Raw genomic sequence first — 288358 nt, 5'->3', positions numbered from 1 at the left:
GCGACCAAGAATTTCTCCTGACCATCTGGAGATGGAATACACCTGAGATCTGGGTTCTCATCTACTACTATCACCCTCACCAACCCTCTCTGTGATGACTTTTCTACCTTGTTGATCATCTTTGTTTGTGAGATGTTTTTTCCATATCTTAAAATAAGGCTGTTTTCACTATTCTTTAAATTGTCATATATTTTATTAGTTTCATATTCTGCAATTAGGATGTCACAGTATAGATGATACTTATTTTATTATTGGGGCTTTATTTGACACTGTCCCCCTATACCCCCCATCCTGCATTGTATGTTTCCAGTCACTGAGATGTTGGATCATGACTTATGTTCCATGCTCTGTCACAGGATTTTTATTGTTGTTGTTGTATTTGTGTTTCTCTCTAAAATTTTTGTCTATTTGTTCTTCTCTCCTCTCCCTTCACCCCCCCCCTTCTCACTGTTATAGGGATCACCAAACATTGCTTTTCTAACTATATCTGATTACTCCAATCACTAAACTCACAATCTCCTGTATTATCGCCCATGGCCTGAATGTCCATGAAAAAAGGTTGTTACGCTCCTTGTGGGCTAGTAGGATAGGATAGATGTGGCTCTGGTCCAAGAAACCCACTTTAAACCTGGTCCATAAGCTCCTTCCCTTTGTGACTGCCATAACAACAATCCTGAAGGGAAATCTAAAGGAGTGACAATACTTTATTCACTGAAAATACCTGTCTCTGAAATTATGTTCTATAGATTGATTCTGGTAGACTCCCCCTGATTTCTTGTCAGCTCTTCATCCAATCCTTTACGTTCATTAATATATATACTCCTAACCACACCCAATTTACTTCCCTCTAATCCGCATTAGACCAGATTGAACCCCTTTGAAGAAGGGTATTACAGCTTTAGGAGTATATCTTAACCAAACTTTAGACCCTCTACTCGATATCTCTTCTAACTCTCTTTATTTTTCAGCAGCTACATACTGCAAGGTTCAATGGGCCCTTCATGATCACCAGTTGGCCGACTCTTGGAGAACCCTACATCCGTCAAGCCATGACTACACATTCTACTCCCACCCCCACAAAACTTAGTCCCACTTAGATTATCTTTTTCTGAGTCATAGGCATCTCCTCATGCTCATTGAAGCTACTATAGGACCAGTTACTTGGTCAGGCAATGCCCCTATTTCTCTGACATAAATCCTTCCACACCCTTCCCCAAGACAGTGGAACTGGCGGCTCAGTGAGTATGTTCTGCAAGACGCTTATTGCAAGGCTGAAATTGATGCAGCTCTCACTGATTATTTTTCCAATAATTTCCAAATAATTTTTCTAATAATTTTCCAATAATGGGCTCCTCCCCTGGGTCAGTTCCTCCTCTTTCCTCGCAAGACGTGTTTGATGATTTGTCCTCTGTATCTTTCCCTTCTATTTCTCCAGTAGATAGAGACACTTTGGAACAGCCTTTTACATTGCAAGAGGCTAGATCTTCCTCTCCATCAGGCAAAAGTCCTGGCCCTGATGGCCTTGCAATAGCTTATTATAAAACCTTTAAAGATATATTGGCCCCTATGCTACTTTTGACCTTTAACGCTGTTTATGTTCTCTGATCTGTCTTTGGAAGCTCTTATTTCAGTCATACCCAAACCAGGTAAGGACCCCTCCTTGTGTCTGAACTTGACACATTTCACTGCTCGACATCCATCTTAAACTATATGCTAAAATTATAGCTAATAGGCTACACTTCCTCCTCAATTGGTCCACAATGATCAAGTAGGCTTTGTTTAAGGCCAAGAAGGCTGCGATAGTACAACCAAGGTCCTTAACTTGATACATTTAACGTTGCAGGTGAATACACCTAATATTATCTTGTCTACTGTTGCTGAAAAGCTTTTAACAGGATAAGATGAACATTTCTTGATCTGTGCTCAGGCACATGGGACTGGGTCCTCTTGCTTTATATAGGATTTCTAACCCTCAGCTAGGGTGAGGGTCAATGGCACCCTGTCAAAGGCTTTTTCTATTAGCAATGGTTGTCCATTGTCACATTTAATTTTTGTACTTTGTATGGAGGCCTTGGTGAGATCCATTAGAGCTAAAACACATATCTCTGGTATTCAAATTGGAGGTGTAGATCACAAACCTACATTATTCACTGACAACTTGTTAGTCATTGTCTCTCATCCAGTGACATCACTGTCTCATCAAAAAAATGGATAGTCTCACAAACTTCCCAAATTCTAGCATTAAATATTATAGTTTCTAGAAATCTTTGGCTTTGAATATTTCTTCCCCTACATCCACAGTAACGGGATTGCAAGTTGACTTCCCATTCTCATGGCATTCTTCACATATCACATTCTTAGGGTTAAGCTTACTAGAAACTTGTCTCAACTATTCACTGCTAACTTTTCTCCTATTCTTTCCTCTATTAGTTTGGACTACAATCAGTGGAATCTGAAGCAGGCTAGGAAGAATCAACGTGGTTAAGATGAACACACTTCCCAAATTACTACTTTCTTTAAGGCTTTACCGATATTTATACCTGAAGCTTGGCTTAGGTCTCTTAATCTATTGACCCTCCAATTAAATTGGTCTAAAAAGACCTAGAATCAGACATGATTTATTGTCATGCCCTTTACATATGGGAAGTTACCAACTTCCAGATATTTAATCTTATTATTATGCTATATATCAAAACATAATACTTGAGTGGACATGAAATCACCCGCTGAGATATCGACATGGCTACCCTCCATTTTGAAAATCACTCCTTCCCACCCAATAATATCTCCCACGCTATCCATTTGGAAACTTCTCTGACAGTCTTCAAATATATCTTCAAGTTTTGGCATTCTTACCTCTTTCTTAATATTCTGCATGGTATTAATCTTTCCCATTTCCCTAATTAGGTCACTGAGGGCCTATTTAGGGTTGGCTAACTGGTGACCTCTTCGGGCATTAAAAAATTTGTGGGAAATCTGCGAAGAGTGGGCTATCCCCCAATCTGACTTTTGGAAATTCCTACAAGTCCATAATTTCTTAACCTCAGAAAATAGAGTGGTTTTAGCCAAAATAGACCTTATTTTATTTGAGAAGCATTGTGTCTCTCCTGTAAACCCCTCTCACACAGTATCTGCCCTTCATCAGTTACTATTAACCAACCATGACTCCAGTGGCAAATGCAGGATTTTGAAAGAGGGGTTCAAAATCCTTGGCTATCGAATGAAAAAAACATGTAGCTACAAATGTTATATTATATATATAGTAGAGAGAGAGAAAACAGTTTACACAGGATTTAGGACCACTGAAGTAATATATACCACTCAGCCTCTGATGAGGTACACACACACCACACACACACACTGACTTCCACAGACAGCCACACACACCTCTATCACTAAAACACATGAATGCAGCAGACAAATAAATACAGCCAGCATGATTTATTAAAGCCCCCCTCCTCCCAATAGTGCCCCTTATACAATGCACTCAGTAGTGCCTCATACAGTGCCATCAGTATTGACCCTTCTGCAGTGCCCCTTATGCAGTGCCCTATATAAAGTGCCCCCAATAGTGGTCCCTCTTTGCAGTGAGCCTTATACAGTGCCCCCAGAAGTGGTCCCCCTATGCAGTGCCTCCAGTAATGCCCCTTATACAGTGCACCCAATAGTGCCTCTTATACAGGGTACCCATATACAGTTCCCCCAGTAGTGGTCCCCCCTGAATTCCCGCACCTGCCGCTGTCCACTCCTCCATCCTCCTGGCCTGCTCTGCACTATGGGAGAGATGTCATGAAAAATGTTGGGTGTCCTTGTAACTTCCGGTCCCACATTTTGGCTACTCAATCACTCTCACACCCAATTGGGCGAATACAGGAAATCTCTTCTTCGTCACTTCAGTAATGCAGCAAGCTCAAATATTCCGGTATTATGGAACTCAAATAAATCCAATAAATCTCCTACCTGCAAAGATTAGTTCCATAAAATTTACTATTTTATGTCTATAGAAGATCTTTTAACCTCCTCAGAGGACAAGCCTTTTGATTTCGCCAGGACCTGGTTACCCTGGTTGGAGTATCATCTTGCTACTATAGCTAGACATTTAGGATTACATTATGAATTCCTACCTAGCTATACACCCTAAATGTCGTTATTTAGCGTTATAAGTCGCACAATAAATAATTGCTTTCCATACTTTGATTGTGGTTCCAAAGCACAAAAAGATATTATTATTCACCAAAGAGCAGATAGTTACACGCTGTGATCTAAATTCAATTAGCGCAAACAGATTATACAATCCATACGTACAGTCGAATAAATATGCATGAGGTCTGGATCCAGATTTCTGGCATCAAATGTGAAGCCTCCATCAATAGCAAGAAAATGATGACTAGCTAATAGATTCAGAGAGCCTGCTTATGTACTCGAACAGAGATAGGCAATACAATAGATCAAGTTGGCATAATCCCATTGGTTCTTCTTCCTGGTTCTTCTGTTACGATGCAGTTCATAGGTCAGTTTGTATTGTAATAGTTCAGCCTCCAACAGCTTCTTTGTGTCCTTTTTCCCACCGAAGAACAAGTCTAAGCTGGCTAATTACATTACATTTCAATGCCTACCTCTCTATGATCCATAATTTGCAAATGCATGTTGCGATTTCCTCGCCGATAGAACCGGAAATCTGCAAATAAACAGTGGTTCAGAATGGTACCAAACACTGTCTGCTTATCATGTACTAATCCTGAGATCTTAAATACAGTCACTTTATTACATAATAAATAATGAATGTAACCTTGGATATTAACCTTAATGCTGGGGAACCTTTCTATGTAAGTGTGCAATGTGTAAGTATAAGGATATTAAGAGAAGACGCTAGTTAGCGTTGTGCGACTACGTATTTGTGGAGTACTCCGTGGTACGTGTTTTGCAGGGTTGTTCATATTATGTTTTAGTAAAATGTATGTATTTATATAATGAGGACTTTTAACATTGTTCTATTGCGTGGGAATCGTACAACGCTAAATAATAGCATCGCCGTATGTACTGATATTGTGGGATTCGCTAAAATGGCATTGTGCGGCCATTCGCAAAATGGCATCTGGTTGCCATTTGCAAAATGGCGTTGTGCAGATTTTAACTTTAACAGATTCTGTCTCAGCCAATTTCTACAGCTTCATTCTTCTACCTTCTCCTCTACTTCAGCCACTGAAGCATTATGGTTCTTCCAAAATTCCCATTTCAGCTGCAGAATTTTGTCCATCTTCCGGTCTATCACCTCCTTGGGGTCACTAGTATCATTTGTAATATATGTGCATCACTTTACACCAAATTGGGTGGCAAAAGTTACACAATACCCTCCAGTGACAGCTGTTAAATAATTTAACACTAGCCTGTGTTGCACAAGTTCTTTCTTATAAGTTTGCAACTCCTTAACTGTATATCTAAATGTGTCATCATACATCTCGGTGATATTATCTATTAATTTAGCAAGATCTTGGATATATCTAAAATTTAGTGTACCCTGAGCGATCCCGGTGGGATCCAATGCGACTAAACTTGAAAGCCAGTTTCACTAATCAATTGTGTGGCTTTATGTACATCACCAGGTATCATATTTCTTTTGTCTCTATGTTCATAATGTGTGTGAAGATATTGTGATGGTGTGTTTTTCTGAATACCAAGCATTTCACCATGTGTAAGGGTCATAACCTCTGGGAGTACTCTTCGCAGATAACACAAACCTTCGGAACTCGGAGAGAGACACTTATACGCTTTTCTACCACATATAAAATATACATTGGGGAGAACATAAGGAATAGTAAACATCATTCTTGTCACACACATTTCCCTCGCAAGTGATCCTATTTCAGGTTCTCCCATTTGACCCATACAAGTTTCTGGTTGTAATACCTTGGCACAATACCCTTCTGGTACCCTACCAACCATTTCTTTGGTGGAACTTAGTGTATATTTATACTGAAAGTATCTTCCACCTAGTCTAATTGTACGTAAAAGTTCAAGATTTATAGGTTCACTATCAGCTCTTAATGAGAAGGTCATCGTCTGGTTATTCCTCGTCACCTCCCAACTTCCTGGCTTATTGAAGTTGGTGATGTTCAAACATAAAAGTGATTTATCTACTTGGTACTGGTGGAGTTTAAAATGAGGTGGTTTGGACATAAGAAATTTTCCATCCAGTGCATCTCCTCTTTGCAGTTCTAAGACCTCAGAGACATTTAATGGGAATGGCACTAACCCTACATTATGCTGTCCCTGAGGCACATGAGAACACACCCAACAGTCAGTCTGGTTTAAAACTTTGCCCACCATAGTATGATAATCCTCTATAGGATACCCACCCCAATACTGGTTATACTTAGGCTGGCACCGTTGGATGCATCTCTCATCGACTACGGACCCACAAAACTCACACATACAATAATCCTCAGATGATTGACCTTCACACTGTCTCAGAGTTTCCAGAATAACAGCTCTCTTAACAATTACTGTACTGGAATTGGTCAGATACCGCCCTTGTGACTGTATTGCTCCTTCTCCCAACTCAACTCCATCGATATCACCATCAGCTCCCCTCTCCATCCTCTTTCCTCCATCACAGAAACCAGAGATCCCAAAACAACCCAGGATAATGAGAACTCTGGGAGAAAACACAAAGATAACCACAGCAGACCACTCCATTGCTGAAAACAATGATCTACAAATTTCTTTAGCTCAGGTATCTCACTGTAACCTTTAACCCTCCTGGAACAGACTCGCAATTGACAGGTCTACGTTATCTGCCTTGATTCCACCTTGTCTCGCCACTGGTTGGTTGACCTTCTTACAGTGAGTGGAATGGACCCAGGAATCTCTCTCTGCCACTTTCAAGGAAGTTGTACTTGTCAGCAACACCTGATATGTACCTTCCCACCGATCTGTCAAACAACCTGAACGCAAGAAATTTCTGATCATAACAAATTCTCCAGGTTCAACATCATGACATTTTGTTTCTGGCATATCATGTGACAACAATTTCAGTGTCTGCTGTTGCTGCATTAACTGTTTACTCATTGTTATAAGATACCTTACAGTTACCTCGTTGTTACTCTTCAAATCTTCCTGCGGACTTATAATCAAATGAGGTTGTCTACTAAACAGTATTTCAAAGGGGGACAGATTGTTAGGAGGTCTAGGAGTTGTCCTGATACTATGAAGGACAAGTGGTAGTGCTTCTGGCCACCCCAATCCAGTTTCTGCCATGATCTTACTTAATTTATTTTTAATAGTACCATTCATCCTCTCCACCTTGGTGCTGGCTTGCGGTCGGTAGGGGGTGTGAAGTCTACTATTAATTCCCATCAACTTACACATATTTTGGAAGACATCACCTGTGAAATGAATACCTATATCACTTTCAATAATTCTAGGGATACCATATCTGCATGCAAACTCCTGAACTATTTTCTTAGCAGTAAATGCAGCAGTATTAGTGGCAGCTGGGTATGCCTCAACCCAATTAGAAAACACATCAGTGCACACTAATACATACTTGTGATTCCTGCAGGGTGGTAATTGGATGAAATCAATTTATATTACCTGAAAAGGTCCATTGGTCGGAGGAATGTGGGATGGCTCGGTGGGGATTATTTTCCCAATGTTTTTCCTCAAGCAGGTCAAACAGGACATTGCTCTCTTTTCCGCTTGAGAAGAAAAACCCGGTGCACACCAGTATGCTCTCACCAACTTGCACATACCTTGCTTTTCCAAGTGAGTCAGACTGTGCGCTGCCTCAGCCAGGCTTGGGTCGTACACCTTGGGAGCCACTGGCTTACCTTGTCCATCTCTCCAGAGTCCAGAGGACTCCTGCCTACATCCCTTAGACCTCCAGACTGCCTTTTCCTGAATGGAACACAAATTTTGCATCTCAATTCATTTCTGCATTTCAATCATTTGAAACATAATTTGGTTAATTGGCATGTTCACTTTTAACCCTGCTTCCCATTTGGCAGCTTCATCTGCCCTGTTATTGCCCAGTGACACCGGGTCATCTTCACATGTATGGGCTTTACACTTAATTGCGGCCACTGCCTTAGGCAATTGGATCGCTGTCAGTAGTCCTTTTATATGTCTGGAATGTACGACTGGTGTGCCTGCTGCTGTCATAAAATTTCTCAGACGCCATAGAGCACCAAAATCATGTACTACCCCGAAGGCATACCTAGGGTCAGTGTAGATATTAGCAGATTTGCCTTCTGCTAATTTACATGCTCTTCTTAATGCCACCAGCTCTGTCACTTGGGCTGAGTGAGGTAGACCAAGAGGTCCAGCTCCTATGATGTCTTCGTCATTTACCACAGCATAACCTGTACATAACTCTCCAGTGTCAGTCTGTCTATGACAACTCCCATCCGTGTAAAATGTCAAATCTACATTTTCTAAAGGTGTATCCCGTATGTCAGGTCTTGCAGTAAAGGTCTGATTCAGATATTCCATACAATCATGTGCATCAATATACCTGCAGAACTCACCTTCCACCAGTGACTCACCTCTCTTCACCATTTGTGTATCCTGTGGCACATATGGTAAATACGTTGCTGGGTTTAACGTACTGCACCACTTAATGGTGATGTTTGCAGGTGCTATTAGGGCTAGTTCCCATTTTGTGAACCTATCTGAGGAGTCTGGTTTGGGCAGAATTTAGCAAAGCAGATATAGCATGGGAGTATAGACAATCATATCATGGCCTCATACTACATCCTCACTCTTACTGACCAATAGAGCAGTTGCTGCTACACTTCTTAAACACATTTGGAGTGATCTTGCCACAGTGTCCAATTGTGCACTGTAGTATGCTATGGGCCTACTGTCATCACCATGTTTTTGTGTGAGGACACCTGCTGCACAACCATTAGCTTCCGTACAGTACAAATCAAAAGGTGTTTCATAATCCGGTATTCCCAATGCAGGTGCTCTTGTCAGACAATCCTTAAGGTTAAGGAAATCATGCTCTGTTTCCTCTGTGTGTACGACATGATCAGGCTTTGAGGAAGAGACTAGGGGCCTGATTCAGAGCCGCTCATAAGCGGCTGCTTGTTCGTTCCGAGCGATGTTTGCACAACTGCGCATGCATACGGATCGTAATACGCATGCGTGAACCAGTCAGTGTGGCCAAAAATCGTTTGTTCGCTAAATAGCGAATGCCTGCTATTTTGAGTGACAGGAGGAGGCGTATGTGGGTGGTAACAGGGGAAGGTGCTTGAAAATGGGGAGTGGAGGTCAGAATGCAGGAGTGCTTAAAGGTCAAAATGGGCATTTTATGGGTGTGCATAATTAATACAGCAGCGTCATTGACCACGTCACTGGGTTATTTTATAGTCAGAACTGCTTGCAAGATTGTGGTAGGAAAAACCAACCACAAGAATAGCGAGCAGTTCATACGCTGGTCGATGTACTCGATTAATCTAATAAATAGCGGACATTACGTAGGATGCGAGTGGCCAGAGGGCGTAGTTTTCCAAAAAACGACCGCAAGTTTTGTTCGCTCATTCAGACCTAGAGGCGTGAACAGACCACAAAGAGCGAATGGTTCATTTGAATAGCCACCCCCTTTTTCTGAACGAGCGAGTGCAAATAGCGTCCGGCTCTGAATCAGGCCCAAAGTCCTGTAGTGGCAAGGCCAAAATAGAAAAACTTGGGATCCACATTCTGCAGTATCCACAAATTCCCAAGAAGATACAGATTTGCTGTTGGTTCTGTGTTAGGGTCATGGTCTGAAACAGTAGAGTGAAACATTAACCTTTGGGGAGTGTCCAATATATCCCTCACCTCATGCACAACTCTCTCTGGGATATCTAGAAATATACCATCAGGGGTACAATAAATGACACATCCCATTTTGCATAAATCATTTCCCAGTAAGTTAGTAGCGGCCGCTGCTGCCAGGAGAAAGGAATGCCTGGTATACAATGGACTGATAGTAACCTCTGCGGATTTTGTTAAAGGATAATGTTGCTGTCAGGGTTCAGCCTAGGATCGGCTATCTCTTACCTCCATGCCGGCTTCCCCTGACTTCCTTGTGGTCAGACGCCTGGTGCAGTGAGGGGTGAGAAGCTGAGTATTCTACCTTAGGTGCTTTTGCAGACTTCCATGGTCGGCTGTGTGTTTTGGGGATCGGAGTTCCCATCATGGGCGCCGCCATCACAGTTCCTCTCATGTGACAGTCCTCCTAACCAATGGTAGCATGATCTCAGTCAGCTGACGCTGTGCTCCAATAATCTGCTACCCCTGTGTATAAATCCACCCCCAGAACTTCAGGAAGATGCTGTTCAACTTCGTTATCCCATGTGCCCATGTTACTCCCACTGTTGCTCTGTGCTAAATCCTTCAGCATGTTGCTTCAGCCTGCTCACAGTTTTCCAGTTTTCTGTATTAGCTTCCATGCTAACCCTTACTCTGAGACTTTAGCTTTCTCACAGTACTTCAGTGTTTCATGTCCCTTCCCTGTGTGTCTTTGTATATGTGCTGCTAATTCTATTGCAGCTTTCCTGTGGCTATTACCCTGAGGTGTCAGATTACCTGCTACTACTAATTAGCTCACAGCTGGACCTCCAGCACTCTCCTAGTAATTGCCTTTGTCCAGTACCAGCATTACTAGCTTCCCCAGTTTATTCCTGCCTTCCCTCTATTTTACTGTGTTTATCAGCTCCAGAATCTGTTGCAGTTCCTGTACATTTTCCTGTGTTTCCAAGCTAGCCTGCGACTGGGATTACTACATGTGCCTGTGTCCACTTCTCTCTGTGTCTTGTCTCTGCAAATCAGGTCTAAACATATCTAGCAATTCCCAATATATGCCTCTGTTTTTCTGTACAATCAGCACTTGGATTTCTTAGTGATTCTTAGTACACTTTCCAGTATTCCTATGCTAGCCTGTGATTAGGATCCCTAAACAGCGTTTCAATATCTAAGCATCCAGTTTACCTCCTGTGCTCTAGCATTTGTTTCGTTAAATATAGTTTCCAGTCTTCTGCCATTCCCAGGTACCTGTCCAGAGGGCCGCGACCTGCTCACTTGGTGCAGTGGAAAACCAAATCCCAATTGGAGGGGTCACTGGAGAAAACCACCAAGTGAGTTAGACTCCGCGCCTCTGGGCAGGTCTAGCCAAACCTGTGTTCGGCCACAACTAGGAGACCTAGTCCAGTCACTTCCCAGGTCACTCGAACCCCCCGGCTTACCGTCCTCCACAGAGGAACATTAGCATCGGATCGTGACAGTTGCACTTTACCCGTTACACCCATTGCTGATACTGTTTTGCTGGTCACCTGTAAATTAGATGGAGATTTTATCACTGATCTGGTCGCCCCTGTGTCTACAAGAAAAGAATGTTTATTACCAGCTACGTCAATTAACATTACAGGTTCTTCTCTAACATCCCCAGTTAACCTGACTGGCTATAGACTACAGGTATGACCTGCCCCCTAGCATTGACTCTCACTGTCCAATACAGCATTTAAGGCCACAATTGGAGCAGGTGACTGTGGAAAATTCCCTGCATTCTGCATATATCCCTTATGTGGGTATCTAGGTACTCCCTGGTTAGGGGGTCCTACCCTCTTCACCTTACAGTTCCTAATTACATGTCCCACTTGATTGCAGTTAAAACACCTTCGTGAGTGGGGTGGGGGAAAAGGTTGTTGTGTGGGTTGAGCGGTAGAGAAAGATTGTGAGTCTGGGTATGAAATTTGAGGGTAATATGGTGGCTGTGGGTAGTATGGGTTTTGTGGCTGTGTGTGATAAGTGCGGTAGGGCTGCGTTTGTGGCTGTGCAGGATTGGTGAGGGCGTGTAGCTGTGCAGGTGCATATGTATCTGGTGGCTGTGATGGTATAATCATTCCTTCTAGAGCTTGAATGCTAACAGCCATTAGCTTCTCACTCCAGGTTTCTCTCTTCTTGAGGATGTTTTTATCATGCTCAATAGCGGACTCCCTGAGTGTGTCTACAGTAACTCCCCTCCAGCCAGGCAGAGAGGTCTGGACTCAGGTCTTTAGATTGTCTTTAAGACCATCCATAAGTACTGTGATAATCATATCTCTGTGATGAGTGCTATCTTTAATATCTTCTATCCCAGTGTACTGGGTGATAGCCTGCAGAGCTTGGGTACAGTAATCTTCTGCAGATTCACTCTCTTTTTGTTTTATGGTGAAAATTTTACTCCAGTTAACTACTACTGGAAAATATACACCCAATTGAGTTATTATGCGGGTAATGGTACTTTGGTTATCCTCGTCTGTTAAGGGATCATCTCCCTCCAATACACAATCCGTGATAAACTTTTCCACATCGGTGTTGTGCGGTAGAGATGCCCTTAACACCACTCGCCAATCTTTATTGGTTGGCTCGTGAGCATTACAAAAGTTTTTCACAAATCTTTTGCATTTTGCTAATTCCTTAACAGGGAAGTCTGTCATTATGGAATTTAGCTCAGCCCTTGTACAAGGACATTGCATCACTACATTCCTTGTGGGCACCACACCATTTACATCCGGATTCCGATTGGGAACAGTTATTGTCCGGATGGGATGGATGCCTGCCATAATGCTACCTTTGACCGAATTACCTAGTTGAGGGTTCAGCCTACTGCTACTATGTATGGTATTAGTAATCTCGGCTACTGTTAAAGCAGGGGTTAATACTTCCTGTATGGGTGGGGCTACCTCCATTTCTGGTACTAGTGAGGCAGCTACCTGTGCTTGCTGTGGTGGTACATTTAACATTTGTGCAACATGGAAGAGAGCGAACATCACAACAGGTTCATCATCTACATGATCAATATGTTCCCTATAATTACTCAAGAGAGGGTACAGGTTACATGTTACATTTTTATGAGTTTTTACATCGACTGTACCTTCACTCCCATCCGCATAGGGTGGTGGTGGACTACTGACATTACCTTCCTCAATGCTACCTTGCTGTGCGTGCATGCTACTACGCGGCATGCACGCAACGCTGTTTAGCGCTGCATGCACATTCCCCTGCATTGTGTGCGCGACACTGGTTTGCGTCGCATGCACACCCTTAAGCCACGTATCCCCCTTATGCTGCCACAACTTTCAACAATCGTTATACTTTATCCTTTTCTTTTGAGAGTTCACCATACAGATGCTATCTCAGACATGGTTCAATACCTCCTTAACAAAGCTGCCAACTTCGGGAAAAGATTTCACACTCATTCTCGTCATCTTAACCCATACTTCACAGTACATAGTTGCATATGCACCGTACTTAGTATGCATTGTGAGTCGTGCTGAACTGATTGGCGCTTCCAAGAGCAGCACATCATCTAACATCTCTACCGTTTGTTTGGCTCCCACTTAAACTTTTCAATAGACATTTAAATCGGTGAAAGAATGTCAAGGCTACTTTCACTTATCTGTGGACGAGTTAACAGGCCACGCCCACACACCTATGGAAGAATAACCAGGTTGCTTCCACGCACCTAAGCCCTTTTTGAGTACTTTGCACTGCTAGAATTTAAGCATTCCAATAACACTTACCCTTTTCAGTGATTTTGTCCACCACAACTCAGTTCACAATCACGATATGCCACAACCGTGCGGTTCAATCACAATGCCCAATAACCCTAACTGATCACTGGATGCTGCGATCACCCTGAGAGCCCGTACCTAACACAAACAACAACAACTACACCTGCTGTGTGTATAGACTCCGGTATCTACTACCGAACCACTAGACCGACACCAGGCGCCTAGCCCCTAAGGGTCCTACGATACATGTTACCCCTACCAACACACGTTCACTGTTACACAACTTTTTCTGTGCAGAAAAATAAACGTTTTCCCAGATATGGCAGCACCGACTAAGATATATAAAACAATGCTATCACTCTATCAATATCACAATGCAATCTCACCGGTTTTGTTTAAACACGAGGCAGCAATACAGGAAATACGTATACGCTATTGTGCGACTTTTAACATGAAATTTTATCAACGAAGGAAATCAAAATTTTTCCTTCCTTGTCCCTGGATTCTAATCAGCGCTCCTTGAACTCACACAATAACGTATAGCGGTCTCTCAGCAACAAAGTGGTAGCAGGTATTCGAAGGCACAATGCATTCTTTCCTGTGTATGGCGCTTCCACCCTTTGCTGAGAGATCTATAACCATGTATTACCATGTGAGTGGTAGTGTGATTTCACTCTATGAGCCCCCAACTATGAATTCCTACCTATCTATACACCCTAAATGTCGCTATTTAGCGTTGTAAGTTGGACAAGAAATTGCTTTCCAGACTTTGATTGTGGTTCCAAAGCACAAAAAGATATTATTCACCAAAAAAGCATATAGTTGCATGCTGTGATCTAAATACAATTGGTGCAAACAGATTATACAGTCACTACGTACAGTCGAATACATATGCATGCACTCTGGATCCAAATTTCTGGCATCAAATGTGAAGCCTCCATCAATAGCAAGAAAATTATGACTAGCTAACAGATACAGAGAGCCTGCTTATGTACTCTAACAGAGAGAGGCAATACAATAGATCAAGTTGGCATAATCCCATTGGTTCTTCTTCCTGGTTCTTCTTACGATGCAGTTCATAGGTCAGTTTGTATTGTAATGGTTCAGCCTCCAACAACTTCTTTGTGTCAGTTTTCCGGCCTAAGAACAAGTCTAAACTGTTACATTACATTTACAGAGTACATTTCAATGCCTATCTCTATGATCCATAATTTGCAGATGCATGTTGCGATTTCCTCGCCGATGGAACCGGAAATCTGCAAATAAACAGTGGTTCAGAATGACACCAAACACGGTCTGCTTATCATGTACTAAACCTGAGATCTTAAATACAGTCACTGTTATTACATAATTAATAATGAATATAACCTTGGATATTAACCTTAATGCTGGAGAACCTTTCTATGTAAGTGTGCAATGTATAAGTATAAGGATATTAAGAAAAGACGCTAGTTAGCATTGTGCGACTACGTATTTGTGGAGTACACCGTGGTACGTGTTTTGCAGGGTTGTTCATATTATATGTTTTAGTAAATGTATGTATTTATATAATGAGGACTTTTAACATTGTTCTATTGTGTGGGAATTGCACGACGCTAAATAATAGCATCGCCGTATGTACTGATAATGTGGGATTTGCCAAAATGGCGTTGTGTGGCCATTCACAAAATGGCGTCTTGTTGCCATTCGCAAAATGGTGTTGTGCAGATTTTAATTTTAACAGATTCTGTCTCAGCCAATTATCCGGCTTCGACAACATGTAATCATGCCTTTACCCTACTATTCCCTGCCATTGGTTTTCCTCTTTTTGGCGCCTGTAGTGTCTGTTTTTCTTTACTTTCTCTTGCTTAATTTACACTTCAATATTTTCATATCTGATTGCTCGACTTATGTTATAGATGTTATTGATACACTTGCAACGAAGCATAAAAATGTTCAAAAAGTGAAATTTGTTTTTCATTGCTTGTACTTATTTGTAAACCTTAATAAAAACAGAATATACAAAAAAATAATATAATTATTTTTATTTATCTATTATTTATATGGTGCCGCCAAGGGTCCGTAGTTCCATATAAGAAATATTACAATAATATATGAATACAGTACAAACAATTCAATATATAATTAAATGGACAGTACTAAGGGGAAAAAAATCAAACCATAAGATATATAGACAAGTATGTAAGTGACAGTTTTTAGCAGTAGTACTCATTGACTCTGTGCTCTTTGGAATGGTGGACAGAAAGGAACAGAGGCCCGGATTCAGAGCCGGACTCTCTGACAGAGCGCTCGCTCTGAATCAGGGCCGTCCCTCTGTTTTTTTTCAGCGGCCTCCTGGCCGCTCGTATAGCTGTGGGTGACCACCCACAGCGAGCGGCCAAAAAGATGGTCGAGATCAGGCTTGCGACGAGACCCTGGAGTGCTTTCGGCTCTATCAGAGCCGAGAGCACTCCCACTGACATCACTTGATGTCAGTGGGGCCGACCCCAGATGGTAGCATTCACTCACCATCGACAACACACCCCCTTCGTAGCGAGACTCGGATCTCGCGCATGCGCACGACGGAGCCAGCTCACTCGTGCGCATGCGCACTGGGCCAACATTGACCCACTTGCGAGCGCTCAGCGCTCGCGAGCGGGTCTGAATCAGGCCCAGAGTCCATGACTGTGACTAGGCATGCACTGGAGAGAAGGATAGTGCAAGGCGAGAACAAATGGTGGAGGACCCTGCTGGTTATAGCTTATGCAGGTCCGGCTCCAGGTATGTTTCAGGCTGTGTGGTAGCACAGGGGTGCCGGGGTCAAGGAGTAGGAAAGCCCCACCCTGTTGGTTGCTGTGAATAATGTAAGCACAGGGGGCGGGCACAGTGAGGGAAGGGACGAGGGAACACGGGATGGCTAGGCACCTAGTGCCGGACCTGAGCTTATGGGTTGGCTATGGGATGCCGATGCTCAGGATCCCGGTGGTCAGAATCCCGACACCGGCAAACCAACAGGGTTAGAAAATCAACACCTGCTGGTAAGTATCCTAACCCTACCACTAAACCTAACCCTCCTCCCGCAGCTTAAACCTAATCCCCCCCTGTACCCTAACCTTCCCCCTAGTGCCTAAACCTAACCCTTCACCTAAACCCAATACTTACCATCAGGGTGCCAGCACCAGGATTCTAAATGGTGTTGGGATTCCAGCGCCGGCATCCCAACTGCCGGGTTATTAACTACATCCCCAGATTACAGCCTATTGTTTCATAACATTGATTGTAAGACAGATAAACTTATCAGGGAATATTGAGATTTTGAAAGTAAATTACAGCATGACTATTTGTGTGACAGTATAAGGATTTTATATACAGTACATCTTGTCACGATCCCCAAGTTGTGTGTGTGTGTGCATGAAGTACTCAAAATACTTGAATAAGGTTAATTACTGCTGTCAAGTGAAATTAAATAATGATTTATTAGCAACAAGGGTTACTCATAATGCAGGGATTGTCAGAATTAAAACAGTACAGGAGCAATGCAGATGGATGATCACTGAACATAGACAAAGTTCTGTTTGCTGATATTAATGAGCAGTCACTGAGCTACAAATGGGAATATAACTGGCAATGTGAATACAGGTACACTGGCTGGACCCGGACTGGATACACACACTAAATTCCAAGGTGGCAAATGCAGTTCAAAACAGGTACAGATGAAGTGAGGTAGATGTAGTAATTGCTGATAATAAATCCAGAGGAATTGGTATGCAAATAAACAAGTCCTGGTCAGTTGGTACAAGGGAAGAAATAATAATAATGTCCTTGATTACTCACACAGGGAAGCGGGTAAAAACCTTGGTGGTAGTGAGCCAGGATCCAAGATGGTAACAAGCAGAGATAACTTTGGAAATGGTAACCTTGGCACAGAGATAGACTAGATGACACTGATTGCACAGTTCTGAGGATATATAAACATAGTTCCCAGGTACAACCCACTGCTGCTTGATTAGGGTAATCAAGACTAGCCAAAATGGAATAGGCTAGACAGGGCCTCAGGCAAGAGCGACACCAGAGGTAGGGAGGTGGAACTACACAGACCGTGACACATCTGATAGAAAAAGAAAGTAACTATCAGCACTATCTCTTTTTTTGTTTTTTAATCTCTTTATTGCTGTAAAAGATAGTGATCTGAAAAAGTAGCAGCAGGTACAGAAATCTGCAGGAACAGATCAGATAGAGCATGAGAGCCCTCTGTGCAAGAGGAGAGCTCCTGATTCAACGGCTAGTCAGACCTGCCACAAGGGAATGATGGTTGCCAATGTGTGTATATTCATGCAGGTGTGCATCTTCAGGGGAAAGACAGGTCAAAATTGAGAGGCCCGGTGAACATTAACACTCACTCGATATATATCCTTACAAAGCTAAAAAGTAGATAGATGCGTACTGAAGGAGTGAATAACGTGGCGGGTGTGCGGCTAGTACTAAGAGGTCGCCCTCCTTTCTTTTGACATAAATAAAACAATTAGGGTACTGTGCTCAACACTTTTTTTTGTGGTGAATGTTGATCCTACATGTTATTACTGCTGTTCCTATCTAACTTTAATGTACCAGGATGGGATATGTAAATGTATAGGACATGTCTAAGTACCTGGAGATCAAAAAAAGCTCAAAGCCTTAGATCATACTGTACAATCAATTTTACTATAGGATTATGGTAGAGGGTAATTGGTTGTAGTGCAATATTTTTATGTACAAAATAATATAAAATCACTTGAGCTGATATAAATAATAAGAAGAAATAAGTACATATGTATAGGTATGATTTGCCCTGTTATTGCTGATGTGTCTGCGCTGTTTTATCACTGGTATGGTACAGCAGATAACCATCTATTGTAATCACCCTAATATGGTCTAAGGGGGCTGTTCAATTCAATAGAGATGGGGGATGTGGGTGAGTAACGGCATCCCATCAATCACCCCTGATGTGCCAGTCTGTTGGTGATGCAAAGAAATGCCTCGTTGCCTGGGGTATCTTCAGGGCGGGAGTTGGGGGCCACAGGGTGCTGAGGCAGGGACTCCTGGCTGGGGTGAACCGGTTGGTGGCTTGGGTCAGTGCTGCACTTTGTAATACGCTGCCCTGAACCCGGCCACTCAGCAGCTCACCTCTTCCTAGGGAGGGGATGTTACCGGTTTTGACCTTCCGATCTCTGCTGGGCACCCCCTCCGATGAGGAAACTTACCTGCCACTTGCTGCGCTGCCCGTTTCTCCCTCTTTTGCCCTTGGTGGATGTCGATCTCGCTGTTCTGCTCATCGGCATCGTGCAGAACAGCGAGATCGACACCCACCAAGGGTATTAGAGGGAGAAACAGGCAGCGCAGCAAGCTGCATTGCATGTGCCTCTAGTCAAGCTCTTAATTATCTTAGTTATCTTTCTCTATCTTGTATATGTATGAAAATAACTCTGACTTTTATGGTCTTTAGATTCCCAAGCCCAAGTTTCTATGTTCAGATTTATTTACTGTGCAAATATATTGACTTCTTTATGACCAATTTCTGTAGCAACATGTCCTGAAGCTTTTAAATACGTTACTGGTACAGTAATGTGCTTAAAAGTTTAATTAACACTTTCAGTCATATTTAGAGGTGACACATGGAGCTGCTTACTCTGCCTCTGTTTAGTGGTAAAAGAAAAATAAATGAGTAGACTACTATACCTGCCATGGGTTGACTGGCAACTATTAGCCTGGGGGGCAAGTCCAGAGTACTGGCCCATAAGTAACAGCTCTTCAGTACAATAAATATTTATCAATAAGAAACCTAGGCCCGCTGTTGTTTAACCCAAAGATACTTTATTATTATAAACTTTACATTGCAAATAATGAAAATAAGTAATACAATGAATTAATAATGCACATAATGCTAAAGATTATGTACAGGTGTGACCTATTCAAACTTTTGTGTCACTTGCATAAGAGAAAAAAATAAGCAGAAACTGTTATCAAATTAAATGTCTTTAAACACTGAATATCACTCACACAGTTAACAATGATCTCATCAGTGGTGATAATTTCGAGCACGTCGTCAAATTGAAGTAGTACCTAAATATCTTGTTTGACGGACATAAACATGAGTGCTTCAATCAGGTTTTGTCAGATTGCAACGCTGGCTTGTCTTTATGAGTTTCAGGCCCCCAAGTATTCAACTATATTAAACACCAGTGCAAATTTTAGTTTAGTATCACTGTGATACAAACAAAACATTTACTGGTATTTAACAATGCTTACCTCTCTGGTGAGGTCCCGCAAAGTTCAGCAAAGTCCTCATTCTTAGTGAGGTTCTCTGCTGGTCTGCAGGCAGCCTGATGCTGCCAGCGAAGGGGCTCCACTGTTATGCGCATGCACAATGGTCCGTCTGCGCTTATGTATGTCATGGGGATCCGGCAGTGCCTTGAAGGCTTTGCTGAAGCCGGAAAGGCACTGCTGGGTCTCCATTGCCGGCAATGGGGCCCGCACTGCTCTCGCCAGCTAATAGATCTTAGATTACCGCTTTTTGTTAAATCCAGAAACCTGGCATAACCCGTTTAGTGAGCACTAGAAGGGTTATGCTTTGTTGATAAATGGGGGCCGGTTTGCTAAAAACTTTTTCACATGCCACTTGTGTGAACTATAGAGTCAGTAGATACTCATATACCCAGAGCTAGATTTAGACCTCACGGGGCCCTAGGCAAGACATTATTTACGGTCCCCTCCCTCAAACAATCCTGTGCATATATTACAGTAGGTGTCACTGGAGCAAGACACACACATCATATTATATACATGCACCATATAATATACACGCATAGTTATATATAAATATATATATATATATATATATGCAGTTTTATTTCTGTCCGATTTGTGGAAAGAGATAGGTGACATCCTGACGAAAAGGTCTTAGGACCTTGAAATGTATTTAATGCACCGGTGATCAATAAAATTTTTTTGGAGACAAAAAAATGCTGCCTATTCTTTTCCACATGGGGAGGGCCAGTGACACCTACTGTACTATATGCACAGTTACTACAGTCTTCCTAGATCACATTATATATATATATATATATATATATATATATATATACAGTCAGGTCCAGAAATATTGGGACATTGACAGAATTTTCATATTTTGGCCTCTATTCACCACCATAATGGTTTTGAAATGAAACAAACATGATGTGCTTTGACTGCAGACTTTCAGATTTAATTTGAGGGTAATTACACCAAATCGGGTGAACGGTGTAGGAATTACAACAGTTTCAATATGTGCCTCCCACTTTTTAAGGGGCCAAAAGTAATGGGACAAACTAAACAATCCTAAATCTAACTTTCACTTTTTAATACTTTGTTGCAAATCCTTTGCAGGCAATTACAGCCTGAAGTCTGGAACGCATAGACATCACCAGACGCTGGGTTTCATCCCTGGTGATGCTCTGCCAGGCCTCTACTGCAAATGTCTTCAGTTCCTGCTTGTTCTTGGGGCATTTTAGCTTCAGTTTTGTCTTCATCAAGTGAAATGCATGCTCAATCGGATTCAGGTCAGGGGATTGACTTGGCCATTGCATAACATTCCACTTTTTAGCCTTAAAAAAAGCTTTGGTTGCTTTTGCAGTATGCTTCGGGTCATTGTCCATCTGCACTGTGAAGCGCCGTCCAATGAGTTCTGAGGCATTTGACTGAATATGAGCATATAATATTGCCCGAAACACTTCAGAATTCATTCTGCTGCTTTTGTCAGCAGTCACATCACAATCTCCCTTTTTTTCAAAAGTAGGCAAGCATTTGATAATGGTATAGTTTTACAGTAGTCTGTATATCATCAGCGGTCAGCTGAAGATGAATATATATAAATCTCTAAATATTCTGCGCAATGAATGGGGTGTCTATTGTTCCTTACTGTGTGCAAGTAGAGTATTTAGCTGCTTGCAATGTGTGGTGGTATAACACTTAATCTTGGGAGCGAGTACCTGCTCCAGGCTGGGGCGCTCCAATCTCCTCTCCTCAGATGTCCCCTGTAGCCAGCTGTCAGTATCTCTCAGTATCTGCTTCTGGAGTCCTCCTCTTTTTCCAAAAGGAACTGACACAGCCTAATCTGGCTCAGGTGGGCTGGAACCTCAGGAGAGCACCCTCACCCAGCTCTGGGTCTCTCCTCTCCCTGCTCCCTCAGTGTCACAGCCAGGGTATTTCAGCATGGCGCTAGGCTAGTGTTACCTGTGAGGTCATTGTGGCGCGGGCTGTCTGGTGGCGGAGCTGGTGTCTGGCGGGGGGCTTTGGCTGCGCGCGTTGTTGTGCAGGCCTGTTGTCACTCTGCGCTGGTAAGGCCTGGCGGCGTCTCCATTCCATTTGGCATGGGCGCCGCCATCTTCCCTTCTGGCCATGTGATGCGGCTGGCCAATCCTGGTTAGTGACATGTTCCCTCCGGCCAGTAACAGCACGGCATGGGGTATTTAGGAAGGGTCAGTGCCTTCCTTCTTTGCCAGTGCAACGTGTATCTCAGCCTAGCTGAGAGGGAGTTCTCTGTGCTTATCCTGTTCCTGTGAATTCACTGTCTGCCAGTCTGCCTGTCAGCTCCTAGCTCCCACTGGACTACCCCGCTTCCTCCATCACCCTTGCCCATACCTCAGTGCCTGAGCCTGCTGACATCCTGCGCTTCAGTTCACTACCTGCATACCTGGCTTGATTATTTTCAGTTCGCTACCTGCATACCAGGTTTGATTATTTTCAGTTTCACTATCTGCACACCTGGACAGCTCTAATTGTTTCTACTTGGACATTAACCCTTTTACTCCCACCACAGAACTCTTGTGCACATTTATATATTCCTGGACTTTTATTTACTGCCACATTATATGTCTACTCAAGCACTTATTAAAAATCCTAGTTTTATTTTCAAATCTGCTTCTGTGATCGCTCCTGCTACCACCCCGGGTCCACAAACAACCCAGAACATAACAGTTTGCACTGGCCCCATGGAACCGGCCACGGATCAGGAGTCAGGAGTGGATTTGTTCCGGTGCATTTCTGGTCGTTTAGAAAATCTGGAAAACATGCAGCATCAGATGGCTCAATTTCTGCAAGAGATGTCCAAGCAACGGGATAGTTTGCAAACTTCCTTTTCTACCACTGAAGTACCAGCATCTACATCCGCATCAGCATCTAGGAATACAGGAGGCAGATCATCTCCCCGCTTACATCTTCCTTTACCAAATAAATTTGACGGCAATCCTAAACTCTGCCATGGATTCCTAAATCAGTGTGACATACATTTTACCCTGCAGCCTGACAACTTTCTAACTGCAAGAACTAAAGTGGCTTAAATAGTCTCTCTGTTATCCGGCCAGGCCTTGGAATGGGCTTCCCCACTCTGGGAGTGCTCAGATCCGCTGCTGGATAATTATGCAGGCTTTGTGTCATCCTTCAGGAGGATATTCGATGAACCTGGGCGTACTGTATCAGCATCATCAAACATCATGACACTGAGACAAGGGGTCCGTCCTGTCAGTCAATATGCCATGCAATTTAAAATTTTAGCATCAGAGCTCAAATGGAATGAGGAAGCCCTCACCTCGACCTTCTGGCATGGGTTGTCAGACCGACTAAAGGATGATCTAGTCACTCGAGAGCTTCCTACTTATCTGAACGACATGATTTAGTTGTGTATCAAAGTTGACCTACGCTTCAGGGAACGTCAGGCTGAAAAAAACAGAACTGACCGGCAAAGGTCATTTACCCCCTCCATTTCTACCCGTCCCATTCCTTCTCCTAGTGAAGAGGAGCCTATGCAGGTGAATCATACACACCTCTCCAAAGAAGAACGTTAGAGAAGAATGCAAAAGAACCTCTGTCTGTACTGCGGAGAGTCCGGTCACCTGCTGATCTCCTGCCCCCGTAAACCGGGAAATGCCAAATCCTAACTGACCCTGGAGACATCAAGTTAGGAGTTATGAACCCGTCTCCAAAAACTAAAGATTTCACGATTACCCTAGCTTTGGATCTTAAACCCAAACCTGTCTTTGCAACTGCTCTACTCGACTCGGGAGCAGCCGGAAATTTCATAACGTCTAGTTTCATAGATAAATTTCAGATTCCTTGTTTGTCTCTCAACCATGCCATCTCTCTGACCTCCATAGACGGACGCCCTCTAACTAATGGGATAGTCACCAAAGAGACTCAACCAGTATTGGTCCGAATTGGGGCACTTCATTCTGAGTCCTTAAAATTCCTGGTGATATCAGAGGCCTCTCAAGAAATTGTTCTTGGTCTACCCTGGTTACGTCACCATAATCCCAGGATTGATTGGAGTTCTATGCAGATTCTGTCATGGGGTATGGACTGTCAGAAATCCTGTCTTCCAAAAATTCCACCTGTGAGAAAGACAGTTCCATTAGTTTCTTCTGCCATTCCCAAGGAATATCAGATGTTCGCCGACATTTTCTCTGAACAACAAGCAAATATCTTACCCCCTCATAGGGAATGGGACTGTCCAATTGAATTGATACCTGATAAGATACCACCTCGTGGTCGTACCTATCCGCTGTCCTTGCCTGAGACTCAAGCCATGACCGAGTACATCCGGGACAACCTGGCAAAGGGGTTCATTCGCCCCTCTACTTCACCTGCCGGAGCTGGGTTTTTCTTCATTGGCAAGAAGGACGGTGGTCTAAGTCCATGTATCAATTATCGAGGCCTTAATGACATTACTGTAAAGAATCGATACCCTCTTCCCCTGATTACTGAGTTGTTTGATAGGGTCAAGGGCTCTGTAATTTTTTCTAAATTAGATCTGAGAGGGGCTTACAACCTCATTCATATCCGAGCTGGCAATGAATGGAAGACCGCTTTTAATACCAGAGATGGACATTTCGAGTATTTAGTAATGCCTTTTGGATTGTGTAATGCCCCTGCTGTCTTTCAAAGTTTTGTTAATGAGATTTTCCGGGATCTGTTATATGTTTCGGTTGTTGTCTATCTGGATGACATACTGATTTTTTCACCCTCTGTGGCTAAACATCAAGAACATGTTAAAGAAGTTCTGACCCATTTGAGAGAAAACCACCTTTACTGCAAACTGGAGAAGTGCGTCTTTGGAGTGCCCAGTGTACCTTTTCTCGGCTATGTAATATCTGGCTCCAGTTTAGAAATGGACCCCAAGAAGGTACAAACAATTCTGGATTGGACCCGACCTCAGACACTGAAGGCCATCCAGAGATTGTTGGGCTTCACCAATTATTATAGACGCTTCATTAAGGGATTTTCTACACTGCTGGCTCCCATTACAGCCTTGACCTGCAAAGGTGCTAATCCTGCCCAATGGTCACCTGAGGCAGAGTCTGCCTTTCATCTTCTAAAACAGGCCTTCATCTCAGCACCAGTTCTTCGACAACCAGATCTGGACAGGCCTTTTTTGTTGCAAGTAGACGCATCATCTGAAGCTGTGGGAGCAGTCTTGTCTCAACATTATGAGGACAACCGAGTCCATCCGTGTGAGTTCTTTTCTAAAAAATTCTCACCTGCCGAAAGGAACTACGCCATAGGTGAGCAAGAACTACTAGCTGTAAAGTTGGCGTTGAAGGAATGGAGATATTTGCTAGAAGGCGCCAAGTTTCCATTTAATGTATTTACGGACCATAGAAATCTCCTATTTCTCAAAAACCTCCAATGTGTGAGTCCTTGTTTGGTCCGCTGGGCAATATTCTTTGCCAGGTTTCAGTTCACCCTGACCTTCCGGTCTGGAGCACTTAATCAGATGGCTGATGCCCTATCAAGATCTCTCCTCTGTGATGATAAATCTGAAAATCAAAGCAATACCCCTGTCTTGGAATCAAGAGTTTTCGCCGCATTACAACTTCAGCCTCCTACGGGAAAATCATTTGTGGCCCCGGAATTAAGGAAGCAGCTTCTCACTTGGGCACATTCCTCTCACTTCGCAGGGCACTCAGGCACTCGGAAGACCTTGGAGTTCCTGAAAAGACACTATTGGTGGCCTTCTATGAAGGCAGATATAATGGAGTTCATCTCTTCCTGCTCCTCCTGTGCCCAGCATAAATCATCACGACAAGCTCCAGCTGGGGAATTGCTTCCATTACCTACTCCATCACGTCCATGGATGCATCTCTCCATGGATTTCATCACAGACCTGCCAGTCTCTCAAGGTTTCAACACTATCTGGGTTGTAATAGACTGATTTTCTAAGATGGTCCACTATATACCGTTGAAGAAGTTACCTTCTGCCCCTGACCTGGCACAGTTGTTTGTCCAACACATATTTCGTCTACATTGCCTTCCTGCTGAAATTGTTTCTGACCGTGGTGTGCAGTTTACTGCAAAATTCTGGAGGGCTTTGTGTTCTGTTCTTCAAGTGAAGTTAAACTTTTCCACGGCCTACTATCCGCAAAGCAATGGCTCCACCGAGTTAATCAAGATCTAGAGACTTTCTTAAGAATTTTTATGTCATCTTCCCAGGACAATTGGGCTGCCTTGCTGCCGTGGGCAGAGTTTGCACATAATGCTTCCTACCACTCGTCAACTAACCAAACGCCATTTCAGGTTGTATATGGCCTTCATCCTCGTGTTCCCAAATTCCGAAGACTGCCTGTTTTCGATGTTCCGGCCATGGAGGACACGGTGCAGAATTTTGCTGCCATCTGGACTCAAGTACAGTCTGATTTGTTGAAGGCATCCTCTCGCTATAAGACCCAGGCCGATAGAAAGCGTAGAATAGTTCCACGCATGCAAGTTGGAAGCCAGGTCTGGTTATCCACCCGTAATCTTTGTCTGAGGGTTCCTTCTATGAAATTTGCACCATGCTTCATTGGTCCCTTCTCCATAACAGAAGTCATTAATCCAGTGGCCTATCGTCTACAGTTACCCCCATACCTAAAAATCCTTAATTCCTTCCATATTTCCTTATTGAAGCCCCTGGTCCTGAATAAATTCCACAGTGCTCTGCCTGCTTCTCCTCGAGTCCAGACGGAGAGAGGAGTTGAGTTTGAGGTTGCTCAGATCTTGGACTCTCATCTACGCAGATGTCATCTACAGTATTTGCTGGACTGGAAAGGTTACGGTCCAGAGGAACGTTGCTGGACCGATGCTCGTGATGTCCACGCTCCCACGCTCATCAGGAGACTCTATTCTGCCCATCCGGAGAAGCCTGGTGAGTGTCCTGAGGCCACCCCAAAAGGGGGGGGTACTGTCATGGCCAGGGTATTTCAGCATGGCGCTAGGCGAGTGTTACTTGTGAGCTCATTGTGGTGCGGGCTGTCTGGTGGCAGAGCTGGTGTCTGGCGGGGGGCTTTGGCTGCGCGCGTTGTTGTGCAGGCCTGTTGTCACTCTGCACTGGTAAGGCCTGGCGGCGTCTCCATTCCGTTTGGCATGGGCGCCGCTATCTTGCCTTCTGGCCATGTGATGCGGCTGGCCAATCCTGGTGAGTCACATGTTCCCTCCGGCCAGTAACAGCACGCATGGAGCATGGGGTATACATTGTTGATTCACAAACACTATAAGCCCTGCCTTAAGATCATTACAATGATAATAACCCTCCATTTTCTTTCTCTGCTTGAGGTCAGTGCCTTCCTTCTTTGCCAGTGCAACGTGTATCTCAGCCTAGCTGAGAGGGAGTTCTCTGTGCTTATCCTGTTCCTGTGAATTCGCTGTCTGCCAGTCTGCCTGTCAGCTCCTAGCTCCCACTGGACTACCCCGCTTCCTCCATCACCCTTGCCCATACCTCAGTGCCTGAGCCTGCTGACATCCTGCGCTTCAGTTCACTACCTGCATACCTGGCTTGATTATTTTCAGTTCACTACCTGCATACCAGGTTTGATTATTTTCAGTTTCACTACCTGCACACCTGGACAGCTCTAATTGTTTCTACTTGGACATTAACCCTTTTACTCCCACCACAGAACTCTTGTGCACATTTATATATTCCTGGACTTTTATTTACTGCCACATTATATGTCTACTCAAGCACTTATTAAAAATCCTAGTTTTATTTTCAAATCTGCTTCTGTGATCGCTCCTGCTACCACCCTGGGTCCACAAACAACCCAGAACATAACACTCAGGTTCTGCGCTCCTCCCCTTTTTCTTTTACCCAATCATTACACTCTACCAGAATATGTGCCTCATAGCATTGTATCCTGTTATAGCTCATACAGCAGCCACTGTTCTACCCATATCTTCTCTGTAAACACCTTAATAAATTATCATCATTTATTTATATGGCACCACAAGTGTTCCACAGCACCTTACAAAGTACATAAACAAAAAGTTGACCAGTGACTTACAGTACAATACAATGCAGGACAAGGATAATATACATTGCTACATTAGCGACCATAACACCCACATAAGTAGCAGAGCATAAGTAACTCTCCTGGCGAGTAAGAAGTAGAAGAAAGTAACGTAAGGAGAAGCACAAGAGCAGTGTTCTCCCCAGAATTTTTTTTTAGCCGGGTGGCATCAAGAAGTAGCCGGGTGGGGGCCTTCACAATAATAAAATGTGTTATTTCAAGTTTAAATCATAATCAGGTCACCTTATAATGATTTAAACTTAAACTTGAAATAACACTTTATATATTAATTCTCCTCCTCTTCTTAGAGGCCCAGTCGTCTGCAGCTTTTTCATAATCTAAGTCTATAGGATCTGGTCCCTTTTGTGAAATCAGCATCAGGTTATTTAGTGTGCTCTGCTTCATGCGATTCCTTAAGCAGGTTTTAATTAATTTTAGAGTAGAAAATCTCTTTCACATTCAGCTGTGCATACAGGTATGGTCAGTCCAATAGAAGCTAGTTTAGTTAAATTTGGAAAAGATTCTTTGAGCTCAGTTGTCGTTGAAAATGTATGCATTATTTGTTTTGAATGTAGATTTTTTTAGGATTCTAGTTCAAATAATTTTGATGCAACTACCCATTCTAGCTTACTATTTGCATAGTTTAAGATTGTGGGACTTCCATTTTTAGAATAATGCTCATAAAGAATCTCACAAGCCTCATTTTGATCATGGTTCTCAGTGGCAAATGCAGGAGGGGGGTTTCCAAATGCTTGATTTTAGAGTGAGTGTGGCCAGTCCATGAAGAGGGTAGAATTAGCACTTAACCAGCTTTAATATGCATCATACAAAGTATATTGTGTGTCATAATTCCAGCATATAGAGGACCAGCGATCACAGCAAGCCATTAAATGCGGCAGTAGGGACATCCTGCCTGAGCTGAATGTTTTTATTTTAGATGTGTGCACCATTCCAGAGCATGGAGGCAAGTCCGGGAGTCTGGGAGCAGCTGAAGAGCCTAGCACTGCCCTGGACATATATGTACATATTGGGCTTAATAGCAGCACATCCCTAATAGTGCTTTCCAGATTTCAGAGTTGGTGCACAGGTTATTTATTACTGACTGATACATGTTAAAAGATACACAGGTGGTGCTAATTATTTCATTTGTGATACTGAGAAAAACATGCAGCACTAGTAAAATTCTATTATATTACTATTTCTATTGTGGTCATGGTGTGGGCTGGGGAGGGGGGTTTCCAGGCAGAAGGAAACCCCCCTGCGTTTGCCTATGGTTCTCTGTATTGAAAACTCGCGAAAAACAGGATATTATTGGCATATCTGGAAATCTTGCTTCTAGGTGGTTAATAAGTGTGTCTATGTAATTTCCATAGATATTTTTCATAAAAGCAGTAGCATTAGCATCAGAGCAATTTACTTTAAGGTCTGACCATTCACCAGCAAGATGTAGATGGAGATGTTTAAAATGAGTAGCAGGTGTGTCTTTCAGTTCCACAATGCATATTTTTGTAGCTTTTTGTAGCTTTCAAGATAGTGTCTATTTCTGCATCTACATCTTGCCTTTCCCAAACTTTAGACAAATGAGGCAGCACGCAAAAAATATGGTAGTTGCTCAATCAGCTTAATGATATACTACAAGTGCTTGTAAAGGGCGGGGTTTACACTGAACTACAGAAAAAAGGAATTTGCCCTCCAGCACACTGCAGCTAAATCAAAAATACTTGAATCCTACATGATAATAGAAATTCAGAGGTATTGGTTACATACATTTGCAAATATATGAATAAGCGCTGGGCCGATGTCAAGGCTCCTCTATACCAGCGTCCCTAACATTAAGGGGTTCACGTCTGAGAAGCAAGGCACCCCAAAAAATTCCAGCCAAGGACCATCCCCAGGGCATGAGGCAGCACATCGGAAAGCATCATAAGTAAAGCTACGAAATTGTATGTTCTCATATGTTTGCTTAAACCTTCAGCTGTGATGTCATTTCTCTCAGTGGCCTCTCTCTCCAGTGCAGCAATGACACATACCACACTTAAAGACTGTACAGCAAAGTCAACAGACAGCCACCTAGTGTCACTTGCCATTTTAAGTTTAATCTGAGAACTGTTCAGTATATTTTGGATTTCAGTTAAACCTGCCATTCTAACTGGGGAATTTTGAAAAAAGAAGAACAGTTGTGTTAAGAGGTCGTTAAATTTCACTAAATAAAGGTACTTCAGCAGCTGCTTGGGCACTAGCAAGAGCCAGATGGTGGTTTATACAATGACAGTTGACCATGATTCCACCTGTTTCATCTTTCAATAGTTTTGCTACCCCTTTGTGCTTCCTAATCATGACAGCAGCTCCATCAGAGCCTAGGCCCACCAAGTTAGATTTTTTCAACCCTATATTGTCAATTTGTTAAATTATTTTGTTAGTTATAGTTTCAGCTTTGCCATCAATGATACTAGTATGTTGATATAAAACTAACAGTAATCTCTTTTTTTACTTGACAAACATATTTAATGTATATAATAAGTTGCTTCAAAACAGAGATGTCTATTGTTTCATCACATAGAACACTAAAATATTCTGCTGAATGCAATCGTTTAAGTATTTCACATCTTATCTGTGAAGCTAAGATGTCAAGGAGTTCTTGCATTATTCTTTCGGAAGTGTAATTTGCATTCTTTCCAATATCAAGATGGCGTAAATATGTACAACCCATAGCCTTGCAGTGTTTAATCAAATTTCCGTACAGTGTAGTATGTGGGAGTTCATTTTTTGCCAACCAATACATACTTCTTCAAGATCCCACAAAAGCATCTCTCTGCAAGTTAATCAAAATTGAAACTGATCGTTCAATGTCTTCTATTCCTGTTTCTTCAAGAACACATTTTTGAAGTATATTTGAACACGAATCGGTGTGTAATTTACTTCTTTACGGAGTCTTTTGCACGGAATAGTCACTCAAGTTACTTCCTTATTTGCAGCCAGTCTCTTTACAAGTGGAACACATCATTTCACTATCTTTTATCAACAACCACTGAAATGTTTTAAACCAGTCATAGTTCACTCCTGATGTGCGATGTTAAGGGAAACATTCATCATGTTAAACAGACTGTGATTCAGAAGATGGTCCGGCCTCGTCTGAAGTGTCCTTGTTGGAAATCTCTGGCTCTGAGATTTTGTTAGTATTTTCATTTTTCTTAAAGAAACTTAAAATTGTTGTTTTCTGATTTAAATTCTTACTCATTATGGGTAACAAGTGGCTGAACACAGATGTATTTTTAACAGCTCCCAGGCACTGTCCCCACTTGCTGGCACCAAAGAAATTTATTTTTATACAGTCCTCAGATACAGGGATAACTTACTGGCACAAATTTTCTTTATTATACCACCCTCAAATACAGGTGACTTGCTGACACAAAATGAATTTATTTTTATAGCACCCTCAAATACAGGCGACTTGCTGGCTCAAATTAATTTATTTTTAAACAGCCCTCAAATACAGTTCTAACTTGCTGGCATCAAAGAAATTTATTTTTTATACAGCCCTCAAATACAGGCCTAACTTTCTGGCACAAATGAATTTCTTTTTTATAGCACCCTCAAATACAGGTGACTTGCTGGCACAAATAAATTTCTTTTTATAGCACCCTCAAATACAGGTGACTTGCTGGCACAAATTAATTTCTTTTTATAGCACCCTCAATACAGGTGACTTGCTGGCACAAATGAATTTCTTTATATAGCACCCTCAAATACAGGTGACTTGCTGGCACAAATTAATTTCTTTTTTATACAGCCCTTAGATACCTGCCCCTAAATACTTTCCCCACAGATTAGTTTGAGCTCCAACACAGAGAGAGTGTACACAGTTCTACTCTCTTTAATCAGCTCAGGCAACTGTTCCCATCTGAACAGTGCCCTGTGATTTTATACAGGGGGAGGGATCTTTGCACTGCAGTCTGACACCTCCCCTGCAGCATCCCCTGCCCAGTACGGTCATCCACCTGACACATCCCCATCGCAGAGCCACACCCCTTGTCTGGCACCTCCCCCATCCCAATGCTGCGTCTGCTGCCAGGCACCTACCATAGCAGCATCCCGACTGGCACCTCCCCCCTTCCCAATACAGTCAGTGTCTCCTGTCCAGCACCTCGGAGTCCAGCGTTGGCATCACATCTGGCACTAGCGTTGGCGTCACATCCGGCACCCGTGTCTTTGGCAACAGGGACACATTAAGGGTGACCAGGAGATGTTGTGCATTGTGGCCGGGGGGTAATGCTAATTGCCGGGCGGCAGAGGTCAGGAGACGTTGCGCATTGTGGCCAGGGGGGGAATGCTAAGCGCTGGGCGGCAGAGATTTCTTGCCGAGCTCAGGTCTAGTGTGTACTTTCCATAGTTTTTTGGCATTTTGGAAAAACAAGTTAAAGATTATTTTCCTAACATTGAAATAGCCCTACAAATTTATTTGGACCTTATGATAACAAATTGTAGAAGTGAAAGATCTTTCTTCAAATTAAAATGTTCAAAATAGACTGACATGACTGACAATAGTCTGAATCACCTAACATTTATGAGCTTGGAAAATTATATTTTAAAAGAAACAAGCTTTGATATTATTTCCACTTGTGTTAATCAAAAATCTAGGAATGTGTCAGGAATGTAAATGTGTTACTATGACTAATGTTAATGTCCTCTTTCTGAAAATGATGTTATGGAAATGCAAATCAAATTAATATTAAAAAAATCAACAATTTTCATTACCTACATAAAACACATTGCAAGTATATGTAGATACAATATTATTGAAACAGCACAAAGGAAAACAATTGTGAGATTGTAATTAGGAGACCAAGGTGGTAATTCAATTAGACCCGATACTTTTTGGCCGAATAAACTGGGATTTTAATGCTGAAATTGCCTCGGAACATTCAATTAGATCCTGTTTTATATACTCGAAAAATATCTATTATTTGGGCGAATACACATAGGATCCGTATGTTAAACCTAGCTCCTAACCGAAAACAGAGTTATTGGGCATTTTTTTTCGGTGCTTGCTGAGCTCCTGAAAAGAAATGTCCTACAGGCAGGGGCGCTATGGGCGGGGGGGAATTACCAGGGACCAGCTTGTTGAAGGGGCTTAGGTCCACTGCCGCCTCCCCTGCTGTGTGTTGGGCTGAATGGTCACTCCTCCCACAATTAGGCCACACCCCGATAAATGCAGTCTTTGGGGCTAATTGAATTAGCCTGGGGGATCAACTAACCAGTGGTAAAGTACCGTGGCTAGTTGAATTCCACCTATGTGGGACCTTTGAGGATTGACATATCTCCTACACAGCTGCTTGTTGGTATTATTGTTACTAGCAGTTAAGAGGACTAGATCAGTTAAGAAAATATTTGTCATTTAATCTAGCACTTGACCCGTTGTTTCGTGCTCTTCAGAGTTGGTCGCTTTTGTGTGGTGCTCTCCTTGGAGATTACGAATTAAAGCTCATGGCTTTTGCAGATGACCTTCTCCTTTTTATATCAAATCCAGAAATTAGTCTGACCCCCTTATTCAAAAAATTTTAACATTTTGGCCATATTTCTGGATTTACAATCAACTTTACCAATCTACGGCATTAGCTTTGGGTAATAGACCTTTTAGACCTAGACACAATTTAGGAGGCTTGAGGTGGGTGTTATCTAGTATACCTTATTTGGGTATACAACTACCAAAAAATATTTATAATTTATGCTCTTTGAACATTACTTCGATAATGAATAAAGTATTTATGGAAATGGAAAGCTGGCAGAATGTTCAGCTTTCATACTTAGGAAGGGCCAATTTAATAAAAATTATAATTTTCCCTAAACTGCTGTACTCTCTACAGGTCCTCCTGATACTTCTAACTGACATTAAAAAAATAGATGCCGCATTTCGGAAATTCATATGAAATAACAAAAAAACAAAGCTTAGTTTGAAAATTCTTTAATGCACTAAGGAAGAGGAAAGAATTAACTTTCCCCATACCTTCCTTTATAATCAAGCTGCAATCTGTAGATACAGCCAAGACTGGATTCTACATAGAAATCATTTTGCTCATTATGATTTAGAGAGACAGTTCCTACCTGGTTTGGACTTGGTCTACTTCTTACAAATGCCCAAACATGATATACCATCATCTTTGCTTGATAACCCACTCCTGATGTCAGCTTGGTCAACATGGCATTCAATATGTAACAAATTTAAACTCCATGCTTCTTACTCATTACATTTCCCTCTGCTGGGAAACAATGACTTTCAGAATGGGTCTGCCACACACCCCTTCTGAAGGTGGAATTCACTGGGCCTCTGCACAGTCAGACAGTTCACTAATTCTTCGCTTAAGCGCCCTTTAACATATGAACTGGCACACGCGCAATACGATTTTCTTCAATCTAGTAACTTGGCTTTTATTTTTTACAGGCACAACACTATACCAGTAGAGTCTTATCCTTTTTATCTCCCTTGGTTGGGATAATAAACTAGATGCTGCCTTTTTGTCCACTGGTGATCCGTATAAAACTATATCACTTTTCTACAGCCTATTAAAAGTTCCTTACTTTACGGGAACATTCTCCACGGGTATTACTAAGTGGCAGGCCTGTTTCCAAATCTAATGGAAGCTAATATTTTACACACTTTACAGTATTCCCTCCGCACATTGACAGCTACAACCTATAGAGAAATGTTTTATAGGCTATTTTATAGGGGATATCTTTCTCCTACATGTTGTCATATTATCGGTATCACAACCTCCTCTGCGTGTCCAAAATGTGCCCAATTAGAGGCATCTTTGTATCACTGCCTGCAGGGTCATTAAGGAATTTCTGTTCGAAGTGAAGCAATGTGTTTGTGGACCTAATTAATTATCTTCCATTAACACCAGAATGGGCAGTGTTGGGATATATTCCAGGAATAACTAGAGTTGCTAAGGGATGTAGAAAACTATTAGTAATTATTTCGGCTATAGCTAAAAAATGTATCCTGCAACAATGGATTGCTCCTACCCCAGAATCATTAAATATGTTCAAAGAGAAACTATTCTATATCTTCAAAATGGATTGGGTCGACTCCTCTCTCAATAAGGAAAAGAAAACAGAACAGTTCTTAATTTGGGAGAGCTTTATTAATACTTTAAATCCTGAGATTAAAAGACAAATACAACGTTTCAAATCAACACAATGGTACAACACTAGACTGCTCCTACAAGATCCCCCAATAAATGACTCTTAAAAAAAAAATTATCAAGGAGGGCAGGGAAGAGAGAAACTGGGCCCGGGAGTGCATGGCTTATATCCCCCTTCCCATCTTATCCCCTCTTTCTGTCTTTTCTTTCCCTTCTCTTTCTTCTCCCCTCCCACTCCCCCTACTACCCGTTTACTATCTTACTTTATATTACCTTTATTATGGTTGAAGTCACTACAATAATTTCTTGATTATTTTTCTATGGAATGGCAAAATGAGAAAATTGTGGCGAAGTCATTTTCTCAAAACCACAAATGATTTGTATGTTATGACTGTGACATACCTTTGTGATATATTTGTTTTTGTATCATGATTTATTTGATGACTTCAAACAATAAACACATTTTTGACAAAAAAAAGAAAATATTGTCAATTACATTCTCTTCATGTTGCTCTAAAAGAATCCAAACCTAAATATATTTTTTTACCAGTCTTTTCAATTTGTTAATAACATATACTGTACATATCACAAAGATGAGTACCTAGAAACGAGTGTAACATTCAAAAGAAAAATATCAAAACGAATGATGTCTAATTTCTCTATTCTATCTGGGTAACAAAACACATTTATTCCTAATGTGTAATGAACTGGTATATATAGTGGTACAAATATCATGAGACTGATTAACACTCGGTGCTCCGGGTCCGGTCACCTAAGGGACCCCATATTCCTAAATCTGGTTCTGTATTAGATATTGCTTCCCAATGGTCAAAAATAGGTTAACTTTTCAGGTTGTTCACTGGGTTACTATTCGTGTCCTGAACTTTCAGAGATGTGTTGTAACTGGTTTAAGTCCTCTGCTAGAAATGTTTATTTTTTTTTAAATGAATGAATTCATTTGCATGTTGGTTTATAGGTAGGTTTACCATATCATCTGTTGCAACTCTTGGGTAGATTATGGATGCGGCCCAGATTTAGGGAATTGACATGACCTATTCCTGAGGCGCGGAGTCTATTGTGCCGGCGGTCTTCACCAGGGACCCTTGCAAGAAGGTATGGACTTGGCTGTGCCTGACACACAGGTCACGGCCCCCTGGATAGGTTCCCCTATACAGGTGCTGGGAAACTCTGGATGGAGTGTAGGGGATGTTCAGCATAGTCGACAAGCCGCGTCAGAACCAAACAGACAATACGGTACCAGGGAGCAGACAAGAGCAGGTCACAGGGAATAGCCAAGGTCAGAACCAGATATAAACGCAGTACCAAGGATCATGCAGAATCGGAGTCACAGGCAAGCCAAAGGTCAGGTACGTTTTCAGAGGATATACACAGGAACGCTGGAGTAAGGTAATGGAGCCCAGGAGTGCTCCAAGGAACTTCCTTAAATAGGTAAGTTGAAACTGGCGCCTACTGTGACATCACCCCTACACGTGTATGGCCCTTTAAATTGCTTATAGGTCGGCATGCGTGCTCCGCTCCGCTGCCTGTAATTTACTAGCCGCCCAGCAGGGGGAGCCGCAGCCATCCTCCATGGAGGCCGAACACACAGGCAATGGGTGCCGGGGACACACCGCCCGCTGCCTGGAACTCTAGCACCGCCAGACAGTTGGTGTCCGTCGTACTGTGATATTACCCCCTCCTCTAGGGGTGGGCACCGAACACCTCACAAATGGTTTGTTGGGAAAACTTTGGTGGAACTTCTGAAGAACACGTGGTGCATGGATATCTGAGGCCTTGACCCAGCAGCACTCCTCAGGTCCATACCCCTTCCAGTCCACCAAGAACTGAACAGCTCCTCTAGAAATACAAAGTGACATTCAAACCAATGGCGCTGCACTTGGAGCAGCAAAGGTCACTGAATAAAAAGTCACCAAACTTCTAACAGATATTATGAACAAAGAAAAAAAAAAAACAACCTCACTTGTGCTCCAAACTAGTTCAACTTTGATAATATATAGTAGTCTTTTTTCTCCAATAATGGAACCGCTCTCATATGTAAATGAAAGAAACAAAAAAATGCCACAATATGTAATAATGTCAATGATATAATAGTTCAAACCTTATAGCAGTGCTGAAAAATGGAAATGGGTGCAAAAAGGATCCTCTCCGCAAGGGTGACACTTCAGAAAGGCTCCAGAGGAAATCTTCAAATCCCAAATCAAAACACCAAACTCATGAGAGTATGAGACGTATAGAGTTCTTACATGTATGCTTACTTCTAATCAACTGGTGTGAAACACATAGCAGTTTCTTAAGATCCCCATGCATCCATCAAAATAGAGGTGATAAATGATATCCATATGTTCTCAAAAAAATCAAAGAAGAAATACACTTGTAGTATAAACCACAGGTACATTTATTCAAAACAAAGAGTAAAAACAGAGGTTAGTGGACAGCTGTACCATAATGATGTAAAGATACTGAGGATGGTACCGGGTAAATTCAGTATAATATGGATGTACTGGCCACCCACAACCAAACCAAAATACAAATAAAAACACTCCTTTCTATGCGTTTCGATGCACTGCGGCATCTTTTTCAAGTGGAGTGTAAATGTGAATGAACTAAAACAAGAAAAAAAGCTTATAGTATCCAGCTAATTAAAAAAAGCCTTTGGTATCAAACTGGTTAAAAATATCTGCATATATCAGAAAATAGTGAATAGCAAATTAACCAAAGTGACTTACAACTCCTTATGAATCACTATACATAAATGTCAGCTTCACCGTTAGGCTGGTAGTGAAACAGCCCATCCAGGCATAGTGAAGGCTAAATAAGCCCTGGTTGCCTAGCAACCATAATTCATAAGCCAATGAGTAGTGGTAATGATGGGACACGTGCTCTGGTCATAAAACCCGGAAGATGCCTGCTCCACGAGGACTACAGGTATTAATCACCTGCTTTCAGATCACAGGAGCTCGACTCCAGGCTACAGACATACGATGTCACAGCTTCCACTTCGGACGCCATCATCACTTGTGAGGTCCGAGTCACATGATCGGACCCTCACAAGCACAATACAAAGCAGGATGTAGTGTGGAACGCAAACAATAAATTCCACCTGCGCTGACTGCAATGTATACAATTACCCAATTATCATCTTATTACAATAAATAAATGAACATGTGCATAAAAGAGAAAACCTACAATGATCTAAAAAACAAATATAAAAACAATATCACAAAAACCATCTAACCTCAAAATCATGGTTAAGACCTTTGGGTTTTAAAATATTAAGATCATAAATGTACTTCATCTCTGTTTTTGTCAGTCTGATGTCTCTATCTCTGGTCCTCCAATTATTTTTTATCCAAGCTACCCCAAAAAAACTTTATAACCTCTTAACTGATTTATCATGCTTTTCTGTAAAATGTGATGAAAACGGATGATTTTCATTACCCTTAATATTACGGACATGTTCTGCCCATCTAATTTTTACTTGTCTCTTAGTTTTTCCAACATACATGAGATCACATGTGCATATAATGCCATAAACCACATAATCTGTATTGCATGTGATAAAGTCTTTAATTTGGACTGTGCGATCTTGAATGGTAAATTCTGTAATTTTTAAGTTGGAATTATAACATTTTACATTCCCCACACTTGAAGAAGCCTTTGTTTCTAGGTAAAAAATGTTTGCCATTAATTAATCGTCGGGGCTTTTCTGTATATAAATTTTGGCTTAAGAGGTAAAATATTTTTTAAAACATCTTCTTTTAATAGTCTTCCATTTTTTCTTAATTAACGCTTCAATTTTCTTATACCTCTGATTGAATTGTGTGCTGAAACATATTTCAAAATTTGTATCCTTTTCCGTTTCAGCAGTATTTAATTTCAACAATTCTCTCCTGTCTTTTTTCTCTACATCATCCATAATCATTTGTAACTGTGCGGGTTTATACCCTTTACTGATGAAATTTTCATACACTGTGCTTGTTCCCTAAATTTATTTTCATTCAAACAATTTCATAATTAGCCAAGAAGGACTTCGACAACTTCAAGATGGTGTTACTTATTTAAAACTTAAGAGTGACCCCTCATGAAGTATCTTTAAATCTTACCAACAACTGATCCTATCAAATGTTGATTTAGGAGTCATTAGTTCTGAGATTTCAGGGTTTCTAATACATGAGAATTATTCAGTTCTGGTATTATACCTACTGCCAAAAATACAAAAGTGTATAACTAATCCACCAGGCAGGCCGATAGTGGTGGGCACGAATTCCATTACTTCAAATCTATCAGCCTATATAGATTACCAATTACAACCACTTGTTACCAAAGAAAGATCTCTTCTTAAGGACACGAAAGATGTACTTAATCGTTTGTTAGATGCAGATGTATCATCATTGTATACCATTATCTCTCACGAAGACGGTATAAATGCTATTAAAAGTACATTAGAATATAGGAATGTGGATGGTCTGTTGAGCAGATTTATGTTGGAAGTTATTTTGTTTATACTTAGGAATAATTATTTCAACTTTGATGGCGTATATTATAAACAACTTGTCGGTACCAACATGGGCACCAGGTTCGCACCCAGCTATGCTAATTTGTTCATGTCCAGATGGGAGAAGTCCCATGTCTGGACAGGACATGGCTGGAGTGCGAACCTGGTGTGATGGTGGCGGTATATAGACGATATTCTATTTATATGGAGAGGTGATTAGACAGATTTGAAGCAATTTTGTGAATACTTTAACTCAAATTCTTTGAATATAGGGCCTGATTCAGACCCGGACGCAAGTGGCCGTTCGCTCGTCTGCCGTACGAGCGAAAAAATTCAAATTTAAGCGCTCGCTCGTATGTTTGCTCGTAGCTAACCTTCCGCCCCATATTCTCCCAACCCCTCCTCTAGCTTGCGACCATTCAAAATAGCGACCGTTCATCTCCTCTTTGATTGCTTTGGACGCTCGCACAAGTCAATTCCGGAAGTAGACCTGTCAGATTTCGATTACCTGCTAGTTCATTCTGCATACATATTTTAATCGTTTCTTGCCAATCAATATATTAATTAGCTTAATTGCTCTTCACATGTTTGCAATCCGTTTTTTTTTATTTTTCAATAAACTTTATTCTTGTCCGTGTGTGTCATTTTTCCCGCAGAATACATACGGTTTCACCAATGGTTTACTTTATCAAAAATACATGTTTTAACCAATGATCCTATTGGTTTCCTGTGTTTGTGATAGGCATATTTTAGTTTTTTCATTTCTTTATTTTAATTAGCTTACGCATGTCACTGCATCAAGCCTATCATAACTCACATTATATTTTTGAGGCTGGAGGACACATGGCTCATACAATAACCAATAGAATGTTTCCTGTTAATTTAGCAAGTACATTAGCCAATCAAATTTTTTCTATGGCCTTTATTAAAACTGTTTGGTGTAAAATAAATCATTGCCATCATGAGAGCCTCCGCGTTTACCAGGCGGGAGCTTTTGGTACTAACGGAGGTGATGGACCGGCGGATCACCAGCCAGCCTCCCCCCATCAGCAACCGCCAGAAGCGAACAGCCTATGTGGAGGTTCGCCGCTGCCTGCGCTCCTTCAGCTCATGCCGAAATATCGGGCAGCTAGAGAGCAGGAGGTCGGATCTGCGCCGCCGCACGCCACACTTGCTGGCCTGTTTGCGGCTGCGGATCGCTGCAAGTAAGTTTTTTTGTTTGTTTTCTGGGTTTTTTTTGTGGCCCTATCTGCGTGTGCTTGTTTTCAGTCTAGCCCTGTTTGTAAATTGTGGCCCTATCTGCGTGTGCATGTCTTCAGTCTAGCCCTGTTTGTTGTTTTTGGACAGGCCTGCGTGTGCATGTTTTCCTTTTTTTGAATGTTTTTACATTTTTGGAGTTCTAAATTTGTGGCCAAACCCCCCCCCCCAAAAAAAGACTAAACATTTTTCAAACATCATTTAGGGGCTGAACGCAGAATCTGGGCTCGCCGCTGAATAAGATGCCGCGATCGTCCCCTGATGCCGACTCCAAGCACAAATGTATCTCCCCAACCTTCCCCCAATTCCCCCTCCACCCCTGACCGGCCACTACCTGAGGCCCCTCCCTCTCCCAATTTGCACCACCACCAAAATTCACCCTCCACTCCACCCCCCCCTCTCTTTTCTTCACCCTCCCCTCCCTCCCCGGCGCTTTTCATCACCGTCCACCATCTCGGAAATCTCCCCTCCATGTAACCACCAGCACTGGCCCACCTCCGAGGAGGAGGAGGATGGAGGGCCTCATAGACCCGCAATTCCAATGACTGGTATGTTTCCCTTTAAAAGTTGTTTGTTTGTTTTTTGGAGACATTTTTATTTTGATAGTCAATGTCTTGGTTATTTTCCACAGATACATATCACACATGTCCAAACACTCATACTTTGGTATTTATTGTTTACCCTACCAAGGGTACTTCATCCTTTTTGTGGTCGCCTTTTTGTATGTTCATTTTTAATTTAGTATTTACACCATCTTTGCATTTGCAGTACTTTGTTTTTTTCAGCACAACTGGATCTTTGTTTAAACTAGATTTTTTTGTTTAGTTTGTTTTGTAAACTTCTAATGTAAGGTGTCATTTTATTAAGGATCCCTTTTTTTCCAACAGAGGACCAGAGGCAGCTGCATTCTATGCAGGAGGGAATGGCCGCCTTGCGTGGCCACGTCATAGGCATGCTAGTGGTCCTTGACCACATGGCGGTGGTCCTTCGGAGTTGAATTTTTTTAAATTTGGTATTATGCCCAAACTGTTTTTTGAAATTAAAATTGCGTTGTATTTTATCGAGTCTCATTCCTTGTCTGAAAATATTACATTTAACCTTCCATAAGTCGACTATTTGATCATGTTCTTTAAAGTAAGGTAAATTAGATTGTACAAAGCGCTAGTAAGTATGTAAGCTGCCACATTAAACACCTCACCATACCAATAGTTTTGTAGAAATTCAAACATTTTGTTGTTTTTCTTTGGGTGGGTAATGTAAATAGCAAATGAAACCTGCTTAGGCCTAGTTTAGAAAACCTATTGATTCAACATAATACCTTTGTTGTTTTTTGAAAGACACAAAGCATGTTCAAAGACTTAACCATTTCACACATTACAGGATTAGGCATTACGAAAGGTGCCATTTTTTGTGCCAGGTTACACGTGCTTGTAATTTTATAAAAAACAGTCTTTTTAACGGCAAGCAAAAATTTAATACACACCAAACACATACAGAAAGTGAATTGTGACAAGCAATTCACACAGTGAAAAGACACTACAAAAAACAACCAACACCAAAAGCAAACAACAAAAGAAACAATCAAGAACTGTTGAAATAAGTAGCAGGCCAACATGAATCCACAAATGAGGCGATGAAATAATTGTTCCCAAAGTTTGTTCCAATGTGGCCACATGTACACAATTTAGTGGAGCAGGTAGTAGGCATCGGTTTTTGGTGGATTTTAAAGGAAGACAAGAAAAATAAAGGATCAAAATATTAAAAAGGCACATTACAATCGTACATGTCGACATTGTGTCAATTAAGTAAATGTTTGACAATAATTACCTGAAATATCTGGCCACCACATCATCGCGTATGGCCCCCCCACATACTGACCTCTGACCAACCTCGGGGGGGCCATCCTCAGGCAAGGCATCCTCTGGCTGCATTGGGACACCACTCCTTATGGTGATGTTGTGAAATATCCCACACAGGACCACTATTTTCGAAACCATATCCGGCAAATACATGAGTTCACCACCAGAGCGGTGGAGGCATCTGAATCGGCCTTTTAAAATGCCGATACAGCGCTCCACCACCTGCCTGGTGGCTGTAAGTGCAGAATTATACTCACTTTGTGGCCCTGGTGTAGGAGCCAAATAAGGAGTGAGCAGCCAGGGCATGCAAGGGTAACCACTGTCTCCTGTGAAAAAACAAATACAACAATCAGGATCATTGTGTATTAAGCTTTGCATTGGTTTCTACTAAAGGGGTCTACTTACCCAGAAGCCACACATCACCAGCTTGTAGGTTGTCTAATTTAGGCCAAATCCCTGATTGCTGGATGACGAAGGAATCATGTGCACTCCCGGGGAATTTGGCATTCAGGGACAGGATCTGGAGGGAGGCATCACATAGCACCATTACATTCAGTGAATGATTGTGCTTGCGGTTCCTAAATATAGCCTCCAGCCTTGCTGGAGGCTGAAGTGGTATGTGAGTACCATCCACAACCCCTATGTGTGGGAAGCCAGCTATCTGGTAAAAATTGGCCTTTGCCACACTAAGGGAACCCATATCCAATGGCATTTTAATAAAATGATGGAGGTGTTTGAAAAGGGCCTCCATCACTGCCCTCAGGATCCTTGAAAAGGAGGATTGGGATATTCCGGCAACTATTCCCACCGTGGTTTGAAAGGATCCTGAGGCACAGAAATGTAACACTGACATTAATTGTGTAAGTGGTGGTATTTCTGTAGGACTGTCAATTTGCCATTCAAGATCACTCTCTATTAATGAGAGAGTGTCTATGATGATTTGTGGAGGAAGACGGTATTGTCTTAAAACCTCATCATCGGGCAGTCCAAAAAGGGTGACACATGTTCTGTATATCTGGGGCCTTGCACGCCTACGATGCCTATGCCTGGGACGAGGTTGAGGTTGGTCAGGTTCCGGAAGCATGGCCAAGATAATACGACCAACATCAACCTGAAATGGTAAGCCAGGTAGTTAATGTTTGAGTCAAATGGTAAACAAAAAATATACTTATCTTTTGGCAAAAATCCAAAGATGCTTACAGGCCAGGGTATTGTCATGAGTCCAACAACCTACATTTCAAAAATAGAAATTCGTTTTAGAAATTTTGTTTGTCAGATTTGAATCCAAAACTTTTTTAAATGCGTTAAAAGATAGAAGGGAGCACACATTAGTTAGGAAATGCACGCTACATTTAGTGGACAAACAAGACTGTCCAATTTTTAAGCCAAATACACATTAGTGTGCTAAATAGTTTGCATTTTTGCATGGGGAATAAGGAGACATTAGTGCGCTAAATAGTTCGCATTTTTGCATGGGGAATAAGGAGACAGTGCGTTAATTTTTTAAGGAGGTCAAAATTACATACAACTCAAACAATATTACGCCAAAGAGTACGCTATATTTCGTGTTAAGGCAGGATTGGTTAAAGAAACAATTACAAATTACTTAGCCAAACATATGCGAACACCAACACATCGAAACTGTAACTTCAGGCATTAAAAATGACTTACCAAAAAATGACAAATAACCCAAAGTCCAAAAACTTCACGGGGGCAATGCCAAAATAACTGGTAAAAGAAAAAAAAAGAAAACATAAGTACTAACATTTCAAAAACAAATACGATTAGTTTTAAAGGAGTTTTTAGAAAATACTTACTCAAATAAGAAACAAAAATGAAAATCCAAAAAACATACGGAAAGAAAAATAAACTGTCCCAAAATAAACAAAAAAACCTCCAAAACTTTGCCAACAAACTCCAAATAACGCCAAATACTCCGAAATCCACAAACACAATCCACCATTCGCCACCCGCCACCATGACTCGAGTCACCCAAAGCCATAAATAGTGTTTATTTTCCCGCTCAAATTAAGGACGGACAATAGGAGCGCACAATCAATGATGCGGTCGAATAATGCAGACGCAGGTATAAATACGTCACGGAAATCCCAAAACGGTCTGCTGTAGTGAGACTTGAAAAAACAAAAATGTCTAATGAGCAGTAAAGCATGGGCCAAGAGGCGCACGGTAAGTATTTGGATTTTTGGGGTAAAAGGATTATTTTAAACCTTACTTTTGTGAATGGTTGACATCACAAATTAAAATATGTTTTATACACAAGGAGTGGAGGATGCCATGTCAGAGGCTGCTGGGCCTAGTAGGCCAACAAAAGCTACCAAAAAAAAAGGCAGCCACAATTCACAAGAAAGGAGGTGGAGGTTTTAGTCCAAATGTGCACTGACATCCTGCCACAGGCCGATAGGAATATGGGTGCAAGCCAAAAGTGGGAAATGTGGGATGACATAGCCAGTGCTGTCAATAGGGTGGGTGAGTTGGTCCGTACAACCCCAGAGGTCAAACGCCGGTACGTAAAAACGACAAAAAAAAAAAAAAAAAAAAAAAAAAAAAAAAAAAGTGGTTACAGGGCCAAATACTGCAGGAATAATGCCAACTTTGTCACCCACAGATGGAGCGACTTCAAATATCGGCTGAAGCAAAAACTGTCTGATAGGGCTAGGCATGCAAGGGGGACAGGTGGGGTCCCATCCCTGTGTCATTGGAGCTTAATGATTTGGAGGAGCTGGCACAGGGGTGTGTGCAGGCTGAGGAGGTGTTTGGCGTGTCCAACATGGATACGGACATGCCAGACTTTGCGGCTCCTCATGTTGTCCCAGGTAAATGTTGTAATGTTAACAACTCAGAAATGTGTTTGTGACACTATGTGGATTGTAATGTTATTCTTTTCTCATTTTTCCAACAGAGACACAGGCAGATGAGTCTGCTCCAGAGGGGAACCTTGGCCGCAGAATTTCTGCTGGCTCTGCAGGGGAGGAAGCAGTAGATCCGGCTGGGGACCCAGCAGAAGCCAGTCCAGGGCAATCCCCCTTGCAGGCAGTGGCCCTCCTCATGGATCTCAATTTTAAATCGGATCACCACACGGAGATTCTGCAGAGGATGGACGCCAGTCTGCTACGGGTGGCGGAGGCCATGGAGCAAAATGCTGCGGCCAACATGACCATTGCTCAGGCCCTGGCCGACAATGCTGGGGCTAACATCAGGATTGCAAATGAACTGGAGCAGCTCGTTCGTCAGCACATGTTGGAGCCGGCCTCCCTTCCTGCCGGAACATCAGGACCCTCCCCCTTGGGCACAACAACAGCCATCCCTCCAAATGTGCCTAGCTCTATGCCTAGTCCAGAGGCCACAACATCTGCCTCTGGACAGGCCAGCCGAAGGACCTCCCGGACATGGTCAGGCTAACTCCCTACCTACCCCAGCCAAACGTGGCAAAAGGCGCTGACAGCACTGGCTAATTTTCCCACAATCCTTCTGTGCTTGCCCCATATTCCTTAAGGGCCAAAACTTCCCTCTCCTTTCTTGTGAATTGTTTTTAATTTGTGTTATTTTGTGTTGGCCAACTGACACTATTTGTGTTTGTGTGTTTTCTTATTATTTTTTATCTTTATTTACGTTATTCAGATGTTAACTGCAAATTACACATTAAAAAAAAATGTGTATCAAAAATAAAACATCTGTAAAATCTGCTCAATTGTATTGTAAAATTTTTCCAAAACTGGTTAATAGGTAATCCTGCATAAAAATTCAAAAACAATAGAAGGGAAATCTAAACATTATTTTGGATTTCGAAACCAAAGGGTTAAAATCTATTTAGGAGTTTTAAAGAACACTTTGCAAATCTAAAAAAAAAAAAAACATTTTTCTTGGTCCCTTAAAAAATGAAGCAATAACGTAAACATGCTGACAATATTGTTGCATAAAGAAAAAAAAAACAACACATTTTACACAAAAATTGGTAAGCTAATTGATTGTCTAATCCAGAAATTAGCAGCTGAGTAGTTCACCTGCGTACGGTTTTGTGCTAGAAAAAAACAACGATTTGCTAAACACATTACAAGCTTGTTTGCAATTCTAAGTTGATTGTTTTTGTGGTCTCAATTGATAAATCAGAAAACCATCGATGAGACTCAGGAGGGACGAAGAGACCATCGCCATTGTGGTAAAGAATACCAGACCACAAGCTGAGCGAGCAGTTTGAATGGAAAGTGGATCAGACAGTGACGTATGACTTTTTCCGTACACATTGGCCGTTCGCATGAGATAATTTATGTACGCCCAAAAAACGCCTCGACACGCCTGCATTTTCCCATCTCCACCCCCGTCACCGCCCCAAAACGGACAGTTCTGTCACTCACATTTGATATGTCACTTCCTGTTCGCTATTCGACGAACGACTGGAAAAATTATCGCAATCAGCTGTACGCACATGCGCACTGTTACACCGACGCATGCGTGGTTTGACAACATCGGACCGCTACGAGCGTACGGCCGCTTACGAGCGGCTCTGAATGAGGGCCATAGTTCTCAGTTTTTGCATTAGTAAAACATCAGTCAATTTTTTGGATCTTAGGATAGAAGTCAATGATGGCAAGATCGGCACCAGTAATTATAAGAAACCTACAGATTGTAATACATACATTCATTTGGATAGCAATCATCTCCCCCTTTGGCTTAATAATGTCCCAAAGGGTCAAATGGTACATTTGAGATGAAATTGTTCGAATGAAATTAAATTTAGGGAACAAGCACAGTGTATGAAAAATAATTTCATCAGTAAAGGGTATAACGATACTGGATCAGAACCTCTATACACACTTTCCTATACCTTCTAATGTCCTGCCTATACCTTCTAAGGATGACGCTAGTTTGCGTATGCAGTCATACCATAAATAAAGACTTGTGCTTTGGAACCACAGATTCCATGTCTAAGTGATATTCAGGTAAAAGTTCAGACAGTTACACGCAATTGATCAAGACATGATTTAGGCACAAAAGGAAATTATACAGACCCAAGTACAGTATACATACGCAGGCACTTCTGGACCCAGAGTTAGGCATCAGCAAGAGACCCCTCGTCATTCAGCATGAAGACCCAGAACCAGCGTTCGTGCACTCATATTTATACCCCCCAGAATAAACAGGACAATAGGGAAGTCTGTTGCTGATATCATTGGTTCTCAGGGGTGAAGCATCTATTACGACAGATTTAACAGGCTGGTTCAAACAGACTCTCCCTGCCTCTAACAGCTGGGGGTCTTCCTCTTCACACCTCTCGTAGCATCCTAACAGTTGTTTCTAAAATATACATTTTGTTGCTTGTAGGCTCTGCGATCCATAATTCGGTAATGCATGATGCGATCTCCCCACTGATAACACCGGAATACTGTGAAAAGGATACGCATCAGTACAACTCCAAACATGACTTGTTTAGCATGTATAATACCTTAGTTATCAAATATCTTTATTTCTCAGCATTTAAACTAACTGCACCAACTTAAATCATATACTTTAGAGCTTATTGAACCTTATGTGTGAATATGTAATGTGTGGGTATTCAGGGTTTGAAATAAGGACGCTAGTTAACTTGGGGCAGATGCGTGTGCATAAAGCTAATAAAACAGCGGTTTCATACAAAGTCCTATGCATTCGCTAATATGCGACTAGTTAACAGCGCAATTGTGTGTATTAATGTGTGTATGAGAAATGGTGAAAGATGCAAACGCATGGTGCTATTAGTATTATCGCCACATGTACTAAAATGTGAGTTTATCTAAAATGGCGCTTAGGCGGCCATTCGCAAAATGGCGTCTTGCGATCTCATTTTCAAGATGGCGTCTTGCGGCCAGTCACAAGATGGCATGGCCGCGATTAAATTTTAACCTGAACTTGTCTTAGCCAATTATTTAGCTTCGACAGTCCACCCTTTGATAGCAAACAACGTGCCATCACAATCTGCTATTAGAATTTAATTTAGGCTTACATTTACATATTATTTGGTGTTATTATGGGATGGCACAAGGTGGTTCTTTATCCATCAATAATGTGTCTCTGGGTGGGGACATAAAACTACTATTATACGCACACCGCGGATCTTGGGAGATCATGTGAAAGGTGTGGGAATGCACCAGTCTTATAATAGCAGTCTTGAAGTGGAATTTGAGACTTTACATCATCTGAGGTGTTCTATGAATAACATTTCAATAATACATTCTATGCATGTCTAAATATAATACATCAAACGATTGTATTTCCTAGTTCAGGGTTGTAATGCAGTTCTATATTTACCTCAGTATACATATTGTCATTACTGACCACCATCATAGTTTCGTTCTTTCATTTCACTCTGTTTCTACATTTTCCACACTTCAACACAATAGGAACACACCGGACGCATATGCCAATTATTATGATGACAATCAGTATAAGGATTAAGAATTTGCGTATGGTGGCGATCACTTCCTGGACCCATTCCCCTAGACCTGAGAACCATTTTACTGGGTTCAGCCATGACACCCATGCTTCTATCTTTTCCCCTACTTTAGCCACTGAAGCGTTATGGTTCTAGCGAAATTCCCACTTTAGCTGCAGAATTTCATCCATCTTCCGGTCTATCACCTCCTTAGGGTCGCTGGTATCATTGGTGACATAGGTGCAACATTTTACTCCAAATTGGGTGGCCAATGTTACGCAATACCCTCCAGTAACAGCAGTTAAATAATTCAACACAAGCCTGTGTTGCACCAGTTCTTTCTTGTATGCTTGCAATTCTTTCCCTGTATACCTAAATGTGTCATCTCGGTGATATTATCTATTCATTTAGCAAGTTGATGGATATATCTAAAATTTAATGTACCCCGAGCGATCCTGGTGGGGTCCAATGCGACCAGAACTTGAAAGCCAGTTGTCTCACTGATTAATTGAGTGGCTTTATGTATATCACCAGGTACCATATTTCTTTTGCCTCTGTATTCATATTGTGTGTGAAGATATGGTGACGGTGTGTTTTTATGTATACCCAGCATTTCAACATGTGTGAGGATCATAACTTCTGGGACTACTCTTCCCAGGTAACACAAACCTTCAGAACTCGGGGAGAGCCATTTATACGCTTTTCTTCCACAGATGAAATATACATTATCAGGGAGAACATAAGGAATGGTATGCATCATTATCATTAAGCACATTTCCCTTGCAAACAATCCTATTTCTGGTTCTTAAATCTGGTACATGCAAGTTTCTGGCTGTATTATTTTAGCACAATAACCATTTGGCACCTTACCAATAATTTCTTTAGTGGAACTCATTGTATATCGATACCTAAAATGTTTCCCACCAGACTTAATGGAGTGCAATAAATCATGGTTTATGGACTCATTATCAGCTCTTTGTGAGAAGGTCATCGTCTGATTATTCCCCGTCATTTCCCAACTCCCGAGTTTATTGGGGTTGGTTATGTTTAAACACAAAAGTGATCTATCTACTTGGAATTGATAGAGTTTGAAATGAGGTGGTTTGGATGAGAGGAATTTTCCATCCAATGTTTTCCCTTTTTGTAAATGTAAAATTTCCGTGATAATCAGTGGAAATGGCACCAACCCTACATTATGCTGTCCCTGTGGCACATGTGAACACACCCAGCAATCAGTTTGATTTAACCCTTTGCCTACCATGCTATGATAATCCTCTAAAGGATACCCACCCCAGTAAGGGTTATATTTAGGTTGGCACCATTGGATACAGTTCTCATCAACTAGGGACCCACAAAGCTCACAAATACAGGAATCTTCAGACGATAACCCTCCAGACCTTCCCCGAGTTTCCGGAATGACAGCTCTTTTAACAATAACAGTACTAAGATTGGAAGGACACTCCCCTGATTGGCATTGCACTCCTCCTGATTCCACTCCATCAGCACTGCCATCAGCTTCCATTTCCTCAATCGGTCCCCCATCACAGACACTGGATATCCCCGGACTGACCAGGATGGTGAACACTCTAAAAGAGAATATGAAAATGAACACAGCAGGCCTGTCCATTGTCACAACAAGACCTGCAAATTTCTCTCAATTCAGGTATCTTACTACGACCTTTTCAACCCTCCCGGAACAAGCTCACGTGCGACAGATCCACGCTATCAGCTTTGTCTCCGACTTGTTTCTCCACTGGTTGATTGACCTTTTTGCAGTGAGTCGAATGGACCCTGGTATCTCTCTCGGCCACCTTCAAAGATGTAGTACTCGTCAGCAGCACCTGGTATGGACCTTCCCACCGATCAGTCAAACAACCTGAATGCAAGAAATTTCTGATCATTACATATTCTCCTGGTTCAACATCATGACAGTTCATTTCAGGCATATCATTAGACAACAATTTCAGTTTCTGCTGCTGTTGCTTTAACTGTTTACTCATTGATATAAGATACTTCACAGTTACCTCGTTGTTACCCGTCAGGTCTTCCTGTGGACTTATAATCAACTGAGGTTGTCTACCGAACAATATTTCAAATGGGGACAGATTCTAGGAGTGGTCCTTATGCTATGTAGGACCAAAGGTAAAGCTTCTGGCCATCCTAGTCCAGTCTCTGCCATGATTTTACTTAGCTTATTTTTAATAGTCCCGTTCATCCTCTCTACCTTGGCACTGGCTTGCGGTCGGTAGGGGGTGTGAAGTCGGCTATTAATACCCATCAGCTTACACATGTTTTGAAAAACATCACCTGTGAAATGGGTTCCCCTGTCACTCTCGATGATTTTAGGGATACCGTACCTGCATACAAATTCCTGAACTATTTTCTTAGCAGTAAACGCAGCAGTATTAGTGGCCGCTGGGTAAGCCTCAACCCAGTTAGAAAATATGTCTGTGCACACTAATACATACTTAAGGTTCCAGCAGGGTGGTAATTGGATGAAATCAATTTGTATCACCTGGAAAGGTCCATCAGTCGGTGCAATGTGGGATGGTTCGGTAGGGATCGCTTTCCCTATGTTCTTTCTCAAACAGGTTAGACAGGGCATTGCTATCTTTTCTGCTTGTGCAGAAAAACCTGGTGTGCACCAGTATGCTCTCACCAACTTGCACATACCCTGTTTACCCAGATGAGTCAGACCGTGTGCTGCCTCAGCCAGGGGGCTACTGGCTTACCATGTCCATCCCTCCAGAGCCCAGAGGACTCTTGCCCACACCCCTTGGACTTCCAAATGGATTTTTCCTGAGTTGAACACAAATTTTGCATCTCAATTAATTTCAGTATATCAATAGTTTGAAATGACTTAATTGTTTCAGTTGTTGGAAACATTTTTAACCCTGCTGCCAATTTTGCAACTTCATCAGCTCGGTTGTTGTCCAGTGACACCGGGTCATCCTCACATGTGTGGGCTTTGCATTTAATTACTGCCACTGCTTTGGGCAGTTGGATTGCTTCTAGAAGATGTTTTATGTGTCGGGAATGTTCAACTGGTGTGCCTGCTGCAGTCATAAAATTTCTCAGACGCCATAGAGCCCCAAAATCGTTCCGCACCCCGAACGCGTACCTCGAGTCAGTGTAAATGTTAGCAGATTTGCCTGCTGCCAGTTCACATGCTCTAGTCAGTGCTACTAACTATGCCACCTGGGCTGAGTGAGGAGGACCGAGAGGTTTAGCTTTTGTGATGTCTGTGTCATTCACGACTGCATAACCTGTACATAATTCACCTGTGTCTGTTTGTCTATGACAACTCCCATCCATATAAAAAGTTACATCCACATTCTCTAAAAGGTGTGTCATGTATGTCAGGTCTAGCAGTAAAGGTCTGATTCAGATGTGTCATACAATCGTGCGTATCATTATGTCTGCCGAACTCACCTCCCACCAGCAACTCCTCTCCTTCCACCCTTTGTACATCATGTTGTACATATGGTAGGTATGTTGCTGGATTCAGCGTACTGCAACGTTTAACAGTAATATTTGCAGGAGCGATTAGAGCTAGTTCCCATTTGGTGAACCTAGCCGAGGAGACGTGTCTGGTTTGAGCTGAGTTCAAAAGAGCAGATACAGCATGGGGAGTGTAGACAATCATATCATGGCCCAATACTACATCCTCACTTTTACTCACCAATAAAGCGGTAGCTGCTACACTTCTCAAACAGGTGGGGAGTGATCTTGCTACCGTATCCAATTGGGCACTGTAGTATGCTACGGGCCTACTGGCATCACCATGTTTTTGTGTAAGGACACCTGCAGCACAACCATCGGCTTCCGTACAATACAAATCAAAAGGTTTTTCATAATCAGGTATTCCCAATGCAGGAGCTCTTGTCAGACTATCCTTAGGATTGAGGAAAGCCTGTTCTTATTCCTCTGTGTGTATGACACGATCGGGCTTTGAGGAAGAGACTAATTCCTGTAAAGGTAAGGCCAAAATAGAAAAACCTGGTATCCACATTCTACAGTATCCACACATTCCCAAGAAGGTACGAATTTGCTGTTGATTCTGCGGCAGTGTCATGTTTTGTATGGCCTGGATTCTATCTGTTGTAAGGTGTTGTAACCCCTGGGTTAGGCAGTGTCCCAAATATTTTACTCTGGATTGGCACGGCTGTAGTTTGTCCTTAGCCACCTTGTGTCCTGTTTGTGAGAGATGAAGTAACAAAAGTTTAGTATCATTCAAACATGACATAAACGAGTCAGAACATAGCAATAAATCGTCCACATATTGAATTAGAACAGATCCATTGGCAGGTTGAAAAGATTGTAAACAGTCGTGCAATGCCTGGGAGAAGATACTGGGGCTGTCTATGAAACCTTGGGGTAATTGTGTCCATGTTTATTGTAAACCTCTGTATGTAAATGCGAATAGATACTGACAGTCAGGATGGAGAGGCACAGAGAAGAAAGCAGAACAGAGGTCAATGACAGTGAAATGGGTTGCATTTGGTGGGATTTGCATCAAAATGACAGCTGGATTCGGCACTACGGGGAATTGGCTCTCTACCACCTTATTAACACCTCTAAGATCTTGTACCAGCCTATAACCCCTCCCACCACTCTTCTTCACTGGTAAGATGGGACTGTTGGCTACACTAGCTGTATGAACTAAAATTCCCTGTTGCAATAATCGCTCAATTATTGGAAAAACCCCTAATTCCACCTCCTGTTTTAGTGGGTACTGGGGAATTTTTTGAGCTTGCCTTCTGCTTTTTAAATTTACCATTACAGGGCTTACATTTGCCATTAATCCAGTGTCCTGTCCATCTTTAGTCCAAAGGGAATCTGGAATTAGGACAAAATTTCATCTACCTGTGATGGAGTTTCATTTAAAATGGTAGAGTGATACATTATCCTTTGTGCAGTGTCTAGCATATCCCGCACCTCGTATACCATTCTCTCTGGGATATCTAAAAATACACCATCAGTGGTGCAATATATAACACATCCCATCTTACATAACAAGTCTCTACCCAGTAGGTTAGTAGGAGGCGCAGCAGCCAGGAGAAAAGAATGCCTGGTATGCAATGGCCCAATAGTAACCTCTGTGGACTTTGTTAAAAAGGATAATGTTCCACTTTACCTGTTACACCCATTGTTGGTACTGTCTCGTTGGTCACCTGCAAATTAACGGGAGATTTTATCACCGACCTCGTCGCCCCTGTGTCTACAAGAAAAGGATATTCAGTACCAGCTACATCAACCATCATGACCGGTTCTTCCCTAGTACTTCCCGTTAACCTGACCATCTGTAGACTACAGGTATGACCTGACCCCTAGCGTTGGCTACCATTCTCTAATAAAGCATTTACGGCTACAATTGGAGCTAGTGCCTGCTGAACATTTGCTGGCCTCTGTGCATATCCCTTATGGGGATATCTAGGTCTTCCCTGATGTGAGATCCCTACTCCTTTTACTGTACAGTTTCTACTTAAGTGTCCTGTTTGTTTACAGTTAAAACATTTTCGTGTTTTGGGTGAAGACATGTGGTGTTGTGAGGTTTGCGCAGAGGGTAAAGGTGGTGGATATGGGTAAGGATAGGGAGGGTAAGGGTATTGTGGGGGATAAGAGGTTGGTGTATAGCCTGGGACCTGTGGTTGCATCAGGCTATTTGGATAGAGTTGTGTTTGTTGTTGAGTGGGGTTAGTGAGAGCACATACTTGTTCAGAAGTGAGTGTGCGTGAATGTGCAAGTGTGTCTGTTGGCTGTGATGTTACCATCATTCCCTCCAGAGCTTGTATACTGACAGCCATTAGTTTTTCGCTCTGGGCTTCTCTCTTTTTGGAGATGTTCTTATCATGTTCAATGGCGGTTTCTATGAGGGTATCTATTGTAAGTCCCCGCCAGCCAGGCTGTGAGGTCTGAACCCGAGTTTTTAAACTCTCTTTCAGACCGTCCACAAGTACCGTAACTATCATCCCCCTGTGGTGAGTGCTATCTTTAATATCCTCTATCCCAGTGTACTGGGTGATAGCCTGCAGAGCCAGATTGCAGTAATCTTCTGCAGTCTCACTCTCTTTCTGCTTAATGGTGAAAATTTTGTTCCAGTTAACTACTACTGGAAAATATATACCCAATTGAGTTACAATGCAGGAAATGTTACCTTGGTTTACTTGGTCTGTTAAGGGAACGTCATCATCCAATACACAATCCGTGATAAATTTTGTCACGTCGGTATTGCGTGGCAGACAGGACCTTAACACCACACGCCAATCTTTATTAGTGGGTTCATGTGAACTACCCAAATTCCTCAAAAATCTTTGACATTTGGCTAATTCCTTTTTGGGATCGGGGAAATCATTTATGATGGAATTTAGTTCTGCTCTTGTCCAAGGACAATGCATTACTACTTCCCTCGTGGGCACTATACCGTTCGCATCTGCATTTCCATTTGGAACAGTTATTATCCGAATGGGATGCAGACTGGTAGCGCTGCTACCTTTGACCTGATTACCTGGGTGGGGGTTTAGTCTGCTGCTATGTATGGTATGAACAACTTCCTCTACGGGTGCAGAGGGCATTAACACTTCCCTTGCTGTTACTGATGGAGATGGCGGCACCACTCGTGATTGTGGTGATGCACATCTATCATCCGTAACAGCATGGGAAATGGCAGACATTACAATAGGCTCATCATCCGCATCATGAACATTTTCTTTATAATGGCTTAAGAGAGGGTACAAGTTGCTTGTTACATTTTTATGGGTATTTTTGGTAACTGTACTTGCACCTCCATCCACATAAGGTGGGGGAGGTGAGCGTGAACTGCTGGCAATACTCAACACGATGCTACCTTGTCGCAGATGCGCGCCATTTTGCGGCTTGCCCGTATTGCAATTTAGCGTCGCGGATGTATTTTCTGACAATGTGCTCGCAACGCTAGTTTGCATCGTTTGCACATTGTTAAACCACGTATCCCCTTCATGCTGCCACAGTTTTAAACATTCATAATATTTAACCTTTTTCTCTTGGGAGCCCATCAAACTGATGTGATCCCGGACATTGTCTATCACATTTTTATCAAAACTACCAATTCTGGGAAACTTTCTAACACTCTTCCTCGTTATATTAAGCCATAAATCACAATACCTTATTGCATAAGTACCGTACTTGGTATGCATGATACGATGGGCCGATCCGATCGGCGCCTCCATTAGCAGCACATCATTGCCTAACAGCTCTACTGTTTGCATGGCTCCCATTCTGAGACAACTCCTACGCTTTTCAGTAAAGATTTAAGCCGGTGAAAGACAATCAAGACACTTTCACTTACCTGTGGACGATTTAAGTCGGCGGCACCCACACACCTGGATAAGATTTAGTAAGGCAACTTCCACACCTGGATAAGATTTGAAAAAGGCAACTTCCACACCCGGATAAGATTTAGTAAGGCAACTTCCACACCTATGAGAGTTTATATGTCGGCTACTCTCACACACCTCTCTACAACGAAGACAAAATGTACACCTGCTACTGTGTATAGAATGGTAAAGCTGCTTACCGAGCAGCTAGACTAACCCTTGCACCTAGCCTTTAAGGATCATACGATACCCTTAACTTTGTTCAACAAATATTCACTGTTACACACTTTTTTCCTGCGCAGAAAAATACACGTTAACCCAGGTATTGGTAATTGAACAAAGCCATTGAGGTTTAATTTTTTTTCTAACATGTGGTAGCACAACCGGAAGTACGTATATGCTATTGTGCGACCAGTCGCATACACAATAATGCGACTACCACACAACCGTATAATGGCTTTTTAACTGCATACACAAGTGCGTCTTTTTTTGCTATGCGCAAACCTGCGACTTAGTCACGTATTCAGTACTGCGACATCCCTTTAAACGTAAGGTTCGATCAACAGAGGAAAACAAACTTTTTCCTCTCTTGTCCCTGGATTCTAGTCAGCTTCCTTGATTCACACGGAGACGGATAGCGATTTTTCAGCACAAAGCGGTTGCAGGCAAACCCTGCATGTGGCCACTCCACCCTTTGCTGAAATATCGATGACCGTGTGAGCAGGTAAGTGACTTCACTACGAGCCCCCAACTAATGATACTGGATCAGAACCTCTATACACACCTTCCTATTCCTTCTAATGTCCTGCCTATACCTTCTAATGTCCTACCTATACCTTCTAAGGATGACGCTAGTTTGCGTACGCAGTTATACCATAAATAAAGACTTAGACGTGGAATCTGTGGTTCCAAAGCACAAGTGATATTCAGGTAAAAGTTCAGACAGTTACACGCAATTGATCAAGACACAATTTAGGTGCAAAAGGAAATTATACAGACCCAAGTACAGTATACATATGCAGGCACTTCCGGACCCAGAGATAGGCATCAGCAAGAGACCCCTCGTCATTCAGCATTCAGCACGAAGACCTAGAACCAGCGTTCGTGCACTCATATTTATACACCCCCAGAATAAACAGGACAATAGGGAAGTCTGCTGCTGATATCATTGGTTCTCAGGGGTGAAGCATCTGTTACGACAGATTTAACAGGCTGGTTCAAACAGACTCTCCCTGCCTCTATCAGCTGGGGGTCTTCCTCTTCACGCCTCTCGTAGCATCCTAACAGTTGTTTCTAAAATATACATTTTGTTGCTTGTAGGCTCTGCGATCCATAATTCGGTAATGCATGATGCGATCTCCCCACTGAAAACACCGGAATACTGTAAAAAGGATACGCATCAGTACAACTCCAAACATGACTTGTTTAGCATGTATAATACCTTAGTTATCAAATATCTTTATTTCTCAGCATTTAAACTAACTGAACCAACTTAAATCATATACTTTAGAGCTTATTGAACCTTATGTGTGAATATGTAATGTGTGGGTATTCAGGGTTTGAAATAAGGATGCTACTTACCTTGGGGCAGATGCGTGAGCATAAAGCTAATAAAAACAGCGGTTTCATACAAAGTCCTATGCATTCGCTAATATGCGACTAGTTAACAGCGCAATTGTGTGTATTAATGTGTGTATGAGAAATGGTGAAAGATGCAAACGCATGGTGCTATTAGAATTATCGCCACATGTACTAAAATGTGAGTTTATCTAAAATGGCGCTTAGGCGGCCATTCGCAAAATGGCATCTTGCGATCTCATTTTCAAGATGGCATCTTGCGGCCAGTCGCAAGATGGCGTCGCCGCGATTAAAATTTTAACCTGAACTTGTCTTAGCCAATTATTCAGCTTCGACAGGTATAAACCCGCACAGTTACAAATGATTATGGATGATGTAGAGAAAAAAAGACAGGAGAGAATTGTTGAAATTAAATACTGCTGAAACGGAAAAGGATACAAATTTTTAAATATATTTCAGCACACAATTCAATCAAAGCTATAAGAAAATTGAACACTTTATTAAAGTATGATGTTTAAAAATATTTTACCTCTTAAGCCCAAATTTATATACAGAAAAGCCCTGACGATTAAAGACAATAGTTTCTAGTGCCCTTCAAATGGATGGCAAACGTTTTTTTTACCTAGAAACAAAGGCTTCTTCAGGTGTGGGGAATGTAAAATGTGCAGGGCATGTTATAATTCCAACTTAAAAATGACAGAATTTACCATTCAAGATCGCACAGTCCAAATTAAGGACTTTATCACATACAATACTGATAATGTGGTTTATGGCATTATATGCACATGTGATCTCTTGTATGTTGGAAAAACTAAGAGACAATTAAAAATTAGATGGGCAGAACATGTCCGTAATATTATTAAGGGTAATGAAAATCATCCGTGTTCATCACATTTTAAAGAAAAGCATGATAAATCAGTTAAGGGGTTAAAAAGTTTTTTTGGGGTAACTTGGATAAAAAATAATTGGAGGACCAGAGATAGAGACATCAGACTGACAAAAACAGAGATGAAGTACATTTATGATCTTAATACTTTAAAACCCAAAGGTCTTAACCACGATTTTGAGGTTGGATGGTTTTTGTGATATTGTTTTAATATTTGTTTTTTAAATCATTGTAGGTTTTTTCTTTTATGCACATGTTCATTTATTTATTGTAATAAGATGATAATCGGGTAATTTTATACATTGCAGTCAGCGCAGGTGGAACACATTGTTTGCGTTCCACACTACATCCTGCTTTGTATTGGGCTTGTGAGGGTCCAATCATGTGACTCGGACCTCACACGTGATGACGGCGTCCGGAGCGGAGTCAAGCTCCTGCAATGTGAAAGCAGGTGATTAATACCTGTAGTCCTCGTGGAGCAGGCGTCTTCTGGGTCTTATGACCAGAGCACATGTCCCATCATTACCACTACTCATTGGTTTATGAGTTATGGTTGCTAGGCAACCAGGGCTTATTTAGCCTTCACTATGCCTGGATGGGCTGTTTCACTACAAGCCTAACGGTGAAGCTGACATTTATGTATAGTGATTCATAAGGAGTTGTAAGTCACTTTGGTTAATTTGCTATTCACTATTTTCTGATATATGCAGATATTTTTAACCAGTTTGATACCAAAGGCTTTTTTTAATTAGCTGGATACTAAAAGCTTTTTTTCTTGTTTTAGTTCATTCACATTTAGACTCCACTTGAAAAAGACGCCGCAGTGCATCGAAACGCATAGAAAGGAGTGTTTTTATTTGTATTTTGGTTTGTTTGTGGCCAGTACATCCATATTATACTGAATTTACCCGGTACCATCCTCAGTATCTTTACATCATTATGGTACGGCTGTCCACTAACCTCTGTTTTTACTCTTTGTTTTGAATAAATGTACCTGTGGTTTATACTACAAGTGTATTTCTTTTTTGATTTTTTTGAGAACATATGGATATCATTTATCCCCTCTATTTTGATGGACGCATGGGGATCTAAAGAAACTGCTATGTGTTTCACACCAGTTGATTAGAAGTAAGCATACATGTAAGAACTCTATACGTCTCATACTCTCATGAGTTTGGTGTTTTAATTTGGGATTTGAAGATTTCCTCTGGAGCCTTTCTGAAGTGTCACCCTTGCGGAGAGGATCCTTTTGGCACCTATTTCCATTTCTCAGCACCGCTATAAGGATTGAACTTTTATATCATTGACATTATCACTATTGTGGCATTTTTTTGTGTCTTTCATTTACATATGAGAGTGGTTCCATCATTGGAAAAAAAAAAGACTACCATGTATCATCAAAATTTAACAAGTTTGGAGCGCAAGTGAGGTTGTTTTTTTATTTTTTTTGTTTATAATAGCTCCTCTAGAAACCCTGGAATCCAGGATCTGTTTCACTTCATACTCCTCCTGCTGATCCACTGTAATCACAGGAGGAGGACTGCCAGGTGCCAAAAAACGGTTAAGGACCAGGGGTTTTAGAAGGAACATATGAAATACATTGGGGATCTTAAGTGTATTAGGAAGCTTCGGACGGAATGCCACTGGATTAGTCACCTGAAGAATCGGTAAGGGACCAATGTATCTGGGAGCAAATTTCATCGTAGGAACTCTCAATCTCAGATGTTTGGTTGACAGCTAGACTTTATCACCAGGTCTTAATACCGGAACCTTCCTCCTTTTCCGATCTGCAAATATTTTATACCTTGAAGAGGCTTTGCACAGATTCTTCTTTACCTCCTTGCAGACCTTAAGGAAGCGACTTACTGTACCATGCACAGCTGGACACGATGCTGATAGAAGACCTAGTAGCTCTGGTAACATGGGATGCAAGCCATATATCACAAAAAATGGAGAGGGCCCTGATGCTTCTTGATACAAATTATTGTCGGCGAATTCAGCCCACGGTAACTCAGAGACCCAGTCATCTTGATTGGCTGAGACATACATCCGAATGAACTTCTCCAAATCCTGGTTTATTCGCTCTGTCTGGCCATTACTCTGGGGATGGTAGGCCGAGGAGAAGCTCAACTTAATGCCAAAGCACCTGCATAATGCTCTCCAGAATTTAGAAGTAAACTGTACCCCTTGGTCACAAACAATGTCTTTTGGAAATCCGTGCAATCAAAAAATCTCTCTAACAAACAGCTCTGCCAACTTCGGTGCTGAAGGTAGACATTTTAAAGGAATAAATTGCGCAGTCTTGGAGAATCTATCCACCACCACCAGGATAGTGTTGTACCCTTGGCACAAAGGGAGATCTGTCACAAAGTCCATAGAGATGTAAGTCCAGGGACAATCAGGTACTGATAGTGGCATCAGAGGACCCATTGGAGGGTGTGATGGAACTTTGTGCTGCGCACACATATGACAAGCTGCCACAAAGTCCTTAACATCTTGCTGAACCGTTGGCCACCAGTATCTCCTGAGGATTAGCTCCAAGGTTTTTTTTTACTCCTGCGTGCCCACTGAACTGTGACGAATGTGCCCACTGAAGTAGTTTGGAGCAAAGTTCGGAAGCTATAAATGTTTTCCCCTGCAGAATTTTGACCCTGTTGGTGACACCTATAAAAGCAAGCAGGGTTCAGAATGGGTTTATCTTCCTTTACTTCCTCCATTTCAGCAGTACTAAATGCCCGAGACAGAGCATCAGCTTTGATGTTTTTATTACCTGGTCGATAGGTAATCACCAAATTAAATCGGTAAAAAAACAATGACCACCTGGACTGATGATAAGTCAAACAATTTGCTATCTTATGGTACGTTAAGTGCTTATGATCGGTATAGACTGTCACTGGAAGCTTAGCTCCCTCCAACAAATACTGCCATTCCTGAAGAGCCAAATTGATGGCTAGTAGTTCTTTATCCCCGACAGCATAATTATTTTCTGGAGCCGAGAATTTATGGGAGAAGAACCCACAAGAATACCACTTGCCTTCTTCATCTCTTTGGGATAGCACCACTCCCACTCTGACTGTAGAGGCGTCCACCTCCAGGAAGAATGGCTGGTCACAATTAGGTTGCCTTAGAATTGGTGTTGACAGGAAACACTGTTTTAGCAGAACAAAAGCTTCTTCTGCCTCAGAAGGCCATACTCTAGTACTCTGGCCCTTCTTGGTAAGAGCCGTGATTAGGGCCGCAATGGATGAGTAGTTCCTGATGAATTGACGATAGAAGTTACAAAACCCCAGGAAACATTGAATGGCTTTTAATCCAACTGGATGAGGCTAGTTGACAATGGTGGAATGCTTCTCTCGGTCCACCCGAAGGCAAGACCCTGAAACTATGTATCCCAGAAATGTCAATTCTTCCTGTTCGAAGGAGCATTTTTTAAGCTTGCAGAAAAGCTGGTTAGCCCTAAGTCATGACAACACTTTGCATACATGCTGACGATGACTCACTATATCCTCAGAGAAAATCAGGATGTCATCCAGTTATACCACCATGTACTTGTATAACAGATCCCAAAATATATGATTCATATATTTTTGAAAAACTGCGGGAGTGTTGCTCAAACCAAATAGCATAACAAGGTATTCGTTGTGGCCATCCCGAGTATTAAATGCAGTCTTCCATTCATCTCCTGACCAGATCCTGATTAGATTATAAGCCCCACGAAGGTCCAGCTTGGTGAAAACCTTTGCTCCTTTTGTCAAAGTCAAAAATATTTAAATACACTACAAAATAACATATATCCCAGACTTTAACATTAACTGGCATATTCTCATAGATTTTAATGTAATAGGTAATTATAGGTTAGCCAGTTAAACTCCAAGGATTGTAAAATCGGATATTCATAAAAGGTTTTTCCTTTGCTTATTTGGAGTGTAAACATCAACAATTGGGACTTGTTTTGTGGTTCAATCGATCATATGTTGTAAATTCCTCTGAATAAAAGGACAGATAACATACAATTGCTAAGGGTTTGCAGATCTGTGGCCTGTGAAGTATTTACACTTCCCTGCACATATCACTATCTGTGTGCATTTTAAGTGATCTAAGCCAGGTGACCTGCCGACTTTATCTGCCAGATTTAATTATTTGTTACAGACATATTGTATCTATATGCTGACATTACCCAGTTCCTTAATATATATACAAACACACACACAGACAAACACAATAAAACCTGTTTCCCACACACTTACTAAGCCTTGCAGTGAGGCCCAAATATATATCTACATGCTACTAAAAATATTTAACTTATACAGTACATCTAAAATAACAGTTAATGATATTTTAATTCTGGCAGTGTCTCTCATCCTCATATTCCTAAGGTATATTTAATTTTACAATTAATTACCAGCTAGCTGCAGTGACAGTTCCCCCTTCTGGCCATGAGAGATTAATTTGATTGGCCATACATTAATCTAACGTAATTGTTCCCAATGCATTTTGAGGCATTTCTTCAAACCAAAAACTTTCCTTTCATAATCATTATCTTGTGCACAAATAGAAGAAATACAGGTGCTCAACTCCAAATTAACTGATTGTATATAAATAAATAAATTTGTGCAGTGAGTAGAGGTTTTTGGCATAATCTTGGACCACCACATCCAGGTAACCTCTGTCAGGTAGGTCCCTAACATACTAGGGTTCAAATCCAGAGCACAGGACACCTACAAACTGGCCCAGCTAAGCCATAGCTGGCCCATAACCTTGGCCAAGATTATGCCAAAAACCTCTATTCACTGCAAAAATGTATTTATTTATATACAATCACTTAATTTGGAGTTGAGCACCTGTATTTCTTCTTTTTATGCATATATTAATTGTTTCCACAGGTTGTACCTCCAATTATTTATAATATATATATATATATATATATATATATATAAAAATGCAGCAGGGGTAGGCACTCCAATAACAATATAGATACTCAGCGTGGTGCACACTGTAGAGAATCAGATATAGCAGGCAGAATCAGGGTCACTCTCCGATCTTGATGTAAAAGTAGTAATAGCCAAGAGCCAGCGACTCAAAAACTCTGTGCTGTTATTGACCAAGGGATCATTCCGTTCCCATAACGATGAAGCCCAGGCTAATGCCTGTCCGGTCAGTAGGGAGATCACATAGGCCACCTTTGTTCTCTCTGAGGAGAAATTCGCTGTTTGGACCTCAAATTGGATTGAGCATTGGTTCAGAAAACCTCGACAGCCTTTGGGGTCCCCATCATACTTCATGGGATTTGGTATACATAATGAGCCGGTAGCACCCACAGCTTGTACAGACACTGTAGGAGGGGTGGTTAACTGCACCGGAGGCAGCTGCGCAGTTCCGACTTGCTGCATTAGGGTCTGCAGGCACTGCATAATCTGAGCCTGGTCTTGTTCTTCTTTCTTGACCCTAGCAAGAAGGTTCTCAAGCAGGTCTCTTGGCAATGGACTTCCAACAGCATCCATGTTTTTTAGGCCAGAGTATTCTGTCACAACTCTCGGGTAAATTATGGATGCGGCCCGTATTTAGGGAATTGATGTGACCTATTCCTGAGGCGCAGAGTCTAATGTACCGGCGGTCTTCACCAGGGACCCTCGCAAGAAGTATGGACTTGGCTGCGTCGACACACAGGTCACGGCCCCAGGATAGATTCCCCTATACAGGTGCTGGGAAACTCTGGATGGAGTGTAGGGGATGTTCAGCATAGTCGACAAGCTGGGTCAGAACCAAACAGACAATACAGTATGTCAAAGCTGGATAACTGGCTGAGACAAGATCAGTTTAAAATTGAATCGCGGCGACGCCATCTTGCGACTGGCCGCAAGACGCCATCTTGGAAATGAGATCTCAAGATGACATTTTGCGAATGGCCGCCCAAGCGCCATTTTAGATAAACTCACATTTAAGTACATATGGCGATATTACTAATGGCATCATGTGATTGCATCTTTCACCGTTTCTCATATACACATTAATACGCACAATTGCACTGTTAACTTGTCGCATATTAGTGAATACATAAGATCCTATATGAAAACGCTGTTTAGTAGCTAAATGCGCACGCATCTGTCCCCAGTTAACTAGTGTCTTTATATCAAACTTCGTATACTCACACATTACATATTCACATACAAGGTTCCATAAGCTTTAAGGTATAAGATTTAAGTTTGTTCATTAAGTATAAATGCTATGAAATAAAGATTGTTTGATAACTAAGGTTTTATACATGCTAAGTAAGCCATGTTTCGGTGTGGAGATCACATCATGCATTCTCAACTTATGGACCGCAGAGACTTCAAGCAACAAAATGTATATAATATGAACTGTTAGGATGTTGCATGTGGCTGGAATCTAGGGACCCTCAGTTGTTGGAGGCTGGGTTGTGTCTATTTGAATCAGCCTGTTAAATGCTCTGTAACAGATGTATCCCCCTTGGGAACCAATGACATCAGCAACAAATGTCTCCATTGTTTTGTCTATTCCTGGGGGGCATAAATATGTGTGCTCAAATGCTGGGTTGTTAGTCTTTGTGCTGAATGCTGATAGATGAGGGGTTTCTTGCTGATGCCTAACATCTGGTCCGGAAGCGCTGCATATGTATACTGTACTTGGGTCTGTAGAATTCCAGGTGTGGTAGTTGCCTTTTTCAAATCTTATCCAGGTGTGTGGGTGCCACCGACTTAAATCGTCCACAGGCAAGTGAAAGTATCTTGATTGTCTTTCACCAGTTTAAATCTTTATTGAAAAGCGTAGGATTTTTGTCTCAGAATGGGAGCCACGCAAACAGTAGAGATGTTAGACAATGATGTGCTGCTAATGGAGGCGCCGATCGGATCGGCTCGTTGTATTATGCATACCAAGTATGGTACTTATGCCATAAGGTATTGTGATGTATGGTTTAAAATGATGATGAAGAGTTTTAGACCGTTTCCCAGAATTGGTAGTTTTGATAAAAATGTATTAGATAATGTCCGGGATCACATCAGTCTGATGCGGTCCCGAGAGAAAAAGGTTAAATATTATGAATGTTTAAAACTATGGCAGCATGAAGGGGATGCGTGGCTTAAAAATGTGCAAGTGACGCAAACTAGCGTCGTGAGCACAATGCCAGAGAATACATCCGCGACGCTAAATTGCAATACGGGCGAGCCTCAAAATGGCACACACGTGCAGCAAGGTAGCATTGTGGAGAGTATTGCCAGCAGTTCACACTCACCTCACCCACCTTATGTGGATGGAGGTGCAAGTACAGTTACCAAAAATAATCATAAAAATGTAACAAGCAATTTGTAACAAGCAACCATAAAGACAATGTTTATGATGTGGATGATGAGCCTATTGTAATGTCTGCCATTTCCCATGCTGTGCAAATGATAGATGCTGCATCACCACAATCACGAGTGGTGCCGCCATCTCCATCGGTAACAGCAAGGGAAGTGTTAACACCCTCTGCACCCGTAGAGGAAGTTGTTCATACCATACATAGCAGCAGAAGATTAAACCCCAAGCCAGGTAACCAGGTCAAAGGTAGCAGCGCTACCGGTCTGCATCCCATTCAGACAATAACCGTTCCAAATGGAAATGCAGATGCGAACGGTGTAGTGCCCACGAGGGAAGTAGTAATGCATTGTCCTTGGACAAGAGCAGAACTAAATTCTATCATAAATGATTTCCCCGATCCCAAAAAGGAACTAGCCAAATGTCAAAGATTTTTGAGAAATTTGGGAAGTTCACATGAGCCCACTAATGGCTGTCAGTATCCACGCTCTGGAGGAAATGACGGTAACATCATAGCCAACACGTGCACCTGCACACACACTTACATCTGAACAAGTATATGCCCTCACTAACCCTACGCAACAACAATCACAGCTCTATCCCACTAACCCGATACAACCACAGGTCCCATACTACTCACAAACTTCATATCCCCCACAATACCCTTACCCTCCCTATCCTTACCCATATCCACCACCTTTACCCTCTGCTCAAACCTCACAACAACACATGTCTTCACCCGATCCACGAACATATTTTAACTGTAAACAAACAGGACACTTAAGTAGAAACTGTACAGTAAAAAGAGGAGGAACCCCAAGTCACGGAAGACCTGGATATCTCCATAAGGGATATGCACAGAGACCAGCAAATGTCCAGCAGGCACCAGCTCCAATTGTGGCCGTAAATGCTTTATTGGAGAATGGTAGCCAACGCTAGGGGTCAGGTCATACCTGTAGTCTACAGATAGTCAGGTTAACGGGAAGTACTAGGGAAGAACCGGTCATGATGGTTGATGTAGCTGATACTGAATATCCTTTCTTGTAGACACAGGGGCGACCAGGTCAGTGATAAAATCTTCCGTTTATTTACAGGTGACCAATGAGACAGTACCAACAATGGGTGTAACAGGTAAAGTGGAACATTATCCTTTAGCAAAGTCCACAGAGGTTACTATTGGGCCATTGCATACCAGGCATTGTTTTCTCCTGGCTGCTGCGCCTCCTACTAACCTACTGGGTAGAGACTTGTTACGTAAGATGGGATGCATTATATACTGCACCCCTGATGGTGTATTTTTATATATCCCAGAGAGAGTTGCACACGAGGTGCGGGATATATTGAACACTCCCCAAAGGATAATGTATCACTCTACAAGTTTAAATGAAAATCCATCACAGGTAGATGAAATGTTGTCCCAAATTCCAGATTCCCTTTGGACTAAGGATGGACAGGACACTGGATTAATGGCAAACGTAAGCCCTGTAATGGTAAATTTAAAAAGCGGTAGGCAAGCTCCAAAAATTCCCCAGTACCCACTAAAACAGGAGGTAGAATTAGGGTTTGTTCCAATAATTGAGCGATTGTTGCAACAGGGAATTTTAGTTCGTACAGCTAGTATAGCCAACAGTCCCATTTTTCCAGTGAAAAAGAGTGGTGGGAGGGGTTATAGGCTGGTACAAGACCTTTGAGGTGTTAATAAGGTGGTAGAGAGCCAATTCCCTGTAGTGCCAAATCCTACCAAATGCAACCCATTTCACTGTCATTGACCTCTGTTCTGCTTTCTTCTCTGTGCCTCTCCACCCTGACTGTCAGTATCTATTCCCATTTACATACAGAGGTTTACAATACACAAGGACACGGTTACCCCAAGGTTTCATAGACAGCCCCAGTATCTTCTCCCAGGCATTGCACAACTGTTTACAATCTTTCCAACCTGCCAATGGATCTGTTCTAATTCAATACGTGGACGATTTATTGCTATGTTCTGACTCATTTATGTCATGTTTAAATGATACTAAACTTTTGTTACTTCATCTCTTGCACACAGGACACACAGTGGCTAAGGACAAACTACAGCCGTGCCAATCCAGAGTAAAATATTTGGGACACTGCCTAACCCAGGGGTTACGACATCTAACAAATGATAGAATCCAGGCCATACAAAACATGACACTGCCGCAGAATCAACAGCAAATTCGTACCTTCTTGGGAATGTGTGGATACTGTAGAATGTGGATCCCAGGTTTTTCTATTTTGACCTTACCTTTACAGGAATTAGTCTCTTCCTCAAAGCCCTATCATGTCGTACCCACAGAGGAATCAGAGCAGGCTTTCCTTAATCTTAAGGATAGTCTGACAAAATACTCCTGCATTGGGAATACCTGATTATGAAAAACCTTTTGATTTGTATTGTACGGAAGCTGATTGTTGTGCTGCAGGTATCCTTTCACAAAAACATGGTGATGCCAGTAGGCCCGTAGCATACTACAGTTCCCAATTGGACACTGTGGCAAGATCTCTCCCCACCTGTTTGAGAAGTGTAGCAGCTACCGCTCTATTGGTGAGTAAAAGTGAGGATGTAGTATTGGGTCATGATATGATTGTCTACACTCCCCATGCTGTGTCTGCTCTGTTGAACTCAGCTCAAACCAGACACGTCTCTTCGGCTAGGTTTACCAAGTGGGAACTAGCACTAATCGCACCTGCAAACATTACTGTTAAACGTTGCAGCACGCTGAATCCAGCAACATATTTACCATATGTACAACATGATGTACAAAGGGTGGAAGGAGAGGAGTTGCTGGTGGGAGGTGAGTTCAGCAGACATAATGATACGCACGATTGTATGACATATCTGAATCAGACCTTTACTGCTAGACCTGACATACATGACACACCTTTAGAGAATGTGGATGTGACTTTTTATATGGATGGGAGTTGTCATATACAAACAGACACAGGTGAATTATGTACAGGTTATGCTGTTGTAAATGACACAGACATCATAGAAGCTAAGCCTCTTGGTCCTCCTCACTCAGCCCAGGTGACAGAGTTAGAGCATGTGAACTGGCAGCAGGCACATCTGCTAACATTTACACTGACTCGAGGTATGCGTTTTGGGTGGTGTACGATTTTGGGGCTCTATGGCGTCTGAGAAATTTTATGACAGCAGCAGGCACACCAGTTGCACATTCGACACATTAAACATCTTTTAGAAGCAATCCATTTGCCCAAAGCGGTGGCAGTAATTAAATGTAAAGCCCACACATGAGGATGATCCGGTGTCACTGGGCAACAACAGAGCCGATGAAGCTGCAAAATGGGCAGCAGGGTTAAAAATGTTTTCTCCAACTGAAAAAGTTATGTCTTTCCAAACAACTGATATGCTGAAATTAATTGAGATGCAAAATTTGTGTTCAATTCTGGAAAGATCCATTTGGAAGTCCAAGGGGTGTGGGCAAGAGTCCTCCGGGCTCTGGAGGGATGGACCAGTAGCTCCCAAGGCATATTACCCCAGCCTGGTTGAGGCAGCACACGGTCTGACTCATCTGGGCAAACAAGGTATGTGCAAGTTCGTGAGAGCATACTGGTGCGCACCAGGTTTTTCTTCACAAGCAGAAAAGATAGCAATGTCCTGTCTGACCTGCTTGAGGAAGAACATAGGGAAAGCGATCCCTACCTAACCGTCCCACATTCCAACGACTGATGGACCTTTCCAGGTGATACAAATTGATTTCATCCAATTACCACCCTGCAGGAACCTTAAGTATGTATTAGTGTGCACTGACGTATTTTCTAACTGGGTTGAGGCCTACCCAGTGGCCACTAATACCGCTGCATTTACTGCCAAGAAAATAGTTCAGGAATTTGTATGCAGGTACGGTATCCCTAAAATCATTGAGAGTGACAGGGTTACTCATTTCACAGGTGATGTTTTTCAAAATATGTGTAAGCTGATGGGTATTAATAGCCAACTTCATACCCCCTACCGACCGCAAGCCAGTGCCAAGGTAGAGAGGATGAACAGGACTATTAAAAATAAGTTAAGTAAAATCATGGCAGAGACTGGACTAGGATGGCCAGAAGCATTGCCTTTGGTCCTACATAGCATAAGGACCACTCCTAGACACCCTCTAAATCTGTCCCCATTTGAAATACTGTTCGGTAGACAACCTCAGTTGATTATAAGTCCACAGGAAGACCTGACGGGTAACAACGAGGTAACTGTAAAGTATCTTAAATCAATGAGTTAGCAGTTAAAGCAACAGCAGCAGAAACTGAAATTGTTGTCTAATGATATGCCTGAAACTAACTGTCATGATGTTGAACCAGGAGAATAGGTTATGATCAGAAATTTCTTGCGTTCAGGTTGTTTGACTGATCGGTGGGAAGGTCCGTACCAGGTGCTGCTGACAGGTACTACATCTTTGAAGGTGGCCGAGAGAGATACCTGGGTCCATTCCACTCACTGCAAAAAGGTCAATCAACCGGTGGAGAAACAAGTCGGAGACAAGGCTGATAGTGTGGACCTGTCGCTCGCAAGCTTATTCCGGGAGGATTGAAAAGGTTGTAGTGAGATACCTGAACTAAAAGAAACTTGCAGGTTTTGTTGTGACAATGGACGGGCCTGCTGTGTTCATTTTCATATTCTCTTTTAGAGTGTTCACCATCTTGGTCGTTCGGGAATATCCAGTTTCTGTGATGGGAGACCAATCGAGGAAATGGGAGCTGATGGCAGTGCTGATGGAGTGGAGTCAGGAGCAGTACAAAGCTAATCAGGGGAGTGTCTGACCAATCTTAGTACTGTTATTGTTAAGAGAGCTGTCATTCCGGATACTCGGGGAAGGTGTGGAGGTTTATCGTCTGAAGATTCCTGTATTTGTGAGCTATGTGGGTCCCTTGTTGATGAGAACTGTATCCAATGGTGCCAACCTAAATATAACCCGTACTGGGGTGGGTATCCTTTAGAGGATTATCATAGCATGGTAGGCAAAGGGTTAAATCAAACTGATTGCTGGGTGTGTTCACATGTGCCACAGGGACAGCATAATGTAGGGTTGGTGCCATTTCCGCTGAATATCACGGAAATTTTAGAATTACAGAAAAGGGAAAACATTGGATGGAAAATTCCTCTCATCCAAACCACCTCATTTCAAACTCTATCAATTCCAAGTAGATAGATCACTTTTGTGTTTAAACATAACCAACCCCAACAAAACCCGAGAGTTGGGAAGTGACGGGGAATAATCAGACGATGACCTTCTCACAAAGAGCTGATAATGAGTCTATAAACCATGATCTGTTACGCTCAATTAAATCTGGTGGGAAACATTTTAGGTACCGGTATACATTGAGTTCCACCTAAGAAATTATTGGTAAGGTGCCAAATGGTTATTGTGCTAAAATAATACAGCCAGAAACTTGCATATACCAGATGGAAGACCCAGAAATAGGATTGTTTGCAAGGGAAATGTGCTTAATGATAATGATGCATACCATTCCTTATGTTCTCCCTGATAATGTATATTTCATATGTGGAAGAAAAGCGTATAAATGGCTCTCCCCGAGTTCCGAAGGTTTGTGTTACCTGGGAAGAGTAGTCCCAGAAGTTATGACCCTCACACATGTTGAAATGCTTGGTATACATAAGAACACACCATCACCATATCTTCACACACAATATGAACACAGAGGCAAAAGAAATATGATACCTGGTGACATGCATAAAGCCACTCAGTTAATCAGTGAGACAACTGGCTTTCAAGTTTTAGTCGCATTGGATCCCACCAGGATTGCTCGGGGTATATTAAATTTTAGATATATTCAGGAACTTGCTAAATTGATAGATAATATCACCGAGATGTAAGATGACACATTCAGGTATACAGGGAGAGAATTGCAAGCGTACAAGAAAGAACTGGTGCAACACAGGCTAGTGTTGAATTATTTAACTGCTGTTATTGCGTAATGTTAGCCACCCAGTTTGGAGTAAAATGTTGTACCAATGTCACCAATGACACCAGCGACCCTAAGGAAGTGATAGACCGGAAGATGGATGAAATTCTGCAGCTAAAATGGGAGTTTCGTAAGAACCATAACGCTTCAGTGGCTGAAGTAGGGGAAAAGATAGAAGGATGGGTTTCATGGCTGAACCCAGTGAAATGGTTCTCAGGTCTAGGGGAATGGGTTCAGGAAGTGATAGCCAGCATAGGCAAATTCTTGATCCTTATACTGATTGTTGTCATAATGATTGGCATATGTGTCTGGTGTGTTCCTATTGTGTTGAAGTGTGAAAAGTGTAAAAATAGGGTAAAACGAAAGAACAAAACTATGATGGTGGTTAGAAATGACAATATGAATACCGAGGTAAATATAGAACTGCATTACAACCCTGAACTATGAAATACCATCACTTAATGTATTATATTTAGACATGCATAGAATGTATTATTGAAATGTTATTTTAAAAAAATAAAACACCTCAGATAATGTAAAGTCTCAATTCCGACTTCAAGACTGTCTTTATAGGACTGGTGTATCCCCACACCTTTCACATGATCTTCCAAGATCCGCGGTGTACGTATAATAGTAGTTTTATGTCCCCATTCAGAGACACATTATTGATGGACTAAGAACCACCTTGTACCATCCCTTAATAACACTAAATAATATGTAAATGTAAGCCTAAATTAAATTCAAATAGTAGATTGTGATAGCATGTTGTTTGCTATCAAAGGGTGGACTGTCGAAGCTGGATAATTGGCTGAGACAAGATCAGTTTAAAATTGAATCGCAGCGACGCCATCTTGCAACTGGCCGCAAGATGCCATCTTGGAAATGAGATCGCAAGACACCATTTTGCGAATGGCCGCCCAAGCGCCATTTTAGATAAACTCACATTTAAGTACATATGGCGATATTACTAATAGCATCATGTGATTGCATCTTTCACCGTTTCTCATAAACACATTAATACGCACAATTGCACTGTTAACTAGTCGCATATTAGCGAATGCATAAGATCCTATATGAAAACGCTGTTTAGTAGCTAAATGCGCACGCATCTGTCCCCAGTTAACTAGTGTCTTTATATCAAACCCCGTATACTCACACATTACATATTCACATACAAGGTTCCATAAGCTTTAAGGTATAAGATTTAAGTTTGTTCATTAAGTATAAATGCTATGAAATAAAGATTGTTTGGTAACTAAGGTTTTATACATGCTAAGTAAGCCGTGTTTGGTTTTGTACTGATGCGTACTCTTTCAACAGAATTCCAGTATTATCGGTGTGGAGATCGCATCATGCATTCTCAACTTATGGACCGCAGAGACTTCAAGCAACAAAATGTATATAATATGAACAACTGTTAGGATGTTGCATGAGGTGGGAATCTAGGGACCTTCAGTTGTTGGAGGCTCGGTTGTGTCTATTTTAATCAGCCTGTTAAATCCTCTGTAACAGATGTATCCCCCTTGGGAACCAATGACATCAGCAACAAATGTCTCTATTGTTTTGTCTTTTCCTGGGGGGCATAAATATGTGTGCTCAAATGCTGGGTTGTTAGTCTTCATGCTGAATGCTGGTAGATGAGGGGTTTCTTGCTGATGCCTAACATCTGTAGCGTGTATCTGACTGTACTTTTACCTGAATAATACTTGTGCTTTGGAACCTCAGATTCCAAGTCTTAAGTCTTTATTTACTGTATGACTGCGTACGCGTACGCAAATTAGTGTCATCCTTAGAAGGTATAGGCAGGATATTAGATGGAATAGGAAGGAGTGTATAGAAGTTCTGATCCAGTATCGTTAGTTACCAGGGAGCAGACAAGAGCAGGTCACAGGGAATAGCTGAGGTCAGAACCACATATAAACGCAGTACCAAGGATCAGGCAGAATCGGAGTCACAGGCAAGCCAAAGGTCAGGATATACACAGGAACGCTGGAGTAAGGTAATGGAGCCTATACTCTGGCACAGGAGTGCTCCAAGGAACTTCCTTAAATAGGCAGGTTGAAACTGGCGCCTACTGTGACGTCACCCCTACATGTGTATGGCCCTTTAAATTCCATACAGGTTGGCACGTGCGCTCCTAGGAGCTGCAGCCGCCTGTATTTTACCAGCCGCCCAGCAGGGGGAGCCGCAGCCAGCTTCCATGGATGCCGCACACATAGGCAGCGGGTGACGGGGACACACCACCAGCTGCCTGGATCTCCAGTGCCGCCGGACCCAGTAAGTGACAACCGGTGTCCAGCATGCTGTGACATCATCCCTTTAATTTGGGGCACATGAATTATGCAGATTATGTGGCTGGCTGACTTCAAGTCTCCATTTCACCCGGCAAACCTATTTATGGTTCTATTCACTTATGTACTACATAACATGCTGAGAGCAGTAGTAGTCAAATTTTCCAATGGCCTTGATAGTGAAACCCCATATATAGCTTTCTTTTTAGTACCTTGGACAGTGCAGCACAATGATTTACAATTATGAGAAAAGGGCCATTTTGAAATTGAATCACTAGTTAGTACTAGTAATGTCCTATACCTTTATGCTTGTGTTGTTGCTGGTTTGAATATTTTTCTTTACACATTTTGATTTCTTTTACAAACTTTCTTGTTTTTTTTTTTTTTTTTGATTTTTTCCAAAGATATAAGACATACAGGATAAAGTAAATAACAAATTATATTTACTATGAGGTCTGCATATCGGATTGGGATATTTTTGAAAACACTATAAAAGGTATGGGAGTCATAAAATTATATGATGCAGTATGATACATGTATGTTAAGAAGCATCTGTCTAAAATGAGCACAGTATAACAAAAGACTGAGTGTAGACTGAGACAGGTGACATTTGAATTCTCTGTCAACAAGTGTTTTCCCTCACTCGAAAATACAAAAAGGCATTAAAGAGTGAGCAATATTCCTGAAATTATTTATCAAAATGCCCAAAGTAATAAGGTGATACATAGACGAGTACAGGAGGTGGTATGAAAGAACATGGAGGGAAAGAGGGGGATTGGGGTAAAATTGGCAAAAATCATTTGACTTATTACCTAAGAGTTTCTAAAACTGTGACCATAACATGATAAGTAATTATACATAAAGTTTCCCTGAATGTTAGGGGATAGTGATATTTGCAGATGAAGAAACAATTCTGTTGTCTCGAAGATTTTGTACATTTGAGTTTGGGTAGATTGATCTAATCTATCAATATATAAACCCCATTTTTTGTAAAAAAAGTTACAACCCCTTTTTCTATGTGTGGTTGCGTGGATTTCCTATCAAAGTATAAACATTGGAGTAGTTTTACCTTAACTTCAGCAAGAGAGGGGGAGGATCTGGAAATCCAATGGGATAATATGATCTTTTTCGATATTGTCACTATCATAGTGATAATGAGGATCTGAGGTGTGATTATGGGAGTCATGCCCCAGTTAGAGGTTTACACATAGGCAAGCCAAAGGATCAGGTGAAAACCATGTAGATAGTAATTCATTAATAAAAGGCTACAACTTTATTCCAGAAGCGTTTGATTTTCCGACATGTCTAGAAACAGTAGAAGAAAGATGCGGACACACATATACATTTAGGGCACTCCCCTGTAAAATTTGGGGCGAAATGAGAACGTTGTGCAGGTGAGATATAGGCCCTTTGTATAGTACGCAGATGAACTTCTTGTAAACAAGAAGAACTAAGGATTGTCATTGTCGAGTCATAATGATCAAACAATTGCTCCAAAGACAATAAACATGGAATGTCTCTCTGCCACTGTTTAATCACCCTATCCCCACAGGATCTGTCGAAACTGTTAACTAGAGAGAGGTAAATACATTTAATACGATAGGTGACTTTTTCACAAAGATTTATGATGGACTGTATCAAGTCAGAGTTTGTGGAGGATCTGTATTTAATATAGTGTACTAATAGAAGGTAATGTCTCACTTGTAGGTACGTGTAGAAGTGAGACTGAGGTAGGCTATATTTTGCTCTAATATCTGAGAATTGGTAGATTCATCCTCCCGGGTCAAATACTTTAGATGAGTCTGTTCGGCCCATTTCTCTCCAAGTGAGAAGTTGTTGTTGGTCAAAGAGGGGGGGGGAGGCTGGGTTGCCCCATAGAGGGATATAGGCGGAGTAGAGTGGAACTCATTTAAGTCTCTTGTTCAGAGATATCCATGCATAATAAATGTTATGAAACAATACATTTTGGAGAATGTTAGAGGGAACTAGGGAGGGTTTTCAGTGGAGTAAGGCTCCTGGGGATAATGGGTAGAAGAGAGCCACATCTAGCTGAGTATCAGTAAATGTGTTTTTTTCCCAGAAACCAGTCTATTGCATATCTAAATAACACAGAGAGAGAGTAGGAAGCAAAATCTGGGATTCCCGTTCCCCCTTTCCCTCTAGGAGTTATAAGTTTGGTCATGGCAACTTTTGGTTTCTTCCCACACCAAATAAATGTAGTCATAGCCGAGCATAAGCATGAGATGTCCTGTTTTGTCAAAGAGATCGGCAACATCCTCATCAGATAAAAGATTTTTGAAAAGAAAATGGTTTTAAGTACTGCCGCCCTGCCAAGGAGTGAGAGAGGAAGTCATTTCCAATTGTCTAACATCCCCAGGACCCTGGAGATCATGGGAGAGAAGTTTCCTCATAAAGTTTAGAGAGATTAGCTGTGATCTGAACCCCCAAGTAAGTAATCTTATTAGGAGCAATCTTAGATATAGAAAGGGGAAAGTGGGGAGGAAGTGGGTCATTGGGTTGATTGAGATGTAATAACTCAGATTTAGTGACATTGATACGGTATCCAGCAATTTTACCAAAGCAATCTGAGTTTTAGAATTTCTGGGATGGAGGAAGAAGGGTTTGAGACAAAGAGGAACATGTCATCTGCAAACAAGAATACTTTCAGATTAACATTCAAAATTTTTATACCTGTAAAGGAAGGTGAAGCTCAGAGAGCTATTGCCAATGGCTTCAGGGCTACAGCGAAGAGAAGGGGAGAGAGAGGACATCCTTGCCTTATCCCCTTCTGAATGAAAATAGATGAAGAAGTAAAACCATTACAGGAAATTTGTGTCTGGGGCTTATAATACAGGGTTTTCAGGATTTTTATAAAGAGCTCAGGGAATCCAAAGGTGAGAAGTGTTTTAAATAGATGATTCCATTCAATTAGGTCAAATGCCTTTTCAGCGTCTAGAGATAGGATGGCATTAATATGTGTTGGTTGACATGAGGTGAAAGTATAGATGGCTGAGATCACTCTCTGAATATTGACTTCAGAGTGTCATCCCCATATAAAACATGTTTCAATCTGTATGAATTAAGTGTGGGAGGACAACTTTAACACGGTCCGCAAGAATTTTCGTTAGTATCTTATAATCCAAGTTTAGTAGGGAGATGGAACTGTAAGAGCCTGGGAGAGACAGGTCTTTATCAGGTTTTGGGAAGACTTTTAAGATAGCAGATTTAAAATGAGGGGGTAGGGTGTCGGATTTGATCAGAGAATTAAGTACTAATACTAGTATATCGCCTATTCGAGGTAGCAGTATTTTATAACAGTCTCCGCTGTATCCATCTGGCCCTGGGGCTTTTTCACTTTTGAGGTGTTGAACAGCGTGTTGTATTTCCTCCAATGTGATTGCAGCAATAAGAGATTGGGACATGTCAGCAATAATATGAGCACAAGGCAGAGAATCCCAGACATCAGGGGGGATTGAAACGTTTGAGGGGGATGTAGAATTGCTGGATGTAGTGGTAGAATAAAGATTGGCATAAAAGAAGTGTAATATTTCAACGATTTCTTTGTTGGATGTTGTGAGAGAGCCCTGGTTAGTTTTAAGTGGTTGAACCACTGTAGGAGAGCGGGAGCCTTTGAGTAAGTTGGTAAGGAGTTTCCTTGTTTTATTGACAAATTGATAGTATCGATGATTAACAGAGAAGAGGTATTTTTCTCCCATTCCCCCCAAGAATTCATCAAAGTGTGTCTTAGCCAAGACATAAAGTTGTTTAGTATGAGGGGAAGGGTTGGATTTGTATTATTGGAATATTATTGTTAGAGCTGTCTGGAAGTTTAAATATTGTGTAGCATATTTTTTGTTCATGTCTGCAACATATGAGATTATCTCACCTCTTATGACAGCTTTCGCCGTCATCCAAAATAAAAGTGGGTCATTCTCAAGATGTGAGCCATTTTTATATTCCTCCCACACAGTCTCCAGTCTCTGTCTGAATCTGGTAGATTTTGTAAGATAAGAATGAAACTTCCAGGATTTTAAGGACCCAGACAACTCAGGGATATGCAGGGTGGCAGTTATCAAAGCATGGTCAGAGACCGACAGTTTCTATTTGGGAGTCTGTGATGTTAGGAAACATTACCTGTGATGTGAAAATGTAGTCTATCCTAGATAGCGTATGGTGTGCAGCAGATAAGCAAGTGTATTCCTTGTCTATCGGGTGTAGGGCTCTCCAGACGTCTATAGTGTGAAGATGTTGGGTTATAGAGGGAATGCCTAGTTTAGGTAAGGGAGTGGGGCGACGAAGATATTGGAATTTATCCAAAACTTCAGAGGAAATTAGATTGAAGTCTCCACATAGGATTAGAGGAGTGTGACGGAAAGGGGTTAAATGAGCGAATAGCCTTTGAAAAAAGACTTTGGAGTATTGGTTTGGGTCATAGATATTAGAGAGAATATATGCACAGCCTTTGATCTTAAGAGATAGAGTCACAAATCTGCCCTGTGGGTCTGTGTGGGTTTGCAGAATTTCCACTATGATATGGCGTTTTATTAAGATGGCCACTCCTCGAGCTTTGGAATTGAAGTAGCTGGACCCTCCAATTGAGCATATCCAGTTTTGCGATTTTCTCGGGACTAGATGCTTCTCCTGTACACCTATCAAATCTACATTTTGTTTATTCAAATAGAGGAGTATTTTCCTCCATTTTACCGTCTATAGTGGGGGAAGGGGGTTGGAAAGAGGGGAGGGTTAAGATGGAGGTCCACGGGGAGACAAGACAAGAGGAGCAAAAACATATCTAGCACCATATACAGTAATGGAAATATAATTTGCGTTGTTCTACGGGTGTTACCCCGTACTTCTGGGATACTAATCTATATAGATAGAATTAACAATTAGTAAATGTAATACAAATTGCCAGTGTGTGTGAGGTCAGTTCAGACACAAACAATGGGAATTTTAAATAGAAGATTAAACATATAGCACCAACCCATGATTAGATGTGAGTTAAGGAGCTTATAGGTATAACTATAAGTGGGAGCTTATTAACAGAACAGTCAGAAGACTGATAAAACAATATTATGAATGTTGAAACACATGACATTAACACATACTGTATGTTAATATGAGTACTAAGAAGTAATAATTTGTGCATTTAAGTATTCCAAAAAAAAAGGAATAAACAGGCTATAATTCTACAACTGGTTTTAGACTGGGGTTATAAACATTATTATGTGAGGAATCCGTAAGACAAATGATATAATGAGCCTTAGCCCGTAGGAGAGTCTCCAATGTCAGCGTCTGCAGCTTGGGATAATACCTCTAAGTACACTGATGCATCAGCTGGAGTGTTGAAATTTGACATGTGAAGATCCATTGAATCACCAAAGGCGAGCTGGATATAATAAACTGAATTTGCGGCCATCTGAGGTTAACTTAGAGCATGTTGGTGAGAACGCTTTCCTGACTTTAGTTAGTTCCACAGAATAATCCTGGAAAACATATAATTTGTGGCCTTCCCATGTCAGGTCTTTGATACAGCGTGAAGCTGACCAAAACGCTACATTATGAAGGGAGTTAAGGCATTTAAAGAGGATGACTCTGGGGCGTGGCTTGTTTGGAGGAGGGGGACTCTCTCAATGACCAAATCGCTGCATTCTTGAGTGATCCCCAATTAGGATGGTCAAGTGTTACGTACAAAGTGTGCCAGGGAGGCCCCCTTGATGGATTCAGGTAGTCCCACCAGTCTTATATTATTTCTGCGGGCACGGTTTTCCATATCATCTAGTTTATTATGGATTTGATGATTTTACGAGGTAAGCTTCTTTACAGAGTGTTTCAGTTTCTCATCTTCATGTACTGTCGCTCCTATCTGATTCTCTACATGTGTGATTCTGTTTGTTAAGTGCTGCAGCTGTTGTGATATATCCTATACAGGCTGTGGTAACAGCGGAGCCATGGCCGCGTGTATAGCCTTCACCACATCCCCATATGTAACTGGGGAGTCCGGTGGGTGGCTTACCTGTGTCACTGCTGAGATGTCTGATGCTGTTATTGACTTCTTGGAGCTGAGAGAGGCAGGATTGCAGGATCAGGAGCCGCGGTCGGCACTATATTGTCAGACGTGCGCCTCTTCTCCTGGCGAGTCTGCTGCTGCGGTGTCTGAGAAGCGGAGAGGACGTAGTGGTCTATACCGTGCAGAGGGAGTCAGGGAGCAGTGCGAGTGGTAGTTGGAGGCAGATGGGTGCCTTTAACAGGGACATCCCTGTGATTGGAAACGGCTTCCTCACTCCATCAAACTTGCTTGTTTTATTGAAGTTTTTACATGTCTGAGAGCAGGAGTAAGCAAGTGTTCCAAAGTACTTGACAGTGAAACCCCATGGACTGCTTCCTTTTTAGTATCTTGGGTATAGCAGCACAAAGATTTAAAACAATAAAAAAATACACTACATGCATCAATGATGAGGTGGCTCAGTGTCTAAAGCTGGGCATCCACTATACAATTTTCTGTCAGATTTCTGTCCAATCTGGCTGGTTGGAATGAAAACCTGGTAATGTATGGGAGCAAATGAGTCGATCATATGGTTTTAAACACTGAAAAAAATTGTTCAAATTGGTTAAATTTGTGTGTTTTAACCAATTTGTCTGAACAACCATTTTTGTCTGTTTTCCAGTATTTGTGAGCAAATGGATGACTGTCACTTGCTCCCATACATTACCAAGTTTTCATTCCAAGCAGCCAGATTGGACAGATATCTGACAGAAAATTGTATAGTGGATGCCCAGACTTAGTAGTAATGTCCTACACCAAGAGTATTAAATTAGTATCTTGAGTGGGCAACTCTGAAAAGTTTGGGAGATTAAGTAAAGGTTAAAATATATTACACATATGCCATCAGACTCCTCCTCATAATTTTTCACACATGTCCCTATGCTCACCAGCTTGTCACACGTCTCCATGCCAAACATCTTGTCACAAGTCTCCACGCACACCAACATTTATCACATATGTAACCCCTTGCACAACATATTACACGTCCTCCTACAAACAGCATTTGTCACTCATGTCACTATGCCCATCTTGTCATATACTTCCTCCTGCACAACAGTATTTGCCACACATATCCCCATGCCTTACAGAGGAATGCATCTATAGTTGCATGGATGTAATTAATAAAAAACAACCTTTAATAGTAAATATTAATAAACTTATAGTTACAAACAAATTCTGCAAAATAAAATGGGTATAGATAAGTAGAGAAAATATTCAAGTAAAGAAAATATTAAAATAAATGCTGTGATTATCACTATGTCCCATTAATTGGCTGCTTATATAGAGAAACATATAAAAGAACCAGGAAAGGCAGCGGTCAGCTTCCCTCTCTGATAAAGCTACAGCGAAACACGCATCGGCGTTTAGCTGTGGTTGTCAAAACTATGCCCGTGTAATTGTACATGCTGCTAGAGTTCTGTTATCAGTCTGTAAACGTTAGCGCATACTAGCGCGCGTTATACTGACCACGAGTGGGGCTGAATACTGTAGTGATGTTTAACGTAATAGTGATGATGTTGAAACACGCTGTCATTTAATACGGCTGCGGGATCTCTCCTATCTGCCATTGTGCATACACTGGGGAACTGACACCAGAGCGCTGTTATCACATCCATCATAGCAGTGAATTCCTTTAGAACATACGCATACTGCTGATAAATCGTGACTGCAATTTGATTACAATTTGTGAACAAGTCTTATATTTGTCAGCAGGAATATGAATATAGTAGCCCCTACAGTCTATAAATAGTTAAGGTGCAGTGCTGTCTTAAAAGAAATTAATGTAGCATTTTTTCAATCCAATATATCACAATATAACTGTTATTGGAACTGCTGTTTATTCATACTGAACGATCAATCAATGTATATGATAAATTGAGTTCCCTCATCTATTAATTTATATTGTATGAGAACGTTTATATTAGAATCAATACAGTTATTGACCACTTAATTGCGTTTATTATAGAAATATATTCAGCATTGTGAATTCAATAATCACACATAGCTGAGTGCGTGTATCAATTGAAAGTTCCAATAAATAACTAGACACATTGTGTCAGTGAGGTGTGAAGTTGAAATATGAGACATTGTATCTCTTTATATCCCACTACTAATTCCCTGGTAGACTGATACATCTTCTTGTATAGAACCTGATATACTTGCACTTAACTATTGGTCTAATAATTTTCTCTATATAAGCAGCCAATTAATGGGACATAGTGATAATCACAGCATTTTTTTGAATATTTTCTCTACTTATCTATACCCATTTTATTTTGCTGAATTTGTTTGTAACTATATGTTTATTAATATTTACTATTAAAGGTTAAGTTTTATAATGATTATATCCATGCAACTATAGATGCATTCCTATGTAAGGAACCCTTCTTCTTTGTTTCTTGATTAATTACGGGTCTGGGAATAGCACCCCATAGTACCATAAAATATGCAATTTAGCTATTTCACTAATATTTATATGGGTTATATTGCATGAATGGATCATTGATATAATTTTCTTTGGTGCGACCTTCCTTTTGTGTTATTGTGGATATCCCCATGCCTACCAGCCTGTCACACATGCCTGCCCCAAAGCATAGCTGCTTGTTAAACATGCCCCTGAACTGCAGCTCATAACACATGCCTCCCCCTACACAGCAGCTTGTTACATATACCCCCCTACACAGCAGCTTGTTACATATACCCCCACTACACAGCAGCTTGTTACATATACCCCCCCTACACAGCAGCTTGTTACATATACCCCCACTACACAGCAGCTTGTTACATATACCCCCCCTACACAGCAGCTTGTTACATATACCCCCCCTACACAGCAGCTTGTTACATATACCCCCACTACACAGCAGCTTGTTACATATACCCCCCCTACACAGCAGCTTGTTACATATACCCCCCCTACACAGCAGCTTGTTACATATACCCCCCCTACACAGCAGCTTGTTACATATACCCCCCCTACACAGCAGCTTGTTACATATACCCCCCCTACACAGCAGCTTGTTACATATACCCCCCCTACACAGCAGCTTGTTACATATACCCCCCCTACACAGCAGCTTGTTACATATACCCCCACTACACAGCAGCTTGTTACATATACCCCCACTACACAGCAGCTTGTTACATATACCCCCCCTACACAGCAGCTTGTTACATATACCCCCCCTACACAGCAGCTTGTTACATATACCCCCCCTACACAGCAGCTTGTTACATATACCCCCACTACACAGCAGCTTGTTACATATACCCCCCCTACACAGCAGCTTGTTACATATACCCCCCCTACACAGCAGCTTGTTACATATACCCCCCCTACACAGCAGCTTGTTACATATACCCCCCTACACAGCAGCTTGTTACATATACCCCCCCTACACAGCAGCTTGTTACATATACCCCCCCTACACAGCAGCTTGTTACATATACCCCCCTACACAGCAGCTTGTTACATATACCCCCCTACACAGCAGCTTGTTACATATACCCCCCCTACACAGCAGCTTGTTACATATACCCTCCCTACACAGCAGTTTGTTACACATACCCACCTACATTTTTACTTTACATTTACACTATTTACTGTGGCCGTTAAACCCCATGCTTGGGCTGCTGAAACTTAAATGCTTAAAATAAACTGACCATAGCATTTTCTATTTATCTTAAAATGAGAGTTTATGTTCCTGCAACCTTACAACATAATTTAATATTGGCATGTTAATTGCAATAAGACTGATACTTGTTGTTATACTAGTGTTTTTGTGTACTAATATATATATCTCCATATATATCCAAGAAGTCCTGCACTCACATCTCAAAGTGTCAACATCGGCGTGCTTGCCAAGATCAATGATCTTAAATATATCATCCAATTTTCCAAAGAAACGGAAGGAAGCACTCGCCAATTAGGTTTAAACAACCAATCTTTTATTAGAACAATGACTATTTATAATCCGCCAAGACAGGCGTCATTTATAATCCGCCACATATAGTGTCGACGTTTCAGTTCAACATGAGAACCTCCCTCAAGACGGGTGTGTAAGACAATGTGATGTACAAAGAAATACATCTGTGAATGCATTCAAAGGATAATTAAGACAATGTCTAACAGGCTCCACTAAAACATAAGGAAACAAAAATAAATATAAGGGAATACTTTTTATACAGATAATATATGATGTCCAACTTTTGTATATATCTAATACTATGGATATATAAAGCATTAGACTTACTGTACAAAGTTGGACATCATATATTATCTGTATAGTGCACCCTGTATTAACAATCAAAATGATAACAATTCGGATAATGGTAATATGAGGATAATGCTGATGACTATCAGTTATCATAATGTAAGGCCAGGGTGGGACTAATGTATGCAGATAAAGATCACTTACAATGGTGATCCAAATTACAACATATCTGTGGCATATTTACACTGATGTATAATACAAATAAAAATAAGCAAAATAATTTAACAATCGGACAGATCATAATAAAGTACCAAGGTAGAAATGGTGTATGCACACAGGTGATACTTGACATAATGAAAGGTTACCTCATCTTAAGGTGCTGAGTAAAATCTCCATACTAGTCGGGCAGTTGTACACGAGTCATGCTGATTATGTGAGAGCAGATCCAAGTAACCATAGGGTTTTAAATACTGGCTGGGTGGGTGTGTCTGCTATGATGTCACTAATTGGGCTACATCTGTGGGAGTCAATCTAATAATGGTAATTGCCATCCAGGTGTTCTCACCATAGAGATAACACTTGTGTATATCTCTAATGATATATATGTATTATGCTGTATATATCCAAAGTATAAGCATGGCTAGTTAGACATCATATATTATCCATATAGTGCACCCTGTATCAACAATCAAAATGATAACAATTGGATGATGGTAATATGAGGATAATGCTGATGACTATCAGCGTTATCATAATGTAAGGCCAGGGTGGAACTAATGTATGCAGATAAATAACCCCATTGTAACAGATATGCAGCATTTACTTATATGATGCGCAGAGTCGCACTGAGATCCCAACCAATGGGCCATGGGTGATTGATGCACACCCAGCAGCGCTAATTGAACAGTCATCCCTCCTGTAGGAAGATACACTATGTTACCTTGATAAAATAGTGCAGCATCACCCTGTAACGTTGGCGGTGCTGTAACATGACTTAAATACAGCTGAATATTTTTGCAAAAGACCTGGAGTGCTGCCTGCTATGACTTTGTACTATTACATTAGGAGGGCACCTAGGCTGCTGTACCAATATCCTAACGGAGTGCGGATCCCAAAGATTGCAATATATATATATATATATATATATATATATATACACACACACACACACACATACTGTAGTCAAATGTTCCAATGGATGTGATCGTGAAACCGCATGGACAGCTTCTTTTTAGTTCTTTGGAAATTGCAGAATAATGGTTTCATACAATAAGAAAAAAAATAAACAATCCATGCTTGAAATATCCGGTGACTCAGTGGGTTGCTAGTCATATCCACGACAATCACTTATGTTGCCACTAGTTTAATTTTCATGCCCTTTCTTTAACCAATCGTCTTGTTATTTCAAGATGGCTTCCAGATGCCCTGCGCTACCTTAGAGGTCTAATCAGCAATATATCTAGGTACTGACAGACACCTGGAATGTAGAAGATTAATGATAGACTAAAGCAGAGCGAAAACAAACAAAAAAAAAACAACTCCACTAGCCACACCACCTCAATTTGTTTGTTTCATGCATATTTTCTAATGTAACAAGTTGCATAATTGGTTGGAAATAGCAATAAATGATAAATTTGTATAAAAACTGAATTCCAGGGTACAAATTATCAGTATACATACATTGCACGATAAGACACTATACCCCTCTGTCTTCTACTTGCTGAAATAAGGCCTTAAGCTGCATACACACAACGATTTTATGAACGATTCTGTCAGATTTTTTTAAAGTGTAATGAACGATTTTTTTGAACTACAAACGAAATTTGCATATTCCCTTAATGAAAATCGTTGAGTTGACAAGTCTGACTGAACTATAAACTACAGACTACAAACGTGAACGCGCATGAACGATAATCGTTCATCGTTTGACTCAGAAAGTGAACAATTTTTTCAAAAGATTATGTTTAAACTATATCGTTTAACGATAATTGTTAAAAAAATCGTGTGTATGCAGCTTTAGACATAATTTACAAATAGTTATTATAGTGCATTAAAGATCTTCTGACACCAATTCCTTGTAGTTTGAGGATGCCAGAAAAAAAAGTGTATCAGACCAATGAGCAAGTATATGCCAGAATAGAATATTATTAAAAAGCATAACTGTAGCCTGGTTATTTATGTTACCTTGATATTCGTTTAAAGCAGTGATTCCCAAGCTGGGTGCCACAAGTTGGTGGTCCAGTACAAAGTCAAATTATTTATGGTCAATATCATGAGCAAAACCAGTGCTGGTGGCTGCCAATCATAAAATGTGGACAAAAGAGGTGCAACCCTGTCCACCACCAAATAACTGAACATAAGAATGACTAATAAGCACAACTTACTCTCAACAAGAAACACTTGGCCTAGGGGTGCAATGTAAAAAAATTCTGATGCTTTAGGGCACTGTGAAAGTTTAGGAACTACTGGTTTAAAAGTGTTGTGTGTAAATGTTTGTTCTACTTTAACGTATAAAAAACAATTGTGATTTTTAACCACTTAACTGACAAAAATTTTTTTTCAAAAAAGTGCTCAGAAATTATCGTTTTTTTAAATAACTGAATAAGGTCAAGAACATCTTTCTAAAACTTATCCAACACTATTTGCTAAAAAAAAAAAAAAATGTAAACACCGTATACCATATAAATAGCAATTCTTATGGTATACTGCACAGGTTCTCAAACTCGGTCCTAAGGACCCAAAACAGTGCATGTTTTTCAGGTCTCACTTAATCGCTAGTGAAATAGTTAGCTGCACCTGTGTATCTTTTAAAATGTGTCAGTGAGTAATGAATACACCTGTGCACCTGCTGGGTGACCTGGAAAAAGTGAACTGTGTGGGGTCCTGAGGTCAGAGTTTGAGAACCACTGGTATACTGTAATGATGGCCATTGACAGCTGTACCATCGATGGCCGATGGGTTCAACCATCAATAGAATCCATTGATTAGTTTGAAGCTGCAGCCACCGAGGTTTCCTTAACATCGGTTGAGGGGCTGCCATCGTTGGTGTAGCAACGGTGCCCCTCAGCAGCGGCAAAACCACATGTCATAGACTTTCAATGGTTTGCATTAAAAATAATCAATTATTTATGGCCGATGACTAATAGTTTTACCATCTATGTACGAGGAGACAATTTTTTCCCCCCTAGATGGCACTTAGCCCCACCCCCATCCTTTTTTTGATTGGCCCGCGGCTTCCATTCTCTACCGCAGCGGTGACCATCAAGGGATACAAACCATCGAGGGTTCACCATAGTTTGTGTCCCATCCTTGGTAACCACCGATGGACCCCCCTCCGATGGCCATCCCTAGCATGGTGTGTGTATAATATAATACACATACATACATATATATATATACACACATACATACATACATACACACACACACGAGAGATAGATATATATAAAATATATATTTCATTATACACACTGCCCGATCACTGTGGCCAGCAGTGATCAAGCACATGGTGGGCAGAGGCAGTGCTTCGGCTTCTAGTACAGATTCAGCTGCACAGAAGCTGGTGTTCCCGGCGGAGCTCCTGGCTGGACACAACAGCAGCCATGGCCAGCTTCAAGGAGCCACGGTTGCTGCTTTATGGAAAGCATGCCGGGAGAGAAGGTGTTGCATCAGGAGCCGTGGCTGCAGCTTCCATAGAGGACACTGATTAGCTTCCTGCAGCCACCTAGTAAGCGTATGACTGGTTGCATCAGATGCGACCATGTCAGGGAAAGCCCAGTCTGGTGTGGTCGCATCTGATGCAACCATGCCATGCACGTGGTTAATGTCTGGCGTTTAATGTAATATTCCATGAAGAGGAGTAAATTGTTTGGTAGAGCCCTCAAAGTTATTCTGCAACCACACCCTATTGTTTGGACCCTCCATAACATTATAAATGGTTTTGGAGAGAATAAGGGATTGAGATATTAGAACAAACCAGCAGATATGATTAGTAAGGTTGTAAACTTAAAAATACAGAAATCAGTGTAATTTGTTTTATTTTAGTTGTTTTTCTGCAAAATATCAAAACATAACAATATAATTATTTAAAAAGAAAAAAAACGAAGGTTGCTTGTCAGTTTAATAATAAAATAAAATACAATTTACTGCAATTTTTCATAATCCACAAAGGAAGAAAAAAAAAAGGTTAAATTTAGTTTTATAGTGCTAGACCAAATATAATGAAGTGTGTACTACTAAACATGATTTCAAGAGTTGAAAAAATACTCATAGAAGGCTGATTTGAGCCACATTTCCTGTAATTACATATAGTATTAGTACATAGGATGGCAAACAATAAAAAAATTAAATATTAAGCACACACACAACCTCAAAGTTCTTCTTTTGTCTTCGACTTTGTAACATGTTCATCAATAAACTTTGAAAATCCCTCTAAATCCCGGTCACTACCTTCAAATTTAATTGGATTGTGTTTATTGTTCATTGGTGCAAAATAAATTGTAGGAAATCCTTCTACTTTATATTTGTCACTGGGTAGGTCATTGGCAGTAGCATCCATTTTGGCTATAACAACATTTTGCACCGATCTGTACTTTTTACCCAAGTCATTGTAAATTGGTTCAAGTGATTTGCAGTGGCCACACCAGGGTGCATAAAACTCTATGAGTACATCTGATTTTGCATCCATTACAATGTCTTCAAATGTTTTTCCAACCACTATTTTCACAGGGCCTTTATTGTTCTTCGGTACGGGTTGTGATTTCAACACTGGCGTGAGTTTTCCTGAGCAGAAAAAAACAAAACATAATACTAAAGTTAATAGCATGCCAAATGACTAAAGAAATTATTGCAAAAAAAAAATAAAAAATAAAAAATCTAATGGTGGAATACACAAAAAATAACCCCCCATAAAAACATCCATTAAGAAAAAAAAGTTATATTTATACAATTATACCCAGAGGTATACTAGAGAAAAGAGAAAAGGCTCCTCCATCACTCTTGTATAAACAAACTCGCATTTGCAATCCTAATTGGATTGAATGTTCGTAATCATTCTAGCTATTGTCCGAGTATAGTGATGGAGGAGCATTTTCTTAGACAATAGCTAGAATGATTACGAATATTCAATCCAATTAGGATTACAAATCAGAGTTTGTTTATTGAAACGATCACACACAAACTTCACACTAATGCTAGTACCAGAGAAACACAATCCAATTAGAAATGGTAATTTCTGCTACTCAAGGCAAGGGTGTGAGAAGTTTGTACAGAAAGTGAACTGGGAGAAGACAAAAAAAAAAAAAAAAAAAGTGGGGAAACCATCCTGGTCCCCCAAGATTTGGCAAATGAGATAGCAGAACCATGTAGAAGGCTGTTAGTGGCCATAAATTAAATTCTGGAGGTTCTTAAAAGGTGTCAAATAACTTTTTTGCACTTTTTAATAATGGTTGAAAAATGATAGGAAGCAAGTATTTTTCCATCAAATTAAAGCCTTACTAGCATTTTGGGGTACATGAAAATGCTTGTACAGTGATTTTGCAATATTTTTAAAAAAGTCTGTAAAAAAGAACAAACAGTTCTCTCATGTGCAAGTTCAAAAACCACTCTCCCATCAATACAACACCCCCAAATAACTGTCCGACATCATTTACATATCTAAATATCTGTCCTACATCATTTACACCTCCACATACATGTCCCACTTCATTTAATCCTTGAGTTTTTTAGGGAAATTCACCAATTCACCTGAAAACGGACATGTCTTTATGAGGCCAAATTATGCTAGTTAACCCCCTCCAAGTACATGATTATTCATTTTGAGGGTTGTAGCAGGGGTTCTGCACTGTGTCCCAGCATTTTTACCTTAAAATAAAGATTTTCCTTACCTTTTCACCTGCTCAGGGGGGTGTGCACAAAAAAATGCAATGCGAATTGGATTGCAACTGAAATTCAGCGAGTTTGCCGCAGAACCCAACTCGCACCTAAATGGTGTCCGTTTCTGCGACGTAATTTTTGCCGGTTTCAACTTATTCCCGTATTCAATTGTAGCATCTTTTCGCCAATGCGAAAAGGCAATGCAATAGGCAAAAAAGTTTCGCCTATGAATACCCAGCGGAAAAAAGTGCAAAATTGGGATTTGGGGGTAAAAGTAAAAAAAAAAAAAAAAACCCACCCACCCCCCATGGGACAACTTCCCTAAAGGATAACTGCATCAAATTTTTTTAAAAAAGGACTTCTGGACATCCCAAAAAAGTACTTTCGTTTTGGGAGCGAAAAAAACAAAGTTGGGGTACAAAGTTAAACACTAGCGAAATAAGCTCCAGGGGGGTCCCCAAGTATGCCCCAGTTTTTTTTGATTGCAGGTGGTGGATTTTTCACATTTCTTAAAACTTCAGATTTGCTACTTTAAAATATGCTAGTACCCATTTTCATGTACCCCAAATTTGATGGGACTAGTTATTTTCACACACAAAATAACTCCGAAATGCTATTCTTCACCACTTTTTAAAAGACGCAAAATAACACCTATTGAGACCATTTATAGTGGCAAAATACCTTCTGCAAGGCTATTCGGGGGTACCCATAGTGATCCCTCTTGTCAGTGCATCTTTTGCAGTGTGTCAGACAGAATTCCCCAAAACTGACAGAACTTTGCAGATTTCAGTTTCGCTGGGTCCCGTTTTTGCAGATTTGGAATTGAATGCGGGGACGCGCGGGAAAAGCTTTCGCCGGCAAAACCTCCAATGACGGCAAAAAGTCCGGCAATGGGCTTTTCGCTTCTAATTGAATACGGCCATAAGTCTCTAATTTACATTACACAATGCTTTAGATACAAAATAAAACGCATACACATTTTAATATTTAAATTCACCAGTCTGTACCACTAAAGCTGTTAAGACTTGAGGCCTGATTCAGCTTTGGGAATAGAGTAAGATATAGCAAGTAAGTGCGCATCTTGGTAAAATCACGTTGCACTGCAGGTGGGACATATTTAAAATGTGCAGATAGCTTTAGATTTGGGAGGGAAGTTTCTAAACTGAAATCTAACTTGCAGTGTAAAAATAAAGCTGTGCAGTATTTGTGGGCTACATGCAAAAGCAGACCGTATTTACACCACATGCAAAAAAAATGTATGTATTTGCAGCATGGTTTATCCAGGTTCACAGTTACTTACTGTATCTTACTCTGGGCCTGATTCAGAGTTGGGAATAGAGAGAGATGGCACTTAACTGTGTACCAGGTTTCTATGCAGTTCCCCTGCCTTTGCATTTAAATATAAAATAAATTATATGTAATATAAGCTAAACATTGTAACAATATAATTATTATAAGAAATAATATTTACGCACACTTTAATTTTATTTGCATTTCATAGTGCAACCTAAGTTTTAATTGCATATACTACGTGATCTTGACAGTCGCTCAAGATTTAAAATTTTAAGTTGCTTAAAATGAAAAAAGTACTTCAAAAAGGCCATATGGAAAATGTGTGTATATTTGAGGACTGCATAGTGTAGAGTTGTATTAGTTAGAGCTATGATCTGACTATAAGCACTTGCACAATGATAGTTTAAGGAGATGATATTTACAGTGGCTTAACGTGTCTCTTCTATGCAAATTCCAAATAAATTTAGAGGCAAGACAAAAAATAATTAATAATAATAAAAAAAAAAAAATAGTACTCCTCACCTCACATAAGGGACCTAGGCCCTGATTCAGAGCCTGACGCTCTGACAGAGCGCTCGGTCTGAATCAGGGCCGGTCTTTTTTATTTAGAACGGCCTCCTGGCCGCTCGCATAGCTGTGGATGACCACCCACAGCTATAGCGAGTGGCCAGGAAGATGGTTGTGATGGTCAAGACCATCACGACCATCGGGCTTGTGACGAGACCCTTGTGGTAGGGTCTCGTCACATGGGAACACCTCCGTTTGGGCAGCCACTCCCCCAGCCCACCCACCAAAGGGGGCGTGCTGTCACTCAACATCGACAGCACGCCTCCTTTGGTACGAGACCCGGAGCAACGGATTGTCCGTCGGTATCCGGGTCTCGCGCATGCGCACGACGGAGCCGGCTCAGTCGTGTGCATGCGCTCTGGGCCACCATCGACACGGTTGTGAGCACTCAGCGCTTGCGACCGGGTCTCAATCAGGCCCCCTAGTTCCCAAACCCTGAAGCTCTAGAGTTATAGAATGCATCAATTTTAAATGCCAATCACATTACTGAAAACAAAAATGTGGGATTTGCAAATGTATAAAAGAGCTATAAATGGAACAAAAAAAAAACACAAAAGAAAACCTGCATTTAAGACACTAACATTTTGAAAATATATCCTGTTCACATTGAACCACTTTCAGACCATTTACGTAGTTTCACTAGGTCTTCAAAAAGGCATATTGAGGACCACTGCTGTAATTTTCTTGAAGATTTCATACCAGTAGCCGCAAATAATGCTACCTGTAAAAATTCCATAGCCATCCATACAAACAGAACAGAGGTTTGTAGATCCTAATGGTGCATACACACTGTCAGATATGTCAGATGAACGATTTTTGACTATTAAAATGAATGGAAATCGTCCATAACTGACTGCAAACACATCAGATGTCATATCATTATCTGACAAACGGGAACGCATTGTTCATCATTGCACACGTCAGATTTTCCTTCAGATATGAATGATTTTTTAAATTGTTATCGTTCAGATCGGAAGAAAAATCTGACCGTGTGTATGCACCATTTGATGTATGTCACTACTCTTCAGTCAGACTGATTTTGAGGAAAATTGGAGATTCTCTTAAACACACATTATGGTACGACCATTGAATGTCTGATGATCCTCCAATAATAGTGGACTATTAAATGCAGGTTTCTATTAACTGTGACAGCTTCACCTCATCCGTGAAGGGGTGTATACTGCTCCTATTTTGTCAGGTTGTCCTACTTTATAGTACCGATTGGATTATACATGTGCTTGTACAAAAAAAAAAAATAATTATATTGGTTTTTGTTACACCTTTGGTCAGGATGTATCAAGCATTGCATTTTAAATGTGATGCATCCTGCTACTTACAGCATGCATAGCAGGGTTTATTAATACCGTATGGATGTATATTTTCGATTAAAACAGCAAAAGGACAACTTTCGATAAGAGCCTTCTCTTACTGTGCGTGGCCATCAACAAAGAACGCCTTCTGCGCATGCGCTGCCACCAGCCAGCATACGTGTAAGCTGAGCTGTACATTGGGAGGGATCCTATTGGATACCTCTCAGGGAATTATGCGAAAAAAAGCCCACAGGCTTCTATTAGGAAACACCTACAGATGGCGTTGCTATCGGGTGCAATCTCCTTAAAGTTTTGCTTTCCGGAGCTCGATCCATATGGGAATTTGGTCAAACCTCTGTGAAGTGGGGAAGGGGAGGAGGGGTGCATACTGCTACTGTTTTGCTTCCGGATATTTGACCTCATTTTAGTACATCCTGCCCTTTATATGCAACGGGATAAGGTGACGAGACTGCCAAAACGTGGGAGATTCCCCCGTTAACACACTGTCATTTTTCATGTGTCAATGTACAGGTTACATTATTAATAGTATAAAAAATTCCTTGTACTCCTTTATCATTGTCATATGCCTGGGGTAGATGTACTCATTAAGAACCTTGCCAACTGCAAATTTAATCATCTTATATGTGACAAAATATATAGTCAAATTCCCCTCAGACAGGCAACTAAGCCAGTATAAGGTACTTGCATTTCTTCTTCAGAGTCCATAGGGATCCACAGGGATACCATGGGGGTAATGTGGTTGGAGAGATCCAGGCACCAAACAGTGAAAGCTTTCAGCTCCCAGGATGCCTCGGGTCCTCCACCATATATACCCCGCCCACAGTCACAGGCCTTCAGTTCTTTTGGTGAGGCAGGATTCAGACGCACCTTTGTAACTGGGGACTGCTCAGACAGTCCTAAGCTTTTATTTAAAATTTTCTCTGATTTTGGGTTGGCAGTACTGAGTGTCTAAATTAAGACGTATGTACTGCAATTCAGTCTACCTCCGCCGGGCCGCAACACCAGTCACAGGGCTGGTGATTTCGGCGGGTTACAGCTGAGCATGCTAGCAGCGATGTTGGGACCAGGATCGCAACCGGATGCACGGAGATGTCAGGTAAGGAGATACCTCATTTACGGGGAATCGCGCACGGCAGTCATTGCTTCCGGAGACGCACCGGAAGACGCGGGAGTCAGGTTCCAGAGCGTCTGCGTCCTCACTAGACCACCGAGGCCTTATCGTCAGATGCCGGGGATAAGCAGAAGAAACTTCTGCTGCCATAAGGCCAGCATACCCAGCCAGTTGATGCAGCTTAGGGGAGGTAAGCGCTGCCACAGCAGCTCCTCCCCGATGCAGATGAATCAAAGTTTTCTGCACATCTGGGTTGCTCCGCCTACCCTCCTCGTGTATATGAGACGCTCACAGACCACTATTGGTGCGCTGCTGTAACTGTTGGTCTCAGGAGGGTTTGGGTCAGTCTCCCTATATAACTCTCCCTTGGATCAGTGCCCTATATCCTACCATTCGTGTTTGGGTGGTTGATTCAGTCCCTATTGCAGTTATATTACATATGCATTGTATGTGACTGTTTGCTAGCTGCTGTCTTTTATTTCTGTCAATTATAAATATCCATGTTTTTTCTCTACAACCCTCTGTGGTGTTTTTATTCTGGGTACTTCACATTTACTAGTATTTGTGAAGGCTGTCACAAAGTATTACATTTGTTGCCTTTTAATTTTGAAAATGTCAAAAAGGTAAAAGGGAAACTGGGGTTGGAGGCCCCTGTGTTGGTTTCATGTAAATCCTGTCTGGCCAGCTAGTCCCCTGAGGATATTATAAAAGGATGGTTTGTGTGTTGTCTTTTATAAAGAGCCACCTCACCAGTCCACTTTACCTGCCTCTGTACAAGAGCCATCTTGGGTGTCCTACTTGTCTCAGGTAATGAAGCAGTTTGTAGATCATATGTCTACTCCCATGCTGCCTCCTTGTATGGGGTGTCCACAGCATGCCACCTGCTCTACATCCTTCCTGGAGGGATGTTTATGGCCATTCTAGTGAGAGTATGGCACAGTCGACTGTTGAAAGCAGACCGGTAGTTACTAAGGCACTTAAACGCAAGTTGGTATCTTTTTATCAGTCTGTCCAGCATATGAAACTTTTTTTTTTGCGAATAAAGATTAACATTGTTGTATCCTTTCCAAGCTTCTGAATGTACTAAGTGGGAGGTTCCTCCTACTGTGGATGCTCACATGACACTGTCAGAAATGCTAGGTTGCCTATTCAGTCAGCATCTTCTCTTAAAGTTTCTACAGATAGGAAAGTTTAAATATGTCTTAAGGCAATATTTTCAACATCAGGAGCGGTTACTAGTCCAGCTATGGCTGGAGCCTGGGTAGCCAAAGCTGTTGAAGAATGGACGGGGGCATTGGAAGACTCTCTACCAGATACTACCAGAGAACAGATGATGTATATCTCCCATATACAGGAAGCGGACTCGTATTTGGGAGAAGCTGCAATAGATGCTGGAATTTTAGCTTCTAAAAGCATCAGCAGAGGCGCACAGGGTCCTTTGGTCAAGATCCTGGAAAGCGGAAACAGGAACAAAGGCGGCTCTGGAATACTTACCTTTCTATGGAAATATACTTTTTGGAGTAGAGTTAGATAATAGTGACTGCAGGTCTGCCATCTACGGTTACAATAAAATCTAGGCAGTTTTTTTTTCCCCCTTTCGACCTAAGGGACGAGCAAAGGAACAGTCTTACTCCAAGCTGTCTAGTTTTCGCAGGACATCCAGGTGACAAACTAAAGTCTGGGCCGGCCAGATGTCCAGCTTCAAAGCCAGACGACAAACCCTCGGCCTCATGGGGCGGGCATCCTTCAGTTTGCAGATTACTGGCAAACAAAAACAAATGCCTGGGTCTGAGAAGTGGTCTCTCAGGGGTATGCCCTCACTTTGCGGAGGCATCCTCCCCAAAAGTTTTTTTGCACAGATCCTCCATCAGGTGCAGTCAAAGCCTTGGCCCTTCAGGGGGGAATTCACTCCCTGCTGCAGGCAGGGGTAATAATCCGGGATCCTATGTTGCAACAAGGAAAGGGTTATTATTTTGGTTAAGAAACCGAATGGGTCTCATCGCCTTATTCTAAATCTAAAAATCCTCAACAGGTTTATCCATGCACCCAAGTTCAGTATGGAAAATCTCTGGTCAATTATTTTGGCAATGGAGGCGGGAGATTTTATGGATTCCCTGGACATTCAGGATGTGTATCTGCATGTTCTTATTACGCCATCCCACCAACAATTTCTACGGTTTGCTGCCCTACAACATTACCAATTTCAGGCACTGCCCTTTGGCCTATCAACGGCCCCCCGAGTATTTACCAAGACAATGGCAGTCATGATGGCCTATCTCAGGCATCAGGGTATCAGAATACTACCATATCTGGATGACCTTCTGATATTGGCACAAACTCCAGTTGTTTTACAACACCATCTTCAACTGACCATAGCCAGCCTACAAAAGCATGGCTGAATCATCAATTGGAAGAACTCCTCTCTTTCTCCAACACAGCAGATGGTACATATGGGAGCACTGGATTATCAGACAAAAAGGCTTTTTCTACCAAAGGACAAGATTGCGGACCTATCATTGAGAGTACGCAAACTGCTACGCTAGAGAAGAGTATCCATTCTATCAGCGATGCAGGTCCTGGGATCAATGGTATCTACCTTCGACATGGTGGGGTATGCTCAGTTTCATTCCAGGCCTCTGCAAAAAATGGATTATCTCCAGGTGGAACGGACAGCATCATCTAATAAGGTCCCAGTGAATCCATCTCACTCCATAGGTTAGTCTCTCCCTCCTGTAGTGGCTGAAAAAGGATCTGGACAAAGGTCATCCATTCTGGATTCCAAATTGGATGCTTCTCACTACAGACGCCAGTCTTGGCGGATGGGGGGCAGTGACAGGTCATCACACCTTTCAGGGAAGATAGACAAAATCAGGAAATCATCTGCCAATAAACATTCTGGAGCTGCAAGCAGTATACAAAGCACTTATGGCACAGGACCTGCTCCAGGGCAGGCCGGTCCAGATCCAGTCCGACAAGGCAACTATAGTGGCCTCTCTCAATCATCAGGAAGGCACGCAAAGTCATGCAGCTATGAAGTAAGAGACAAATTTCTCATTTGGGCAGAACGTCATCTTCCGGCCATCTCGGCAATATTCATACTGGGAGTCATCAATTGGGAAGCAGACTTCCCAAGTAGTCATCAGGACATACACGCCGGAGAGTGGTCTCTCCACCCGGGAGTGTTTCAGCTCTTGGTGAACAAATTGGGTCAACCAGACATAGACCTCATGGCATCACATCACAACCACAAGGTCCCAGGCACCGGTCCAGGACCAGAGACCCATCAGCAGCATTCATGGACGCACTAGCAGTAAGATGGGACTTCAAGCTGGTGCATCTCTTTCCTCCAATTTCCCTTCTCCCAAGAGTCCTGAGGAAATTCAAGCAGGAAGGTGGAACAGTAATACTAGTGGCTCCGGCTTGGCCCAGACATCACTGGTTCACAGACATATGTATTCTCTTCCTCTATGTCAGGATTTGTTAATGCAGGGTCCCTGCCAGCATCCGGACTTGCCTTGTCTGGCTTTGACAGCATGGCTCTTGAATCCTCCATCTTAAGAGCCAAAGGTTTCTCTAGCTCTGTAATTCAAACTATGTTTAGGGCACGAAAGCCTGCCTCTGCCCTCATCTATTATAGGTTTTGGCATTCTTTTGGTCAATGGAGTTACCACAGAAAGTATGACCCTAAGGTGTTTAGGGTTTCCCAGATACTGGCTTTTCTCCAGGCTGGTTTAGACCTTGGTCTCCACTTGGCCACTTTGACAATGCAGAAGCCTGCACTCAGTCTGGTTTCAGAGAAAGATTGCTTCATTACCAGATGTTAGAATTTTTTTTTTCCAGGGAGTCCTGCAAGTTGAGCCTTTTTTTGTCTCACCGGAAGAACTGTCTTTGGTTGCTAAAGGGCTACAAGCTTCCTCATTTAAATCGATGAACTCTGTAGACTTCAAATGGTTGACAGCGAAGTCACTTTTTCTCCCCACTATCTCTTCTGCATGCAGTGTCTCTGATTTGGCAGCACTCTTGTTTCTACCCATTTTTTATTTTTCACCAGGATAGAACTGTTCTTCGTACAAGGGAAGGTTAGCTTCCTAAGGTAGTGACCAGTTTTCATGTAAAATTAAGAAATAGTAGTTCCAGCTTTTCAGGCTCCAGACCTTTCTGTAGGTGAAGCCTCCCTGGATGTAGTTTGTGGTCTCCATATCTATGTGGAGCATACAAACACTGTTAGAAAATCAGATGCTCTTTTTGTATTATATGGTTTTCACAAGCGAGGACAGCTAGCTAACAAGCAGACCCTAGTTTGATGGTTACATATGATTGTCTCTCAGGTGTACACAGGCTTATCTCCTTTTCCCAACACAGTGACAGCACATTCTCCTCGGTCTGTAGGGCCATCATTGGCATTTACTCGTGGTACCTCTGCTGAACAATTGTGCAAGGCAGCCATGTGGTCTTCTGTCCATACTTTTCTTATTTTCTACACCTGTGATACTTTTGCCCCTCCGGATGCTTCCTTTGGGTGATGAGTTATCCTTTCTGCTCAGGAGCATCCCCACCCTTAAGGGAACTGCTTTAGGACATCCCCATGGTAACCCTGTGGATCCCTATGGACCCTGAAGAAAAAAAAAATAAGCATTATGGTAGACTTACCATTGATAACTTTCTTCGAGGTCCATAGGGTCCACAGGGCACCCACTCTGACGCACCTGGTTGCATTGGGTACATTTGTTTTTCTTTCAGTCATGGATTCCCTCATCTTGTGTGAGTGTTTCTGGTGTATGATTGTTCTTCCTTCTCCTGCCTTGAGGCTTGTTTACAAGACTGAAGGCCTGTGGCTGGGGTATATATGGAGGAGGACCAGAGGCATCCTGGGAGCTGAAAGCTTTAAATGTTTGGTGCCTGGATCTCTCCAACCACATTACCCCCATGGTATCCCTGTGGACCTCGAAGAAAAAGAGTTATCAATGGTAAGTCTACCATAATTCTTCTTCTGTGTTACGCAGCAAACCTGCCACCTTCAAAAAGGCCATGAATAACGGTCAAGGCCTCATAGGACCTATGCTACTCCATATTTGTACGACATTGTAATATATTTCTGGTTTGGTAGTCTCATCAGCCCAAGGTGGAGACAGTGTTAAGACCCGCAGTGTTGACCACAAACCCAGGTACAGTATTGTATACCATGAGTGAATATGCTCTCTGCTATTGAAGAAACTTTGGTGATATACAGTACCTTGCATAAGTATTAATCCCCTTGGCTTTTTACTTTTTTTGTTACATTACAAAATGTAATGTATTTATTTTTTTAATCTGAATTTTATGTGACGGATCTGCACAAAATAGTCTAATTTGGTGAAGTGAAATTAGAAAAATATAAATAAAAAATAATCTTTATAAAATTCTGAAAAGTGGCATGTGCATATGTAATCACCCCCTTTGCTATGAAGCCCCTCAAAAGTTTTTGTGCAACCCATTACCTTCAGAAGTCATGTAATTTGCGAAATAAAGTCCACCTGTGTGAAATCTAAGTGTCACATGATCTGTCAGTATAAACACACCTTTTCTGAAAGGCCCCAGAGGCTGCAACACCACTAAGCAAGAGGCATCACACCATGAAGACCAAGGAGCTCTCCAAACAAGTCAGGGACAAAGTTATTGAGAAGTACAATTCTGGGTTGGGTTATAAAAAAATATCCAAATCTTTGATGATCCCCCAGAGCACCATCAAATCCATCATCATCAAATGTAAATACCAACAAAACCCACAGACCGGGCAAGAAGGGCATTAATCAGAGAGGCAGCACAGAGACTAAAAGGTAACCTTGAAGGAGCTGCAGAGTTCCACCGCAGAGACTGGTGTATCTTTGCATGTGACCACAATAAGCCCTACACTCCATAGAGCTGGGCTTTATGGAAGAGTGACCAGAAAAAAGCTATTACGTAGTGACAAAAATAAGACACGATTTGAGTTTGCCAAAAGGCATGTGGGCGACTCCCCAAATGTATGGAGGAAGGTGCTCTGGTCAGATGAGACTAAAATTGATATTTTCGGCCACCAAGGAAAATGCTATGTCTGGCGCAAAACCAACACTTCCCAGCACCGCGAAAACACCATCCCAGTGAAACCTGGTGGTGGCAGCATCATGCTGTGGGGATGTTTTTCAGCAGCAGGGACTGGGAAACTGATTCGAGGGAAAGTTGGATGTGCTAAATATAGGGATATTCTTGAGCAAAACCTCTTTCAATCTGCCTGTGATTTGAGACTGGGATGGAGGTTCACCTTCCAGCATACTGCTAAAGCAACACGAGTGGCTTAAGGGGAAGCATTTAAATGTGTTGGAATGGCCTAGTCAAAGCCCAGATCTCAATCCAATTGAGAATCTGTGGTCAGACTTGAAGATTGCTGTTCACAAGCGGAAACCATCCAACATGAAGGAGCTGGAGCAGTTTTGCCTTGAGGAAAGGGTAAAAATCCCATGGGCAAGATGTGGCAAGCTCATAGAGACTTATCCAAAGTGACTTGTAGCTGTAATTGCCGCAAAAGATGGCTCGACAAAGTACTGACTTTAGAGGGGTGAATAGCTATACACGCTGAAGTTTACTGTTATGTTGTCCTAAATGTTGTTTGATTCACAATAATAAAAAAAAAAAACACAACTTCACAGTTGTAGGCATGTTCTGTGAATGAAATTATGCACACTTTCAAACAATTAATTTTAATTCCAGGTTGTGAGGCAACAAAACATGAAAAATGCAAAGGAGGGAGAATAGTTTTACAAGGCACTGTACCTCTTACTAAAATATACTACTTCAGTGGTTCTCAAACACGGTCCTCAAGATGCCCAACAGTCCAGGTTTTAAAGATGCCATGTTTAAGCACAGACTAATAAGTACCTCAGTCGGTTTGAGCAGAATCTGTGCACAAGCATGGCTATCTTTAAAACCTGGACTGTTAGGGTACCTTAAGAACAGAGTTTGAGAACCACCTTACATATACATACATAGGTACATATAGATCTACATACACACAATTATATATACACAGCATTGAAAAAAAACAGATAAGTGGAAAAAGTAGATGACAGCATGAAAGTAAAAAAAAATATTTGTTATTTTTTGGTGCTCTCACCAATTAAAAGATGCTTTGCTATCTGCAGGGAAGCAATAAGACTGTTGTAAAATAGGCCACATAATGGCATATAGTCTATAAATAGTGACAATTTAAAATAACTGTCTGGGGAAAATCAAGGTTAAAAGTATGGCATTACGTTTATCTTGTTTTCCACAGATGTTCTCTGCATAGAAACACAGGATTGCATAAAAAATTCAGATGTCAGTATTGGCTAACCGCCTGTGCTCAAATATTTCTTGGTTCTGCTCCACCACTGATCAAATCCCAGTATATCTCATAGCTGCACTTTAATGTAAGAGTGGTCACCATTTGCAGGGTGCAGTGCTCCGGCTGCTCATTTTTGCAATGAGGCTTGAAGTCTCATTGTGTGGTGGGCGGTTGCTTCATCTGTCTGTTTACACCGGACGTGCCACTGGACTGGTGGTGTAATAACAGCTGGCCGAGAGCTTTGCAACAAACTGTTCTTAGGGCCTGATTCAGAGATGGTCACTAATGCAATTGCAGCTGCGATTTAGCACGGATCCAAGCTGCAAAAATATGCTAATCGTTCCAAAGCTTACACGAGCACAGGGACACCCACTACTGCCTGCTCATCTATGTCCGATGTCTTGCACCAGCATAAATGTCGGCAATATCAACGCACATCAACCAGCCATGCAGCCCTCGCATCAGGTCTGACCTGTCTCAAATACAGCGGCTCTCCTGACACAGAGCTCTCATGCTGTGTATGAGATCGCAATGGCTAATTTATGCAGGCTCATGTAATGGCGTATAACTGGTAAGACACACCTGTGTTTCTCTAACCCCCCCCAAACGCTGACTATGTCACTCACATTGCAAATGGGTTGTCTGTACGTACAGATTGATAAGACATATACAATAAATGCAACAAATAAATAAATAAGCTCTTTCGGCATAAAAATCGCCATTGCGTACATCTCTAAATCAGGCCCTTAGTACGAGTCTCACACCCCGGCTTTGTAATCCTCCTACATGTTTTTCCTGTTAAACAGGATTCCTCTACCTCGCTCCATTCTCAGGCACCCTGAGCCCCGAACTCACCCAACTGACGCCATCCTTGGTTTAAACTCAGTGCGTCAGTCTGCTGCGCCCTCTGTCACTGAGCCCGGCGCCACCATGTAAGTTCCGGGCATTATGCCAACACCCCCACTAAGTCCCACAGTCACCTTGCCAAAAGTGGAACAGAAATTCCACCAAAAACATTTCTAGGCTCCAGCAATCACTAAAGCGAAGAGTGTTCATAGGCACGATCTCTGACCTAATGAAGCTGTGCAGGAAGATGACGATGAAGAGGCCGGAGCGATCCCCGTAGAGTGAATCTTTCTAGGAGTACATGAGCCTTCTGCACAAGCTCCTTTGAGGTCCCCGAAATATTCCCAGGACCTGTGTTTCAGTTCCTCAGACTGTTAAGAGCTCTCTGGTCTATGTGGGGGTTCAGGATCTCCCTTTGAGCTGTTCACGGATTATTCTTCCAGTTGGAGTCTATCTGCTGCTGGTGCAGACTTGTCACAGAATCTCACCAGCTGCAGGAACTATTGTCTATTTACAGTAAGGCATGGATGCCGGGGCCCCGCCAGATGTGTTACTCCAATAGAGCGTGCCGGGCAGCAGAGACTGAGGACAGGAGTCCTGTGGGCAAGAACCAGGAATCCTTGTATGCCAGTCAGGAGGCCCCTGGATCACAAGAGAGACTTCTCAGCTGAATGTCTGTTTAAACTGGACCGGGCTACAAGCAAAGACTGGACCAAGAAGGAAGCGCGATCCGACCACAGGCCAAAACAGGGATATTTGGCCTCAGTCTGGGAACTAAAGAACTCTCTGAAGACGGACTTGGTGCAGCACCAGTTTTATTTCATGGATATAGTTCTGATCGTCCGGCCTGGAGCGCAGGATGTCACCAGATCTCTGGAGAAAGTCACTCTAGAGCTGAAAGCCATTACACGAGGAAGCATCACATCGAAGGCTGTGAGTCAGCAGATTTCTTCTCCTGAGAAATATGACCTAGAGAAGCTGGAGGAGTGGGACCTTCACGTCCTGGACAGTCCCTGGGAACGCCGGGTGTGGAGTGAGGACACACTGCGGTCAGACAGGTGGCGGTGTGATGTAACTCCACCTACACAGAATAAATGTCGCAGAACAGAAAGCCCCACTCACAGACCTTACAGGGGTTGCCCAGCAGATGGCAGCAGAGGATGGAGTGATCTACAGACTGGCATCTACCTGTGCCAGGATCATGTGCTTATGCCACAGATAACTCGGCAAATCAATCAGACTGAGACCGATGAAAACTTCACATCGACCTAGATAAAACGGATGGAGAACGAGAACAGGAGTAGGTCCCAATGCTGCCAGGCTGTGTCCCCAATATTAATAATTCATTATTTATTAATAAACTATCAGCAACAACAAAAAAAACAGGCTTCCTCTAGGATAACAGATCCATAGATTGTGCACTGTGTTCCTTTTTTTAAAGGACAGTCACTCCGGTCAAGTGATGTTAATTAAGTCAGAATAAATCACATCACTATGGTTTTTTTTGTTAGAGCAATTGATCTTGGGAGAGAATCAGCGAAAAAAAAAAAAAAAAGGAGAGGATAATGTGGGGGAAGGAAGGGAACAACAGTATTGGTGCATACACACGGTCAGATTTTTCTTCAGATCTGAACGATAACTTTTAAAAATCGTTCATATCTGAAAGAAAAATCTGACATGTAGGCAACAATGAACGATGCGCGTTCCCGTTTGTAAGATAGCGATATCTGACATCTGATGTGTTTGCAGTCAATTTTGGACGATTTCCATTCATTTTAATGCAGTAAAAAATTGTTCAATCGTTTGCATGGACAGTGATCTAAAACCAGCGTTAAGCAATTGGGCTGTTAAGAGATTTTTTTTTCATTATAACATTCTTTTGAACGTTCACTTTAGAAACATACGTACATCTATTGGTTATTTTGTGACATGGCAGATTGGTAGCGGATGTGTGGGGTTCAAATCTTTATGGTTGGTGACATCAGGATTTTCTCATCTCAAACTCAAAGTTTAACCCTTTAGGTGTCAGAGCGGCCAGGTCATAAATCCATTTTATTTAGAATAATTTTATGTTTAAAATCACCAACAGAATCTGATGGGGCAAACTGTACATTGCCTATTGGATATTATTATTAGAATCATACTTAAATTGCAGCAATTAACATGGAGGAATCTGTAAACCTCCAGTCAGAAAAAAACCAGAGAAGAACAAATTAATATTAGTAAATCGCGTTATTCAAATTTAAACATTTTAAATATCTTGCTCAGTCCCAAAATAAACCAGTAGTTGTGTTAGTCTTAATAAAAAAACAGGTATACTAATCAGGAGAAGTCTGGTTCACATATAACATTTAATATTACACAAATAAAAACAAAATATTCCAAAAGATCATAAATCTAAATAGATTAGACAGTAAATTGTAATTTCTAAAGTAAAAAAAAATGAATAAAAAAATATTCCTCACAAATCCAATGGTTGAATCTAAAGGCGCGTATCCACTAGCAGATAAAAATGAGTGATTGAACGATAACGACATTGTTATCGTTCAGTCGGTCATTAATCATGCAACAATCATGTACTGTTTGGTCGTTAATGACCAGCGATGCGCGCACCTGCTGGTCGTTTCGTGTCTTTTTCGCCCCTACATGCTGGTCAATTTCCCAATATCGTGGTCGTATCATTGGTATATCGTTGCATATCGTACAGTAGTTACAAGTAACGATCAACAACCAAACGATAAACCACTCCCTTGACACTGACGACATTCCGAAACCTCCGTTTTATGTTCGCTCCTTACCGGAGCTCGACGCTGATCTACGGAGGGACTACACAGCTCTTCAAAATACAAAAAAAGTGCGAAACCACTATCCACCAATATTGCACTCGCTGGGGACTGGCACTGCATAAGGGGGACAACTGGGGGCATGCATAAGGGGCACAGGCACTGCATAAGGGGGACAACTGGGGGTACTGCATAAGGGGCACAGGCACTGCATAAGGGGGACAACAGGGGGCACAGGAACTGCATAAGGGGGACAACTGGGGGTACTGCATAAGGGGCACTCAGGGGGCAGTGTTTTTTTTTTGTTATGTTAGTTTACAATTTTTTCTTCCTTGCAGACATGACTGGTACGCTGTTCCGAGCTTTCTGGACAGGATTCATCGAGCTGTACCAGGCCAATGAGTGCCTCTGGAAGGTGTCGAGTAGGGAATACTCAGAGATCTGAAGAATCAGGCACTGAATAAATTGTTAATATACAGTCGAGAGCAAGAAAGTGATGCCGACCCTGACTTGCTGAAGGGGAAGATACAGAATTTGAGAACAGAGGCCCTGATTCAGAGCGGACGCTCTGGCAGAGCGCTTGCTCTGCATCAGGGCTGTCCTTTTTTTTTTTTTTTATAGAGTGGCCTCCTGGCCGCTCGTATAGCTGTGGGTGACCACCCACAGCTATAGCGAGCGGCCAGGAAGATGGTCCATCGCGACTATCGGGCTTGCGACGAGACCCTTGTGGTAGGGTCTCATTGCCGCAAGCCCTGGAGTGCTTTCGACTCAAACAGAGCCGAAAGCACTCCCACTGACATCACTTGTGATGTCAGTGGGGCCGGCCCCAGACGGTAGGCGTTCCCATGGGAACTCCTCCGTCTGGGCAGCCACGCCCCCGGCACGCGCACCAAAGGGGGCGTGCTGTCACTCAACATCGACAGCACGCCCCCTTTGGTACGAGACCCGGAGCGACGGTTTGCCAGTCGCTATCCGGGTCTCGCGCATGCGCACGACTGAGCTGGCTCAGTCGTGCGCATGCGCCTCCATCGACCCGCTTGTCAGCGCTCAGCGCTCGCGAGCGGGTCTGAATCAGGCCCAGAGTTCCTGAAGAAGCACAAGTAGTATCTGAGGTCACAATGTTCAGGAGAAGGTGCAGATGAAGGACCTGCTCACATTCATTCTTGAGAAAGAACCAAAGAGACGATCGCGGTGCTCACTGGAGCCAGAGGTGGGAGAAGACCTCATTGAGGTTTTGGAGGGTCAGCTTTGTTCTAGTTGATTTTTTTACTTCTCAAATGACTCCCACTTTTGACAGATTCAAATTTTTTATTGTCTTCAAAGCCACTGTATGGTAATTATTTTTTAGTTTTTTTCAAATATATATTTTTATCATCTTTCCAAAGGTGGAAGTCCTGGACGTAGATCCTGACTCTTCATCCAGCGACCCCATGAGGTCGTGGAGTCAGAAATTGAGAGGCCGTCCGCACAAGCACCCACCAAAAAGTGGAGGGTGGCTTCCAACGACTCCAGCCTCTGGACCGTCGAGGAGTGACAGATTTTTAAAAACACGTAGAGGTTTTACAGACGCCCCAAAGTGCAAATCAGTTTTTTGAATGCATATCGGCCATGAAATGTATAGCATGGCTCCAAACCAGCTGCCTCATTTCAAGCGCATAATATATAATGCTATAATATTTGCTTATCAAAGAAAATTGGATGAGCACAGTCATGTAGGGTAATATTATGGCACAACCCACCCCACTGTCATCTGGCAATCTCCCCATCCCACCTCATAGACTGGCATATCCCCCAATTTCCCCTCTGTCACAACCCCTCACCTATCAAGTCTCGGGCAGCCCATAAACACCATCTCCCTTTCCCAGCACATCCAGGAGTGGTGTGCACTCAGCATGGATGAGTGCACAAACCACCCTGAAGGCCGATGATGAATGTTATAATATCAGATTTTTTTTTATTGTTCGGTTTTTTAGTGTTTTATACATTTGTCACTACTTTGTTTTTTTTTCTCAAGAATGACTGAGTACGTACATAGAGGCTGATTCAGACCCGCTCGCGAGCACTGTGCACTCGCAAGCGGGTCGAAGTTTGTAGCTATGGGCGCTCCGTCGCTACGGGTCTCGCACCAAAACGAGGCGGCTTTCGATTGTGATTGACAGCTCGTCCCGTTTTGGAGGCGGGCAAGGGGTGGCTACACAAACGGAGGTGTTCCCGAAGGAATGTCAGAGCAAGAAGCTCACTGGGGCTTGCGGGAACGAGACCCTACCACAAGGGTCGCAACCATCACCTGGCCGCTCGCAAAAGCTGTGGGTGGTCACCCACAGCTGTGCGAGCGGCCAGGAGTCCGAACCCCCCCCCTCCCCCCCCCCCCCCAAAAAAAAACACCCTGATTCAGAGTGAGCACTCTTAAAGAGCGTCCGGCTCGCAATCAGGCCCTCAGTGTCATGACTTTTGCAATTGTACTTCATTTGCACTTATTTACTGAACGTTGTGACTAATGTATACTTCTTGTGCTCTTAACATGGACACAGTTTCTCAATTCTGTATCCTTGCTTTTACCTTAGTTATGTTAGCATCACTTTAATGCTCTCGACTGTATATTCCTATTTATTTCAGTGCCTGATTCTTTGTATTTGGGTAACCCCTACTCAGGAGGCACTCATTGGTCTGGTATTAATCGATTAATCCTGTCTAGTACTTTCTCATTTGAAAATTCTAAAAAAATATTAAAAGTTTACATCTCTTGTGTTTTTCTTGATATTATGTATTATATTTAGAAATGGTAGTGTTTTAAAGTCGGATAAGGGAAAATGGGGTTTTGGGACTGTTTTACATAATCCAAGGTCTAGATGGTTTTAGATGGTTGTTTCTATACATTACAAATTAAAAAAAAAAATATTAATTGACTCTTGTAATCATAACCCCTGAGGTTCAGTTTGTGTCAACAGCGGCTCCTGCTCTCTTGCCTGAGGGGGGCCGCTGTTGCTGCTGGCCTGGGTTCCGACACCTGCTCAGTGAATGTGGCAGACGTCAGGACCGGCGCATGAGTCGCATGCATAACACAAGCTTCTATGGGCTGCATTTGTTGCAATGGAAGCCACTCTCTGCTGATCTCAGCCCAGACTAGCAGTCCCAGGGGGAGGAGACTCTCCCTGGGGCTGCCCATCTTCAGCATGACTGGCAGGTGGCGCTTCTAATAAGAAGCCACCTCCAGCAACAGTCACGGCCTGCACTGGCTTCACTGAAGTGGCTGATTTTACTAGGGTGGGGGAGGGGGGGGGTAAGATCCAATACTGTTTTGTGTCATAGCAATCAAAAACAGTATCAATTATCTGGAGTTTGGAGAGGGCTAGTGTGCAGACTCTGGGTGTGAGTCAGAGATGGACAGAATTGCACAGGCGCACACAAACGTCTGAGCAATTCCGTGCATTTGAAATGCAAATGAAGATATAGGTGTCACTCAGCTCCTTGCTGCATTTGCTTGAAACCAGCACTGCTACAGAGATCGCAGCGTGGGGCCACCATCAGAACAATCGCAAACTTAGGTTGCAATTGTGGATGATGTTCCTTAGGCCAGGCTGCACTAGCTAAAGCATCTAGCAGTCTGGCCAGGTCCTAGCAGCTTGCGAGGCTAGGGAGTCTGCGTGCACCCACACAGACTCTGGCCTCGTCCCTCCCAGCATAACGCCGCCAGGTGCTGTATTTTATGAGTACTTTTACATTTTTAAGGTTAACAAATAACAGGACTTGTTAAATACATATACAATTTTTTAAATAAAATTATTTTTGAGAAGATAATTGCAAGAAATTTTATTCATGCTCCAAGGAAACGTGCAAATTAGGAAATGCAATTTCCCTGCCAAGGAACTGCACCCATGCCATTAAAAAATGCTATGTACTCATTTCTGACTTGTTTTGCACGTGTAGAATAGGCTGTGGGAAAGGGGGTAGAAGACACAGATGTCCACATTTGACTGTCTTCTATGTTGTCATGGGCTGAAGAAGTGCCCTTTGCTGTGATGATTTCCTGCAAAACATTATGAAGAGCACAGCAGGCCATCACTATCCAGGCTATTTTATCCACTCCTAAATTAATCGGAGTATATCCGGAACCTGCTACTCATTATTCCAAAGGCATTTTCGACTGTACACCAAGCCCTGGACAGTCGATCATTGTAAATTCTTTTCTCATCAGTTAAACCCCTTTGTGGAAAGGGCTTTATGACATGTTCATGTAAAGCGATTGCCTCATCCCCAATAAATACAAAATTGAGATTCTATTTGCACTGGGAGGCTGGTGGTAAGTGCAGGTTTCCGGATATAAATCTTTCATAAAACACAGTGTCCTTGAAAGATCCACCGTCAGAGGCCTGTCCATTTTTGCCAACATCTAAATAAACTCATAGGGCCTGATTCAGACCCACTCGCGAGCGACTGTCCGCACGCAAGTGGGTCGATGTTCTGGACTGAGCATGCGCACGACGGAGGGAGCTCCGTCGTGCGCATGCGCCAGACGCGACGAGCGAAGGAAAGTCCTTTGCTCGTTGTGTTTGATCAAAGGGGGCGTGCTGTCGATGTTGATTGACAGCACGCCCCCTTTGGTAGGCGTGCCTGTTTGACGGGGGCGTTCCCACGGGAACGCCTCCCGTCAGAAGCCGGCCCACTGACATCACTAGTGATGTCAGTGGGAGTGATTTTGGCTCTGATAGAGCCAAAATCACTCCGGAGCTTGCGGTTGAAAACCTCAACCGCAGGCTCCGGCTCGCAGTTTCGATGGTCGCGATGGTCAAGACCATCGCGGCCATCAAACTGCACGCTCGTATAGGCTGTGGGTGGTCACCCACAGCTATACGAGCGTCCAGGAGGACGCTCCATTTTCATGGAGGCCGGCCCTCATTCAGAGCGTGCGCTCTGCTCAGAGCGTACGGCTCTGAATGAGGGCCATAGTTCACAATTACTATAGCCATCACGACTATACTGAAATAGCCCTTGCAGTTAAAATACAAAGAACCACTGCGGGGTGGTGGTATAATGCGAACATGTTCGCATCGATTGCCCATCCACAATTTGGGAAATTCCATTTCGCCTCGAAATCTTCTGCAACAGTTTGCCATTCTTCAATGGAAGATGGAAACACGAAAAAAATAAAATAAATTAAATACACAAGATAGGCATTGTATCATAAGTACAGCTAAGGAAATCTTCTTAAGGGGCGCACAGTTGGGTGCAGCTGCGTCCATCATAAGGCTAGCTAAGGAAATATTTTTAAGGGGCGTATAGTGGGGTGCAGCAGCGTATATCAAATGACAATGTCGGCAAAATTTGTAATTACCTTAAAATACTCAAGCCTCAGGACAGTAAATATGGCTCGGCATGTCTCTGGAATGATCCTTCCCAAAGTTTGAGCAGAAATGAGGCTGCCGAACTTCAGATCAGCCAGGGATCTTCCAGTTTACAAGGTACCTCAGGGTTGTGGTGAGCCTCTCCGCAGGGGGTATGGCCCTCTGCATCTTAGTATCCTGGATGTAAGGAGTGACCAGACTCAGCAACTCCCAAAAAGTGACATCATCCATCCATAGGAAATACTGAAAGTCATCTGGGTTGTTCTCTCAGATTTCAGCAAGCAGTGGCATGTGCGAGATAGAATCCCTCTGCAGCAGCCACTCCTTGGTCTAGCATGATTGAACTCTTCTTGGACCTCTCCCTATCAGCCAAAAGCACAACTCCAGCATATGCCATCACACATTAGCGATAAGGATCCATGATGAGCAAAAATAAGCAGTTTGTTTAAAGTCAAGCCAAAAACAAACCTCAGCAAATAAGCAATACAACAACGTTTAGCAGGTATAAACCTAATCAAACTAGCCACAGAGCATAAATGCAATGAATAAAAGGGCTGCCACCTATTTATTCCCTCATGAAAGCCTAGCCCAGCATACACCCTTCAAGAAACTGAATGCTACGATATCGTTTGATCGTTTATCGTTTTCAAATTGTACAGGCTGAACGATCAAATCGCCAGTAAATGTCTTCTAATACCAGCCACATGAAGCAGTCACTCAGGTTTTGGTATACAATGTTACAAAAACAAAACTAAAATCAAAATCTCAAGTCAACTAATTTTGTTACTCACTCCCCATTAATTAAATCATGTTCTAAGCCGCATGTTGTGCACTAGCTAAGCACCATTTAGACAGAAACAGCATCTGCAGGGAAAGGATCGTGGTCCCTCAGTGTGTGTGTTACCCTTGGTAACGGTGTATAACTTAAAGGTCCATTAACAATAGCAACAAACAAATAGCAGGTAGCCTTTAGTTTTATGTATCTCAGCTTATTCACAATCCAGCTGTAAGAACGGATCCTCACCAAATAGCCAAATCGCACTGTTGGATAAACATATAGCGGAAACTTCAACAGATGATGCAAACAAGCAGCAAATCCAATCGGTGCGGTGACAGTCGCAGTGTCAGTATCCACTTGTCAGTGTTCCGTTCAATAGGTCTGTTTCAAAGACCTTAGTGGATATTGCAAACAGTCTGCAGGGAGCATTGAGTGCAACGGTAGTGAGTATCCTGTGTAGTCGCAGTCCCTGGCAGGCATTTTAGTTGGCGATAAATCAAAGTCATTGGTTATTTGATTGATCTCCAGCTAAAATGCCTGCCAGGGACTGCGACTACACGGGATACGCACTACCGTTGCACTCAATGCTCCCTGCAGACTGTTTGCAATAGGGGGAGGGGGGTCCACATTTTTACACAAAAATAGGGATTTTGTAATTTTTTTCTCCTGGTCTGAGATGGAGAAAACTGCCTGGTCTTTGGAGATACCAGCAAAAAAAAAAAATAGGTCTGTAAAATGACAAGAGCAGATTGGTTTGTACTTTGGGTGGGCTGCAAGACATCGCATTTGGGACGAGATACATCCCACCGCTCTTTGCATGCATTCCAGCGTTTATTACACCAACATGCATGAAGGAAAACTCGTATGCGCGCTCCTTTGTGAATGATGGACTTCCGCCCATAGGTTTCTACAGTGTAACATCAGGAGATGGCATTACCCACCGCGTGCATATGAGAAATGTGATTGGTGCATATGAGAAATGGGGTAAAACCTGCATTTTCGGGTTTGAACATATTTCTCCCCTTGCTGCATCCTGCGCAACATCTTGTAGTGAATATTTGGGGTTAAAATCTGTAACAAAGTTAAGTGCCTTTCTTTAAAAAAAGAAAATCCTGATGACACCAACCATAAAGTCACTGTTTAACCCTTTAGTGGTCATATCATGGAAAAATCTGTAACATCCTAATGACCCTGAGTATTGTTTTTAGATCATTGTCAATTAAGTACATTTTTACCGTTTTCCTTCCCTCACCCCCATTATCCACTTTCCTTCTCTATTCTTCAAGACCAATTACTGAAAAAAAAGAAACAATGTCAGCCAAGTGCCTGCTTGGTTGCATTAAATGCAACCAAGCTAAGTTGGGCTTTCCCTGACACAGCCACATCTGATGCAACAGAGTCAGAAACGCCCAACAGCTAATCTTCCAGCAGCCACCAGGTTCAGGAGACTGTACCAGCCCCTCTGCTTCCTGCCCAGTTCCCTCCTCAGCAATCGCCCAGCTGCATCTGTTCTCAGTACTCAGGATAGAAGCAGTTGCCGGGACAGTCACACCATCTCAGACTGTGATTAGAAATGTATTCAGAGGCTAAGCAGTGATGGCCGATCCTCAGGAACACTTCCCCCTGCTGTTGGCTGGCTACTCATATTGCAGGACTTTGCAAACTTGATTAAGCATCATTTTATTGGCACATCTGCATAATTGTTAAAAAATACTTAATCAGCTATTTACATATTGTGAGAAAAAAAAAAAAGTTTTGGGGGCATTTTTGGAAAAAATATTAGCTAGTACAGGGGCATATTCAATTAGACGTGACCTGGCAAAAAGTGCTATCAAATTTAGGGAAATCAGTCTGACACCCCCCAAAAGATGCACAGACATTGGGTATCACTATAGATACCCCCGAATAGCCCTGCTGAAGGTATTTGGGGTACTTAAATGCTCTCAATAGCTGCTAATTAGCATCCTTGCAGAAGTGGTGAAGATTATTATTTAGCAGGGTTTTTTGCAGAGAAGAAGTAGTCCCAGCAAATTTGGGGTACACTAAAATGGGTGCTAGCATATTTTAAAGTTGCTAAAGTGAAGATTTAAGAAAATGTTAAAAAAATTCACCTTCCGCAATCACCTGCAAACTTAAAAACACCTGGGGCATACTTGGGGACGCCCCTAGAGTATTTCGCTAGTTTTAAAATTTGTCCCCCAACTTTGGACCATTTTGCCCCCAAAATGAATACTTTTTTTGGGGTGATCTAAAGTAAAGTAAACTTTTTTTGACGCAGTTTACCTTTGGGGGACTGTCCCAAGGGTGCAGCGGGGTTTTCTGAAGTTTGCACCCCAAAACCCCAATTCTGCACTTTTCGATACTAAATTATAGGTGAAGCTTTTTCGCCGGTTCCATTGCATTGAGTTTTCGCACCGTCAAAAAGTCTCTGGAATTGAATACGGAGGAAACTTTTCGCATGGCAAAATGACGTCACTCGCGATACTTTAGCGCCGAAAAAGGCTTTTCGCACCTAATTGAATACGGCCCTAAGTGGTTGATTTATCCTGACATCACATGACCTGAGTGCCTAACAGAAGACAATTTAATCAATTATTCCAGAGGAAGCCTGTTTAACAGAATAAACATTTTGAAGGATTAGCAGTCTATTTAGTAATCCTTGGCTGGCGATAAAATGAACGGAGATGAGGTACCAGCCAATCAGCTCCTAACTGCCATGTCACAGGCTGTTTTTGAAAAATGACAGTTAGGAGCTGGTTGGTTGGCACCTTATGTCCGTCGACTTTATCCCCATCCAAGGCTTAGTAAATAGACGCTTTACAGAGCTGGAATGTGAGACTCATATCCCTTTCGCAAACCTGGCTGTGACCCGGAATTTTGAACATGGGTCAGGCCCCGAACCGGGCCAGACCCCTTTCACACTGCACCTTTGACCTGGGTTGGCCCTGTTCACACTCAGCCCTGTAAAACCTCACGGATGTCATTTAATAAAAAAAAAAAAAAAACACCTTTTCAGGCTCACAAAAATAAGATCACAAAAAGGGAACACAAGGGAGGGGTGAGGACTGCTCACAGTATTGCAGGAATCATGGCTGATCAACTACCACTGTGGGGCGTATTTTTGCCTAAAATGTGGAAATTTCATTCAGCACCCTTTGGACACCCCTCCTAATGATAAATTACCCCAAAAACATTATTCATAAGTTGCGTACTTAGGTTAAAAAGGACCGCACACATATTGGGTGGAAAAAAAAAAACCCGTTGAAAGTTATTTTAACTTATTGCGTCAGATTTTTGGGGGGCGGTATGGATGAGTCAAGTGTTTTAAACATCGCACGCAGGCAGTTTAAAAGTTTATAAAATTGCATTTTTAGGATACGAAAATATACTTGCACCCATTTTAACGTACCCCCAGTTTTCTTGGAAAAAAAAATTGCTTTCTATCTAGATGTAGACGCCCGCATTTCCCCGACGCCGGGAGACCGGTGCCCAGCATCACGGTCGTAGCCGCGGGGGGGTGGGGGGGGATGGTTAGGTTTAGGGCTCCCAGGGGGGACTTAGGGTTAGGCACCCCCCCGGGAGGGTTAGGGTTAGGCTAGGGGGAGGAAGGGTTAGGCACCCCCGGGGGGGACTTAGGGTTAGGCACCCCCCCGGGGGACTTAGGTTTAGGTAGCAGGGAAGGGGGTGATTAGGGTTAGGCACTTGGGGGGAAGTTGGGGTTAGGCACCCCTAAGGAGGGTTAGGTTAGGTTAGTGGATACTTACCTATCCACGATCGGGATTTCCAGCGCTGTTGGGCTTCCGTTGCTTCGCACTCTGCTCCTGTCGGGCTGCCGCTGACGGGAATCGAACCGCCGGCCATGCGGCCGGTGGTATTTCATACCCATTCCCACAAGGTTGACCTTGGGGATGTCCCAAAGCAGTTCAACTAAGGGCGGGGACGCTCATGTGCTGAAAAGGAGAATCCGACGCCCGAAGGATGCATCCTGAGAGGCGAACGTGTCAAACATAGAATCGTAAAAAAGTATGTATGGAAGACCAAGTGGCCCCTTACACAGCTGAACAGCTGAGGCGCCACGGCCAGCAGCCCACGAGGGACCCACAGACCGAGTGGAATGAGCCTCAACAGAGGCTGGGACAGGTAACCCCGCCTGGGAATAAGCCTCACAAATCACTAAACGAAGCCAACGGGCTAAGGTTTACTTGTTGGCAGGTCAACCCCTCTTATGAAAACCAAAGAGGACAAACAAAGAATCAGGCCTGCGAACGGGACTAGTGCGATCAATATAAACGAAGAACCGCCCTGTCCTGGTGAAAAATCAGAAAAGGCGAACGGCAAGAGAGTACGCCAAGTTCTGACACCCTTCTGGCTGAAGTAATTGCCAGGAGAAAAACAAACAAACAGTCTTAAGTGTCATCCACTTTGGTTCCACAGACTCTAGAGGCTCAAACGGAGGACCCTGCAAGGCCCGAAGGACCACAGCCAAATCCCAAGGAGCCACTGGTGGAACAAAGGGAGGTTGAATCCAGAGGACACCTTGGAAAAAGGTACGGACATCAGGCAGAGTAGCGATTCTACGCTGGAACCATACAGAAATTGCGGACACATGAATCTTCAATGAAGAGAGGCATAAACCCAAGTCCAAACCAGACTGAAGAAACGCCAAAATTCTAGAAACCTGAAACGCTTGAAGATCGTAGTTCCTGGACTCTCACCATTGAAAATAAGTATGCCACACCCTGTGGTAGATCCTGGCGGAAGCTGGCTTACGTGCCTTTAGCATTGTGCCGATGACTGAGCTGGAAAGCTCGGGCTCTCAAGACTGATGTCTCAAGAGCCACGCCGTCAAAGACAGGCGACCCAGGTCCGGGTGTAGGCAGGGCCCATGAGACAACAGGTCCCGACGTTGAGGCAGAAGAAACGGAACGTCGATGGATGGACTCCGAAGATCGGAGTACCAGGGATGTCTGGGCCAAGCTGCTGCCACTAGCAGAAGCGTGCTGCTGTCTTTGCATTTCCGAAGGACCCGAGGCAGCAAGGCTATCGGAGGGAAGAGATACGCTAGTTGAAATGTCCATTTCACTGACAGCGCGTCCACTAGGGTTGCGCCGGCGTCTCTTGTCCTGGACCCGTACACTGGCAATTTTTAATTGTGATGGGAGGCCATGAGGTCCACCTCCGGCAGTCCCCACTTGTCCACGAGCAGTTGAAAGACCTCTGGATGAAGGGACCATTCCCCGGGAAGCACGTCATGACGGCTGAGGAAGTCCGCTTCCCAGTTCAGAACTCCTGGAATGAAGACTGCCGAGATGGCCGGAAAGTGGCACTTGCAAGACTCCGATTGCCTGTTGACTACGTCCGGCTACACCATCCAGGGACAGTTTTCTCCTCTGGTGACTAACCAGTGCCCTGCTGCTCACCTCATTTGGGATTAACAGATCCGCTATAGTCATTGCACTGTCCGCCGGCACACGGCACTTGAGGCGGGTTGTTTGACGCGGCCACAGTGTGTGTTCTCCTTCCCCGGCAACCTTCACAGCTGGAGCTGTAAGTGTTATCAAAATCAGCTGATCCACCGCCTCACCCGTGATCCCAGGATTCTCAAAGACAGCTCTGGTTACCGGGCGCTCCCCGCCGGTCGGGTTGAGCACAATTACAACAGACCACAAGCACCATTTACTTGTGACCCTTGCTAATATAACTTAATTTCTTTTCACCAAGGACAGGAGTCACAGGTAACAACTATATTTGCAACAATCTTTTTTTACCCACTGTGTATACAGGCTAATCAGCCCACCTACTTACTCAGTGACTTTGCCAACAGCACTGCAATTACATTCATTTTGTGGAGAAAAAGGAGAAATTTCTCTATATATTGAGCTGTATCCAGGAATTTTATTTATTTTGTTTTACATGTCCTATTACTATTGATATAAATGTATTTATTGTTTTTCCTATTGCTATTATCCATGTGATGTTTTATAAATAAACAAGTATATCCTGTTATGGATAACAGTTTTGAGCGCACTAATTAACTATTACCTCCTACCCCTGCGACTGCCCCCTCTTTTTTAGGAAGGTGGCACTACGCCAGGACAGGATGTGTGACACCTCCGACATCGCTGCTCGACTGCGAGTCCCTCCTTGACTGTTGATGTACACCACTGTGGTGGCGTTGTTGGACTGAATTTGTACTGCTCGGCCCGAAGTTCGAGAATATATGGGAAGAACAGCTTCTTCCACTGTCCAACGTCCCTGAAGTGAAAGAGGACCCGACACCTCCCCCCAACCCCGAATACTGGGCATCTGTCGTGAGAAGGACCCAGTCCGGGATCCAAAAGGGGCGGCCCTAGGTGAGATGATAGGCGCACCTCCAGAGGCAATACAAGCATTTGTGTCCTGATTCATTGAGGCAACCCGTTCCACTTGGATAGAATCAGCCCCTGCAGGGGCCTGGAATGGAATTGGGCATACTCCACCATGTCCCCTAGAACTCTTATTGCTGAGTGCACTGATACCTGGGAACTCTTTAGACAACTGCTCACTCGCAGTTGTAGAGAGGCCACCTTCTCCGGAGTCAGGAAGATCCATTGCTGACGGGAGTCTAGAAGGGCTCCCAAATGAACAATCCTCTGTGATGGAATGAAAGAAGACTTCTTCCAGTTTACTAGCCACCCGTGCGTTTGGAGACAAGCGATCGTCAGGTGCAGATGTTGTAAAAGGACCTCCGGAGAGCCCCCAGCAATAGGAGGTCGTCTAGATACGGCAGAAGCCGTATACTTTGGTTGCGCAGATGTGCTGCCATGACAGCCATCACTTTTGTGAACACCCTCGGAGCCGTAAAAAGACCAAAGGGTAGAGCCTGGAACTGGTGGTGAAGATGTTGTATAGCAAACCTCAGATACTGCTGGTGTGAAGGGGCAATAGGAACATGGAGGTAGACGTCCTGTATATCCAGGGAGACCATATAATCCCCCGGTTCCATAGCCAGAATGATTGAACGCAAAGTTTCCATCCTGAACGTAGGCACTTTGAGGTACTTGTTCAAAGATTTCAGGTTGAGAATGGGCCGATGAGACCCATTTGGTTTCGGAACCAGAAATAGAGAAGAGTAGTAAACCGTCCCGCATTGAGATGGCGGAACGGGAACAACTACCCCTGCTCTCAGCAAGGACGTATGGCTTCCTGGATCAACAAAGCCTTGGTCTTGTCTAGGGAAAGGCTCATGCAGAAGAAATGCTGAGGGGGTCTGTTCCGGAAGGACAGGGCATACCCCTGGGAGACCACTTCTTGTACCCAAGCATCCGTGGTTGTATTGCACCAGCATTGTGCGAAGCGAAGAAGTCGGCCTCACACTCTGGGATCCCCCAGAGAGAGGCCCGTCCCATCAGGCTGAAGGCTTATCCTGGGGTTTGGAAGCCGGACGTCTAGTGCTCTAGGCTTGCTTCTTTGGTTATGGGGCAGTCTTTGACGACTGTCTTGGGAAAGATTGACCCTTGGACTTACCCTGAGTCCGAAAGGCTGATGTCCGAGGTTTAGAAGGTGCAGCAGCTGATGGTAAGGATGCCGACTGAGACTTTGCTAAGGTCTCAACAATTTTGTCAAGGTCCGGGCCAAACAAAATGTCCCCATTAAAGGGTAAGGCCTCTAAGCCTTTCTTGGAAACCTCATCCGCCCTCCAAGATCGAACCCACAAAGACCTACGAGCAGAGACTGCAGCCGCAGACACCCTAGAAGTGAGGAGACTAGCATCTAAATATGCTTCTCCAATATAGGAAGCGGCATCCCTCATTTGACCAACTAAAGCTCTTTACGCTTCCTGAGCTTCCTCAGGAAGTGTATCCTCTAGTAGATTGGCCCAACTCTCAATGGCTTTAGCCACCCAAGAGATGGCCATGGACGGACAGGCCACCGCACGAGAGAGAATAAATGGACTTTAAACAAGTCTCTACTTTCCTGTCCGTGGGGTCCTTTAAGGACGAAACAGACGGCATAGGGCATAGATAAGGTAGCACTTTTGATGAGGTGAGTGACGCGAGAATCCACCGCTGGTGGAGTTTCCCACTTCTTGCAATGACTAGCAGGAAATGGATAACTAGTGCTTAAACGTTTCTGCGGCTGAAACCTCTTACTAGGTGACTGCCAGGCCTCCGCCATATGATCAGTCAGTTGGTCAGATAAAGGAAAAACAGCCGACATCACCTTCGCCTGCTTAAAGTTTGGATATTTGGACTTAGGAGCCGGAGCATCATCTCCAATATCTAAAATGGACCGCACCGCCTGCACTAATGCTGGGACATTAATGGTAGACCTCGTCTCCACCTCCTGAGCAGGGGAATCTGAATCAGAATCCTCATGCAACTCACCCTCATCCGAGGACGCATCTGAGTCTGATAACTGCGCAGACTGTGATGACTGAACAGTGTGTTTTGACGCCATGTGAGGCTTCTCATTACGCAGCATGGATTGAAAAGCCGAAGAGGAGGCCGCCAAACTCTGTACAGAATTGGAGAACACATGGACCCACGGTGGATTAGTTTGCGGGACACTGCTGTGTCATAGGAGGACACTGCACATACATAGGGAACCCCGCATATGGATGAACTGTCTGAGGCCCAGGGGGAGACTGCAACAATTAAGGTACACCTGTAGAAGAAGGGATGGCGGGTTGTGCTAACCCCCTATGGGGGAGGGAGGTCGGAACCGCCAGACGGTCCGCGATGGAAACCAGTACTTGGGAAAACATCGCCCAAGGTGGATCTGGTCCCGACGTTGCGGGATGAGAGGGACCTGGTAACAGACGGCACCTGGCACACACACCATCCTGTGCTAAATCCTCCATACTCCCCACTGCAGCGCAGCGTCTACAAGTGAGCAGACTGGGAGCTGCCGAGCGCTCAACTTCATCAGACATGCTAAACAATAGATATATATCGATATATACCCAAAGATATATAGCAAAACAATCCAGGAAGCTAGCACTCCCAAGTGTGCAGGACACAAGTCCACAAATATGGCAACGTGTAGCACACAACAGTATGTGACCAACCTCCCAAATACGTGAATTTATATATGTGAGATCCTTGAGTAGCCCTTCCCCCCACACACCTGCCAGGGCTGGAGGAGAAGGAAAGGGATAGGTATAGACTGACAGTAGAAATACAGCAGATACAGTCAGCACTAGCAAAAAGTCACATACCATGCAGAAAGTAAAAACAGCCTGCACTTTTGTCACTACGATCAACCTCCCAGATTCAGTGTCTGGGAGGGCTATAGCGCTGTGTACACTAACCTTTGGTAGATCCCCCTGTGTACCTCTCTCCTTCTACACAGCACCGGAGAGATCTGCGCTGGCCACCCTTACAAAGATGGCCGCCGGAGACCTCAGAGGAGGAGTGGCCGCAGGAGGAAGCAGCTCAGCGTCGCCAGTACACATGAGGAAAGGCGCGCTGAGCTCAGGAGCTGTTAAACAGGGAAGGCTCTCTCCCCTGGCTAGTGATTAACCCCTGAGTGACCACTAGACCAGCAGTTGGTCCCTGTTGGTCTAGTGGTCCGGCGGCGTATGCCTTAACGGCGGAGCCCGCCGCCATTGTACTAGCACCTCCGGTCTATCCCCAGAGACCGGAGGCTAAGATTGCATAAAAGGTGCATACAAGTGGGTCACCGCAAGCAGCGACCAGCGACTTACCTTAACACCGTCGCGTCCGACAGCAGTCCAGGGAGAGCCCAGAGCCTGTGCTAGTGCAGACTCTGAGGTCCCGCCGCGATCCCCAGATCGCTACTGGCGTCGCGGCGCCAGTGGGGATGGAGGAGCAGCAGCTTAGACGTCCAATGGACAGTCTGAAGCTGCGGGAAGCAATCGGGAAGCCGACTGTTTTATCCCGGCAAGGGTGAAATGCCGGGCATCTGGATGTAGACGCCCGCATTTCCCCGACGCTGGGACAGCCGCGGGAGGGAAAGGGGGGGGGGGGGGTGGTGGGGGAGGTTTAGGTTTAGGGCTCCCGGGGGGGGACTTAGGGTTAGGCACCCCACGGGAGGGTTAGGCTAGGGGGAGGGAGGGATAGGCACCCCCGGGGGGGACTTAGGGTTATCCACCCCCCCGGGGGACTTATGTTTAGGTAGCGGGGAAGGGGGTGGTTAGGGTTAGGCACTTGGGGGGGAAGTTAGGGTTAGGCACCCCTAAGGAGGGTTAGGGTAAGGGGGGTTAGGTTAGTGGATACTTACCTATCCACGATCGGGATTTCCAGCGCTGTCGGGCTTCCGCTGCGTCGCACTCTGCCCCCGACGGGAATCGATGCGGCCGGCGGTATATCATACCCATTCCAAAGCTGCCGCTCATAAAAAGTGTAAAAAGTTAATTAAACTAAAGATAAGCTTAGGGGCTGCCCAGAAGCCCCCCAGACTAGGGTGACCCGACTCCAGCCGGGCACCAACTAAAACTGAGGTGCCTGTGGCTGGGTATATAGGAGGATGGACCCAGCGCATCCTGGGATCAGCAAAGCTTTAACTGCGTGGTGCCAGTGGATCCAGATCCAGCTATACCCCAAGGTCAACCCTGTGGACCCCCTATGGAACCTGAAGTAGAAAATAGGGATTTTGCCAATTTTTTTTCTCCTGGTCTGAGATCGATAAAACTGTCTGTTTGGCGATAGCGGCAATAATATCAGCTGATTTTTTTTTCGCTGTTAATTGAATCTGGCCCAAAGTAGCCCCGAGTTCCTGAGTCTTTGTGCTTTACTGCTATTTGAATCAGCCAGTGAGCATGATGCAGCTTCTGACAGCATAGTGTACAGTTCACTTCTTCATCACTTCAATTAACCATCACTGTAATGACAGTAGTGGTATTCGCCCCTTTCAAACAGTTGTAATGCTTCCTCTGCGGGTGACTGTAGTGTGACGCTTGTGTCTGGCTGCTAACATCATCAAGTGATACCCAGGAACATCCAATCAGCGTTGTTTGCAGAGTCTTGGGGTGGATAACCCGGGTAGGGCCTGTTCACACTGCACTTCAACCCGGCTTGTTCCTGTGTTCAACCCTGCTCGATTTTTTTTGGTGGCGCGTTCACACTGCAGAAATATCCTGGGTTATTTTTAAGATGTGAACGGGGTACTGAGAGCCTGATTCAGAGTTGGGAATAGAGTAAGAAACAGCAAGTAATACCTTTTCCACCTAAATTCCGGGTCTGACCCGGAGTTGGAACAAAGTTCCTATACGGATCAGACCCGGATTTTGCCGGCGCTGACTCGGGATATTCCCGAGTCAGCGCCGCTCACACCGCAGTTGGGTCTGCATAGACCCGGCTTTTGCGGAGTGAAAGTGGACGCTTGGAGATGACGTCATCTCCAAGCGCCACTGAAGCCGGACCGATCGGCCGGCTAGCAGCGCACTCCAGGTCATCGTGACCCGGAGTGCGCTGTTCCCATAGCAGGGTTTCACGGGCTACGCCAGTGTTAAACCCTGCTAGTTACCTGGGTTGGATTGCCGGGTCACTCGACCCGGCGATCCAACCCTCTGCCCTTTTACACCAGGGAGCTGCCCGGGTTAACCCTTCAAAAACCCGGGTTTTAGCTCCGGTGTAAAAGGGGTATAACTGTGCATCTTAGCTGAAACCATGTTGTACTGCAGGTGGGGCAGATTTAAATGCTCAGATATTTAGATTTGGGAAGGGTGTGTCCAAACTGATATCTAAATTGCAGTATAAAACATAAAGCTGTCCAGCATTTGTGGGGTACATGCAAAAGCAGCCGGTATTTACCCCACATGCAAAAAAAGGCTTTAGTGACGCGTCAAATCTGTGCAACTCTGCAAGCGTTGGGAGGTTTTTTTTCTGCTGAAAATACGCCCAAGTCGCAATGTGATGCAACTAGGCCGCACCTAGTTGTGCCGATTAAATTGATGTGCAACACTTGTATATCTGTGTGCAACAGAGTCTGTAAATGGGACTTAGCATGGAAAAAAACTGTGGCCGCTGCATCGTAGCACTTTGCATGCTGATTAAGAGTCAGTCACACAAAGATATACAAGTGTTACATATCAAATTAATCAGCACTGTATCCCGGTGCGTCCTAGTTGCATCGCATTGCGACTTAGACATTTTAATTGTGGGTGAAGCCGCAGGTAACAGCTAGTAATTAATATATACCGGATTTTTTTAGTGGTGGGACAGAACAATGAAAGATTTGAGCACAGGGGGTTAGCCAATACTGACATTTGAATTTATTTCACGCAAATTTGTGGTTCTATGCATAGAACATATCTATTGTGGAACCTACAATAATTCCATGTGGGAAAACAGGACATTGTTAATGCCATAAATAATTTAACCTTGATTTTACCCAAACTGTTATATGTTGTGACATTATCACCATTAAAAGTCTATATGCTTTTACTGTGGCTATTTTAACAGTCTTATTGCTTTCTTGTACAGGGCAAAGCATTTTTTAATTGGCGAGATCTGAGGAAACTTAATTTATATATTTGAACTTGTTTTTTCTTTCACTTTTTACTTGTTTTCATCTTCTTTTCCCACTTAAATATCTATTGAAAAACAGATAATATCAATTTTCTAACCAATTTTAGGAGCAGAAGAACTCCTACTCCCACCTGGCAGCTTCTTTTCTTCCTTCCCCTATACCCCCAAATACTACACGCTCAGTGATCATGTACCACAGCTTTACACTTTCACAAATCAGTGGTAATAATGCCCAATGGAATCTAACCAATCCATGATATAGGACAACAAATGTGATTAGTTTTTATCATTGTACATTTAGAAGTTTTAAAAATTGCTAAATAAATATATATTGATATAATGAGGATGTCTGTTTGTTCCAAGTTGGTGCAAAAATTACTGAAGCCATTTTCAAGAACTGCATTATTTTATAGTTTAAACTCCGAGATTAAACAAAGCGCAGGTTATTTCTGGATCTGTCAATTAAAGCTGAGCAATAACAAAAATAGAGTTATGGTAGACTTACCTAGAGAACTCCTTTTCTTCGAGGTCCACAGGGATACCATAGGAATCCACAGGGATACCATGGGGATATTATGGTTGGAAGACCAGGCACCAAACAGTTAAAGCTTTGGCTTCCAGAATGCCCTGGGTCCTCCTCCATATATACCCCGCCCCTAGCCATAGGATTTCAGTTTAGTTAACAAGCCTACAGGCAGGAGAAGGAAAGTGGAGAAGGAAGAACAATCACACACCAGAACACACTTACGGTAGATGAGGGAATCTGTGACCGAAGGAAAAATCACCCAATGAAGCTAGGTGCGTCAAAGTGGGTGCCCTATGGACCTATGAGTTATAACTATTTCTTCTTCGGGGTTCGTAGGGATTCACAGGGCTACCATGGGGATGTCCTAAAGCAGTTCCCCTAGGGCGGGGATGCTCCTGAACAGAAAGGATACTAAGTCGCCCAAAGGAAGCATCCTGGGAGGCAAAAGTATCAAAGAAATAAAACCTAAGAAAAGTGTGGACAAAATACCACATGGCAGCCTTGAGGCCCCATGACTGAATGCCCACAGTGGCCCTACTGACTGAATAGAATGCGTTGTCACTGTGCTTGGGACAGGAAGATCAGCCTGTGTGTACGCCTGAGAGATAGTCATGTCTAGCCATCTCCCCAGAGCCTGCTTAATAGCTGGCCATCCTCGTTTGTGAAAAACATAATACAAAAAGAGAATCTGATTTTCTAACAGAATTTGTACGCTCAACATAAATACGGAGAGCAGAAAGGTCTGGAGCCTGAAAAGCTGGAACAACAATTTCTTAATTTACATGCAAAACGGGACACTACCTTTGGAAGGTAACCCTCCCTTGTACGAATAACAGCTTTAACCTGATGAAAATTCAAAAATGGGGAGCGACGAGAGTGCTGCCAAATCAAAGACTCTGCGAGCAGAAGAGATAGCAAGAAGAAAAAAAAAAAAAAAGTCTTTGCTGTCAACCACTTCAAAATCTACAGAGTCTAAAAGGTTCAAATAGGGAAGCTTGCAGCCCCAAAGGACAAATCCCATGGTGCTAGCGCTGGAACAAAAGGAGGCTGAACTCGCATAACTAAAATCTGGTAATGAAGCAATCTTCTTCTGGAACCAGACTAACCGTGCATAAACCTGCACTCTCAAAGTGGCCAGGCGGAGACCACTGTCTAACCCTGCCTGCAGAAAAGCCAGTAACTGGAAATCCTGAACGCCTTAGGATCATATTCCTTATGGGAACACCATTGACCAAAAGAATGGCAAACTCTAATAGATGCGGGCAGAAGCAGGCTTCCGTGCCCAAAGCATAATTTGAATTACAGAACTGTAAAATCCCTTTTGCTTTTAAGATGGAAGATTCAAGAGCCACACCATCAAAGCCAGATGGGGCATGTCCGGATGTCGGCAGGGACCCTGCGTTAGCAGATCCTGCCACAAAGGAAGAGGATACGGACTGTCTACTGACAGATTCTGTATGTCGGTGAACCAATGATGTCTGGGCCAAGCTGGAGCCACCAGTATTACTGGTCCGTCTTCCTTCTTGAATTTTCTCAGAACTGGGAAATTGGAGGAAAGATATACGCCTACTTGAAGTCCCATCTTATTGCCAGTGCGTCCACAAAGGCTGCTGACGGGTCTCTGGACCTGCACCCGTACCTGGTGACCTTGTGGTTGTGGCGTGACGCCATGAGATCTCTCTCTGGTAGACCCCATATGCTTACCAGGAGCTGAAACACTCACGGAGAGACCACTCTCCGGCGTGTATGCCCTTGCAACTGAGGAAGTCTGCATCCCAATTGAGTATTCCCGGAATGAATATTGCAGTAGTCGCGTTGTCGGACTGGTTCTGGACCGGCCTGCCCTGGAGCAGGTCCTGTGCCCTGACAAGTGCTTTGTATACTGCTCGCAGTTCCAGAATATTTATTGGCAGACAACTTTCTTGATTTGTCTATCTCCACTGGAAGGTGTGATGACCGGTCACTGCCACTGCCCCCCCCCCCCCCCCCCATCTGTGAAGACCGGCATCCGTGGTGAGAAGCACCCAATTTGGATCCAGAACAGGCACCCTTTGTTTAGATGCTCCTTTTTTAGTCATCACAGGATGGAGTAAAAAACTTCTGGAGTGAGAAAGATCTGGGACCGTATTAAATGATGCTGTCCATCCCACCTGGAGAAAATCAACCTTTGCAGAGACCTGGAATAGAACTGAGCATACCCTACCATGTTGAAGGTCGATACCATTGATCCCAGCACCTACATTGCTGACAGAATGGATAATCTTTGCTTGCATAGTAGCATGTGTATCCGCATTGATAGGGCCACAATATATTGCCCTCTGGCAGAAACACCCTTTGTGTCTGAGAATCTAGAAATGCTCCTAGATGTACCATCTGCTGTGTTGGAGAAAGTGATTATTGATGATTCAGCTGTGCCTTTGTAGGCAAAGATGGTGTTGCAAAACCATCGGAGTCTGTGCCAATATCAGAAGGTCGTCCAGATATGGCAGTATTCTGACTCCCTGACGCCTGAGATAAGCAGTCATGACTGACATTATTTTGGTAAATACCTGGGCAGCTGTAGAAAGTCCAAAGGGTAGAGCCTGAAATTGGTAATGTTGCTGAAAGACAGCAAACCGTAAAAATTGCTGGTGGGATGGGATAATAGTAATACGCAAATATGGATCCTGAATATCCAGGGAAACCATGTAATCTCCCAGCTCCAGAGCCAAAATAATTGACCAGAGAGTTTCCATGCACAATTTGGGAACATGGATAAACCTGTTGAGGGTTTTTTGGAATCAGTATAGGGTGATATGCCCCATTCGGCTTCTGAACCAGAAATAGATTTGAGTAATAACCCTTTCCTTGTTGGGACACAGGAACTATTACCCCTGCCTGTAGCAGGGAGTGAATGGCTTCCTGAAAAGCCAAGGCCTTGTCCACATCTGATGGAAGTTTTATTGGCAAAAAAACTTCTGGTGGGGATGTCTCCTGAAAGTGAGGGCATACCCCTGAGAGACCACTTCTCTGATTCAGACATCTGTAGTTTGATGCAAATATTCCGAAAACTGAAGTAGTCAGCCCCCACCCTGGGATCTCCCAGGAGGAGGTCCGCTTCATCAGTCCGAGGGCTTGTTGTCCGGCTTAGAAGCTGAACATCTTGCCAGGCCAGACCTCTTAGTTTGTCACTTTGACTTACGAAAACAAGTTGGCCTAGAGGAAATTTTCCCTGAGGACGGAAGGACTGAGAACAGACCTGCCTAGCTTTACTATTTGACGTAGATGGCAGACCTGCTGACTTTGAAGCTGCCAGAGTAGTAATTAGGTTATCCAACTCTGCTCCAAAGAGTACCTTTCCATGAAAAGGTAAGACTTCCAGGGTCCTCTTTGATCCTGTATCAGCTTTCCAAGATCTTAACCAAAGGGCCCTGCATGCTACTATGGATGCTGCTGATGTCCTGGAAGCTAAAATTCCAGCATCCACTGCAGCTCCTCCCAAATAGGAAGCGGCTTCCCATATGTGAGAGATATTCATCATCTGTTTTCTAGTAGCATTTGGTAGAGAATTTTCCAATGCCCCAATCTATTCAACAGCTTTGACTATCAAGGCTCCAGCTATAGCTGAACGGGTAACAGCTCCAGATGATGAAAATATTGCCTTAACACAGGCTTCAATTTTTTAATCTGTGGAATCTCTCAGAGAAAACACTAATCAGAAATGCTACATTGCCTATTCCATCAAATATGTTACATGAGCATCCACAGTAGCAGGTACCGCCCACTTAGTACATACAGAAGGTGGGAACAGACAAAATGATTTTATTCTCTTATTTATATAAAAATCACTTAATCAGGGTTACCGCATGCTTCCACAATAAGCTCAGTGAGCTGTTCAGACACAGGAAACTGTTTTGACCACCTTTCTGTGGTGATTAAACATTGGAGTCTTCTTACTAAGGGCTGGTTCATCATCCTGAATATCTAGGACTGATTTAAACCGCCCTCACCAAAAGTAGTAACATCCACAATAGATGGATGATCCTTCTCCCCAGAAGTAGATATTGGATAGGAATCCTGTGCATGATCAGATTCCTGATGATGCGTCTGAATCCATATGTTGGGTAGACTGATATAAAGACAACTTGCGTTTGGTGCTTTAGTCACTACCGGTCTGTTATCAACATTAGACTGTGCCACACTCTGACTAGAATGGCCATCAACACCCTTTGAGGAATGCATTTGAGGTGTAAACATATGTGGACATCCCATCCAAGGAAGCATCATAGGAGTAGCCAAATGATCCACCACCTGCATCATAACCTGGGACAAAGAGGCAACCCAATATGGCTCTTGTCCAACAACAGGTAAACCAGACTGGTGAGGTGGCTCTTTATAACAGACAACACACAAACCATCCTTTATGTCCTGTGAGAGGACACAAGCCGTACATGATATCAGCACAGGTAGCTCCCCCTCCTGTTTCCCTTTATCTTTTGAAATGTTCAAAAGTAAAGGCAATAATTGCAAAGTTATGTGACAGCCTTCACAAAAATGTATTGACATCATCAATGCAAGAGATAGGTGTTGCACGGCCTGCTGGGGGGAGAGGGGAGGAATGTGTGCTTTAGGCCCATCTAAATTAAAAATGTTGGCAGAAGCGATTTCATTGTGGGCAAAAGCTAGTAATTTATATAAATCTAAAATGTGGCAATACAGTGAGCAGAAAGTGGCTGATGGGGTCTGTATCTTCCTTTTCCTATGAATACTGTACATAAGATCTGAATCATATGAACAAAGTTTCTAGCGGTTGTAGAAATGTTGTAGTAAGTTACAGCTTACCTTTCTTAAAAGACAACACAAATTCTCTAAGTGAATCCGAATCAAACTCTTCAGGATCTTTAGCATATTTTTTACCATTAGCATCTAGAATTGCAACATTCATTTCCTCTCCACTGTCACTTAATCCAAGGTCTTTTAACTCAGATACATAATCCTCCTCATTGGAAATAGCAAAGGTGTACTCTGGAAAATCTTTTGCAACTTCCAAGACTTTGCTTCGCCAATACTGGGTTGCTGAAATGAAAGAGAGAGATGGATTTCTTCAAAGCACATTTAAAATGAGAATCTAAGCTCTAAACAGCAAAACTTAAATATCCCCTTTGCTACCAGAAAACAGGAATGTAAGAGTTTGAATTTAAAAAGCCACTAAGCATAAAATACCAAGTGACGCACACAATGACATGAGGGCACTAACATTTCTCCCACAATTAAAGCTTTAGCCAAAACATTTTGCGTGATTATGTTGCGTGATGATAGAGGTCTGCAAATTTTACAGACATTAGGTCTATATTAGTAGCATTTATTTTTATATCTAAAATAGTAATGTATTTTCAGTGGGTCTTAAGTATCTGCTTTTGGATCTCAGTCTAATTTTTCATTGGGGGACACTTATTGACCTTGATGTATAGTGAGGGTTGAGGAGCCAGCACTTAATGAGTTAACTTTTTAGGGTATGAAGCTCCTCCTCTCCCTCATTTTAAACTTAAAGTGCCTAAAGGAAAGGTTGAAGTACTAAGGACAGTATCGCATCCTATTTATATGCACAGCCAACAATGGAAGGAACAAACTTTCTCTCAGAGGAACTCAGGTAAAGAGATTTAACTGGTAAATACCAAAAATCTTGTTTTCGGTTTCCTTCATCTGGGGGACACTTCTTAAAATGGGGATGTAGAAAAGCTGCCTCTAGGGATGCGATAGTTCAGTTTTACCTGAACATAATACTTAATGGCCAAAAATAGCATCTCTGGACGCAAAGTCCTGAGATCTGTAAAATTTGGTGACCATGTAGCTGCTCTACAAAACTGCTCTGTGGATGCACCACACCGTGCTGTCAATGAAGCCCCCACCGCATGAGTGCAATGAGCAGAAATCCTGGCTTGAACAGGTTTTTCAGCTCACCCCCATATGCCTACTTAACTGTGGTTGTAATCCATCTAGCTATAATCTGCTTTGATGCTGGTCAATTTTTTTCCCTCATACTGGCAGTTCTATCGAGGTATATTCTTAATACTTTAACCACATCTGCCAAGGACAATTGCCTGTGATTAACTGTCTTGAAAGATTTAGCAAAGGATGGTATAAACTATTTCCTGATAAAGATGAAAAGCTGACACCACCTCAGGTTGGAAAGAAGGGAATGTACATAATACTGCCCTATCTTCATGGATAACTAAAAACCGAGGTTTGCAAGATAAAGCTCAACATTCTGACACCCTTCTAGCTGATGACATGGCTAAAAGAAAATAATTTCCAAGATACCGTTTTAAGGTCTACCTCCTGCAAAGGCTGAAAAGGTGAAAACTGGACAGCTGTCAGTACACAATTTAGGTGCCATGGCTCTATGGAATGCCTATATGGTGGCTGTATGTGTAATGCATACTGCAACAAAAAGTCTTTACTTCTGGAATAAGGCCCAATATTTTCTGTAAATAAAATCGACTGAGCTGATACCTGTACCTTCAGGGAGCTTAACCCAAGGCCAAATTTCTTCCTAGTTTTCATCATTGTCTGACCTACTGAATCAGAAAAAACATTTTTTTCTTGAAATCTTGGCTTCAAGAGTCATGCCATTAAATTTAGCCTCTGAAAGTTCTGACAATCGGCCCCTGTGATAACCGGACCTGACGGAGGGAGTTTTACTCCCGAACCCACTGCTATGTCTAAATAGCAAACTCTTCTTGGTCAGTTTGGTGCTACCAAAATCACTGGAATATTCTCCTTTATCTTCCTGAAAACTCATACATTGGTAATGGGGGAAACATTTAGGCCAGGTGAAATTTTCAAAAAAGGACCCATCATTGCATCTCTATGGAAGGCTAATAAATCCCTGGTTCTGCAACAAAACCTGTGTCTTGTTGAACCAAGAAACCATTAAAACTATTTCTTGTTGATCCCATTACAAAACCAGACTGTTGAAAAATTCAGGATGCAGAGACCATTCCCCTGGAAGAATTGATTAGCAACTTAAAGTTTGCCTTCCAATTTTCTATCCCCAGAATAAAAACTGCAGATATAACTACTTTGATCTCTGCAAAGGACAGAATCTGAAAAGTGTCCCTCATAGCTCTTTGTCCCTCCCTGGTGATTTATGTATGCTACTGTTGGATTTCTATTGGTTTCCCCATAAGAAGAAATTCCGTCTTTTTAATGCATTTAGAACAGCTCAGTTTCAATACACAGGTTATCCATTTGTGCCCAACATCTCAGTGATTTTCTGATCTCTGTTGACAGGGTAATGAATTGATTTGATAGTTGATGATTGGACCCAGACCAACACCTTAGAATGTTTAACTGAAATAACCTGAAATGCAATCAAGCCTACTGGATTGCTTTGACTGTAAAAATAATCTTCCCTAGTAGTCTTATACAACCGAATTGATGGGCTTCTAAACCACAAAATCTTTTTGACTAGGTATTGAAGGTCTCTGATCTTTTGTTCTTGTAGAAAAACTCTGCCCAATTCTGTATTGAACCTGAAGCCAAAAAATTCCATCTGACAACTGAGAACCAACTTGGATTTTTTACAATTGATAGCCCCCCCAGTTGTGGCTCTGTAGGCAAACCATTTGAGGGCACTAGACTTCTTAAAGTGTAATCTTTAGTCTCATCCTCCTTAGGAGGTCTGCCATAACTGTAGTAAAAACTCAATGGAATGTTGCTAAACCAAAAGGCAGGGCCCCCGAATTGGAAATGCCTTTGGCTGTGAATCTTTATAGACTGATGGCCTTCCCAAATAGGCACATAAAGATATGCATCTTTGATGTCTATATATTCTAACACTTTGTTTATCTCCATTCCACTTATGACTGACCTTATGGACTCCATTCTGAATTTGTCAATTCTTCGTTTTGGTTTTAAATCCTTTAAATATTAATTAAAAAAAATAATAATTGGTCTATGCAACCCCATATGGTTTTTGGACCAATAATAGATTGGAATAAAATTCAAGTTATTTTTTACATTTGGGTACTGGGATGATTACCCTTGAATCTTGAAGAATGTATATTGCCTGTCCTAACTTAAGACATTTTTGTCTGTCTGGCCATCTTGATGCAAAAAAACCTTTTCAGTGGTGGTCCCAAGAGACTGATAAAGTAACCCTTTTTATTAATAGATTTGTTACCCACTTATCTGAGGAAGATAACCTCCAATGGTCCTTGAATGATAGCAAATGGGCACCTACCAGATACTTCTGGGTGAATGCCCCACTTGACTTATCCTGGACCTTTAATACCAGTTTCCCTGCTCCTTTCTAGTTGTCCTAGTTTGTCTTCCCTTATAACCGAAGCCTTGGAACGCAGATAACTGGCCCCTCGGCAGAAAGGCCTGGGTAGGCGGCTGTTTAACAGATGGGCGAAAATTTCAACTTTTAGTCTTAAACAATCTTCCTAATGGTAAGAATTAACTTTTCCCACCGGCCGCTTCGAAAATCCTTTTATCTAGTTCGGGACCAAACAAAAATCTGCCCTCAATAGGCAAACCTTCTAAAAAGGCTTCTTAGTCTCTATATCCACATCCCATGATTTTAACCACAACACTTATAGCCACCACTGCTAGACCTGAAATCTTTGACAATCATAGATGCATCCAAAGCGGCTTCTCCCAAGTAATCTGCTTCCTCTTTCAGTTACTCTGCTATAGACAACAACTGTGACCTAGGGCTGTCTGACTGGATAGCTTCTTAAAAAAATAAGGTTGATACACTTCTCCATAACTTTTGCTACCCAGGCTAAGGCTATACTGAACTTACGCTGCACCAGCAGCTAAATAAATTAATTTCAACACACTTTCACAGTTACAGTCAGAGCTATCTTTAAGATCAGCTCCATCAGAAATAGGGAGAGCCATAGCCTTAGACAATCTTGCTATAGAACATCTAATCTAGGAAATTGTTCTCTATATATAATATCTGAAATAGGGTACTGTTATGTTCTGGGTTGTTTGTGGACCCGGGGTGGTAGCAGGAGCGATCACAGAAGCAGATTTGAAAATAAAACTAGGATTTTTAATAAGTGCTTGAGTAGACATATAATGTGGCAGTAAATAAAAGTCCAGGAATATATAAATGTGCACAAGAGTTCTGTGGTGGGAGCAAAAGGGTTAATGTCCAAGTAGAAACAATTAGAGCTGTCCAGGTGTGCAGGTAGTGAAACTGAAAATAATCAAGCCAGGTTTGCAGGTAGTGAACTGAAGCGCAGGATGTCAGCAGGCTCAGGCACTCAGGTATGGGCAAGGGTGATGGAGGAAGCGGGGTAGTCCAGTGGGAGCTAGGAGCTGACAGGCAGACTGGCAGACAGCGAATTCACAGGAACAGGAAAGCACAGAGAACTCCCTCTCAGCTAGGCTGAGATACACGTTGCACTGGCAAAGAAGGAAGGCACTGACCCTTCCTAAATACCCCATGCCGTGCTGTTACTGGCCGGAGGGAACATGTGACTCACCAGGATTGGCCAGCCGGATCACCTGGCCAGAAGGCAAGATGGCGGCACCCATGCCAAACGGAATGGAGACGCCGCCAGGCCTTACCAGCGCAGAGTGACAACAGGCCCGCACAACAACGCGTGCAGCCAAAGCCCCCCGCCAGACACCAGCTCCGCCACCAGACAGCCCATGCCACAATGACCTCACAGGTAACACTCGCCTAGCGCCATGCTGAAATACCCTGGCCGTGACAGGTACATGAATGGAAACCTGCTGTCAACCTTGAGTTTGTTTGTGGAGCCGGACTGGAGTCGCTGGTTGGAAAAGGTTCTGGAGCAAGAGTCTGAAAACTGGATGGTCTTATATAGTTATGGCTCATGAGATGTAGTCTGAAGGAAGCTGAATACTGAACAGAGGTGCATAGTCTACATGCTGGTGGTTTTCACCAGGGACCCCCGCAAGGGAGTTTGGGCTTAGCTGCGCCTGACGTGCAGGTCGCAGTCCTCTGCTTGGGTTTCCTTGTACTGGCAGCGGAGGTCTGTACCTCCAGTACGGAACCAGACTGGACAACACCGGGATGGAACCGTAGGTGCAGGAAATCAGACTGGAGCAGATGATATTGGATGGAAACGGATGGCAAGGGATCACTGGGATGGAATTGGATACTGGAGCCAGTGGTGCAGCGAGATAATCTACACTCAAAATCAATCGCAGGAATAACAGCAGGAACTCAGGTGAAATCACACAGCTAGGCTGAGGACAACATTGCACTGATAAAGTGATCAGAGAATCTTTAAATTCCCCTGAGAGAGCAGGGATTGGCTGCAGGCGTCAGGTGACAGCAATCTGGTCTTCTGATGGAGAATGGACAGTCACCTGTCAGACTGTCATGGCTGCGCCCAACAGTCAGCTCTGGAGGGAATGCTGCACATGGAAGCCAATGAGTATATCGGAAGCTGCATGTAGGAGAAGTGGACACACTGGGGACCCCGGCACGCAGAGGCGGCCCCCGGGGAGGTAAGTGACGAGTGTTAGGGACTGTGTTTGTTGTGGACCCGGGGCGGAAACAGGAGTAGACACCAGAACAGATTTAAACTGAAAGGTGGGTTGTTTAATGTGAATGTTCGTAGACATGAATAATAAGAAACTAAAGTCCAGTAATAAACTGATATGTGGCTGAAGGGAACTGTAGTGAATGAGAGTAAACGAATGTCCAGATCAGTGACAGATGAATGAGGTGAATCCAGATGGAGTGAAGTGGATATCCTGGTTTGCTGAATAGTGGCTGAAGGGGATATCCGGTAATGCTGTGATGACTGCACAGGAATGGGTTAACTAAGTAGAAAGGTTCAGGCAGGAGTGGGTCTGGTGGAAGGTGCAGGGCTGATCTCCAGCAAGGCAAGGCAGAGCGGTGCAGGCTATGCAGGAAGCCAGAGGCTGACGAGGAGCTAGGGCAAGCACCGGAGCACAAGTCTAGGGTTCAGGAACGCAGAGAACCCTCTCTCACAGCTACGCTGTGAGCACGTTGCACTGGCAACTACAGGGAGCTCCAAACAACCTTAAGTACCCAGTAGCGGAACGTGATAGGCCAGAGAGAGCAGTTGACCTACAGACGATTGGCCTGCTATGTCACATGACCAAAGATAACATGGTGCCACCCATACACCTGTGACGCAGAGATGCCGCTAGATTTACCCTTGCCAGGATGGTCTAATGCTGGCAGACATCTGCGTATAGCCAATGCCAGTCTCCACACACCAGTTTCCCCCGCCAGAAGGAGCGCGCCACAGCGCCCTCACTAGTAAGGTCCGCAAACCTCCACGCCACGAAACCCTGGTCGTGACAGCGAGGTTTGACTCTGGAGTCTGACTGGTATCCCGACACCTGTGTGGTACCTGGAACCTCTTTCAGATGTACCCATGGTTCTGCAATTAAATCACAATTGCAAAAAGGAGTGGAAACAAGACATTTTCTGTAAAAAAAAAAAAAAAAAAAAAAAAAAAATTCTGAAAAAAATCATTAGATACATTTTCCTGATTATCACAATCCTCTAGGTCAGTGTTTCCCAAACTCATTCCTCAGTGAGCACTAACAGTGCATGTTTTTCAGGTCTACTCACAGAATCACAAGTGGAATAATTTGCTCTACCTGTAAATCTATTAAAATGTGTCAGTCAGTAATGAATACACCTATGCACCAACTAGGAAAAATGGAAACCATGCTCTGTTTGTGCTCCTTGAAGAATAAATTTGGGAAACACTGCTCTAGGTCAAGGACCTGACTGACTGCATTAACCAAATCCTCCACTCCCTGGACACCAAATCCTTCTTCTATAGAAGAAACTGAATCCTCAACCCCATCAGAGGAAATATCAGATTCCGAGAAACCAGACACCTGGCCTAGAACGGCTGAAGATAATTTCTCCAGTGAACATTACGTCCTTTCTAAACCTAATGCTGTCATTTCCATTAATTTGGCTCAGGATGGAACCTCAGCAGGCCCTAAAGCCCCGGACCCCCTGGAGAATTACCATTTAAAAGGATAGGACCTTGTTCTACCTTGGCTACTCCCTGTTGCAAATCCAACTTATTATGGGTAGATACAAATTAGACAATTCCTCTTTCATAACAGAGGCTATGGAAAAGGCAAAAGACATAACCCAGGGTGGTTCCTCCACCGGACCGGCCGAGGTTTCTGCAAAAAGGCGGCGGACCACGTGCCTCCTCACAAGCAGCACATCCAGAATGTGCGTTCTCAGAAGGTAATTTAGCCTGAAAACTGGAGCAAAAATGGTGCAAACTGGACTTCCCTCCTCCTAGTTTAGCCTTGGAAGTATTTCCCTTCTCAAGCATTACCAAACCTTTACAAGGTAAACTGTCACGATAATAGTATTATACTGATATTACATGCAGCATAAATACAGAAAAAAAAAACCATACAATAAATATCAAAGTGAAAATAAGTAAACTGTTAGATACTCATCTAGACTCCAGCCACATGAAGTCACAGAGGAGATGGAAGAGAGGAACTTTGCAGTGTTCATCAGCAGCTTCTCAATTCAGCTGTTGGACTGTACCAATAACCCTATCTGGCTGAACCTCCTTGTTTAGCATGTCATTTAATTAGGATGAGAGAGGAGCCGACTGCCGTCAATCTAGCTCCCCCCTTCCTTAAGACTGGTTGGACTGGTCTGGAGCTACTTCCTGGAAAGCGGCTGTCGTCATTCTGTAATGGCCGCGCGCCTCAGACAGCCTGCATGCCTCCAAGACTATGCGGCTTGCGGGAGCTCACCGACGCACATCTGCACCCTGCATCTGCCACCCCGCTCGCTCTCCTGTGGAGTGCTCCACTAGCTGGCCTTCCTCTGTCAGGAAGCTGCTGCTGTCAGCCAGACCGTACTTGGTTTCAGGTAAGGAGAATGTTTTGAGGAGCAAATTACAGGGTCTGAGGCCTGTCAGTGGCTGTGACACTGTAATGTAGCATTTTGCATGCAAATACAGCCGCATATAGAACATAGGCATGCTGCATATCATATTAATCAGCAGAAGCTGCTTGTGCGACCTAGTCACATTTGAAGGGAAAAAGCCGCATTAAAAAATGCTCGGGCCGCCGAGCCACACGGAGCTTACGCGTTGTGTAGCGCATGGAGGATCGATGTATGTGGATACATCTGTATTAACATTTTCAATAAGGTACACCCTGACAAAAATGTTAATACTTTGAAACGTTGGTGACCTTGCTGCTGCATGCCTCATTTGTTATGTGCACAGAGTACCACCATTAAAATATAAAATTGAGGGAGGGGTTAGATGGGAGCTTTATACACTCAAAAATTAATTCAGAGTGCTGGCTCCTCAACCCTCACAATACCCCCATGGTCAAGAAGTGTGCCCCAGATGAAAGTAAAAGAGAAATTAATAAAAAAGTTAAAACAGATTTTGGTTTGCCTTTGCCTAAAATATTTTTGTTGTTCACTTACCAGTGCGGTGGTCAAAGCTAAAGTCTACTGTGTAATAAACAACAACAAGCGGACGTTTTGTGTATCTTTTAGCTTCATTAGAGTTTGATCTATGACCAACCAAGGGTAAAGCATGTTTAATGACATGCTCCTTAATATCTTCCTCAGTTGTGGAATCCTGCAAAAGAGTTTGAGACAAAACAAAATGTAGAAAAAATAATAACCAATCTAAAATGCATAAATCAACCTTTGCTAAATTTTGGAGATGTCCCTGATTTTTAATCCACTACACAGCACCACCCCCAACTGAGATTTTATCAGGACAAGGATGGTGACTGGCCCAGTCAACATTCCAAAATTATGTACCACAGGGATAGACAGTGGAAAAGCAGATTATCCAAATGGTAAAAAAAAAAAAAAAAAAAAAAGGGTGGGTCCTCATTTCAGAAAGCACAATGCAATTAATTATTTAAATAATCAAGCCCACACTTTGTATGATCATACAGTGACCATACAGCTGGATCCATCAGGGTACCATTATCCTGCCATTGCCATAAACATAGTTCAGTGCAGTCACATGTCCAATGCTTAATCAAGATCAGCAGTTTTTTTTGGGACCAATTGTCATATTATTAATAATATGAGATATGGTAAGAACTTACCCTTGTTATCTCTATTTCTACGAAGTCCATAGGGTTCCACAGGATACCTTGGGGTATAGGTGTGACGTCAGTCGCTGGGCACCATAGAGTTAAGCTTTTCAGCCTCCCAGGATTCACTAGGGTCCCCCTCCTATACCCCGACCCCGAGCCAAGGCACCTCAGTTAGTTATCAAGCCATAGGCCGGAGGAGGAGAAGGAAGAGAGAGAAAAAAGATCTGGACACATACAAGAATCACATTCTCACCAGAGGGAGACGGAAAACCGGTGACCAGAGCAAAGCCCATCTGCAGCACAGGTGCGACAGGGCGGGAGTCCTGTGGAACCCTATGGACTTCGTAGAAATAGAGATAACAAGGGTAAGTTCTTACCATATCTCATATTTTCTACTTCAGGGTCCATAGGGTATCCACAGGATACCTTGGGGATGTCCCAAAGCAGTATACTTCAAGGGTGGGGATGCTCCTGTGCTGAAAGGAGAATCCGCCGCCCGAAGGAAGCATCCTGAGAGGCAAAGGTGTCAAACCTGTAATACCTCACGAAGGTATGGACAGAGGACCACGTAGCAGCCTTGCAGATCTGAACTGCCGAGGCACCACGTCGAGCTGCCCACGAAGGACCCACAGACCTAGTGGAATGAGCCTTCAGAGAAGGAGGGACCGGTAGGCCTTCATGAAGATAAGCTTCAGAAATAGCCATACGGATCCAGGCTGCCAAAGTTTGCTTTGAAGCAGGCCAACCCTTTTTACGGAAGCCATAGAGGACAAACAAAGCGTCCGACTTCCTAAACGAAGAAGTGCGGTCAACATAAGTCCTTAAGGCCCGCACAACATCCAAAGAGGCCTCACCCACGGAAAGACCCGGTGAGTTAAAGGCCGGAACAACGATTTCCTCGTTAACATGAAACTGGGAAACAACTTTGGGAAGAAACTCGGACCGAGTGCGGAGCACTGCCCTGTTCCCATGAAAAACCAAGAAAGGGGGTCTACAAGAAAGAGCCCCTAACTCAGAAACACGTCTGGCCGAAGCAATAGCCAGAAGGAAAACAGTCTTAGCTGTTAGCCATTTAAGATCCACTGAGCCCAGTGGTTCAAACGGCAGTCCTTGGAGAGCCCTCAGGACCACAGCCAAATCCCAAGGCACCACAGGTGGAACAAAGGGCGGCTGAATGCGGAGAACACCTTGCATAAAGGTGCGCACATCCGGGATTGTAGCAATCCTACGGTGAAACCAGACAGATAGGGCCGAAACCTGTACCTTCAAAGAAGCAAGGCGAAGCCCATGATCTAGTCCCGCTTGCAGGAAGGCGAGAATCCGAGACAGACGAAACTCCCGCGGTGCGTAACCTCTCGGTCGACACCACTGGAAGAATGTATGCCACACGCGATGGTATATCCTCACGGAAGACGGTTTCCGAGCTCGCAACATGGTATGCACCACAGAGCTGGAAAACCCCCGGGACCTCAGCATGGCCGTCTCAACAGCCACGCCGTCAAAGACAGCCGAGTCAGGTCCGGGTGAAGACAAGGACCCTGAGACAGAAGGTCCGGTCGTAGCGGCAACCGCAGAGGACTGTCCACGGACAGACCCTGAAGGTCTGAGAACCAGTGCCGTCTGGGCCACGCGGGAGCTATCAACAGGAGCGTCCCTCCTTCCTGTTTGAATTTCCGGATTACCCGTGGAAGAAGGGAGACCGGAGGGAACAGGTATGCGAACCGGAACGTCCACCGGACGGACAGAGCATCCACCAGAGACGCCCCTTCGTCTCTTGTGCGAGACCCGTACACCGGCAACTTGTTGTTGTGCCGGGACGCCATGAGGTCGATCTCTGGAAGACCCCACCTGTCCACCAGCAGTTGAAAAACGTCTGGGTGCAGGGACCATTCCCCCGGATGAACATCCTGGCGACTTAGAAAGTCCGCCTCCCAATTTAGCACACACGGGATGAAGACCGCTGATATGGCCGGAAGATTGTGCTCCGCCCAAACCAGGATCCGAGAGACCTCTACGAGAGCCGCCCGACTGAGTTCCTCCTTGCCTGTTTATGTAGGCCACGGTGGTAGCGTTGTCCGACTGGACCTGCACCGGGTGACCCTGGAGAAACAGATGTGCCTGCTGGAGAGCATTGAAGACCGCACGGAGTTCCAAGATATTTATTGGAAGCTCCGCTTCTGTCGGCGTCCACCTGCCCTGGAACAAGTGTGGACCCGAAACTGCTCCCCAGCCCCGAAGACTGGCGTCCGTTGTCAACAGGACCCAATTTGGAACCCAGAACGGACGTCCCTTGTTGAGGTGGGTCGTCTGTAACCACCACGCAAGGGACAGGCGAACCTCCGGTGTGATCACAATCGTCTGGGACTTCAGAGACTGAGGCAGCCCGTTCCCCTTGGACAGGATCAGGTGCTGCAGAGGTCTGGAGTGAAACTGGGCGTATTCCACCATGTCGAACACCGACACCATGGAGCCCAGTAACCTCATCGCCGAGTGTAGGGACACCCGGCGGCTGTGCAGACAACTGCGCACCCTTGACTGTAAAGCAGAGATCTTGCCCTCCGTCACGAAGATCCTTTGCTGTCCCGAGTCCAATAAGGCTCCAAGATGCAGAATCCTCCGAGACGGGATTAGAGTGGACTTCTGCCAGTTGATTAGCCAGCCGTGCCGTTGCAGCAGTGCAATGGTCAGGTCCTAGTGGCGTAACAGGAGCTCTGGAGATCCTGCCACCAATAACAGGTCGTCCAAGTACGGCAACATGCGGACTCCCTGCAGCCGCAGAGAAGCCGCCATGACCGCCATCACCTTGGTGAAAACACGTGGTGCTGTCGCCAGACCAAAAGGTAACGCCTGAAACTGGAAGTGGTCGCTGCGGATTGCAAACCTGAGGAACTGTTGATGGCGCAAAAGAATAGGGACATGCAGGTAAGCGTCCTGTATGTCCAATGACACCATGTAGTCCCCAGGTTCCAACGCCAGAATGATGGACCGTAAGGGTCTCCATCCGAAACTTCGGAACCCGCAAAGACTTGTTGAGTGCTTTGAGGTTGAGAATCGGACGATACGACCCATTGGGTTTCTGTACCAAAAATAGATTTGAATAGAAACCCTGACCCCTCTGGGAGAATGGAACAGGCACTATAACTCCAGCCTGGAGCATAGTGTGCAATACCTTCCGCAGCTCCGTAGCCTTGTTCCGGTCTGATGGTAGACCCGTGGTGAAGAATCGAGCCGGGGGTCTGTGCCGGAAGGAGAGGGCGTATCCGTGGGAAACCTCCTCCAGAACCCAAGTGTCTGTCGTAGTGGCCGACCAACACTGGGCGAACTGCAGCAGGCGGCCTCCCACCCTGGGATCCCCCAAAGGGAGGCCCGGACAGTCAGGCCGCAGGCTTGTCATCTGGCTTGGGGGCCGGACATCTGGTACTCCATGCCTGCTTCCGGGGCTTTGCTGATTTCTTAGGGCCAGCCTGTCGAGGAAACGACTGGTTTGGGCCTGCCCTGGGTCCTAGATGACCGAAAGGACGATGGTCCAGAACCAGAAGGAGCAGCGGCCGACGGGAGACAAGCCGATTTGGCTGCCGGCAGCGTGGCCACAATCTTATCCAGATCCGGACCGAAGAGAACTTCTCCGGTAAACGGCAACGCCTCCAGACCCTTTTTGGAATCTGCGTCTGCCTTCCAGGAACGCAGTCACAAGGTGCGACGAGCAGCCACCGCTGCTGAAGAAATTCTAGACACCAGAGTACTAATATCTAGGGCCGCCTCGTTGATATAAGTGGCCGAATCACGGAGATTACCAATCAACTCCGCCTGTTCGGCCGGACAGTCGGAATCAAAAGAAGCCTCTAATGAATCCGCCCAGCGCTCCATCGCTCTGGCAACCCAGCAAATGGCCATAGCCGGCCGTGCTGCCCCCCCCCGCAAGGGAATAAGCGGACTTCAGGCAGATCTCCACCTTGCGGTCCGTAGCATCCTTAAGGGAGGACATAGATGGCATCGGCAATGTGGCACTACGGACAAGACGGGTCACGTGAGAATCCACCTGTGGAGGGGATTCCCACTTTGCAAAATAGTTATCCGCGAACGGATAAGCCACCGCCATGCGTCTCTGCAGCTGGTATCTTTTGCCAGGCTGTTTCCACGCCTCCTCTAAATGGTCCACCAACTGACCTGAAAGAGGAAAGACTGTGGCATCGCCCTTCACATCTTTGAAAAAGGCATACTTAGATTTAGCCGCTGGGGGAACTTCGTCCTCAATCACCAAGGCTGTGCGGACCGCCCGAATAAGTCCAGGAATATATACTTTGGACTTAGCATCAGCGTCCTTAGCATGGAGAGGTTCCTGATCATAAGGATCCAGAATCTCCCCATCATCAGACGTCCCCTCGTCATCCTCATAAGGAGCCAACAGAGACGCCACCGGCCGTTTATGCGGCCGCATCACAGACTCCCCTTGCAACACATCCGACAAGTGCTGTACAGAACTCGTCAGGGAGTTAACCCACACTGGCTCCTGAGAAACCGGGAGCGGGGAAATAGGGAGACTGTGGGGTACCACCAATTGTCGTGGGAAACCCTGCATGGGTGACGACACCACAGACTGCTGGGATAAACCCATCGGTGTAAACGCAGGCTGCGGAGCTAACTGGCCCACTAAGGCTGTAAGCGCCTGAGCGAAACGAGCCCAGGGCGGCTCCTGTACCGGTGCTGTAACCGTAAGAGGCCGCGCCATTGACAAACACTGCCGGCAAAGGCCCTCCGCGCTACCCTCCCCCTCCGCTAACGGTACTTTACACGTAGTACACTGTAGCCGGAGGGGAAAATCACTTTCGGACATGATGGCACCACGTATGTGACCTCTCTCGCCAATTATAACTTAAATAGGCGAGAGACCACCCTGCAGCACCGCACCGCAAGGGCTTAGCAGAAAGAACAGGGACAGTAATAAAGCTGACAGTTTAGAGAAAAGTTACAGGCAGCAGCGCTAGCACAGTCACATACAATGCAAAGAAAATCAATTCCTGCACTAACAGCGCTGATCACTCAACTACGCAGACACAGGGCTGGTAGGACACAGCGCTGCATACACAGACCTGACCACAGCGGAGGAGAGGAATGCGGGGGGACCCAGACCACAATGCTTCCGTCCAGCGCTTCCAGCAGCGTTCACCATGCGTTCTGGAGAACATGGCCGCCGAGGAGCAGAGAGGAGGCTGGCCTGGGGGAGGAGCGCTGCCACAGGACCAGTCGGCAGCATGCAGAGAGGGCTGTGTGCAGCGGGGGAGGCGCCGGCTGTGAGACAGGGAAGGCGCGCTTCCCTGGCATGCATTTAACCCCTGGGACGCCGCAGCGCTACCGCTCTGCTGCGGTCCGCTGTCCCAGGGGGTAGTGGAAAGCGCAGGTTGATCACCTGGCTCCACGCTGCAGCCAGTCCCCAGGGAGCCCCCTGCCTGGGGACAGGACCATGTGACCAGCGGGGACCCACCGCGGGACCCCGTTGCTTACCTTTGTCCCCCTTGGATCCGGCCATGGTCCGGAACATCTGGGGTCACCGCTAGCTGTGACCCCAGATGCTCACCAGCATCCCCGGATCGGTACCGGCGTTCTGGTACCGGCGGGGGTGTAGGGAAGACAGCATGGACGTCAGGACTGACTGTCCAGGCTGTACATGCAGATGTGCAGCCACAGCTGCACTGAAGAAAGCTTCAGGGGCTCTTCTAGCCCCCCACTCCGACAGGTGCACCCGACTCCGGCCGGGCACCAAGCTAAACTGAGGTGCCTTGGCTCGGGGGCGGGGTATCTGAGGGGGACCCTAGTGCATCCTGGGAGGCTGAAAAGCTTAACTCTATGGTGCCCAGCGACTGACGTCACACCTATACCCCAAGGTATCCTGTGGATACCCTATGGACCCTGAAGTAGAAAAAATGGCTAAGATGGCAGTCACAAATTGCAGTATGATAACTATTGCGATCGTAGCTGCGTAATCACACGCAGTTGTGCTGGAAATATGCTAAATGTTTGCAACCACTCAGCCAGCTTAGAGACACCCACTAACGCTTTCTCACATCCATAAGACCTCGCAGTCCTGCGTACACATCCGTAACATCTGCCAGTCATGCACAATTACAGCAGCCCTGACCTCCCTAAGAAATTGCAAGTCTCGTCGCACTCAGTGAGTACTCAAGCTGCGTATGCAGTCTCCGTGGCAAATTTAAGCATGCCCATGTAACTGTGTACAAACGTACTGGCACGCCTGCGTTTCTCCGACCACTCCCCCTTCCCCACCCCTAAACGTTGACTTCCCGTCACTCACTTTGCAAAGGATTCCTGTCTGCATGCGTGATCGCAATCCGATCTCAATGCTGCTCTGCGCAAGTGCACTGCGGTGCATACGCAGTACACACCATCGGCCGAACTGCATAAGAGCTTGCAATTGCGGTCCATGCTGAATCAGGCCCTATGTCTCCAACACGACAGCTCTAACTTTGGGCAAAATACAAGCCTGATTTGATGGCTTAGGAAACAGACTCAATGAGCGCAAGTAGTCTTGTGTGATGAAGACTAAATCAGTCACTCCAGAACCATCCACTAAGATGGTGGATTAATGTATTATTGCCACCTGACTTAGATGGAGAGGCCAGTTCATAGCAGACATAGCAAAAAGGTAATCTAACCATTCCTGAACCCCAGCTGGAAAATTATCTTCCAAGTGCAGCAGTGGCCATGTGGGAACCACAGACACACAAGCACAAGTTTTTCACCAGGAATGTATAGAGCACCAGTACCAGAACCATGACTGAGCTGTTACCAATGTGGGCAACCAAGACATTTGCAGAAGGACTGACCAAAGGCACATTAGCCTGTCAGCCATCCCATGTTCCAGAACTACTCCGCTCAAACAGACCTACAATCGGGTGTATAAGTGACCTGACCGGGAAGTGGAGGAGGATCTCTACTAAAGAGAGAGAACCCTTTGTTGACATCTGTTGTGGATGGGTGAGGGGTAAAAAAAAAATAATAATAAAAAAAAAAAAAAATATGACACCCAGATACATGCGGGGACATATGCACTCATTACAGATGGAGGACAGTGAAGTGCTGGGACTAAGGGCCTGATTCAGAGCCGGACGCTCTTGAAGAGGTCTTTCTCTGAATCAGGACATTTTCTATGTCTGCCTTCCATGTTTTAAAGCCATATAGCATGTCTGGCAGAAATGGCCAAAGCAGAAATATGAGACTGTGTGAATAGTATCTATTAAAGCATCACCTATATTAGGTCAGAGCCTCTGTAATTTGATCAGCTAGAAGGACTAGCTTCAGACAAATCCTCTGATTGAAACCCAGCAATCATCTGGGCCATACAGTAATTGATAGCCTTTATCACCCAGGCGCTGGCCAGAACAGGCCTCAACAAGACTCTTTAAAAGTGAAAATAGACTTAAGCATCCACCACGGGTGGAAATTCCCAAAGCTTGGTATCCTCTTCCGAAAAAGGATAAAGATACTTAAAAAAAAGTGTAAGAATATGGAATTCGGTTTTAACCAGGCTTATTTTTAATATTTCTTCAAAATGCGAAAATTCTGGGAAAACAGCTACATGTTTCTTCTTACGTTTAAAGAAAGAAACTGAACTAGTCACTGGAATAGCTGTAGAAGCAGTCTCCCTGACAGCATCTACCAGCATAGAAACCCCTGAATCAGAATGGAATTCATCCTCCCAGTCATAATCTATTTCCCCTTCTTCCTGGGAAGAAGCTGCTGAAACCCCATCTCCAGGAAAATCCACTGAGGACTGGCCTGAACGTCTCTTCGTGGCTGTAGCCCCTGCTGAAGTTACCATTTTCTTTAGGGAAGTTGCCATCTCAGCGAGACATCGTCCCATATTCTGGGCCCATCTGGGCCCTACCAAGGGATCAGATAGACTAGGAGCCTCAGCACAGGGTAACAATTTTCCGGAGTGACACAATTCATCTATAGCCTCAACCATAGAACTGGCCCAATCAGGCATCACCGACTGTTCAGCCGAACCTCCCGGTAATGAAACTTCCTGAAAACAGCAGGCACAGAGCGACCCCGGTTCCGTGCAACTTTATCATATTTTGTACAAGTATAAAAAAAAAAAAAACCTTTGTTATCTCTCTTTCTACGAAGTTCATAGGGTCCACAGGGAGACCTTGGGATATAGGTCATTGAGTCATCCGGGCACCACGAAAAATAAGTTACATTTTTCTCCCAGGATGCACTGGTTCTCCCTCCTATACAGAGCCAGAGGCACCTCAGTTTTGTAGCACGCCAAAAGCCGGAGGAGGATAAGAGAGAAAGAAGAAAGTCCGGAAAACTCAAGAATCACATTCTCACACAAAAGGAGACGGAATACCGGTGACCATAGCGAAGCCCATCTGAAGCACAGGAGCGTCAGGGTGGGTGCCCTGTGGACCCTATAGACTTTGTAGAAAGATAAAAAAAGGTGGTTTCTTACCATCTCATTTTCTACTTCAGGATCCATAGGCTCCACAGGGAGACCTTGGGGATGTCCCAAAGCAGTCCCTTTAAGGTTGGGGATGCTCCTGTGCAGAGAGGAGAATCCGGCGCCCAAAGGAAGCATCCTGAGAGGTAAGAGGTATCAAATGCATAATGCCTCAAAAAAGTCTGGACAGAAGACCACATGGCCGCCTTACAAAGCTGAACAACCGAGGTGCCACGGCGAGCTGCCCACGAAGGACCCACAGAGTAGAATGAGCAGTAACAGAGGGCGGCACTGGAAAGCACTCATGAGTGTAAGCCTCAGATATCATCAAGCGAATCCATCTAGCCAAAGTTTGTTTTATTGGCTGGCCATCCCTTGTGGAATCCGTAGAGAACAAACAAGGAATCCAACTTCCAAAGGGAACTGGTACGGTCCACATAAATCCTGAGGGCACGTAACACATCTAATGAGGCCTCACTTGCCGAGAGGTCTATAGAATTAAAGGCCGGTACAATAATTTCCACATTTATGTGGAAACCAGAAACCACCTTAGGAAGGAACCCAGTTCGAGTCCGAAGTACCGCCCTGTCTCGGTGAAAAACTAGAAATGGGGAACAGCAAGAGAGAATCCCCAAGTCTGACACTCTTCTGGAGGAAGCAATAGCCAGAAGAAAAACAGCCTTAGCTGTAAGCCATTTGAAATCCACTGAGTCCAGGGGTTCAAATGGAGGGCCCTAAGGACAACAGCCAAATACCAAGGAGCCACAGGAGAGATGAGGGGAGGCTGAATGCGAAGGACACTCTGTAGGAAAGCGCAGATATCAGGAAGAGGAGCAATCCTTTGCTGGAACCACACTGGAAGAGCAGATACATGCACCTCCAGTGAGGGAAGGTGGAGAACAAGATCCAAACCCGCCTGCAGGAAGCCAAAACACTGAATATCCGAATACCTGGGGGACGTAACATCTGGGACGACACCATGAAAAGTAGGTGTTCCACACACTGTGGTAAATCCTGGCAGAGGCTGGTTTACGCGCTCTGAGCATGGTGTTAGCCACAAAGCCAGAAAAACATTTGGCCCGTAGGAAGGATGTCTCAAGAGCCACGCCGTCAAAGACAGACGACCCAGGTCCGGGCAAAGGCAAGTCCGGAGGTTGAGGCAACAGCAAAGCAGTGTCAATGGGGAGACTCTGAAGAGCTAAGAACCAGTATCGTCAGGGCCACGCTGGAGCCACCAGCAGGACAGTGCCTCCACCTTGTTTGAACGTCCGAAGTACTCGAGAAAGAAAGGAGTGTGGAGGAAACAGGTACGGAAACTGGAAGGTCCACTAGACTGACAAAGCGACTACCAAGAGAGCCTTGGCGTCTCTTGCCCCGGACCGGTACACTAGCAGTTTGTGATTGTGTCGGGAGGCCATGAGGTCCATGTCCGAAAGGCCCCACTTGGCCACAAGGAGCTGAAATACTTCTTGGTGAAGAGACCATTCCCTGGGACGCACGTCGTGACCACTGAGGAAGTCCGCTTCCCAAATGAGAACTCCTGGAATGAACACTACCGAAATGGCTGGGAGAGGACCTTCCGTCCATGTCAGAATGTGTGACCCCTTTGTCATTGCTGCCTGACTTGGATTCCTCCTTGATGGTTGATGAAGCCACGGTTGTGGCGTTGTCTGACAACTTGCACGGGCTTTCTGTGAAGTATGAGTCTGGCATGTTGTGCCCTGAAGGCCGCCCTAAGTTCCAAAATGTTGATTGGCAGGGCAGCCTTTTTTGCTGTCCACCATCCCCGAAATGTGTGGACTTGTCACTGCGCCCCAACCCCGGAGACTGGCGTCAGTTGTCAGAATGACCCAGACCGGAATCCAAAAGGGGTGCCCCCTGGTGAGGTGGGAGTCTGCAGCCAGCAAGCAAGATGTTAGGGACTGTTTGTTGTGTGACCCGTGTAGAAACAGGAGCAGACACCGGTTTAAACTGAAAGGTGGGTTGTTTAATGTGAATGTTCGTAGACATGATCAATAAGATAAACTAAACTCCAGTAATAAACAAACTGATATATATGGCTGAAGGGAACTGTAGTGAATTGGAGTAAACGAATGTCCAGATCAGTGACAGATGAATCCAGATAGACAGAGTGAAGTGGATATCCTGGTTTGCTGAATAGTGGCTGAGGGGGAAATCCGGAAATGCTGTGATGATGGCTGAAAGGGAAATCTGGAAACGCTGTGAAGATGGCTGCGCAGGAATGGGTTAACTGAGGAGACAGGTTCAGGCAGGAGTGGGTCTGATGTAAGGTGCAGGGCTGATCTCCAGTGGAGAGCAAGGCAGAGCGGTGCAGGCTATGCAGGCAGACAAGGAGCTAGGGCAAGCACCAGAGCACAAGTCTAGGGTTCAGAAGCGCAGGGAACTCTCACAGCTACGCTTGTTTGGAGCTTCAGGGAGCTCCAAACACCCTTAAGTACCCAGTAGCAAAATGTGATAGGCCAGTGAGGCCAATCGTCAGTAGGTCACCTGCTCTATGTCATATGGCCTTGCCAGGATGGCCCAATTGCTGGAAGACCACTGCGTACAACCAATGTTAGTCTCCACACGCTAGCTCCCCTGACAGAAAGACCGCGCCACAGTGCCCTCACCGGTAAGGACAGCAACCCTCCACGCCGCGAAACCCTTCTCGTGACACAAGAGACAGATGCACCTCCGGAGAGAGCACCATAGTTTGCTTTATCCGATGGGGTAATCCGTCCCACCTGGAGAGGATCAATTTCTGTAGAGGCTGGGAATGAAACCGGGCATATTTCACCATGTTGAACGACGACACTAAGAAACCCAGTGACAGCATTTCTGAGTGGATGGACACTCTGCGACTGTGGAGGCATCTACGTACTTACGTCAGCAAAGTGGAGATCTTTTCCATAAAGAAAAAGATCCGCTGCTGTTGTGAATCCAACAGAGCTCCCAAATGTAGCATCCTTTGGGATGGGATCAGGGAGGAGTTCTTCCAATTGATTAACCACCTATGCATCTGTAGCATAGATATAGTCAGCTGTAGGTGGTGGTGAAGTCCCTCTGGAGACCCATCCAACAGTAAAAGGTCGTCCAGGAATAGTAACAAGCGGACCCCCTGCCGCCGCAGATGGGCTGCCATTACCGCCATAATCTTAGTAAAACACCCGAGGTGTAGTAGATAGGCCAAACGGCAGAGCCCAAAACTGGAAATGTTGTTGCAGTACAGCAAACATGAGAAAACGCTGGTGAGCCTAAGCAATTGGAATAAGCATGCATGCATCCTGAATATCCCGAGACACCGTAAAATATCCAGGTTCCATACCCAGTATTATGGAGCGTAGGGTTTCCATCCTGAACAAAGTTACCCTGAGGAATTTGTTCAGGAACTTAAGACTGAGGATAGGCTGGGATCTGATCAGTTTTTGAACCAGAAAGATTGGGATAACAACCCGTACCCCTCTGGGGCAACGGGACTGGTACTATGACCTCTGCTTGAAGCAAGGATCGTACAGCTTTCTGGATTTGTAAAGCCTTGTCGTCCCGTAAGAAACTACTTCTCTTACCCGGGTGTCTACAGTGGTCCGACACCAACACTGGGTGACCTGAAGAAGTCGGCCTCCCAACCTGGTATCCCCCAGAGGGAGGCCGATCCCATTAGGCTGAGGGTTTATCCTCTGACTTGGAAGTAGGACGCCTTGTATTTCAGGCCAGTTTCTTAGGTTTGACAGTACTACTGGAAGCTGACTGCCTTGGGAAGGTCTGACCTGTAGGCTAACCTTGAGGACGTAAGGATCGCTGAAGCCGCAGCTGAAGGCAGAAACGCAGAATTAACCACTGCCAACGTGCCCACAATCCTGTCCATGTCAGGACCGAACAATACTTCTCCAGTGTATGGGAGACACCGCCGAGACACTGGAAGTCAGGAGACTGATATCCAGAACAGCCTTCCCAATGTGTGTGGCTGCATCTCTGATGTTACCAACCAAAAAACCTCTGAGGCCTAGAAGCATTTGAGGGAAGGTATATAGACTTCCGGCAACCTCCACCTTCCTAACCTTTAGGGAAGAAATGGAAGACATAATTACAAGTGCTACGTTACCTAACCGTATTACATGTGAATCCACTGCAGGGGATGAGTTCCATTTCATGCAAGGAACTTCAGGAAATGGATAACAAGCAGCCAAACTTCCATGAGGTTGATACCTCTTACCGGACGTTCGCCAGGCTGTAGCCCTGCGATCAACGAATTGATCCGGTAAAGGGAATTCCTCAGAAGTAGCCCTTTAGATGTACAAACAGAGCCTGCTGGAACAGAGGAGCTGGTCCGTTATTCTCTATGAGCCACACGGCTCTGACAGTTCACACCAAAGCAGGAATAGTAACCCCAAACAAAGTCTCCATCTCCAGTGGAGGGGACTCAGGGTTAGAGACATCCGCAATCTCTCCGTCATCAGATGACATCTCAGAGAGTTGTGTGGCCTATAATGACACCAGAGGACGCCTAGATGGCTTAGCGGCTTTTTCCTCCTGCAATAATAGAGCAGTAGAGGTAGCAGCCATCTACCCCCGGCGGGGGCAAGTCCGACGGTTCAAATCCCGACAGCGGCAGGCCAACACGGCTGAAAATCCTGATCATCCCCAGGTAAGTATCTACTAACCTAACCCCCCCTTAGGGGTGGCCCCCAGTGCCTAAACCTAAATCCCCCTCCCCCTATCCTAACCCTACCCTCCCAGGGGGATGTCTAACCCTAAGGCCCCCCCGGGAGCCCTGAACCTAACCCCCCCCCGCGCGCGCGGCTGTCCGCAGAGGCGCCCGGCATCACTTCGATCGGGATGCTGGCCGCTGGTTTCTCAGAGTCTGTAAAATGACAGGCATCTAGAATTAGACACCTGTCATTTAACCCTCGCTGGGATAAAGCAGTATGGAAGCCGGCTGTCGGGCTTACGTCCGCCGGCTTCCCGATTGCATACCGTTGCAGCAGGTTTAAGTGTCTTGTCACAGCCTATGCACAGCTGGAGTGGTGATGGTCCCAAAAGTGGACCAGATCACTAAGTTCTGTGAGGACTATCGCAAATTGAATGAGGTCACTGAAGCCAAGAATAGATGAACTATTCAACAAGCTAGGTAGAGCGCACTACAGGTTATATTTACTAAAGAGCAGGTTTTCATAAGTGGAGATGTTGCCCATAGCAACCAATGAGATTCTAGTTATCTTCTGGAAAGTGCTAGACAAATGAAAAGTAGAATCTGATTGGTCACTATGGGCAACACCTCCACAACATTTTAACTCAGTATGGGGTATTGACAAAATACCGCTAACCAAGGAAGCATAAGAGTGATTGGAGTTAAATCATACAATTTGGCTTCTTCAAATTCACAAATGCAATTTGGGATGGAAAACACCCCAGGTTCCTTCCAGTGAATATACATTATTGCACCTCTGCTGTTCGCTCCTGTGTGATCCATGAACCTAAAAAGGTGCCAGGCTATTAAGCCACTATAAATACCTTTTTCAAAGATTGTCTAACCTAAATGGCAAATAGGTATCCTCACAATAGCTGTGTGTATACACACCATACTCTCATATGGCATGCCAATAGGCTTTCATGAGTAGAAAAGCGCAAAACCCCAGGATAACTCAGAACTAATACTTAGGGCCTGATTCAAAGTAGTACGCAAACACGATTGTTTGTGTAAGTTTCTAACTGTTGGTGGTCTGCGCATGCAAAGGACCCATGTGCAGAACGGGTCCTGTACCTAGCAAGCTGTGCCTACAAGTCGCAGCATGTCAATGTCGTCGTTTGCAGGTGGAGCAGGACGTGGTTGGGCTGTGTTTCTGGAAACAAGGGCGTACTTTTCCCATTCTGAATAAGCTCCAGTTTAGTCAAATGGGCAATTACTGATGATCCAATGGAAAAACATTGTGTCTGATAATTACTAAAGGAGGACAAACCTCACATTTGTAGAGTATTGTTTGATTAACATGATTATAGGTCCCAGACATATGACCAATCATCCATTGTCTGGATGTAAATAAAATTTGTTCCTGTTCAGTTTTCTAATCTTGTTTGGTAGGCACTCCTAAAACTGCCATAACATAAGTTGCTCAGACGTGATCCAACATAAAATACGTAATGTAGTGGCAACATATGAATTACAAGGACTAGACTCCAAACTACTCAAAACAACTGAAAAGCACAAATGACCATTAAATATAAACTCAAAATCACTTACTATGATCGTAAAACTGAATTTTTTGGGCTCATATTTTGATTGAAATCGGTCAGGATGCATTACAGCAAGCTGCCCTGTAGGCACTTTCAAGAAGTTTCCCATCTCTGTGCTGAAGGTGTGGTGAAACTTAAAGTCTTCCCTTAAAGAATTGGCTGAAATATAGTAAAACATCGATTACAACATAAAACAAAGCCAAAGAAAACAGGATTAAATTATGTCCTTTTCAATGTCACCCTTATTAGATGCACTAGTTAGCCAAACTAGTCTGCCAAAACAATTCACAGTCTAGAAATGGACGCATGCATATACACACACCCCACATGTTGTATGCCACAGGGGAGCAAATTTCTTAACTTAATCAGACTTGCTCATGTGTTTGCAGTTTGATATCATTGCGCATGGAGCAGGTTACCATAATCAGTGAAGCAATTATTGTTTCTAGATGAATGAACTGCTCAGTAAACTTATCTCTGGCTGAATAGTGAAATTAAACCTTTGTTTTAAAACTGTATAAGGAATTTCCAGTACAAGAGCACCATCTAGAGAATAAATAAACTGGATACATACAGGAAGTGATGCCAAACAGGAAACTTTATTCACTTCATAAGCATAGTTGACGTTTTGGCTTCTGAACTAGCTATTGTCAAAACAGATAAAATTACCCTCCAGTCAGTCACTTTTGTGTCTGACTGTTTGGAGGGTCATTTTATCAGTCTTGACAAAGACTTGTCCAGAAGCCGAAACGTCAACTATCCTTATGAAGTGAATAAAAAGGTTGTAACTCTTTTGGCATAAGAATTGAGAAGGCTCGAGAGTGCTCTCCTATATATCTATGTCTTTATATTCGGGAAAACTAACAAAAAGAATTCCCTGAGATAAAGCACCCCAGCCGCTGTTGAATTTGGAGGCTCGAGTGCAGCTTCTTTCTTGGATTTTAAAAGACCTCAAATGCCGCTGCTTTTTTCTACAAAATATTATATATTTATAGCGGGCAATGCAGACCGGCACTCCTGTCACGATGTAATTTGCCCAGGTGCCTTCTGTAAATAGTATTCAAAGTGTAGAAAAAAGCAGCGGCACTCGACACTTTTTTTCTATACGCATGTATGCATGCATGCATGTATGTATGTAGAAGCCGGATGGTTGACAGACCTAAATTGTAACAATAGTATCGGCATGACACCATTTTGCGTTGTCTACACGATACCCCGTGTGCAGCGCTACATTATGATTAGCGTCGTGCGTCTGCCACTGACCTAGGTTTAAAGTCCTCATTAGACAAATACGTACATTTATTAATACATATATGAACCCCGCAAAGCACGTACCATAGTGTACTTCGCAAACACGTAGACGCACAACGCATACTAGCGTCTTTTCTTAATATCCTTACACCGACACTGCATACTTACACAGAAAGGTTCCCTAGCATTAAGGTTAATATTAGAGGTTTTTTACTTATCAATTATGTTGTGAAATGCAGGTATTTAATATCTAGGGTTTAGAACATGATAAGCAGACCGTGTTTGGTGCTATTCTAAACCACTGTCTATTTGCAGATCTCCGGTTCCATCGGCAAGGAGATCGCAACATGTGTCTGCAAATTATGAATCAGAGAGAGTTAATTATTGAAATGTACTCTAATGTAATGTTTATTAGCCAGTTTAGACTTGTTCTTCGGCGGGAAAAGATACACAAAGCCATTGGAGGGCTGAACTACAACTGTACAAACTGACCTATGAACTACATCGTAACAGAAGAACCAAGAAGAAGAACCAATGGGATTATGCCAACTCGTTTCCATTGTATTGCCACTCTCTGTAAGGGTATATATACAGACGCTCTATTTCCAGAAGTCAGTCAGCTTATTCTTTATTTTGACGGAGGCTTCACCTTTGATGCCAGGAAGTCTGGATCCAGAGCGCGTGCATATGTATTGACTGTACCTTGTGATTGTATAACCTTTGCACTAATTGTATTATAGGTCAAGGCGTGTAACTATATGCTTTTATATGAATAATATCTTTTTATGCTTTGGAACCACAATCAAAGTCTGGAAAGCAATTATTTCTTGTACGACTTACGACGCTAAATAGCGACATTTGGGTATAAAGATCATTAGATAAATATATATATATATATATATATATATATATATATATATATTTTCACACATATATACATACACAGACATTTTTCTATATAAGTATTGAACAACATTTTTCTCAGCAAACATATTTGTAATGGGGCTATTGGAATGAAATTTTCACCAAATGTCAGCAACAACCCATGCAATCCACACATGCAAAGAAATCAAACTATACATTTACATAAATTAAGTTATGTGTAATAATGTGACATGACACAGGGAAAAAAGTATTGAACACGCTTACTGAAATTCATTTAATACTTCGTACAAAAGCCTTTGTTGGTAATGACAGCTTCAAGACACCTCCTGTATGGAGAAACTAGTCACATGCATTGCTCAGGTGTGATTTTGGCTCATACACACACACACACACAGCCCCCCCCCCCCCCAAATCTTGAAGGTTCTGTGGGCCTCTTCTATGAACTCTGATCTTTAGTTCTTTCCATAGATTTTCAATTGGATTCAAGTCAGGTGAGTGGCTGAAACCAATTGAGTGTCCTTGGCTGTGTGTTTAGGATCATTGTCTAGCTGAAATCCTGAAATGTCCACCCTCGTTTCATCTTCAGGATCCTGGTAGATGGCAGCAGATTTTTATCAAGAATGTCTCAGTACATTTTTCCATTCATCCTTCCTTCAATCATACGAAGTATGTCAGTACTGTATGCTGAAAAACAGCCCCACACCATGATGTTCCCACCTCCAAACTTCACTGTTGGTATGATATTTTTGGGGTGATGTGCAGTGCCATTTCTCCTCCAAACATGGTGGCATCCAAAGAGTTCAATTTTGGTCTCATCCGACCAGACTATATTCTCCCAGTATTTCACAGGCTTGTACAAATGTTGTGCAGCAAACTTTAAATGAACATCAACATGCTTTTATTTCAGCAATGGAGTCTTGTGTGGAGAGATTGCATACAGGCCATGGCTGTAAACTGCATTACTTATTGATTTCTTTGAATCAATTGTACCTGCTACTTCCAGGTCTTTCTGAAGCTCTCCACAAGTGATCCTTGGCTCTTGGACAACGCTTCTGATAATTCTTTTCACTCCTCTGTCAGAAGTCTTACAAGGAACACCTGGTCGTGGCCGGTTTATGGTGAAATTATGTTCTTTCCACTTCAGGAGGGAGGCAATCGGGAAGCCGACTGCCTAATTACCGGCAGCCGGCTTCCCGACTGTCTTATCCCGGCAAGGGTGAAATGCCGGGCGTCTAGATGTAGACGCCCGCATTTCCCCGATGCCGGGAGACCGGCGCCCGGCATCACGATCGTAGTGATGCCGGGAGCCGCGAGCGTTAGGTTTAGGGCTCCGGGGGGGGGGGGGGCGTTGGGACTTAGGGTTAGGCACCCCCCGAGGGACGGGGGGGCTTAGGGTTAGGCAACGGGGAAGGGGGTGGTTAGGGTTAGGCACTTGGGGGGAAGTTAGGGTTAGGCACCCCTAAGGAGGCTTAGGGTTAGGGGGGGGGTTAGTGGATACTTACCTATCCACGATCGGCCATGCGGCCGGCGGTATTTCATACCAATTCCCTTCAGGATTATGGCCCTCAACAGTGCTCACTGGAACATTAAGAAGTTTTAAAATCCTTCTGTAATCAATGCCATCAGTATGTTTTGCAACAATAAGGTTGCGAAAGGTCTTGAGAGAGCCCTTTGCTTTTACCAATCATGAGATGTTTCTTGTGGGACACCTTGAGACGTCTAAATTATATTAATTTGCACTGACAAGGGGCAAGATTGCTTTCTAATTACTAATAGATTTCAGCTGATGTCTTGGCTTTCCAGGCCTTTTTGCACCTCCCTTTCTTCATGTGTTCAATACTTTTTCATTTCACATTACACAACTTAATTTATGGACATCTTTGGTTAGATTTCTTTGCATGTGAGGAATGCATGGGTTGTTGCTGACATTTGGTGAAAATTTCATTCCAGTAGCCCCATTACAAATACATTTACTGAGAAAAATGTTGATGTGTTCAATACTTATTTTACCTGCTGTATAGTTATTACATATACACACAACTTTTTTTTATTATTTATTTTTTTAAAGCTGTAAAGGTACATGCTCTCATGAAGACTGCCACTCGCAGACTAAATTGTCAGATCAATATAAAGTGCAACTTAAATTACTGTTCAATTTGATCACATTTTCCCAAATAGTAGTTTCCTACCAATAGCCGATGTGTACCCAGCGCGATATCGCTGGTGACGGGTCCCAGCATGCGGAAACTGCATACACACTTGCCGATTGATGGTCCGACAGGGGGGTAGGGAGGTGTCATGCTGCATTCTGCAGCATGACAGTTAGCGACAACCCCCCGTTGGCCCTGCAGTAGGGCAGACGGGCGATGTCACAAATGACCTGCGGTAGCACGCATGTCATGGGTACACCCTAGAGACTGTACTCGTTATGTCACTCCGATCTGCATGATAGGATGACATACCGTCTGGTGTGTAGCCACCTGGTGGTCCTCTTCCAAATTAATTTTTAACCAAGCACAAAAACAAGACAAAATACTGATACAACTGTTAAAGAGTGCCAGACCTAGATGTGGTATGCTTGTGTGTGGTTTCCAACATCTAGAATAGGGGTGGGCAATAAGCAGCCCCTCCGCTGTTGTAGAACTACACATCCCAGCATGCCCTGCCACAGTTTTTCTATTTAGCCTTGCTAAAACTGTTGCAAGGCATGCTGGGATTTGTAGTTCAACAATAGCTGGAGGGCCGCTTATTGCCCACCCCTGATCTATAACGTGTTCTTTAAACCTAGCATCACTTTTTGCATTGATGGAAAGCATCAAAGTCCTACTGAAGAAAGTACAGTTTTCTTTTGAACTTCAGATACTGTTGATTATTAGCTCCGTCTTTTTACATATCGTTACCTTTAGTGCCAATATAGAAAAAGTATGGATTCTCTATACTGCCTCTAAAAGCGTTACCAAGATTAATTTTATGCATGTGTGCAGAAGGTAAACATGACACTTGCAGCAAGCACATGGCCTGGACCGAAAAGCAAGATGTAGTCAACAAGTGATAGTTTATTTGGAATTTCCCAAATTTTGGAATACTGTGAAATTAAAGCAAGAAAATGCTGCATCCAGTAGGTTCGCAGTTTTCAATGCCTGAGGGGCCTATTCATCATACGATAAATGGCCCGGTAACCATGCAGAAACGCTAGTTTCTGCATAATGACAGTTATGGTAAGAACTTACCTTAACTCTCTTTCTAAGAAGCCCATAGAGTCCACAGGGAAACCTTGGCTTGTAGATGATTGAACTAAATCCGGGCACCAATAAGTTAAAAGCTTTCAGCTCCCAGCATACATTGGTCCACTCTCCCTATACCCCACCCCCGAGGAAGAGGCACCTCAGTTGGTAATAAGCCAAAGGCCGGAGGAGGATAAGAGAGAAGGAAGACTGGTACACTCAAGAAACACTCAGAGAAAGATGGAAAACCGGTGACCAGCAAGATAGCCCATATGAAGCCAGGTGAGTCAGGGCGGGTGCCCTGTGGACCCTATGGACGTCGAATAAAGAAAGTTAACAAAAGTTCTTACCATAATTTTTTTTTCCAGGGTCCATTAGGCTCCACAGGGAGACATTGGAGATGTCTCAAAGCAGTCCTTTTAAGGGTGGGGACACTCCTGCGCCGAGAGGAGAATCCGGCGCCCAATGGAAGCATCCTGAGAGGCGAAGGTATCAAATCATAAAACCTTAGAACAGAGTGGACAGAAGACCACATGGCCGCCTTACAAAGCTGAACAGCCTAGGCGGCACGGCGAGCTGCAAACGAGACACCAACAGATCGAGTAGAATAAGCATTAACAGAAGTTGGAACAGGCAGGTCCGTCTGTGTGTAAGCTTTTGAGATAGTCATACGAAGCCATCTAGCCAATGCTTGTTTGTTGGCTGGCCATCCCTTCTTGTGAAATCCATAGAGCACAAATAAGGAGTCTGATTTCCAAAGGGAACTGGTACAGTCCATATCTGTGGAGGCCTCCCCTGCCGAGAGATCTGGTGATTGAAAGGCCGGTACTATAATCTCCTGATTAATATGGAAACTGGAAACAACTTTAGGAAGGAACTCAGGGAGAGTGCGAAGCACAGCCCTGTCCTGGAGAAATATCAGAAAGGGAGAACGACAGGAGAGCGCTCCCAATTCTGACACCCTCCTGGCAGATGCAATAGCCAGAAGAAAAAAAAAAAAGTCTTAGCCACTTAAGTTCCACCGAATCTAGTGGTTCAAATGGAGGACCCTGGAGGGCCCGAAGAATTACCGCCAAATCCCAAGGAGCCACTAGGGGGACAAAGGGAGGTTGAATTCAGAAGACATCCTAGAGGAAGGTGTGGATATCCGGGAGCAGAGAAATTCTACGTTGGAACCACACTGACAGTGCAGAGACATGCACTTTCAACAAGGCCAGGCATAGGCAGAGGTCCAATCCAGCTTGAAGGAACGCCAGGAATCTGGAAATCTGAAACCTCTGAGGGTCGAAATCTCTAGTACGACACCACAGGAAATATGTATGCCACACCCTGTGGTAAATCCTGGCAGAAGCAGGCTTACGTGCTCTAAGAATCGTGTTGATGACAGAGCTAGAAAATCCTTTGGACCATAGGAGGGATATCTCAAGAGCCACGCTGTCAAATCCAGACTATCCAAGTCCGGGTAAAGGAAAGGACCCGAGACAACAGGTCTGGAGGTTGAGAGAGCAGGAATGGTGTGTCAATGGAGAGCCACCAGCAGGACAGCGCCTCAGTCTTGCTTGAACTTCTGAAGAACCCGAGAAAGCAGGGAGACTGAAGGAAATAGGTACACAAACTGGAAGGTCCATTTCGTCGGCACCTCTTGTTCTGGACCCGTACACTGGCAGTTTGTGATTGTGTCGGGAGGCCATGAGGTCCATCTCTGGGAGATCCCATTTGTTCACTAGGAGTTGACACCTTTTGATGAAGAGACCATTCTCCTGGATACACATCGTGACGGCTGAGGAAGTCAGCTTCCCAATTGAGAACTCCTCGAATGAACACTGCCAAAATGGCTGGGAGATGACCTTCCACCCATGTCAGAATGCATGACACTTCTGTCATTGCTGGCCGACTTAAGTGCCTCCTTGATGATTGATATAAGCCACTGTGGTGGCGATGTCGGACTGAACCTGCACGGGTTTTCCATGAAGAATGTGCTTTGCCATCATGAGGGCCCTGTACACAGCTCGAAGTTCCAATATGTTGATAGGCAGGGATGCCTCAACGGTTGGCCACCGGCCCTGAAAGGAGTGTGGGCCAGTCACTGTGCCCCAACTCCGGAGACTGGCGTCCATTGTTAGGAGTGTCGAGTACAGTATCCAAAAGGGGTGACCCTTGGTTAGATGAGATATCAGTACCCTCCAGGACAGAGACAGGCACACCTCTGGAGAGAGCATCATCGTCTAAGCCCTGATCCGATGGGGTTATCCGCTCCACCTGGAGAGGATCAGCCCTGCCGGGGGCTGGAATGAAAAGGAGCATATTCCGCTATGTGGCAGATGGACACCATAAATCCTAGAACCTGCATCGCCGAGTGGACTGACTCCAGGCGATTGTGGTGGCATCTGCGTACTCGTTGCTGTAGTGTGGAGATCTTTCCTGGAGTCAGAAAGATTCTCTCAGGAAAAAAAAAAATGAAGGTTTTTACTGCGCTTAAGGGCTACCCAGTTCCAATGATAATCAACTGAACATCAAAAATTAGTACCAAAATAATAAAGAATAATAAATTAAAAAACAGAAATATTTTAATAAAAATATATATCGTATTTGTTGCATACAAATGCAACATTATATCACATTTAAGAGAGATTTAGAGAAATTTCTCATTCAAAGCACATGTGAACTCATGAACAATAAAAAATAGCAAAAAATCAGTTTAATATAGTACAGCCGCGTCCGGCTAGTAAAAAACGCAATAAAGCATTATTAGTATGAAAAATATTACTGTAATTTTCCCTCAATGAGGCTTCATTGCTATAGCAACTAAAAAGTAAACTTGTAAGTCCAACTGTTCAAAATGTTGTTATATTCGTTTGCATCCAATGTTAAGGTAAGATTTAAAAAAATGAAGCAAGTTTCCTTATACGGTGATACCACTTATAGTTGTCATATATATTTCTCTAGCAGCTCCTATCACAAAGTCCACCACATATATATGTCTGTTTATAAACAATCCACAGTCTTTTGTAGCAATCGTGTGCATCAGAGAAATTATATTTAGGTGTGTCTAGTACTGTGTAATAATAAACAGTGGCTATTCCCCACTCAGCAGAAGACAAAGCCGTCCATACAACTCACTTTTTAGTTGTTGGTCCTTTTTTCCATAGGTGTAGCCTTGCAGGTATAGGAAACAATATAGTAATGGGGGACTCAGCAAAGTATAGCTATATGTAGTCTCTTGTCGGGGCAATCTTCGCACCTAAAGGCATGATCTCCAATAGTGACCGTAATGAAATGGAGCATATTCCGCTATGTGGAAGATGAACACCATAAATCCTAGAACCTGCATCACCGAGTGGACTGACTCCAGGCGATTGTGGAGGCATCTGCGTACTCTTTGCTGTAGCGTGGAGATCTTTCCTGAAGTCAGAAAGATTCTCTGCTGGTGAGAATCCAGAAGGGAACCCAAATGAACCATCCTCTGAGTGGGAATTAGGGAGAACTGTTTCCAATTTATTAACTACCTGTGTGCTTGTAGAAAAGCAATTGTCAGTTGCAAGTGGTGGCGAAGCACTTCTGGAGAACTCGCCAACAAGAGGTCGTCCAGATATGGTAGTAGCCGGATACCCTGACTCCGCATATGGGACGCCATGACAGCCATAATTTTGGTAAATCCCCATGGAGCTGTGGATAGCTCAAAGGGCTGCACCCGAAACTAAGTGTTGCTGCAGTATAGCAAACCGTAGATTAAGCTGGTGAGAAGGCGTTATGGAAACATGTAGGTATGCATCCTGAATGTCCAGTGAGACCATATAATCCCCAGGTTCCATAGCTAGTATAATGGAGCATAAGGTTTCCATCCTGAACCTGGGCACCCTGAGGAATTTATTCAGAGATTTGAGGTTGAGGATAGGCCGATGAGACCCATTTGGTTTCTGAACCAGAAAGAGTAGAATAACCAGTCCCTCGCTGAGATAGTGGAACTGATACAATTACCCCTGCTTGCAGCAAGGACCATATGGCTTTCTGGATCTGCAAGGCCTTGTTCTTGTCCGAAAAACTGGTGGGGAGGTCTTCGAAGAAATGAGAGGGTGTACCCCTGAGAAACCACTTCTCTTACCCAAGAGTCCTAGGTGGTTTGACAACAGCACTGAGGGAACTACAGAAGTCAGCCACCCACACTCTAATCCCCCAGAGGGAGGCCCATCCAGTCAGGCCGAGTGTTTATCTTCTGGTTTGGAGGCAGGATGTCTTGAGCTCCAGGCCTGTTTTTTAGGCTTGGCGGCCTTCTTGGTAGTGTACTGTCTAGGAAAGGTCTGCCTTTTAGGTCCTTTTCTTCCCCAAGGAAAATTCAAAGAGGAGGTTCAAGACCTTTCTTAGAATCGGCATCCACGCTCCAAGAGCACAGCCACATGGAACGGCGAACAGACACAGCCAAGACCCTGGAGGTCAGTATCCTAGCATCCAAACGGCTTCACAGATATATGCAGCCGCATCCCGGATGTGGCCAACCAGTGACACCTGATTCTCCAGGGCTTCCGAGGGGAAGGAGTCCTCAAGTGCATCGGCCCAACTCTCTATAGCCTTAGATACCCAGGAGATAGCCATGGCCGGGCAGACAACAGCTCCTGAAAGAGATTATATTGATTTCAGGCAAGTTTCCACTTTCCTATCTGTAGGATCTTTCAAGGCAGAAATGGAAGGCATAGGTAACGTTGCACTTCTAATCAATCGTGTAACGTGGGAATCCACTGCAGGGGGTGAGTCACCCTTTTTCTGAGGCTCATTGTAAAAAGTGGAACATGAGGTCAAATGTTTCTGAGGTTGATACCTCTTACCAGGCGATTGCCAGGCAGCAACCATGTGATCAACTAGCTGATCTGACAGAGGGAATACTGCCGAAGTCACCTTTATCTGTTTAAACAGAGGGTGTTTGAATTTAGGGGCTGGCTCGTCATCCTCTAGAACCAATATGGATCTGACCGCACGCACCGAGGCAGGAATATTAATCCCGGGCTTAGTCACCGCCTCTTGCAAAGGGGAGTCTGGGTTAGAGGAGTCAGCCATTTCTCCGTCATCAGATGACATCTCAGACTCTGATAGCTGTGTGGAATGAGATGATAACACAGGACGCTTAGTTGGCCGTACAGGTTTCTCACTCTAACATGGTCTGAATGGCTGCCAGACTCTGCACTGAAGAAGAGAAAACATCCAGCCAAATGGAGGTATACCCTGTGGTAATCCCGATGTGGGAATGACAGCCTGCTGTGACACAGGAGAGGTCTGCATAATTAGCTGTAGTCCCTGCGAGGGAATGACTGGCTGTTGTGGCAACCCCATAGGAGGAAAAGCAGCCGGTACCGCTAGACGGCCCGCAATGGAGACCAGCATCTGAGAAAGGACCGCCCAAGAGGGCTCCTGTACCGATGTCGGGGGGTTTGAGGTACCTGGTGGATTATGTAAGCTCTTACGAGCAGGGCCCTCTACCCTCTTGTGCTTCTCCCTACTTTAGTTTCATCTACTTCTTACTCACCACTAGGGCACCTAACACTGTGTTGCATATGCTCTGTTGCTTATCTGGGTGTTATGGTTGCTAATGTAGCAATATATATTATCCATGTCCTGGTCCTGCATTGTTCTGTAAGTCGCTTGTCTACAATTAGTTTATGTACTTTGTAAGGCACTGCGGAACACTTATGGCATCATATAAAATAATAATAATAATAAATATTAATTATTATTATTATTATTATTAACACCTCACACAACCCACCCTGAACCAAATCATCCTCACTGAAACCTGCAGTACATAATCTGCATTACAGAATTGGTGCAGAAATGTGTTCATTACCCTTGTCGAAAATCTCTGCAGAGCATGAGAACACACAATATGGCACTGGGTACAATGCAAGGACGAGTAAACTAATACTAGCCGGGAAGCAATATACTGGCCATGTCTGATGCTTGGCTAAGCAGCAGGGACCTGCTGCCTAAATATGGCACAGTGCATCACACAATAGTATGTGACAGATATATATATATATATATATATATATATATATATATATTAGGGATGTGCAGGCTCGGATAGGTTCGAGTTTGCACGTGGAGTTCGGATTTTTCCCTCCAAAAAAACGGAACTCAGAACGAGGCAAAACGTCATCTTACATGGACGAACATCATCATTCCTGGACAAAAGACCAGGAATGATGATGTTCGTCCATGTAAGATGACGTTTTGCCTCGTTCTGAGTTCCGTTTTTTTGGAGGGAAAAATCCGAACTCCACGTGCAAACTCGAACCTATCCGAGCCTGCACATCCCTAATATTATATATATATATATATATATATATATATATATATATATATATATATATATATATATATATATATATATATATATATATATATATATATATATATATATATATATATATATATATATATATATATATATATATCTCAGCAAAAACGAGTGCACTCACCAAAAAAATATAGAACGGTTTATTCAATATTCACATGAAGTTCATCATACGTCGTTTCGGTCTATATGAGACCTTCCTCAGGTAAAGACACATTTAACCCACAGACTGCATAATCACCAGTGCTAACAGTCCCCCATATATACCCACATGTTATGGGCCTGCCGAGAGGGTCCGCTAAGGTTTTATGGACCTTAGGCAGTGCGCAGAGGATGGGGCAAATCAGATGGTCAACTGTCAGAAATTTCACTAACACTTCGTCCAGCCACATGCTAGAACTGGCTAAGCTAATCTAATTAAATGACCCTGTTTTTAAAAAACTAAGTAAGAAACCACCGCTACTTAGTATTAGATGAGGCCATCATCTCAAGGATCTTCTTTTTAGGCCCGATATTAAACCAGAGAATAGCAACACTGAACACTGGCTCACGAAGACGAATGGGTGCTTTAGATGCCTTGGTTGTAGGGCTCTAATACAGGGGAATTATTTCTGTCACCCACACAGTGGGAAGATTTACCTCCAACATCGCTTGACTTGCCAGTTAGATCATGTGGTGTACTATTTGATGTGCCCATGTGGTCTTATGTATGTAGGCAAGACTATTAGAACCTTTAGGGAACGAATTAACTAACATCGTTCATCAATCCGTTTAGCGTATAGTTCTGGAGTTTCTGATAAACCAATTGCATCGCATTTTTTGATAGAGGGGCATCAGATCTCATCCCTAAAGTGCATGATCATCAACTGGATTCCACCACTAAGGAGGGGTGGTAACCGTGGAACCATGCTTCTCAAAAGGTAGGCACGGTGGATTTATAAATTGGATACAGTTTCCCCAAGGGGACTGAATGAGCACAATTCCCTGGCTGTTTTTCTGCATTAATTGATTTCATTTTGTTCTTCCGATTTTTTTTATTGGTTTCTCTTCCTGTTTTTTCTTATGTGAATGAGACTTACTGCTGTTGGATTGTATTTATTGTTGTTTTGGATTTATTTTTTTACGTTTTTTTTTTTCTTAAATGGCCTCATTGGTCATTTGATGTATGCAATGTTTTGATTATTAATGCAGTTTTCTTGACATGGGTCATTCTTCGTGTTATTTGATAGACATTGGGGTTTGGACCCTGTATGGGTTCCAATGGTGCTATGATATTGACCTGGGCGGTTGTTTCATATGCTGCACAGGTCATGTGGTTGATATTTAGTATATCTAGGGTTGCACAGTATGGGTGTAGTGGTCACTGTCAATTTATATTTTATGTAGTTTCCTTCACATTACCCATTTATAATACAATGTCCCAGTTGCTATAATTTAGAGTTAATATTTAGGATTAGCGCATGAGTAGGGTTTTAGTATTTATTTGCCTCAGTTTATGCATTATTTTGTTAGTATTAGTTATTATTGGTTATGCTTTGTTATTTAGATATTTGATAGTATGCTTTCATTTGGATCCATCCTTTGACGCAGTGTATACATGTGACAGCGGGAGGAGGAATGCCTGTCACTTCCGTTGTTTTTGTTTTGTATACTATGGTTGTCTTGGTGACCAGGACTAGTAGTGTATGTGACAGGGGGAGGAAGAATGCCTGTCACTTCCGCTATTTCTATATTCGTTTGTATACTATGGTTGTCTTTCAGATCGGGACTACAGTTCCCATGAGTCAGAGAGTGGGAATGCGCTTACAGGAAGTGGTGTGATCTGCACTTCTGATCACGGTTAGCTGGCTGTTTCCATACAGCGGCTGACGGAAGGATGGGCCTCTGACAGCGGCTGCTTAATCCAACACTCCCAGGGCTATTATGTGCATTAGCTAACACTGGGGTAAGTTTGATGCTCATTTAATGATTGTTTAATCAAGTGTATTGACCCGCGGTGACGTCATTTCCGGCATCACACATGTGGATATACAGTTTTGATTGCAGTGGGTATATAGGGGGGACTGGTAGCACTGTGGTGATTATGCAGTCTGTGGGTTACATGTGTCTTTACCTGAGGAACGTCTCGTGTAGACCGAAACGTAATATGATAAACTTCATGTGAATATTGAATAAACGTATATATTTTTTCTACTAGAATCTGGTGAGTGCGCTTGTTTTTCTATGTTCTATTTACATGTGGAGCCCTCGTTGGGTGAACACTGAGGAGCACCCCAGTAGCTGGATTACAAATATTGTGTACACAGACTCAGTGTTTGGTAGGAAATAGTCCTACATACGCTGACCCCATGGAGAGGTATGTAGGGGGACTGGACAACGCGCTGTCCTGGTAGAGCTGCGACTGCACCATGAAGAAAATAGCCACCGGAGACATCAGGGGGGGGGGGTGGCCGGAGAAGAGCTCAGAGAAGCCAGACCTCAGAGGAAAAGCGCCCTGAGCTGAGGAGCCGCTAAAACAGGGAAGCTGTCTCCCCTGACTGATTATTAACCCCTGGGACGCTGGTTTCCCGCCAAAATGTCCCTGGTGGTCTAGTGGATTGCGATGGCTGGAGCCTGCTTCCACACTCAGCCACCTCTGATCTGTCCCCTGAGACCGGAGGTATCTACTGCCTTAACGCGCCGCGAGTGGTGACCCGCCTTACCTGTCCCCTAAAGTCCAGGTGCAGTCTGGGTCCTCTCCGGGGATCCTGGCTAGCGCTGACCCCTGGAATGCCCGCCGAGTCCCCAGATCGGTACAGACGTCGCAGCCTGGAGGGGTGAAGGAGCGACATGGCACACGTCCCTCGGACAGTCTGCTGCTGCGCGCTCTAGCTGAAGAAAAGAAAACAAATCATAAAAATAATAGCAGCCCCCCCTGCGTAATGGTGACCAGACTCCGGCCGGGCACCAAAGAAACTGAGGTGCCTCTGGCTCGGGGGCAGGGTATAGGGAGAGTGGACCAATGTATCCTGGGAGCTGAAAGCTTTTAACTGCGTGGTGCCCAGATTCAGTTCGATCACCTACACCCCAAAAGGTGTCCCTGTGGAGCCCTATGGACCCTGAAGAAGAAAATTTGGTTACCAGCCTATTCAGCATTAGGGGACCCCCCCGGTATTCAGCAAACTCCGAAAACTGAACATTTTTTCGGAGTTTGCTTCTGAGAACAAGTTCTTGGATCCCGCCCGGCTCCTTCATATGGGAAGGGGTTCCGGTGAAGGAAGAGGGATCCCTTCGCTGCCTCATCACTCCCCGGCGGCTTTGCACATGCGTGACCAGAGGTCACGCACACGTAGCCGGGATGGCAGGGAGCAGGTAAATAATGCAGCTACAGGAGCAGCTTTTCGGAGAAGTTGTCCCCTCACCGGAGCAATGATTAATTGTTCCGGTGTCACGCTTCCCCCCCGCTGCGAGTTGGATAATTAAGTATCCATCGCAGCAAGTTCAAAACATCATCGGATGCCATACGGCATTCAATGATTAATAGGCCCCAAAATTTTTACACAGTACCATTGACAACTCTGCAGTGTGGATAAAGAGAATTCACATTATCTGCTTTCTATGCTCAAAAGAAAAAAACAAAAATAAAAAACCCACATTTTGGGAGGCTCCGCTCGAATGTCTTTAGAATACTTTTGCTGGTAACAATCTTAAATTGTAATAAGGATTCAAATATTTTTTAGGCATTTTATAATCCAGGGTTACAATTTTAGATTGCATCAGGCTTTATTGTTAAACATTCCTGGACATGGTTATAATGCTCATTAGTATTTTATGTAGGAAGAGTGGGTGTGATATGTTAGGTCAGTGGTTCCCAAACTGTGTGCCGTGGCACCCCGGGGTGCCTTGGGACACTTGCAGATGTGCCTCAGGTGGTGCAAAAACAAATTCTTTATAGTCAATGTAATGTAAATATGTCCACCATCCCATAGCTGAACCTAAGGATGACAGGTAAGCACAATTTACTTCACTTTACTACTTTTCTGAATTTCTCAATAAACTTTTGGCTTAGGAGTGCCATTAAAACAATGCTGTTACTCTAGGGAGCCATGATTCAAAAAAGTTTGGGAACCACCGTGTTAGGTCGACAGTTCTCATGTATGAGGTCGACATGAAAATGTCATGGTTGAAATTGATAGTGATCAATTTGACATTCATCGCGCCTACATAAAAAGAATGTCGACTTAACGTCTCTGGTGGCCCACTGGTTATTTACCTGGTCCCAGTGGACTCGGCATCCTTAGCATTTTGTTACAGGTCCCGGCAGTGATGTGACCATCACTTCCAGCGAATTAATCTAATGTGCTGGCATTCCAGTAAGTATCCCTAATCCCTAACATTCCCTCTAGTGACTAAACCTAATTTACCCGGCAAAACTTCACTAAAACCGTATTCTCACAATGTTGACATTTCACACAGCAACATTTCAGATGTCGGCACTGAACATGTCAGCATTCTGAGGATGTCGATATGTTGAACCATGTCAACAATCTAGTGTTGACATTATGAATGTCAACATGGTAAAAGTTGACCACGTGATTGAACACTGGCTGGATAGGACCTTGAAGATTAATTTAGACACTTTTACATGTTCATGTCATGCTTCAGACGCAGTAAAAATGTGGCTTAAAGAAGAAAACAAAAAAACAAAAAACCGACAACAACATCTTGAAACTGAAGTAAAATGTTTCAATGAGGGACTGTAGAAAACTGTAAAGGAGTAATGGTGCATCAGTTTAAATCCATAAACTACAGCGGCACTTTAGAAGCTAATAGAAAAAATCGGCTGCGCTCAATTGATCACACTAGGATCTATAGGTTATGAACCACACTATAGTGTGAAGTAAAAAGTATTTCGTATAACAATATTATACATAAGTATAAGAATATTCAAGACCTATGTGGAACATATATATGTTCCTACTAGGAAAATACATACATACACACACAACGTATAATTAATATCAAGAAAAAGAAAAAAACAATTAAATGAATAAAGTCAATATTTCTAGTTATACATACATACGTATACACAACATATTAGTATAAAAAAAAACTAGTTAAATGAATAAAGTCAGTGTTTCTGGTTAAATTGTTGCCAGAAAAATTAAATAAAAAATATAAAAATGTGTCTTTTGAATATATATGCGCTGTATCTGTGGCAAGTTATAAGTTATTGCAGCAATTGGATATAATGTTGCTATTAGTGGCAACACGGAATGAGCTCACCCGATGCTGGTAGAAATGACAGTCTCTGATCTGCATATCAGGAATCTCTGTAGTGCTGTATACATCCCAATGATTGTCTGTCACTGGATACCGGAATATCTCCCTTTCGTCGCGGGAGCTCTCAGTGATAAGTGCTCCGTTCCAAGTGGTGTGTAGCTGCTGCTGGAGCCGCCGGCCGGCTCGGCTGTATAATGCTTGTAATTTCATGGCAAGGACATAACTTTCAATGGAGACTTCATACCAGTTGGGAATTGAACCGGACTCTCCCCGCTGGAAGGAGTGACAGGAGCATCGAGAGCCACATTTCCCCACTGTTGTTGCGGGCACCCGCTCCTGTCACTCCTTCCAGCGGGGAGAGTCCGGTTCAATTCCCAACTGGTATGAAGTCTCCATTGAAAGTTATGTCCTTGCCATGAAATTACAAGCATTATACAGCCGAGCCGGACGGCGGCTCCAGCAGCAGCTACACACCACTTGGAACGGAGCACTTATCACTGAGACCTCCCGCGACGAAAGGGAGATATTCCGGTATCCAGTGACAGACAATCATTGGGATGTATACAGCACTACAGAGACTCCTGATATGCAGATCAGAGACTGTCATTTCTACCAGCATCGGGTGAGCTCATTCCGTGTTGCCACTAATAGCAACATTATATCCAATTGCTGCAATAACTTATAACTTGCCACAGATACAGCGCATATATATTCAAAAGACACATTTTTATATTTTTTATTTCATTTTTCTGGCAACAATTTAACCAGAAACACTGACTTTATTCATTTAACTAGTTTTTTTTTATACTAATTATATGTTGTGTATACGTATGTATGTATGTATAACTAGAAATATTGACTTTATTCATTTAATTGTTTTTTTCTTTTTCTTGATATTAATTATATGTTGTGTGTATGTATGTATTTTCCTAGTAGGAACATATATATGTTCCACATAGGTCTTGAATATTCTTATACTTATGTATAATATTGTCATATTAAATACTTTTTACTTCACACTATAGTGTGGTTCATAACATATAGATCCTAGTGTGATCAATTGAGCGCAGCCAATTTTTTCTATTAGCTTTTGAAGTAATCACACAAATTCTTTTTTTTGGCAGCAGTCTCTTTTCACACTTCACATCATCTAGGAAGCCCTATTTTCTTCAGTTTTTTCTTTGTACAGCGGCACTTTCACAAGAATAAACCGCTTACCTGCATCTTGATAAAGCTGAAATTCTTTTTCATGGTTGCCACTGAAAACTCCAATGACTACAACATCATCACCATCTTTCAAGAACTCCTGGACCTGTTTCACAGTCTGGACTTGCTTAGATGGTGGTCCAGCCTGTTCAATCATGTAGTCAATTATTCCTGAATATAAAAAAAAAAGTAAAATTATAGCAACTTTAGAGTACTAGAAGCCTTAAAATCAATGAAGTAACAAAAATTAAAATGCAGAAAAAAAAAAAAGGAGACTTATGTCTGACCTGTTAAGTCTTTCTTCGACTCCATAGGGGGCAAAGGTACAACTCTGGGTATAGCCTGAAGAAGAGTCTGGGCACCAAATGGTTAATGCAAATTACCCACAAGCCCAGGCTCCTCTCCCCTATACCCCGCTCCCAGGCACTGGACCTCAGTTTATTTTGCAAGCCCACGGGAGAACCACACCACATTGAAGTGCAGCTAGACTGGTCACCAAGGAAACACCCCCCTGGCAGATAGGTGCATCAGGGTGGGTGCCGTGTGTCCCTATGGAGTCAAAGAGAGACTTAACAGGTAAGACATAAGTCTCCTTTTCTTAGACTCCTCTAGGGGGCACAGGGACAACTCTGGGATATCCTAAAGCTGTCCCCTATTGGAGGAGACGCTCCTGAGCTGCAGTGAGCACAGAATGCCTAAAGGCGGCATCCTAGGATGCAAAAGTGTCAAAAACGTAAAATCTGATCAAGGTATGAGCAGACGACCATGTAGCAACCTTACAGAGCTGTTCTGCAGAAGCCCCACAATGTGCTGCCCACAAAGTCCCCACTGACCGGGTGGAATGGGCAGTCACCACGGCAAGGAAAGGTATTTTCGTCAAGGAGTAAGCCTGGCGAATGGTAAATCGTAGCCAGAGAGCCAAGGTCTGCTTAGTAGCTGGTCAGCCCTTCTTGTGAAAATTGTACAAGCCAAATAGAGAGTCTGACTTACGAAACAAACGGAGAGCCCTCACCCTGGTGATTTATGTAGGCCACTGCGGTTGTCAGACTATCTTTACTGGACGTCCCAGAAGGAGGAGCTGTGCCTGACAGAGCCCTGTACACGGCACGAAGCACCAGAATATTGATGGATAGCGGTCTCTCCTGACTGGGCCAAAGTCCCTGAAAGGTTAGTTGACAGGTTACAGCCCCTCCACCCCCGAAGGCTTGCATCGGTGGTGAAAAGGACCCAGTCCTGGATCCAAAAGGGGCATCCCTTGTCCAGAAGAGAACACAGTAGTCACGACAGTAGGGAGAGATTAACTTCTTGAGGGAGAATTAGGAGTCTGAGCCTTGAGGTTTGGACGCGACTTGATCCAATATCTCAGAATGTGACCCTGGAGAGGCCTGGAGTGAAACTGGTCGTACTCCATGTCGAAAGTTGACACCAACGACCCAGAATTTGCACGCATGAGTGAATGACTCGCCACTCACTGAGAAAGGTGCAAATTCTGGTTTGTAATAACACAATCTTGTCCAGAGGGAGGAAGACTCAGCTCTGGAATTCAACAAGCCTCCCAGATGGAGCATCTCCTGGGATGGAGAAAGCGTGGACTACTTCCAATTGATGATCCACCCGTGTGATTGAAGCACCTCCACCATCATATGGATGTGATCCCTGCAGGCCGTAACTTGGGTAGTGCAGGGGGCACTGTTTGGACCAGTCAATTTTCCGGTTTATGATCATTCTCACTTGTAGCTTCCTCTTCATCACCCAGCACCTCCTGGCTCCCCCTCTCTCTGCCCTGGCCCTTCCCCATGAGGCCATGGCCCTTTTTCAGGAGCACCATCTTATGTCCCTACTTATAATATGGAGGGGGGGGGGGGGGGCACCAAAAAAGTCTAGTTATGGCTCTGGATCCCTGAGAACTGCAGGAGACTGTACCAAGAGAAGCAGATCCTCCAGGTACGGTAAGATTCTGATGCCCCTGTGTTGCAGATGTGCTGCCATTACTCTCGTGAACACCCGAGGGGCCGTGGACAGTCCAAAGGGTAATACCAGAAATTGGTAGTGTCTGGTTTGGACAGCAAACCTGAGAAAAAAGTTGATAATTGGTTCGTATAGGGACATGTAAATAGGCATCCTGTATAACCAGGGATGACATATAGCCCCTGGTTCCAAAGCTATAATGGACCGCAGGGACTCAACGCGGAATTTGGGAATCCGAAGAAATTTGTTTAGGTGTTTTAAATTGAGGTAGATTTTATTTCTGGACATACTGTAAGTCTTAAAAAAAAAAAAAAACCCCAAAAAAAAACTACACACTAAACAATTAGTAATGTGTAAGCAAATCAGGGTCTTACAGTGCTAGTATACAGTGAACACACCCGTACTAGAAAATATACCTGCTTTTGCTGTAGCAACTACCAGCTAGGTATACAACTTAAAATAGTACTCACCCTTACAAGGGATATACCCTCAGTGACCAGCCCCAGCGGCACAGATATGAGGAAAGTACACTTACATACACCTGTAATACCCCACTATGTGAGGCATTATGTCAGACACTGTGCCATTATACAGACAGAAGATTTCCAGCAACCTCTGCAACTGCTGAAGAGGTCAGGAGCAGATCACATTCACAGTGTCAAGCCTGGGACAGTTGGATGTAGGTAACAGTTGGGGAAGGGGGGGGGGGGGGGGACGGACTCCTGAGGTAACCGGCTGCGAGGTTGAAGCTGCGCTAAGCACTGTCAGCTGTGGCTAATGAGGCAGCTGCTTCTGGACAGCATCAGTGAGAGACTCAGCGCCGGGGTTTGCCTGCTGCAGGAGACCTATTGTGTTGTAGGAGACCTCTAATGTACTTCAGGAGAGCTGTGTCAGTGAATTCCATTGGAGGATAGCTCTGGTGCCGCCCCTAAAGCCTCCCCTTTCTTGAGCGACAGCTGAGGCTCTGCACAGAGGAGAGAGCGCTGTATCAGCCTCTGGTGGCGCTGAACTGCATACTCCTGCCGACGAGGACCAGGTAACAGCTTCCTTCACTGTGGCCAAGTTAACAAGCCCGGGTTTGCACCATGCAAGCGGCCATTACAGTAACATATTGAGCAGCAGGAACCTTGCCACGGCTCTGTTCATTCACCAGCAAACCATTAACCAGACATATATTCACCAACGCAAGGGTATCTGGCCAGAAAGTGCACATTTCTTAAATAGGAATGGTTTATGTTAATGTATACTGAAATGAAAATTACTTTGTTGTTCGTATAACATGTAAAATTGATGTCAAACAAAACTTTACTCTGAATGCGACAGTTCTTGTATTTTCTTACGAACTGTGAAGTCTAACTCAATTTGCCTTTCAGCCTACTTTGGAGTTCCTGGTAATAAACTGCCATAAGGTGTATTAAATATGTGAACTTCTATTGTTGAATGTATGTATTGTGTGAAGCTGTATCTGTGACTTATTCCCCAAACTATCTGAAAAATCATTTTTGTATCCTTCCTTTCAAATTAACTTTTTATTCAATCACTTATGTCTGGAATAATCCTCCTTACCTCTCCGGTGGAATAAGATGATACCAGGAAGAGAAACAGCATAGAGGAATTTCTTCCCCAAACAGCCAAGTAAGCAAACAACTTAAAACACCTATACACCACCTGGCGGGGCATCACACACCATATACTCAGACCACTCTATGCAAAATATTTGGGCAAAGCTCAACAAACCAGCCAACTTTAGCAGGAAGGAGTAAGGAAAGTAGCGCAGCTGCTGAGGGCAGGTTATCAGGAGCCCTGATGCACCCTCCAACTCTGAGACAGGCTATAGGCAAAATGACCACTCAGCGTTCTAGTAGGAGAGGTGGTAGAAAAAAACGTGCCTGGGGCTTGCTGGCCTCTTAAGTAGCGAGCCCCAGGGGAGGGGCATACAGAGAAGTACCCGCCTCCCCCGGCAGGTCTAACCCAGTCTAACCCCCCGGTATATGGGCGCCGCTGCAATAAAACAGTCCATGCTCCATATCAAAGTCCCTGGTGGTCTAGTGATGAGCGCAGTCAGACTGGGTGCCACTCACAACCATCACCGCCGGAGGTCTCCTGCTCCAGCGGTGACAGCTGCCGACTCACGGCTCCCTGCATGCAGGGAGCAGTCTTACCTGATATCCCCTGATGCGCGCTGTCGGCTCCGTCCAGTTGAATCCGCGGCTGAAGACACTGAACCAGTCGCCAGTGCTGCGGCCACCAGCGCTGGTGGAGCAGCTGTGGGGGCGTCCTACAGGAGGCCTCACACTTTCCACTCTTAAGCTATTAATATAAAAGTTAAGTCAAATAAATACAAAATTGGAGGACTACCTAAAGTAGCCCCCCTTGAAACTGGTGCCCAGCTCCTGCTGGCCCCAAACTCAAATTGAGGTCCAGTGCCTCGAAGCGGGGTATAGAGGAGAGGAGCCTGGGCTTGTGGGTAATTTGCATTAACAGTTTGGTGCCCAGACTCTCCTCTCCAGGCTATATCCAGAGTTGTCCGTGTGCCCCTAGTGGAGAAAGAAGAAATATGAAGAACCCAAAAATTGATAATTTACAAGTAGGTACATATTAAAAAAAAAAAAAAAAAAACAAATTTCTATAAACACAAATACTTCTACCGATTCACATTATGGTTTAACACTTTCATATCAATTAACCTATTTATTAAGGAGGTGTGAAATATTTCATGGGATCTATGCAGCTAATGCGATATTTGGATAATGTTACCATGGCCCTTCCTGAACAGATCGTTTGCAAGAAAAAAAATATATAAATTAATTAATAATAAATAATGAGAAAATCTATCTATATTAGTCAAATAGTAAAAGGGGCACTCACCAGAGTTATTATCAGCAACATTGCACTTTTCTCCCAATAGTACTCAGTGATCGCGGTGAGTGACAAAATAGGTGGGTCCCAGGGACCCTCCACTTTAAAAAAAAAAAAAAATGGGGTCCTTCCTGACCGTTTCTGGGTCCCATCATAATTTATGCTTTAGAGCTCCCTATATAACTCTCAGATCTCCCCTAACCTCTTACAAATGATGCCACACAGCCATGCCCAACCGTTACACATTATGCCGCACATTAATGCCTTTTACACATTATGCCACGCAGTAATGCAGTCTTTACAATTTTGCCACACAGCCATGCTCAATCTTTAAACATTAGGCCGCACATTAATGCCCCTTACAAATTATGCCACACAGCCATCCCCGGCCTTTACATATTATGCTACACATTAATGCCCTTTAGTCCCCCTATGAATTGCCCCCAGTAGTCATCCCCCCCTATAAATTGCCCCCAGTAGTCATCCGCCCCCTATAAATTGCCCCCAGTAGTCATCCGCCCCCTATAAATTGCCCCCAGTAGTCATCCCCCCCTATAAATTGCCCCCAATAGTCATCCCCCCCTATAAATTGCCCCCAGTAGTCATCTCCCCCTCTGCAGTGCCCCCAATAGTTGACCCCCTATGCAGTGCCTAACCTTTTTGACCTTTAGTGACCTGGGCCTAATGCCCAGGTCACTCACCTATTTGTGGAGCAAATACCTTCATTTGGGCCTAATGCCCCCTATGTAGCCTGGGCCTTGTGCCCACCTATATACCAACAGGCCTATTGCCTGAATTTATGACACGGGCCTAGTGCCCGGCAACCCTGGTGGTCTAGGGACGGGTAAATAATGGTGGCCCAAGGCCGCCTACCCGCATGGTGGAAGAGGCTGCGGAGGGGGGGGGGGATCTTCGATAGCTCTTTTTCTTCCCACCCCCACAGTCCTCTTCGGCCCTCAGCGTCATACTTCTGCCGCTGGCCCGTCCTGGCCAGCTGCGCCGCCTCTTCCTTTCTTCCTTCTTGATCACGCCGTCTTCTGGCCTCTTGCGCGGCTGCCGGAACTGTTGCCACGCCACTCTGCTCTTCAGGTGGTCTTCTCCCCTCCTCTCCACCGTCGGTACTGAAGTTTCCCGCATAGCCAAGTCTAATTCAAGATGCCGCGAGTGGGCGGGGCTATGACGCGGCGAGCCGCGATTGGCTCGTCGCGTCTGCCTCCTATTGGCTGCTGGACTGCGAGCCGTGTTTGGCTCACGGCCAGTGCCAAACAACCGCCGCCAACACTTGGCTTCCGGGCAGCGAGCTCCGCTTAGCTCGCACCTGGAGACAAGCTACTCCCGCCGCCACTGGTGGAAGGGACCAGACGGTCCCTTCACCAGGTACCCACCCGCAGTGGCTTAGCCGGCGCTGGGAACAAACACACTGTCCCAGTGTCGGGCACGGATGCTGTGCCGATGCTGGGATCAGACACTTGATCCCAGCACGGCTTTCCAAAGCAGCAGCCAATGAGAGTCTGATAGAGCAGCTAATGAGAGTCAATCAGACAGCGTTGTGTCTGTTACTGCAGGGGGACGCGCTGTGCTGCAGCCAGCTGTCAGGGATTGGCTACAGCACAGCGCGTCCCCGGGGACCCGGTAACTTTAAAAAAGTGGGTCCCCAGTGCCCGACATCGGGTAAAATACGCTCTATAGCGCGTATTTGAGAACACTGGTACTCAAAGTGCTTTACATTTGCATTTAAAAAAAACACAATATACAAAATACAAATTTTACAGAATACACAACAAAGTATTTAGGTTAAATTTTGGAGGAACTAAAAGCGACATCAGTGGAACGCGTGAGTAAACAAATTAGTCTTAAGTCTGTTTTTGAAGGCTTCTAGAGTGGAGGTCTCCAGAACTGTTTTGAGCCGCAAAGTTAAAAGTTCAACCGCCAAATTAAGGGAGATTTTAGCTACTGCTTATAATCCATTTACAGATTGCATGGTACAGTAAGGAATCTGAAGCTGCTTCAGGTACTGTGGATTATGGTCATGTAGTGTTTTGAAAGTCAGTAAGCGAAACTTTAAATAGATTCACCATTTCACAGACAGCCATTAAAGAGAGTAGAGCATGGGTGTTATGTGGCAAGAACGGGACGACTAGTTAGTTAACAGCCTGGCTGCTGCATTTTGTACCACATGCAAACGGTAATCTTTGGAATGTTGGAGATGACAAAACACCAGAACACCAACTGCCACCTGCTTGACTGAGATCCCACACATGATGGTAACCACTGGCAAACCACATTCACGATTGTCAATTGGGATTATGAAGAACGGTTTTGGTGGGGGCACACATGCATAAATGTGATATGCATAAACGTGTGGCCATTTCTGGCATAATTAAAATACATTTTTGAAGAAAAGACCTTCCATCAGCAAATACAATATATTACAGTATTTGAGTTTGAGAGGCCTCCACTCTAGAATCCTTCAAAAAGCAGGCCAAATTAAAAGTCACACCTATGTTTCACCCGTCGACGAACCAAATTTTTTTTTCCAGAGAAGGAGACAGCCTTGTCTCAGTCTCTGCACCAGCCAGCCGCAGGCCACCCCCTACGATCGGAGCTGCCGGAGAACCGCCTTACTGTCCTCCCAGAGGGAGCATGGGAGAATGAGGATCACCAAGCAGCCCGGCACCTAGAATGAGGTCCGCAGCTAGCAGCAGAGCAGAGGTGTACACCCTGATTGAGTACGGTGCCACCTCCCTATGGGGATGCGGTGGAGTAGCCTCGAGGAAGGTGCACTTCACCTCGTATATCATAGGCACAGTTTAATGATTGGCTGCGCCAGGGCATCATCATACAAAGGGGGTGGATACGAGAGGAGGTGTCAAGCACTCACAGTAGGATTACTCTCTATTACTCTCCATCCCCCTTCATCATCCTCTCCATACCTGGTTGCTCCACCCTCTCCCCCCATTCCTTTTTTAAATTTCAACATTATGGGGTCTATGTACTAAGCAATGATAAGAGACAGAGTGAAAGGGTGATAAGGTGCCAGCCAATCAGCTCCCAACTGCCATCTCACAGGCTGTGTTTTAAAAATGACAGTTGGGAGCTGTCTGGCTGGCACCTTATCACTTATAGGGGTATTCAATATGGGAGTGAAAACATAGTTTTTGCGTTAATATCGCACCTATGACGTCATTATCGCAGGTTTTAGTTTTACACCGTATTCAATTTCAAAGACTTTTCGCAGGTTCGAAAAGTCTTTGATAAAAAACGGGGATAACTTTTCACCATTGAATAGGTGTCAAAAAAAGTGCATAATTGGAGTTTAGGGGAGCAGGCAAAAAAAAAAAAAAAATAGCCTGCACCCCTGGGAATGACATTTAAAAAAGAACTGTCAAAAAAAGTTAAAAAAAAAAATAGGGACACCACAAAAAATTAATAAAAAAAAAAAAAAAAAAGGGGAAAAAAATTGTTTAACAATAGGGAAATAGGTTCAGGGCTATTCTGCAAGTATGCGCCAGGTGTTTTTTAGAATAGATTTATAGCGGCAGGTGCACAATTGCAGAATTTTTTAAAACTTACTTTAGGGACATCAAAATATGCTAGTACCCATTTTCATGTACCCTAAATTTGATGGGACCACTTAAAAAAAATGAAAAAAATAACCTAAGTGCTCTTCTGCATCACTTCTTCAATGTCGGAAAAAAACACCTGCTGCGGCTATTTAAATCCCGACTTTCAATTACAGGCCAAAACGGGGGTACCCATAGTGATCCCCCATGTTTTTACAACTTTAGGGGGGGGGGGGGGGTCCTACAATTTTTTTAAGGAAAATTTCGTAACTTTACGCAAATCCCACTTCGCAGGCTCCCGTTGTCGTTAATTTCATATTGAATACGGGGATAAGCGGGCGCGCGCCCGATACTTTAACGCAGGTAAAAGCTCCGATATGAAATGTAAACTTCGACAGCGAAGTTTACGTTTCATAGTCAATTCCCCTCTGTGGGCCGGAATTCAATTGATTATTCCCCCTTCGCACCCGACAGAGCTATTCTATTGTTGCTCCTGTCGGGTGCGATCAGCTGCTAGCGCTCAATTTCAGCTCGCAGCCCCAGAGGGCTGCGGGCTGAAATCGGCGAAAAGTGTCCTGTTTGGGCACCCAAACGGCACTTTTCGTGATCGCGCCCAGCACTTTGGTCGGGGTTAGCCGTTTTACGCGGCTAAACCCGACCACTTTGGGTGTGATCAGCGTAAAATGCTGGCACAATTGAATAGCGGCCCGCGATCTCCTGTCACTTTAGACGGGAGATGCGGGCCGCGAAATCAATTGAATTCCACCCTTAGATGGGTATTCAATATGGGTGTTTTTTGCGTTAATATCGCACTTTTCATCGTTTGTGTTAATATCACTTGTTTTAGTTTTACACTGTATTCAATATCAAAGACTTATCGCAGTTTTGAAAAGTCTGATAAAAAACGGTGATAACTTTTCACCATTGAATAGGTGTCGAAAAAAAGTGCAGAATTGGGGTTTAGGGGTGCAGGCTTAAAAAAAAATAGCCTGCACCCCTGAGATTGACATTTAAAAAAAAGAACTGGGTCAAAAAAAGTAAAAAAAAAAAAAAAAAATAGGGACACACCAAAAAATTAATTCAAAAATTGGGGTGCAAAAAAAAAAAAAAGGGGAAAAAAAATTGTTAAACAGTAGGCAAATAGGTTCAGGGCTATTCTGCATGTATGCAGCAGGTGTTTTCTAGAATAGAATTATAGCGGCAGGTGCACAAATGCAGAATTTTTAAAAAACTTACTTTAGGGACACCAAAATATGCTAGTACCCATTTTCATGTACCCCAAATTTGATGGGACCACTTAAAAAAACGAAAAAAATAACCTAAGTGCTCTTCTGCATCACTTCTTCAATGTCGGGAAAAAAGTACCTGCTGCGGCTATTTAAATCCCCGACTTTCAATTAAAGGCTAAAACGGGGGTACCCATAGTGATCCCCCATGTTTTTACAACTTTAGGGGGGTCTTACAATTATTTTAAGGAAAAATTCGTAACTTTACGCATATCAAACTTCGGAGTTTCCCGTTTTCGTTAATTTTATATTGAATACGGGGATATGCGATAACGCTGAAAAAAAACTCCGATATGAAACGTTAACTTCGGCAGTGAAGTTGACGTTTCATATTGAATACCCCTCTTAGAGTGAAAAGTGATAAGGTGCCAGCCAGTCAGGCTGTGTTTTAAAAAATGACAGTTGGGAGCTGTGAGATGGCAGTTGGGAGCTGATTGGCTGGCACCTTATCACTTACCACTCTGTCTCTTATCTTATATATTGCTTAGTACATAGACCCCTATTTCTTTTTACCTATTAGAACCATTTGTGCTGCAATATTAGTGACCACTTTACTCCTAAGAGCACTGTGACTATTAAAGGAGTTAAATAGATCTCTTGTGTCAGCTTGATATTTACATATGTATATACAGAAGCTTAGTTACACATTTACACACAGGCGCAGTCTTCATTTGTTGATTTAAGTCTTGGCTTATCTCACCCTTACCCATATACAAAGGGGGTGGTCTAAAATGGCACCCCAACAGAGTGACAGGCAGTGCCAGAAAGGAGTAAAGGGATGACAGCAGCTAAGTGACAACAGAAAAGTAGAGGGGTGTTCTGGGGCTTGAGGTGGCATGCTGGCAGATTAAAAGCCCAGACACCGCTCTTTATAAAAAGGGTTACCTGGTCCATGCGTGCGGTGCCAGAGGCAGATGTCAGGAATTAAAGCAGGGGCAGCTAAACGCAGCAAATTCAAAAGTGCAGTATGTTTTACTGTGACTGAAGCAGAAACACAGGCAGCCTGCATCCCTCACCCTTCACTTCTCCAGAGTGCCGTTCAGCCTGGCAAGCTGCCTGGTGAATGATTACTTCCTGCGTTCAAGGAAGTCGAATGCTGCTGAGTCATTTGTACTTCACACTATAGAAAGGTGTGTGACAGGGTGTGCACGCTGCTGCTGTGTGTGTGTGAGAGACAGGGTGTGCACGCTGCTGCTGTGTGTGTTTGAGAGACAGGGTGTGCACGCTGCTGCTCCTGCATGTGTGTGAGAGAGACAGGGTGTGCGCGCTGCTGCTGCTGCATGTGTGTGAGAGAGACAGGGTGTGCGCGCTGCTGCTGCTGCATGTGTGTGAGAGAGACAGGGTGTGCGCGCTGCTGCTGCTGCATGTGAGAGAGAGACAGGGTGTGCGCGCTGCTGCTGCATGTGTGTGAGAGACAGGGTGTGCGCGCTGCTGCATGCGTGTGAGAGACAGGGTGTGCGCGCTGCTGCATGTGTGTGAGAGACAGGGTGTGCACGCTGCTGTGTGTGTGTGTGTGTGTGTGTGTGTGTGTCAGGGGAAGGAATGAATGGGGAATATAATTGCTTCGTTGTTTATTTATGTGCTGTAAAACCCTCCTGGTCAGAGTCAGATAGCCACTATCTCTGTTTATGTGCTGCTGAGGTTACATTATGACCTGGGTACCAGCATGCAGCCTGGAGTCTCCACTGTGTGAAGTGACAATATGACAATAGTGGAAGAATATATATGTTTTTTTTTTGTGTTTTTTTTTTTTTTTTTTTTTTTAAATCAACCCTTTGGAAACCCCCCTTTAAAATTTCTGCGTCTGCCCCTGCCTGTCCTTGAAGTCTTTCAGTGTGTTAAAAGTTATAACAAGATATGAGTACTTTTTAAAGGAACTGGTGGCATCTGTAAAGGAATAATGGAATAGCAGTGGTTAAAGCTCTCTTTTGAAATATTGTGGAGGTGACCGGCTGCGGCTGATGGGTTGCGGTCAGAATGCCGACAACTGGGACTCCAGCGGTCAGAACATCAGCATCCCGACGGTAAGTACTGGGGTTAGGGGGAGAGTTAGACTAAGGTACTGGGGGTGGGGTTAGGTTGCAGTGGGGAGGTTAGGTTTAGGCACTGGGTTTTAGGTTTAGGCTGTGGAATGGGAGGGTTTAGGTTACCCTCCTCACCTGCGAGCGTTGGCATTCTTAGCCTGGTCAAGATGCCGCCATCTTGAGCCACAGCATCCCGTACGCAATCCCCGCAGCTGATGGACTTGCCGTAGTGCCTGGTTTCCAGTTTAAAGTCCAGCAGCGGGGTCTGCAAAATCTAGCTATCCCTATTAGACCCTACCTGCCAGTCCGTGGGGGGGGGGGGGGTTAACTCAGGAAGTCTCCAAAGTTGTTAGTGGTGATGGTGCAGGCTTCTTTTCCGAGAGCCAGAGCGTTTTGAGTGATCCAGCCTGCTGCAGCTGAAAGCATGTGATTAGGGAATCACAGTTAGACAGTCTCCCCTCGGATTCTGACTGGTAGGGTCTTAATAGGGAGAGTTAGATTTTTCAGCCCCCGCCGCTAGAACTATAAACTGGAAATCGGGCACTACGGCAGGTCACTTCCACAATATTTCAAAAGACAGCTTTAAACAATGCTAACACATTTTTACTTAAAAAAGCACTCATATCTTGTCGTTATAACGATCTATATAATATAGAGCTGATACACACATACTTTTAGCATAGTAAGCACTTTATTATAGTATGTTAAGAGTGACTAAAGTTTAACTTTTTGGCTGGAATGCTAAAAAGGAAGGATTTGTACTACGCAAAAACTACATTCCAGGTAACTATTTCCCCTTGGATACTTTTCAGGTGGAGGCTTCCAATTTATGGATTGATGAGAAGATGTTGTAATTTACAGGCAAATACTGCAAAAAAAAATTGCTACACTGCTGCCAAAAAGTACAATTTGGGTTGAAAGTTCATCTTTCAACAGTGATCCAAGTCAAACTGCAAGGCCAACACTACACTGGGGTGACTTAAAATAAAGAGAACAGAGGTCCAACAGGCAAGTAAGAACCAGGACTTAATTCCATCGAAATTCGGTGGGTAAGACCACAAAATTTTGTCCAGAATCACTGTCTATAACAAGAGTAACACAGCTTCAGCAATTTTGGACTAAAGAAAGTTCTCATTTTGCTGTATTTCAGTGTTCAAAATGAAAATAAGAATTCTAGGAAAACACACACACGGTTTTAATAGCTGCAAGAGATGGTTTAACTAAAAACTGACTAGAGGAAGATGAATACTTATTGAAAAGCTGAAATATTAAATTTTTTTTGTCTTGATCTATTTTTGAAGGTCCCTAGAGATTGGGAATTTTGCAAGGATATTCTCAGGCTACAGTAATAAGAAGGTGTGGAGGCCTTCATGGTCAAACAAATATGGTTCAAATATTACATTTGCCTTAAACTGCATTTAGTTGTCTCGTAACAAAAAATAGTTCTATATCCATAGAAGCAATTCAGTGTTCGCAAATACGCGCTATAGCGCGGATTTTACCCGGTTTCAAGGACTGGGGACTCACTTTTATAAAAGAGCCGGGTCCCTGGGGACGCGCTGTGCCACTGTCAATCCCCGTCAGGCTGTCAGGGATCGGCTGTTTAGCATTCATTATTTTTTTCTGTTTAAGTTGTTAGATTTTCATAAGACTCATTCCGATGGGACCCAGAAAAGGTGAGGTAGGACACCAATTTCATAAAGTGAGGGGTCCCAGGGACCCACAATTTTTTTCTCTCACTGCGATCACTGAGCATAATGATATTACACACAAAGTAATTCTGAATACAAAAAGAAAAACTAATATGCACTACTTGCACTCCAAATATTAGGAATAATGGTATGTGAAAATAAAGCAACATCACGTTATCAACAAGTAACCTTTTGATAATATGTATGGTAGCCCAACGCTAAACCTTTACACAACAAACCTAAAATGGTTATCAGCATAATCCTTCAGTCATGTTTATTTCCTAAAATATGTGTGCATACTTCCGCTGGATGATGAGTTATGTTCGGGGCCACGTATACATACTAGTATAGCAGTTTGTACTTTCTTATTTTTAAGCAGTTTAAGAATAAAATAGGTTTCAAACAGATAAGGCTTGTTGGAGATGAAGTAATGGATCAGTGTGGAAGTAAACTTTTTAAATCCTGACCTGCTTAGATTACCAATCTATTGTTATCATTGCAGGACTGGAACATGCAAACATCTTTACCATATTTCTCTCTCGGTCCATTGTAATCATATGCTTTGCCCTTCCGAAAAATCTTCAGTGTTGGATAGCCAGTAATATCATATCTTTTTGCAAGTTCGGCTTCAGCAGTGGAATCCACTTTTGCCAATGGTATTGCTGGTGTGCGTTTACTTAGCTCCTGCGCAGCCTTTTCATATTCTGGGGCAAGTCGTTTACAGTGTCCACACCTAATTTTAAATGTTAAAAATAAACAAGTGTCATGGATGTGGCAAGAAAGGTCTTAATGCCGGATTATTATTTTGAATTGAGTGGAGAACGTTAATGGCCAAAATATCAAAAAGGAACTATAAAAGCACTTTGCATTTGTGTGTAATTGCATCTTTGTTTGTGAACTCTTTAGCTAAATAAAAAGACCATGAGTGAAATACACAATAGTTTAAACAAGAGAAATATACTACAATAAAGTATAGCCTAATCACATCTTAAGGATTACCAATATAGTAATTAGGTCCTGGAAGCGGGAGATGGTATTTTTCCTTCCGTTTGCTAGTTTTCCATGGTATAAAGGCCTTTCTTTAGGATAATGGGTAAATTCATCTAGAAGGTGAAATTTTACTGCTTGGCAAAAACATGCTGTGCTGCAGGGAGTGGGGGCAAACTTAAAAAGTGCAGATTTAAAGCATCTTTGTTTAACTCTGATTTTTTTTCATGTATAACAAATATTGTGCAGCTTTACTTAAACAGACACCATATTCCCTACATGCATCTCAACATGGTTTGTCCACATGCAAATATGCACTATTGAGCTGGATTTACTCCCAATTCTAAATGAGACCCATAGGGACTGATGGAGAGATGGTAGCAAAAAAGATAAAACATGTTTTCCAGTCTGTATAGGCGCATCTGTACGTGATAGCATTCTGGGCATGTGCAGTGTAGATGTACGCAAGAAACACTACACAACCTGACATAGTACTCGCTCTGCACTGACCCCATAAAGGTCTAGTATGTTGTAGCTTAGAACACTGGTGAGATGTCTAGATCATCTTTCATTATGGGGACCAAAGTGGGATCTGGATGCAGTCTTAGCGTGAATTATATTTTTTTCCCAGCATCCAAAACCCACGGAGGAGAAAAAAAAAAGGGGCTGGGGGGACCACTAATCGCTTAGTCCTTAAAATTCCAGTTGTTGATTAAAATGATCTCCAGCATGTAGGTTTTTGTAACGTGAGACTATTTTCTTTAAATGTTCATGAATGGACAAAATGAAGGAGATCTGGTGTGTAATGAAGTGAAAAACTCACACCTATCAGTGGATTACAAATCACTTTAAAGAGATTTTCAGCACTTACCAGGGTGCATAAAATTCAACTAGTATGATATCTGCATTTTCCACCACCTCTTTAAAGTTGCCATCAGTTAATATAATTGTTGCTTCAGGTGGCATTGTCCAGTCTGGGTGAGATATTTCTTTCACTTTTGCCACAATTTCTATAAAAGAAAATTTACAAGCAATTGATTAAAAAAACATTTAAAAAAAATATATATATGCAAACAAAAAGGTAATTTCTAATAAGGTAAATATAATAATTATAATAAATTAAGAAATAATAAAAAAAAAAATCATAATAGTTTAGAAATAAATGTGTAGCAGAAAAGCTGTAAACTAGAGCTTTTGTTTCTCCACAGACCTAAATATAGTCAGTAATATAAAATGTATACCAGGGAGAGGTGGAACAAAGTATCACTCATTCCCGGCGGCTGGTGGTGGTTTAACCTCTCTTCCGATATACACATTAACTAGTTTGCAAAGTGTTTAGATTTAGGGCAAAATTTACTAAGCGGCAGGTTCTAAACCCTGGTGGTTTGGTGGCAGTTTAGCAGAGGTTTTGCCATCCACAGAATCACTAAGGCCAAAACCGCCGACAAACATTTTAGAACAGAGTAAGGTTATGGCTAAAATTACTAAGCGGCGGTTTTGGCATCATTTAGAAACCGCCACTAAACTGCCAGGGTTTATAACCCACCATCAAACCACCGGTGTTTAGAACAGCCGCTTAGCAAATTTTGCACTTCGATACAATTAGAAATGGCTTCTCCAGTCTCGCTCCAGCCTTCCAATTTCTCACATTTACTTTGATTATTCCCAACGCCATGCATTTCAATTCATATGCAAACAGACCACATCAGGGATTCCAAAAATTGTATTGGGACATGTATATGTCACTAGAACTGGCTTGATGCATCATAAGAATGATATGGAAGAAATAGCTTTAAGAGAAGTTAAAGATAACGGAGGACATTTTATATGGACACAGTGACAAAACTCTATGCCCTGGGGACTGCTAATTCAGTGAACACATGGAAAGGGGAGGAGTTTGTGGTTGTTAGGTTATGCAGGTGACCAATAAAACTAGGTCATGGTAAGAGGAGATGGGCCGTTCTCTTCTCTTTTTCAGTTACTGCCCGAGTGTGGGCCGTCTCTTTTGCTGGAAGACATTGTCAGAAGTACTCTGCATGTTGACTGGCATTAATGAATTGTGTGGTGATTCTCTCTATTCTTCAACTCTTTCATATATGTCCTTGCTTTCTTTATTTCTATTCTTAATTTTTCACTGTACTTTCCCGGTCACCCTTCTTTTCTTTTGTAATTTTTTGTCCCGTGTGGTAGGTTTATCTCTTCATTATTTGGAGAATGTCAGAGGGAGTGCTGCTGCGGCTGGCACAGAGGGGGCTTTGTTTCGAGGCTAGGGCTCTGGGCCACCCACGGGATCGGGCCTCGATCCGCTGTGTGTCTGCGCCACCACTTCACAGGGGCAGGGTTTCCGGCACTGCACTGGCGTCAGACGCAACCAGAGGTCGTGCACTGCTGGACCCGGCTGTTCTATCACAGATTAGCGGTTGTAGTGTGGGCATGGCGGCTTCGTGGAGCAGGGGTCGTGTATGATGGGAGTAGACATTGCAGGGGTGAAGAGGCGCGCTATGGTCACTTGTCCCAGTGTGCATCTCGTCCAGGACTTGCGCGGGTCATGGAGATTCCTCGCATTCTGCTTCTCAGGATACGTTGCCAATGTGGGGGGCAATTGTAGGGAATGTCAGGCATATGTCAGATAGGGGTTGTGGTGCTTCATCATATAGTCAGTGCGGTTCAGTCTGTATGCGCAGTCCCGCTGCAATCTTAGAAGGGGGTGAGGAGTCTGGTTTCTGATGGCAGCCATGTGAGGACTCAAAGCAGCAGTGCGGCTTCAGGTTCTGGCAGAGTGGCTCACGGTAGGTCCAAAACATGGGGTAGGCACCTGAGAGGCAGCCAGGGGTGTGCAGCCTGGCAGATCATGTGCTGATACAGAGTGCCTTGGTTGTCACACCTCACCAGTTGGGTCCGGTTCTCGCACTGTGCCAGATAGTCTGGTACCAAGCGTATCACAAGGCTTCGATGTGCCATTTGTCCTCACTGTCTGCCTCTATTGTCTTGAAATTGGTGCCGGTTGTCACATCGAGGCCTGTTTCTATGGGATCTGGATCAGCTGGTGCTGCAGGGAATCAGCTGGCTGCTCAGCTACTGCAATCCATTAGATCAGCTATATCCTCAGTTTTTCAGGCACAGGTCAATCCTTTTGCAAATAATGCATGCAAGAATTAGGGTTACTGAATCTGTGTTCCCCTTGGTTACCCCTGCAGGATCTGTGGATGATGGTCGGTTACAGGAGGGGGTAGCTGGTTCAGCAAGGTCTGCTGAGGTTCCACTGGCGGCTGTCTCTGGTACTTCATGAGAGTCAGATTGGGATGTTTCCATGGCTTCCAGTTCTTCGACTAGTTAGTCCCTTCAGGCATATAGTGCAGTTTTTAGGTGCGAGGTGCAAAAATCAAAAAGGGGGAGCAAAAGAAAGCCATATGGTAAGGGGAGTGTTTCTCAGTTCTTCCATGTCTTCTCTGATTTGGTGGATAGTGAGAAGGAGAAGAGGCGCAAGCACCGTTCTAGTTGTAGCAGCATGTCTTTTGAGGCTGGTCCTTTGGATTCAGTCCAAATACTGTTGTGTTGCCGGGGCTGCATCCCACGGTTCAGGAGCACATTCGCGAAGGAAGATACGTTAACATGTTCGCCCTCACCAATATGACCAACAATGGCGCTTCCAGCAGCTAAAAAGGAGAATGGCATAGGGAAGGAAGCTTAACTGTCCTATTTTAATTAGGAGAGAGACATGCATGTGTTTGCTACGTGTTATGTGGAGACACGCCCAGAGAAGCGCATGAATCTTATTAAGTATTTTTACCTTATTCATAAGTTGGTGCATTCAGATAGGGGGTCCACGTGGTGTATTTACAATGAAGAACATAGGAAGCAGCATGGATTTTGGCACACAGGATGTTGAGGTTTTTGTGGATGTGACGCAACCTCAGCGAGGGTACCAGGAAAGCACTCAGCAAAGGCGCACTGCGGCATTACACAAACCTTCACTGTCAAAGCCGCCTGGTATTTGAAAATGCTTTGCCTTTAACAATGGCCAGTGCACTCTCGGCTTGCGGTGTCATTTTTGACACCTTTGTATCCAGTGTGGGAGCCTACCTGTTTAAAGAGGATGCCAGTTTCTTAAGGCATATAGTTTTCTTTATGGTTTTCTACTGCCAATTGTGTGCGAGCTTCGCACGAGAAGGGTGCAAAACCTGCGCTCTGCGGATGAGTTTCCTGACGTCTTGCCGAGTAAAGTGGATCAAGAAGTGGCATTAAGTCGAATTATTGGCTCTTTTAGCAGCCCTCCAATTGAGGGATTGATATTATCCTGTTTGTGTAGTCCCCAAAAAAGACATCTGGGAAGTTTAGGCTGATTCAGCATCCGTCTTATCCACTGAGCCTTCAGTTAATGACGAAGTTCCACAATTTTGTTCCCAAGTGGTTTGTCATTTAAAGAGGCATTGGACTTAGTTGTTCAGTCTAATGTGCATACTTAGATAAGTTTAGTGTCTTCCTACACTGGTTTCTCAGTGGGATCAGGTGAGCGAGGCTTTGCTCATTATCTGGACAGTTTTCTCCTGATTGGTCTGGTCGGGTCTCCTCAGTGACAGAACAGTGGTGTCGGTTTCTGTGCTGGTTTACTTAGTGATTGAAATTGACACAGTGGTTTTTGCGGCTTGCATGATGATAGTTTTGGCTTTGTTGCATGGTAAAGTACCGCTTTGGCAGGCGCAGTCTCTGCTTGGACTTTTCAGTGGTCTGTGAATTGTGCTCATCTCATTGTATTTACACACTGTAAATTGAGGGATCTCTACTAATAGTCTATTGCAGATCTTTAAAAAAAAAAAAAAAAGGTTTTAACCAGGTAACACCATAAATCCTTTCTTCTGAATCCATAGGGGACACAGGCATTGGACCATAGAGTATAGGCTGTAGCAGGAGTGATCCGGGCACCAATTAGTTAAGCTTTTTCTTCCGACAGCCCCAGGTCCTCCTTCCCTGTACACCGCCCCCAGGTAGGCCAGTTTAGTCAGCAAGCCCAAGGCAGGAGCAAGAAAGAGGAGAGGGAAGACCGACACACACACACAAGTCCGAACACCCAGAAACTCTAAAAGGAGGACTGAGAGCAAAGTAAAAACCACGCCAGCCATGCACATCAGAATGGGCTGCCTGTGTCCACTATGGATTCCAAAGAAACAAAGACCATATGTCTATCTAAAGGGAAACAGACACATAGAATTTGACGGCAGATAAGAACCAGTTGGCTCATCTAGTCTGACCCATTTTTAAACATTGCTACCTCAACACTTATTGATCCTTACTTCTGAATGATATCCTTATGTCTATCCATAGCATGTTTAAATTGTTCTACTGTCTTAGCCTCTACCACCTCTGATGGGAGGCTATTCCACTTGTCCGCTACCCTTTCTGTGAAGTAAGTTTTCCTCAAATTTCCCCTGAACCTACCACCCTCCAGTTTCAGAACATGTCCTCTTGTTCTAATACCTCTTTCTTTGAAGACTGTCTCCTTCCTTTACCTTGTTAAAACCGTTTATATATTTGAACGTTTCTATCATGTCCCCCCTTTCCTTTCTCTGCTCCAAACTATACATATTAAGATCTTTTAGTCTTTCCTGGTACATTTTGTGGTGTAGACCTTGCACCATTTTAGTTGCCCTTCTTTGTACAGTCTCTAATGTATTAATATCCTTCTGGAGATATGGCCTCCATTACTGAACACAGTATTCAAGATGAGGACGTACCAATGACCTATATAGTGGTATCATCACTTCTTTCTTTCTGCTACGGATTCCTCTCCCTATGCAACTAAGCATCTGATTTGTCTTCCTCATTACTTTGTTACATTGCAGAACGCCCCGGGGCTGCGCTAAAAAACCTTTGGTCAAAATCCGTGACCACGGTATCGAAGGTGTCAAATGAATAGAATTTGAGGAATGTATTAGCGGAGAACCACGTGGCCACCCTACAAAGTTGCTCAGCCGAGGCACCCCAGCGAGCTGCCCAAGAGGTATTTACCCGATCTGGTGGAATGAGCCATCAACACAGACTGAACAGGAAGGTCTGCCACAGCGTAAGCACGTTGGATAGTCAAACTGAGCAAACTGGCCAAAGTCAGTTTTGTAAGTGGCTGGCCCCATCCAAGAAAGTCGTATAAGACAAAAAGTGGACCAGTCTTAGGGAGATCCCAGGTCCTATGCACTGGGAGCCGAAGGGCCCACATAATGATCTATGGAGGCGGCCTCTTTGGACAAACTTTTCTTGGGACCTACAGAATACCCCCAGAGGGCACATCTGACGGAGACAAGGAGGTATTCCCAACTGATGATCCATCCTTGGGACTGGAGGAGATCCACTGTGAGACGGATATGTTCCCCAAGAAGTTCCGGTGATCAGGTGAGGATCAGAAGGTTAACTAAATAAGGCAGAATCCCGATACCCCTGTGCAACAACTGAGCTGCCATGGCCTTCATGAAAACTCGAAGGGCTGTGAATAGACCAAATGGCAATACCTTAAAGAGAAAATGTTCCTCCCGGACCACTAACCTGAGGAAGCTCTGGTGACTGAGCCGGATAAGAACATGTAAATAAGACGTCCAAGGAGGCCATGAAAACTGCCGCCTCCAGAGCCACAATGATAAAATGCAGAGGCTCCATACTGAATTTGAAGACCCACCAGAACCTGTTAAGGGCCTTTAGGTTGAGGATCAGCTGGAAGGAACCGAACGGCTTTTGAACCAAGAAGAGGCTGGCAAAAAATCCCCTGCGCCTTTGAGGTGGGGGGGAACTGGAACAATTACTATGGAAGCCAGCAAGGGAGTGAAGAGACTCCCGCAGGTTCTCTGCTTTGCTTGAAACCACCAGAAAATCTGTGGAACAAAATTGGTTTGCAGGCTGCTCAGGGAGACAACCCTCGCAACCAGGTGTCCGAGGTGGTCGCTAACCAGGTCTCGGAGAAGTCCACCTTCCATGCTGGTATCCCCCAGGTGGAGGTCCACCCAGTCAAGTGGCAGGTTTGTCAGTAGGGCCTGAAACACGTGGATAAGTAATCCCCAGAGTCCGAATCATAACCGGACAGGGGCGTAGAATTATCTAGCCTAGAGGGTCCGCGCCCAAAAATATGCAGACAGCTGCACTAAAGCCTGCACTGACTGTACAACTGGGGACAGCTGGGCCCCCTGTAAGGATACAAGCCCTGGGGTAGCCAGTCTATTAGTCTACTGGAACATTACCTGCAAGAAGGACTGCATCCATGGCGGTTCCCAAGAGATAGTCTAAGACGGTTCCTGATTGGAAGTCGTAGCCGACTGAACCTTCTGGCTGCGAAACACTGGACACAGAGCCCACCATGGCAGAAGCCTGGAAGGGAAAGTACGGTGGTACAGGTCCTGCAGTTGCACAATACTAAATCACCCCCATCCCTGGATGCCTTGCCCATGGAAGACATGTACAGCAATCGAGGGCCATCCCCACACACCAACTAGGTAAACTATTGTGTGCAATAAGGGGAAATGCAATGAATGGGACCTCAAAAGAGAAAATGGGGCTTAACAGAAGCAATCCTCCAATTAAGTCACTTTGACCACCTGGAGAGGAGGTCATGCCAGAACTCAGTGTTAGCACTGTAAGCTACAATTACATGAACACACCACATTCAATGCTGTAACAATGGGCAGTTGCAGTTAATGCTCAACAATCCAAACTCCACTCAGCAGGCAGGAGCTTAATGTATAACCTGACCACAGAGGGGGAGGTATACAGGAAGACAGGAGCCCTTTACTGCTCTCCAAAGACTAACTGCAGCAGGCACAGGTTAAAATGGCTGCTCAGCGTCTCAGGGAGGGAGAGTTATCCCTATGGCATGGCTTCTGCAGTAAGGGAGTGTGCCAAGGGAGCAGCCGAGATTCCCCCAGGGCAATGGCTGCATTCAATAGAAGTGTCCCACTGCCTGTGCCCTGGTGGTCTAGCGGAGACTTCAGTCGGCCTGGGCGACTGCTTTCAGCACCAACAGTGGCCCCACACACTGGTGGTGACAGACACTGCAAGCAGGGAGCCGTTCTTACCTTGTTTCGCACCACCGCTCCCCTCGGCTGCTCACTCAGAATAAAAAACTTAAATAAGAGACTAAATAAAAGCAAAGAAAAAGCTAGACTATTTCAAAGCAGTCTCTAAAACGGTACTTGCTCCTGCAAGGCACCAAACTATAACTGGTCTGCTGAGGGCGGGGTATAGGGGAGTAGGACCAGGGGCTACTGGGAGAAAAAGCTTAATTAGTTGGTGCCCAGACTCCTCCTGCTACAGCCTATACCCCATGGTCAACACCTGTGTCCCCTATGGCATGAAAAAGAATCTAACATGTAAGTCAAACCATATAACAAATATATCCCAGGCGCTGAGGAGTTGCAAAAGGACTCCCACTGATCAGAAAAATGTATACAAAAGAGAAAGCAACCACAGATTCTAGGAGTCATTAATAAAGGTTACGCAAACCAATGCAGAAAATTCTGATAGTAAAAATTGTATATTTATTACCATTATAAAAACAGAACATAGCTAAATAGTAAATCATAAAATAATCAAAAAAAATAGCAGCTAAATCACATAATTAAAGATCAGGAGGATGGAGTAATCTTTAAAAATGTATTAGAATGTCCCAAGCTGGAAGCACAATTTATCAAGGCGTAAACCTGAGTCTTTTAAGAAGCGTCTTGCTTGTTTATAAAACAGTGGTTAAAAAGTAACGATGTATCATCCGGCAGTTCGGTGAAGTAAGTTAGTTGCAAACAATCCATTAGTAAAAGTTCAAAGTTACTTTCCGGGTAGGCATATCAACCCACATGCAATTTCAATATTCCATCTGAAACACTGAGTATAGAAGAATAGTCTCCAATAGTTCAACCCAACTAGCGGGGATCTTACATGTATGAATGCGGTGGTCGCTCCAGAGTTCCGAATTAAACGGATGAGTAGCAGGGAGCTCAGTGTTGGATGCTGGTAAGGAATTGTGGTTCTGACACTTATCCACGGATGGCTGGCCATCAGCGCTCGACTAGACTAGCAGGGAGACTGCAGATGGAGATGGGGTGGCTGCTCCAGAGTTCCGTGGTAGACAAATAGATGGCAGGGAGCACTGCGCTACGTGACAGCAAATTCATAAGGTGTTCAAAGGAAATTGCAACGTCCTTTCTTGTACAGCATGGAAACCGTTAATGTTAGTGACACCGGTAATAGAGGAGCCTTGACGTTGGCCTGGCACTTAATCATATATTTGCAAATGTATGCAACTAATACCTCAAGGTGAATGAGAATCCCCAGATCTTGTTGGTAGCATCAGTAATTAAAATCATTCTACACAGTTGATAGTAATTAACTGCAGGTTTGAGTAAAATCTAATTAGATCCATAAAAATGTATACAAAGGAGACAAGTCATGAGCAGTATAAAACTATTTATACATCCATCGTGACATGGAACTAGATAGTGAACCAAAAAAAATATAAAACCAGAATATAAATATATCACTATAAAAATTAAAAGTAAATAAATAAATGAACTTATATAGTTAGCAAACATACAATTGGGTTTTGCAATAAGAAATAAATATTGCATTTCGGAGGTAGCATTTGCAGCAAGCAGATATTTTTTTAACCCCCTCCATTCTCCCTCACAACTAAATAAAGAAACATATCAAACATTCAAGAGGTTACTGATCAAGTACAGATAGTGAAAAATAATAATTGGCCACGTTAAATAGAAAAGACTCGTGAGAGAAACAGATACCGCAGGGTATATATAGAAAGGATGGTTATTATACATTCAAAAAATAGTATTCAGTTCAAATTGTTAATTTAAACCATTGTGGAATAAACTATTCAGATTGAAAATCCAGAAGACTTCTTGTTTATATAGGGTCCTAAATCTAATATCACCCCCGTTTTTGTCTAAAAAATGTCTAGATTTTTCTTTAGAATATTTCTCCTATGTTCAAGGAATATTTCCTTGAGGCTTCTGATAGTTCTACAGACATATCTTACATCTTTGCAGTCACATAATAGGTACACCACATATTTGGTATATTTGGTATTGCACTTAAAAAAAAAACAACTTTGCGATTAAACAATTCATTATCTATCCCTTCAATATTTATAGTTTTTGTTTTATTTATTACATGCTGGCAAGTGATGCATTTATTTAGGCCACATTTATAGAAGCCAGAAAGTTTTGTTGGAAGCCAATCAGACTCAGAGGTTGGAGTCTTGTTGGAGATCGTTTTCAGGGAGCTGGGTGCCAATATATTTTTAAGTGATTTATTTTTACTATAGATTGCAGTGGGTTTTGTTGGTAGTATTTGTTTCAATACAGAGTCGTATTTTAGCATAGGATAATTTCTCTATAATCCATTTAAAAGTTCTTGAGGGATCATTGTAAGTTGAAATAAAGGCAAAATTTCCTTTTGTGCTTTGTTAATATGATTCTCTTATTTTAGGTTTTAATAATTCTTCTCTGGGCATTTGTAGAACTTGGTTGTATGCTTTTTCTAACAGTTCTGATGGATAGTCTCTATCTCTAAAGCGCTCACATAAGGTCCTAGCTTGCACAGAGAAATTGTCCAGATTGGAAGCCGAGGGTACTGGGAGAATAAGCTTAACTAGTTGGTGCCCAGACTCCTCCTGCTCCAACCTATACCCCATGGTCAATACCTGTGTCCCCTATGGTATGAAGAAACTATTTATTCGTCAATATGTAAGTCAAACCAGCCAGGATTGCCTTGTTTTACTTTAAAAGGGTAAAGATTTTAAAATGTAATCAACCACGGTAAGTTTCATACACCCAATATAATGTATCAGTCTTTTTATTACAAAGGACGGAGTTATATGGGCTATAAAGTAAAAAAATGACCAATGTAAAAGCCTGCTTAATCATTTTATGATAGTGTTACTACGGGAAGCAGTTGGGGAGCCACGGACGAACTCCCGAACGCCGGCTTCACGACTGTCTAATCCCGGCAAGGTACAAATGACAGGCAGGATTTCGACGCCTGTCATTAGACCTACGCCGGGAGCCCGACACCTGGCTTACCGATCGAAGGTAAGCCGGGCGCGGACATCCGCTTTGGGGTTAAATAGGTTAGGTTCTCCTAGGGGGGACTTCTGGTTAGGCACTCCCCCGTGAGGTTAGGGGAAAGGGGGGTTAGGGTTAGGCACCCCCCGGGGGGGTAAAGGGTTACGCACACCCCCAGGAGACTTGGGTTTAGGCAGTTGGGAAGGGGGGGGGGGGGGGGTTAGGTTTAGGCACTTGGGGCCGGCAGTAAATCATACTGATTCCGTTACTACTACAGGAGGACTTGACACAATTGGATTCAATGAACAGGCATCCATTCAGCAACATACAAACAGTGCAAGGGGGTGTCCCCAATCCATCCACTGTGCTTAAAACTGAAGCAGACACCCATTAATCTCTTAAAGCAGTTCAAGCTTTTTTGAATCACCGCACCCTAGATTAACAGCATTTTTTTCACAGCACCCCTAAGCCAAAAATGTATTGAAAAATTCTGCAAAGATTACTAAATTAAGTAAACTGTGCTTATCCAGTTATGTGATGGGTGACAGGGTTGTGCTTCCATTTGTGAAAACATTTTTATATGATTGGCAGTCATCACTGGTTTTGTTCATCACATTGACTATAAATTTGATTTGGTTCAGGACCATCATCCCGATGCACACCTGCAAGTGACCGGGCCACCCAGTTTGGAAACCACTGTTTTAAGGACATCCTCCATAAGTATCAGCCTATGTTATAAAGAGTGATCTAACAAAAAAAACACCAAAACCTTTTAATATTATGTTCAACCTCCTCCTAAATGATTTCTCAGCTCATGAAAACCATGCACCTATATTTGAGGCAGGTACACATTTTAGTAACAGATGAATAGAGAACTGAACATTTAATTTTAAAAAGAAAAGCAATTACACACTGGCTCATTGTGGTGCATCCAGAGAAAGAAGATTGTCAGTTACTTTAGTGACAGGTGACTAGAGTGGATGCTTTAGTGGACCTCACTTATAGTCTATAAAAAGCATACTGTAACCACCCAGCAGGTAACCGGAAATTTAGGAAATTGTGAACTTCATATTGCCACTATGTGTATTAGGCAAACTAACCACAAGCAAGGAATTTCTACCTTTCTGTCTGCTATTAGAGTCTCTCACATTAATACAGTTTTGTTACCAATTGTAAACCACATGATATATGCCAGTAATATAAAAGTAAACGTCATTATTATTAATGATAATCAACATTAACCCACTGAAATGAACTAGGGAAACAACTGAATGATTTATATATTAAAAATAAACATTTCTAGTATACTGTATATGTCATAATAACCCATGCACACAATTTGATGTAACGGGACTAATTCAAAGTTAGACGTTTATTAAATACTGTTTTTTTGGACTTGCATAAGAGCCCCCTGCATTCCTTTTTTGTGACATCTATGAGGACATACACTTAAGGGATGTACTAAAGAAACCGCTGCATGAACCAAGAGGAGACTAATGTACGCCATATAAAGAGAGTGTGAGACGTGCAATTAAATTACTTGTAAAGATACATTTGTAATATCTTGCGTCATGCACATAAAAGGTAAGTGGGGCATATGAAATTACATTGAACGTGTATGGTGGATCGAACCTAAAAAAAGAAACCTTTATGTACAGGAAACAAGACACATTTAATGTGAGTGCTCCTATAGGGACGTTAGACAAGAGAATACAAGTCTTTAGGATTTGAGATTATCTCCACTACATTGTTATATTGGGTTTTTGCCAATATGTACCTTTTTATTATTTGATACATGGTTGTCACATTTTATATATTTCATTTGATTACCATTGATACGGGTTCGTTTTTTGTAGTGCACTTCTTCCATGTTCCTGTATTTTATGATTTATTTAAAGGTGTGGTGAACCTTAAAGGCACAGGTTCAGAGGGAGCAGCGACCTCATTGGCGCCAGAGTTTGATTACCCCCTTTTTTATCTAATTTCTACATTTTGCAATTACATTTGTGTACAACTCTGAAGAAGGCCCTTCGTATGTAACCACAGGTATGAAAGTCCATTGATACAAAAGCAAAGTCCATTGGCAGGTAAATTAAACCAAATAATTCATGACTTACCTTTCTCTGTTCTCGCGCCATCATAGTCAATGGGTTGACCTCTCTTTAGAATTTTAATTGTAGGATAGCCACCAATGTCATATTTGCCCGCAATTATTGTTGCTTCTGTGGCATCTATTTTAGCAACTGGCACTGGTGGATCATTGTCCTTTAATATATTTGCAATTTTTTCATATTCTGGAGCAAACTGCTTACAATGTCCGCACCTAATAAATTTTAAATATGTATGAAAGATAATATTTCAATATTTTATTACATTCAAATTAATTTGAAAAACTCAGGTGCCACTCAATCCTCCTCAAAACACTTTATTCATTTAAAAAGAAAAACATATTTAAAGAGACATACATAATTCAGATCTGCACCTGGGAGCTTATGGACTAAGTTGCTTGGGAACACAATCAGTAACACAGCGCTCACCCCTTTTATGCGGAAAAATAACTTCTGAATCGCAGCTGATGTGAAAACCAAGCAATAATATGGTGCTGCAAGAATGGATTCTAGACAAATCATTGTCTATCACAAAAAAAAAAAATTAATCGAGTAAAGGAGATCTTTTCAGATTAAAATAAAAACAATATGTAGTTGTCCCTGTGTATGCAACTTTCACATAGTACATAAAAGGAGTATGCTTTATATCCAGATCATAAAGTAAGATTATGTTTTGGGGTCACCTTCTAAAGATATTCTGTTTGTTTTAAAATAACTATGGCAGAATAGTAAAAATAGAGAGACATACCTGGTAAGGTGAGCATTATTTTGCTTGCATAATAGGGTACATCTAGAAATATTTAGCTACCAGTAAAGCACAATATACCTTAGTCATTCAGGGGTTGAAACGTTACAACAAACTTCAATTAGACCCTTCACAAAGTTGGACAGAGGACAGATTTTATGGGCTGAATAAGAATGTAGCCAAGCAAATTTGTCAAAAGTGAATGAAAGCAAAGGAAATGGAGCAGTTAAGGTCGCAACCAAGGATTTTATGACAACATAAATAAAAAGTGTGATTTATGTCACAGATGGCATCATAAAAAGGCATGACAAACATTATCTTCTTAATATCACACACACCATCTTCTATGACATCAATTGTTACATCCTTGATTAAATGGTGCATGTTAATAAAAATATATTTAAGCAAAGGTGTCCTTTTAGAATAGCACACCGAGTATTATTTACCAACAATAGAAATTAGCTACTGTTTAGTGTTAAGATGTTCAACTACCTGATGTAGTGTAAGATAAAATGTTAACAAAAATCAAAGTTTAGCTTACCAAGGAGCATAAAATTCCAGAACTACAGTATCTTTATCTGCAACAAAACTATCAAAGTTTGCGTCAGTTAGCACCAATACTCCATTTTCTTCCTTAATTTCCTGATCAAGAATGGTTTCTGAAAAGACAAATGTATAAAAATCATTATCAATTACCGTTCAGTATTGTTTGCCCTATACTGGTGCAAGTGCATACTGTTGACATCGGGATGTAGTCGGCATCCCGGCGTGCGGGATGCAGACTGTCTACATACCGGCGCCAAAATACCAACAGCATCGGATCCCCGCACCAGTATCCCAACCGTCGGCATCCCAAAGGTAAGTATCTGCAGTTAGGGGAGGGTTAGGGGAGGCCATAGGGAGAGGGCTAGGCACCATGGAGGGAGGGTTAAGGTGCGTATCCTCTAGCACAGGTTCTCAAACTCGGTCCTCAGGACCCCAAACAGTGCATGCTTTCCAGGTCTCCTCACAGAATCAATGAAATAATTAGCTCCACCTGTGGATTTTTTAAAATGTGTCAGTGAGTAATGAATACACATGTGCTTCTGCTGGGTGACCTGCAAAAAGTGACCTGTGTGGGGTCCCGAGGACAGAGTTTGAGAACCACTGCTCTAGCAGACTGTGAAACGACTGCACGATTACGACATTGTAATCATGCAGTCATTTCACAGTCTGTGCTCGGTCTACACTGAACAATCAGTCATTCAGTGCAGGCCCCCTCCCTCATCCCCGAACATGGCCAATCTGTTGTTATCGGCAGATTGACCAGCACGTTCAGGTCGATGAAAGATGTCAAAAACGACCAGCGGAACTGAGCATCGCTAGTCATTTTTGTCATTAAGCTGCCTTTTTTTTTTCCTCGATTAACAAGTGTTTGAACGATAACTGTAGTTATCATTCAATCGCTCTGTTTAATCAGGTAGTGGATACCCGCCTTTAGTAGGGTGCAGGGAGGTTAGGTTTAGGCACCGGGGAGGGAGGGTTAGGGTAGGGGTTAAGTTTAGTGCTAGCATACATACCTATGGGTGTCGGGATTCTGACTGTCAGGATGCATTAACAGTGGCATCCCGACTGCCAGCAATCCATACACAACCTGTTGACGACAACTAATCGCATATGCACCTAATTACCATACAGATCAGCATAAAGCCCAAGATGTTCTTGGTCTATGTTTTAATGAACTTTAAAGTGAAAATAAAATAAATCTTACTTTTAAGTTTCTAGCATAGAGAAAAAGTAAATAAGTAAAAATTTATGTAAATTGTTCCCAAATCTGTGCCCTCAAAGGAGCACTGCAGGTGGGTGGTCCGGTCATAAATCAAATTATTTGGGATGTAGGCTAGGCCACACATTGCCTGTAGTGCACATCCATTTATACCAGCTGCAGTGCATAGAGTGCATGACAGCCCCTTCCTACAATCTTCTCCGTACAGCTGCCTACTGAGAGTCCCGGCAGACCTCAATGTTCCCTCTCCTCCCCCGACGCTCCCAGATTTCTTCCATTCTCCGTAGGATCACCCTCTGTGTGTCTGTAACCATATTTGTACTTTGTACTCTGCTCCAACCTGTATGTGTACAGATATGACCTTCCTCGTCTATGCTCCCTGCGTTACGGGTCGCGTTACACAGGGTACATGAGCAACTCGGCCAATGCTATAAATCTGTTTCGATGCGAAGACGCACAAGCAGAATTTGCCGATTAAAATATGTGGCCTGTGTATGTTCTGTGTGCGACTGGGTCTGTAAAATCACCACAACGGAACGTGGTAAGATAAACAGCCACTGACATTGTAATGTAACATTTCATATCCAGATACAGCAGCAGCCGCGCACAGAACATACACATGCCGCATATTATTTTAATCAGAAAAGTCTGCTTGGGAGTCTTATTTGCAAAGCACTGCGAGGAGTGACTAGAAGGGCTGCTTAACACGACTGCAGCAACAACGATGGAGGACACATCTGTACCTTTGGCCTCCCATTGTCTGCCCCTTCATATCTTCATCTGTTTCCCCTCTTCCAATCAGTATTAATGTGGCCAAAGAGATGCACAACCACATAACTGAATAAAAGGATTGCAAGTAAGCACAATTTTATTATTTTTTTATTATTTCTAGGCATCTTAATAGGAAACTTTGGGGGAAAATTGCAGAGATTCTAGGGCACTGTGACCAAACAAAGTTTGGGAATCAATGGCTTATGCTCACGTATAAGTAACATATGTGGTTTAAAAATCCGGGGATCCAGCTGTCAGGGAATGTAAATTAAAGCCAAAGGACAACAACTTGTTAGTTTAGAAAAGACTAGGGGTATATGCATCAAGCTATTCTTTACTTAAAATTATGCAGAAACTGCAGTTTCCGCATAATTTTATGTATTGATCCTATGTACTAATGGCACAGTGCAGGAGATTTTCACAGAAATTAGCATTTCAGATCGCAGTCCCCATTATTGTCAATGGGTACTACGATCTGACCCCTATGTACTAAACTCCAAAGAGCTAAGCTTCAAATTGTGTAAACTACTGTAAGCCTATGGGGGCTCCAGGGTGCAGGAGAGAGATCTATCGATCGATCCCCAGCAGCCCCTGGCTGTCCATGGAAGCTGACAATGTGCGCATGCGCAGTGTCAGCTTTCCCCGGGAAAGTCTTTCTGTAAAAGACTTCTAAAGGCCGGGGATATAACTCATGGGGACAGTGGTTATTGCAAGTGCTGTCCCTGCAAGTTCCCCATAGTACATAGCTGGGATACTTTCATCGAAATATTCCTGGCGAGATGGATACAAAATAATCGCGGCAGTGCCACGATTAGTACAAATTTAGCAAAAGGTGTTACATTTATTTTAAGCACATGGCTATAAAGTATACAGATACAGTAAAATTGCATAAGGCACATAAGCAGAATTTCATAATCACACACACTGCTGACATGTTGTGTACTATAGCTGTTAATGATAGAATCCTGAGGAAACCTCACAAGGGATTATAAACAGACAAGTGGTAATTAAAACATTAGCAACAAGTGAGCATAATGACAATCCACAGGTGACTACATAATAACTACATTATAACAGATATGAAACAGGTGCGGGGCACACAAAGAAAGTTGTTCCTCTTTATTTTAATTAGAGATTATATTTCACTGAGGATTATTAACGTTAAAATTGTGAGTTGTGTGTAGGATTTTTGCTCATACTGTTATGACGATGAGCCTATGTTGTGTGGAGGCCTGGAGCTGTAGCTCCTTATGCCCCACTGTTAATCTAGCCCTGGTGCAGAACACAGAATAAATGCATTGAAGCGCCTAGGTTTGTGGAGCAGTGTGGAAACACATCTCAAATTTTAGGGCATTTTTTGTGGTGAGGAAATTTTGACTCTGCAAAAGAATTTTCCATCAGCTCTTCGCTGTAGATCTACAGTTTCTCCCTTTACTTTTAATGATACTCCACTTAAATGTCAGTGGAAAAGCAAGTATACAGACACACACTGTACTATTTAAGCAGCTTCACGCACTTGCTATTTTATTATGACAGTACACAAGTCCCTCAGTGACTGTTCTATAAAGTCAAAGAAATCTAAAGAAAGCAGTATATAAAAGGATTAAAAAAAAATTATTTTACTGAAACAAGTTGTACTAGAGTGGTACAAACCTCGATACTCATACGTTGTGAAAGCACCCCCTCAGAGATATAGTTGTGCATCTTGAGGTGAGTTGGGTGGACCACCAAGGTGCAACAATACAAAACAAAGACCTTTGCATGCCATGCGCTTCACAAATTAGTGTGGAAATTCCTGCAAATTTAATGGGTGAGGTGAAGATTTAATCCCTGGTGATGTACCACTGGGCAGCAACGTGAAGCCTGGAAGTGCACATATCGGACAATTACAGTAAAGCCTCTATGTGTTGCAAGGCAAAACTAACATCCATCGGGCTGAATTTTATTCCCCCCTACATTTCTAGATCATTCTACATATGGCGACTTATCCCTATGTTGTGTTAGATATTGCTATTGTGGCCATGACTAGATAGTATGCCAACAGTGCTCAGGAAAGAAATTCACATTATGAGCCTGATTCAGCAGTGCACGCAGATGCAGCTGAATCTCTTCTGCAACAGCGCCCGAGTCTTTATGCTAATGCCATGACAGATTCTCAACCTACCGAGTCACCCACTGGAGCGCTATTCCAGGGCGGCACATACTAAGACAGACCATCAGTGCACCAGCCCTATGGCAGGTGCACCTGCCATTGGGCTGGTGCACCGATGGTGTTTCTTAGTATGCGCCGCCCTGACACTGAGACAAGAGGCCATCTGATCATGTCCTCTTGGGTCAGTGAAACTGTCTTCAGACACAGTCCCTGAGTCTTCAGTCAGTGACACACCCATATCTGCATAACTACTGGCCTTTCTCTCCCAGGAACGTCTACTGAAATATTGGGCTCTTGCGTCAAAATTCGCTGTGCGTCATGACGTTTGAGGTCAGGCCGTCAGGTGGGAGGAGAGCCCTCACAAAGTACTGTCCTTCTCACTCAATTAAAGATGGCCATCAGTTTCAGAGGACTAGCTGGGGAATGGCGTGGCTCAGCAGCTATTTATAAAGGTGCTTACCATACTCTGTTACAATGGGCAATTTTACTTTTGAGCAGGGTGTGCTGGTTTAAATCAAGATTTAAATTACAATATTTTTTTTTTTAAATCAAGGTGTTTTGATAATTGACATTTTTGACAGTCGTGTTTCAAGAATTCAATATATATTATATTTGTTTTACCATGGATGTAGAGTTAAGCTGGGTACACACTGACAGATACATTGGCCGATCACTTGATCAGCCAATGTATCTGCTGCCCGTCGGGCAATGTGTACCCGCGATATATCAGTGAATGTCGGCGTTCAACGACATATCGCATTGGCTGTGCTGCACAGGTGATGGACAGATATGTATGCAGACATATCTGTTCAACGGCAGACCGCCCATATACACACAGCGGCCGCCGCAGGGAGGGGGGCGGGACAGGCCCCCCACCTGCCGGGACACGTCCCCTGGTGGCTGGTACCTGCAGCAAGACACAGATGATGGCCGTTCAGTGTGTATGAACGACCATCATCTGCAGATCACACGATCTGCAGATATATCTATCAGGTGTGTACCTATCTTAAGAGTCTACATCCATGGTTTCACTAAGCTTTTACTGGTAATTGGCATACTGTGCAATATGGACCATGGTACTTTCACCTTTGATTAGCTGCTCTACTAATAAAAGATCTGCATCTATTACTATTGTGGAAAGAATCAGAGGATAGTTTGAAGGAATTAAATCTGGACAAACCAAGCACGAATAAATTTTTGGACCGCTATAACCATGCATTGGGACCTGCACATTTTCTCGCTTACTTGATGGACCCACGTTACTGTGGTAGATGTTTAACTGCAGAAGAAAAGTTAGAAGCTCATAAGTTTGCCAAAGAAAAATATCCACATTCAAATACCCTTCTACCAACAATAGTCGAGTTGCAAGCAAAAGCAACTCCATTTAATGACCTCTTGTTTGACCACAACGTTATGTCAATAGTGGCACTAATATATTGGTGAAACATGCACACTGGTTCATAACTGTAGCTGGTAATGAAAATATCATGGTAGCAGTAGTGCAATTGCTAACAGCTGCAGCATCATCAGCTTCAGTAGAAAGAATATTTTCAACATTTGGGGCTCGATCCAATTAAGTCCGATGTACTCACGTGTGCGAGTCATCACGACAGTGGCCGTGCTTGACGGCCGGCCGGATTCACCTGAAAGTGCTCGCTGCCCCATAGGGCAGCGAGCAAGGTCAGGCGAATTCAGTGGCGAGTCAGGCTGCAAAGGGTGCGCTGTGCCAGGCAATTGCCGGTGTTTTAACACCGTTGCAACGGCACATCGAACCTAATTGGATCTAGCCCTTGGTTTGGTGCAGTCAAAACTGGGAAACCGCTTGGGAACTGACAAAGCTGCAAAACTTGTTTCATTTTTCATTTTAATGCGTTCAATAAACCTAATGTTTAGGCCAGTGGTTCCCAAACTTCTTAGAATCACAGCACCATAGAGTTTCATCAAATTTTCCACGGCACCCATGGGCCAAAAGTTTCTTATTGAGAAATTCAGCAAATATTAAATAGAGTAAATTGTGCTTCTATGTCACCCTTAGGGTCACAGGGCTGTGCTGCTTTTTGTCCACATATTCTTTGATTGAGCCATTAGCACTGGTTTGGTCGATCACACTGACTAAAAATAATTTTATATGGTACTGGACCACCAACCCAAGGCACCCTTGCAAATGCCCTGAGGCACCCTAGGGTGCAAGGGCACCCAGTTTGGGAACCACTGGTGTAGGCTTATTCAGATTTACAAATCAGGCAAGACAATTGCCAACTATTGTAAGTTAACATCATTGCTTACTTTCCTTTTGCAGTTTGTATGATTTGTGTGTAGTTTGCTGTGCCATGCCATGATTCATGGTGACACTGTCAAGTCATTCAAATTAAAAAAAAAAAAAAATATATATATATATATATATATATATATACACATATATATATATACACACATATATATATATACACATATATATATATATATACACACATACACACACACACACACACACAGTCGGGTGCATAAATATTGGGACATTGACAGTGTTTTCATATTTTGGCCTCTATTCACCACCACAATGGCTTTGAAATGAAACAAACAAGATGTGCTTTCACTGCAGACTTTCAGATTTCATTTGAAGGTAATTACATCCAAATCAGGTGAACGGTGTAGGAATTACAATGGTTTCTATATGTGCCTCCCACTTTTTAAGGGGCCAAAAGTAATGGGACAAACTAAACAATCCTAAATCTAACTTTCACTTTTTAATACTTTGTTGCAAATCCTTTGCAGGCAATTACAGCCTGAAGTCTGGAATGCATAGACATCACCTGACGCTGGGTTTCATCCCTGGGGATGCTCTGCCAGGCCTCTACTGCAAATGTCTTCAGTTCCTGCTTGTTCTTGGGGTATTTTCCCTTCAGTTTTGTCTTCATCAAGTGAAATGCATGCTCAATCGGATTCAGGTCAGGGGATTGACTTGGCCATTGCATAACATTCCACTTTTTAGCCTTAAAAAACTCTTTGGTTGCTTTTGCAGTATGCTTCGGGTCATTGTCCATCTGCACTGCGAAGCGCCGTCCAATGAGTTCTGAAGCATTTGACTGAATATGAGCATATAATATTGCCCGAAACACTTCAGAATTCATTCTGCTGCTTTTGTCAGTAGTCACATCAATAATCAATAAATACAGTTCCATTGGCAGCCATACATGCCCACGCCATGACACTACCAACACCATGCTTCACTGATGAGGTGGTATGTTTTGTATCATGAGCAGTTCCTTTCCTTCTCCATACTCTTCTCTTCCCATCACTCTAGTAAAAGTTGATCTTTGTCTCATCTGTCCATAGGATGTTGTTCCAGAACTGTAATGGCTTTTTTAGATGTTGTTTGGCAAACTCTAATCTGGTCTTCCTGTTTTTGTGGCTCACCAATGGTGTGTGTATATATATATATATATATATATATATATTATTTTAAAAGAACTTTGTATTATTGTTTTTACTTGCTTTATTTGTTTACTTAAAAATCCAATTTAAATAAAAAAAAAAAAAATCTGATTTAAATAAAAAACATTTTTTTTTAAATCTTGATTTTTTAACACCCTGCTTTTCAGAAACTCAAGAACGCCATTCATGATTACAGTTTTCTTGATTAGAACTTCCAGAACTGTGATCTCATTCCCCACATAAATATATTGGACTGCCAGTGGGGAGCAGGGAGGAGCCAGAAATAATAAGAAGCCCAGGAAAGGGGAAGAACTCAACCATCCTGGGTTCAATAACCTCAGCGGAACAACTATATCAAATAATGTGGCCCTACATAGTTATTGGCTCTGACCAGACAAGAACAGCCTGTACTACAGAAACAAATTTTTAAGAAAAGGGAAGGACAGACACTTCAAGTGTCCTATCTCCCTCATGCCGTAATGTGTGCTCTCAGAGGCACTCATTTGATATACTGTAGGGTAGTCTTCTCTTTCAGATGATATGCCAGTTATAGATATTGTCACCAGACAATCACATTTAATACTATAGAAAACATGAGGTTCTAATTCAATTCCTGTGGATGTGCCTCCTAGCATCGCCGCAATGCCTGGCTGCACACACATCAGCCAGTTGCAGTAGCCTGAATATTGCAAGTTTCCACTCAAATCTATGGAATGTGGTGCCAGCTGATGAAACAGCATATTTCATAGTTGTCGGAGAATGGAGTCCAACTCCCACACTGTGTAAGATAAAAACAGGTGTACCCTTATTTAATACAGTAGGTCATATAGTTTACAAAATTGTATATACAGTGCATCTGGAGAGTATTCACAGCGCTTCACTTTTCCCACATTTTGTTATGTTAAAGCCTTATTCCGAAATAGAATAAATTAATTTTCGTCCTCAAAATTCTACACACAATACTACCCCATAATGACAACATGTAAAAAGTTTTTTTGTGATTTTTGCAAGTTTAATAAAAAAAAAAATTAAAATCACATGTACATATGTATTCACAGCCTTTGCCATGAAGCTCAAAATTGAGCTCAGGTGCATCCTGTTTCCACTGATCGTCCTCGAGATGTTCCTAAAGCATAATTGGAGTTTACCTGTTGTAAATTCAGTTGTTTGGACATGATTTTGAAAGGCATACACTTGTCTATATAAGGTCTCACACTCGACAGTGCATGTCAGAGCACAAGCCAAGCATGAAGTCCAAGGAATTGTCTGTAGACTTCCAATTCAGGATTGTCTCGAGGAACAAATCGGGGACGGGTACAGAAAAATATCTGCTGCTTTGAAGATCCCAATGAGCACAGTGGCCTCCATCATCCGTAAATGGAAGAAGTTCGGAACCACCAGGACTCTTCCTAGAGTTGGACAGCCATCTAAATTAAACGATCATGGGAGAAGGGCCCTAGTCAGGGAGGTGACCAAGAACCAGATGGTCACTCTGTCAGAGCTGCAGCATTCCTCTGTGGAGATAAAAGAACCTTCCAGAAGGACAACCATCTCTGCAGCAATCTTCCAATCAGGCCTGTATGGTAGAGTGGCCAGACGGAAGCCACTCCTTAGTAAAAAGGCCATGACAGCCCGTCTGGATTTTGCCAAAATGCACCTGAAGGACTCTCAGACCATGCAAAACAAAATTCTCTGGTCTGATGAGACATAGATTGAACTCTTTGGCGTCAATGCCAGGCGTTATGTTTGGAGGAAACCAGGCACCACTCATCACCAGGCCAATACCATCCCTACAGTGAAGCATGGTGGTGGCAGCATCATGCTGTGGGGATGTTTTTTAGCGGCAGGAACTGGGAGACTAGTCAGGATAGAGGGAAAGATTAATGCAGCAATGTACAGAGACATCCTGGATGAAAACCTGCTCCAGAGCGCTCTTGATCTCAGACTGGCGCGACGGTTCATCTTTCAGCATGAAAGATGAACAACGACCCTAAACACACAGGTGTATGGTGCAAGCTGAGCAGCTCAGTGGCATGTGGAGAAATCAGATTTTTTTTTATTAAAGGTATTGTTTTAACCATCTATGCTCTACTGAGAATATATATGAATCTTTAAACATTAAGGGGCCTATGTATCAAGGAGTTTTTTACATAAAAATATGCATTAACTGCAGTTTCTGCATAATTTTATGTATCGATCCTATGAACTAATAGCACAACGCAGGAGATTTCACAGAAATCTCTGCTAAAGTCAGTGGCGTAACTAGGGCAGGGCGAGCGGGGTTCGTGCCCTGGGCGCTGTTGGACCGGTACCGGCCCACCCGCCCTAGTTAGCCGGTGTAGCGCCGACCGCAATGAGTGCGGTCAGCGCTACACATTTGCACAGGACCGGCGCTAGGCTTCCAGCGCCGGTCCTGTGCTGCACGCCTGAGCCCGTTCCCTCCCCCTGAGCGCTTGCCCAATAGCACTAGGAGGCGGGCTCAGGCTGTGCATAACACACACATCGCCGCCAGCGCTGGCGGCGAAGCGTGTGTTAAACAGCAGCCAATGAGAGTCAGACTCTCATTGACTGCTGCAGCATCCACTGCAAGAGCCGGACCGTCCGCTCCTGCAGTGGGTAATGGGACTGACGTCATGACGTCTGTCCCATAATGCTGAGCGCGCCAGCCCGGGCGGACTGGCGGGCGGGAGCGGCATCGCGGACAGGAGCAGGAGCAGCGTGGAATCAGGTATATATATATATATTTTTTTTTTTTTAACCTATCTGCAACGGGGGAGGGGGGTGGCTACTACTGGGGGGACCTCTACTGGGGGAGATGTGGCTTCTACTGGGGGCGCCATTGGGAGGACCTATACTGGGGGGGGGGGCTACTCTACTGGGGACTACTACTTGGGGGGGGGGGGAAACTACCACTAGGGGCATTCTAAAAGGGGCCTATTACTAGAGGCCCTGCACTCGGTGGACCACTACTGGGGGCAATAATAGGAAGGGCCACTACAGGGACTACTGGATAGGGGGGGTCACTACTGGGAGCCTGCATCAGGGGGACCACTACTGGGGGCACTGCATGGGAGGGGGGGGACGACTACTGCTGGGGGCACTATATAAGGGGCTTACTGCTAGGGGCACTGCGGGGACCACTACAGGGGGCACTAGATAGGGGGGATCACTACAGGGTGCCTGTACTGGGAAAACTGCATGGGGGGGGGGACGACTACTGCTGGGGGCACTATATAAAGGGCGCTGCATTGACTACTACTGTGGGCACCATATAAAGGGCACTGCATAGGGGGATACCGCTACTGGGCGCACTGCACTGTGGGGACTGCTACTGGGGGCACTGCATAAGGGGTAACACTATGTGGGGCACTACATTTGGGGCGGCCACTACTGGGGGTACTGAGTAAGGGGAACTAATTGGGGGCTGTATAAGAGGGACCACTACTGGGGATACTGTATAAGGGGCACTACTATGGGCCTGCATGAGAGGGACCACAACTGCATACTGGGGGTACTGTATAAGGGGTACTACTGGAGTTAAGGTGCATATGGATAGGAATGTTCAGTTTGAAAATAAAGGGGTGTGTCATGTTGACACGCCCCATTTTTAAGTGACCACGCCCATTTTTTTTGCGCACATCAGAAGGGGTGGGGGGGGCCTCCCTTTTCAAATTTGCCCTGGGCTCCAAATACCCTAGTTACACCACTGTGTAAAGTGCTAGTTAGCGCTGCAGATCGCAGTCCCCATTATTATCAATGGGGACTACAAACTGACCCCATGTACTAAACTCAAAAAAAGCCAAGCATTTCAGAATTTAGCCATGGTAGTTTACACCATCTTTAGATAGTGTAAACTAGTGTAAGCCTATGGGGGCTCCAGGAGCAGGAGAGATCTCTCTCTCTCGCAGCCCCTGGCCAGCCCCAGAAGCTGTTTCTGTTACCACAACCGCTGTCCCTGCGAGTTGCCCTTGGTACATAACGGATATTTTCATTAAAAATTTAAATATCCCCTGCGAGTTGGACTGATAATCGCAACAATAGCTTGATTAGTACATAGACCCCTTAGAATGTATCTAGGATACATTTGATGTAAACCATTAAAATTTGAACTGCACCTAATGTACCTCATCAAAAGTGATCAGTTACAAGTGTCAAACTTTGCATGCACTATCTAGGGAGGAAGCACCTCTGAAATGGTTCTATTATCTCTACATAAAATCATAATCGTATATTTAGCTTACTTGCAAAAAAAGTATACATTGCTAATATAATACTGCATGGACTCAAAAACAGTACATTTCGATACAAAATAATCTAAATAACAAATGACACCTGCAGTGTGTGATGTCCTATGGCTCATCCTAGTGCTGTTAAGTCATAATGCAAAAACATGCAAGTTGTTTTTTTTATAACTAGCACGGTTTTAGATAATAAATGCAATATTATTACGGAGACTGAATTATTAAAGTCGGCATATTTACTAAGTAGTGGATTTTCAAAACCCTATTTTTTTTATTTTACAGATTTTGTCTGCCATATTTAAAAGGGCAATAATAGTAAAAGCAAAACCAGGCTAGTTCTTCAATAAGTATTATCGTCCATTCAAATTTGGCAGGCAAACTGTATAAAATCGAGGATTTTGTAAACCCACTGTTTAGTAAATATGCCTAAGATTTTGTCTCTCCTCTAGCCCTCCAAAAAACAAACTCATAGCAGTATTGGTCAGGACTGTGCTGACAGGATAACACTACAATACCAACACTATCAGATAGGACAATGCTGGCAAGATAATCTTGCACTCACAGAGGTGACAGCACTTATACCAGGACAATGCTGGCAGGCTGACACTACACAGCTTACCTTCTCCATCTTGGTCACAAGCCACTAGAAGATGTGTGAGCCCGAGAAAGAGCAGCACGCTCCAGGAGGTCAGCGAAGCCATCACCATTCAAAAAGCGGAATCCCGAGTATAATGTTGGAAGCACCGTCCCTGTTCCCCCTGATATAACCGAGGACACGCCCCCATCGCAAACTCTTCCTGTGCGACCTGCGGGAAAGCAAACCATGATGGAGCTCGTGGACGAATCACTGCCTAACGCCCCTCACTCCGCCCCCATGCTGCTATAGCCCTCCACTGTTACAACACCACGCAAGGGCGCTGCATATAAAAGCATACGGTACATAAGAAGGGAAGGAACACATTCGCTACCTACAATTCAATACACATAAATGCTGCAGCCGCATTGCGTGACCGGACTATTCATGCCCAAAGCATGAGCTGCTTCCCTGCCATTGGCTGCCCACATGAGCGCCAATTGCGCTTCGCCACTTCCACACAAGAATCCGGAAAAAAAATCAACAGAGCAGACTGTAGAGTTTGCATAATTTACTAGTCACTAGCAGATTGGTTAAAAGTTTATAAAGGGAGGAGAAAGGTTATTAGCTGATTTCCTCAGGAGAGAGAAAAACCTATGCAAATATTATTCAGGTAGACAGTGTAATACTGAACCATCGATTTTTGCACGAGGCTGAAGTTAGTTTCTTATTCGGCAGCTTTTTATTCACTTCTTATTCATACTTCATCTTTTTATTCGTGCTCCAGCTTCTTATTCACTTCTTATTCATACTCCAGCTACTTATTCACTTCTTATTCACGCTCCAGCTACTTATTCACTTCTTATTCATGCTCCAGCTACTTATTCACTTCTTATTCATACTCCAGCTACTTATTCACTTCTTATTCATGCTCCAACGTCTTATTCATGCTCCAGCTTCTTATTCACTTCTAATTCATGCTCCAGCTACTTATTCACTTCTTATTCATGCTCCAGCTTCTTCACTTTTTATTCGTGCTCTAGCCTCTTATTCACTTCTTATTCGTGCTCCAGCTTCTTATTCAATTCTTCGTGCTCCAGCTTCTTATTCAATTTTTATTCGTGCTCCAGCTTCTTATTCACTTCTTATTCGTGCTCCAGCTTCTTGTTCACTTCTTATTCGTGCTCCAGCTTCTTGTTCACTTCTTATTCATGCACCAGCTTCTTGTTCACTTCTTATTCGTGCTCCAGAGCTTCTTATTCACTTCTTATTCAGGCTCCAGAGCTTCTTATTCACTTCTTATTCAGGCTCCAGCTTCTTATTCACTTCTTATTCATGCTCCAGCTTCTTATTCACTTCTAATTTATGCTCCAGCTACTTATTCACTTCTTATTCATGCTCCAGCTTCTTCACTTTTTATTCGTGCTCTAGCCTCTTATTCACTTTTTATTCGTGCTCTAGCCTCTTATTCACTTCTTATTCGTGCTCTAGCCTCTTATTCACTTTTTATTCGTGCTCTAGCCTCTTATTCACTTCTTATTCGTGCTCCAGCTTCTTATTCAATTCTTCGTGCTCCAGCTTCTTATTCAATTCTTCGTGCTCCAGCTTCTTATTCAATTTTTATTCGTGCTCCAGCTTCTTATTCACTTCTTATTCGTGCTCCAGCTTCTTGTTCACTTCTTATTCGTGCTCCAGCTTCTTGTTCACTTCTTATTCATGCACCAGCTTCTTGTTCACTTCTTATTCGTGCTCCAGAGCTTCTTATTCACTTCTTATTCAGGCTCCAGAGCTTCTTATTCACTTCTTATTCAGGCTCCAGCTTCTTATTCACTTCTTATTCATGCTCCAGCTTCTTATTCGTGCTCCAGCCTCTTATGAACTTCTTATTCATGCTCCAGCTTCTTATGCACTTCTAATTCATGCTCCAGCCTCTTATTTCTTTTTCGTGCTCCAGCCACTTATTCACTTCTTATTCAGGCTCCAGCTTCTTATTCACTTCTTATTCATGCTCCAGCTTCTTATTCACTTCTTATTCGTGTTCCAGCTTCTTATTCGTGCTCCAGCCTCTTATGAACTTCTTATTCATGCTCCAGCTTCTTATGCACTTCTAATTCATGCTCCAGCCTCTTATTTCTTTTTCGTGCTCCAGCCACTTATTCACTTCTTATTCGTGCTCCAGCTTCTTATTCAATTCTTCGTGCTCCAGCTTCTTATTCACTTCTTATTCGTGCTCCAGCTTCTTATTCACTTCTAATTCATGCTCCAGCTTCTTTACTTTTTATTCGTGCTCTACCCTCTTATTCACTTCTTATTCATGCTCCAGCTTCTTATTCAATTCTAATTCATGCTCCAGCTTCTTGTTCACTTCTTATTCGTGCTCCAGAGCTTCTTATTCACTTCTTATTCGTGCTCCAGAGCTTCTTATTCACTTCTTATTCGTGCTCCAGAGCTTCTTATTCACTTCTTATTCAGGCTCCAGCTTCTTATTCACTTCTTATTCAGGCTCCAGCTTCTTATTCACTTCTTATTCATGTTCCAGCTTCTTATTCACTTCTTATTCATGCTCCAGCTTCTTCACTTTTTATTCGTGCTCTAGCCTCTTATTCACTTTTTATTCGTGCTCTAGCCTCTTATTCACTTCTTATTCGTGCTCCAGCTTCTTATTCAATTCTTCGTGCTCCAGCTTCTTATTCAATTTTTATTCGTGCTCCAGCTTCTTATTCACTTCTTATTCGTGCTCCAGCTTCTTGTTCACTTCTTATTCGTGCTCCAGCTTCTTGTTCACTTCTTATTCATGCACCAGCTTCTTGTTCACTTCTTATTCATGCACCAGCTTCTTGTTCACTTCTTATTCGTGCTCCAGAGCTTCTTATTCACTTCTTATTCGTGCTCCAGAGCTTCTTATTCACTTCTTATTCGTGCTCCAGAGCTTCTTATTCACTTCTTATTCAGGCTCCAGCTTCTTATTCACTTCTTATTCAGGCTCCAGCTTCTTATTCACTTCTTATTCATGTTCCAGCTTCTTATTCACTTCTTATTCATGCTCCAGCTTCTTCACTTTTTATTCGTGCTCTAGCCTCTTATTCACTTTTTATTCGTGCTCTAGCCTCTTATTCACTTCTTATTCGTGCTCCAGCTTCTTATTCAATTCTTCGTGCTCCAGCTTCTTATTCAATTTTTATTCGTGCTCCAGCTTCTTATTCACTTCTTATTCGTGTTCCAGCTTCTTATTCGTGCTCCAGCCTCTTATGCACTTCTAATTCATGCTCCAGCCTCTTATTTCTTTTTCGTGCTCCAGCCACTTATTCACTTCTTATTCATGCTCCAGCTTCTTCACTTTTTATCCGTGCTCTAGCCTCTTATTCACTTCTTATTCGTGCTCCAGCTTCTTATTCACTTCTTCGTGCTCCAGCTTCTTATTCAATTTTTATTCGGGCTCCAGCTTCTTATTCACTTCTTATTCGTGCTCCAGCTTCTTATTCATGCTCCAGCTTCTTATTCACTTCTAATTCATGCTCCAACTTCTTGTTCACTTCTTATTCGTGCTCCAGAGCTTCTTATTCACTTCTTATTCGTGCTCCAGAGCTTCTTATTCACTTCTTATTCGTGCTCCAGAGCTTCTTATTCACTTCTTATTCAGGCTCCAGCTTCTTATTCACTTCTTATTCAGGCTCCAGCTTCTTATTCACTTATTCATGTTCCAGCTTCTTATTCACTTCTTATTCATGCTCCAGCTTCTTCACTTTTTATTCGTGCTCCAGCCTCTTATTCACTTTTTATTCGTGCTCTAGCCTCTTATTCACTTCTTATTCGTGCTCTAGCCTCTTATTCACTTTTTATTTGTGCTCCAGCTTCTTGTTCACTTCTTATTCATGCACCAGCTTCTTGTTCACTTCTTATTCGTGCTCCAGCTTCTTATTCAATTTTTATTCATGCACCAGCTTCTTGTTCACTTCTTATTCGTGCTCCAGAGCTTCTTATTCACTTCTTATTCAGGCTCCAGAGCTTCTTATTCACTTCTTATTCAGGCTCCAGAGCTTCTTATTCACTTCTTATTCAGGCTCCAGCTTCTTATTCACTTCTTATTCATGCTCCAGCTTCTTATTCACTTCTTATTCGTGTTCCAGCTTCTTATTCGTGCTCCAGCCTCTTATGAACTTCTTATTCATGCTCCAGCTTCTTATGCACTTCTAATTCGTGTTCCAGCTTCTTATTCGTGCTCCAGCCTCTTATGAACTTCTTATTCATGCTCCAGCTTCTTATGCACTTCTAATTCGTGTTCCAGCTTCTTATTCGTGCTCCAGCCTCTTATTCACTTCTTATTCGTGCTCCAGCTTCTTATTCACTTCTTCGTGCTCCAGCTTCTTATTCAATTTTTATTCGGGCTCCAGCTTCTTATTCACTTCTTTTTCATGCTCCAGCTTCTTATTCATGCTCCAGCTTCTTATTCACTTCTAATTCATGCTCCAGCTTCTTCACTTTTTATTCGTGCTCTAGCCTCTTATTCACTTCTTATTCATGCTCCAGCTTCTTATTCAATTCTAATTCATGCTCCAGCTTCTTGTTCACTTCTTATTCGTGCTCCAGAGCTTCTTATTCACTTCCTATTCGTGCTCCAGAGCTTCTTATTCACTTCTTATTCGTGCTCCAGAGCTTCTTATTCACTTCTTATTCAGGCTCCAGCTTCTTATTCACTTCTTATTCAGGCTCCAGCTTCTTATTCACTTCTTATTCATGTTCCAGCTTCTTATTCACTTCTTATTTGTGCTACAGCTTCTTATTCACTTCTAATTCATGCTCCAGCTTCTTATTCACTTCTTTTTCATGCTCCAGCTTCTTATTCATGCTCCAGCTTCTTATTCACTTCTAATTCATGCTCCAGCTTCTTCACTTTTTATTCGTGCTCTAGCCTCTTATTCACTTCTTATTCATGCTCCAGCTTCTTATTCAATTCTAATTCATGCTCCAGCTTCTTGTTCACTTCTTATTCGTGCTCCAGAGCTTCTTATTCACTTCCTATTCGTGCTCCAGAGCTTCTTATTCACTTCTTATTCGTGCTCCAGAGCTTCTTATTCACTTCTTATTCAGGCTCCAGCTTCTTATTCACTTCTTATTCAGGCTCCAGCTTCTTATTCACTTCTTATTCATGTTCCAGCTTCTTATTCACTTCTTATTTGTGCTACAGCTTCTTATTCACTTCTAATTCATGCTCCAGCTTCTTATTCAATTCTTATTCTCTAATTCATGCTCTAGCCTCTTATTCATTTATTTTTTGGGCTCCAGCCACTTATTCACTTCTAATTTGTGCTCCAGCTTCTTATTCACTTCTTATTCATGCTCCAGCTTCTTATTCACTTCTTATTTGTGCTCCAGCTCCTTATTCACTTCTAATTCATGCTCCAGCTTCTTATTCGTGCTTCAGCTTTTTATCCACTTCTTATTCGTGATCCAGTTTCTTATTCACTTCTTATTCATGCTCCAGCTTTTTATTCACTTCTTATTCGTGCTCCAGCTTTTTATTCACTTCTTATTCATGCTCCAGCTTCTTATTCACTTCTTATTCGTGCTCTTGCTTCTTATTCCCTTTTTATTTGTGCTCCAACCTCTTATTCACTTCTTATTCGTGCTCCAGCTTCTTATTCACTTTTTATTTGTGCTACAGCTTCTTATTCACTTATTCATGCTTCAGCTTTTTATTCACTTCTTATTCGTGCTCCAGCTTCTTATTCACTTCTTATTCGTGCTCTTGCTTCTTATTCCCTTTTTATTTGTGCTCCAGCTTCTTATTCACTTCTTATTCGTGCTCCAGCTTCTTATTCACTTTTTATTTGTGCTACAGCTTCTTATTCACTTATTCATGCTCCAGCTTTTTATTCATTTCTTATTCGTGCTCCAGCTTCTTATTCACTTCTTATTCATACTCCAGCTTCTTATTCAGGTTCCAGCTTCTTTTTCAGAATGTGTTATTTTAAAACAATTAAATAAAGTTAGATCACTAAGCTAACATTGTATAAACAAAAAAAATTGTGTATTACATAAATTTAAATTGTATTTTACATGACACAACAAGGTTTTGGGCATGAAATAGAGTAGCAAAGCAGGCACATGTACCATATTTTGTCATTTTGAACAAGTAGCTGTAGTCGTGCAAGGATTAAATAGCCCCAGTCAACCAATTAGACACTTGGAACCCACAGAGGGGGTGGGGTAACTTACATATGACCCACTTTCCATTTGCCTTGACCAACAATGTTTTGGGAATAAATTGGGGCTGTAAAGCGGGCAGAGGCAACAGATATTGTCCTTTTGAATAAGTAGTTGTACAAGGGTTAAATAGCCTTTGTCAACAAATTTGATACTTGAAAGCCACAGAGGATGGTCCCTTATATATGACCCATTTGCCTTGACCAACAAGGTTTTGGCGCAAATTAGGTGGTAAAGCAGGCATAGGCACCATATTTTTTTTTCAATTTGAATAATTAGCAGTAGTTGTGCAAGGATTAAATAGCCTTGGTCAACAAATTTGACACTTGCCCCCCAATTCAGTAACCATCCCCAGACCTCTGAGCCTGGTCTGGTATTGGAAATTAGGGGGAAAATCGGTATGTGTTTCCCCTATTTAGCAATAACTACCACCAGATTGAACCAGGTGGATGGGGGGAGGGTTCATTATTGTTATCCTTTATTTATATGGTGCCACAAGTATTCTGCAGTGCCTTACAAAGTGCATAAACAAATAAGTGAACAAGAAAAGTGACTCGTGAGAGCTTACATTGTAAAGGGGAGGGGTAGACAGGGAGGAAGGAGCATGTAGCAGTGGGTTAGGATGAGAGCTAGAAGGCTTTGATAAAGAAGTGGATCTTGAGAGCCTGTTTGAAGATTTTTATAGAGGTGGATTGCCTTATGGGGAGAGGGATAGATTTCTAGAGGTAGGGAGCAACATGGACAAAATCAGTGTGGTATCCCCCTGCCATACCATAAACCAGTTCCAAACTGGTCAGTGCAGGGTTGAAATACCTCTGAAAGTCTGTATCTACCAAAAATGGTCTCACCCCTCTTGAGGGATAACCAGCCCAGTGCTTGGGTACAGGGGTAATAGTGAATAAATAGTAAATAATATTATTTTACAGGTGGCCTACAGGTCCCAGCATGTCTGCTCCTTCATGATGACACTTGTAGAACCACAAGTGCCAGCATGCACGGACATTAAGGGCCTGCTGGTACCTGTAGTCCTCTTGTAAAACAAATATTTAAAGAAAGGCAAGACACAAACTATTGTTGTAGAATTTTAATAAACACTCCCCCATATATCTCTCGTTCTCCAATTTAATACTCACAAAATCCTTGGATCAGTTTCTCTTCAGTCCACATGGGCATCCATGTGTCCTGGAGAGTCGTGACAAAATGAGAGGTTATTTGCGGACACTAGGCCTGATTCAGAGATGGATGCAATGGCGATATTTACGCCGATCAAGCATATTTTTGCCATTGCATATGCGTGTAAGTCGCGATTATGTTCACATATTGGATTCACTCAGAAAGTGAGTGTCAGGTGATCAGCACTTGGGGAAGGTAACGGGGGGGTTACTAGGGTAGTGCCAAGCACTGGGGACAATACGCAGTACACAGGATTACACTCACCGGATGTACTCTTGCCACTTAAATGGACGAATGGTCCGGATCTCGGTACCTGCAAATAAACACACAAAAACAGCCCACCCACACGGCTGCACTATACTGACTTCTTTCTTTGGCGTGTACCACCCACAACAACCTGTCTACTCATACATACTGTACATCAGCGCCCTGCCTTTAGATGATCCAGTGAACAACAATACAGGCTGGATGTAGTGCACTCCATATCACCACGCTACTGCTATGCTCCCCAACAATGCATCTACATCAATAATACAATAATAGTTACAGGACAAGGTAATAATGCAGTTACAAACATTACAATAATCACAACCACTTACTTTACTGCAGCCTACCTTTCAATGGAGGCCTGATTGCAGTAGCTGAGATGACGAGGTGACAAGGTTTACAAACCACAATACATTCCTATCAATGTGGCCTATACCTAAATACCATAGAGCCTAATGCACAACTAACCAGGGGCCAATGCAGGACTATGTAGTGCCTTGTGCTCTGAGCAACTCAGGTCTACAGTCCACCTACTGGGCCAGAAAGACAAGGCACTAGGCCCTTCTGCCTCAGGCCTAGTACCTGCCAACTAGGGGGTCAGTGACACTATATAGGGTCTATTGCCCACCTAACTGGGTTAATGATGTGGAACCCAAATCAACCCTATAGGGTCTAATACCCCTTGTGCCTCCTGGGACTAGTGCCTTCTCTGGCTCGGGTCTATTGTACAGCTGACAAAGGCTGTCCCTACAGATTAGAACCTAACGCCCACATTGACCACGTCCTAATGCCTTGCAATTAAAATAGCATGCAATTGAATGAAAAGAGAGTGCAATTAGACTTACCAGTCGAGTAGTCTTCGGCTGAACCAAGCCTAGTTCAGCCACAACCACTATGTGTTCTTCACCCGAGGTGGGCCGACTCCCACCATCTCAGGGCTTCCTGTAGCCTTCACCTGGAGCTGGCCAACTCCCACTGCAACAACAGGCTCACCCCCATTTATGTGACCTGGACCTATTGCCCAGGGTCACTTATAGCCTCAGGAGTACAGGTCTAATGCCTGCCTTAATCCCTGATTACCCCAATGGACCTAGTGCCTGACAACCTGGTTTTCTAGGGAGGGGTTAATAGCCGTTGGGAGAGGCTGCAGTGGGGAGCTCTTCTCTCTTGAGACCAGTGTCTTAAGGCCTTTTTCGTGGCCGCTGGAGCTCTTCGCCAACTGCCACCAAACTGACTGTTTCACCCAGCGGCGTCTGACGTCAGACACCTTGGGCATAGCCATCTATGACACGGCTCACCACGATTGGATTGCCATGGCTGCTTTCTGTTGGCTGCCAGTCCAGCACCAAATTCAAATTGTCATCGCTCTTCAATGGCCGCCGGGCCTCGAGCTGCACCCAGCTTGCAGCCGGCGCCATATGTCACCAGCCACTCACTGGTCCTTGATCGGTGATGGAAAGAGACATACTGTCCCAGCGCCAGACACTAACATCTCACCGGACTGCAGGACTCCAGCGCTGGGATCAAACACTTGATCCCAGCGCTGGACATTGCCCTGGCCGTCGGCTCCCCACACGCACCCCACTCATTACGCCACTGTCGGGGTCCCAAATTTCAGAGGGATTCCAAAACTGTGCTGAATAGATTGGGACTGGTTAATGTGATGGCAGGGGAACAAAATGCTAAGTGTGTCTCCCTGCTATAGTGTTACCCCCTCCCCCTATAACCAGCCAGGTACTGGTTATTAGAAAAAAGGGGAACCTCACACCGATTTTTAATCCTGTTTTCCAATACCAGACCATGCTCAGAGGTGTGGGGCTTGTAACTAATTTGGGAATGGCCTCAAGTGTTAAATTTGCTGACGCAGGCTATTGAGCCCTTGCACATATACAACTAAATTTTTCAAAATGACAAAATTTTGTGCCTGTGTGCGCTTTACCGCCTTACTTATGTCCAAATGCTTGTTGGTCAAGGCAAATTGCAAGTGGGTCAAATGTAATTGACCACCCTCTGTGAGTTCCAAGTGTGAAATTTGTTGACCAATGCTATTTAACCCTTGCACAACTGCAGCTACAGTACTTTTTCAAAATACCAAAATCTGGTGGCTGTGCCTGATATACCGCCCTATTTATGCCCAAATCCTTGTTGGTCAAGGCAAATGTCTAGTGATTCATATCTAAGTGGCCATCCTCTGTAGCTTCCATGTGTGAAATTTGTTGTCCGAGGCTATATAACCCTTGCACAACTACAGCTACTTATTTAAAATGGCAAAATCTGGTTGCCATGCCCGCTTTACAGACCTACAGTATTCATGTCCAAAACCTTGTTGGTCAAGGCAAATTGCAAATTGATCATATGTAAGTGACCACCCCCTGTGGGTTCCAAGTGTTAAATTGGTTGACAGAGGCTATTTAACCCTTGCACAACTACAGCTACTTATTTAAAATTACAAAATTTGGTGCCTGTGCCCATTTTACCCACCCTATTTCATGCCCAAAACCATGTTGTGTCATGTTAAATACAATTTTAAAAGTGTGTAAGAGACTATTTATTGTTTATACAATGTTAGCTTAGTGATCTAACTTGATTTAATTGTTTCAATATAACATGTTCTGAATAAGAAGCTGGAGCATGAATAAGAAGTGAATAAGAAGCTAACTTCAGTCTCGTCATTTTTGAACTAATAGAAAAATTAAATCAAGGGAACTGAGGGCCCAGGGCCGGTGCTAGACTTCTAGGCACCCTAGGCAAAACTTCTGCATGCGCCCCCCTATACTCATTTAGCTCCTCAGGTGAAAATGACTTTGCACAGATGGAGTGGCGGATAAGTTTTGTGTTAAAAAAATATATATTTTAATATATATATACACTGGTGGCCAAAATTGCGGACACATTTTGAAATTTGAATGTTTTTCAACTGTGAATGCTTATAAAAACTGTTTCACTTGTGTTGAATTCAGCATTACATTTCCTTTCATTTGATATATGAATCATTGCACTGCATGAAGTGTAACAGTTTTTATAAGCATTTACAGTTGAAAAACATTCAAAATTAAAAAAGTGTCCGTAATTTTGGCCACCTTGGTTACTCTTGGTCTTCCTTTCTTGGGGTGGTCCACATGAGAGCCAGTTTAATCATAGCGTTTGATGGTTTTTGCAACTGCACTGGAGGATACATCCAAAGTTCTTGAAATTTTCCGTATCAACTGACCTTAATGTCTTAAAGTAATGATAGACTGTCGTTTCTCTTTACTTAGTTGAGTGGTTGGTGCCATAATATGGATTACAACAGATGTAAAATAGTGGTGTCCACTGTGTACTAACCCTACCTCTGCACAACACAACTGTTGGTCTCAAACACATTAAGAAGGAAAGTAATTCCACAGATTGACTCTTGACAAGGCACACCTGTTAATCCAAAAGCATTCCAGGAGACTAAAGGCCCCCATACATCAGAGATGGATTGCAGCAATCGTGCAATTTGCAATCGATTGTGTCTAAAAATCTGCAATGTATGGGCTTCACAGATCGCAGATTGCAACCAAAAAGTGATTGGAATTGTTTAATCAGATTGTCTGGCAATCTTGAAAGTCCCATCATTTTGCTAGAAACGGTCTGCAAATCTGCTGATCAAGGCCCTCATTCAGAGCCGTACGCTCTGAGCAGAGCGCACGCTCTGAATGAGGGCTGGCCTCCATGAGAATGGAGCGTCCTCCTGGACGCTCGTATAGCTGTGGGTCACCACCCACAGGCTATACGAGCGTGCAGTTTGATGGCCGCGATGGTCGTGACCATCGCGACCATCGAAACTGCGAGCCGGAGCCTGCGGTTGAGGTTTTCAACCGCAAGCTCCGGAGTGATTTTGGCTCTATCAGAGCCAAAATCACTCCCACTGACATCACTAGTGATGTCAGTGGGCCGGCTTCTGACGGGACGCGTTCCCGTGGGAACGCCCCCGTCAGGGAGGCACGCCCCCGGCACGCCTACCAAAGGGGGCGTGCTGTCAATCAACATCGACAGCACGCCCCCTTTGATCAGACACAACGAGCGAAGGACTTTCCTTCGCTCGTCGCGTCTGGCGCATGCGCACGACGAAGCTCCCTCCGTCGTGCGCATGCTCAGTCCAGAACATCGACCCACTTGCGAGCGGACAGCCGCTCGCGAGTGGGTCTGAATCAGGCCCCATGTCCATACACTAGCAATCTACAGCCCCAATCGATCTGTGAAATCCAACATGTTGGACAATCTGATTAAACAATTCCAATTACTTTTTGGTTGCAATCTGCGATCTGTGAAGCCCATACATTGCAGATTTTTAGACACAATCGATTGCAAATTGCACGATTGCTGCAATCCATCTCTGATGTATGGGGGCCTTAACTCATGAAGCTAATTGAAAGAATGCCAAGAGTGTGCAAAGCTGTCATCCAAGCAAATGGGGCTACTTTGAGGAATCTAAAATATATACATATTTTGATTTGTTTAACACTTTTTTGTTTACAACATAATTCCATATGTGTTCTTTCATAGTTTGATGTCTTCAGTATTAATCTACTATATTGAAAAAAATTAAAATAAACAAAAACCATTGAATGAGAAGGTGTGCCCAAACTTTTGACTGGTACTGTATATATATATATATATATATATATATAAAAAACACAAAACTTATCCGCCACTGCACCTGTGCAAAGTAATTTTCACCTGAGGGGCTAAATGAGGGCCTGATTCAGAGCCGGACGCTATTTGCGCTCGCTCGTTCAGAAAATGGGGCCGCTATTTAAATTGAGCGCTCGCTCTTTGCGGTCTGTTGACGCCTCTATGTCTGAGCGAGCGAACGAAACATTCCCTCGCTATTTTGTAAAGACGCCCCCTGGCCGCTCGCATCCTACGTCATCTCCGCTATTTATTTGATTAATCGAGTACATCGAAAGGCATCTGAACTGCTCGCAGTGCTTGTGGTAGGATTTTCCTACCGCAATCATGCGAACAGTTCAGGCTAAGAAACAACCAAGTGACGTGGTCGATGACGCTGCTTGGTTAATTATGCACACCCTTAAAATGCCTGTTTTGACCATTTGGCACACCTGCGTTCGGATCACCACTCCCCGTTTTCAAGCACCTTCCCCTGTTACCACCCACAAACGCCTCATCCTGTCACTCAAATTAGCAGTTACTCGCTATTTTGCGAGCGCTCGATTTCCTACCGCAATGACTGGTTGGCGCATGCGCATTACGACCCATGCGCAGATGTGCGAACATCGCTCAGAGCGAACGAGCGGCCGCTTACGAGCGGCTCTGAATCAGGCCCTGAGTACGAAGAGGGGGGCGCAGGCAGAAGTATGTATATATACACACACACACACACACATATATATATGCATAGCCCCAGTAGTAATGCCACTTGAAGTGCCCCCGGTAGTAAGGGCCCCTGTAGTGTCCCCAGTTGTAGTGCCCTCAATAGTGCCCTAGTAGTAAGGCCCCTGTAGTGCCCCCAGTAATAAGGCCCCTGTAGTGCCGTCATGTAGTGTCATGACATCACTCCCATAGTGCACTGCGGGAGTGAGCTCCGTTCTCCGGCTGCTGCTGGCACCGGGGGGTGAGGGAGGAGAGAAGATAACACAATCTCAGCGGGCACCCGGCAATTGGGGGGTGCAATTGCTGGGCCGGAGGGTCGGGCGCCCTCTAGTGGTCGGCACCCCTAGGAAGCTGCCTAAGCTTGCCTAATGGAAGCGCCGGCCCTGTGAGGGCCTGATTCATTACCAATCGCAACTGCTTTTACACATGCAATTGGCCGATTGTTTTGTTCTGCGCATGCGTATACAGTGACAATGCAGACCCATTGCATAGTGATTGTCAGGAAGTACCGTTTGGGGGTTGTGATGGGGATGGTCGGCGAAACTCAGGCGTGCCAGGGCGTTTGAACTCCGTTGCAGCGGCGTGTATAAGTCATCCACTGCGATGCCCTATACAGCCTGAGGACACATAGTGTGCGATGAAGCTAGCAATTTCTGAGTAAGGTCAGAGCTTGTGCAAGTGTGCATGAGGCTGCGATGGTACTCAATTGTACCGATGGTTTTGCAGTCTTACTAAACATTACAGATGTGTGTAAGGTAAAGTGGGCATCCTTATGTTATGCTGTGATGGCAAAGCGATTGCAATGGATTAGCATACTATCGCAGTGAGACTGCATGCGTAATCGCTATTGCAATAGCAGTTGCGATCGGTAGTGAATCAGGCCCTGAGAGCATTGTGCATAGCTCTAATCTGTAATGACGTGCTAATTTTACTATGGTGTTGTCAGGTCTTCACTAATAGATGAGAAAGGTGATTGTTATTTCCTCCCAAATAAAGGTTATTATTAATATCTTAAGTAGTATTAGACTAGCTAAACAAAAATCATAATAATTCAAAAAGTGCCAAAGTTAGTGCTTCACTAAATAAAGCAGCCTCTGTTAAAACCTTGTTTTACACAGAGAAAACATAAGCAAGTATTAATACAACTTTGGGAAACAGTTTGGTGCTTTTTTATAAAATTAAATATACTTTTCTCAATGGATCTTTGGGCCTGATTCAGAGCCGCTCGTAAGCGGCCACTCGTTCGTTCCGAGCGATGTTTGCCCAACTGCGCATGCGTACGGATCGTAATACGCATGCGCGAACCAGTCAGTGCAGCCGAAAATTGTTTGTTCGCTAAATAGCGAATGCCTGCTATTTTGAGTGACAGGAGGAGGCATATGTGGGTGGTAACAGGGGAAGATGCTTGAAAACGGGGAGTGGAGATCTGAACGCAGGCGTGCTTAAAGGTTAAAACGGGCGTTTTATGGGTGTGCATAATTAATACAGCAGCGTCATTGACCAAGTCACTGGGTTATTTTATAGTCAGAACTGCTCGCAAGATTGCGGTAGGAAAAACCAACCACAAGAATAGCGAGCAGTTCATACGCTGGTTGATGTACTCGATTAATCTAATAAATAGCGGACATGATGTAGGATGCGAGCGGCCAGGGGGCATAGTTTCCAAAAAAACGACCGCAAGTTTTGTTCGCTCGTTCAGACCTAGAGGCGTGAACAGACCGCAAGGAGCGAACGGTTCATTTGAATAGCCACCCCTTTTTTCAGAACGAACGACCGCAAATAGCGTCCGGCTCTGAATCAGGCCCTTTGTTCCCTTCCTCTTAAGCATTTTATGGCATACATAAGAGAGAAAAATAAACAGACAATGGGCCGCATTCAGAAGTGGACACGACTATGGGCCTGAGGGCCTGATGCAGTAAGGATCAAAGTTGCTATTACACACGCAATCTGCCGATTGTTGCGTACTGCGCATGTGTATGCATCTCAGTGCACGTGTGTGAACCAGCTACTGCAGTTGGGACTGCAATCACAGTGGCTACGCAGACCTATCGCAGAGTGATTGACAGGAAATGCCATTTGTGGGTGGTGATGGGGTGATGGTCGGGTGAACGCAGGCATGCCAGTGCGTTTCAATACCATTGCATGGGTGTGCATAAATTATCCACTGCGATACCATATGCAGCCGGAGGCCTGATAGCGTGCGCTGAAGTTAGCAATTCCTGAGTGAGGTCTGACCTGCCTTAACTACATATGGGTCCGATGTGACTCGATATTACTGATTATTTCGCTATGTTGCTAAAGTATAGTGATGTGAGCAAGGGGAAGTGGGCATCCTTATGTTAGGCTGCGATCATAACATGAATGCAATTATTTGTATATCACCACTGATATTAGTAACTGCGTTTTGTGCGTACTAGCAGAATAGCGATCCTTGCCGAATCAGGCCTTACCACCCCCCTGTCACCACCCACAAATGGCACTTCCTGTCAATCACTCTGCGATGGGTCTGTGTAGCCGCTGCGATCGCAGTCGCGATCACATTGGCCGGTTCGTGTACACACACTGTGATGGATATGTATGCGCAGTACACAACAATCGGCCGATTGCATGCATATTAGCAACTATGGCCCTCATTCAGAGCCGCTCGCTAGCGGCCGTACGCTCTTTCCGAGCGATGTTCGCACATCTGCACATGCGTACGGTTTTTAGTACGCATGCGCGCACCAGTCAGTGCGGCCGAAAATCGTTTGTACGCTATATAGCGAGTGCCTGCTATTTTGAGTGACAGAATGAGGCGTATGTGGGTGGTAACAGGGGAAGGTGTTTGAAAACGGGGGAGTGGAATTCGAACGCAGGCGTGCTTAAAGGTCAAAACGGGCATTTTAAGGGAGTGCATAATTAATACAGCAGCGTCATTGACCACGTCACTTGGTTTTTTTTAACTGCTCGCAAAATAGCAGTTGAAAAAACCAACCACAAGAATAGCGAGCAGTTCATACGCTGTACGATGTACTCGATTAATCTAATAAATAGCGGACATGACGTATGGTGCGAGCGGCCAGGGGGCGTTTTTATCAAATAAACAAGCGTATGTTTTGCTCGCTCGTTCAGACTTAGAGGTGTGTGAACAGACTGCAATTTGCAAACGGATCATTTGAATAGCCACCCCTTGTTTTTGAACGAACGACCGCAAATAGCGAACGGCTCTGAATCAGGCCCTATGATCCTTGCTGAATCACGCCCTATGTATTTTGCTGCAGTGCGACTGTGAATTTATGCTTATGCCACAGCCAATGGGATTGGTACAGAGATGCCCACCGGCTGCTTCGCTAATCTGCCCATGAGTGTGATGGTCACATCATTGGTCGCACCATTGAACATTGCACCAGCTCTATGGAGGCGCAGATGATCTGTCTGAACTTGGCTGCGGAAATCAATGCATCTATGTTAAAAGATAAATTTGCTGAACTTGACACCCCCACTGGCTATCCATCCTTGTTACCACCCAGAAATGCCCACTGAAATTGCCTCTTCTTGTTCTGTAGCTTTGGGCGGTAACCATCAGGGCGCATGTGTAGTGCGGCTCGGATGCATACGCAGACTGAAAACATTGGCCTCTAGTGTGCCCCTGAATCAGGCCCATAATATGCACATCATCAAATTCGATTAAAAAAAAGGTGAGAAACCAATATACACTTGCCATGAGGCAAGTATGGTTCACTAGACTATTGATCCACCCATCCCTAAAAAGGATGGCTGGATCACTTACACATAGGTGTTTTTCATCCAAGGTGATATTACAGAAGTACAGAAGCAGCACCACACAGGACAGAGGGCCTGATTCAGACCCGCTCGCGAGTGCTATGCGCTCGCAAGCGGGTCAATGGTGACCCAGTGCGCGTGCGCACGACGGAGCCGGCTCCGTCGTGCGCATGCGCGAGACCCGGATAGCGACGGGCAAACCGTCGCTTCGGGTCTCGTACCAAAGGGGGCGTGCTGTCGATGTTGAGTGACAGCACGCCCCCTTTGGTGGGTGGGCCGGGGGCATGGCTGCCCAGACGGAGGCGTTCCCATGTGAACGCCTACCGTCTGGGGCCGGCCCCACTGACATTGGCAACGAGACCCTACCACAAGGATCTCGTTGCAAGCCCGATGGTCGTGATGGTCTTGACCATCACGACCATCATCATGGCCGCTCGCTATAGCTGTGGGTGGTCACCCACAGCTATGCGAGTGGCCAGGAGGCTGTTCTGAAAAACCAGAGAGCCGGCCCTGATTCAGAGTGAGCGCTCTGTCAGAGCGTCCGGCGCTGAATCAGGCCCAGAGGCCCTGATTCAGAGCCGGACACTCTGAAAGAGCGCTTGCTCTGAATCAGGGCATTTTGTTTTTCTTGGAGCAGCCTCCTGGCCGCTCGCATAGCTGTGGGTGACCACCCACAGCTATTGCGAGCGGCCAGGATGATGGTCGTGATGGTCAAGACCATCGCTACCATCGGGCTTGCGACGAGACCCTTGTGGGAGGGTCTTGTGGCCGCAAGCTCCAGAGAGCTACTGGCTCTAATAGAGCTGGAAGCTCTCCCACTGACATCACTGGTGATGTCAGTGGGGCCGCCCACAAACAGCAGGTGTTCACATGGGAACGCCTCCGTTTGTGAAGCCACCCCCACACGACGCCTCCAAAACGGTGCGAGCTGTCGTTCAAAATCGACAGCCGTCCCCTTTTGGTGCGAGACCCGGAGCGATGGAGCGCCCGTCGCTAGCCGGGTCTCGCGCATGCTCACGTCGGAGCCGGCTCCGGCGTGCGCATGCACAGTGGCCTAACATCAACCCGCTCGCGAGTGCATAGCGCTTGCGAGCGGGTCTGAATCAGGCCCAGAGGACATTAGAAAACCTTGGGAGGTGCAATGGACAATACAAAACATAGAGATGGATGAAGAGCAAAATCTAAAATGTGCAGATGGGGGTGGGGGGCACAATAGAAAACATAGGAAAAGGGGGAAATGTCAAATAGTAGCCTCGGAGCGCTGCACCCTATATAATCAATGTGTAGTGAATCACAGTGCAATGGTCTAAAAATAGGCTGGATATAAATGTATAAATTAAATAACTGAGCAATGCAAAGGATTAATATGATAAAGCAACTAATTGTTTACTGCAGCAAATTAGTTACATTGATTACAGTACTCATAACATACATGAAGTCAACAGAAGTGCTGATGTGATGATGCCTGGATGTAAACAGTCTGGATGGGGCCGCGTGACCGCCCCGCCACAGGATAAAGGTCTCATGCGTGTGTTCCAATGTTGTAGATGTGTGCCTGAGATCAGGCGTGTATCAATACCCTCCTCCAACGTGTTTCAGCTTCCGCCTTTGTCACTCCTTGATGTGTTTCGGCTCCCGCCTTTGTCACTCCTTGACAAAGACGGAAGCCGAAACGTGTTGGAGGGTATTGATACACGCCTGATCTCAGTCACACATCTCCAACATTGGAACACACGCGAGACCTTTATCCTGTGACAGGGCGATCACGCAGCCCCATCCGGACTGCTTACATCCAGGACGCCACTTGAAGGAAGGAGAGAGCCGGCAAGGAGGAAGAGCGGCCGCCTGGAAACCACTGAGGGAGGTAAGTGTCCTGTTCTGGAGGGGCACAGCAGTGATAGGCTCACTGGAGCTCCCACTGTTATGTCCCCTCCTCAGACATGCAGGCTTCTTCCATGTCCTGCGATGCAGGTGAGCGGCTGGATCCATCATTGCTCTGGTGTGGAGAAAGCTTATCCTAAAATCAGCTTTCTCCCCGAACTTTCGGAGCAGTGGAACTTAGCACTGCCGAGTCTGACTCAGCAGTGCTAGTGCTCAGTCACTCTAGTTCACACATGCGCACAAAGCCCCGGAGTTCGGCGGAAGGAGCCAGACAGGCGGAGGGATTTGAAAGGTTCCCTCTTCGCAGCCTGGGACTCCTTTCCATAGAGAAGGCAGGGGCGTATCTACCCATTGGCCAGGATGGCATTGGCCAGGGGAGGCGGCTAAGGGGGGGCGCCATCCGGGGTTGCCACCCTTGGCCAGGGAGTAGAATTAAGACAGAGCCACCAGAACTGCAGTCCCGGGGTATGCCGCTATGGCTTGGCGGCTCCTCAGTGCAGCAGCAGTGATGAGGGCTCCCGGATCCAGCCCTCTCCCGGATCCCTGGCCCCCCGCATCCAGTCCCTGGCCCCCACCATCCAGCCACCGGCCCCCTCCGCAGCCCACAAATACTTACCAACTTCAGCCTGCGGCTCCTCAGTGCAGCAGCAGCGATAAGGCGCACATGACGTCATGACGTCACGCGCACCTTGTTAAAAAAATAAAAGCTTTATTTATTCTATGTACCAGGCAGCTGCCTGCAAGCGATGGTGGCTGCCTGGACCTTGATGTCAAGGTCCGGGCAGCCGCCATGGTTGTCGGCGGCGTCCTGATATATAGAATAAATAAAGCTTTTTTATTTTTTTTAACAAGGTGCATGTGACGTCATGACGTCATGTGCGCCTCATCGCTGCTGCTGCACTAAGGTGCCACCGAGCAACAGGCTGAAGTTAGCAAGTATTTGTGGGCTGCTGGGGGCTGGTGACTGAATGGTGGGGCCATCGTTTGCCGGCATCGTCCTGGTACATAGAATAAATAAAGCTTTTTTTTTTTTAACAAAGCACGCGTGATGTCATTACTGCGTGGGGCCGGTGGCTGGATGGTGGGGGCCAGGGACTGGAGCCAGGGGCTGGATGCGGGGGGCCAGGGACTGGAGCAGGGGGCTGGATCCGGGGGGCCAGGGACTGGAGCCCCGCATTACAGGCAGGCTAATGGCTGGGGAGACAGGTGGGGGGTGACTGAGGAGAAAGAAGTGGGATGGTGGGGCTGGGGAGACAGGAGGATGATGACTGGGGAGACAGGAGGGTGATGGCTGGGGAGACAGAAGTGGGATGGTGGGGGCTAGGGAGACAGAAGAGGGATGGCTGGGGAGACAGGAGGGGGATGGTGGGGAGACAAAAAGAGTGCTGCCTGAAGAAACAGAAGGGGATGCTGGCTGATAAAACATGGGGTTGGCTGGGGAAACAGAAGGAGGGCTGGCTGCAGAGATGTTATAAGTACAGAGTAATTATTCAGAAAATATGGGGGGCGCCAGTCAATTACTTTGCGAGGGGCGCTCGGACCCCTAAATACACCCTGAGAGAAGGAACAGGTGTGTGGGAGCAAATGCCATCTGAAGATGGCGAATGCTCCCGCAGTCAAGTTCCAAAAATATTGTATTTTTGGAGCTTGATGAATTTAGTGTCAACGGGCCATGTCGGGAGAGAATGGTAAGCAGGAGATATCTGTAAAATCTCCTGCATTACTTTTATGATGAATGGCCCTAAAACTGAATTTCTCCAAAAGTAGGTGAATTTTTTTATTTTCATCTGCTTTTGTATAAATTAAGTGACACTGAATATACCCCAAAATGTCAAATTAAAGTGCTGGCTTTTCTGCATTTGGCCAAAAGAGGTCATTACTTTTGTATAAATTAAGTGACACTGAATATACCCCAAAATGTCAAATTAAAGTGCTGGCTTTTCTGCATTTGGCCAAAAGAGGTCATTACTCACCCACATTTACAACAAGCAGCATCTCTGCATCCCTTCCAGTAAATGATTATAATGATATTCTCTTTCCTTTTACGCAAAACTGAACATTAGCAAACTTTTCTAGACTAGTTGTGACTGTTGGTGACATTTAATTTCCTCCAAGTTGAGGGCTCTAAAACACTGTGTACACCTATGTGTTCTCTATAAGATATACCTGTTATACTCAATACTTCAAATTAACATCATGTTTCCACTAATTACTCAATCTCAACCCTACTTTATATAATCATTATCCTTTGCGTGATTCCCAGAACTGTTTTACTGTACAATAGAGGTATTTCTTTACATAGAAAAAAAAGTTGTAAGCGCCTTCTCGTATCTCAATAAAAATATTATACTCTACAACTCACACACATATATATATATATATATATATCACATTTATTAAACAAAATAAAACATGGAATAAAAACATTCACCAAATAGTTCAAATTAAATCTCTCAGAGCCATATGACAGAGATTCCTCAGTATTAGTATCAGTTATCTTCCTTATACTAATGTAGTAACTAGCATAAATAACTTCCAAGCCCCAGTGGCAGTAGCGTAAGTAAGGGGGATCGAGCAGGGCTCGTGCCCTGTGTGCCATCGGACCGGCAGCGCGGGGGGCACTGCCAGCCGTGGTCCAGGACACTGATCAGTGTAGCGCAGAACGTGCGGTACTGGGGGCACTATATAAGGGACACTACTGGGGGCACTGCATCGGGGGACCACTACTAGGGGCACTGCATAAAAGGGGGATTACTACTGGGGACACCATATAAGGGGCACTACTGGGGCAATGCATAGGGGGAGTACTACTGGGGGCATTATATAAGGGGCACTACATAGAGGGACCACAACTGGGGGCACTATATAATTGACACTACTGGGGGCACTGCATAGGGGGAACCACTACTGGAGGCACTGCATAGGCGGGGAACACTACTGGGGGCATTGTATAAGGGGCACTACTGGGGGCACTGCATAGGGGGGGCCACTACTGGGGGCACTGTATAAGGGCACTACTGGAAGCACTGCATGGGTGGACTACTACTGGGGCATTGTATAAGGGGCACTGCATAGGGGGACCACTACTGGGGGCACTGCATAGGGGGGACCATTACTAGTGGCACTGTATAAGGGGCATTACTACTGGCACTGTATAAGTGGTACTACTGGGGGCACTGTATAGGCACTACTGGGGGCACTGCATAAGGGGCACTGTACAAGGGTGCATTACTGGGGGCACTGTATAAGAAACGCAGGATGAATTTGTACTGAACACAGGGACTGGATACACGGAGGCCACAGAGAAAACACTGGAAGCCAGGAACACCGAGAAAAGTAATACGGCCTCTGGAACATGAGACGGTTGTCACAGGGAATGACTATGTGCAGTCATACAGCAATGTTGATCAGCAACTTCCTGTTGCAGGAGTTGGACCTAAATACCCCTAGGCAGCTGGTCATTGGATCATGATTTCAGCTGGGAGACCGCAGGGCTGCCATTGGAGGAGACTGATCAGGTGAGATGAACCAACATGGCTGCGCCCATGCCTGCTAACACAGGCGTCAGGACGCATGCACAGAAGTCCTAGCAGACCCCAGGGAAAATCATCAACCCTAACCCACCACTACAACTAGCGTCTGCATGCCTCGAGCCCAGAGTCACCAGCTCAGCAGTGAGTAAAGGCCGAAGCCAGGCTGCATCCTAACAGTACCCCCCCCCTTTCAGGGTGGACTCCAAACACCAAAACATGCACAAGAATTCTTTCCAGGAATACAAGAAAGTTCCCTAAAAAATTGAAGAAATCTCCGAAAGATTTCTACTTGAAACACAGGAAATCAATAAAAAAATGTACTAAAAAAAAAATCTCGTTTAAAGACAAAAAAATTAGACTGCCACAAACTTGAAAAACAATTTTCCAGACTCATGAGGACTTTGTAGATTTACCAAACTTGAGCTGATATCTAGTATGAAAAGATGTTTTCTTCTTCCGTACAGATAGCTCCTGTACCATATTGTCTTTACAAGGGAGTAAGGTGGTACATCTGAGTTTGATATCAAAAGGTGGTGAAGACAAACTAGAACTTTTGTCAGAAAAGGTTATCAAAGATGAATCCAAAGGAGCAAATTCTTTAATCAGAGCTGTACTGAAGGCCAACACATCTTATAGGATTGGATCCTTGGACTCAATAAGTGGCTTAGGCCACTCCAAAGCTATCCCTCTAAAGTTCATGATGAGAAATTTTACAAGATTGGTGGAAGTGATACCACAAGACGGATCGGTTCTCATTAGTCTGTCAAACACCAGTGTATTGGGGCACTTCTCCATCAAAGACTATGGGCACCAATGCATTAGATGAGTCCAGAGTTACAGAATTTCCTTTAAAGATTCTTTAGACTGAAGATTGGGTGACTCAACTAAACTTGATTGAAGCTCCACACTCAAATCAACAGAAGAACCGTAATGAGATTCAGAAGAATTGGAGTTAGTATTTATTAATTCACGAAGGCTGTCTTCATTTATAATTTTAGTCCCTAAGGCCTTTGCTTTCTTTCATTTGGACTCTCCACCATCACGTCCCATGATTAGGTAATTCATTTTATTACTAATATTTTCAAAGACTTTGCCTCCATATCCTTCTATTAATGTATTTGACAAATTTTTTGTTATGGACTCCAAAGCTACTGTAAACACGAATGTTAGACCTTCCAAGCATTTATTTGCACCTAGGGGATTATGCTTAGCATTGCAAGCTTTAACTGTAGAACTAGTTTTGTCTTCAGGAAAAAGATCAACTGGAAAGGACAAGTCACTTGAAACCTCTCTCTGGAGAGAGACACCTGAAGACTTCTCCTGAGATACCACACTCGAAAGCTCCGCCTGAGATGTGAAACTTGAATTGGAGACCCCCTCTTGGGGTGTGAAACTTGTTACTCCCTCTTGGGGTGAGAGACTGAGACCCTTTCCTGTGGTACGGGACTTGAATCCCCTCTTGGGATGAGAAATTTGATACTCCATCCTGGGGTAAAAAACTTGAGGCCTCATCCTGGAGTGAGAATTTATAAACCCTTTTGGGAGACTTGAGACCCCCCCTCCTGGGGTACAGAACTTGAAAACCCCTGCTGGGGTATGGGACTACAAACCTTTCCTGGGTAAGTTGACTTGACATTTCCTCCTGGTGTGTGGAATGTGAAACTCCCTCTTGGGATGCAAGATCAGAGACTCCCTCCTGGGGTGAGAGACCCAAGACCCCTTCTTGAGGTATGATACTCAAAAACCCCTCCTGGGGTATAACACAAAAAGACCCCTCCTGGGGTGCAGGACTTGAAACCCCCTGCTGAGGTATGGGACTTAAAACCTCCTCCTGGTGAAGCTGACTTGACATTTCCTCTTGGGGTACGGAAAGTGAAACCTCCTCTTGGGATACAAGACCAGAGATTAACTCCTGGAGTGAGAGACCCAAAACCCCCTCTTGGGATATGAGACTTTAAACCCTCTCCTTGTGTACAATACTCGAAAACCCCTCCTGGGGTATAACATAAGAAGACCCCTCCTGGGGAATAAAACTTGAAACCTTCTCCTGGGGTAAGATACTCAAAAACCCATCCTGGGGTATAACACCAGAAGACCCCTCATGGGGAACAAAACTTGAAACCCTCTACTGGGGTGTGAAACTCAAAACAGAAACCCCCTCATGAGGTGGAAAACTTGAGACCCCCTTGGGGTAATATACTCGAAATAGCAGAAATCAAAATTGATTGTTTCAAAGACTCTTCTTGCACTTCACTAAATGGTGCAATAGAAGTACTGGGAATTGCCTTAAAAACTTTATAACAGCATGCCCTTGTTGGTACTGAAAACTCAGGTGAGGCACTGGTTTTTGGTGAGGCAAACTGCTCCTCTGGAGGTGATAATACACCTGCTTCTGGCGTGGTGACCTCAAACTCCTCCCCAGTGGATATCGACATAGTTGCCTCTCCAGAACCTACTAGATCACAAGAATTATTAGCACAGGATTCATTCGGTTTGAGACTGGATCTACTAGAAACACGTGTCTCTGTGAGCTTTGTAGAAAGATATATTCTCCCTAAATTTCCCAAATGTGGACAGCAATATTTTATAGCTGGATCCCAATTGAAAATTTGAATTTTCTCATCTTGGGTGGATTTTCCTTCATCGCCTAGACCGAAGGATTGTGAAACCTCCAATGACGGATGGCCAGAACCAAAAGTACAGGCAAGGGTGCTCCCACTTTTTTCACCATTTCTTGGTGGACGAGGAATACAATCTCTAATAAAATGATCTTCATGACCACAATGTGTAATTCTCTGCGTCGCTGGCATTCAAGCTCAGTAAGTCTAGGACGCAGGAACCTTCGATGCCTCACCCTATCTTGGGTGGAAGAGATGGTAACACCGGTATCCAACAACTGCAAGGTCGAAAGACACTCGGAAGATGGATTAGAAGATTTAGAAGAATTTATGGCCATTGGTGTGGATGAAACTTGAGACTTGAAAGGAACAGACATAGGAGATTTCCCTGACGGAAATTGTAAATCTACTGGAGATAGTGTAGTGAGAGCAGGAAATTTTTTTTTTAATTGGCCGGAAAATTCTTGCAGTTGCTGACTCAAGAGTTGCAGACTGGACTGAAACCTGGCAGCTTGCATGTTGTTGTCTGATAAAACTGTCACGACCAGGCACTAGGACTACCTCTGTTGAGGTTAAGAACACAGGGAACACTGGAAGTAACACAGAGGATTGGCTTGTACAGTACTGAGACACAGGAACTGAATACACTGGGATGCTCCGGAAAGGTAATGGATGTGCAGGGATGGAGATATACTGAGATACCAGAACAGAGTACACGAAGATGCCACTTGGGGCGCACTGGAGGTGTGGACAGAACTTGTACTGAAGCGCAGGGATAAAGTACACAAAGATGCCACTTGGGGCGCACTGGAGGTGTGGACAGAACTTGTACTGAAGCGCAGGGATAAAGTACACAAGGATGCCACTTGGGATGTACTGCAGGTATAGACGAAACTTGTACTGAGGCACAGGGATAAAGTACACAAGGATGCCACTTGGGACACGATGGTATGTATTTTGTACACAAAGGTGCGACTCCAGATGCACAAGCAGATGACCTTGGAATAGTACCCAAATATGTGTATTTTGTACACAAAGCTGCGATTCCGGACACACCAGGAGATGACTTGAAAGGATGCACAGTGGTGTGTACCTGTACACACAAGATGAATTTGTACTGAACACAGGGATTGGAATACACGGAGGTGCGACTTGATGAATTTGTACTGGATACACGGAGGTCACAGAGAAAACAAAGGGTGAACTTGTACTGTACACGGGGACTTGAATACACGGAGGTGCGACTTGAGACACAAAGGATGAATTTGTACTAAACACAGGGACTGGATACATGGAGGTCACAAAGAAAACATAGAATTCTGGGAACACAGAGAAAAGTAATATGGCCTCTGGAACATGAGACGGTTGTCACAGGAAATGACTACAGTATGTGCAGTCATACAGCGATGTTGATCAGCAACTTCCTGTTGCAGGAGTCTGACCTAAATACCCCTAGGCAGCTGGTCATTGGATCATGAGATCAGCTGGGGGACCACAGGGCTGCCATTGGAGGAGACTGATCAGGGGAGATGAACCGACATGGCTGCGCCCATGCCTACTAACACAGGAGTCAGGACGTACGAATGGAAGTCCTAGCGGACCTCTGGGCGGTCCCCGAGACTAGTCAGGAACAGGTGTTTCCCGGCTTGCAGGTACAGGAAGCCACCAGGTGACCCATGTCTCTACAGTATAGACAAATGTTCTTTTGAATGCATCTTCTTTAGAAAGACGGGTATGATTAACCTGCATGGGTTCTTATTCTGTAAAAGAGGGAGGAAAACAGGTAGGAGGAGGTTGAAGATGAGGTCTAAAATGATCAACTCTGTGCTTCTCAGCTTGGCGCTCTCTAAAGCGTATATCAACATTATTGCAGAGGGAAATATCATTAAGACTAAAGGGTAAATTACGAGTGGCTAGATTATCCTTTATACGATCCGATAGTCTGTGCCAAAAGGCTGATGTTAGAGCTTCTTCGTTCCATCTGAGCTCTGATGCCAACATCTGGAACTGAATAACGTACTGACTGACAGGATGGATACCTTGTTCCAGCTTCATAATACTGGATGAGGCAGAAATGGTTCTTCTGGGTTCATCAAAAATCCTCCTGAATGATGTAAAATATTCTGGGTAGTTATCCAGTAGTGGATCTGATCGCTCCCTGAGCGGAGAGACACAATCTAAGGCTGAGCCGGATAACAAAGACACAATATAGGCCACTTTGGTTTTAGGAGTGGGGAAATTGGAGGGTTGTTAGGTTAAAATGTACATCATATTGGTTGAGAAATCCATGACACAGACTAGGATTGCCATCAAACTTGCCAGGTGTAGGTAAATACAAATGAGGAGGAACTCCAGAGGCAGATACCACAGAAGTGGAGACAGAAGTAACTGCAGGCATACTTGGAGTAGTTAGTGTAGCTTGTAAGGTATCCTGACGGAGTGCCATTTCTTGTACAAACTGTGCTATTTGCTGTTGCATGGTCTCCAATCCTTCCAGATGGGAAGCCATGCCGTGAATTAAATATGTTCTGAACACCTGTCCAGTAGCCTAATCCATTTGGCCTGTGCAAACTGTTAGAGACTGTGGGCCTGATTCAGACCCGCTCATAAGGGCTGGCTGCTCGCAGGTAATGTGGGCGTTTTTATTTTTTACTTTTTTGTCTCCAGCCACTTGCAAAGCTGTGGGAGCCCACCCACAGCTTGTGTGAGCGGCAAGGAGCCCATCATGATAATCGTGACCATCGGCCTTGCAACAAGACCCTGTGGCAGGGTCTCGGCTGCCGCAAGGCCGGGTCGACTTCCTGCTCTAATAGAGCAGGAAGTCCACTACTGACATCAGTTGTGATGTCAGTAGGTCTTCCCTCAAACACCAGGCGTTCCTAAGGGAACGCCTGTGTTTGGCCAACCATCCCCCTACATGCCTACAAAACGGTGCGAGCTGTCACTCACCATCGACAGCCGCCCCATCTTGTAGCAAGCCCCATAGTGAGTAAACTTCAGTCGCTTGATGGGGCTTGTGCATGCACACACCGGATGCGGTGCATGCGCAAATCACAAACATCGAGGTTTTTTTTATCTTGATTTGCATCAGCTAAACTCGGGCTTGTTTTTTTTTGGTTTTGGAAATTTACTAAGAAGCGAGTTTAGCTGAAAGTGAGTTTTCTGATGGTGAAACAAATCGAGATTTCTCTCCCGAGTTAAAAGTGAAGATGTGATTACTGCCCCGAGATTGCAGTGTTTTCTCACTGCAAATCTCGCCCGAGCTAGCAGGCTGCACATATCAGTGAGATATGTGCTGGCTGCTTGTGTTGTACCTGTAAAAAACTTGATTTAAAAAAAATAAAATAAAGTGAGGTGTCCCTCCCAAAACACTAGCCAGCCCTGGACTTGCCAGCCTGTCCTGGTAGCTAAAATTATGGGGAACAAAATTAATAGGGTTTGTCCGTAAATTAGGTACCAGCAACTGGCAGCAGGAACAGGGCTGGTTTTAATTATAGGGGCAAAAAAATTGGGTAGGGCACCCCTATATTTGAAACCAGCCCTGGACCCTTACTAGCGGTGGGCTGATGCCACAGTCAGGGGAGCCCTTTCACCGGGCCCCAGAGCCGCAGCATCAGTCATAACTGCTAGTCTGCCCAGGCCAGGGATCCCTGAGGAGTTGAGTACCCCTCCAATCAAGGGGTACCCCTCTCCAGGACACCCCTGGCCTAAGCTGATAGGCAACGGAGCACAAGTCTAAGTTTCAGGAGAGCATACAACTCTCTCTCACAGCTGACACTGTGAACACGTTGCACTGGCATCTACAGGGTGCTCCAAGCACCCTGAAGTACCCAGTGATTGGCCAGAGAGAGCAGGTGACCCACAGATGATTGGCCTGCTATGTCACATGGCCAAAGACAACATGGTGGTGCCCAGACAGCCATGATGCCACTAGACTTACCCTTTCCAGGATGGCCCAATGCTGGCAGACCTCTGTGTACATGCAATGCCAGTATCCACGTGCCAGCTCCCCTGCCAGAAGGACCACGCCACAGCACCCTCACCAGGAAGGACCGCAAACCTCCACACCACGAAACCCTGGTCGTGACACTGATGCTGTATAGCAAAGGATAAGTAACTGGGTATCCAGATGCTGAATAGCGATGGGTAACAGCTCCAGTGATGCTGACGCTGTATAGCAAAGGATAGGTAACTGGTATCCAGATGCTGAATAGCGATGGGTAACACAAGGAATAATTTCTTGATAGAGAACACTAAAGAATAGTGTGGAGCCTAAGACACAGAGGCCCTGATTCAGAGCCGGACGCTCTGACAGAGCGCTCGCTCTGAATCAGGGCCAGCCTTCTTGTTATTTAGAGCGGCCTCCTGGCCACTCAAATAGATGTTGGTGACCGCTCACAACTATATCGAGCGGCCAGGAAGATGGTTGCGATGGTCAAGACCATCATGACCATTGGGCTTGCGACGAGACCCTTGTGGTAGGGTCTCGTTGCCGCAAGCCCCAGAGAGCTTTCGGCTCTAATAGAGCCAAAAGCTCTCCCACTGACATCACTTGTGATGTCAGTGGGGCCTGCCCCAGAAGGTAGGAGTTCACATGGGAACGCCTCCGTCTGGGCAGCTACGCCCTCGGCCCGCCCACCAAAGGGTTCGTGCTGTCACTCAACATAGACAGCACGCCCCCTTTGGCACGAGACCCGGAGCGACGGTTTTCCCGTCGCTATCTGGGTCTCACGCATGCACATGACGGAGCCGGCTCCGTCGTGCGCATGCGCACTGGGCCACCATCGACCCGCTTGCGAGTGCATAGCGCTCGTGAGCGGGTCTGAATCAGGCCCAGACTCAGCAAATAGTCACTAGATAAAGCACAGGCAATTTCATGTTCACAAAGCCGGACTTAAATACCCTTAGGTAGCTGGTCATTAGATGCAGAGATCAGCTGAGTGACCACAAGACTACCATTGGAGGGGCCAGATAAGATGAAACAGACCAACATGGCTGTGCCCATGAATGCCATCGTGACACGGAGACGCAGCATGGAAAGAATACTAGCAGACCATGGGAAGAATACTCAGTCCACTACTTACCTGTGCGCCTGGCATCTGACCGCCTTAGAAATCGAAGATGCTGGTACATATGTGAGAGGCAGCTGATCCCAGACCACAAGCTGACATTTGGACAGCTTCAAGTTTGTCCAACCCATCAGTCTGGGTGTGGTAAACAGATGTCCTAAGGTGAGTAACCTTAAACAACTTGCACAATTCCTTCATGATCCTAGACATAAAGGGGTATCTGTCATGACCAGGGTTTCTTGGCATAGGGGATGACGGGTATTACCTGTGAGGGCGCTGTGGCGTGGTCCTTCTGGCAGAGGTGCTGGTGTCTGTCGGCAAGCATTGACTGTGCGATGTGTTCAGCAGGCACTGTGTCATTCTGGCTGGGGTAAGCCTGGTGGTGTTAACATTCTGTTCTGGTATGGCAGCGCCATCTTGCTTCTGGTCATGTGACTTAGTTGCTCCAATCCTTGCGTATCACATGCTCTCTCCGACCATTCACGATCCTGCACTGAGTACTTAAGGGAGTTCAGAGCTCCCCATAGTTGCCAGTGCAATGTGTTTCACAGCGCATCCTGTGAGAGAGTTCCTGTGCTTCTGAGACCTGTCTGTTCCCTGCTTGCCTGTGCTCTTGCTGGATCCCAACTTACAAGCAGCCTGCATTACTCTGCCTGCTCCCAGTCTCCTGCTGGAACCACCCTGCACCTTCTATTAACCCTCTCCCTGCCTAAAGACCTGAGTGTGCAGTTTTCCCTGTGTCTACACTGCCTCCAGTTACCTAGCTCACTGCAGCTATGCAGTTTCTACACTGAGCCATCTCAGTACTCCTACTATTCAACTACTCCATAAACTCTCTGGATTTCATCTCACCAGTATCCATTTGTAACCTGATATCCTGTCTGCAGTCTCACAGTAACCATTTGGATTACAAAGACTTATTATTTCGGTCACCACCTGGACATTACCCACTCTTGCTTCACTTCAGTTTCAAGTAGTCACCTCCCCATCTATATTCAGGACTTTATATTAACAATGTACATGTCTTCACGTTCACACATTAAATAAAACTTTTCAGTTTAAGTCTGTTCAGGTATCTGCTCCTGATACTACCCTGGGTCAACAACAACCTCAGATCCTAACAGTTTGCACTGGCCCAATGGACTTGGCCATGGGACAGGAGTCCAGAACGGATTTAATTTGGTGCATAGCAAGCCGTTTGGAAAACCTGGAAGCTGTGCAGCACCAAATGGCCCAGTTTGTAAACATCAAGATATTCTTTGACTACTTCAAATGTAACAGTGTTTACACCTGCTCCTCCATCTGATAATACAGGTTACAGGACATCCCCACGGCTGTACCTACCTATGCCAAGCAAATTTGACAAGCTTTGCCTCGGATTTCTTAATCAGTGTGATGTGCAGTTTACTTTACAGCCAGATAACTTTCCTTCTGCCAAAACTAAAGTGGCCTATATTGTGTCCTTATTGTCCGGCTCAGCTGTGGATTGGGCTTCTCCACTCTGGGAGCATTCAGACCCCCTTCTGGACAATTATACTGAATTCCTAACATCATTCAGGAGGATTTTTGATGAGCCAGGAAGAACCGTTTCAGCCTCATCCAGTATTATAACTCTAAAACAGGGAACCCGTTCTGTCAGCCAGTATGTTGTACAGTTTCAGATTTTGGCATCAGAGCTCAAGTGGAATGAGGAAGCCCTTACCTCAGCTTTTTGGCACGGACTTTCTGACCGATTAAAGGATGATCTGGTCACCCGCAAGCTTCCTACTAATCTTAATGATATGATTTCTCTCTGCAATACAATAGACCTATGATTTAGAGAATGTCAGGCTGAGAAGCATAAAACTGACTTACAAGCCACTCCCACTATCATCTCATACCGGTCTACCTCCTTCTCCTACAATTGAAGAGCCCATGCAGGTGAATCATGCCCATCTCTCTAAAGAGGAACGGCAGAGAAGAATAGTAAAAACCTCTGTCTATATTGTGGAGATTTGGGTCACCTGGTGGCCTCCTGTTCCTGTAAGTCAGGGAATGCCTGTTCCTAACTGGTCCCGGGGACATCAAGTTAGGAGTAATAAGTCTGTCTCCAAAATTAAAGTCTCAGTCTTAGCCATAGCTTTAGACTTGACACCTAAACACTGCTCTGTTAGATTCTAGAGCAGTGGGAAACTTCATGACCTCTAGTTTTGTGGACCAGATACAAATTCCTTGTACACTCTTGAAAACTCTATCTCCCTGACCTCTGTAGATGGGCGAACTCTCTTAAACGGAACTGTCTCTAAGGAAACCCAGCCAGTCTTGGTTCATATTGGAGCACTCCATTCTGAGGATCTTAGGTTGCTAGTTATACCCAAGGCTTCCCATGAAGTTATTCTAGGATTTCCATGGTTATGACAGCACAACCCCAGGATTGACTGGTGCACAATGCAGGTCCTCTCATGGAGTACAAGTTGTCAGGAATCTTGTCTTCCCAAAGTAGGACCTGTGAGGAAAATAGCATCAATAGTATCTCCAGCAATACCTAAAGAATATCAATTCTTTGCTGATGTATTTTCTGAAAAACAGGTTAATGTCTTACCACCTCACAGAAAATGGGATTGTCCAGTCGATCTGATACCAGACAAGATGCCTCCTCATGGTCATACTTATCCTTATCCTGCCAGAGACCAAAGCCATGTCGGAGTATATCCGGGAGAATCTGGAGAAAGGTTTCATTCGACCCTCCACTTCTCCTGCTGGAGCAGGTTTCTTTTTCGTTGCTAAGAAGTATGGTGGACTAAGACCGTGCAAAGGCTACAGAGGCCTTAATGATATTACGGTTAAAAACAGATATCCACTCCCATTGATTACAGAATTATTTGATAGAGTCAAGGGATCTACCATATTCTCCAAGTTAGACCTATGCGGGGCTTACAATCTGATTCGTATCCACGCCAGAGATGAGTGGAAGACCGCATTCAATACAAGGGATGGACATTTCAAATATCTTGTCATGCCCTTTGGATTGTGCAATGCATCTGCTGTTTTTCAAGGTTTTGTCAATGAGATCTTTAGAGATCTGTTATATGTCTCTGTTGTTGCCTATCTAGACAACATTCTGATATTTTCTTCATCCCTAGATGACCACCACAAACATGTAAAAGAAGTCCTGTCTCATCTGAGAGAAAACCATCTCTATTGCAAATTGGAAAAATGTGTCTTCAGCATTTCAAGTATACCATTCCTTGGATATATCCTCTCCGGTTCCAGCCTAGAGATGAATCCTAAAAAAAGTTAAAGCGATTCTGGACTGGTCTCGACCTCAGACATTGAAGGCTGTTCAGAGACTGCTCGGATTCACCAATTATTATAAATGCTTCATCAAGGGATTTCCATCTTTAATGGCTCCCATTACAGCATTAACTCACAAAAATGCCAACCCTGCTCCGTGGTTTCCTGAGGCAGAAACCGCTTTCCAACTTCGGAAACAGGCTTTCATAACAGCTCCAGTCTTAAAACAACCTGACTTGGATAAACTCTTCCTATTAGAAGTGGACGCATCTTCAGAGGCAGTGGGAACTGTCCTCTCTCAATGATTTGAGGATAATCAAATCCATCAATTCGGGTTCTTTTCTAGGAAGTTTGCTCCAGCCGAGAGGAACAAGAACTGTTAGCCATTAAGTTGGCATTAAAAGAATAGCGATACCTTCTGGAAGGGGCTAAATTCCCCTTACTGTCTTCACTGATCATAGGAATCTTCTTTTCTTAAAAAATATCCAGTGAGTCCTTGTCTGGCCCGTTGGGCAATATTTTTCACTCATTTTCAATTTACTTTGACTTTCCACTCAGGAGCTCTCAACCAAAAGGCTGATGCCTTGTCAAGGTCCCTATCCTGTGATAACAATTCTGAGATTTTATGTAGTACCCTGGTGCTCGAGTCAAAAGTATTTGCTACAATTCAACTACAACCTCCTGTCGGGAAAACTTTTGTGGCCCTGGAGTTAAGGAAGCAGCTACTTACATGGGCTCATTCTTCACAGTTTGAAGGACACTCTGGCATTCGGATAACTATGGAGTTCCTAAAAAGATCTTACTGGTGGCCATCAATGAAAGGTGACTTAGTGGAGTTCATTTCTTCCTGTACTTCATGTGCTCAGCACAAGTCTCCTTGTCAATCTCCTGCTGGTGAACTATTACTTCTACCCATTCCATCTTGCCTGTGGACACATCTCTCCATGGATTTTGTAACAGATTTGACAAATTCTAGAGGCTATACCACCATCTGGGTTGTGATAGACTGGTTTTCAAAAATGGTTCACTATGTTCCTCTGAAGAAATTACCTTCTGCATCAGATCTGGCTCATCTTTTTGTTCATCACATATTTCGTCTCTATGTGCTTCCTGCCGAGATTGTCTCAAATCATAGTGTTCAGTTTGTAGCAAAGTTTTGGAGAGCTCTCTGTTCTGTTTTACAAGTGAAGTTGAATTTCTCTACGGCCTATCATCCGCAAATAAATGAATCTACTGAAAGAGAAAATCAGGATCTCGAGACCTTTTTAAGAGTCTTCATGTCCTCCTCCCAAGATAATTGGTCCGAATTTCTTCCCTGGGCTGAATTTGTGCACAATGGTTCTTATCATTCCTCCATGAATCAACTCCATTTTTTATTGTGTACTGCCTTCACCCTCGAATCCTTGAATTTCAGAGTCTGCCTGTCTTTGGTGTACTGGCTGTGGATAACACTGTACAGAAGTTTGCTTCAATGTGGGCTCAAGTGTACACAGTTTTTAAGTTACCTTTAACAGGTGTTGTTCCATAATAAGTAATATTCTCCAAACCAGTATACTTAAGAATTTGTCATTTTATTAATTAATTCAATAATTAGATCAAGCCCTTTTAACTGGGACATATTCTCCCAGGGTTATAATGCAGGAATAACAACCATTGACATTGTCACACAATACTTATACATTATTACAATATTCAGATTATACGCCCCTTATACGCTCACTACCATTATCAGATAATAGACAAAGCTTGTTTTTGTTAACTCCTTGGCAAACAATAACGTAAACTCTGCCTGTACTTTCAGATACTGGGACAGCGCTTTGTTTTACAGATACTAAACACTATTTTAAAGATTTTTAAGAATATTTTTAAACATTACTGACAACTATAGAAATAGCAATAGCAGCTGCAGCCTGCCATTGTGTTCCCAACAACATACATTTGTTTAAGAAATTTGTAGAGTTTAAAGACATACTTTACGCAAGCGCGCGGACTGATCTCTGCATTTAATTTAGAATTACTTATACTAATTATGTAAACATTACAAATTAACACTTTACGCTGCACTTTTTTTATTTCCCTCCACTGGAATACACATTTTATCATCTCTTGTCATTTTAACACTCACCATAGAAACGTACATAGTCAGAACAAGCTTCCTATGATCACCTGTTTTTCTCCAAACAAATACAAACATATTTGTATTACCTCTTGCGACACGCCTGTCTGTCGAAAAAACAGGTACATCTCCACATTTCATACACTCATAATTCATACATTCTTCACTACACAAATATTAAATAAACCTTTGACTGTGAGTGATCAGATCACAGTATAAAATTATTAAAGCATCTTAAACCAGTTAACTCTATTTTTTTTAGCAATATTACTTAAATGCAACAACACACAATATAAAATCATCTCTGAGTTCAACCTTAGCTAAACCACCTTCATCATGTGGTACACCATTTCCTCTCATTCTTACATAACATCTCGGAGCACAGAAACATACATATATATACACATAATGTATATATATAATTAATTCTGATACTCACGAAGATTTTGGAGATTGGATGTCCCAGCTGCTGGCCAGACAGCAGGTACAGCCACTCCTCTCCCATTGTTGAGGTAGTGAGGAAACCTGACAGGTGCACAGGTAGATGAGGGATGTCGTAAAGTCGTAAGCAAGTGCCTCCAGCTGTTTAAGTTACCTTTAACAGGTGTTGTTCCATAATAAGTAATATTCTCCAAACCAGTATACTTAAGAATTTGTCATTTTATTAATTAATTCAATAATTAGATCAAGCCCTTTTAACTGGGACATATTCTCCCAGGGTTATAATGCAGGAATAACAACCATTGACATTGTCACACAATACTTATACATTATTACAATATTCAGATTATACGCCCCTTATACGCCCACTACCATTATCAGATAATAGACAAAGCTTGTTTTTGTTAACTCCTCCTTAGCAATCAGACTCGAAACTGAATTCCTTTTGAGTGATACTCATTACTTTTTGTATCCCATATTTAGTCAAAATATTTTCCTCAGCATAAGGACACATATACGGGCATTCTCTCTTCACTGTGTTAGATAAACAGTTTCCCTCAGGTGCGGCCTTAAAGACATCACACTAGTTTCCATTTAAATCTGAGTTTGGACAGAGAAACAAAATGGAAGTACCAATGCCCTGTTAAATCTCATGTACTGCTTCATTATACAGCATAAAGCATATGCAAATATGGAATTATGTAAATTAGTCTTCGACAGCTCCACCCTTAGATAAGCACATTAATTACATGTGCTATATCTCATCTCCATTTCTTATATGTTTTCATTTTTTATAAGTAGCCATCTGAATACAGCATAGGCCAACTTCAAAGAAAAATCAGGATTAAGATTTCAATAATAAACTTTGTCTGTACATAAAATATGTTAAAAAAAAACATTTGTAAACCTGAAAATCAAAAATTAGTATCTAATCATGATCATCCTAAATCACTTTAGAGTCTCTATCACAATGTATTCATAGAAATTCTTCTTTTATAACATAAACATCATTTATGTAATTGATAATAATGGTTTCTTCATCTGTAGTATTATTAGTCAAATAACTTCAACATTGAATTTCAAGATTTGTATAAAAAGTTCAATAATATCCTCCAGTCTGTACAATTAAGCAATCAATTATGTCCGGTGTTGTAGTAATAGTTCATTCCGGATAAATGACCAACAAATAAGAATGTCTTATCATATAAAGTCCAGTATCATTGTCAATAAATTTGTCCAGTTCAATAATTTCATGTTGATTATTCAAATATCCCCAATTATCATACGTAAGGATGTTAGCAAAGTTGTTTCCAACATGATGTCTCACTGAAGTATCAATCAGAGAAATTTATTTTTATTCACTGGATCAATATCTCTTATAAAACGTCTGGCATCCTGCAAAAGAACTTATCACAAATTATTATGAGTTATAACATAAAATTGTAGTATCAGTTTGCCTAAAAAGGAAATTTCTTCTAAATTAATTGGCAATAATTTGTAAGCATACTTTCCTCATAGGTAATATAGATCATCTGGTAACAAGAAAATAACATCAAACCCAAATATCATAGTAACTAACATTCCTAATATGTCTGAACTATATGATCTCTATCACTATTTGGAACACTCAATATTGGAACTAATCCCTAGCAATGTATAATCAAATGCCTCATTGTAAAAATACATTGTACATAATAAGCATTTAGTCCTTTTAAAATCTTCCTTACATTGTTCATTATAGCAAGGAATTTAAGGTTTGTACACAGTAAAGATTTTATTACAATATTCTGACTCAACATTTTCTACTTGTGTTGGACTAGTAAACATTCCTGTAGTTATTCAGATCTGAGGTGTAGTCTGTTTCATTTCATATACTTTCTTATTAAAACAAAATGGAATACGTTCACTTACATATGGAAATAACATAATTATTAGTGGATTTGTTACGTTATAGTTATCAGTAACCTCTTTTCTTCTTTATAACTTTTAATTACATAATTCTCACATGTTTTTATGTTAGTTATCTTAGTATTTTCAGTATATTTCAACTCAAGAATGGTTCCTTTTAATACTTTACCCATCAATGAATATTTTTGTAGAATTGGATACTCTTTTGAATAATATCCATACACCATAGTATACACCTTTCTTCTGGTTTAGTACAGTAAATGCAAATGCACTTTTCAATAGATGATAAATCAGATTTCTGATACCGATCATTTTCCCTGCTTAGAAAAGAGGAAGGAAATGACTTATTAGAATAACCCCATCATCCACACTACTGGATGTGTAGTCATACCAGACCATGAACCCTTGCTCGCCCTCTCTACAAAATAAAAATAAGTCTCAATGTTGCAATAAACACGATTGTTTCCATCACGCAGCTAAGAAAAATTATGGTTCCTTTGTCATCAGTCTATATCATAGTCTATTGTGAGCAATAATCTCCATCTTGATTGAAGAGTTCTCATAGTCTTATATCCCAGTCTTTATAGCTCAGTCTCTATATCAGCACTTGAGTCTGAGAATAAGTCCCCTTTAAGCTCGATCAATCTCTGACCTTTTTCAATGTGAGCCATAAATCCAGGTGTCCTTCTCAGCAACCTTTATAGCTATATCTGTTGTCAGCATCACTTTGCCATGCCAAGGACCATCCCATTGATCTGTAAGGGAACCAGAATGTAACAAACTTCTCATCATACCATCATAGTCTCTAGACTGTATTTCATCTGCTGGACCAAATGCTGATGTTAGTTGAATATCCTGTTGAGCTTCCCCGAAAGTCTTCTTGTTGTAGCTGCTTAGACAATTGTATAAAATATTGAACAGTCAAATCATGTTGTAATCTCAAATCAGTCTTTTGTTTAGTAACACATCTTGATTGTAGTTCAAAAAACCAATTAATAAGGAGAGATTGAGAAAAGGTTCAGGTGTGATTCTATTACTATGAAGCACCAAATGTAGGCCTTCAAACAATGCCATTCCTGTCTCTTTTGTAAGTTTCATTTTATTCCCATCATTTCACTTATTTGAAAAACTTCCCCTGTAACGTTCAATAACACTTACAGTAAGAAAACTATACCTTACATACAAATTCCTCCAAAATCTCTTCTCTTAGCATTATGGAGCTATAAATTCAGTAAACTCCAAGAACATGCTAACACTATATTTTACAACATCCCGAAACCTTAACAAGAACATACTTTAATCCTCTTAAATGACATGCTCCTCTCCTTTCTAATCAACATACTTCAAATCCTTCTCATCGACATACTTCAATTCTTTTTTTTTTCTTCACTGGTAACTGAATAAAATCAATTATCAATAGTACTTTGAAAATGTTTTAGTAGGTATCATTTTCTCTTCATTATTTATCATCTGAATTACATAAACATTCACATTTTCACTTTATCTCTGGCTCGAGCATACCAGTAAGATTGGACAATGTGATTCATATTATCTGCTCTTAAATGTACTAACCCATGAACATCCTCTATATGGCTTGTATTCATTTCAATTCTACTCAAATACCCATTATCATCCTTTCTTGTAACAATGCGTTAATTTCCAGACATTGACCTCATTGTGAGAAGTATTTTCCTGATATTGTCTTAATTGGTCAAATGTGATATCCTTAAACACCATCTACTGAGTTTCTATAACTGGCTCATCATATGTACTTAAAATTACCTTTCATACTACCCTGTAAGCTAATATGTTACCCATGAGAATAATATCAATCTCTTTGGTTTGTACCCGACACTTAGTTACTGCAACTTATTTTTAGTAAACATATTGCTTCTTTTAGTTCTTTAACTGTTTGTACATGTAAAATTGTAGTTCCCAGAAGCTATGTTGTAACCCCTATGCTTCCAATTGCTATAATCAATACTGTTCATTACATCCAGCTAACTACATTGAATGTGGTAGTCACTGTAATGCATTCCCTGTAACCAAAAAAAACATTATGTATCCGTCTGAAACAGTTATGATCAGTAAAGAGAACTATGTCAGGATTATCTAATGACACTTTCCATTACTGAAAAATATTTTTATATTTCATTATTGCAAACATGTTCATTGTCTTCCTTTTTCCTCATCATTAATCAGCCATATTCCCCCAAGTTGAGGATAAAGAAGATCAATGTAGCACAATTGAAATTATGACATATGTAAGATTGATATGAGTCTAACATATTATCCCCAATCGAAAAAACCTGTCTACAGGAACATGTTTAAGTTGAGCATTATTAAATATCTGAATACCAGTATGTAAAACCAATAGATGCAATTCAACTTAACAATTAATGCCACCCTTTAAGGATATAAATGTCTTCGAGCTGATAGTAAACAACGTCCTGTATATTTAAAATTATCAGTATATAGTTGGATTTTGTCCCATTAAACTTATAACTTGCTTCTGCAAAAGAAACACAATTGTTTGTTAGCAGCTCTTATTGAAGTTTAAAATCTCTTTGAATATAATCACAGATCACTGTTAGATAAGGACTGCGTCATCTGTAAGATCATAAAAAATTTCAGATTATTTTGAAAATATTGTAAACTGTTTGTAAACTTTTTCAGAATATATCCTTTTGCTTTATTAAAACATTATGTAGATACTGCATATATACTAAAAAGTATGTCTCATAACCTTCTTTTATTAGTACCCTGACTGAGGTACAAAAGAAACCTATGATGCAAGAATACAGACACAGTTTCATGCTCTGATAGTTAAAGCATTTCTCTTTTTTTTTTTCTTCTCCTCCGTGCAGCTTTTTCTCGATCTGGGAGGGGTAGAGGGAGAGTTAAACTCACACTGATGCACAAAGTACTCAGACAGACAGTTTCTCACTCTGAAAACATTGAAAGAACAAGTTAAACAGTTTGTCATTACAAAAGTTTACAATCCTGCTCTGAACATAGGAAGTATATAGGATCATATTTATTAGGACCCTCTAATAAGATGAAGTATCTACACTCTTCTCATCTCATTCCTAATACTCCACAGAAACAGCATTCTCTTCCTATGCAAACAATATAATCCTTAGGTTTTCAAGACACATCCCTTCTTGATTGACATCCTACTTATATAATCATTCTTATACTGTGCACTTTTTTGATTTTACCTCCATACTTAGCAAACTAATCTTCTCGTTTGGTTTTCAATATCATCTATATACAGACAATACTCAAATTTTCCTATTCTCCCCAGATTTGTCACTAACTGCGCTCATCTGTGTCACTGTATATCTCTCCACCATTACATCTTGGAATGTCATCTTGCCACCTCAAAATTAATATATCCACAGCAGAATTAATTATATATCTACCAGCCAATAATAGTTACCATCCTGATATCTCTATAACTATTGACAACTTGATAACTCGACAATCAACCCCACTTCACAAGCTCGCTGCCTAGGTGTCATCCTCGACTATAAACTGTCTAATGTTTCTCACATTCAACTGTCTCTAAATCCTGTTACATACATCCAAAAAAACATAGCCAAAATTCGACCATATCTTACACAAGACAATGCAACAAATCTAGCACATGGAGTCATTATTTCCTCATAAACAATTGTAATAGTCTCATTATTGGTTTTCCCCACTATATGGCATTTTGAATATAGTTGCGAGGTTGAACTTTCTCACCACATGTTTAGTGTCTGCTAATCTAGTCTGTCAGTCTCTCTATTGGCTGCTGGTCTTCTACCATATTCAATTTAAAATACTTACACTCACGAATGACGCTATTAACCAAACCAAACCAACATACAACTCTTCACTTATATCCAAATATCTTCCAACCCAACATCTCTGTTCTGCACAAGATCTGTGTCTGTCCTCTCCTTGTTAAGTTGGCAATTATGTTAAAGTATTGTTCTTCCCACTCTAGATATTAAAATGCTGCCCTATTACGTTATGCATCATTCAACCTAGCCTTAAAAAGTCCCTTAAGCATGTACCGTATATACTCGAGTATAAGCCGAGTTTTTCAGCACATTTTTTGTGCTGAAAAAGCACCCCCTCGGCTTATACTCAAGTCATGCCCGCATGGTACGCTGCTGAGTAGCGTACCATGCGGGCCACGGTGCAGACTGTGTCACTGTGACACAGCCTGCACCGCGTGTGTAGCGCTGACTGGACGGAGTTCGGTCAGCACTACACACTTCCAAACACACAGCCGCCGGAGCCGGCAGCTATGTGTTTGGTATAATCAGCAGCCGCTGAGAGTCTGTCAGACTCTCAGCGGCTACTGCTGCTCCCACTGCGGGAGCCATCTTCCGGCTCCCGCAGTGGGTAATGGGAGAGACGTCATCATGATGACATCTCTCCCATTATGCAAAGCGGCGGAGGAGCCTGTAGCAGCGTTGGGACCAGGAGCGGGGTTACAGGTAAGTGTTTTTTTTTTTTATTTCTTTCTACTGGGGGGGCTACTACCGGGGGGTACTACCAGGGGGGTGATATCGCTACTGGGGGCGCTACCAGAGGGGGGGGATTAATAATGGGGGAACTACCAGGGGGGGGATGTTGCTACTGGGGGCACTACCAGGGAGGGGGGGGAATACTGGGGGCACTACCAGGGGGGATGTTGCTACTGGGGGCACTACCAGGGGGGTTAATACTGGGGGCACTACCAGGGGGGATATTGCTACTGGGGGCACTACCAGGGGGGGATTAATACTGGGAGCACTACCAGGGGGGGATGTTGCTACTGGGGGCACTACCAGGGGGGGTTAATACTGGGGGCACTACCAGGGGGGGGATTAATACTGGGGGCACTACCAGGGGGGGATATTGATACTGGGGCACTACCAGGGGGGTATTACTACTGGGGGCACTACCAGGGGGGGATATTACTACTGGGGGCACTACCAGGGGAGGATTACTACTGGGGGCACTACCAGGGGGGAATTACTACTGGGGACAGTACCAGGGGGGGATTACTACCAGTAGCTGCTGCATTTCCCACCGTAGGCTTATACTCGAGTCAATAAGTTTTCCCAGTTTTTCGTGGTAAAATTAGGTACCTCGGCTTATATTCGGGTCAACTTATACTCGAGTATATACGGTAATCATGTGGGATCCTTTATGATTAGCAGCAACTGTTTTATTCTTATTTAGTCTGGTATAACGTAGCATTAAACATTTGGCTTATGGTCAGTAATAACATCAACACTATTTATCTCAAAAATCACATTTCTGTAAAAATTTGCTGTTTCCAACTTTCTCTATTGGTTTATGTAACAATGATAAAGTAATAAATATATAAGCCTTTATAGTTCTCTTGCTTTTGTAAACTCTTGTCTTTTGTCTGGGACATTCTGAACTTATAAGCACTTTTCTTGGCAAACAATAACGTAAACTCTGCCTGTACTTTTCAGATACTGGGACAGCGCTTTGTTTTACAGATACTAAACACTATTTTAAAGATTTTTAAGAATATTTTTAAACATTACTGACAACTATAGAAATAGCAATAGCAGCTGCAGCCTGCCATTGTGCTCCCAACAACATACATTTGTTTAAGAAATTTGTAGAGTTTAAAGACATACTTTACGCAAGCGCGCGGACTGATCTCTGCATTTAATTTAGAATTACTTATACTAATTATGTAAACATTACAAATTAACACTTTACGCTGCACTTTTTTTATTTCCCTCCACTGGAATACACATTTTATCATCTCTTGTCATTTTAACACTCACCATAGAAACGTACATAGTCAGAACAAGCTTCCTATGATCACCTGTTTTTCTCCAAACAAATACAAACATTTGTATTACCTCTTGCGACACGCCTGTCTGTCGAAAAAACAGGTACATCTCCACATTTCATACACTCATAATTCATACATTCTTCACTACACAAATATTAAATAAACCTTTGACTGTGAGTGATCAGATCACAGTATAAAATTATTAAAGCATCTTAAACCAGTTAACTCTATTTTTTTTAGCAATATTACTTAAATGCAACAACACACAATATAAAATCATCTCTGAGTTCAACCTTAGCTAAACCACCTTCATCATGTGGTACACCATTTCCTCTCATTCTTACATAACATCTCGGAGCACAGAAACATACATATATATACACATAATGTATATATATAATTAATTCTGATACTCACGAAGATTTTGGAGATTGGATGTCCCAGCTGCTGGCCAGACAGCAGGTACAGCCACTCCTCTCCCATTGTTGAGGTAGTGAAGAAACCTGACAGGTGCACAGGTAGATGAGGGATGTCGTAAAGTCGTAAGCAAGTGCCTCCAGCTGTTTAAGTTACCTTTAACAGGTGTTGTTCCATAATAAGTAATATTCTCCAAACCAGTATACTTAAGAATTTGTCATTTTATTAATTAATTCAATAATTAGATCAAGCCCTTTTAACTGGGACATATTCTCCCAGGGTTATAATGCAGGAATAACAACCATTGACATTGTCACACAATACTTATACATTATTACAATATTCAGATTATACGCCCCTTATACGCCCACTACCATTATCAGATAATAGACAAAGCTTGTTTTTGTTAACTCCTCCTTAGCAATCAGACTCGAAACTGAATTCCTTTTGAGTGATACTCATTACTTTTTGTATCCCATATTTAGTCAAAATATTTTCCTCAGCACAAGGACACATATACGGGCATTCTCTCTTCACTGTGTTAGATAAACAGTTTCCCTCGGGTGCGGCCTTAAAGACATCACACTAGTTTCCATTTAAATCTGAGTTTGGACAGAGAAACAAAATGGAAGTACCAATGCCCTGTTAAATCTCATGTACTGCTTCATTATACAGCATAAAGCATATGTAGATATGGAATTATGTAAATTAGTCTTCGACAACCGATTTGGAGAAGACATCCCTGCGTTACAAAATTAAGGCAGACAGGAAGCAAAGGAAAGTGCCTCAAATGCAAGTCAGGAGTCAAATTTGGCTTTCCACCTGTAATTTGTACCTCAGAGTTCCATCAATGAAGGTGGCCACATGATTCATTGTCCTTTTCCATTACTGAATAATTAATCCAGTTTCCTACCGTCTCCAACTTCCCTCCTACCTAAGAATCCCTAATTCTTTCCACATATCCCTTATCGATTCCTGCCTGTCTATACCTTCTAAAATTGTTGCTATTTAGAATTAGGAGTCGCATAAGAAATAAATGCTTTCAGACTTTGAGTGTGGTTCCAAAGCACAAAAAGTTATTATTCAATATAAAAACAGATGGTTACATGCTGTGATCTAAATACAATTAGCACAAATAAATTATACAGACCCAAGGTACAGTTGTTACATACACACGCGCTCTGGACCCAGATACTGGCATCAAAGTAGAAACCTCCGTCAACAGCAAAGCAAGCAGACTGGCATCCAGGTTTAGAGAGCCCACATATATACTCTAGCAGAGATAGACAATACAATAGAACAGTTTGGCATGATTCCATTGGTTCTTCTTGCTGGTTCTTCTGTTACAGTACAGTTCATAGGTCAATTCGTATGGACCAGTGCTCGAAGTGGGGCGGTACACGGCGGTATGACATACCGCCACTTCCCGCCGCCACTTAGTTTTGCCACATTAGAGATTGTACCAGTGCTAGGATCGTGTATGGGATCCCAGCGCTGGAACAGCAACAGCAGTGCATGGAGATGCGTCCCGCTGGGGACATATCTGATTTGGCTGCTGCGCTGGGAGGGATGGAGACTGGAGGTACGCTGCACTAGGGATGGTGACTGCAGTTAGCAGCGGCATGATTGACTCACGGAACACAAGCCAATGAGAAGCTGCCAAGCGGCAGCTTCTCATTGGCTTGCTGTCCACGCGGGATTTAAAATGCCGCCCTGTCTGCGGAAGCAGCCATCTCTCTCCACTGCACTTGGCTGTAAATCATTCACAAGTGCTACTTCGAGTACTGAGCAGCCAGCGTCAGCGTTCAGCTCACAGCAGTGTGCCCGATCATCCCCCATAGTGACCAAGGCAGCAGGGACATTACTAGGCAGGGTGAGTATGTTATGCAGTACACGGGTTACCACTCTGGCTGACACATGCCCTACTGCGTATAAATGTTTTGTGACTGACTTATGATTTTATTTACCACCTATCAGCCTGCTTACTGATTTTGGTTATCACTAATGGATGACCTATTTATTATGGGGGGGGGGGGGTGATTCAAAATTCCATACCCCCACCTCTAAATTCCCACTTCGAGCACTGGTATGGACACAATCCAGCTTCCAACAGCTCTTTGTGTCTTGTTTCCCGCTGCATAATAAATCTAAGCTGGTACATTACAGAGTACATTTTAATGTTTAACACTCTATGGTCCATAGTTTGCAGACACATGTTGCGATCTTCTCACCGATGATACCGGAAATCTGCAAAGACACAGTGGATCAGTACAACATCAAACATGGTCTGCTTACCCTGTTCTAAACCTTAGATATCAAATTACATTTATTTCACAACATTAATAATACTGAATAAACCTTGAATATTACACTTTAATGCTAAGGAACCTTTTTATGTAAGTGTGCAGTGTGCAAGTATTGGGGAATTGAGATAAGATGCTAGTTAGCGTTGTGCGACTACGTGTTTGTGGAGTACACCATGGTACGTGTTTTGCAGGGTTGATCATTTTATATGTTTTAGTGACTGTCTGTATTTATATGATGAGGACTTTTAACTTCTTTCTATTGCATGGGAATCGCACAACGCTAAATAATAGCATCGCCATATGTACTTATAATGGGCGACATTCACTAAAATGGCGCTGGGCGGCCAGTCGCAAAATGGCGTCTAATTGCCATTCACAAAATGGTGTCATGCAGATTTAATTTTAAACCGATCCGGTCTCAGCCAATTATCCGGCTTTGACAGTCCACTCTTTGATAGCAAACAACATGCTATCATACTCTGATTTTAAAATTAATTTAGGCTTACGTTATGACATATTATTTAATGTTAATTTATGGGATGGCACAAGGTGGTTCTTAAACCATCAATAATATGTCTCTAGGAGGGGACATAAAACTACCCTTATATGCTCACCGCGGATCTTGGGAGATCATGGGAAAGATGTGGGGATGCACCAATCCTATAAAGGAAGTCTTGTGAGGGAATGGGGACTTACATTATTTAAGATGTTTTAATATAACATTTTAATAACACATTTTATTCATGTCTAAATCTTATTCATCATATAATGGTACCTCTAGTTCAGGGTTGTAATGCAGTCCTACATTTACCTCAGTATTCATATTGTTACTACTGACCACCATCATAATTTCATTCTTCCGGTTTACCTTATCTTTACATTTTCCACATTTCAACACAGTAGGAACACACCTGACACATAAGCCAATTACTATGATGACAACCAGTATGAGGATCAGGAGTTTACCTATACTCACAATCATTTCCTGGACCCACTCTCTTAGGCCTGAGAACCATTTCACTGGGTTCAGCCATGAAACCCATTCCTGTACCTTCTCCTCTACTTCAGCCACTGAAGCATTATGGTTCTTCCGAAATTCCCATTTTAACTGCAGAATTTCATCCATCTTCTGGTCTTTCACCTCCTTGGGATCGCTGGTATCATTTGTAATGTAAATTGCACATTTTACACCAAATTGTGTAGCCAAAGTTACGCAATACCCTCCAGTGACAGCTGTTAAATAATTTAACATTAGTCTATGTTGCAATAGTTCTTTCTTGTAAGCTTGCAACTCCCTACCTGTATACCTGAATGTGTCATCATACATCTCGGTGATATTGGGGGTCATTCAGACACACTCGCGAGCGGCAGTATGCTCGCAAGTGGGTCGATGTTCCCCACTGCGCATGCTCACGACGGAGGGTGCTCCGTCGTGCGCATGCACGAGACCCGGCGAGCGAAGGACTTTCCATCACTCCGGGTCTCGCACCAAAGGGGCATGCTGTCGATGTTGATTGACAGCATGCCCCCTTTGGTGGGCGTGCCGGGGGCGTGCCTGCCAGATGGAGGCATTCCCATGGGAACACCTACCGTCACTAGTGATGTCAGTGGGAGTGATTTTGGCTCTGATAGAGCCAAAATCACTCCAGGGCTTGTGGTTGAGAAACCCGACCGCAGGGTTTCACTCGCAAGTCCGATGGTCATGATGGTCAAGACCATTGCGACCATCTTGTTGGATGCTCATATATGCTGTGGGTGGTGACCCACAGCTATACGAGCGTCCAGGAGGACGCTCCATTTTAATGGAGGAGGGAGGGCCCTGATTCAGAGCAAGCACTCTGGTCAGAGCTTCCGGCTCTGAATCAGGGCCATTATCTATTAATTTAGCAAGATCTTGGATAGATCTAAAATTTAGTGTACCCCGAGCGATCCTGGTGGGATCCAATGCTACCAAAACTTGAAAGCCAGTTGTCTCACTAATTAACTGTGTGGCTTTATGCATGTCACCAGGTATCATATTTCTTTTGTCTCTGTGTTCATACTGTGTGTAAAGATATGGTAAAGGTGTGTTTTTATGAATACCAAGTATTTCACCATATGTAAGGGTCATAACCTCTAGAAGTACTCTTCCCAGATAACACAAACCTTCGGAACTCAGAGAGAGCCACTTATACGCTTTCCTTCCACATATAAAATATACATCATCAGGGAGGACATAAGGAATAGTAAACATCATTATCATTGCACACATTTCCCTGGCAAGTGATCCTACTTCAGGTTCTCCCATTTGACTCATACAAGTTTCTCATTGTAATATCTTGGCACAATACCCTTCTGGTACCTTACAATCATTTCTTTTGTGGAACTTAGTGTATATTTATACCGGAAGTGTCTTCCACCTGACCTAATTGTGCGTAACAGTTCATAATTCATACGATCAGCTCTTAGTGAGAAGGTCATCGTCTGGTTATTCCCAGTCACCTCCCAACTTCCTGGTTGATTGGAGTTGGTGATGTTTAAACATAAAAGTGATTTATCTACTTGGTACTGGTGGAGTTTAAAATGAGGTGGTTTGGACATAAGAAATTTTACATCCAGTGCATCCCCTCTTTGCAGTTCTAAGACCTCAGAGACATTTAATGGGAATGGCACTAACCCTACATTATGCTGTCCTTAGGGCACGTGAAAGCACACCCAACAGTCGGTTTGGTTTAAAATTTTGCCCACCACGGTGTGATAATACTCTAAAGGATACCCACCCCAATACTGGTTATACTTAGGTTGACACCATTGGATGCATCTCTCATCAATTACAGACCAACAGAACTCACACATACAATAATCCTCAGACGATAGACCTTCTCACTGTCTCCGAGTATCCAGAATAGCAGATCTCTTAACAATTACTGTACTGGGTTTGGTCAGATACTGCCCTTGTGACTGTGTTGTTCCTTCTCCTGACTCCACTCCATTAATATCACCATCAGTTCCCCTCTCCGTCCTCTGTCCTCCATCACAGAAACCAGAGGATCCCAAAACAACCCAAGATAATGAGGACTCTGGGAGAAAACACAAAGATAACCACAGCAGACCAATCCATTGCTGAAAATACTGATCTACAAATTTCTTTAGCTCAGGTATCTCACTGTAACCTTTAACCTTCCCGGAACAGACTCACAATTGACATGTCTACGTTATCTGTCTCGATTCCGCCTTGTTTCTCCACCGGTTGGTTGACCTTCTTACAGTGAGTGGAGTGGACCCAGGTATCTCTCTCCACCACCTTCAATGAAGTTGTACTTGTCAGCAACACCTGATATGGACCTTCCCGCCAATCAGTCAAACAACCTGAACGCAAGAAATTTCTGATCATAACAAATTCTCCAGGTTCAACATCATGACAGTTTGTTTCAGGCATATCATGTGACAACAATTTCAGTTTCTGCTGTTGCTGTTTTAACTGTTTACTCATTGTTATAAGATACCTTACAGTTACCTCGTTGTTACCTTTCAAATCTTCCTGCAGACTTATAATCAAATGAGGTTGCCTACCAAACAGTATTTCAAAGGGGGACAGATTGAGAAGGGGTCTAGGAGTTGTCCTGATACTATGAAGGACAAGTGGTAGTGCTTCTGGCCAACCCAGTCCAGTTTCTGACATGAATTTACTTAATTTGTTTTTAATAGTCCCGTTCATCCTCTCCACCTTGGCACTGGCTTGTGGTCGGTAGGGGGTATGAAGTCTACTATTAATACCGATCAGCTTACACATATTTTGGAAAACATCACCTGTGAAATGAGTACCCCTATCACTCTCAATAATTCTAGGGATACCGTATCTGCATACAAACTCCTGAACAATTTTCTTGGCAGTAAACGCAGCAGTATTAGTGGCAGCTGGGTATGCCTCAACCCAATTAGAAAACACATTAGTGCACACTAATACATACTTAAGATTCCTGCAGGGTGGTTATTGGATGAAATCAATTTGTATTACCTGAAAAGGTCCGTCGGTCGGACAAATGTGGGATGGTTTGGTAGGGATCGTTTTCCCAATGTTTTTCCTCAAGCAGGTCAGACAGGACATTGCTCTCTTATCCACTTGAGAAGAAAAACCCAATGCGCACCAGAATGCTCTCACCAATTTGCACATACCTTGCTTTCCCAGGTGAGTCAGACCATGCACTGCCTCAGCCAGGCTTGGGTAGTACACCTTGGGAGCCACTGGCTTACCTTGTCCATCTCTTCAGAGTCCAGAAGACTCTTGCCCACATCCCTTGGACCTCCAGACTGCCTTTTCCTGAATGGAACACAAATTTTGCATCTCAATTAATTTCAGCATGTCAATCGTTTGAAAAGTCATCATTTGTTCAATTGGTACATTCATTTTTAACCCTGCTTCCCACTTTGCAGGTTTGTCTGCCCTTTTGTTGCCCAGTGACACCGGATCATCCTCACATGTATGGGCTTTACACTTAATTACCGCCACTGTCTTAGGCTGTCAGTAGTCCTTTTATATGTCTGGAATGTGCAATTGGTGTGCCTGCTGCTGTCATAAATTTTCTCAGATGCCATAGAGCGCTGAAATTGTGTACTACCCAGAAGGCGTACCTAGAGTCAGTGTAGATATTAGCAGATTTACCTTACGCTAATTCACACGCTCTCTTTAGCGCCACCAGTTCCTCCACTTGGGCAGAGTGTGGTGGGCCTAAAGGTTCGGCTTCTATAATGTCCTCGTCATTTACCACAGCATAACCTGTACATAACTCTCCAGTGTCAGTTTGTCTATGACAACTCCCATCCGTGTAAAATGTCACATCTACATTTTCTAAAGGTGTATCCCGTATGTCAGGTCTTGCAGTAAAGGTTTGATTCAGATATTCCATACAATCATGTGCATCAATATAGCTGCAGAAATCACCTTTCAAGCGACTCACCTCTCTCCACCCTTTCTGCATCATGTTGCACATATGGTAAATACGTAGCTGGATTTAATGTACTGCACCTTTTGATGGTGATGTTTGCAGGTGCTATAAAGGCTAGCTCCCATTTTGTGAATCTAGCTGAGGAGACATGTCTAGTTTGGGCAGAGTTTAGCAAAGCAGATACAGCATGTGGAGTATAGACAATCATATCATGGCCTAGTACCACATCCTCACTTTTACTGACCAAAAGAGCAGTTGCTGCTACACTTCTTAAACACGTGATCTTGCCACAGTGTCCAATTGTGCACTGTAGTATGCTACGGGCCTACTGACATCACCATGTTTTTGTGTGAGGACACCTGCTGCACAACCATCAGCTTCTGTACAATACAAATCAAAAGGCTTTTCATAATCAGGTATTCCCAATGCAGGTGCTCTTGTCAGACTATCCTTAAGATTAAGGAAAGCCTGCTCTGATTCCTCTTTGTGTATGACACGATTGGGCTTTGAGGAAGAGACTAAGGACCTCACTCAGAGTCGGTCGTAAACAATCGCATGGCCGGTCAGTCGCAACCAAAGTGATGCCCATACGTGAACAATGCACCTCTTCTAGCTAGCGAGTGATAGCAGCTAGCGATTGAGTCAATCATTGTCAGTCACTGTATGTTAATTTTCTTATGATGGTTGCGGCCGCTTGTGTTGTGTTGATGCCCACATGTCATGTTTCCATGGTCTATCGATCAGCTTGTTACTAGCTTGTTGACAATTTTTATTATTTGCTAATGCAAACGCAACTGAATCAATTACAAGCCAATTAGCAGTGTTATTAGCTACAGCAAACAATTATTAGCTGCTTGCATTGTGTGGCTCAAAATACAAACATCAAACCTAACATCAGTAACATTTGATAGTATCGATTGTACTCTGGGGTTTGCGAGAGCATGTACCCAACCTCAAGCTGTACGATCAGCCAGGCCTCGAACCTGCTCACAGAGTGATGTTTTACTACTTCCGGCCTTCTATGTTGGTCGTAGCAGGTCATTTATGTATGCCCCTAAAATGCCCTGAAAACAGTGAGGAATGCCTGCGTTTTCAGACCACCACACCCCGTCAACACCCACAAAATGACTTTCATGTCAATCAACTCTCGGAAGCCACTTCCTGCTCGGAAGCCATACGATCAATAGCATTTTGGATCTCAAGGTCTCGTACGCACATGCGCACAACTAACCGTGCACATGCGTGGTTTGGAAACATCGGATACGTACACCCGAGCGGCCACTTACGACTGACTCTGAATGAGGTCCTAAGTCCTGTAATGGCAAGGCCAAAATAGAAAAACCTGGGATCCACATTCTGCAGTATCCACACATTCCCAAGAAGGTACGAATTTGCTGTTGATTCTGCGGCAGTGTCAGGGTCTATATGGCTTTGATTCTGTCATTTGTCAGATGTCGTAACTCCTGGGTTAGGCAATGTCCCAAGTATTTAACCCTGGACTGGCATGGCTGTAGTTTGTCCTTAGCAACCTTGTGTCCTGTTTGTGAGAAATGAAGCAATAAAAGTTTAGTATCATTTAAACATGACATAAACGAATCAGAACATAACAATAAATCATCAACATATTGTAGTAGAACAGATCCATTGGCAGGTTGAAAAGATTGTAAACAGTCGTGTAAGGCCTGGGAGAAGTTACTGGGGCTGTCTATGAAACCCTGGGGCAATCGTGTCCATGTGTATTGTACACCCCTGTATGTAAAAGCGAATAGGTACTGCCAGTCAGGATGAAGAGGTACAGAAAAGAAAGCAGAAAAGAGGTCAATGACAGTGAAATGGTTTGCATTTGGTGGGATCTGCATAAGAATGACAGCTGGATTGGCACTACGGGAAATTGTACTAGCCTAACTCTGCCTCCTGTTTTAATGGGTATTGGGGAATTTTTGGAGCTTGCCTACCGTTTTTTAGATTTACCATTATGTGAGCTACATTTGCCATTAATCCAGTGTCCTGTCCATCCTTGGTCCAAAGTGAATCTGGAATTTGGGATAACATTTGATCTACCTGAGATGTATTTTTACCTGAACCGGTAGAATGATATATTATCCTTTGGGGAGTGTCCAACATATCCCTCACCTCATGCACAACTCTCTCTGGGATATCTAGAAATATACCATCAGGGGTACAATATATGACATATCACATCTTATATAACAAATCCCTTCCCAGTAAGTTAGTAGGAGCCGCTGCTGCCAGGAGGAAAGAATGCCTGGTTTGCAATGGCCCGATAGTGACCTCTGTGGATTTGGTTTAAGGATAATGTTGCACTTTACCCATTATAACCATTGATGGTACTGTCTCGCTGGTCACCTGTAAATTAGCTAGAGATTTTATCACTGATCTGGTCACCCCTGTGTTTAGTACCAGCTACATCAACCATCATCACCGGTTCTTCCCTAGTACTTCCCGTTAACCTGACTATCTGTAGACTACAGGTATGACCTGACCCCTAGCGTTGACTCTCACTCTCCAATACAGCATTTAAGGCCACAATTGGAGCTGGTGACTGTTGGAAATTTCCTGTACTCTGTGTATATCCCTTATGAGGATATCCAGGTACTTCCTGGTTAGGGGGTCCTACCTCCTTCAACTTACAGTTCCTACTTATGTGTCCCACTTGGTTGCAGTTAAAGCACCTTTGTGAGTGAGGTGGGTGAAAGGGTTGTTTGGGTTGAGCGATAGGGAAAGATTGTGGGTATGGATAAGGATTTTGAGGGTAATATGGTGGTTGTGGATAGTATGGTTTTTGTGACTGTGTGTGATAAGTGGGGTAGGGTTGTGTTTGTGGTGGTGCAGGATTGGTGAGGATGTGTAGCTGTGCAGGTGCCTGTGTGTCTGGTGGCTGTGATTTTACAGTCATTCCTTCTAGAGCTTGATTACTAACAGCCATTAGCTTCTCGCTCTGGGTCTCTCTCTTTTTGAGGATGTTTTTATCATGTTCAATAGTGGATTCTATGAGTGTGTCTACAGTAACTCCTCTCCAGCCAGGTAGTGAGGTCTGAACTCGGGTCTTTAGATTGTCTTTTAGACCATCCATAAGTACCATAATGATCATTCCCCTGTGATGAGTGCTATCTTTAATATACTCTATCCCAGTGTACTGGGTAATAGCCTGCAGAGCTCGGGTACAATAATCCTCTGTAGATTCACTCTCTTTTTGTTTTATGGTGAAAATTTGACTCCAGTTAACTACTACTGGAAAATATACACCCAATTGAGTTATTATGCGGGAAATGTTACCTTGGTTACTCTCGTCTGTTAAGGGACCATCTCCATCCAATACACAATCCGTGATAAACTTTTTAATGTCAGTATTGTGAGGAAGACAAACCCTTAACACCACTCGGCAATCTTTATTGGTTGGCTTGTGAGCACTACCCAAATTTTTCAAAAATCTTTGGCATTTGGCTAATTCCTTTTTAGGATCAGGGAAATCATTCATTATGGAATTTAGCTCTGCTCTTGTCCAAGGACAATGCATTGCTACCACCCTTGTGGGCACTACACCGTTCGCATCCACATTCCCATTCGGAACAGTTATTGTCTGGATGGGATGCAGACCAACTGCACTGCTACTTTTGACCTTGTTACCTGGCTGGGGATTTAGTCTACTACTGCTACATATGTGATTAACAACTTCCTCTATGGGTGCAGTGGATGTTAACACTTCCTGTACTACCACTGATGAAGATGGGGCCACCACTTGTGCTTGTTGTGATGGAGCATCTAACATGTGTACAGCATGGGAAATGGCAGACATAATGACAGGTTCATCATCCGCATCATAAACATTTCTTTGTGATTACTCAAAAAAGGGTACAAGTTATTGTTAAATTTTTATGGGTTTTTACAATGACTGTACCTCCACCCCCATCCGCATAGGGTGGTGGTGGTGCGTGTGAACCACTGGCAATACCTTCTGCAACGCTACCTTTCTGAACGTGCAAGCTATTTCGTGGCGCACATGCACTGCAGTTTAGCGCTGAGTGTGCACTCTACTGTAACATGCTCACAACGCTAGTTTGCGTCGCGTGCACACCTTTAAGCCACGCATCCCCCTCATGCTGCCACAACTTTAAACACTTCTTATATTTTACCTTTTTAATGCGAGAATGCATCATACAGATGCTATCTCTGACATTGTTCAATACCTCCTTATCAAAGCTGCCAATTCTGGGAAATGGTCTAACACTCTTCATCATCATTTTAAACCATACATCACAGTACTTAGTTGCATAAGCACCGTACCTAGTTTGTATAATAATATGCCGTGCCAACCCAAGCGGCACTTCCAACAGCAGCACATCATCTAACATCTCTACTGTTTGCTTGGCTCCCATCTTGGGAGAACCCTAAGCTTTTAAATAGAGATTTAGACTGGTGAAAGAAAGTCAAGATACTTTCACTTTACCTGTGGATGATATTAACAGGATGCGCCCACACACCTATGGAAGAATAACCAGGCTGCTTCCACGCACCTAATCCCTTTATGACTACCTTTCAACTGCTAGCATGTAGGCATTCCAATAACACCTACCCTTTTCAGTGATTTCGTCCACCCTCTACTCAGTTCACAATCACAATTTAGCCACAACTGTGCGGTTCAATTATAATGCTAAAATAACCCTAACTGATCACTGAATACTGCAATCACACTGAGAGCCAATACTACAACAAAGACAACAACTACACCTGCTTATGTGAATAGACTGCGGTATCTACTACCGAGCCACTAGGCCGACACCAGGCGCCTAGCACTTAAGGGACCTACTATACCCTTAACTAGGGAACATGTTACCCCTACCAACAAATGCTCACTGTTACATACCCTTTTCCTGCGCAGAAAAATACATGTTTTCCCAGACTATGGCAAAACTGATCAAGGTATTTACAACAATGCTATCTATCAATATCACCATGTACTCTCAACAGCTTTGTTTAAAACACGTGGCAGCAATACAGGAAATACGTATACGCAATTGTGTGACTAGTCGCATACACAATAATGCGACTACTACACAAAACGTATTATTACCCTTACGCTATTGTGCGACTTCCCTTTTTAACATAAAAATCTATCAATGAAGGAAAACAAACTTTTTCCTCCCTTGTCCCTGGATTCTTAATCAGTGCTCCTTAAGCCACAATAATGGGTAGCGGACTCTCAGCAACAAAGTGGTAGCAGATTTTCGAAGGCACAATGTGTTCTAATGCAATGGCGCCTCCACTCTTTTGCTGAGAGGTCACTGACCGAGTGTTACCAAGTGACCGGTAGCGTGATTTCACACTGCGAGCCCCCAACTATCGATTCCTGCCTGTCTATACCTTCTAAAATTGTCTTTATTCAGTGTTAGGAGTCGCACAAGAAATAAATGCTTTCAGACTTTGAGTGTGGTTCCAAAGCACAAAAAGTTATTATTCAATATAAAAACAGATGGTTACACGCTGTGATCTAAATACAATTAGCGCAAATTAATTATACAGACCCAAGGTACAGTTGTTACATACGCACGCGCTCTGGACCCAGATACCGGCATCAATGTAGAAACCTCCGTCAACAGCAAAGCAAGCAGACTGGCATCCAGGTTTAGAGAGCCCACATATATACTCTAGCAGAGATAGACAATACAATAGAACAGTTTGGCATGATTCCATTGGTTCTTCTTGCTGGTTCTTCTGTAACAGTACAGTTCATAGGTCAATTCGTATGGACACAATCCAGCCTCCGACAGCTCTTTGTGTCCTGTTTCCCACTGCATAATAAATCTAAGCTGGCTACATTACAGAGTACATTTTAATGTTTAACTCTCTATGGTCCATAGTTTGCAGACACATGTTGCGATCTTCTCACCGATGATACTGGAAATCTGCAAAGACACAGTGGATCAGTACAACACCAAACATGGTCTGCTTAGGATGTACTAAACCTTAGATATCAAATTACATTTATTTCACAACATTAATAATACTGAATAAACCTTGAATATTACACTTTAATGCTAGGGAACCTTTTTATGTAAGTGTGCAGTGTGTAAGTATTGGGGAATTGAGAAAAGATGCTAGTTAGCGTTGTGTGACTACGTGTTTGTGGAGTACACCATGGTATGTGTTTTGCAGGGTTGATCATTTTATGTTTTAGTGACTGTCTGTATTTATATGATGAGGACTTTTAACTTCTTTCTATTTCATGGGAATCGCATGATGCTAAATAATAGCATTGCCGTATGTACTTATAATGGGCGAGATCCACTAAAATGACGCTGGGCGGCCAGTCGCAAAATGGCATCTCATTGCCATTCGCAAAATGGCGTTGTGCAGACTTAATTTTAAAAAGATCCTCTCCAATTATCCGGCTTCGACACTCTACTCAAGCCATTGATTCTCAGCAAGTTCCTCAAAGTCCTGCCAGTTCCTCCCCATGTCCAAACTGAGAGAGGTGCGGAATTTGAAGTATACCAAGTCTTGGATTCCTGTGTTCGACGAGGTCAGTTACAGTATCTTCTGGATTGGAGAGGTTATGGCCCAGAAGAACGCTGCTGGACTAATGCCCAAGACATCCACGCTCCTACGCTCATCATGAAGTTTCACTCTGCCCATCCGGATAAGCCTGGTTAGTGTCCAGAGGCCACTCATAAGGAGGGGGTACTGTCACAACTAGGGTTTCTCGGCATAGGGGAAGACGGGTATTACTTGTGAGGGCGCTATGGTGTGGTCCTTCCGGCGGAGCCTGGCGGTAGGCATTGGCTGTGCGAGGTGTTCTGCAGGCACTGTGTCATTCTGGCTGGGGTAAGCTTGGTGGTGTTTCCATTCCATTCTGGTATGAGCGCTGCCAGCTTGCTTCTGGTCATGTGACTTAGTTGCTCCAATCCTAGCATGTCACATGCTCTCTCCAACCATTCATGATCCTGCACTGACTACTTAAGGGAGTTCAGAGCTCCCCATAGTTGCCAGTGCAATGTGTTTCACAGCGCATGCTGTGAGAGAGTTCTGAATGGGTCAATCAGGTTGGAACATCTTGTGTGTACTCTCAGCAGCCTATCATGCACTTTCCCTTGGTACTTAAGGGTGTTCAGCATGCCCTCTAGTTGCCAGTGCAATGTATACACAGTGCAAGCTGAAAGTTCTCTGTGCTCCTTAGCTCGGTGTGATATTTGCAGTCCCAGCAGTGCTCTGTTTCCTGCTCTGTCTCCTTCATAGGCTGTTACCGGTTACCCGCATCTACCCTGTTATACCCCGTTACTCTCCAGACTCAGAACCCACTCCAGTACTTCAGACCTCTGTTCATCAGAAACACCTCCATTGGACTGCCTGACACCTGTTTCCAGCCTCACTAATTGAACTTTGTTTTCCTGCCAGACATTTATTTTTAGCCACACATCACTTGGACTTGTTTATTTTTGCCAGTTTATATATCTATCTCCATTTCATGAATTATAATACTCCTATTAAACCTGCTGCATTTCAATACTGCAAACGCATTCCAGTTTCTTCTCCTGCATCCACCCCAGGTTCAAAAAAGAATCCAAACCTGACAAGTTCATTACAGATGGCCATGTGTGGGGAGGTAAACCTGTCATCAGGATCAACCAGCTCCCTATTAATTACTGTAACATTTTGTCTGGTTTTTATTATGGTGGGATCTTTTAACTGTCTGATGTAAACAGTTACTTCCTAACTTTAAGATTAGGCATACCTTCAGCTCTGTCTACAGTTTCTCCTTCCCCCCGTATGAAGTGCCTTATTTTGATCCTCATCATTTGCTACTTCCCCAGCCATACTAGCAAAATGTAATGGGTTTGAGGGTTCAGAGGACACATCCACTGCCAGCGAACCACCACTGGTATCAACTGACTCTATACTGTTCACACCTTTGACCATCTGGGATTCCCATAATTTCTAAAAATGGGGAAAAGCTCTCCTTATTATAACCTCATGTACCAAGGAAGGGACCAATCCCACTATATTAATAATATATCCACCAGTAGTCTCAATATTTAAGTTAGCAGTGTTATAATGCCGGGTGTCACCATTTATGCAAGTTACACCATCAGTTGTTCACCGGAACTTTGAGGTGTTTACTAAACCAGCTTTCAAAAGAGTAACCAAACTTCCCGAATCTAACAATGCATCTACCCGGTTGCCTTTCATAAAAATTACACACATTTGTTTTTCTGGCTCAGCTGGAGGTACAGCAGTACAAGCTAACCTGGCAAATAAAGACAATCTACGACATTCAAAGCAAGATCACATTGCATGGTTTCTTGAACATCTTGGCAATAGCAATAACATGTCCATGCATACCACATCTAGAACATTTGATCACATGATTGTCAAGTCTTGTGTGGTGAGGACCTTCCTAGTCCCACTGGTCCATCTCCAAGCCCAGTGCCTACAGTCTCTCCATTTATATGTTCTCTTAACTGCCCAGCAGGTTTTACTGTACTGCACTCTTGAGGATCTAGGGTGTGCTGTGGTGTGTTCAGTAATTCCTCTGCTTCCAGATAACTCTCCACCATCTCTACTAACTGGTCAGCTGTCTTTGGTCCCCATGGGTCACCCACTTGTGAAAACCCATGAGCAGAGGCCTCAAATAATGGCTCCATGACAACTATTTCAACCATCTGTGGACCGATTAATGTTTTTGGCTGTAACCATTTCTTGGTCAGGTGGATGAGGTCATGCATTTGTGAGCGGGGAGGCTTGTCCATGGAGTGCACCCAGCGGTGCACTCATTGCACTCAAACTAACAGTGTAACTCCCAGGCAAGTCAGGATATCAGGTTTTAGCTTTTCATAGTCCAGAGCATCAAAATAAGCTTTTTGGGATTCTCCTAAAACAAAAGGTGCCAACAGGCCGGCTCATTCTACAGTTGCTGTTTCCTTTTGGCTTCCTGCTGCACTAATGTAGCCTGTAGAAAGGCCTTAATTATGTCTTCCATGTTATCAGGTTTTGCAGGTAACTTTTTAGCCACTTTTACCAAGGACATGTATCAGCACTGTTTTCTAAAAAAAAGTGCCTGGCCCTTTAACTGAAACAGTTTCCACAACTGTGCAGACAAAACACCACTTGGACTTGCCTTTGTATGTGATGGACCACACTTCCCAGCATATGCCATGCTGTATAAAGTCTCTGCAGAGTTTGGGCTGTAGCCTGGCTTCTTTCCAGGCAAACACTGAGCAGCTTTCTGCTGTTTTCTCAAGGCAGGCTGCTGTTCCACACACAGGCCCTGATTCAGAGCCGGATGCTCTGACAGAAAGCTCGCTCTGAATCAGGGCTATCCCTCCTACTTTTTGGAGCGGCCTCCTGGCTGCTCGCATACCTGTGGGTGACCACCCACAGCTATAGCGAGCGGCCAAAATGATGGTCGCGATGGTCAAGACCATCGCGACCATCGGGCTTGTGATGAGACCCTTGCAGTAGGGTCTCGCTGCCGCAAGCCCTGGAGTGCTTTTGGCTCTATCAGAGCCAAAAGCACTCCCACTGACATCACTAGTGATGTCAATGGAGCCGGCCCCAGATGGTAGGTGTTCCCATGGGAACGCCTCCGTCTGGGCAGCCACGCCCCCGGCACGCCCACCAAAGGGGGCGTGCTGTCAATCACCATCGACAGCACGCCCCCTTTGTAGCGAGACCCATAGTGACAGCTTGGCCATCGTTATTCGGGTCTCACGCATGCACACGACGGAGCCGCCTCCGTCGTGCGCATGCACACTTGGGCAACATCGACCCACTTGCGAGCGCTCAGCGCTCTCGAGCGGGTCTGAATCAGGCCCACTATGCACAGATCAGATGCCCTCATTCTCCACCAAGTTGTAAAAGTGTTAAGGGAACAAGTACTGTTTCCTGGGGTAAATGATAGTGCAAAGCAGCCGAGAGATTACTCAAGTCCAAGGCTTATGGCGCAACTGACCTCAGCCAGAGTTTTATTAAGCAGAAAATGAAAATAAAATATCAAAATAAAATACCTTGCGTGCTTAGCACTAACTAAACATAAGTCATTCCTGACTAAAACTACAAAAACATAAGGAGTTTAAAAAAGTCAAGCTCACTTGTATCTAGTAGCAGTTTTCTCTCACAGGGGGGAATTCAATTCAGTACGATGTTGAATAGCGACGGGAGGGAGCTCCCGCAGCTATTCAATTCAACGCGCTGTTTGGGCCGACTAAAGATTTCTGGGGATGCGAGGAGAAATCCGACCAAAGTGCCAGGTGCGCAGATGTTTTTCTGCTTAGCGCGGCGCTGACAGCCGTGCTCCCGGCACTTTGGTCAGAGAATGCTGGTTACCATGCCTTAACACCCTTGTTAAGGTGTTAAGGTGCGAGAACCGTCATTCTCTGACCACACAGCACACTGAATTCAATAGCTTCGGGGGCTCGCTCCCGGTGCTATTCTATTCGCGTTGAATTGAATTGCCCCCAAAGAGGTGTAAATTTACTAAAGTTGGAGTTTTTAGAACTGAAGATGTTTCCCAATGTATGCAGTCGGGAAACCGGCTGCCTTAATACCAACAGCCGGCTTCCTGGCTGCTTTATCCCGGCATGGGATAAATGACCGGCGTCTATATCTAGACGCCTGTCAATTACCCGACGCCGGGAGACCGGAGCCCAGCATCACGGTCGAAGGGATGCTGGGTGCCGCAAGCAGACAGCCGCGGGGGGGAGGGATAGGTTTAGGGCATCCGGGGGGGACTTAGGGTTAGGCACCACCCTGGGAGGGTTAAGGTTAGGCTAGGGGAAGGGGGGGTTAGGGTTAGGCACCCCCAGGGGGAGGTTAGGGTTAGGCACCCCCTCGGGGACTTAGGTTTAGGCAGCGAGGAAGGGGGGATTAGGGTTAGGCACTTTTATTTATTGGGCACCACAAGTGGTCCGCAGCACCGTACATACAGTAAAGGGTACACAGAACATTACATTACAATATAGTAACTAAATTATAAACAGAGCACAAGTAACAATTAGCAACACAATTCTCAATACACAATACAGCTGGGAAGGTGATGGCTGTCAAAGAAGTGCCTAAAAACTGAAAGTGGATAAATCAATGGGGCCAGATGGGATACATCCAAGGATACTAAAAGAGCTTAAAGGGGTGCTGGTAACACCATTAACAGAATTATTCAACCAGTCACTAGCTACTGGAGTAATTCCAGAGGACTGGAAAAGAGCAAATGTTGTCCCACTGCACAAAACTGGAAGCAAGGAAGAGGCAAGCAACTACTGACCAGTGAGCCTTACATCAGTAATAGGGAAATTGATGGAAACACTCTTTAAAGAAAGAGTCTTAGATTATCTCAAATTCAACAATTTGCAGGATCCCAAACAGCATGGATTTACTGGGGGGAGATCATGTCAAACAAATCTTATTGACTTTTTTGACTGGGTGACTAAGGAAATAGATAAAAGGGGGGCCATAGATATAGCTTATCTAGACTTTAGTAAGGCTTTTGACACTGTTCCGCATTGCAGACTGTTAAATAAACTGGAAAGCATGGGATTGGATACAAAGATAGTTGAATGGATAAGATCATGGCTGCAGGATAGGAAACAGAGAGTTGTAGTAAATGGAGTGCAGTCTCAAGAGGGAAATGTTACCAGTGGAGTACCTCAGGGATCTGTACTTGGACCAGTGCTTTTTAATATCTTTATTTGTGACATTGCAAATGGTATTGAAGGGAAACTATGCCTTTTTGCAGATGACACAAATGTATTCAACAGGGTAGACACACCAGGAGAAGTAAAACAAATGATTGATGATCTAGGTAGACTAGAGGAATGGTCAAGAACGTGGCAACTACAGTTTAATGACAAAAAATGCAAGATCATGCACTTGGGTCTCAAAAATCCAAAGGCTAAATATAGTATTAATGGCACTATACTGGAAACTACTGAAGAGGAAAGGGATCTAGGAGTCACTATTTCAGGTGACTTAAAGGCAAGCAAACATTGTAACAAAGCAATGAGGAAGGCAAGTCAGATGTTTGGTTGCATAGGGAGAGGAATCAGTAGCAGAAATAAAGAAGTGATAATACCACTGTATAGGTCATTGGTACATCGTCATCTTGAATACTGTGTTCAATTCTGGAGGCCATATCTCCAGAAGGATATTATTACATTAGAGACTGTACAAAGAAGGGCAACTAAAATGGTGCAAGGTCTACACCACAAAATGTACCAGGAAAGACTAAAAGATCTTAATATGTATAGTTTGGAGGAGAGAAGGGATAGGGGGGACATGATAGAAACATTCAAATATATAAAGGGTTTTAACAAGGTAAAGGAAGGAGACATTCTTCAAAGAAAGAGAAGTATTAGAACAAGAGGACATGTTCTAAAACTGGAGGGTGGTAGGTTCAGGGGAAATTTGAGGAAAAATTACTTTACAGAAAGGATAGTGGACAAGTGGAATAGCCTCCCATCTGGGGTGGTAGAGGCTAAGACAGTAAAGCAATTAAACATGCATGGGATAGACATAAGGATATCCTTCAGAAGAAGTAAGGATCAATAAGGGTTGAGGTAATAATATGTTTAAAAATGGGGCAGACTAGATGGGCCAAGTGGTTCTTATCTGCCGTCAAATTCTATGTTTCTATGTACAGAAGAAGGCTGAGAGACAGTGGGGAGGAGGACCCTGTTCCTAGGAGCTTACAATCTAGGGGAGAGGGGAGACAGATGACATGAGGCATGAGTGTGTAGAAGGGGACCTGAGTGCAGGAAGTAGGCAAGGTAGAGATCGCTGAGGCAGGAGAGACAGAGGGCCTCATTCAGAGGCGGTCGGAGGATGCAAGCGGTCGCTCAGAAACTGGGCGGCCACTTACATCCTGACCGCCCGCCTCTGTTGTGGTCGTTAGGCTGTGGGTTAACACCCACAGCTCTAACGACCGCTTGGTTGATGGTCGCGATGGTCAGAGACCATCGCGACCATCGGGGCTTACGACGAGACCCTAGGGTAGGGTCTTACTTGTCGTAAGCCACGGAGAGCTTCTGGCTCTGTCAGAGCCGGAAGCTCTCCACTGACACTAGTGGTCAGTGGGGCCTCCCCCAAATGGCAGGCATTCCCATGGGAACGCCTCCGTTTGGGCTGCCACTCCCCCGGCCCGCCTTCCAAATGGGGTGAGCTGTCAATCAACATCGACAGCTCGCCCCCTTTGGATAGAGACCAGCTACGACCGGCGCTGTCGGTCGTAGCGGGTCTCATGCATGCGCATGAAGGAGCCGGCTCCCTCGTGCGCATGCGCACTGGCAAAACATTGAGGCGGCCGTGCGGTCGTAGACCATACGGCCACCTCTGAATAAGGTCCAGAGACTTGGTGACACTGTTATGTGGTGGAAGGGTATGCTTTGATGAACAGGTGGGTTTTCAGTGCACGTTTGAAGCTCTGCAAGCTCAGGGAGAGCCTGTTCGAGCGAGGGAGCTCATTCCAGTGAAGGGGGACTGCACGGACAAAATTTTGGATATGAGTATGAGATGAAGTAATCAGGGTGGAGGAGAGATAACAGTCATTGGCAGACCGGCATGAGCTGGAGGGAGTATGTAAGGAGATGAAGTTGGAGATGTAAGGAGCAGTAGAGTTAGAGAAGGCCATGTATGTGAAGGTGAGGAGTTTGAAGAAGATTCTGTAGGGGAATGGGAGCCAGTGCAGGTTTTGGCAGAGGGGAGCAGCAGAAGTGGAATGGCAGGAGAGGAAGAGAAGTCTAGCTGCAGCATTGAGAACAGACTGGAGGGGGGCAAGATGGCAATGTGAAAGGCCAGTAAGGGGAAGGTTGCAGTAGTCGAGCCGAGAAATGATTAGGGTGACACCCAAGCAGCGAAGTTGGGGAACAGGGGAGATGATGGTGTTGTCAACAGTGATAACGAGATTGGCTGGAGTGGAGACTCTATTAGGGGGAAAGATGATTAGTTCGGTTTTGTCCATGTTGAGCTTTGGAGAGCACTCGGACATCCAGGAAGAGATGGCAGAGAGGCAACTGGATACCTGAGAAAGGACAGAAGGGGAAAGTTCAGAAGAGGAGAGGTATAGTTGCATGTCATCGGCATAGAGGTGATATTGGAGGCCAAAGGAGCTGATGAGTTCTCCTAGATTAGAAGTGTACAGGGAGAAGAGCAGTGGGCCCAGGACAGAACCCTGCGGGACACCAATGGAAAGGGTGGAAGGGGGGGAGGTGGAGCCAGAGGCAGACACAGAAAAAGGAGTGGTTGGTGAGGTAAGAGGCAAAACAGGCATGGATGGTGTTAGAGATTCCAAAGGTCTGAAGTGTGCGAAGGAGGAGAGTATGATCCATGATATCGAAGGCTGCAGAGAAGTCCAGGAGGATGAGCAGAGAGAAGTGGACCCTGGATTTGGCTGCAAGTAGGTCATTGGTGACTTTGGACAGGGCAGTTTCAGTGGAGTAAAGTGGATGAAAGCTAGATTGAAGAGGATCAGGGATGGAGTTGTCAGAGCAATAGCTGGTGATGCAGCTGTAGACAAGCAGCTCAGGTAGTTTGGAGGCAAAAGAGAGAAGAGAAATGGGGCAGTAATTGGCAGGTGAGGACGGGTCGAGGTTAGGTTTTTTAAGAATAGGTGTGACAAAAGCATATTTGAATGATGAGGGAAAGATGCCGGTGGAGAGAGATAAGTTGAAAAGGTGAGCAAGGCTGGAGCAGGCGGTGGAGGAGAGGGAGCATAGAAGGTGAGAAGGGAGGGGGTTAAGGGGGCAGGTGGAGGGGAGAGAGGACAATATCAGGGAGTGGACCTCATCACCCATGGTGGGGCTGAAGGAGCACAAGCTGGGGTGGCTGGGAGGTGCGGGTGGTGGGGGAGGTGGGGTTGCAGCAGGGAGATTGGAAGATATACTGTGACTAATTGCCTCAATTTTGGAAGAGAAGAAGGAGGCAAAGTCAAATGCAGTGAGGGAGAAGGGAAGGGGTGGAGGGGGGGTGTAGGAGAGTATTCAAAGTACCAAAGTGGTTGCAGGGATTGGAGGACTGAGGACCTCATTCAGAGTCAGTCGTTGCGGCCGCACGGTCGTACGCCACCGATGTTTGCTATACTGCGCATGCGTAAAGTTCGCAATGCGCGTGCGCAAACTAGCCGCTACGATCAGAAATTTCTCTCTCCTTGAACACAGCCAGGTCGGTAGTTTGAGTGACAGATTGAGGCGTTTGTGGGTGGTAACAGGGGAAGGTGCTTGAAAATGGGGGAGTGGAGATCCGAACGCAGGCGTGCCTCATTATGCGAATGGCGTTTTGTGGGAGTGCATACGGTTTATGGGAGTGCATAATTAACAAAGTAGCGTCATGGCGCATGTGATATGGGAGGTTTTTACACTGACATGATCGTAGAGCTTAAGAGAGGGTATGGTCAACCTTAAGCTCTACGACCAGTTTCGATGGTTGCCGATGGTCTCGATTAATCCTTATATGCCCGGAGATGACGTGCAATGTGTACGAGAAGGGGGCATATTTTTTTTGTCTTCCGACCGCTTCCTCCCTTGGTCGGCCAACTACCGATCCGAACTTAGGGACGCAACTTGCGAGGGAATCATTAGCATATACGGCCCCTTTTCGCGTACGACCGTGCGGCCGCTTCGACCGACTCTGAATGAGGTCCTGAGAGCAGATGAGCGACTGGAAAAAGGATTGCTTGGCAAGGGAGAGGGGTGAGCTGTAGGAAGAGAGGACAAACTTGAAGTGAAGGAAGTCCACCAGAAAGTGAGATTTCCTCCAGAGGCGCTCGGCTGTGCGCAAGCATTTTTGAGAAACCAGGTCAGATTGGAGTGCCAGGGTTGGGGTTTGGACTGACAGAGGGGGACAAAGGAGGTGGAGGCAATGGACTCAAGTGCAGAAGTGAGGGTGATGTTGTTATAAGGAGGCCGAATGGTTAGGGCAGGCCATGGTTGATAGAGGAGAGTATCAAGTGAGGAAGACAGGACAGCAGGGTCGAGAGTCTCAAGATTGCGTCTGTTGATGGTGGCCTTGGGTGAGGGAGGAGTGGAGTAGTTGAGAGAGTGAAGGAGAGTAGATGGTGGTCAAAGAGGGGGAAGGGAGAGTTGGAGAAGTCAGAGAGAGCACACAGATGGGTGAAGATGAGGTAAGGGAGTGGCTGAGACAGTGGGTAGCAGCAGAGGGCAAGAAGATTGGGGGATGCAGGATTAGTGATGTCAATAGGGATGTTAAAGTCACCAAGGATTATATATATATAGGGGAGGTCAGCAGAGAGGAAGTGGGGAAGCCAGGCAGCGAAGTTGTCACGGAATTGGGTGGGGGAGCCTGGGGGACAGTAGATGACTGCAACACAGAGATGAATGGGGTAGAAAAGACACAGAGTGGACCTCAAAGGTGGAAAAAGAAAGGGAGGGCTCAGGTGGGACAATACAAAAGATGCAGTTGGGGGATAAAAGGATGCCCACTCTGCCGCCTTGGCAGTTGTCAGGTCTGACAGTGGGTAAAGGAGAGTGCAGCAGGGGAGGCAGTGTCAGAGGAGGAGAGCCACGTTTCAGTGATGGCGAGAAGATTTAAAGAGTGGGAAATAAAGAGGTCGTGGATAGCGGGCAGTTTATTGCAGATGGATCTGGTATTCCAGAGGGCACAAGAAAATGGGAGGGGTGGACGGGGGATATGTGGAAGAGATTGGCTGGGTTGTGAGTGAGGGGGGTGGGCTAGATCTAAGGGGAAGGTATAAGCCAGTGGAAATGGTTGGTATGGGGCAGGGGCGAGGAGGCATGGTGGCTGACTAAGGGTGGAAGGAGAGCAAAGGATGACAAGTGAGCAAATAGGATGTGGGCAAGAAAGCACAGCAGAGGATGCAGGTATTTAGAGTGGAGGCAGACAATTAGGCTGTGTAATATGGAGGTGAGGTAGTGGAAGAGAGTAGGTCAATAGTGTTAGAGGAATACAAGTCAAATGAAGAGTAGTAGATAATACACTGGTAAGAAGTACATTTAGACAGGGTAATATGTGTATATAAAGCAAATTACATTGTTTGGGATGTGCATTCTGATGTTTCTCAGAAACTGAAATTTCAATGCAAGAAGCTGCAGCTGAGGAGAAATGTTTTGCAGTGTCCAAACCATGGGGATCAGTATAGAGTGTGCAGGTTATGCAGACTGCAGGAGTTAGTTTTAATGATTTAGTTGCCCCCCCGCACCCCCTTCCAAAAAACAAACAAACAAACATTTGTGGCGCTGGGGAGTGAGGGGCTGTGTGCTCTTCAGCATGATCACTCCCCCCTTTGGCATAGGAGACTGCTCGGGCTGCTGCTTTAGCTGCCTCGGACAGTCTCCCAGTGCAGCCCTGAGCACAGCGCGTGTCCTGGGCTGCTGTGGATGGGGAGCTGTGCCGGACCCAGGTAAGTAGTAGCTGCTCGTGGCTTCCCCCCCCTCTGCACCTCTGTGGACAGATGGACAGATATGTCTGCAGACATACCTGTTCATTGGCTGTGCAGCACAGCCAATGCGATATGTCTGTGAACAATGTTGTTCACAGACATATTGGGCCTGATTCAGAGCCATTCGCTATTTGCGGTCGTTCGTTCAAAAACAAGGGGTGGCTATTCAAATGATCCGTTCGCAAATTGCAGTCTGTTCACACCTCTAAGTCTGAATGAGCGAGCAAAACATACGCTCGTTTATTTGTTAAAAACGCCCCCTGGCCGCTCGCACCATATGTCATGTCCGCTATTTATTAGATTAATCGAGTACATCGACCAGCGTATGAACTGCTCGCTATTCTTGTGGTTGGTTTTTGCTACCACAATTTTGCGAGCAGTTCTGGCTATAAAATAACCCAGTGACTTGGTCAATGACGCTGCTGTATTAATTATGCACACCCATAAAACGCCCGTTTTGACCTTTAAGCACGCCTGCGTTCGGATCTCCACTCCCCATTTTCAAGCACCTTCCCCTGTTACCACCCACATACGCCTCATTCTGTCACTCAAAATAGCAGGCATTCGCTATATTGCGAGCACATGAATTTCGGCCGCACTGACTGGTTCGTGCATGCGTATAACGATCCGTACGCATGCGCAGATGTGCGAACATCGCTCGGAACGAGCGTACTGCCGCTAGCGAGTGGCTCTGAATGAGGGCCATTGTCTGTACACACTGGCCGACAGAGGCATGATATACGGGCCGATCAATTGATCGGCCAATATATCGGCCAGTGTGTAGCCAGCATTAGCGTTTGCTTGCAGTATGTTTTCCATCTGTTTTAACACTGGTATAACGCTAATATTAATTTTAAATGCTCACTACACTTCAGATACTAAACACTCTGACAGCCTAAATGGCCTAGCAGCCTACTCTGAACTGAATATATAAGGCTACAAACATTTGTGCATCCTGATTTACCCCTACCCCCTTACAAACAGCCTTCCATACACAGCAGAAGGTGCTAATCAAATCTGTGCATCGTGAGGTAGGTATACCACTCTAATTCCCTTTAATTTATAAAACATAGTACAAGTTTAAAACACCTTACAGCAACTAATATTATTAATTAATCTATGCAATGTAAGTGCTGCTATGCTATAAAAACATAGCTCAGTTGCATCTGGTTGGAGTAGTCAGTGATCAATTTACCTATGCAATGTAATTGCAGCTATACTATAAATTTTATATATATATATATATATATTATATACACACACACACACACATAGAAATCACAGGGGCTCTGCACTCACCATAATAGCAATAATAATAATAATAATAATAATAATAATAATAATAATAATAATAAATTGTGGGGTTTTGGTTCATGAATTGATCAATGCATTTAAGCTTGTAGCCCCCGACAAGGGACACCACTTTACTGCAAGTCCCTACTGTACTGTCAGGGGTGGATTGGGCCGCCGGGACACCAGGCAGTTTCCCACTGGGCCGGTCACTACACCTCCACTCACCCACGGCCGCTGCCGTGATCAGAGCTCAGCTCCAATCAGGCAGCTACAGCAGAAACTAAATTGGCTATGGGGAGCTGCTGCTCATGACAGCTCCAGCCACAGCAGCTCCCCCACAATCCTTTGCTGAGCCTGTCAGTCACCACTGACGACGGCTCTGCCTCCAGCCCCTCCACGTCCCGGCCCTGCTGCCAAGACAAGCTCAGCAACAAGCAGCCTGCCCTGCATGGTGGGAACACCGGCCATGCCACAGAGATGCAGCGGGCAGCCAAACAGAGGAGGAGCAGCAGCATCAGGTAATTGTTGGCGGGTGGACAGATGGATGCGGACAGACACTGGGGCTAAGGACTGGTTGCTTGGGGCTGGGACTGGTGGCTGGGGATTGATTCCGAGCACTGGGGCTGGTGGCTTGGGTATGTGGACATGCTGAGGACTGGGGCTGGTGGCTGAGGACTGGGGCTGGTGGCTTGGGACTCATGCTGTTGGCTGGGGCTTGATTCTGAGAACGGGGCTGGTGGCTGGGGAGTGGGGACTGATACTGAGGACTGGGGCTGGTGGCTTGGGACTCATGCTGTTGGCTGGGGCTTGATTCTGAGAACTGGGGCTGGTGGCTGGGGAGTGGGGACTGATACTGAGGACTGGTGGCTGGGGCTTGATTCTGAAAATTGGGGCTGGTGGCTGGGGAGTGGGGACTGATGCTGAGGACTGGGGCTGGTTGCTTGGGACTCATGCTGTGGGCTGGGACTGGTGGCTGGGGACTTATGCTGAGGGCTGGGGCTTGATTCTGAGAACTGGTGGCTGGGAGTGGGGACTGATGCTGAGGGCTGGGGACTGATGCTGAGCACTGGGTCTGAGAGATGCACACTGGGGCTGGGGGGGGGAATGAGGCTGAGAGACACACTGGGTTCTGGAAGAATGGGGCAGAGAGACGTGCAGTGGGGCAGAGAGATGTGCACTAGGGCAGAGAGATATGCACTGGGGCCAGGGGAATGGGGCTGAGAGATGTAGACTGGGACAGGGGGGGAACGAGTCTGAGAGACACACTGGATCCTGGGGAAATGGGACAGAGAGATGCGCACTGGGTCCAGGGAATGGGGCTGATACACACACACTGGGGCCAAGGGAATAAGGCTGAGAGAAACACACTGAGGCTGGGGGACTAGGGCTGAGAGACGCACACTGGGGCCAGGAGAATAGAGCTGAGATACACTGGGGTTGAGGGAATGAGGCTCAGTGCCACAGGTGGACCCGGGGATGGAGAGATGCAGTGGGGCTTGGAGAGAAGCAGGGGGTCCTGGGGATGGAGATGCAAGTGGGCCTGGATATGGAGACCTGAAGATGACAAGACACAGGGAGCCTGGAGAACCACAGGGGTCCTGGAAAGCCACAGGGGGAACTGGGGATGAAGAGAAGTAGGGGGTCTGGAGTAAAACAGGGAGGCCATGAGAGACACAGAAATTGTTTGTTTCAGGGAAATTCACATTTTGCCCTGCACAAAACATTCTGTTACTATATATTAACTGGTTATGATGATGATGACATTGGTTATGTTTCTACGTAAACAGACATCTTACAGTCAATGTGATCTCCTACATGAATAGTGAATACCGGCTGAAGGTGCTGCCCAGTGACGCTCAAACTCCACAGAGGTTCCCCATTGCATATAGGTAAGAAAAGACTTTCAAACTGACTGGCCTGTACCTAGTGCAGAGGGATGGGGTGCCCCAAAAAGAGTGTATCATTGACCAAGATTTATGTTGCCAACCCTGCTCTCCTCAGTGGCTTGCAAAAGCCCCTCCAGGCCCTAAGATGAGGGAGTATTCTGCCCTCCACCAGGGCTGTTTCCAGAAATTTCCCGGCCTGGTCTTCCACCCCAATCCGCCCCTATCTATTGCTCAGAATTATAACATGGAAATAGCTATCACATTACTGTTAAACTCAGGGTATGCTCTCAAGGTTTAAAGCTCACAGCAACTTTGCTTTTAAACATGAGACAGTCACCTAGCACACCTGTTGCGAAGCACCTAGGAAAACAGCTGACACATGGTAGATTAAACAGATCAAAAGGGGTGTATGAGAAAATGTGATCACAAAATGATTAATTCAAAAAATTAATCAAATAAACAAAAAAAGCACTGATCTGAGCAATAGAGTAGGGACTTGAGGTAAAGTGGGGTCCCTTGTCGGGGGCTGCAAGCTTAAATGCATTGATCAATTCATGAACCAAAACCCCACTATTTATTATATACACACATACATACATACACATACATACAAGATTACTGAAATATATATGCCCCAACATATTGGCTTCTATTTGGTACACAGAAGCTGATTACCTGCCTTGATTGCCAGACCACTTGTCAGAACTCTCGGATGGATTGTGGATGCGGCCCGTATTTAGGGAATTGGCTAGACCTATGCCTGAGGAGTCTAATGTGCTGGCAGTATTCACCAGTGACCCTCTCAAAAAGGTATGGATTTGGCTGAGTCCGACACACAGGTGCTAGTGAACACTGGATGAGGTGCGGAAGAATAAATGTAGTCGACAGGCCTGGTCAAAACCAAATAGACAAGACGGTACCAGGGAGCAGAGACGTAAACAGGTCACAGGGAGTAGCCGAGGTCAAAACCAGGTATCAGGAGCAGTACAAGAGATCAGACGAATTCTGAGTCAAACAAGCCAAGGTCAAGATCAAGGATAACAGGTAAGTACTGGAATGCTGGAGTATGGTATGGAGCCTATACTCTGGCACCTGTCTGGTGCCAGAGATTTCCTTTTAATAGAGTAAGTTCAAATCTCGCGCCAAACGTGAAGTCACATTTGGCACGCCTGTCACTTTAAATTCCTTTGCAGGTCGGCATGCGCACTCCTAGGAGAGCCACGGCCGCCTGCACTTCCAGCCAGCGTGAGAGGGACCCAGAGAGGACATCACGGCAGCAGGCACCGGGGACTCCCCGTCCACTGCCTGCCGCCGATGGAGATTCCAGTTCTGCCGGACACGGTAAGTGGTAGCCAGTGTCACCACCTGTGAGAGGCTGATAAAGGGTATGGCAGTCTCTCACTGCCTGGGGAACAGATCAGAGACCTGTTGAGAGACATTGTGATTACTGAATGTAAGTACTGTGCTAAAGATTTCTTTATTGTGAGAGGGATGTTAGGTCCCTCCACTCTGAGGGGTAAATTTATTAAGATCCGTGTTTTGCCCAAGTTTGTCTGAGATTAAACATGTGTAGGAATGATCATACATGGGGTTTTTTTATTTAAAAACCCCAGAAATTTACTAAAGTCTCGTGTTTGTCAGAATCGTGTTTTCCGATGGTGTATGAGATAGTTCCTACCTGTGTTTCATTCCCATGTTTCCATAGCCTAACGCTCCTGAACAAGCAGCCTGCACATATCAGGGAGATACATGCAGGCTGCTTATCTGTATTTTTAAAGGGTTAATTTTTAATAAAAAATTATGTAGGTTCCACCTTCCAAAGCATAACCAATCCCAGGCTCCTGAGCAAGTCCTGGTTCTAAAAATACAAGGGAAAAACATGTAGGGTTCCCCCATAATTTATGAACCAACACTGGGCTCTGTGAATTAGCCCTGGTTTTAAAAATACAGGGAAAAAATGGCATGATGGTCCCCATATTTTAAAACCAGCACCGGACTCAAACTAGCCGGGGTGTAATGCCACAGCCAGTAGACCCTTTTACTGGGTCACCCTGGTCAAAGCATTAACACCACAAGCTGGCAATCCCAGGTGAGGTAGGGACCCAGTATTAAAAGGGGCCCCTTCTCTCCTGAGCACTCCAGGCCTGGGCTGATGCCCAGGCTCTTTCCTGCACCCCTGGCCAGTGAGTGCAGGGTGCAGGGGTAATAGTGTGAATAATATATGGCTACTATTGTTTTTTACAGTATGGCTAAAGGTGCCAGCGTGTCTGCTCTTCGTTGGTAAATTCCCATGTTGTATTCCTGTCTATGGAAAGTACTGGGTGTTCAGATGATGTACTGTATTCATTTCTATTTATAATTATGGGTGTATTTAACTGCTAATTCAGCCGTGTTCACCTCTGAAAATCCTGAAAAAACACCCGTTATTGCCCTTAGTAAAATTCTGTGTTTGTAAAAATGAAAAAATACTCCTGTGATAGTAATCTTGGCCAAACACAGATCTTAGCAAATTTACTCCTGAGAGAGGGAATCATTTCCTTTAGTTAGACATGGACATGCAAGGATTTACTTTTATGTTTTGTTTATTTTTGTGCTGCTGGGTGTGTTGGGTATCGGATGCTGGCGCTCAGGATCCCGGCTGTCAAAATTCCAACACCGGCATCCCGACAGGGTTAGGATACCGACGCCTTTCGGTAGGTAACCCAATCCTTCCCCTCTCTCTAACCTAATCCTAGTGCCTAACCATTGCGCAGCAGCTTGGTGAGTAAGTCGCTTTACTAGCAGCTAGGTGGGTGAGAGTGGCAGGCCAGCCATAAAACGCCAGTTGTTCACAGTGATATGTCTGTGTATATGCAAATTGTGCACAATATAAAAAACTGTTTAATTCTTGTGTATGGGTGAAGGGGAAGGGAATGTGGTGCAGTTTTAAGAGAAGCCAACCAATATAGTTTGCTGGGAATTTGGCTTCCAAAAGAGAATTTATAAAGCCTCCTAAGTTTGTCCATGAAGGGATAAAGCAGTGTAATATGGAGGAGGTTTTGAAAAGTTTTGCTGAAATAGCTGCAGGGCAACAAGCTCTGGCAGCAGGGCATCAAGCACAGATGCAAGAGCAACAAGCTCTGTCACCAGGGCATCAAGCACAGATGCAAGGACAACAAACTCAAATGCAGTTGTTACATGCAGAGTTAACTGAAATAAAGAAAGGTGGGCATGAGCGAGAGGTGTTACAGAAGCTTACTCCATCTGATGACATTGGAGCTTTTCTGTGTACCTTTTGAGCATAGTGCTGCACGTTTAAAATGGCCTTGGGTAGGAGTTGGATGCCAGACTTCCTCTCTGTCTCACAGGGGAACCTCAGAGAGCATATGTTGATTTAAACGTGACTGAGGCAAACTCTGATCCGCACTTGAAAAAGGCCATATTAGGCAGAGTTGGAGTGACTGGACCTAGCAAAGATCAGGAGTTTCAGGAATGGTGGCTAAATTAATCTGAATCTCTGAGGGTCCAGCTGGGCAAATTAGCCAGGCTGAGTAAGGCATGGTTGCAGCCGGATAAGAACTCTGCTCAGCATATAGTAGAGATGGT

The 288358-nt window shown here is 43.7% G+C and overlaps 1 protein-coding gene and 1 pseudogene across 1 annotated transcript; one reads left to right on the top strand and one right to left on the bottom strand.

The window, feature by feature from the left end:
* Nucleotides 1-88707: 88707 nt before the first annotated feature.
* Nucleotides 88708-213406, bottom strand: PDIA4 (protein disulfide isomerase family A member 4). Its single transcript, XM_088445726.1, has 10 exons — nt 213152-213406; nt 200710-200827; nt 199433-199638; nt 187139-187277; nt 185808-186013; nt 171902-172060; nt 153726-153877; nt 138392-138548; nt 129772-130005; nt 88708-89469 (listed from the first exon to the last, which is right to left on the bottom strand). The coding sequence occupies exons 1-10, from the start codon at nt 213237-213239 to the stop codon at nt 89057-89059; spliced, it is 1872 nt and encodes a 623-aa protein (XP_088301852.1). The 5' UTR covers nt 213240-213406; the 3' UTR covers nt 88708-89056.
* LOC148507749 (uncharacterized) lies at nt 103151-104320 on the top strand (annotated as a pseudogene).
* Nucleotides 213407-288358: the final 74952 nt, after the last annotated feature.

The sequence above is a fragment of the Taudactylus pleione genome, unplaced genomic scaffold (genome assembly GCF_031769625.1).
Source record: "Taudactylus pleione unplaced genomic scaffold, aTauple2 ptg000386l, whole genome shotgun sequence".
Taxonomy (NCBI): Eukaryota; Metazoa; Chordata; class Amphibia; order Anura; family Myobatrachidae; genus Taudactylus; species Taudactylus pleione.
This window is presented reverse-complemented; position numbering and strand designations above follow the sequence as displayed.

Excerpts from the sequence above, each read along its gene's own strand:
- PDIA4 (XM_088445726.1), bottom strand. The coding sequence starts at position 213,239 with ATGGTGATGGCTTCGCTGACCTCCTGGAGCGTGCTGCTCTTTCTCGGG. Across the intron at positions 186,014-187,138 it reads GTTGAATTTTATGCACCCTG|GTGTGGACACTGTAAACGAC; the intron begins GTAAGTGCTGAA and ends ATTTAAAATTAG. Across the intron at positions 89,470-129,771 it reads TGTGTTGTCTTTTAAGAAAG|GAAAACTCACGCCAGTGTTG; the intron begins GTAAGCTGTAAC and ends TTTTCTGCTCAG.